This window comes from Rhinolophus hipposideros (assembly GCF_964194185.1).
Source record: "Rhinolophus hipposideros genome assembly, chromosome: 8".
Classification (NCBI taxonomy): domain Eukaryota; kingdom Metazoa; phylum Chordata; class Mammalia; order Chiroptera; family Rhinolophidae; genus Rhinolophus; species Rhinolophus hipposideros.
The window spans coordinates 46,635,201-46,862,899 of NC_138054.1; the positions used below are offsets into that span (position 1 = coordinate 46,635,201).

At 36.5% G+C, this 227,699-nt stretch overlaps 5 protein-coding genes across 14 annotated transcripts; 3 read left to right on the forward strand and 2 right to left on the reverse strand.

Moving 5' to 3' along the window:
• The first annotated feature begins 5,296 nt into the window (after positions 1–5,296).
• SLC35D1 (solute carrier family 35 member D1) lies at positions 5,297–48,391 on the forward strand. Of its 2 annotated transcripts, XM_081057474.1 has the most exons (13): positions 5,297–5,734; positions 6,503–6,536; positions 6,634–6,720; positions 7,392–7,459; positions 9,037–9,108; positions 9,718–9,786; positions 11,951–12,053; positions 13,623–13,715; positions 27,391–27,458; positions 28,843–28,921; positions 31,498–31,570; positions 32,593–32,675; positions 43,136–48,391. In XM_081057474.1, exons 1-13 carry the CDS (start codon positions 5,532–5,534, stop codon positions 43,175–43,177), a joined length of 1,074 nt encoding a protein of 357 aa, XP_080913600.1. In that variant the 5' UTR covers positions 5,297–5,531; the 3' UTR covers positions 43,178–48,391. The 2 variants fall into 2 exon arrangements, with proteins under 2 accessions (XP_080913600.1, XP_080913601.1); XM_081057475.1 differs by lacking the exon at positions 31,498–31,570.
• Positions 48,392–59,166: 10,775 nt separating this feature from the next.
• MIER1 (MIER1 transcriptional regulator) lies at positions 59,167–116,990 on the reverse strand. 9 transcript variants are annotated; one of them, XM_081057441.1, is made up of 16 exons: positions 116,587–116,990; positions 115,361–115,461; positions 112,561–112,634; positions 102,329–102,353; positions 102,158–102,194; positions 99,031–99,176; positions 88,942–89,103; positions 88,131–88,263; positions 86,356–86,420; positions 82,987–83,059; positions 75,829–75,980; positions 75,006–75,087; positions 73,785–73,879; positions 70,674–70,801; positions 66,216–66,355; positions 59,167–63,876 (listed from the first exon to the last, which is right to left on the reverse strand). In XM_081057441.1, the coding sequence occupies exons 1-16, from the start codon at positions 116,651–116,653 to the stop codon at positions 63,548–63,550; spliced, it is 1,809 nt and encodes a 602-aa protein (XP_080913567.1). In that variant the 5' UTR covers positions 116,654–116,990; the 3' UTR covers positions 59,167–63,547. The 9 variants fall into 9 exon arrangements, with proteins under 9 accessions (XP_080913567.1, XP_080913575.1, XP_080913574.1 ...); XM_081057449.1 differs by lacking the exon at positions 102,158–102,194 and adding an exon at positions 113,144–113,255 and having other exon boundaries at positions 112,561–112,637; XM_081057448.1 differs by lacking the exon at positions 116,587–116,990 and adding an exon at positions 116,253–116,350.
• DNAI4 (dynein axonemal intermediate chain 4) lies at positions 116,866–174,602 on the forward strand. Its single transcript, XM_081057440.1, has 17 exons — positions 116,866–117,020; positions 126,238–126,418; positions 130,249–130,427; positions 131,720–131,832; positions 136,385–136,541; positions 139,255–139,394; positions 141,449–141,604; positions 142,205–142,399; positions 152,603–152,811; positions 155,579–155,665; positions 156,946–157,097; positions 158,752–158,909; positions 159,224–159,345; positions 162,513–162,611; positions 163,248–163,474; positions 165,515–165,671; positions 173,258–174,602. The coding sequence occupies exons 1-17, from the start codon at positions 116,974–116,976 to the stop codon at positions 173,306–173,308; spliced, it is 2,430 nt and encodes an 809-aa protein (XP_080913566.1). The 5' UTR covers positions 116,866–116,973; the 3' UTR covers positions 173,309–174,602.
• A 10,097-nt stretch (positions 174,603–184,699) lies between these two features.
• INSL5 (insulin like 5) lies at positions 184,700–190,515 on the forward strand (the record flags this gene model as incomplete). The annotated part of the gene is made up of 3 exons (XM_081058035.1): positions 184,700–184,874; positions 185,490–185,627; positions 190,286–190,515. 3 exons carry the CDS (start codon positions 184,700–184,702, stop codon positions 190,513–190,515), a joined length of 543 nt encoding a protein of 180 aa, XP_080914161.1.
• A 6,207-nt stretch (positions 190,516–196,722) lies between these two features.
• On the reverse strand, positions 196,723–219,479 carry DYNLT5 (dynein light chain Tctex-type family member 5; the record flags this gene model as incomplete). The annotated part of the gene is made up of 4 exons (XM_081055525.1): positions 196,723–198,963; positions 199,826–199,950; positions 203,713–203,804; positions 219,361–219,479. The coding sequence occupies 4 exons, from the start codon at positions 219,477–219,479 to the stop codon at positions 198,760–198,762; spliced, it is 540 nt and encodes a 179-aa protein (XP_080911651.1). The 3' UTR covers positions 196,723–198,759.
• Between the last annotated feature and the right edge of the window lie 8,220 nt (positions 219,480–227,699).

Here is a 227,699-nt window from a genome sequence, read left to right on the forward strand (position 1 = left end):
GTAGTCACAATGCCAAAGTGGCATTTAGTTTGTCAACATGCCTAATTTATTTTAGTAGTTAATTTGATCCAAATAGAAGTATAGACGTCTGTGTGAACCAGAAACTCATTATTGGGCTCTGTTTCAGATATGAACTACAGGATCTGAGGGACAATTGATAATTAATGCCTCTAAAGACAATTATATTTTATTCTTTTATCTTTTTTTCCCCAGCATCCTTACTATCTTACTCTTTTCTTTCATTGATTTGCTTAGGACCTCAGAGTTTAAAAGGATCTTGAAAATCTAGGCCAGAGCTGTCAAGTAAAATGTTCTACAATGATGGAAATCTTCTATATTTGTATTGTTCAATACAGTAACTGCTAGTCACATGTGGCCATTAAACACTTAAAATGTTTGTAGGGCAGGATTTCTCAAACTCAGCACTATTGACATTTTGGGTTGTCAATATCGCTGAGAAAATTGAACCATGCTGACTAGGTTCATGCAGTAATTCTCATTCTCTCAGCTCTCAGTAATCTTCTTATTTATGTCCTGTTGATTTCCTTTTGCATATTCCATGGTGGCCATTCCAAACTCTCCCACGCTGCTTAAACTCATGACTTTACCCTGCCTACCAGTTCCAAGAATAGAAGGAAAGCAAAACCAATTGTAGATGTAATATGAGATGACTTCCTCATGTAATCCTGGAGTTTACTTAAAGTTTCCAGTTCCCATGTGGGTGGCAGTACTGATCCTCTCTGATTTCTCCATGCTGTGAGAAATGCAAAGTGGGGTTAACTTGTCTCCTTGGATCTAACAGAGGGAGCTCAGTAGAGTGAAAAGGACATTGGATGGGAATACAAGAGGCTAGGGTTCTGCAACCAGTTCTATTAAAAGATATGGTTGATTGGGCAAGACTTTCAACCTGTCTAACCTCAGATTCACAGCTGCATATCAAAGAAAATTTTTAATGATTTTTTTCTCTCAAGATTTTAGATGATCTTTCCAGGTCTAAACCTTTAAAGTTCTACTTCTTCTTTACTGTTGAACTTTTGATCAAAAAATGTTGGTTGAATACTATGTGCCATCACTGTGTTAGCTGCTGGTAATGTAAGAGTGGCTAGAACAGACTTAGCTCATGCCCTCATGTAATTTGATGGGGAAGCTGATTACCTGTCCAATGGTCCACGCTTGGAAAACTCAGCTCTAGGGAGAACAATCAATCTAAGCAATCAAGTTGTATTGCTCTATTCTTAGGTTAACCCGTAGGTACCAGGAGGGTGAGACTAGGCCTCCTCCCAGTTCATGATTTCTCTCCTGTAGCTATGTTGACTGCTTAGTAGAAGCAGGGATTATATGCAAAAGATTTAATAATGAGCACATATAGGCATTAGCTGATCAAATTTATAACAGAAGCAGGATATCATTCCTAGACTTACTCCTTTGGTTGCTCATTTGTGGGGAGGTCTAGGGGATTCCAGAGGAGGGGAGAGGGTGACCACGGCAATAAATCAAGTCTTAGAGGACCAAGGGATGTTACTATTTACCAGAATTTATAGAAATATTCCTATATTCTAACTACAGAGTTGTCATACTTATGTGTTGCTCCTGACTATCAACCCTAAGTAGAATTGATGAGACAACATAGACACACAGCTATGTTAATTTATCAACAATATTGGCCTTTCCAGAGTCTTCAGGAGAAGCCTGTGGTACCCTGACATTTCTTAGCGATGCCTGCTTGGATGTATATATCGATGTAAACCCTCCATCTTTAGTTTCTTCTTATAACTCTACCCAAGTTTCCACCCAGGACCTCCCTCTCCTGGGCCATCTCATAGTTCTGTCTACCTCCGAGTCCAAATAGGCCCATGACCTCCTTATATTGACATGTTATCTTAATATATGGAGCGGTTTAGAATTCTAGACAACCTCATTTGGCCCAATGCATTGTCTTTCCTTGGAAATAACTCTAAAAAGTTATTTTCTGCCAAGTATGGAGAAGACATATTATACTTCTGTAATCCAAATTATGTAAAGAGCAACTCCACCTCTCTCTCTCTCTCCCTCTCTCTCTCTCCCTTCCTTCCTATCTTTTAATATATGTGTATTATAGGCCTACTTTATATCAGGCAGTGTTCTAGGTACCAAGAATATAGCTGTGAACAGCAACAACAAAAAGTCCTCTGCTCTTATGGACATGGACCATGAAGCTAATGAAACTTAAGCTTCATGACACTTGTGTAAAAACTTTTTCTAAGGCCCCAAGAGGGGCCCCAAGAGGGGCCTTAGAAAAATGTTCACCTGGTATATATATATGAAATACATTTTATAAAATTTGCAGATGTGAGATGTTTTAGCTGCAATTGGCTAAGAATACAGTCTCTTTCCACTCCAATTTTTCCACCACCATCCTTCCCCTCATATCAGATGACATTTGAGTGGCAGAAGGTATTTTGGAACTCCCAAGAATTAAGTTAGGAATATATCTGGTCTGAGTTTAGTAGGCTGTATATAGATGGTATACAGTCACTTCTGTAAAAAGTTATGTAGTTGTTTTAATGTAGGAATGGCTTCCAAGAATACTCCCACTGTCTACTTTACCATGTGACACAAAGCTACAGGTCCAGAGGACATATTATGAAATAAAATGTGTCCTACAGTGGCTGGTTTCAAAAGTTTGTGGCTAGATAAAGAGAAACAAGATCTGAAACATACAGTCTGAAGCTATACATAATACCTTCCTCCAATCATCAAACATAATTATTTACAGAGAATTTGGGTCTCATCAATACTTAATCAAAACAGAACATCTCCCTTATTGGCAAATACTCAATAACGTAGTGTCTAGTGTTATAAATGTACTACACAATTTTTTTTCTGTTTTGATGGGAATCATGCAAAATAGAATTTAGAATTTCGTTCTGTGTTTGTAGAGCACATTTGTAGCAGTACTACAGTAAGTTTGTCTGGGTATGTGGATGCATGTTTTATAAATTCCATTTATCAGTAGTATAAACAAATTGGTCAAACTGTGCTAGAAGAAAGACTGACTTAGTTTTCTATTATCACTATTAAAAATATATTACAAAATTGTTATCATAAGTAGAAGCAGTCAAAGAAATATGCAGCCAAAATATAGGGAAAAATATAGAAAGGTGACAGGCACTTAATAAAAATATTAACAAAAATATTAAAATGTTATATTTGTCATATGTAAAATGTTCGTTCTGATTTCTTTGCCTATATTAAATAGATACCCATTTTCATACCTCATTTTACAGTCTTAATTTTGCATTTTTTAAAAAGAGGGCTCACAAAAGCTTCAGGTTTCATAAAAGTTGAATCCATTTCTGTTGATGGAGCTAATATAGAATAAGGAGGAACCAGCAAAGCAGAATGAGAAGGGGCACCCAGAGAACCAGGAGAGGTTCTACAGAGTGTGGAGCCCCAGGAGTTAAGGGAAGAGAGTGTAGCTAAAGGAAGGTAGAGGCTCAGCAGTGTAAATGCTGTAGAGTGGCCAAGCAACAGAAGGACTGAGACTGTCTTCGAGGTGTATTTCCGTGGAGGTCGTTTGTAACATAGGGATGAGCAGCTTCAGTGTAGTGGAGGGGATAAAACTGTAAGAGAACAATAGAAGGAAGGCACCCAGAGAGAAGGTAATGTTTTGCTTAAATATTGAAGGAAAAGAGTTCTTCAGGAGACAGGGGACAGGGAAGATAGAAAAAGCATCGATGGAGGGCATAATGGAAGTAAAGACACCCAAGTAAAGACACTGGAACCCACATTATTCTTCCCGGGACTGGGTGTAGTCTGACTTAGCTGCGGCTTATGGAAAGAAAGGTGAGGCATGTCTCCGGAGATGTGGGCAGGAGCCACATTACCCAAGCCCTGTGGGCCATAGTAAGAACTTCATCTTGTGTGCCGGTTATTCCTAAGGAGCATTCGAAGAACACAGGTTTTCCCAGCATAAGTAGAAAGATATAGATCAAAACATATACGTACAATGGAATATTATCTAGCCTTGAAAATGAAGCACATTCTGACACATGCTACGTGCGGATGAACTTGAAAGCGTGCTGAATGAAATGTCACACACAAAATGAAAAATACTGTACGATTCCACTTATATGAGGTACCTAGGATAGTCATATTCATAGAGACAGAAAGTAGAATAGATGTTACTAGAGGATGGGGAGGGCGGTTATTCTTTAGTGGTTACACAATTTCAGTTTGAGATGATGAAAAAGTTCTGGAGATGGGTAGTGCTGAGAGTTTCACACAATGTCAATGAACTTAGTATCACTGAATTGTACACTCAAAAAGTGTTAAAACAATACATTTTATTATGCGTATTTTACCATAATAAAAGAAACAGGCTAAATTGGTAAATTTTGTTATATTTACCACAATTTTAAAATACATTTAAAAAATGTAGATAATATAGGGAAATAATTCAACATTGTGTTTCTTCCTTGACATTAAAATTAGATGTCATTTCTTTGCTTAAGTTGATCACGATTTGTTTCTGTTACCCAACAATGGCTACCACTTGCTGAACACTAGCTCTGTGCTACCTTTATATCCATAGAGATGAAGAGATGCAGTCTCAGAGAGCTCAACTAATGGGCCCAAGAGCACACAGCTAGTTTGGTGGCATTTCTAGGAAACCTAGAATTGGAACTCAGCCCCCAACACCCTGCTGTTTCAGCAGTCCACAAGGTGCTTGATTATCATCTTGCTCCTTTTTTGGATACGTCAACACTTTTATTAAAAAGTGCTCCCTTGATCTGCAAAGAATGCATTCGTTGTTTTCTGAGTTCAGAGTATGTAAAAAATTGAGGCAATACAGAATTAAACGTCGAGTGTTTACTTTTGATCCAGATCTGATACGTATTTTTGACGGGCTCTGACCCTCTGCAAGAGAGACCAAAAGAACCTTCAAAGGGAGGCAAGACGCACACAACCTGCGAACCAAGTCCTCGGCCAGCCACCAGTTACCGAGTGGAGGAGGGTCTGTCCTAGTTGCGCTCGTGGTCTGGAGAATACGGCCGGGAGCCTCCCAGCCGCTCGCGTCCCCATCCCAGGTGCGCGTCCGCGGAGACCCAGCGCGGCTGGCGCGCAGGCGCGAGGTGGCGACGTTTCTCGGAGGCTGTGCTTCCCCGCCCGGCGCTCCCGCGTCCCCGAGTGGTTTCCCCCGCGGCTTCTGGTCCCACTCGCCCCGTAGCCTGGGTCGCCGCTGCCCCTCCTCCAGGCCCGCCCCACGCCCTGCCCAGGCCAAGCCCGGCGAGGCCCCCACCCTGTGACCCCGCGTTGCACCATGCCCGAGCGAAGTCCCCGGGGGTGTGAACCCCGGCGTTCCTGCCCCTGGGCGGGGACGGGCGGTGGCCTCGCGGGGAGCCGAGGTGGCGAGCGCGCAGCCGAGGGGAGCCCAGGCCCCCGGCCCGAGCCCCGCCAGCCCCCCAGGAACTGGCGCCGCAAGTCCCCGCGCTGCTCGGCGCCGCCGCCAGGCCCGCCCGCTGCTCCCCTCCCAGGCCGCCGCCGCAGCCATGGCGGAAGTTCATAGACGTCAGCATGCCCGGGTTAAAGGAGAAGCCCCCGCGAAATCCTCCACACACAGACATGAGGAGGAGCTGGGGATGGCGTCGGCCGAAACGCTGACCGTGTTCCTGAAGCTGCTGGCTGCCTGCTTTTACGGCGTGAGCTCCTTTCTCATCGTGGTGGTCAACAAGAGCGTGCTCACCAATTACAGGTAGGGCCGAGGCGGCGGCGGCCGAGGCCGCGGGGCGCCTGCTCCCGGACCTGGGCTGCCCAAGTTAACGCTGAACAAAGTTGGGCGGGCGCTGGCGCGGGCGGGAGGCTGACGTGCGGGCGGCCCGGGCGGTGGGGGTCCGGCTGCGGCGCGGAGCTCGGGGCGGCCCGGCGCGCGTCCGGGGCCGCGCGTGGCGAGCGCCCGTCTGCGGTGCTCGCCCTGCAAACCCTGCTCTTCCGAGCGCGGGAGCGAAGTTGCTCCGTGACTTGCTGGCCCCGGCGCGTGCCAGACCGGGAGCAGCGTGAGGGATGCCCGCTGTTCTCCGCAGCCTGGGCCGGGGGCTTCGGGGTACCCCGAGGTCGCTGCCAGTCTCTGGGGACGTGCGCAGCCTCCAGCCCATTTAAGATGATCCTGATGCTGTCACTGGGATTCCGCGGCAGAAGCATTTCTGCCGTCAAGGTGTGAAACCGTTGGAGAGACCCCGTGGTTTCACTTCCTTCGGAAATACATTGCACGCTGCGGACTTGTACAATTGGACAAGCCGAGGCAAGCGGCCGCCCGAAGCTACAAAATCAGTTGTCAGGGTTGCCCTGACAACTCGCAGGGACTCTTCTCGCCGATGTTCCTTTGGATACGGGGCTGACGTTGGGGTGTTTTGTATCAAAATGCATTTTAAGGTGGCCGATAGGCAAATTGAATGCACAGAGCCACGTTTGGGTTTTTCTAACCTCCTCCCCCCCTTTTTCTTTTCTCTTTACGGTTTTGTAGATTTCCCTCCTCGCTCTGTGTTGGACTTGGCCAGGTTAGTTGGAATCTTCATCATTGCGTGGTTTATGTCGTTAGAACTTCTGTGTGTGTCTTTCTATGTAGAACAGTGAATCTGTGTTCTCTGTTTACAGATGGTGGCTACAGTGGCAGTTCTCTGGGTGGGAAAGGCGCTCAGAGTAGTCAAGTTTCCTGACCTTGACAGTAATGTACCTCGGAAGGTAATAAATAAACAAACAAACAAAGTATTGTTAAATAAATAAATAAACACCTTATTTTCAGAAAAGAAGTCACTATATATGTATATTTTATTATCAGTGCCTTGCATTTTTTAAAATTACAGCCTTGATGTTAACCAATGCAGTGGGTATAATAAAGGTAAAGAAAAAAGCCTCAAGAAATCATGTGTTCTGTCTTAATTGATGAACAGTTTTGGGGAGTACAACCATTTTACATTTTATACATCCGTCTAATCTAGCCAGTGTATTCCGAAGTCATTATTCTTTGGGTTTATTGTCTTATTCTGTCTGCAGCAGTCCGACTTCACATGAAGATGAAGTGCTTTCCCTTTTTCTGCTGACATTAAAGCTATGGGCTAGCACATTATCATATTTTAAAGCAAATGATGTGTCTGTCCCACATGGTTTGATCATATTCATGTTTTTACTTCTTTTTCCCCCCTTCGTGCTTCTCTCTTTCTGCCATAGTAATGTTGTTTATCCAAGAATAATGTTGTTTGGGTACTTTGTGGGGGCCAAAATTGTGTATGAAAACTAATCTTATGTTTTAAGGGGAAAGAATTTGACCATATAAACAAAACTGTTTCTGTTTGAAAAAACCTTGTTAGCTATCTTTATTATTGAGTTTTGTTATCCCTTTTTAAATTTTCTAGACGTTTCCACTACCTCTACTATATTTTGGGAACCAAATCACGGGACTGTTCAGCACAAAGAAACTGAAGTATGGATAACTTTATTTTACTAGTGAGGTTGATATAATGTATTGAAATTATACTTGAATGTCAAATATTGAACAGATTATTATTGATTTTGGGGGAAAAAAATGACCACAAAGCTTCTGTTACTAAATAATGATTACACTAAAGGTTTTAGTTTAAGCTCTTTAAGTTTAAAGAGAAAGGGGAGTTTTGTATGTTTGGGGGTTTTATCCCTCAGTTTAATGATAGAAGCCTTAAAATGTTATAAAATGCTGATAGGAGTTTTTCATTATTTTTCCAGACCTACAGTTGTGAAGGATATATGCCAGGTTTTTGTGATTTAAATTCTTTAATATAATTAATAAATATTACATTTTTGGCAAATTCCACAAGCAGAATAAGAGGGTAGATATGAGAACTTTCACAGTTTTTCTTTTAACATGAGGTAGTTAAAATAACATCAGATGGAATTTTGATTGAAATATGATTAATATTTTACCCATGGCTGTATAACATATTCACTTTTAGAAAGAAGTGGTAGCTCTCTTTCCATGACAACACTGTCTTGTTATCCTCTAACCTCCCAGTTCTTTCTTGGCTTCTCCACTTAAGGAGTGTAGTATTTATTGGGTGTATGTGATATTACAGTTATACACATAAGAAAGCCATTTAACAGAAACTTATGGCTTCACCACTTCCACACACACTAAACTGCTGGCATACTGGATGATTGTAAGATGGAGTGAGGATCAGAGACAGAGTGTTTTTCATTTCCTCTTTCTTCAGACCCAAAAAACCCTGACAGAATGACCATGATAATATCTCTGGGTAGAGTTCCATGGAATTAAATTTATCATGCGTGGGGCATCCTTTTCTACCTCATTATCCACTTGGAACGAAATGCTGCAAAGTGCTGCTTATATAGAGTTTGCTCTTTTTTCATCCATCCATTCATCCATCCATCCACACCCTATCTTTGTTTCCCAGCTAAATAGAAGGCACTTTGCAGTGAGATGAGATATATTCATAAATAACTATATTGCAAGTGGCTATATGTTTGAATAGTGCAAGCAAAATGCTCTAGGAATTTAGAGGAAGACACAATTACTTCCACAAAAGGACAGTGAAGGAATGTTTCATGGGGTAAGATTACAGATATTATTTGGAAGATTGTGGGTGGGAAGGGAGGTCAGTAAAGAAAGGAGAAAGAGGTCTTTTTCTCTTAAAGACTAATGTTACTCTTCAGGGTGTTTGCATAATAGGCAGTGTAAAATTTTATAAAAGGTGGCTGTTAGTAATCTTTGATAATAGATGTATGATTTCTACCATTTTATAGTAGTTAGTTTGGTGTTTCTCACTTCTAGTAGTTTTGTAAAAGCAACCCTGTCAGGCTTTCAAATAAGAATTATTTCTGAAACAAGTGTTTAATTTAACCACAGATTAACCAGTATGGGATTTCCGTAATGGAAGGAAAAGATTAGCATTATTTTAAAATACTAATTTGGAGAATCTTTTAAAGCAGTTAAAAAATAAATCGTTAAACTTTATTTTACCTAATTATCTTAGTTTGTTTTTTGTTTGTTGTTGTTTTTATTTGCAGCTTGCCAATGTTTACAGTTCTGAGAAGGTTCTCCATCCTGTTTACAATGTTTGCTGAAGGAGTTCTACTCAAGTGAGCTAAATTTCTAATATATCTACTCTTTAACTTGAATCAGCTAGGAAAGGCACCCATCATAATAGTTTAATAATAATGTTAAAATTTTTTGGAAAGTTTAAGCAACTTTCTCCCTTCGCTGTAGAAATTGATAATTCATGGGAGAAGTAGTTGGGAAAGTTATGAATTAGAATTAGAAACCTGTTTGAACATGAGATCTTCTTTCAAGAATTTCTGTACCTATGGCTGCCACTGGGTGAAAAGCCATGTCAGAACCATCAGTATAGGTTTTAAATAGTGTTCTTGTCTTGGCTACTTTTACTGCAAATGTGTGTGACCCTTTTCGATCTAAAGAGATTCTGATTTGTTAAAGTTCAAACTCAATAATAGTAACAAATGATAAGAATAAGGAAAAAAATGAGTATACTTATTTATATAAAAAATAAGTTTTTGCTTCCTCAGTGGGGTTCTTTTAAATATCCAGTTCCTTGGAAACATTTAAAATATGGTTGTTTATAGCTTTTTTCCAAAGAAAACATCATTTTTTTTTTTTTTTGGCCTGTGTTATAAAATGAGTGTGAATAAAACCACATGTATGTTTTAAACATTTTTTTTTTTTTTTTGTAGGAAGACTTTTTCTTGGGGTATTAAGATGACTGTATTTGCAATGATTATTGGAGCCTTTGTAGCTGCCAGGTAAGATGTGGGCCTGTATAAACCTATGAAGACATTAGAAATTATCAATAATTGTTGATAAAGAATGATCACTAACCAATAGAGAGAATTTTTTTTTATAGGCTGAATAAGAATCATGTCGTTGAAAAGCATTCAAAAAACTTCAAAAAGTTAAATCTTTTTGAGTGTGTTAAGATCAAGACTGGCAAAATCTAATTCTTGGAATTCTAAAAAGTTAAATTCACGTAATTTAGAATTTACTATGCTATCTTCTACTTACTGAGCACAGACTATGTGCCACACAATATGTTTGACATTTTACACATTATTAGTTATGTATTCACAACTCAGAAAGGTATGAATATAATTTTCCTATTTTATAGTTGAGGAAACTAAAACCTAAGTTCAATAACATCTTGAAGGTCACACAGCTAGTAAACAGCAGAGCTGGCTCTAGAATTTGAATCTGTGCCTGATTCCAGAGCCTAAGTGCTTTTATAAACCATGTGACATTCTTTTACTTTGCGTACTGCAAAAGAAAATAGTGTATCAGAAAAGGCAAATGATCATGAATTATTTGCCTTGCAGAATAATAAATAATAGAATTGCTTTCTTTGGGCTCACTTAAGATATATCACAAATGCCATAACTTAGATAGTCTATTAAATATTAAAGCTTTTTCCATTGTTCTTAAGCTTTAGTTTTCAAGTGGATGAAGAAAATATATACCCTAAGACTCAGAAAATTAAAATGATGGCTAGAAGCCTTCTACAATGTATCACTCAGCCCAGAGCATGTATATGTGGGTTTGCTAGTGCCACAAATTCTGCCTGACATGTATTTTCCATTTGGGAAGTCCAGTGTGCCTCTTGGATTGACTCATTTATCTTCATTATATTCTCGTGGTATAGATAGGGGTGGGGGCGGGGAGGGAATATAAGTCAAATTTCTATTCCACCCTAAATCTCCAAGTAAATTTCATTCTTCAAAAAAGGAGGGAATTAGAGTAATTGGTTAGTAGAATTTCATTATATAGCTGACTGCTTTTCCCTCTAGGCATTATTGCCTCCTAGGACAAAAATTCTATGTGAGCATCCTACCTTTCTTTTTGAGGTGCCCTGCTGGTCTTGAAGCATTTCCTTGAAGCTGATGGGCTCCACAGTTGAACCAAACAACAGGTTTCTCAGGGCTAACTCTGGCCTGCAGAAAGTTTCTAAGGAAGACTGCTGTCTGACCCAGCCTTACCTAATTAGAACCTGTACTTTGGGAAAGAGATTGGGAGGGAGGAAGTCTGGAGTTCGGGGGTTGTCAGGCTGCTTGGAAGAAAGGGTGTGCATTAGGCTAGTTCCACCTAAAATTGCAGTGGCCTAGAGTTCCTCAAAGCCTCGTTCCATGTAGTAGTAGTTTAGATACAAATACGTAGTATCTTTGCAAAATCACAGAATGTGGGACTACTATTTAGCTATGGTGCTAAAGTATGATGAAGCCATATTTTTCTTACATTTTCATTTATTATATTCAATTTAATAAATTGTTATCTCTACTAAATACTGGGAAATGTCAGTTTCTGTAATCCCACTAGTTATACCTTATAGGCGCAGTAAGCAATTATTTAAGTATCTGGGTTGCTGCTGTGCGCTTGGCTACTGTTGTAGCTGGATCTCAGAACTAACCGTGATCCACACTTCAGACATTCCACCTAATGGCCCAACCACCTGTGCAAGATAGTCCTAAATGTCGTGTGAATCTTTGGAAAATGACTTGTTAACAACTCATCCTGTTGATTTCCTTACCTGGGAAATTGAGCTCTGATGCCTTCTGCTTGCTTATGTGAATTTGTTGCCTGCTTTTTGTGAATTTGTTGCCTGCTTTTGTGAATTTGTTGCCTTCTTCTTGTTGCCTGACTGTGAGTTCAGAGCAGTGTGCTATTAACTGACATGATTGTTTATTGCTATTGATTTTGTTTAAGTGTAGTGCTTCTCATTTCTGAATATTCTCATTATTGAGTATAAAATTGCAATTTATAACCCGGAATGAAGAAATACTAATAGTTGACAAAATGCGCAATGTTCAGTTACCTAGACAAGAATATGCTCTTGCAAATACTGTAGTTCAGACCTACTTAAAATTAAATGCATGTTCTTTAAATGTAATTTGTTACTAAAGCGTTGCTTATGTTTTGCAGCTCTGACTTGGCATTTGATCTGGAAGGATATGTTTTTATTCTGATAAACGATGTCCTGACAGCAGCAAATGGTGCATACGTGAAACAAAAATTAGATTCCAAGGTAGGGAGCAATCTTAAGCTTCCTTAAGAGATGTTTACTGATGTTGGGAATGATAATGTCAATTCATCAGGGAAAAAGTGGGGAATAAAGAAAAATACTTAGGGGGGCATGGGAAAGAAACATATCATAAATGTTCATGGCTATATGCTAGAGGACGTGGTGAGGACCTGGATAAGACAGAAATATCTGGAAGCCCTGGGACAGATTTGAGGAGAAGTGAGTGTGTGAAGGGGCTGCAGAAAAAGCACTTCACATATTTGGGGACTTCACTCCCTAAACTGCTACAAATTATGGGAAACTTTAGGGAGCATTACGATCTGTCTCTGTCAGGAGTAGCATTGAATTCCCTGGCCTAGATCTCATACACATGAACTTTATATACCCAGCTCTTTTCTCTCAACCTGTAGCATGCACACAAAGGCTTTAAAGATAGTTTTTGTTAGTTTGTCTGCTATATACTTTGACATGGACACACTAAATTTTGTTTTTTGATCAAGCCAGGTCATCAGAAAACTGAGTATTTGAGCCACATTGCTTTAATACATTACTGTATAAGATTGCATTATTTTAAGAAGAAGCTATGTGGAACTCAGTTTTACAGGTCATAGGTTTGTTTTTGAAGGAGTTGTCCTTTCTCTCATAATGTATCCTATCTGAGGACCCATATGAGGTATTTATCATAGATGTCACCATAGTTTTTCCTGAATAGCTGGTGTATTTTTATCTCTTAACTAAATCTTGTAACTGACATGGCTTTATCTATTTTCCTACCCACGTTTTCTCTTAAGTCAAATGACTTTGCTTAATTTTGAGTCTGCTGTATTATATGTACAGTATTTCTGAAAACTACTTCAGGTCCTTTTTTGAAGTTCAGATTATAAATGCAAATGCCCTACCTACTTGATAGTAATATTCGTATTGAATTTGTATCATCTTAGCGAGGGGCTTTGCCTTCTCCGGAAAGAACCATAGAACGCATGGTTACAACTAGACATAGTATATTTTGGGAGTTGTAGATATAGTAATCTTACTTTTCAATGTACTTCACATATACATGTTCAGAAATACTTCACTGGGAAGTTATGTCTATCTGTGTTGGTCTAGGTGTGAGTCTGTGTGTCTGGATCTGTCCATCCATCTCTTAAATGGCACTCACTCTGTTATGGTTCTAAAAAGCCCAAGACTAACTTGATGACTTTTGATTAAATTCTGGAAAGGAAAGGGCTTCACTGATGTGTTTATAGAGATGTGTATATGTGTTAAATATAACCTCTTCCCTAGTTACTATTTTGAGGCAACTGGTTGATGTCACTTTTATTTCTCTGATCTTAAGCATTCAAGGAATTTATTTGAAATAAATTTAAAAATTTATAGGTTTCCTTTTTTTTCTTTTGAAAGCTTAGTTTATTTCTTTATGTTTGAAACTTCTGACGACTAATTTGCTGTGTATATTGTGGGAGAGGTTTTTTTTGTGTGTGTGTGTGTGTGTAATGGGATGGTACTTTGCATAGGGTTGTGTATATCTGTCTGCTAGAACCAAGTGAAACACCTAATCATTTACTATCCTAGGAGCTGGGAAAATATGGTCTGCTCTATTACAATGCACTGTTCATGATTCTGCCCACCTTGGCCATTGCGTATTTTACAGGAGATGCACAAAAGGTAGGATTTTCTACCTATGGTCTAATGGCTTATGTGTTTGAATTGTATTAGTATTTATAACCAAGAAATAAACTATAGGGTTGTTAAGTAATATGCTTATTAAGTGACCAAAAAAATGAGAATTTACTTTTTAGGTTGCTAATATGCTACCTTTGTTCTTGCATACGTATTGGATAGTACTAAAATGGCTTAAAATACCTCTTGCTGTCAACATAAAAATAGTGCATGCCAGCTAGTGCCTTTCTCTTATGTGCCAGAAGGGTGGAGGAAGGGCATTTTTACATTACTACTAAACTACAAAATAGGAATTGTAGCAAACTATCTCTGAGAAACAAAAAGTCCTGAAATAGTAGAATTCTTCAAACTTAACCAAAATGCTAGGCATCTCTAGAAGCTCTCTGTTTTGGTGTACAATTGTAATCCTCGTTTTAAATCCCAAGCTGGTTTTTTCCCTCAGGAGATATTTTGCACTATGTGGTGACTTAACCATATAAACAATATAATAGTTTACTCATTTTCTGCAAATGTTTAGCTAAATAAATCCAGAATAGAGTAGCAAAATAAATCCAGACAAGAATTGTTCTCTGAAACAAGTCCATGTTCATAGGGAAAAATGGGTACCGTTTTGTTAGAATTCACAAAATTTTGTAAACTACGTAAGTGGAAATCTAGAATTTTGCCAAGGGTTTCTGTACCAAGAAATCGATTCTTCTAATGATTCCCTTGGCTAGTGGTTTCTTCAGAATAAATATGTTGGTTATTTATTCTAATAACAGTGACAATTCCCACAAATCAGTGGGAGCTGAAATAAAGAACAGGTTTTTGGAAGTAGTTAGATTGTTAAAAAGTTGAATCAAAGGTAGGAGAAGGCTGATTGTTTATAAAGCTGTTCCCCCCCCCCCAATAACTTTCATTTAAAAAACTGGCATAGATCATCTTGAATGTGTGTAAATGTTTTAATGAACTGTGACCTGGCTGCCAGCCAGTCTAAAAATGACACCAAAGTATGAAATGGACCTATTGCTCTTACTAATAGAGTGTTGAATAAGTATTTTGTGGCTGTGAAAAAAGTAGGAAAAGAAACTAACACTTATTGAATCCCTATTATGTGCTAGTCACTTTATCTGTGTAATATAATGTAGTCCCCATAACAGCTCTAGAAAGTTTGAATTATCTCTATTTTGCCAGTGTGGAAATAGAGATAGAGGTTCAGAGAAACTAAGTAACTAGCCCAATGTCAAACTGTCGATGGGTAGTAGAGTCAGAATTTAAACCCAAGCCTGACTCCAAAGGCCATAGTCTTTCCACAGTGTTTTGCCTCCCTCTAGCAGACAGTCTCTAACAGAAGCACCCCTCACTCTTTAGCTTTGGGGCAAGAATATAATATAAAGTAACCAGGGCCCTCATGGCAGAGCAGATGATTCCAAATATTGAGACCCATCTGTACAGGAGAAAGTTAGAAGAATTAATATGGATAGGTTATTCTACAGACTTGGCAAACATGGAATTTTCATTAACTTGAAACTTTTACTAGTAGCTACTTGAAAAAAATTGTACCAAAGGAGAAATTTCATTCCAGAGTGATTATCATTTAACTGGAATTTATCTGCCAGGTTGTACGTAGCATAATTCATGCATACGTCAAAGTTCCGTAGCACACATTCAATTTGAAATGCTTCAATATAATTAAGAATGTTTACTCATTGTGGAAAAATTACTTTACCACCTATATTAGAATGAGATTTAAATTTTCCTCTTATTCTTTTCTTCTCTTTTTAAGCAGATGAGTGAAATTTGAGTAATCTTTCTTCTTTTCCAATGAAAATGCCAGGCAGAGGTCAAGAAAGGTTTATTTTGGAAGTATATTTTTGAGTTCATCTAAATACTTTTAAGTGGGGTGATAAACTAGTTATGGAAGCTGGACTCGTTGTTTTGTAATCAAACCCCATCGGTATTTCGGGTTTCGTATGTTTGTTCATTCTCACTCTTACTATTAATTAGTTTGGTTTTTATAACGTTATTGGGGTATAGATGGACACGTTAACTGGCAGTATCACAATTTCATGCTCTTTTTCTCATCACTCTCTCCTTAACATGCTGTCCCTCTAACATTCTCACATGGTTAGTTACTAAGTACAATTGTGTGTCTCACAGTGCTAGGCTCAGTGATAAGAAAAAAGATTAATCAGGTGGTTATTTTTTGCCCTTGAGGGCCATACGGTCTTCTTGGGGAGCACACCTGTCGACATCAGAGCAATAAACTATTACAGGTTTTGTGGGAGAAATGTTTTGGATGCATTGTGGGGTACAAAATAGGAAGTGGGTCAGGTCTGTCTCCTTGTTGGGGATGGAATGTCTTATTGAGCTTTGCCTACAACACGAAATTAAAATATAAGTGATATGAATAATCAATGTTGTTTTGGTAGGTTATGAATTAAATTTGAAACTTAGGAAGTGAGAATTCTAAGTTTGACTTGGTTCCTAAATTCCTTGTGGGCGACATTTCACTACAATTTCATTTTAAGTTCAATTCTGACTAGTATTTCTGAGCATCTTCCTAGTGTAAATAAAGCCCTGTGTTAAGTTCTCTGGGGAATACATGAGAAATGTGACATAGTCCCTGCCACAGAAGGAAGACATTTTTCACGCTACAGAGATGGTGTAGGATTGAACACCAAACTGCATGCCCACCAGTCAGTACCATAAGTATTTAAGTTAGGAAGAAATGGATGTGGGTTGAATATCAAGATTGGCTTTTTAGAGGATATAGAGCTTGGCTCTTTTATCCACCAAATGCAGCAAGTAATGCTGACCTGTTCTAGGTATTGTTGTTGAGATACAACTTAGAAAGGTGGTTGAGTGGTTTGTTTTTATTAACTAGCATAGAAACAATGGATGGAAGCCACAGACAGCATAACGTGACAAGAGGTCGCCGTTTATTTATTCCACTGGAAAATTCACTTTCATACCTCGTGGTCAGTGGGCTGTTTTAAGTCATGGCAAAAAGGGTTCACATTACAGGGCAGGATATGTGGCAGGATTTCAGGTAAGAGTTTTCTAATAAGTCAGGTTCATTTTCAGTGTGCCTTTTAGACTTGTGCTTTTTCTCCAAAATATGTATACCCATAAGTGGACAGACACTCATGTATGTGCATGTATTTTAAAAAAAATAATGGATACCTTTTTATGTGACAGTTTATATTTAAATAAAGCTTTTCCATATTAATAATGTGGTCCTACTTCTTCTGGCCTTTAGTAATACACTGTCTATAGTGTATGATGTCTTGTACCTGACAAGGTGCTTCGACATAAATTATTTTTTCGGATGCTCATTGTATACCTGTGAGGTAGTTGTTGTCTGATTTATAGAGGAGGTTCAGGACATGTTAAGCTTGTACAGTGGCAGAATTTAGAACTAGAACCTGTCTTATCTGACTCCATATAGAGCCCTTTTTGTTTGCCTGATTATATCTATCTCCCAAAGCCAATTGCTGCCTCCCTGACATATTTTCACCCTGTTTGGGACTCACACAGGGCTTTCGTACAGAGCAATTCTTGTTATTGCTTAATTATTACAAATACAAATATTTCTTTCATTCATTGAATATTTATTTATGGAGTGCTTATTATGTGTCAGGTGCTGTTCTAAGTTTAAATAAAATGCTGCTTTAAAGGAATTTGCATTCCAATGAGGTGAGATAGACTAAACATAATTATATAACAAGAGCTATGAAGAGAAATAAAACAAGGTGAATGATTGGAAAAAGATGGTTTTTGAAAACGATGGTTAGGGAAAGCATCTTTGAGCAGACACTCAAGTGGTCTGAGAGACCAATTTTTGTAGCTCTTTGGCAGGAGTAATCCAGGTCAAGGGAAGAGCATGTTCTCTGAGTGCTGAGGTGGGAGTGCTTAGCTTATTCACAAGGATCATTTTCTAAATAGGTAAATACCAGGAAAAGTCAAGGTGGGCCTTGAAAGATGTGAAGGAAGAGTGACAGAAGCAAGTACATTCCAGGTGGAACTAATACCATGAGCACAGGCAAACCTGCAAGAACCAGATTCTTCTCTTCTGAATGGTTAGAAGGAGAAAGTGGAAGACTTTGGAGACTTTTTAGAAGAGACCTTAGAGAGCATCTGGTTCAGGGCTCTGATTTCACAGATGAAGAAAGTGGGACCCGAGGAGGGCCCAGGACTGGAACCCAGATTTCCTGACCCTACAACTAGTGCTTTGGCTCTTCCCACTACACCACACCCTGCTGTCTTGTAAGTTGGGATCAGCCAGAGCTAGACACAGGAATTTCACATTTACTCTGCAGATGGTGACAAGTCCCTAAAAGTTTGTGACATAGGTGGTTAAGTGGAGAGAATCTGGGGCCAGAATGCAGGAGACCAGCAGCCTATAATTCTTTCCCTGCTGTATGACTTTGAACAATCCCTTGTGCTCTCCTGCCCTGCTTTGTCACGTGTAGACTGAGTAGGTTGGATCAACCACTTTGGTTGGTTCTCTAGGTTAGGGCCCTTTCTGGGGCCGAGACAGAGTTTCTGAGGAGTAGAAGGCATGCCAGTGTGGAGATGAGGCTGCTCTTCTGACAGCTGGCATGAGCCCAGCTGCTCCCTGACTCCCAATAACCAGCACTGATAAATTACTCTTATCTCTGGGCTCCTGGCTTTACTGACCCAGATTTGTTTGCATGAAAGCTCTCTATGTATTGAATGAAAAGATCTCCAAGATAAATCGTTAAATGAAAAAGCACAGTGTAAAACAACGTGTATGATATGCTACCTTTTGAGTAAAATAAAAAGGAAGCAATAAGAATATATACAAACATACATTTTATTCAGTAATTAGGTAAAGAAACTACAAGAATATACATAAAACTAATAAAGTAGCTGTGTTTGTGTGTACGTGTGTGTGTGTGTGTGTGTGTGTGTGTGTGTGTGTGTGAGAGAGAGAGAGAGAGAGAGAGACAGAGAGAGACAGAGAGAGAAAGAGAAAGGTGGTTGTGGGGGAGAATGAAATTTTCCTATATCCTTCTTTTGGCTTGGCTTGATTCTTTTGACTGGTCTAATTAAATTTACACGAGACAGATTAATAAGAGGAAATAACCAAATGTAATTCTATGTGTACATATGGGAACCCCACATATATGAGAGGTTCAGGGACAGAGTTAAAATGAGGTACATATGACATTCTGAGCTAAAACTGAGGTGAATGTCTTGAGGCTTCAGCAGGGTGGAAGGTCACTACAGGTTACAGAACAGATGTTTAGTAATTAGTGGTTTGCCCTGCCTTATGGATAGGTCAAGAAGGTTATCTCTGATAATCTCTTATTACAGGCGGGAGCCTTGATTTAAATTCTTCAGGTAGTTAGCGGGTGGCAGGCAGAAGTTCCTCTTGAGCCGGCAGGGTCTCTGTTGCCTTTAGTGTGAATAATCTGCGTTCCACAGAGGCACATCTTGGGGTGACTCGTTTTGAACCCCTCAAGGCTAACAGGAACGGGAGGGAGACTTTTCACTATTTATCTTCTTACATTTCTTCGATTATAGAAGTATGTGAATGTATTTTAAATTATACTTTATAAAAGGAATAAGAAAAAGATAAAGTTTTTCTATAAATAATGATTATCTTGCGATGAATCCTAGATTTTAAAATAACTGGGGAAGGTGGGACAAATTAATTTGTTCTCATTATTTGGAGTTGCAGACTCTTGACCCAGGATGCAAACTGAAGCAAAATCAGATCCAAATTATTTTTCTCCAAATCCCACTGTTAACCTTAGTAGACAGCGGAGGGAAAACTTCCTTTGTTAGACAGGAATCCAATAAGAGGGCTCTGAAAGGTCAGCTCCCAGGGAGGCAGGAGTTACACAGAGCAGTTGATGAGGCTGCCACTGCCTTTAAGCAAGAATTGAAGGCCAAGGAAGAAAAATCTAAATTACCATAAAAATTGCGAGGATCCAACTGAACAACTCATTCCAGTGAACACATAATACAAGTCATTGGCAAAGCAGTCTTGAGAAACCAAATCTCTCTCTCTCTCTCTCTCTCTCTCTCTCTCTCTCTCTCACTCTCTCTCTCTCTCTCTCTCTCTCTCTCACTCTCTCTCTGGGTTTTTAAAAAGGTTATTCAAGGTTCTCAAAGTCCTGGGTTTACTAGAAACCAAGGAACTGATATTTCAACATTTTTTTTAAAAACATGTTTTCTAACTTTAAAAGATTCTCCCTTCTTAAAAAACGATGTGTCATGCGAAAGCCAGCTTACTCTTAATAAAAGATATCTAGTTAACATAGATAAAGGCCACGCAAGCATCAGATGACTAATGACTTTCCAGTGTCAGTTAGGACAGACTGTGTTTGTTTAAACTTGTTAGTTGCTGCCTCCAAAAGGGAATGTTTGCAGCACAAAGCTAGTGATTCAGAGTCACGGGAATTGGACTCTGGCTTTCTGACAGCACACTTTGCTAGGTGTTCTCCTGTAGGGGTAGAAGAACAGACCCCTTGCTGTAGGTCTCACAAGGCCAGTACTGTAGGCAGTGGTACATTGTATAATGTCTTCATTATATCACTGGTTAAATTACATGGCTCAGATGAGTTTTATAGGAAAAGTTGCTGTACAAATCATCTACCTAGAGGTGTTTCTTACTAAGCATTGCTGAGTAAATAATGAGGAATTTTTAGGCTGCGGGTTTTGCCTGTCTAGAGTTCTTCATCATTTCTGGGTGACACTGGACCAAACAGACTGATTTCTCATACCCTGAATTATTCTTTCCACACAGAGACGGGTCCCTTCTGCTTTCTGGTCCTTACGTACCAGAAACGTATCCTTACGTATGCTTCCTTCCCATACGTAAAGCAAGAAGGTTGGATCACTTATTTTTTACTTATGAATGACTAGCTCTTTCTCTTGGCCTGTATATTGTTTGACAGAGTAATGTTTTTAACCATTTTCCCCTTTGATGACATGCCTTTTTCAAATAAGAGTAAGTGACCCGTTGGTAAACTGGAGTGTGTAGTTTTGCCGTGATTAATGGGTTTTCCATAGGTGGCAGAGCCTAATGAGCAGGTAGTGAGGGTATCTGGGTTCTGATTCCTTGTGTGAGCGAGGGGCCGGAGGCAGAGCAGGAGTGGTAGTAGATGGTTCCAGTAGGTACTGCAGAGAATAGGGTGGGAAACCCAGGACCGCTGGCTCCGTGAACTCGTCTCATGTTCCCCAGGTGCGGAGGGAGCCATGCAGATCCTTTGCACCACTGACATTATCTTCTGCTTTAGCAACTTACCCAGCAGTTTACTTTCTTGGATAAGGATTCACTTTTTTCTACATAGTGTTTTTTGGGGAAATAATTTTCAAACTAGAATTGTATCATGCATCAACCTTTTTCTTTACCATGAAGTCCAAAGACCAAGTGGTGTGTTTATTTTTAGACTTTCTACTCAATAGAGAGGTATCAAAAACATGTAAGAAAATGTCTCAGTCATGATTTGGATTTTATTTCAAATCTCAAGTAAATCGGCAACTCTGCTTAGCAGATTTTCCTAGGGGTGAGAATGGTTGACTCAAGTGCACATTGAAATTACTCCATGCTTCTCACAGCATTAGGAGTGGTGAATTGATGCTGGTATTATACTGTGCTCATTGCAGTATTGCCAAGTAGTCACACCACTTTGTAGCTAAGCCGAGACATAGCTCAGACTGTTCACCAAGACAGCATCCAGACAGCCACACTCAGTCGATGACAGCTGGTACGTAAGACAAATCTGATTGTGTTCCTGAACTAGATTTTATTGATTGTGTTATTGATTATGCTATGTTAGTGCCTAATCTTACTTAGATACTCCCTTTCTCTCTTAATGTCCTTAATCAAAGCAACTAAGGAACACATTTTTTGCCTTAAACTTCTTTTTCCCAAATATTTTTACTTAAATAAGTCTTATTCAAACCAAATGCCTAGTTTTAGGAAGTCCATCTAACCCATTTGTCTCCTGATTATGCCACATTCTTTTCATGCCTGTGGTGGTATTAGCCTGTGGCATTACATTACACCACCAGCACCTATAGAACCAGAGACTTTATTCAAAACAGAAGGAAAGCCTACGCCAGCATCTTTGTATGTTCAGTCTGCAAGCACAGCTACCACTCAGCAAGATTGAAGATTGCAGGCCTGTGACAGCCCATTTAGTTCTGTGTGACACAGAAAGACCAAGCACATCATTTTCTTCACAGTGACTCTTTATGAGCTTTCTCTAGAGGCAGAAGTTTTGTTTTGTTTTTAATTGTTTTTTTTTCCTGTTCACTGTGCCTTTTTCCTTAGGGAAAAGAAAAATTCATTTGCAAATCTTATGACTGAGAGATAACAGTGGTGGAAGTTTAAGTGAACAATAATCTCTTCAATACAAAATATGTACATTTTGTATACATTTAAAGTATCTGCATTTCATTCTCTCTTTTGATTCTCACTTTTCCACAATTGAAATATAGGTAGAGCCTAGAGAGGTTAAATGTCTATGCTGGCGTCACAGACAATTAAGGGAAGAATTAGAATTAGAACTCCTCAGTGATCCAATAAAAACAACCACATGGAGCTATCTAGGAGAAAAAAATTCAGAACACACTGCCTTGCCTTTGGTTTTCCCCAGTAGTGCAGATGGAAAGATGATAGGTTATGGAGCTGAAGAGGCTCCATAGGCACTTATTAGCTGCATAATTGTGTGAAAGTTACTTAACATTTCTGAGCCTGAAACATAATAGGCACTTAATAAGCAATAGCTTTTGGGGGAATATAATCAATAATGTTGTAAAGATTTTGTAGGGTGTCAGATGGGCACTTGTCTTATTAGGGAGACCATGTAGATGTGCCATGTAGATACCTGACCACTGCACTGTACGCCTGAAGCTGAAGCTGAATAACCTGAATGTCAACTATGATTTAATATATATGGTCACAGGATGTGGAGTACAGCACAGGGAATAGAGTCAATGGGATTGTAACAGCTGTATACGATATCAGAGGTGTAGTAGATTAGGGGAGGGGGTTATCACTTTGTGAGGGGTGTAAATGTCTAACTAGTACATTGTTTTATACACCTGAAACTAATAAAAAATAGCAATAGCTTTTACTTTTTTTTTTATGGTAAGGAGAGTGGACTCCATTGTACAGTTAGGGTCATATTTATCCTATACTTTCAGATGGCTCCTGCTTGTTCTGTTGCAGCCAGAGATCCATTCCTGTGGCAAAGCAGAGGAATGCAACGGGCTGTTTATGCTATAGGCTGGCTTTCTCCAGAGGCAGGCCGAGTACATAGGAAAGAGACTTATTTTTCTATTTTTCAATTTTATATAAATGGAATCATGTCCATGAGATTCATTTTAATATTATACAGATATAGTTATTATGGTCCAAAGGGGACTGTGCAGTATATATTTGAGGAATTTTTCTCAATAACATGTAATGCTCAGTGTGTAGAATCTTGGGCTTGGAGATACAGACTCAAGTCCATCTTGTATTAGCTGTGTTACCTAAAGTAAGTCACTCATTGTCTTCTGGGGATAACAAGGCTTGGCCTTTCCACCTCACAGGCTTGTGGCAGTCAAATGACATGATGTATGCAGAAGCACTTCGTAAATTCTAAGCATTCCACACACATAAGGCAGTACTTCTTAATTGCCACAGTTTGTTCCTTCATTATTAGCAAACCCAACTAAACCATCTTCAGCTTGGTGCCTTCACCGAGGCCTGCCATGGGCCTGGCACGTGGTTGGGACTTGGTAGATGTCAAATTGTATATTTAGATTAGAGAAGATATTTAGAGCTAGAGGAGGGAAGGAGCTCAGGTGTATGGAGAGGTTTATTTGGGTCTTTGACAAATAACTGATTACTTTCCACTCCTACTTCACTGATAAACAAAAATTAAAAGTAATGTGTATATGAAATAATTGACATGGTTTGTTGAACTAGACCTTCATGTCAGGCGTTGTATCTATGTTGTTTTTAATTCTGATAACCCTGCAACATAAGCCTTATTCCTCTTTTTATATATGTGGAAACTAATGTTCAGAGAATCGTCATGGTCCAACTGTGCTAACACCTTGATCTGGGACTTCTAGCATCTGTAACTAAGGAATTTCATTTCTGGTGTTTAAGTCACTCAGTTTGCGGTACTTTGTTATAGCAGCCCTTGCAGTTAATACAGAAAGGACCATAGACCTTAGTATAGAGCTAAAGCTATAAAACTAGGAGAAAGTCTTTGTGACTTTGGGTTAGAACCAGGTTTCATGGAAAACTCATAAAAAGCAGGAATTATAAAAGACAAAATTGATAAATTAGACTACAATCCAAATTATTATTTTTTTTTCAAAAGGCACTATTGGGAAAATGAAAAGGCAAGCCACAGACTGGGAGAAAATACTTACATAATCATATGTATTTGATTAAGGGTTTGTATCCAGAATATATACATTTTTAAAAACACTTTTACAACTCAGTAATAAGAAGACAAATAACTTGAATAAAATTTGCAAAAAATTTGGACATTTCACCAAAGAAGCAATGCTGATGGCAAAGATGCTCCACCTCATTGGTCATTAGGGAAATGCAAATTAAAATTAACAGTGAGATACCATTTACTTACTAGAGTTGTCTCAAACACAGAGGTGCCAAAAAAATGTATACACATTTTAAGAAAGGAAAAAACTGTATTAAAATTGTAATACTCAATATAAACTGATAACAAAAGATGAATACAAGTCATATGTATACATTTTTTTGGCACCCCCCGGTAGTTCCGTGTTAGAATGTGGGGCAGTGGGAACTCTTTCATACAGTGTTGGTGGGGATACAAAGTCCAGCTACTTTGGAAAACAGTTTAAGTTTCTTATAAAGCTAAAGATAGATTTACTAAAAGAACCAGCCATCCCATTTTCTAAGTATTTACCCAAGATAAATAAATACATGTCCACAGAGAGACTTGTATTCAAAGGTTCAGTACAGCTTTTTTCATAACAAGTAGTCATGGAAACAACCCAAATAAATGTCTATTGACTGGTGATTGTTGTAGAGCCATAAGATGGAATACTAATCAGGAATAAAGATGAATGAATTACTGATACAACAGCATGAATGAATCTCTCAAGCATTATGCTGTATGAAAGAAGCCAGATGTAAAAGAGTATATAGTATACAGTCCCATGTATGTGAAATTGTTGAATAGCAAAACGTTGGTAACATACAAGTAAAGTAGCTGTAAGATTGCCAGGGGCTATAAATGAGGGGAGGGGATGGACTGTAAAGGAGCAGGAGGAAATTTTCTAGAGTGGTAAATGTTTTCCCCCCAGCTTTAATGAGATATAATTGACATACATTGTGTAAGTTAAAAGTGTACAATATACAGATTTGATACACTTATATAGTACAAAATGATGGCCCTGGTAGCGTTAGTTAATACTTCCATCACATCACATAATTGCCATTTTTCGTGGTATGAACATTCCAGGTCTACTCTCAGCAGCTTTCAAGTATACAGTACAGTACTGTTAACTATTATACCATGCCTATACATTAAATCCTCGGAACTTACTTATTTTGTAACTGGAAGTATGTATGTAGCCTTTGACCAACATCTTCCCACCTCTCAGCCCCTGACAATCACAATTAATTCTACTCTCTGTTTCTCTGAGTTTTGCTTTTTTAGATTCCACATATAGGTGAGATTATAAAGTATTTGTCTTTCTCTGTCTGACTTGTGTCACTTTGCATAATGCCTTCAAGGTCCATTCTTGTTATTACAAATTGGCGGATTTCCTTTTTTCTTATGGCTAAATAATATTCCTGGGTGTGTGTAACATCTTTATTCATTCTTGGATAGACTCCTAGGATGTTTCCATTATTTTGGCTATTGTAAATAATGCCTTAATGAGCATGGAAGTGCAGTGTCTTTTTTTTGAGCTCCTGATTTCATTTCCTTTGGCTATATACCTAGAAGTAGAATTCCTGGATCATATAGTAGTTCTATTTTTAATTTTTTGAGGATCCTCCATACTGTTTTTCATAGCGGCTGTAACAATGTACACCCTACTAGCAGTGTATGAAGGTTCCCTTGTACCCTTGCCAGTACTTGTTATCGCTTGTCTTTTTGATAATAGTCATTCTAACAGGTGTAAAGTGATATCTTATTGCGCTTTTGATTTGCATTTCCCTGGTGATTAGTAATGTTGAGCACCTTTTCATGTACCTGTTGACCATTTGTATGTCTTTAGAAAAATGATCAGTTCCTCTGTCCATTTTTTTAATCAGGTTGTTTGTTTTTTTGATGTTGAGTTATGTGAATTTCTTACAGATTTTGGATATTAATCCTTTGTCAGATATGTGATTTGCAGATATTTTTTCCCATTCATTAAGTTGCCTTCTCATTTTGTGTATTGTTTCTTTTACTGTGCAGAAACTGTTTAGTTTGATGTATTCCTTCTTATTTATTTTTGCTTTTGTTGTTTGTGTTTTTGGTGTCATATCTAGAAAAAATGTTGTCAAGACCAATGTCATGTTTTCCCTGTTTTCTTCTAGGAGTTTTATGGTTTTAGGCCGAAATTTCTTTATCATGATTGTAATGGTGGTTACGTGACTATATACATTTGTCAAAACTCATTGAATTATACAATTAAAATTGGTGAACTTTATTTTTGACATATTATGCCTCAACAAAGAAATAGCCATGAATAAACAATGTCTACCGCCTGTCAAGTACTAGGAATATGACTAGATAAACATGATGTTGGTCCTCCCCCCAGGAAGCTCCCACCCTGTAGACACGGTGTAGAAAGACAGTTCTGAGAGAGAAGAGCCTTGTAGGGAAGTATATCTGCTGAGGCACAAAGGACGGAGTTCTTGATCAGGGAAAGCCCCACAAAGGAGCTGCTTGACCGTTAGTTTGATGGGGGAACGCGAGTCAGATAAATGTTGTAGAGAAGGGCATTCCAGGCAAAGGCATGTGAGTGTGAAACTGCATGTTACGTTTTGTAAACCGCAAGGAGCCCAGTACTACCAGAGCCTGGAGTTGTGAGATTCATGTCAAAGTGGCAAGAGTTGAAGCTGGACAAGTTGGCAGAGAGGTAAAAGGTGGAATGTTTCTCAGATTTACTTATCAAACTCATAGTGCAAGAAAAAATAATGGATTTGAGAGAGAAACTCTCCCTTTTGGGTGAGAGATGAGATGACCAACATGTTCATTCTTGTCTCCCCATTCCTTTGCTTTGGGCTTAAAAACAAAACAACGACAAAAACCTTGCTTTTACAATCAACTATTTTAAAAGAGTAATTCTTCCTAGACAGACCTCAGCTGAATTTGTGTCCCTAAGGCTGTACTTGAGATTTCACCTTACAGTGAGGAAATACGTTTTAATGTTTTAGGAAGCCTTTAATTCTAGTCTCTGGGAGAACTGCTGAGGTTTGCCGGATGTGGCTTGCGCCTTCAAGCAAATACCAGTTTCTTTGTACCAACAGGGAGAAGTACAAAATCTCCCTCACATTACTTTATAGAAAGGAGACAACCTTCTGAAACTGCTTATCGTTTCAACTCCATATATATATGGAGTTGAACATCTCTATCTTTGAGTGATGTGGGGAAAGGTATGTATGCGTATGTATGAGGGCCTGCTCTAAAATCGAATGTTTTCTCATATATTACAGGCAATGGATTTTGAAGGCTGGGCTGACACCCTCTTTCTTCTGCAGTTCACCCTCTCTTGTGTGATGGGGTAAGCCTTTGCCACCATGTTAGCAGATAGTTTTCTTAGAGAAATGTGTTCTAGGGTCCTTTTGCCTCATTCCTCAGTATCCTGTTCTGTCTCTTGAGTGTATCAACTTAAGATAATTAAACCTTCAGATTCAGCCCCTGGGAATGTGCCCTCAGGGCAACTAAACTGATACCAAAGTCTTGCTTAGAAGGATGGAGAAAAATGAATATCCATTAACCTAGTATGTGATAGGCACCATTATATTTCAACATTATTTTTCACCATTATGTTTCATGTGTTATTTTATTTTATTTCTACATTGACCAGTTGGCAGATATTGTTGTCCCTTTACCTATGAGAAAGCAGGATCAGAACAAAAGCAAATTGTCTAGGTTTGCACAATTGGTAGATGGTAGTGGCAGCCCTTGACTTTAGGGCTGGTTGACTCCACAATACCAGGTGTCTGTCTTTTAGAAGAGTATATGGAGAAAGCTAGAGAGTACCTGTAAATGTGCCTCTTCTCTGCACCTCCATATTTCCCTAATGCATTTTTCCCCCAACCAGTTAGTTCAGTTCATATTTATGACTAGATCTTACTCATGCTAGGTACATAGTGAGTGGATGCTTCAAAATTAAGTTGACATGGTGCCTTAGTACTGAGTACTTAGTACTCAGAAGCCTCGTTGTAAATCTGGGAGTTCCAGCTGCTGCCACTTAGTTATTAAGTGAGCCTCTTAAAGTAGTTCTGATTTGTTTTTCTTCCATCCTTGTGAATCTCTTTTGCCTTCACCCTGGTCCAGAGGTCATATGGTCCTAATAGGAGGTACACACCTGAACCAGGGTCTGTGAGCACAGAGCTTTTTGTCTGGAATAGGTGAATTAGCAGGAATATGATGCAATCAGAATACTCATGATTATGAATGATTGTTTCAAGGTGTCAGTGAAGGTAACTGGGAAAAATGCCTGGTCAGTAAACGGACATATGTTTCTTTTTAATGAATTTTTTGCAAGTCTGAAGCTGTAGTAAAAGCAGCAGTAAGGTAGGGAAAACTCACAGTCAGTGACTATTGTGTTTCCCCGAAAATAAGACCTAGCCAGACCCTCAGCTCTAATGCATCTTTTGGAGCAAAAATTAATATAAGACCTCATCTTATTTTACTATAAGACCGGGTCTTTAATATAATATAATATAAATAATATAAATATAATGTAATACTGGGTCTTATATTAATTTTTGCTCGAAAAGATGCATTAGAACTGATGGTTCAGCTAGGTCTTATTTTTAGGATACAGGGTAGAAGGTGCTACAGAATGGGCAACACTGATTGTTTCTCTTGGCTAGAGATTATTATAAAGTAAGCAACTGGATCTCACTTACAGGATACCTTTTCCGTTTCCATTCCAGGTTTATTTTAATGTATGCCACGGTACTCTGCACTCAGTATAATTCTGCTCTGACAACTACAATAGTTGGCTGTATTAAGGTGAGCTGAGAAAATACTGTTATCTTTCGGGTACCTGCTCTATTTGAAAATTGTTCCTCTAAAATAAGTCTGGTTATGGCCTTAAGCCATAATCTGTATTTCCTCACATTTTTTTGTTAGTTTGACAAATTGTGATGGTTTCTGAAACAATCTTTAAGAACTCAGGGAGGGCACAATCTCTACTTTCAGGCAACATAGTTCAGAGAAGCATGGAAAAAGGAGAATATGTCATCTTAGAGTAGAGGAAGAACTAGGCCTGTTTCTGATAGGGCAGATGACTAGCTCAGTAGCGAGAGGCCTGTCCCTTTAACCCCTAATGAGAACTGTTCTCTGCTTCACGGAGTTCTGGCTGTTTTGCAGGGGAAGGATGCCTGCCAGAAACTAATCAAGAGAGTTTTCCTATGCCTGAGCCAAACCTTAAATGGCCCACTTTTAAAAGCTGTGTCTGACATTTCCAGTGATGTCATTTCCTCCTGATCCATTTTATTTGAGGGAGGATGGTCTGTCTTCCGCCAGAAGAGCCAAGTTGACTTGAATATTGGACTGAAGTTAGTGGCTTTAAGCCTCAGGCCTCTTTTATCCGACTTTGTGATTCTAGTGCTTTGAGATCCAAGAGGCCACAGCATGCCTGAATTCCAAATGAATTAGCAAGGTAGGCTGGCTTTCTAACACAGATAAAACAGAGAGAGGTAGGTCCTCAGTCATTTGGGGAAAAGAGTACAGTTGTCCTTGGAACTTCCTTTCTGATGTCCCATTTGTCAATATCATGTTTCCCCGAAAATAAGACCTAGCCGGACCATCAGCTTTAATGCATCTTTTGGAGCAAAAATTAATATAAGACCCGGTATTATGTTATATTATACCCGGTTTTATATTATATTATGTAAGACCCAGTTTTATATTATATTATATTATACCCAGTATATTATACCCAGTATATTATATTATGTAAGACCTGGTATTATATTATATTGCATTATTATATTATATCCGGACTTATATTATGTAATATATATTATATTATATAAGACCTGGTATTATATTATATTATTATATTATACCCGGTCTTATAATAAAATAAGACTGGGTCTTATACTAATTTTTGCTCCAAAAGATGCATTGGAGCTGATGGTCCGGCTAGGTCTTATTTTCGGGGAAACACGGTAGTGAGGGAAGGGGTTGCAGAGGTGAAGTTTTTATTGCTCTCCTATGTTTCCCATTGCACCCCCAATGGAGTGGTGGCCACCCGACCTTATTTTAGAAACTAAAACTGCCAGGGTTGCCAAAAAAATGTACACATTTTAAGAGGTGTTATCTATGTATTACTTTTTGAAGTTGAATTACAGTAGCAATGTGTAGTATGACGTTCGCTCAAAATACGGCGTTAATTTAAATGAATGCTAGCGTCATTCATTGTATTACAATTTTAATAGTTTTTTCCTTTCTTAAAATATGTATACATTTTTTGGGCACCCTCTGTATATTTGGGTTTAAACTTCAGAAGGTCTGTGACTTCGGATCATGGAATTGGAGTGTTTAGTGTGAATAGAATTCTAAATTAAGCTATAACAAGTCAGTTGTGTCAATTCCCTCTCTGAGTTGAAAGGCCTGGCTGGCTGAGACCTATTTAGCCTCCCAAAATAGCTCTCAGCTCTGTTTCAGTTTCGTAAAGCAAATGCTTTAAGAGCAAAGTAGATGGCTTTCATCTTCAGAATAAGAACAGCAAGAACATGAGAGACAAGGCAGTTGGTGCCATTTGGCCAAGAAGAAGGATGGTGCAACAGGAAGGCCTATGTTTCATTTTAGTAACTAAATCTATTTGCTTAGAATTTCTTAGTGTACTTTCTTTATCATCATCAGCATGGGGTACAAATACAGTCCTGTTCTCATTAACATAAAGTTCAGTGCAAAGTCTTTTGATGTTTCCTCCTCCACATAGAGCCCTATGGACTTAGATCAAAGCGATACGTTTTACTTGTAGAGAGAGGGAAGAAACTGGGTTGTCTGATTAGTTTATAGGCGCTGTTGCTTCTCACTGCCTTTGGCATCACTGTTGAGGGTCCTACCTTCTGACAGATGTCTGTACAGTGATGCACTTGCTGTTTTGGGGCCTCACAGGCCACAGGGGAGCATCTTTCCTTAGCCTCCAAGGTATCGTTCCTCCAGGGGCTTTAGGCTTCCGTCTGTGCTTGAGGATCCTAACCCCACAAACCCTTGGGTCAGCATTCTTTGTGAAAATTACTTAGGATAACTGGTTAAAAATGGAAGTTCCTAGGCCCATCTCAGATATACTGAATCAGAACCTCTAAAGTAGAGCCTGGAAATGACCATTTTTAACAAGGTTTCCAGGTGATACTCAGGGATAGTCAAGTTTAAGAATTGCCGTCTTAGTTTTGAGCTACCAACAGAGACTCTTCTGTGCTTCCTGGTTGGTTCTGCTTTGGGGGCATTGGTGTCTTTTCCTGATAGCAAACCTTGGTTAGAATGCCCTAATGTATACTTACACTTTTTCTAGTTTTTGATGGGTTTTGCTCAATAAGGATTGGGTTCTCTATCCTTTCTTTCCCTTTCTGAAGTTCCTTGGGCAATTTGTGCGAATTAATCTACCTTCACCCTGGATCTCTGAGGTCCTGCTACACATTTTCCCAGGTTGCTTTCTGTTATGTGGTACTTCATTTTATTTTTTTCCCCCTCAAGTAATAAAAAAGATATGCTCTAAGGTAATTTGCGCTCTCTGTAGACTTAGAAGAGGCTGACATAATTTTGAATGCTCAAAGGGCACTCCATTATAAAAATAATTTTGAAGTTTGTTTTTGAAACACTAGAGCACTTTATTTTCTGCTTCACAGGCCTAATCTAGGAGAGCCCAGGTACTAAAAATGTTTGTGGCATTTACCATTTATGGCAGTTGTAAAAGCAGAGAGGACGGCAATGACTTATGAATGTGAAAGAAGGGAAGTACGGGAAGAACTGAATAATAGTTTAAACTTTGAAAAATGTTATGTCACCTTTGTGGTCTGAGGATAATTAAAAGGGAGCCAGATAAGCAGAAGATGTTTACACCTTGGAGTTAAAGGGAGACAAGAGAGGTGATTTTAGGTATACTACTTTGAGATGACTTCCCATGTGATTTTTTTTTTTAAGATACCAAGGAAGATTCCTCTAAAAACTGTCTTCATGTTGGTAAACTCCCCATTATCTCCTTTATGTTTTTCAAAATAGAGGGAAAGATCCTTGCATATAAGCTGGCTTTCCTTCACTCTCCCCTCACAAGTCTACAATTACCTTAATGGGAGGAAAAAGCATTCTTTTCTAAGATTGCTAATTGTACCTTCGTGTTTCCTACCTCTACTAACTGCAGTGTTTCTCTATTTAGGTTTCTCATGTCAGCCCCTACCATGGGACAGAGAGAAGTTTGATATCTTTTTAGTATTTTTCAATATTGGTGAAAGCATTTAGCTTCTTGAGAGAGACTGGGAAAGGCTAATGTCATTGTTTCCTTATTAGTGTTCTTGCTCATACGACACTCATCTTAGGATAGGCGGGTCTTTGTTATTGTCTGTTGGTTTTTGTATTCTAGGGATAGGAATTTGGGTTATAGTGTGAATGGTTATATGGATATTGAAAAAGCTCAGTTAAACCTATGTAACAATATATTGCCTTTTTTGTAGAATATATTAATAACTTATATTGGAATGGTCTTTGGTGGAGATTATATTTTCACATGGACAAACTTCATTGGCTTAAATATCAGGTAAGTAAACATATTTAAATGTAATGACAAGTGGGATTTGGATACTCAAATTATGTCACAGTAAGGTTGGGCTATTTAATGGCAACTTTGTTCGTTTATTAAACATTTATGGAGTGCCTACCATGTACTGTATTTAACATCTTTAGATAGTGCTTTATAAAAAATGGTTTCATATTTTATCTACAATATTTGGGGAATCTTTGCTGGAAGTTCTTTTACTTAGCTTTCAAAGAATAATCATTTATTTATTATCTTAGATAGCAGTCTAGTTCTCAAGAAAATTCAGAGTTAAGAGTACCAGCTCTGTTAGAAATGCTTTATATGCGTCTGACCTTGGACATATCACTGCATTTCTTTAGACTTTATCCTCATCAATGATGAGGGTGACTTGTACAAAAGATCTTTCTTAGTTCAAGAATTTTGAATATCCTGGTTTTAAATATTATTTATATGCTTACGAATTCTCAAATTTATATTTGGGCCAGACCTCTGTCCTGAACTCAGACTTGTATATGTGAGAGACCACTTGACACCCAGATGTTATGTCCAAGACTGATCTCCTTTTATTTCCTCCAAAGTCTGTTCCACCCAAAGCTTCTGCATCTCAATTGATGGAGACTCCAGCCTTTCCATTTAAAAACCTTGCAGTAATCCTAGACTCTTTAGTCTTAATATCCAGTATCCATTGTGTTAGCAAATTCTGTTGGCTCTACCTTCAGAATAGATCCAGGAAAGGATCCCTTCTCACTGTCTGCATTACTCCCATCTTCATCTAAGCCACCAGCATCTCTTGCCTAGATTACTGCCTTGTCTTCTATACTTGTCCTTGATTTAACTCATTCCCACCTCCACCCCCAAGCAATTCTCAACAGAGTAGGCAGTAATGTAGAAGGTAAGTCATTATAGAATTATAGAATGTACATTATAGAATGTAGAAGGTAAGTCAGAATATGTCACTCTTCTTTTTACCCTGCACTCCCACCCCATGGCTCTCCAGTTTCAGCTCCTACTTCTCTTCTCCCTCACTCGACTTCATCCATACAGACCTCCTTGCTGTTCTTTTAGAATACTGGACATGTTCTCACTTCAGGGCCTTGGGACAGATGATTTCCTCTACCTGGAACACTGTATTGCCAGATACTTACATGACTGACTCCTTTATGCCTATATATTTGTGCTCCAGGGTTACTTTCAAGGAAGTCTACCCTGACCACCTTATTTAAAATTGCAGCCTGTTCTTCCATTTCTAATACTCCCAAACACTCTTATTTTGCTTTTGTGTTTATCTTTTCCAGAGCACTTTCTAATATACTATATAATTTGCTTATTTATATTTATTGCCTGTTTTCTGTCTCCCCTGCTAGAATGTAACTTCCATGAGGGTAGGGATCTCTGTCTATATTGTTCACTCAAGTTTCCTAAGCTCCTAGAATGAATCCTGGTAGTTGCTCAATAAATATTTGCTTGATGAATTCTACCTGGATTTGTAAAACAGCACTTTGGAAGCATAACTCTGTACTAGAATATGGTAGTAGTATTTTTCTAATTTGCAGCAAACTACATAACCTCTCTGAACTTTTATTTCTTCAAATGTAAATAAATGATAATACCTATTCTACCTTCCTTATGGATCAATGTGAGAATTTAACACTAATATCAATAGGTTAATAATTCATTGTTGCCCCTTCCTTGACATCTATTGTTGTTTGTCTTTTAGAGGAAAAGTCATTTGTTATTTGTGGAGGTAGGAGTTGGTGGGAGGGTGAGTATATATGCATATGTATACGTTACAATTGCGTATTATAGAAGGAAGATGAGTAGTTGAGTCTCAGACCTTGTTTGGAGTTGCAGGTGCGATGCTTGCCATCTGTAAGACTTTGATTTAGTTGTTTATCTTTTCTGAGCTTCAGTGTTCTTATGTGTTGGAGATGAAAATGCCTATCTCTTTAGAGTTGTTAGAATGAAATGATTTACTGAGTGTAAAGTACCTATTCACTGCTTGACATCTATGCTTAGTAAATATCTGTTTCTTTCATAAATATGTATGAGAAAGAGCCAAGATATAAGGAGCAACATGGTCAATCAGTTCTGACTTTGGATGTCGCCTGAGTTTCATTCATTTCTAAAAATCTGGATTAAAGAATCATTATGACACTATATAGACCTGACTCAGAGATGCTTTGATTTTCTTTTTGTCCCCTTCAAATAAATAACCCAATAGCCAAGATGAAGTAAAAGCTTCTGTTTGCATTTTCAAATCTCTGCAGCTCAAATCTCTTATAGTGTCTTATAAGAAAGGTTAGGTATCTTTTTTCACATTGAAAGCTATTTAAAATAATTTTTTAAGTGCCTGAGTATGTTGGAATGTTACAACCTATGTCAACCTAACATGTATCAAACCAACATCTTGAAAATTCTCCCAGTGTAATACTTTTAATAATTCGTAATTGCTTTCACATTTTATTGAAATAAAATTTATGTGCCATATCTCTTTAATCCCTGTTTTATTATAAGGCTGTGGTGAATAACTGATGTAGTCAGCCAGTCAGCATTTAAATTATTTGCAGCTTTGGGATTAGAATCCAGGTGACCTTCTGTTCAAATACTATTCCCATGTGCTTTTCAGCTTTTGTAAAGGAAAATACATACAGTCTGATTTTTTTTCACTTTTTCTCTTTAAAATGAAAATTATGGTTTTATTGTTTACATTTTCTTGACTTATCTTCCACTAGTTAGTAAGCAGACTCATAGGTTGTGCACATTACTTTTTTTTAATGTAAAACCAAACTTAAAGTGGCTATTTACTAGATTTTACTTTGATTAGAAATGGTGTCATTCCATCTTGGCTGACTTTTGTTTTTGAAGGAAATCACTAAGTGAACAGTATTCTTAAAGGATTCTATGATTAAACCCAGATATATCTAGCTCCCCTCCATCCTGCCTAGTTTCTTTGCGGTTTTAAGAAAAGTTTAAATAGCCCTCTGTCTGGTATGATTCAAGTGCAGGAAGCAGGAGGTTTGCATTGGTTGCTTCTCAGTTCCATTCAAATTTGGTTCTGTGATTTAAGGAGGCTCTTTTTTCAGTAGGGCTCTGTTGAGAACCTGGTTGTCTTCAACTCCGCTAAATGCCTTTTTCCAGTGGCCATTCTCTGGAGTGCTCATCCAAGCCCCAAAAAGCAACACAGAGGGTGGGGAATATAGTAAAGGGTAGTAATGGAACATGAGTCTGTACTTCTGTTAGTGATGGGCTCTGGCCTGTGGCTTTGACCTGAGAAATGTTGCCTTTCCAGATAAAATGATATTATCATTCTCGTAACTGCCCAGGCTGGAATTCTCAGAATCTCCCGAACTCATCCTTATCTTTGATTTTTTTATTCTTCCATTTAAAAAAATATAGTTTTAAGTACTGTACAATTCAGCCCTTTTAATATACAGTTTTATGAGTTTTGACAAATGCATACAGCCATATAACTACCACACCACATTCAAGATGTAAAAAATTGTTTTATCCCCCCCAAAATATATCCCCTTATCCCTTTTCATTGAACCTCTTCTCCTACCTTCTGCCCCTAATAAGTATCTGTTTTCTATCCATATATTACCCAAAATATCATATAATAATGCATAATATTATGTAGCTTTTAGTCTGACTTCCTTCATTTAACATATTACATTTGAGATTCCATGTTGCATTTGAGATTTTATATTGTTGCATGTGTCAGTAATTTGTACCTTTTTATTGCTAAGTATTATTCTGTTATGGATATATCACAGTTTGTGTATCCATTCACCAGTTGAAAGACATTTGGGTAGTTTCCAGTATTCAGCTGTTTGGGGTTTTTTTTGTTTTTTTTTTTTTTATTAGCTGCTAAAACATTTGCTTAGAAGTTTTTATGTGAATGTAGGTTTTCATTTTACTTGGGCTAAATACCTAGGAGTGGAATTCCTGGATTGTGTGGTAAGTGTATGTTTATAAGAAATTTCCAAACTGTTTTCGAAAGTGTCTGTACCATTGAGGTTATCCTGAAACTCCTAGGCAGATAAAATGGTTCCCATCCTGGCTAGACTTCGGTGACTAAGGTACTTCTATTTTTAAAGTCTGTGCACAGACCAACACTTACCTGATTATAGAAAGGACATAAATAGGTATCTGTGAAGGCAACAGATAGAAAGTTAATGTTTGTTGAGTACCTAGTAAATGATGGCTGCCTTTATAGTGTAATCTCATTTAATCATCTCCTAGTTCACATGATAATGAAATTGAGATTCAGAGAGGTGAAATCACTTGCCCAAAGTCACACAGCTACCATAATAAGAATCAGAGTTGAGATTCTAACCCTGATCTGACTATAAAAATATGCCCCCTGATTTAGCCCTGTGAGAGATTAAAATGACCCCTCTTTGTTTTGAATATTTCCAAAGTCTCCTCGCTTATTTCCTGCCTTACCACTGATTTGTCTTTATTCTCCTGTCTCCCTTTGCACACACGGTAGGAATCAGAATACCCTTTCTGTACTTATATTAAAGGATGACTACTTAGTGCATACAAAGCCGTAGACTCATTTTTTTTTTAATTTATTAGTTTCAGGTGTACAAGACAAGGTAATACTTAGACATTCATCATTTATATCCCTCACACTGTGAACCCCCCTCCCCCTATAGACTCATTTTTATCTTTAGGAAATTTATTATCTAGCTGGGAAGATTCATTGATTCCTAAACAAATGCAAGGTAGGTACTTGCCAGGTACCAAACATTGTTTTAGGCAATGGAGACAGAGCTGCTCTCAAAACTGATCAAAACCCTTGCCCTTTGTGGAGTTTTCTTTCTAGTAGAGGAAACAGAAAATGAATGAAGATATCAATGAGGGAATTATTTGCTGGTGATAATGTTAGCTGTGACAAATAGTGCTGGAGAAGACTAAAGCAAGGCAGGGGGTATACAGAGGACTGCAGGGAGTGGGAGCACTTACTGAGGTTACATGTTAGGTGAAGACCTAAGAAATGGAGGGAGGGAGCCACATTGATTTCTGGAGGGAAGGGCAAGTGAAAAGGTCCTGAACTGGGAGTGTGCCTGGTGTTCAAGAAACAAGGAGGCCAGTGTGGCCGGAGTGGACTAAGTGAAATGAGATGGGGTGGAGGGGCACGTTAGGGATTACTTTTAAGAGATATGGAGGATTTTGAATAGAGGAATGACATGATCTGATTTTGTTGTAACAGGATCACTCTGGCCACTGTGTTGAGATTAGACTGAAGGAGGAGGGGAAGTGTGAAAGCATTATGTTAACAGTAATGGCTTTCATTTATATAAGGATCATATAGCATTTATAATAACGTTAAGCATTTATGTGGCATTAATAGCAATGATGAGGCACTTTTTTTATACACGCTCTCAAAAGAGCTTGCAGCAGCTGTTATCACACGAGTGTCACAAAGTAGCTATCCAGACTGGCCCTAGTAAAACAGGTTGTGGTAGAGTCGGAACTAAAGTCACACAGAGAGTTGCTTGGGAGACTTCCTAGAGGAAAGGGCCTTGAGCAGTAAGTAGGATCCGGAGAGGTGGAAAAGAGAATGGTGGGCACTGCGTTCCATTCACTGGGTTCTGCGTGAGCAAAACTGGAGCTGGAAATGTAGACGTTAGATGGATGAGCAGTAGGTACCCCGGTACGATTAGAGTATGAAGGATTTCCCAAGGCTAATACTGGAAAAGCTGGCTTTGCGCCCAACTGTGAGGGGTCTCTAATATCTCATAACAGAGGAAAACTGAATACCTGACTAGGAAAACCCTGAGAATTACTAATAAACTACAGAGAGTGGAGGTGAGGTCAAGGCTTACTCACAATGCAGAGAAGGCCCAGTTGGAAAGGCCTTACTACACTTAGGACCTCTTGATTTTCTGGGTGAATGGGTGTATAGCCATGAAGATGAGGGGAAGCAGCAACTGCCCAAACCCTTTTCTTCTACTTTTTGGCAGTATTAGGACTTGGTGTGCCTTGGTACTTTGACTTTTATCCCTATTGGATATCTACTGTATTCTAATTAACCTTTTGATTGTCTACTGTATTCCAGTTACCCTGTTATGTAATTTAAGTATATATAGTGTAATTAAGTATATATACTGTAATTTAGTTACAATATATAATTTACCATAATTACATATTGCTATATAAATAAATTATATAATTTAATTCTCACTTCAGTGCTTGCTGTAAGAGTGGTATTCTAATCACTATTGACAAATGAAGGAACTAAAGCTTTGACAGTTTAAGTAACTTGTCTCACATCACAGAGCTTTGTAAATGTCAGAGTCCTCAGTTAGATGCTTTTTACTTTTCCCTGTGTCGCCTCTGTGTTTCTCTTTATTCAGATTAGAAAGCTCTGGGTAGTGATAAATACAGAGGCAACACAGCCCTGCTTTATTTGGCTGGTGAGAAAGATGAGAAAAGGCTGCTTAGGAGTTAAGAATGATTGTCCCTGGTCACTGTAGGAAGAATGTACCCAGAAGCCCGTCTTACGTGGCGAGAAAGGTGTGTATTAGGAAATAGCAGAAGCCAAACTGTCTTGCTTCATAGGTTTTGGAGTGGATTGACATATTTTACATATGGCATAGAGAAGGTGGGGTCTAGTCTAAGAGGCAGAGCTACCTGGCTAGACACAGGAACAAACATGTCAGCTACCAGGAGAGATGGAGACAGCCTGGACCTTGGGACTCTTGCTTCCTGGCCATGAAGTTGCTCTATCGCAGGCATTTTTAGTACGTGTGTGTGGAATGGCCGTCTCATTGTGTGCAGCTGGTAAATCATGTGCATGGCTGTAGGCCGAGGAGGTAGATTGTGTTTGCACAGCTTTGGGAGGTCAGAAGTGGATCGCAGCAGAGCAAGTGGCACTGTTTAGTACTTTTCACTCAGTCTCGCAGTATTCTAGCTAGGCCTGTCTGCAGGGCACTGGAGGTTTGTCCTTCTCGTCTGTAGGTATATCTCCTGGCTGTGTCTGCCACAGCAGGTCTCAGTGACTTAATAGTTGGTAGTACTGGGATCTGAATATTAGGCAAATGGAGAATTGCTTGATATTTTAAGAAATGAATATTTAAGATGGTCGAATATATAAATACCAATTCCAGAGTACCAGACGTCATCAACTTTAATGTGAATGTGTATGGAGCCAGTAGATTAATGAGAAGTTCATTTTTTTGAAGTAGTAGAAGGTTCAGAATCATTTGGTAGTGATATCTAAAAATTCAGATACAGGTTCTCCCCTCAAATAAAAAAAGAAGAAAAGAAAAAACTCTGGGTTCTTTCTTTCTTTTCTCCATCCTGTTCTCAGTTTCCCTGCATTCCCAAAACTGCTAGGAAGCAATTGAATAGCACAGGTTTGAACTGTGTGGGTCCGCTTACGTGTTAGGTGGGTGCAAAAGTAATTGTGATTTAAAAGGTAAAATAATTGCAAAAACCACAATTACTTTTGCACCAACCTAATACAATACTGTAAATGTATTTTTTCTTACAATTTTTAAAATAAAATTTTCTTTTCTCGAGGCTAGTTTATTATAAGAATACAGTACATAATACATATACAAAATATGTGTTACTCGACTGTGTTATCAGTGGGACTTCCAGTCAGTAGTTGGCTACTAGTAGTGATATTTTGGGGGAGTCAAAAGTTAATGTACGGATTTTCAACTGCGTGAGGGGTCAGTGCCCCTAACCGCTGTCAACTGTATATTCCTTTCCAAAGCATGAACTCCTCACTGCTTGGCACATGGTATCCTTGTCTATGAATATTCAGTTCTCTTCAGGTGATTCAGGGATGGCCATCAAGTCGGGAATAAAGATGAGATGAAAGATTTTTTTATGTTGGAATTTGTGAGAATCTGAAAGTCTGTGGTCTTTATTCTCCAGAGTCTAGAACAGTAGTCTCTGTGTTTTGGGTTTGCTCTGGTTATGTGGCAACAGTGTGTCCTCTCGCATCAGGTTAAATCTTATTACACTACCCTGCCTTTTGTCTCGCCTCTGGCTAGTAAGCATCAGAGCTGACAGAGAAGCCGGGACAAGGGAATATGTATTTCCTGATTGATACGTGCCAGGAGTAGGGCCAGCTTCTTCCTTAATCCTCAAGCCTAGATGGATAGTATTATTCTTATTTTATTTATACAGAAGTAGTATCTCAGAGAAATGAATCATTTGCCTGGGGGCACAGGAGTAGCATTATATTTAAGATTTGAACCAAGACCTCACTCCAGCGTCCATGGTTGTTCGTTACACTAACTGCACACGCAGGAGTGTAGGGCCCAGCATCACCATAAGGACCAGGCCTGGAGTAAGTCCCAGGGCTTCCTGTCTTCTTGGATCCTGCATCACTCTGTTATTTCTGTCCATCAAAGATTGTCTTGACAGCAGGAAAAGAAAGAGCATTGCTGTGTTTTAGGTTGTCATGGGAGGCGGAATCTAGAGCAGGATAGGATGACAGAAAGGAGGAGCAGTCCTTCTACCTTGTGGGCTGGGGTGGGGTTGGAGGCAAAGGGAAACTTACTGTCACGTAGATGTACACGGGAAACTCAAAGAATTTTTAGCTTCAGACAGGAAGGTTACAGAAGCCACCTCCTTAGGTTCTAGCCCAGCTACCAGGGAAAATCATCTACTTGATACACTAGAAAAAGTTTCCAGAAGACTCAGAGAGATCAAATTCTAAAAAATTAAAATACAATAAGTGGAATAAAGCTACCAGATGAAGAAGACAAATCTGTGAGTACTGGCAAAGGAGTGCATTAACGAGGATCCTTGCTTTGAATGGGGCCTCAGTGGATATTCAGCTCAGCCGTTATTTTCTGTGCTGTGCTGCAAAGTGCCAGGCCTGTACTGGGACTCTGTAGAGCTAAGAGTCAGGCCTTGGGAACTTTGTAGGCTGATGGGGACAAAATAAGGACAGGCAACTGCAATATCAAGTGGAGCAGGGACCATAGTGGAGCAAGCCATTTCAGTAGAGAAAATCAGACTGACCTGGGTTTCCTTCTGGTCCGTCACTGGGATGCTTTGTGACCCTGAGCAAGTTACCTTATTACTCTGGGACTCAGATTCTTCGTCTCTAAATGAGCACCTTGCAGAGATACTGCAATAGCAGGAGATGTATGTAACATACTTGGCACATAGTAGACTTTAATAAATGGTCACAATTTGATTATTTAGTGCTGTGAGTGCCTGATCACGCTTCCTTATTTGTGGGAGTTCAGCATCTCTCACTCTGCTGTAGCTGGTCTGGGGCTGGGACCCCACATCCCAGAGGGAAGTAGAACTAATTTCTAATAAGCAGCAAGTTTCCAAGTCAAGTGGCCAAGCAGAAGGTAGGGGCCAAACGCAGGGCAGAGGCGTCTGAAAGCAGAGCCCAGGCCAGTCTCTGGATGCCCAAGGGAGCCCTGGGTGGCAGGCTCGGTGGGAGAGCAGGTCTGGTGGTATCGGCTTGCTGAGCTCCTCCACCTTACTTTCCACTTAGTGATTGGAGCAGGAAGCTGGGTATCCCAGGTAGGTTTGAGGTCCCCATAGGAAACAGATAAGAGTAATCAGTGTCCCAAAAGAATGAAGCCTCCTGGAGGCAGGCATGGTGCGCACGTGAGGGGTACCGGCAATCAACTCAGAGTCAGAGGGCTAGACGGTAGGTAGGTTCTCTGCTGTGAATTGGATTATAGTCAAAGAGAAACCTACTCTGTGAATCTCCCAGGGTTTACATGTTTACTTATTGGGATGATTTTCATACTTATTAAAAAGAACATTTCTTTGTATGGAATGATTATTTTTGAAAATGTAGAAAATACAAATAAAAAAGAAATCACCTATAATCTGACCATCCAGATGTAACCATTCTTAATATTCTTGTTGTGTTCCTTCCAGACTTCATTCTGATACATAGCAATGTACATACTCATGTTCATTTAAATAAAATGGGATTAGATAATACTTAATGTTTTGTGAGATTAATTTTTCATTTAAGATGTCATTGCCTGTTTTTATTTTATATTATTTTAATGGATGCATGGTATTCTATTGTATGAATTTATATAATTCCCCACTGTAAGACATTTGCCCTTTAATTTTCTGGTATTATAAATTTTGTGGTAAATACTTTGTCGGTAAGTCTATGAAGGTGTACACAATTCATCAATGAAGTAGATTGCTAGGTCAAAGGATAAGCAGAATTTTAAAGTTTTCTATTTCAACAAAGTGTCTTCCAGAAAGGTTGTAAAAATTGGCACTCCTGCGGGCTACTATGTGCAGACGTTTTCCCAAAGCATCGACAACAGTAGATAGTGCCATGATAAGGGCGTGTCTCTAGTATAGCAGATGAAACTGCTGTATCTATTTTAATTGTATGTGCTGTTAATTTATAAAGGCAGCTCCCCCCGCACACCCGCCCCCCCCCTTACATTTGCCATTCCTCCCTTCCTCCCTGATGGTGGTGTTCTGTTTTGCAGCATTGCTGGGAGCCTGGTGTATTCCTACATCACTTTCTCTGAAGAGCAGCTGAGCAAACAGTCAGAAGCCAGTAACAAGCTGGACATTAAGGGGAAAGGAGCCGTATGACCAGAGGATTGCTTGGACGATGGAGGCCCAAGTGTTTGATCAACTCGGAACACTGGCAGTTCTTACAGATACTGAGGGGTCTTGATTATAGAGAAAAATACCATTCCTTTGCACTTACACAATCTGAGGATTGATTGCTGCCTTTTAATATTTTATGAGAGAAACTTATAATTGACTCTATTTTAAATATGCCATTTGAATTAATTTATATCAGACTGGAAAATGCACCGGGCTTTTTAATTTATTTTTCTTTTGTACCGACAGTGAAACATCAGTGTTTTGAAAATACTTTATTTCATAGTTTGTTATCCAGGTGTCCCTGAGAGCTGCATATAGAAAGTGCTCCAACTGGAGCCTCATTCAAATCGTTGCTGCATCTCGAGGCAGTTTTTAGCCTTCCTCCGTCTAGAAATGCAGCCAAGTATCTGAAACTTCTCTTCTTTGAATTAGATTTCATAACGATTGCATTTTCTTCACAAGGATACCGTCACCGCATTTGCCAAAGATGACAACTTTGGCACTAAAAAAATATATGGGGCTTTGAAGTGTATGGCTTTCCATGTTGGCTTTCCTGAGGTCTCGTGGAATGAGCACAGTGCATTCCTTGAAAATGTGCCATTCCCTCTTTGTTGTGTTGGATGGGGATAATGAAGGGATGGAAGAAGTAGGTCTTTACGTCCTTTATTCATCCATCTGCTTCATTCATTCAACTAAAATGTATTGAGTCCCTAATATGTGCCAGGCATTGTACTAAGTGCTGGGGGTGCAGAGAGGTTTGTGGAAGTAGTTAAGTGATCTCACTCCTGCTATGGTGATCAAGAGTAAGACAGAGAACTTAGCTGTGTCAGTCCATTCAGAAGACAGTGTGACTGCGAGCAAGTCACAGAACGTTTCTCAGTTCTCAGAACCTGCAAATCTATAAAGGGGGTTAAAAGCCCCTGCCCTACCTGCCCCACAACGGTGTGAAGGCAAACGCTACAGTATGAGGTCATGCATGTGAAGAGCTGCATTTTGTAAACCATGCAGCTCAGCCTTTCTCTGAGTGAGAATGGCAGGCAGGCAAGGTGGCCACCAGCTATTTCCCCATGCTTCCCTTTTCTGGGTTTAGTTGCCACTCTTTTTACTTCTCTTTGAATCAATATGAGTAGCTCTTGCATTTCTGAATATACTGGTTGGAGGGGAAAGGCTGGCTAGATGTTTCTGTAGTGTCCAGGCTTGTTCTAGCTCTGGCAGCGTCAGTGTTACAGCTGTCACCTTGCTTTCTCCTGAAATAGCATGAGTATACCTCTCTCCTCTGAATACTGCCGCCTACATCCCATGTAGTTTGGCTCGCTTAATGAGCTTGCCAGCTTCTCTCAAGACCAGTGGGGAGCAGCTGTGAATGGACATTGTATGAATTGTCTCTTTGGGTGGGGTGGGTGTTAACTCAGACACAGTCCCGTGACTTGAGACATCTGTTGACTTCGGGGATGAGTGTCTGCTCAGGCCAGTTGTACAGTGGGAATATAAGAGGCTGGGTACCTTGCTGGTGCACACACTACCTTTTGTTTCACTGGGTTTAGAATCCACTGGGCTCCTTTGACCTAAACAATTAATATTTTGGTGCCTCAACAGGAGCCCTCTTAGGTTTTGAATTTATTTTTGAAGAACTTTATTGAGGTCATTTTCATATTAATGCTTTTCCCTTATTTTGGTTTATCTTTATTAAAGCCTGGCCAATGGTGCTGGATCTCTAGAATTAGCCTCACGACCAACTTCCAACTTATAAGCTCCATGTAAGAGGTCCTAAGTCTCACTTTTTTCCAGTATCATCTGATCTCAGAAAATTCCAGTGGGAGACTAGGACCTTATCTTGTGTAAAGTGGTTCTTACTATCTCTGTTTTACTTATGAGAAAACAAGACTCAAACTAGGTGATGAGTCAAAATTTATATTTTTTCCATCGAACCATGCTGCCATTGATTAACTGTCCTTTTCCTCTGGGGGAGTGAGGAAACGGGGATGCTAGCTGAGTTAGCTTGAGCTCTTTCAGGGAGGCAACCAGTTGATTGAATTTGGGGTCAGAGGAATAGGCCTTATAAATCAGGGAGGATGATGGGTTCCTCTGTAAACCAGAGCTTTTATCTGACTTCCAGGCTGGCCTCTTTTGATTCGCACTTCTGGCTGTGACTGTTGCCTGGCAGTGCTGGTTTTGTGTGGGTACAGTGGAAAGCCATTGTGAGAGCTAATTTTAGCAGTTCTGTTCCTTCTATTAGCCACAAGAAGGAAGGAACTTTGACTTTAGAAATAATCTGCATTATAGAACTTCTCATTCTGAAAGGCCTTTGGATGTGTTTAGAGGCGTTGAACTAGAACCTCAGGGCCCCTGGCCTCTGCTGAGCTTTCTGACTGACCACAAGCAATAGAACAACTTATAGCTTCTGCCTGTCCATGTTCTGATTCCTGGATGCCCCCTTCCAAGTAAGAGAAAGCATCCTGGGGAAGTTGGAGATTGAATAAGCTGGCCAGCTATTTTGGAGTTCGTTTGTTATGTGCAGGCTTGGTTATATACACTAGAGATTTATCTAGTACTCTACACTGCCCAGATGTCTGGGTTTTGCCCCAAGGTTGATACCTTACCAGGTAAAAAATTCTTTGACCTATTAACTTCCTCCTGGGATGAAAAAGAGGCAGCATAGAATTAAATCCTTAATTTGCCCTGAGACAGATGAGCTGTGGAAAGAATTCTGAAAGCCAAATTCTACGACTGGCTCCCCTTTTTGAGTTAGTGACTGTGAAGTCTTCTTTGGCCAGTCTGCTGTCAGTGCCAGATCCATTCAAGTAACCCTGGTGGGCCAACGTGTCAGGTGATTTTTAATTACCTCATATGGCTGCTGATTTTGTGAGTCCATCATTTGTAGGGTCCAGCTTGCATGTAGGTTAAAAAAAAAGTGCGTTTGCAAGTGTTCCATAGTCCTGTTATATCAAGAAACCACGGGAACTTCAGGTCAGTAAAGCTCATAAAGGATCTTCATGGAAAGAATAGCAGAGTTTTACACGACTGGGTTGGAATAGTAGCCAGGATTTGGGGCCTGGCATTGGTCTTGTTACTGTGGCCTCATTCAATGAGCAAAGATTTACCAAGCATCTATTTCATGCCAGGCATGATGGTAAGTGTTTTGGGTGGCAAATTATGCTTAGAGACTGAGATTGTTTCACCAGTATTTAACACACATTGTGGGAAATTGTAATATTTCATAAGCCGGTAGTATAGAGAATAATGTCTCTTTATAAGCCAATAAGAACATACTCCAAAGCAATGATAGATTAATTACCTTACGGTTCCATGCAAGGAGAGATGAAAGAAGTCCAAGTGTAGTTGAGTTGTACCTTTTCTACAAGGTTGGTTCTCAGGAGAGACCCAGCAGACAGCTGACTTCCAGCTGCTGGTACAAACACAAAAAACCCTTATTGCCGGAGCAAACTGCTAGCGAATGACAGCACCAGAGCTGGCGGGCAAGATGTTCTGTGAGGGGCTGCTGCAGCCTCTCGCCACTGCTGACCACGCACGAGCTGCTGGCCCAAAGGTCTGCAGAGAGCTAGCTGTTCAGATCAGAAAGGTTGGCTTTGCCCAGACAGAACACTTGCGTAGTCCTCCTAAACTCTCTTCGCAAGCATTTAGACTCCTTCTAGTCTAAATGTCCGCTTGCCGTAGTCACATCTTCAGATGTTTTTTTATTGATAAGCCCGCACCGCTCTCCTCAGCTGCTGAGCTCCTTGTGACAACAGTTGAGATGAGGTCATCATGACACATCTTCACTCTTACATCAAAACAACTTTACTCTTAAAACAACTTCATTTTTGTCCAAACCAAGTGGATCTGAAATCATTATCAATCCAATACACAGCACTAAGCTCTGGGGAAGCTGAGATGAATGGGACATGACTCTTGCTCTTAAGTAATGCATAATCCTGAGAGAAACAGATGAAAGGAGTGATTCGCACATTCACGCTGCCTGTAGTTACCAGTATCACTGGTTAGGGGGGGCCCCACCCCTAGAGCTGAAGCAGTTTTTCATCCCAGAGGACTTTGATAACTTATACTTGCCATAGCTCTTGAGATGTGCCAGGCTGTTAGAATTCCATGAATAGCCTGGATCTCTCCCCCCTCTGCTGCATGAATTCTTGCTTCCCCATAACTTTCTGTTATTGGTTCCCTATCAACAAAGCTGTGATTTTTCCTTCTCTGAGAGAAAAATCATAATCAGAATAAATGAGATAGTAGATGTGAAACTTCTCAGCACACTGTCCAGTAGGCAGTGTGCACTTGGCAGATTTTGTTACTGTCATTTTAGGTGAGACTGTAGGCAAAACAAGATTCTTAATCCATCCTCCGTAAATGTGAGAGGCCTGGGCAACACGTGTATTTGTTGAAAAATGTGACCCTGTACTGCGTTTGCTTCGTTCCTGTTCATGGTCTTTTAAAAAATACCTACTGGATATAATTGTGGCCGCTGTGTGAAATGCAGGTGATTCCACCTGTTTTTAAAAAATGAAATTACTGTCATATGTTGATAGTAAATTTCAAAAATGAAAAAATTATCTTGAAGGAAGATAATGACTCTTCAGAATGGTGATTCAGTTAAAGCTTTTCCAGTTTGTCACCTTACGGTAATTCCTGTGCTGCCCGCTCATTCCGTCTTCCTTTCTCCGAATTAAATGCATGGCGGACGGCTCTGCCTCCGGGTTCATCTCAGTTGTGGGTGTTTGTGAGCCTCTGGCACCATCCCTGTTTTCTAAACCTGTCTTCTAGTTCTTAATGTTAGGATGCCACTCCATTGTGGTATGAAGCGATGTTCTATGATGGGTCTTTTTTTAAGCTTTCTTGTTTGAAAATACTTTTTAAAAGAAATCTACTGGTTAGATTTGTTGTCTCATAAAAATGGTTTTAGAGATTATTTTGGTCATAAATGTTTTCTTTCTCATGCTGATGATCAACTGATTTTTGTTTTCAAATGTTCTATCACAGTATTTTTTTCAACACAGATTCTATTTACCAAATGACCATTTTAGGGTTTTTAAGGGGTACCGAGGGTTGACATAAACATGAAAATTATGTGCCTAAATATTTTTGTAAAGGTGTCAAATAAATACTTTTTCCTGAACACAATTATTACAATTCCTTTAAGTGCACACGAAGACAATCGAGAACCATTAAGTCTGCCCACATTTAAGAGGATGGCATCCAGTGAGTTGATTTAGACCCACTAATAGAGCAAAGACTGTTTAGCATTGTGATGGTGTGATTTATGATCAATATGCATTGGGTTTCTGTCCTTGTCCCTGGTATATAGCTCCTGAAACCCTTATTACTTCCTACATAGGAGCTATAGGAACATCTTTTGTTATATTTTTGTTCCCAATTCCTGCAACAGGACCAGAGCCATAAAAGTGAAATGGGTGTCTTTTATTATTCATAATGAGCCCGTCTTTAAACCACTCCGGAGTTTATGGTAATGAGGTGCGTCTTGGAAAGCCCCCCCCCCCCCCCAGGATGGAGCTGGATGCTGGGGGAGCGAACCACTGTGATTTGTGTTGAAACTTTCAGTCCCCTGCCCACCGCCCCAGGTGAAGGGGAGAGGTTAAATCAGTCACTTATGGCCAATGATTTCATCAATCATGTCAACAACAGAAGCCTCCATGAAACCCCCTGACTGAGGTTCAGATGGCTTCTGGAGGTGCTGGGAAAGCAATATGCCCGAAAAGGGCATGGAAGCGCCAGGCCTCTCCCACATATCTTTCCCTGTGCGTCCCTTCTTTCTAGCTGTTCCTGAGTTATACCTTTTATACTAAATCACTAGTAAGTAGTCAGTCAGTAGTACAGGTAACAACCAGGACTTGTGATTTGCACTGGAAGTGAGGACGCGGGGTGGTCTTGTGGAACTGAGGCATTCATCTGAGGTCTGATGCTAACTCCAGGTAGTGTCAGAACAGACCTGCAGAACACGCACTGGTGTTGCAGATTTGCTTGGCGGTGTCAAATTAAAAGATGTCCAAACACGTAGAGAATTTTTATGAGTTTATTTGAGCCAAACTGACAATTGTCGGGAAGCAAAATCTCAATGGATTGAAAAAATGCTTCTGAGAATGGCAGTTTTGCAGCTTATTTTATACATTCAAATAAAAGGAGACATTAGAAGGGTTACATGAAATCCATTGGTGGTAGATTAAGGGGGCAGGAGAAAGCAAAGTGGGGAAATCCCTGGGATTGGATAAAAAAGTAAAACAGACACAGTTATTTTACGTTGGTGGGTACGGGATAGTTAATAATTTAACGTTTACAGCACATAGAGATGGTATTTGGGGAACAAGAGAACAATGAGGGGTTCTGTGGTCTGCCCTGTGACTGCAGTGTGCCATTTGGGGTCCAGAAAAGGAGATTCTTATGACATTTCCAAGGTATGCTGTCTTAGTTGCAAAAAGACAATAGGTTCACTTAAGGTAAAGATTGATCTTTGTAAAGGAAACTACATGCCTAGGACGTGACTGCCTTATGTGGCCAGCTCTTAGTTAGAAATGTTTATTTTCAGACCTTCCTATGTGTTATTTTCTGCTTTGATAATAGCATCCTAGTAGGTATGAGGTAATGCCTTATTTGTGGTTTTGATTTGTATTTTCCTAATGATTAGTGGTGTTGAGCAGCTTTTCATATACTGCTTGGTGATTTATATACTTTGTCTATTCAAGTGCATTTTTTATTGGATTTTTGTTGTTGTTGAGTTGTTAAGAGTACTTTATATATTGAGGTTTAGCCCCTTATCAAATATATTATATTATTTGCAAATATTTTCTCCCATTCTGTGGGTTGCCTTTTCATTCTTGTCCCCTGTGATTCCCAGTTTTAAATTTTGATGTAATGCAGTTTTATCTACTTTTACTTTTGTTGACTGTGCTTTTGGTGTCATATCCAAGAGATAATTGCTATATCCATTGTCATGAAGCTTTTCCCCTATGTTTTCTTCTAAGAGTTTCATAATTTTAAGTCTTACATTTAGATTTTGGATCCATTTTTAGTTAATTTTTGTATATGGTATACGGGTCCTACTCCCTTCATGTGCATGTGAATATCCAGTTTTTCTGACATCATTTGTTGAAGAGACTGCACTTAAGGCATGTGTTTTCATCAGCTTTTAAAAGTGCTCTTAGTTTGACTTTTCTTTTTCCCCCTAATTGGTGATATATATGCTTTCACTCAGGCCTTTGCTGGTCGTCTCGCTTGGTTTCCGCACAGGGCTGTCAGTATTGGGGAGTGACACAGAAGAGTCCCGGCTGAGAGGAGCAGAGCACAGAGCCTGTGTGCTCCCAGTAGGTGAGCAGTTACAGGTCCCCCCAGGACTTCTTCCCCGCAGGTCTTATTACATCTATTTGCTCATGCACCCGTCAAGCCAGACAGTGCTCACTGGGGCTAGCACCCACCTCTAGCAAAGGCCTGGAACCACCATGTTTTAGATACGCTCAGTGAGATACAATCGTCTAACGTGGTTGTGGGACCATATTCAAACCCTCATTAGTCTGACTCAAAAGACCTTTGCTCTTCACCACCAGACTAGGTACTTGTTTTTCCTTGTCTGCTTACAGGACTCGGTGTCCCAAGCTCATCACCACATATGCGTGTCAAGTGCCAGTCTTCATTCCCAGTTCACACACCACAGATTTAAAGTTGAGGCATGAACTGGTGTCCCCTGGAATCTGAGAAGACAAAGACGCTTTGCCTTTCCAGCTGTGCTGATAGTGCCCTCTTGTGGTAACAGCTGTCACTGGGGGTAAAAGATGGAAAGCATTTGCTTTCCAAGAACAAGCCCTATTCTTTATTGAGTTCCCACTATGTGCTTTCGCGGAGTTAGGCCTTTATCATGCCTTTTTGGGTTACAATACTTTATCACTGCACAAACGGTGGCTTAAGCAAAGCTAACGGCTTTCTCCAGCCTCCTTAACTGGTAAATTCAAACCTATACTTTGGTTCTAAAAACTTTTCTTTCCAAAGAATCCAGATAACATTCCTGTATTAGGAGAATGCAGGAGAGCTAGCTTCATCAGGAATGCCTCCTCACGTCTGCTTTTGCTTCAGGTAATTTATTTTTAAAAATGCGTAGTTTTGAGGACAATATGGACACATGACGGATTCACAGAACTGAGATAGGTGTAAGAATGCATGGGGGGAAGAACGTCATTCTGCCTGGGAGTGGTCATGGAAACATGTCCTTGGGAAAATGGCAGTTGAGCTGATCCTTGAGAAACAACGAGGACTCACCCAAGATACCAGAGGGGACAACCCTCTAGCATTCCAGGACCACTGCATCTGCTTGCCTAGAATGCATTGCATCCCCCCTTGATGTCTTTAGCATATGCCCTCATCTCTGTGGGCCTTCCCTGACCAGCCTATCTGAAATGGCACCCCACCGCACTTTCTGGTCCCCTCCCAGACTTTATCCCCATAGTACTTTCCTCTTCTAATCAAATGTAAGCTTTATGGTCTGCTGTGTTTGCTGTGTCCCTTGGCACAAAGAAAAGTGCCAAGGTACACAGTAGGTACATAATAAGTATTTCCTGAATGAATCTATTTAGACAGAAAGCAGCCAATTAATAGTTATCGTTTTTGAGAATAGCAAGGGAGAAACATAACCTCATCTTCATTGGAGAAAGAGCAGGCCAGCTACATGATTTGAATTATATACTGTAGGTCAGGTGTTGACAAATCCAAATCTTATAGAGGCCAGGCAGGTGAAAAGTATGAGTCTGAATGAATAAAATCAATACAATACCTAGTAAGTGGTAGGGCTTGTGGTACCTACCTGCTTAAACGTATATAAATTAAAACTAAATAAAAAAAATCGACCAGCTAGATTTGGCCCAGTGACCACCATGTGCCGAAATTGAACTGCTGTCCATCAGATTTGCACGGTAACAGGATCACGTGGGGATGTCATGTGGGTGGGGGTGAAAGAAGGGCAGGCCTGTAATATAAGTACAGTGATGGAGAAGTTTACTGTAACAGGCCTGCTGAGAAGTGATGGATAGGATCCTACGGTGCTGTGAAAAAGCACAGAAAAGAAACAAGATTTGACTTATTTTAGGAGGTAGAATTAACAGGTGAAACTAAAATGTTTTCTCTTGTTCATTTATCAGTAAAGCTGTGATGAATGTCTTTTTTGCCTATATCGAATGTCTTCAGGAGACCATTTGAATTTCAGGAGACCAAACATGAACATTTTTAAAGGTATTTAACTTAGGTTTCCAACTGTTTCTCCAAACGGTAGTATCTGAAGGGTGGCAATGGAATAGAGTACCTGTTATATACCACAGTAAAAATCCATTTACTGAGCACTTGCTACATGGGAGTTAGGCATTTTTTTCTTAGCCCCTTACATACTGATACATTTTAATACTCCAAACAATTCTTTAAAGTAAATCCTATTATTGTCCTTATTTTAGTGGTGAGGAAAACAGGCACAGGAAGACTCCATTATTGGACTGAGTGGTGATTGAGAAAGTCTTTTGCTTTACAGAATATAAATTTGCCTTCCTGTAAGGCCTACCTTTTGCTCTGAGTTCATGGAGCTGCCTAGACTAGGCAGAATAGTATAATGTTTGAATCTGGAAGAAATTGCTTATTCTTTTAAATCAGATTGGAGTATTCCCCCATCTTGCCACCTAGCAGTATATTCAATCCCCATCCTTCTCTCAAGTTACACAAGAGTCAAGGGAATTGCCTAGTGCCTGGAAAATAGCTGCATTCAACCTTTCATGGTCCCAGCTGAATATCAGTGACTAATTCTGAGGTGTCCTTTGAAGGCAGGTGGCATCACAAATTCCAAACTTTGGCGTGGCAATCGTTTCTACTACTAGAAGTACCAGTTCCTGGAACCCAGCCTGTCTTACATGCCACGCAGCTTTTCCTCTGATGTCTTGCAGGTGAACGAGACTTGCCTTCCAGCTGTTTTCAGAACCTACTGACCACCTTCTTTCCCATCTGGGGGACTTCTCCTTTCCAGAACTCAGACTTGTGGGAAAAAGGCTAGAATATGTTATTTGCAAATATCATCTGCTTTCTTCCCTGGGCACATCTTCCCTGAGTGCAAAGATCTAACTTACGAAAATAAGTGAACAAAATCCAGATCATTGGAAAAGGTCTTTCAACTTGTCCCGGTGGCTGAGTTTCCCCATTTGTAAATTGTGGGAAATAACGTTGTGAGGATTGGTTTACAATGAGTATTTAGCACAGAGCATATAACAGCAGTGAATAATGGTACTTAATTTTCCTTGCAGTAGGTATGTTCTAGCTGCCTAATGACCCTTCTTGGGTGACCAGCACATGTTCCTTTGGAGGGATTGCCTCTTCCCCCACTCTTATAGCCAAATGAATCCAAAAGGAGCTGCCGCTTTATGAGAACCACCTGTCACCACAGTGATGGCTGGCTAAAGGGTGGCTAATAGTACTTCCCTTCCCTGGCCATGGGGACTGATAGGCCAAGGGTTGAGCCCATGACTCTAGCCATAAATACGTAAACTAGTGAATGCTACGAAGGAAAAGGACAGAGGGATCTGACCTTGTCTAAGAGGCTCAGTCTAATGTTGTTGAACTTGGGACAAGTCAGTTTTCCATTCTGGTCCCTAGGTTTTCCCTTTTGTAAAATGAGGACTTAATTGGGAGGCTCCAGAAAGGCCCCATCTGGGCTTTGGCAGGTTCCTTTCTCCCGGTTACCTCACTGACAGGCTTCTTGCTGGCTCTGCACGAGGCTGTGTGCGCAGGGTTCTGGCGTAGCTGCTGTGTGCATCAAAGCGTACCTTGTGAGTTTTCTTCTGGCTTCCTGTTTCCTCGTCTCTTTGCCAGTTACATAACAAAATAAAGAAAATCGGAATCAACGGCCGGCCGAGTGCTGGCAAAAATGTGAAGGCCGCTACAAGTTTGCGATCTGAAATCCACGGTGCTCCGAAAACCAAGTTTTTTCCTTGCGTTTGTTTCCAAATTCATTTGGCAGCAATATCTGACCTGAAATTTGTATGCGTATGAACACATCTTACTGTGGACGTAAGTGCTTTTACCATAGATTCAAGATCCTGCTGTGGATGAGTTTCAAAATATATTTACCTCTCTGTATCTGAAAAATTCTCGCCACAAGGATTTTTCGATAAGGGATTGTAGACCTGTATGTACTACTCCTGAGTCTTTTCATCGAGTGCTCTCTAGAAATAACATTTTTCTTATGTGTTATTTTATAATCCCAACAGCCTTATGATACCGACACAAGTAGGTTCGTCCTTATTTTATAGATGGGCAGTTTAGGGGTTTTGTTTGTCACACGATTACGAAGTAGTGGCCAAATCAAGGAGAAACCTTGAATAATGGCTGAATATGGATGAGTGGGATGGACAGAGGTGGTATGATATAAAAAGGCTGTGTTTTGGACAGGATTCTGAATAAAGTACGTATTTTAGACTGTCCTTGGTTGAGATGGAAGTACAGTATGAGGTGTAGTCAGAGATAAGGAAGTGCAAGGGCATCTGAGCTAGTTGTTCTGAAATGAAGTATTGAGAAGCACTGATAACCATTCATGTGGCTCCAAACATTAGATTAATACATTTATACCTTGTAAATACCAGCATGGGTATAAAATGATGCTAGTTCAGAAACGCTTCTAAAGTTTGCAACTATACATGATGAGTTGACTTTTCAGCAGCAAACTTAATCTCTCCTCAAATTCAACTAAAGGACATAAAGGACTGTGACACTGCTAGTATTCAAGCCACAAAAACGGACTTGGGCCCTCTGTGGAACCCAGAGGGTGACTGGCTAGCAATGTAGTCATGCACATCCATGTTAAATGTTTCTTCTCCTCCCGCCCAGGGCTTAGGAGAGGGAGACCGTTGAGGTATAAAATTACACAAAAGCAATGGGAGATGCTGTTTCATCAATTAATCAGAGACCTTTTGAGGAAAGAAAGGTTTCAAAATTCCTGGAGTCAGAGCTCATAAAAGAGCGAGGCAGGTTAGCATCATGGTGGAGTGAGAAGGCCCCTTTGCATCTCCCCTTAAATTTACAAGGCAGACATGTCTAATCCAACAAAGGTCCCTCTGCTTCCCACACAAGCATGCCTGAGCGAGCCATCATCAGTACATCTGAAGGTGGCTGCATTGGAACACACAGAGGCAGCGGGACGGGGGAAGGACAGGGACAGGGTGTGCAGGCGCAGCCTGACAGCTGCCACAGCCTGAGCTAACAGTACTGGTGCGACCCCCACACTACAGCCCGGCAGAGGGTAAGGGCAGAAGCAGCCTCAATGCTCAAGAAGCCGGCTTCCCCTCCCTATGGCGGCAGAACATGGTAGCAGACGCAGAAAAGTGTCTCCAGGCCCCTACCTACAGCACAGCGGTCTGGTGGCCACTGGGAATGAGGAGGCAGTGTGGCAGGCTCACAGACCCGGCTTTTCTCACCTGCCACATCCTCCCACCGTGGTGCCAGTGCCCCACCCAGAGACTGAGGCGACTTGGACAGAGGAGACCCACGACCCCAGGCACGCAGAAGGTTATTTTCACCTCAAAAGGGACATCGCCCACCACAAAAAGAAAGACCTCTAATTATCTGCTGAATTGTTAAGATCAAAACAAGAAAATACTTCACAACCTCAAAAGTGCAGGCAGAAGAACAATCCACCAAGTACCACGAATGACCCAGGTAACATGGTAACACAGAAAGAAAATGACAAGTCTCCAGAAATCAAACTCAAAGTTATAGAAGGCTGATTTATATGACAGAGAATTCAAGATTGCAGTCATGAAGACAGTCAACGAGACATGAGAAAACTCAGAAAGGCAGTTCAATGAGCTCAGGAATGAAAAAAAGGAGTACTTTACAAAAGAGACTGAAACTATAAAAAAGAACCAAACAGAAGTTCTAGAGCTTATAAATGAGATGGAGAATGCATTAGAAAGCATTGGAAATAGAGTAGACCAGATGGAAGAGAGAATTATCAAGTTCAAAGATAGAAAACTAGAAATGATCCTGCTCCGTAGGATCAGCCCTCGCATACAACGCCTCCACCGCAGCCAAGGCCAGTCCTCACAGAATGAGCCCAAGTCAGTCCCTCCCCTTGATGTGCAATTATCAACCAAGGCTAAACTACGAGAGAAGGGCACACACAACCTCTAGGGACACACCTGGAGCGCATGGCTCAGGTGACCAGAAGACTGTGCCACTGAGCCCCACAGCACACCTACTACATAAGGCCACTCTGCTAAGACTGGAAGACACAGCAGCCCTACCTAATACATAGAAACAAACACAGGGAGGCAGCCAAAATGGAGAGACAAAGAAATATGTCTCAAATAACAATAGAACAAAGCTCCAGAAAACAACCTAAGTGATAAACGGATATCAGGAATCTGTCACATGCCGAGTTCCAAACACTGGTTATAAGAATGCTCAATGATCTCAGGGAGAACTCTGACAGAGAGAGGAAGCATACAAATGGAGACGAAAACCATAAAAAAGAACGAGTCAGAAATAAAGGACACAATAACGGAAATGAATATGTTACAGGGAATCAACAATAGATTAGATGAAGCAGAGGATCCAAACAGCGATGTAGAAGATAAAGTAGTAAAGAAAACACCCAACTAGAACAGCAAAAGGAAAAAAAGAATCCAAAAAATTGAGGAGAGTTTAAGGGGCCTCTGGGGCAGTATCAAGTGTACCAACATTCACATTATAGGGGTACAGGGGAGGAGAGAAAGCAAGGAACTGAAAACCTATTTGAACAAATAATGACAGAAAACTTCCCTAGCCTGGTGAAGGAAATAGACATTGAAGCCCAGGAAGCAGAGTCCCAAATAAGATCAACCCAAAAAGGCCAACACTGAGACACATATTTTTAAATGCCAAAGGTTAAATACAAAGAGAATCTTAAAAGCAACAAGAGAAAAGCAGTTAGTTACCTACAAGGGAGTCCCCGTATGACTGTCAACTGATTTCTCAACAGAAACTTTGAAGGCAAGAAGGCAGTGGCAGGAAATATTCCAAGTGATGAAAAGTAACGACATACGACCAAGATTGCTCTACCCAGCAAGTCTGTCATTTAGAATTATAGGATAGATAAGGAGCTTCCCAGACAAGAAAAAGATGAAGGAATTCATCACCACCAAAATCACCACCAAACCAGTATTACAAGGAATCTCAGAGGGACAGAGGGACTTAAGATGGGGGGAGGGGGAGTTAAGGATGGGTGAAAGTAGAAGGGATTAAGAACAAATTGGTTGTTACACAGTGGTCATGGGGATGTAGGGTACAGCATAAGGAATATAGTCAACAATATTGTAGTAACTAGGTATGGTGCCAGATAGGTACTAGATCTATCAGGGTGATAGATGGGAATGGGGTTGGGGGCAGGGTGAAAAAGGTGAAGGCATTAAGAAATATAAATTGATAGTTAATACAGTGTGGGGAATATGATCAACAATTGTAAAGATCATGTAAGGTGCCAGATGGGCCCTGGACGTATCAGGGGATCACGTGATAGACTGTGTAGAGGCCTGACCACTGCGCTGTACACCTGAGGAGCTGAATGAAGAATATTGAATGGCAACTGTAACTAAACATATATGTATAAATATGTTTCATGGGATGTGGAGTACAACAAAGTAAGAGTCTCAATGGTATTATTACAGAGGAATAGTAGCTTGGGAGGGTGGGTTATCACTTTATGAGGGGCTTAAACGTCAATTACGTTGCTTTGTACACCTGAAACTAATAAAAAAAAAATGAAATCTTGCTATCTGCGACAACATGGATGGACCTAGAGAGTGTTATGCTAAGTGAAATAATCAGGGAAAGACATATAAGCTTCACTTATATGTGGAATCTAGAAAAAAAAAAAAACCCAGTCAAAAACAGAGATCCAACCAACGGCTGCCAGAGGGGAGGTAGGTGGGGGATGGGTGAAAAAGGTGAAGGGGAATATAGTCAATAATTTTGTGGTTAAGTTTGCAAGATCACAGATGATTACTATAGTGTGATCACACTGTAAGGCATATATGTGTCAAATTGCTATATTGTACACCTGAAAGTAGTATAACATTATAAATTATACTAATACATTTTCCAATCTCTGACAAAACAAACAAACTCTTGCGAAAGCAAAATGGCACCTGGGGGAAGTGCTACATAGAAGAGTTGTCTTTAATAGGGAGTCTGACCACCGTAATGCCACCACTTAAAAAGTTATTGTTTTTGCCATATTTTCCTAACCACACATATATATGAAATATAGCCCTTTGACAAAATTGGTGTCATTTGCTCTTTTCACTTAAAGGTATCTGATACAGCTCTCATCTGCCACAATCCTAGGTGAGCTGTTTTATTCTTTTGGGCTCAGTACTAGCACCAGCCACTTATGAAATTTGTAGACCTAGCCCAAATGTGTTTATAGTATGTTTTGAAAACACAAACGCCTGCTGAACAGTGGAGGCAAATGCAGACAGCAACGTAATGAAGAGGCCACTGGCAAAACACGTCATGAAGCTCATTTCAGGCTGTTTGAAAGCTCACAACCATCAGCCTTCTAAATAAATTTCCACCATCTACAATTATGTGCTCATGGGAGACTGATGGAGTCGCCATCCTCAAAATGACTGGTACCATTATTAGCTTCTAGCAAGAAATGGGTTTCTGTTCACTGAGCTAAAGCACAACTGGTGACAAGGGTAGCCTATGGCATGGAAAAGCCCCTCTTTGGAGCAAGCTCTTTCCCTAAATATAGATTTTTTTCTCGTCACGAATTTAAAGTGGCTCAGGTTAGTCTGATGCCATTCTCTGCTTGATCTCTTTCAGTTCTGAAAATAAAACACTCCTAATTCAGGTCCAGATTGATTTTTTTTTTTTTTTTAAAGTTTAAGTGTCTATTCCTCATATTTATCCAAAGTCCATTTTCTTTGAGGAAAGAACAAACCATTTTAGAATTACCTGAATTTCCTACAAACAAGTTCTAGTTGGTATGCAGAAAGACACATTTAGCCCATTCTACATTCAGTCAACCATTTATGTTACCAATGATGAGATTAGCAAAAAATGAATATAATAACCCAACTAAATTTACATTAAGCCTCACCTCTAAACTTTAGGAAATCAGGAGACTCCCCACCAGACAGTGAATGACAAGAGAAAGGGATGAGTCCTGAATAATCCACAGCTGTTATGATAAAAACAGCCCTACAGAAAATGTTAAAAATAAATGGTCTTAGGGGAATCCTACATTTATTTCATGTTGGCTTAATTTCTAACAGAAATATTAAGTTGGAGGAAAATATTGGGCTAGAACTATATGGCAAAGACTCTATCTAGTAAACTTTATTTCTGAGATTGTGCCTACTTTTCCTTTCCTTCTGACCTCTCTGTACTCAGCACACATTATCACAGCACTTACCTGTTAATGCCTTCTCCTCAAAGAGAACATGCCACATCTCTGAATCCACATGCCAGGCACAATAGCTGGCACAAGCACAGGCCTAAATATTTGCTGGATAGTATTTGGGCCTATGCTTGTACAGGGTATATGGAAACCGGATGGAAACTTGTCACCACTGACATTTAAATGTGATTACCTTTAGCATCCATTTGGACAAAGGAGATTTAGAGTTCAGTTCCAGTTTATATGGCAATTCTTCAATGTTCTTCACAGAGCAGGTATCCTTTAAAAGTGTGTTCAAATTTACTTCTTACTTAGAGCAAACAAAATGACATTTTAAGTATAATATACATCCTAAGTCATAGGAGCTAAGATAAAAAATAATCATGTTCAGAAGAGGAAACTCTGTACATACAGATGTCAAAAAATGCCAGCACAATACTAACAGTACATAGTAAATGAGGTTATGGAAAACTGACATTAGAAAACAGAGGCCAATCCAAATATTTAAAGACATAAAGTCAGCTGATGACTTTGAGGGATGACCCTTTAAGATTTTGCAAAGGATTAACTTGATTATTAAATAGCAGTAGTGATTTTATGATAAAAATTTAAATCTGTAGAATCATGTGATATAGAAAGAAAGGTTATTTTTAGGAAGATAATAGACTAAAAGGTTAACATTTGGGAATTCCTTGTTTTTCCCCATAATGTTACATGGTTTTCCACACTGACATTTTTTATGATTATGGACTATATACTAGTTGGGAAAAGCTTTTTTCTGATTTGGTGTTTAACAGTGACAGAGAGCTAGGTCCACAGCCCTAGTATCGTCAGCACACACCTTGCTATAGAAATTCACAAATCCTCACTTATTCCAAGTGCCCACTCTTACTTTTCCATTCAAAGCAAAGCAAATACTGTGACAAGTTTTTTGCAAAATATTATGTGATGTGAACTGCACTGCAAAAGAAGGGAACACATATTTTTAATTATATAGTTCAGAGGAAGAAAAACAGACGAATAGAGGTCCATAGACCAAAGGATCTCTCTGGAGAAGGAAAAAAAAAAAAGACAAGAATGTATTACCCAAGATGAGGCAGCAGGACCAGGAGTCCCTGAAATGCTAGTTCATGCGATGCCGAGGAGCAGAAGGGGCAGACACTATATATTTTGCACTGCAAACAATGTGCATCACACAAATTTAAAACCTGTAATTAAAACCTAGTGAATTGATCTAATGACAATCATTCACAGTACTACGTAGGCAAATATGTTTAAAAAAATATTTTAATAAGCATATTCAGAATGGCAGACAGGGAATGGGAGAAGGGAATTATTTTACAGTGCAAAATTACTATGCATAAATTTAAAAACATCTAATTCATAATTTTAAATGCCTATTTAAATATTATTTCAAATACATTTTAAAGCTCAACAGATTTGTGTTGAACTGAGTTGCAGATTCTGAACTCTATTTGAAAACACATCGTAAAACAATACCATTCCAAACGAAAATGATAATGCTTTGCTGGGGTGAGGGAGACTAAGTAACTATTAACAAAGGCTTTTTTTCTCAATGCAATTTGTCAAGAGTTCAAGAGTTATGAAATGTACTAAATATTAAGCAAATTAAATTCATGATATTACTAAAAATTTTAGTGCAATGACTTATCAAGTTATAATGGCTGCATTATGAAGAGCAAAGAGCAAAGTACTGTGTGAAATACCTGTATAAACACAAAATACAATTAAATATTTCTTTATGAAAAGCTGAGCATTATGTATTATAATAGTGGAATGTCTTTTGTTAGGCATACTTTAAAAAGATAAGATTAAGATTTCCTAACATGTATACATGTGCCGTATTTGCAAACATGCCTGAGAATTTACTAAAAATGTTCCTGTAATATTTTTATAAGAACTTCAGAAACAAAATGCATCTTTTAGAAAAGGTGAAAATGGTGTCTCTAATATTGCAACAACTTAAAAAGTACAGCATCACTATTCATTTGAAACATTTCTATAGACCATCTTTGATAAAAGCTAGGATACTTTGGATTCGTTTAATAAAATCTGATTTGGAAAATGGATTGTGACCATCGGTTAAAGCTGCCATTCTGGATAAATTAATGTTCTAGGTAAAACAAAACAAAAACAACAAAAAAAAATTCATGCTTCTCAACACTTCCACCCAAAACTCTGATTTACTTGGATATGTATGTAATAACAGTGAAAAACATTATATGAAGTCAAGTGGTTGCAAAGTGGCTTTTAACACTGTTTGGGGGAAAAAGTTGTTCACATTGGTGGAGGGAAGCAGTCTAAAACTGTTAATAGTAATACTTCATGGGGGTAAGGCCTAAACCATATCTCAGTGCAAACCTCTACTCAATTGCATTAGACAGTTGAGCCATTAAAAACAAGACCACAGAAGATTTATTTTAAAAAGGCATTGGCTCTTGAACTGATGGCTGAAAATGAACTGGTAGAAGCATTTGGGGTATGCCTGTGTGATAAAAACAAGAATAGTTAATAATCTTTTACAAAAGTTTGGATATAGGTTGGTCTATCAGCTGTGTGTATAAAACTACAATTTTTAACAAGAATTTTGCACTAAAAATAAAATGGCACTCTTGCAAGGCTATGCAAATGGATGATCCTATTTGTAATCACACAGAGCAAAAGTTACTGCATGTCTTGTTTTCATTTTGGAAATATGCTATCAAATCTGGAAAACTGGATTGTAACTGGAAAAGTCCAAAAACTTTTCTAACTTCGTCACTTTTTCCTCATAAAATCAAGATTGTTGCCTGCCAACTCCTTGTTGTGCCAATTATCTAAATATCACTTGACCTTATCCCCAGTTTATTTAATGCAAAAATGGGAAATTTCATAATGCATATAAAAAATAACTGAACAGGATTCTGGTCAGCATGATACATTTAAGCACTTAAGCCAACATTAAACTTTCGTCTTGCTTCAAAAATAATTTTGAAAATTATAGCAATGCAAAACAACCTATGCAATCTAAGTATCATGCTTAATTTCAGAATTCGCAAACTATTTGTCCTTAAGTAGAAATTTAAAAAACAAATTTTCACAATCCTTTATGAATGCTTTTACCACCTGGATAAGAAACATGACTTAGTTACTACACAAACACTTAAAAATTCATTAGAAAAACCTTAGCAAAATAAAATGAAAGCTGACAGACTCAGAATATCAATTCCTCTCATAAAAGTTTACCAACTGTACAAGTTAAGAAAATTATACAAGCTTTTGTATTAAGAAAGGACAGCTCAGTCAAGACATATGTACTGTAAAAATCTTTCAAAGGCTACAAAGAATCTGGAAAAATACAGAATGTATTTCTTAAGCCCAGATAAGAATATGGAAAGACATCATTGATGTCAACAATTTTACATACACAAACCTGACTTGGTTTATTTTTAAATTTCTATATATAAAAAAATCATGCTAGCATAACTTTCAGGATTCATAAGGGTTTCCTTAATAATAAGCAGAAATTTGAACTTGGTGTTTTCTTCTCTGCCATCAAATTAAGCAAAAAATACTTTGTAGTAACATTTTAGGATCAATATATCAAATGAGAAGGTACAGATTATGTTCATTCAAATTTACTAAACCATTTGTTATATCCTTAAAAGTCTTTATAGTTTTAAAATATGAAGTCTATAAAAAGGCAGAGTTATGAAATCTTATTTACCAAAGTTAGGGCTCAATTCAAATTTTCAAATTTTTATCAATTGCTTCAAGGAAATCAACTTTTTAAGGTAACCCATCAACCCTGAAAATTTTAGTCACACTAGAATTTATTCCAAAGAAAGTAAAATAAGTCTAAAATTCAGTCATCTGTGTTTTCAAGTTCTTCAAATTTTCCGTGTGAAATTGCTTCTTGGAAAAATTCAGAAGAACCTGGACTTTCTTTTCCATTGCTGTTTACCCTTCGCCTTTTGGCAGGTCTCTCACTTTTTTCATCAAAATCACTTTCATTTTTTGCTGTCATATGGGCAAGTTTTGGGTCAGTGGTAAGGTTATCTGTTTCATAACCATTACTATCCATATCTGCATGAAGTGGTTTCTTATTTCCACCCGTTGGTCCATTAATGTGTAACCCTTCAACTTTTACTTCTTCTTTGTTTAGTATTTCACCTGGTCCATTAGATGACACCCCTAAGTTGGAAGAAACATAAATGAAAATGCTAATAAAAAGTTAAATTTGTAAATGACTATAAGACAGCTACCTTATCAAATCTGTGTGGTCTGAATTCTGGCTCTATTTCCATCGTAGCTGTGTGACTGTAGGTAAGTTATTTATACTCTCTGTAACCTCAGTTTCATCACATATATAAGGAGGGTAATAATTTACCTTACAGGGTTATTATGAAGATTAAATAATAAATATAAAAAATTAAGAACAGAATTTGGTATATATTAAAAGCATGTTGGTATTATGTGACAACAAATAAGCACTGGATCCAGTAGTCTAAGTAAGATGAATTAAAGCAAAGATATGCGTAAATTTTTCAAGTTTAACAAAAGGGCTATAACTTTCTAAAAACATGTAGAAAAAAAATTATATTCTCTTCAGAAGCTTGATTTTTCTACTGTTATGTAAAATCAAGACAACATGACTGTATTTTAAATGTAAATCTATGGCTTTTACATGCTGTAAGGGTAAAGATACACTACTACGTTCATTTATATGGATTTAAATAATCTGTCATGCTAAAAAATTAATGGTTGCACTGTACAAGCATACACTTGAAAACACTAAAAGTTAACACAAATACCCCCATAATAGGTGAGAGAGCATAATTATTCTAATAAAAGCAAGCAACAGTAAAAAGGTCATGGTTGAGCTGACTGCAAAAAGGAATAGAAATTTTGGGGATAGTCCAAATAAAAATAAAGAATGTGCCACTAAAGATAATCAAAATTTAATTAAAATAGTTAGTATAAAGGATAAGCCTCAAATATTACATTCTGGTCAAAGAAAAAATATTGTATTTCCCCCAACGCAAAAGTACAATCAAAACATGAATGCACAGGGGGTCTGTGCATATGATCCTGAAGGAACAATTTCGTTGTGGTAAGCCCAAAAAGTTGGTGACACTGATTAAGTCAAAAAACTAAGATTTCAAGACACTAATTCAAGTCCCTTACAAAAGAAATAAATTGGGTTGGAAAGTTCCCCCCTTATCTTGAGAAATTTGATTGTAGGTACATGATGTGAATGGCTTCTGGACTACGGAGTAATTTATAGGTAACGTATGGAACTCGCCTAGGCTAACTGCACATTCTCATCAAGTGGATAAAAAAGAAAAACAAAGCGATTTAATATTATGAGCAAACAAAAAAAGACAGAGTAGTACCAATTGAATGCCTCGCTAAGTTTCTACCCCTAGCCCCGAGGTCAGAGCCTCAGCTTCTCATTCTACTTCAAGATGGATATGGCTAGCATTAGGTGTCATGTTAATGAAACTTTTGGACCAGGAAATGGTTGCTGAGGGCTAATTTTTGTTTGTTTGGCTTGTCCTTAGAAGGGAAATAATGAGGGAATAGAGAGGGGTCATCAAATGAACAAAGTACAGTATATTCACTACTACAGCAGTGCCAGTGTAAAATCAAAGGTCAGAACAAGGGTCAAATCTTTCTCAGTGTTTCTTTTAGTTTCTGTCAATCAGAGATTAGCTCTCCACTGTTACATCAGAATGTAGGTGGGGAGAGCTTATCTATCTCTAATTCACTGTTTTCTTCCTCAAGAGGAGTGAAGGGCTTACTATTTTCTGCTTGGCAACTCTCTTACTTAGGAAGACTATTATAATTAAATTAGAAGTCAAAACAATTCTCTGACTGGGTCTCACTGATCAACAGTGATCTTTGGTCCACTGTCTATTTTTTAAAACAAGAACATTATCTGAACCTCAATCATATTTGTATGCCATCTGCTTCTCTTTCATAGAGAAGAACACAAATGTTTCTGTAGAATATTAATGCACAGGCTGATACCAGCTGTATCTTATACTTGAAGGTTATTATGCTATCAAAGAGAAAAATATTCAAAACTGTGCCTTTGCTATCTACTCTTTTTCATCTGTATGGTCAACGTACCTTCCTGATAAAGTGTTGTAAGCTCTTAAAGTATTAAAAAAAAAAGTCTGTGTTTCTGATGTGAAATGGCTGTAGTTTTGGTCTAAGAGTTAATAAGGATACATATATTAAGGTATCTCAATCGGATAAGAAAAAAGATGTTACTCAAAAAATAAATTTCTTAAAAGAAATGGTCTCTGTTGATAGTATACTTTATTAAACTTACTTTTTAGTGATGTCAATGGGACTTCTTGCTAAATAATTTGTATTCTGTGTGTTTGTATGTACGCTGATATTATGTATGTTTCATCTGGTATTTACAATTATTACTTTAACTTCTGCTTTGGAAATAGAATAGAAACCAAAAATGAACACTCCAGGTTACTGAAAGAAACAGACGTGTTTCTTTGCTTGCTTACCGTTTTGATTACTATTACTTATAGTGCCGTCTTCCTTTTCAGACTGGCTGTTACTACTGTTTGAAGCAGTCGGCGGAGGGGATGGTGCTCGACTAGAAGCAGCACTTTCACTTTCATCTAGGAGGCGATCCATGTAATCCCTTAAAAGTAAGTAAAATAAAATAAAAAAGTTATTTTCTTATATTAAAAAAAGTTGAAAATTAAAATTAGGTGAGTTTAAATTTAGAAGGCTTTATTAACAAATACATACTAATGTTCACTTACATTCATTAAAGTGCCTCATCTAGTACACCAGGATCTGAACATTTAAATAGAAAGCTTCTTTTGGTTACATGTTTGTAGGAAAAATGTACAAGAGCTTTTAAACTAGCTAATTTTAGAGACCTACATACAGGCAATTTAAAATTGTAGGCAAGTGCTCAGAGTGGCCCAACTAAAATCAAAGGAGCTGTAAGTGAAGAGATAGGGATGACGTCAACCAGGAGGAGTATAGAAGAATTTCTGGGTTCTTGGAATTTTATAGCTCCTAAGGACTATTTGATAGCTATGGCAATGCCTGAAAGATGAATTAGGTCCTAACAATGAACTGCCTCCCTAAACATTCCTGGCTCTACCTTCTATCTTACCTTTCTGCGAGGTCTGAGCTGTGATAAGTTCACTAAATTCCTGGGCTTACTGCTGGCTTGATCTGCCAGTTATCATTAGAAGTGAGCTCACTTCCTTCTGAAGTCATTCCTGAGAACATAGTTGTGTAAGTTGTATCGGTTTGGAGTTAGAAGATCTGGGCTAAATACTTCTCTCTGAGATAGCATCTTTACCTCTAAAACACGTCACCATACATGACCTCTCTCCCATATAGGATTGTTGTATAAGATATATATAGAAAAAAGGCTGTAAACTAAAAAGTGCTATCGAGTCACGAGAATAAAGGTCAGCAAATTATGACCTGTGTGCTGGCCACCTGCTTTTGTGACTATTTTACTGGAACACAGCAACACTCTTTCATTTACAGTGTCTATGACCACTTCTGCACAACAGCAGAGAGAGCAGTTTCAGGAATACTTAAGGCCTGCAAAGCCTACAATATTTACTCTAGCTCTTTACAGAAAAAGTCTGTCAACACCTGAACTGAAACAACTTCCCGAAGGCAGGGGTTTTAGTCTGCTTTGCACAGCAGAGTAGAAGCTCAATAATAACTTAAATACATTATATATTTTTAAATTCCATAAGTATAATAGAAATATTAAGTAAAATGTTTTAGAATTTTGTGAGCAGAAGAATTTGGATAAGAAAAGAGAGTGGATGGGCTCGGGACTTTAAGCCCGTGTTAATAGTCCATAAAAAGACTATCAACTACAATTACAATCTCAAACTACAAGATCACAATGTCCCTTAGGTTATGGGGATATAATAATGACTTGACCTCAAGAAGCTTCCAACAGTCTGAGGTACAAAACTAACACAAATCAAAGAAACATGACAATGAGCTAGTCAATTTAACATTCTGGGCCGAATTTCCTCATCTATAAATGGAGGGAGTTAAATTTAATGGTCTTTAAGACATCTTCAGCTTTATGCCATTCATCGTAATTACAGAACCATTATGTAAAAAATGGGAAGCACACGGAAACAGAAATGAGCATGATGAAAGCCAAAGGGACTTCAGAAGCTAAGGGTAACAGGAACAGATGATGCACGAGGCAATTGTTGGAAATAAATTTGGTATTGTGGGAATAGATAATGGAGGATGTTAAAAGCCAAAGGAAACTAGAATTGACTAGGTATCAAAACTATTTTAAATTTCTGAATATAGCAATGATATTATGAAAGAATTACTGTTGTTGCTGCTGTTGTTGTTGTTGTTATTTCCTAACGACTAATGGCATCCAGAACGCTTAAGGAAGGAAAAGAGTATCAAGTACACCATCCAGGTGGGTGGAGCAGCACTCAGATAACCAGTTATGCTGAGTTATTTTTTACTTTTTTAAAAAGAAATTATATGCAAAGCAGATAATAGCAAAATCTACAATTTGCACATGACTACCAATTCTTCCAGCTAGTGAAGAGACAAATCTGTGTTAGAACCTTTCAAAGGCTATTTATAGAACAAAATGCATTTCATTCTGTTGAATAAATGCAAGGTAATAATGTTAACAGAAAAATGAAGAAATAACTTTCAGGATAACTGCTCTAACTACAGATTTTGACTAAAAAGGAAGATGAAAAAAATTCATTCAAATTTTTGTCTAAAGGCATTAACTTAATGCCTTTGTCCAGTCACTTAAAGTGCAACTATTAACCGAAAGCAAACTAGATAAATAAGTTTGGAAGCAAACTGGAAAAAGACCTCCATGCTTACAGGAGACCACAATTGCTTCCCATCTGGAAAATAATGTACAGTCTGGTCATGGCTTTTATAGAAGATGTAACAGATGAGTGTAATTAAAAAATTATAGTTCAATTAAAAAAACCTTTTTAAGAAAGATCCAAAGAGGACATAATTGAAGCCTACAAAACCATAATATTCTTGGCTAAGGGGGAAAACATTTGTTCACTTCATACCATTACACCAGGCGACCACTGTTAACTCTTCAAGCCTGAGAAAGGAGAAGAATGGGATTACTTTAAACTATGGCTACTCCACTTGCAGAATCCTACAGAATACTTAAGAGGAATCAAGGTTAAAGATACCAGGATCTTCAAAAAGTTTTCAGAAGCCATGGAGAGAATAGAGAAACTGAAATGTTTGGCGGCACATCCCTACCTAACCTGTTGAGCTTGACATCACAGAGGACCAACTAAGCCAGCCCCACAACACTTTCCTTGGTGATGCTTTCTGAAAGAGAAAACTGGATGAACCATGGGTCTGACCCAGCATGGCTATTCTTAGGTTCTTACTGCTGATGACGACAGACTGCCTGTAGTTCGTGTGTGAACATTATTTCTGAAATGCGTGAAAAAAATGGAAGGTGTTACTAGTCCTTTTCCCCTACAGAATAGCTTGGAAAACGTGACTATTTTAAGCTACATTTTGAAGACTAAATAGCTATATCTAGTTCTACATCATTATGCCTCAGCACTACCAATAAATCCAGAAAAAATTTAACTATAAATTTATGACATTAAATAATCAGATAAAATATGGAATACTGTTATTATGAAATTTCCCTTTAGCCATCCTGAGCTTTAAATAATGGGGGATGAGGCATGTAGTCCAATGTCCCATGATTTCCATGGGGCAATCATACCCAACATAATTCCCTTTTAGATAATTTTGCTTTTGATTTTAGAGTGTTTGATTCTCCAAGGAAGTGACCAGCAGAGATACCTGTAAATGAACATGACCAAGAAACAGTCCACCCTAGGAATTTATAAAGCACAATCAAATAGCATAAAAGCACATGTTTCAAAGGCAGTTATTTGGCTAGCCTTAAGAACTTTACTGGTGCCCATTGCCCAAATGAAGTCACAACTTTACATTATTTTTATTCCATAAACATTAGGGAATAATCAGGGATAATATGGTCAAGTTAATTCCACCGTAACAATTCATCAACATTTTAGAGCAACTCATGTAAGAGGAAAGGCTCAACACTCGATACACTTTAAGTAACAAATTACTAGGGGCAGTGGGGACGGTGTTTCATTCCAAAACTAAAACGACTGAGGCTAGTAGGAACACGGTTTCATTCCAAAGCTACACTGAATAAGGCTAGGAGAATTTGGTGCATGGGGACTGGATTAGACACATAAAGCATTTTGCATAAAGAGTGGATATAATAACCCATACTTCCTATATCACTAGGAGTAAGCTAAAGTTGCATTACTAGTTATTAAAATATATTTCTGTAGAGGAAAAGTGTCAGGAAACCTGGAAAAGGTAAGTCATCATGCACATGTCCTTTCCTTTATAAAAAACTTTGTAACAAAAAAGAAAATACAATTTGACCTAATTTATTATCTCTGTCTTTCCCATTTCATATTATCTACACTCAAATCTTATTTTGGTTCCATGGATCAAAAGTAGATTAGACAAGGAAAAATATTAATTTCCCTTTCTCTTAAAAGTTCCTCTATTAGGCAAATGGCCCTACAGTTTTAGAAAAGATAGCTTCTCTTTTCTATTCTCACTGCTCTCAGTGTTATCAGATTAAAACTGTATGTGCTTTTGAATTTTGAATTTAACAAAAACCTGCTTTCATAGTCATTCTGATCCATTTCCTCTCAGGAATACTACTGAAAACATACACTAACATTTGCTTTGCTATACTTGTTGTCTCAAATAATATGAATTGTAGCTTACAATGTTTTATAAGACACCGAAGTCTAAATGTCCTATACAGATACGTCAATAATGGAATTTAAACTAATGTAAACTCTTAAAAAAATTACAATTTTCTCAAGAAAAATTTAGGGAAGTTTAGCAAAAATATGACTGGAAAATAAAAATAAACTCACGTTACACCAGGATGAAGATTATATTTCTTTTTTCCAAATCGCGTTTGCTGAGCGAAGAAATCGTAACGTTCAGATTTTTTCCACATATAATAGAATGCTACACATTCACCAACTGACCTTGTTCGAACCTATAAGAAACAAGTACTTCGTTTTAAGAATTATCTCCTCCCTAAAAGAAGTTACTTCATGAAAAATGTCTGAAATTTGAAAACAAATTTAACTGGTCCTTAAATAATATGTAATATGTACTATGTATAAAATAGGCGTACAACACTGCAGCAGCTGTGTTAAAAACTATTCTATCTAAACTCCCATTAAGAGAATGTCCTAGTAAATAGCTCTTCAGATGTTCAACATTGCACTTTTAAAAGGCTATCATCTTAATTTACTGTAAAAACAAGCATTCCTCTATTGAAAATGACTGTAAGTGGCTTTGAGTTAAAATTAATGTTATAAACAGTCTACAAATACTTTCCCAACAGTGATCCAACTCAGTTATTTTACTGAGAATAAAGGCTGAGAATATTCCAAAGTGAGTTAAAAGCTGTTATAATAATGCTAATAATGCTCTGCTTACTAAGTTACTTCAATGATTACTGGGCTATCCCTAATTTGTGTAACTGAATGGGCTCCCCCTACATAATGTTCAACACCTATATCTGAGATTGGCAAATGATGTTGACAAAATTCCTTTTAGCTACTTGGTTTGGCAAGCTCGTGGGGTTGATGTATATAATAAAACATTGGGACTTTTAAAATGAAAAAAGGTATCTGCATGAGTGTTTGGGATGTAAGATGATATTATTTAACCCTTAAATTTCTATTTTGAGGTAGGTATCTTGTGGGATTGATTGCACCTAAGGTCATTTTAAAGACATCCTTATTTTGTTACCTGACAGTTTTCTTTCTTCCCCTATGCTTGCACTTTACAACTTTGGACTATGTTGCTCTAAGACTGAAAGCTATCAGGGCTCTAAAAAAACCCCAATCATCTCAAGATCTTTTTTGCCTCCTTTAGAATCTTACTTTTAGATAGACACAAGCTAAGTCAATTGTACTTTTCTAAAGTAAAAACTGAAAAGACATTTTGAGGCTTGCAAAGTTAACAAAATTATGAAAAATCCTCAAAAAAATAAGCCTCTATAATAAAAGTTAAAATTAAGATCCAAACTTCAAAACCAGGTGTAAAAACAGTCTTAATATTTTCACTGGATCATTATTCTCCCTCTTAAACAATTACTATCTTCCCTTTGTTCACTAGAACAACTATAATAGTGTATTAGGTATAGATCCCTGACTTCTGTAACATTCGAAATATCACCATCCCAAATATTTATCAATAAATCAAGATCTTATTTTCAATATTACGTTAAGATGTTTTTGGCTAGTAGTTTCAAATCACCTAATAAGTTCTTATTCCTTAAAAAATGGGATTTCTGGGGGGAGGGGAATGTTGCTGCCTCTAGTTGTATCTGCTTATCATTCCAAGGGTCTCTCTCCTCCATTGGTAATCCAGCATGGTTTGATTAACAGTGTTTGAATTCAAGCAGGAGTGCTAGAAAACTGTTATCCAAAACATTGTTCAATCATGAAACAACATATTGTTTTTTTAATCAGAAATATACACGATCCAGTCATTAGTATGAAACACTCCTTTCATAGAGTACATTATTCACTATGTTGGAGATTATTGATTTGGACACAGCATTATGTGGTATAAATACATTTCTGACACCAACGCTAAGACTCAAAATTTCTCTTATTAATTATGTCCAACGTCATATACCACGTTTCCCCAAAAATAAGACCTAGTTGGACCATCAGCTCCAATGCGTCTTTTGGAGCAAAAATTAATATAAGATCTCGTATTATATCATATTGATTTATATTATTATATTAAAATAAGACCCGGTCTTATATTTATTTTTGCTCCAAAAAATGCATTAGAGCTGATGGTCCGGCTAGGTCTTATTTTTGGGGAAACACGGTACTAAAATGCACCAAGATAATCAAAAGTAAACCAGTTAATGCACAAGAAAATTAAGAAAAACAAACTCATGGGATTTGTAAGCAACTACTTTATTTATGAAACATAAAATAGATACTGTTAAATATGTACTGAAACCAATCAAATAGACATGACCCAATCACATTCAGAGGTATAAAAAAGGAAAATGTGGTGCCAGATTAGACCTTCAGACATAACCATACATAAACCCAGATACTTGCAAAATCATCCTAGACAAGCCATCACACAAGACTGAGATGCTATCTTTAAGGAAACATGTAAAGCCAAGCTCCTTGTTATTTATAGTCCTAAAAATGTGATATTTATAAGCTTAGAAATTACTTAATTTCCTACATTTAAACTGAGATTTTAATTTTGCCTATCTTAATTTCCCAGAGGAATAACACATTTTCCCAATCTATATAATTATGTAGTTACTGTTAAAAATCTTACCTGATTTCAGCTGCAAGAGAATTAAACATAAAAATAAATCTGCAAGTAGTCATGAATTTCTTTACACTGACATTGTATGACTGATATTACCAATATGGAATGATGATCATGTTAAATACAATTGTCAAATTATAAAATTATAATAATGTATAACACAGCTGACTTACTGAGATATTTTTCTGGAAAATTAAATCTTAATTAAAACCATATGAAATACTAAGTATTTGATTTTAGATCACAAGGGCTTAAGCAAATATAAAAAAATATTTTAATAGTAAATAATGTCATGTTAAAAAATGCTTTAAAGCTGCAGAATTATTTTAAAGACCCTCCTAAAAACATCTGTCAGCAGGTTCTGGAAAATAGCTTTAAATAATTACAGTGCACGCAAACATCCCACCCCAAAGTGGATGAACATATTGATAAAGAAACCCAATTCTTAAAGGCTTCTAATATCACACATGAAAACAGTCATTTGGCAAATGTATGCCAGGAAGTCTAGGCGTGCTTATAATAATTTCCTAAAAAAAAAATCAACGTATTAAAATATTCATTATAGAACTTTTAACATTAGAAAATAAGATATAAGATGATCTGGGTTGTTAACTAAATTTCTTTCTATAAAAGAGAGAACATACATAATTACTTACTTTATTAGCCTGAATCAAATGAAAATCCTTTCCATAGGCCTTCAGCCCTTGTTCAAAATTTCTACACTCTTCCTCTGTCCAAACAGATAATTCCTCTGACAAAATGGGGGGAAAAAACGGTTAAGCAATATTTCCCCAAATGTTGTATATAACAAACAAACTGCAAATAAAAATGTAACTTCTGGTTACAACGAGGCAAGTATTTTATCCTGAGCTCTATTACTGATGGGTACAAAAGAGGAAGTGACAAAAATTTCTTATTAATAAAATTTTGGATTATATGGTTCCTAACTCTCTGACCTTACCTAGGGCCAGTTTCTCCTTTATACTTTATGATCTCACTACACTAGCCACATTTCAAGTCTTTCAATTTGCCATGTTCTTTCTTTAGATTTTGTGCACGCTGTTCCTTTTGCCTAGAATTATTTCCTGCGTCCTCTGTTTCACTTCCCTTTCACCTAGCTGATTTGTTTACATCCGGGCAAAAGTATCACTTAGTTCTACAAGCTTTCCCTAACAGCCTCACCCTCTCCCCCGACTAGGTTAAGACACTTCAGTAAGTCTGAACTGCAGTCTAATTCTCTGTTAAGAACTCCTAGGCTCCAATTACCATGAAGGCAGGGACTTTGTTGATAGTTATGAACTTAGAACTCAGTAGGCGCTCTAAGTGCTGTTGGAGGAATGAGTATATTTCATTTGTAACATAATAATATATAAACAGTAAGTACTCTTAGTGAAGCAGGGTGGGAGCCAGTTTAGAGTTAAAAAAAAAAAATCCAAAACTTGGATTTTAGTTATGACTTCATTATTTATGAATTATGTTTGCCTCGGCTAAGTTACTTCAGTTCAGACCTCAGTCTTACCAATTTTAAAGTGAGGGAACATCTGTCATATTACTTAGCTCATAGGGCTATTAGCAAGATCAAATGAGAAAATATTTTTAAAAATGTGATGAAATTCAAAGGCATTATGTGTTTTTACTTAAATGGCCTACGTATTTTCCCTAAAAAAGGGACAGCCTAATCCCATTCCCCATAATGCCTTGTAAAATAGTGTTATACACAAGTGATTTAACAAGTTCTTTATTATTCAGCAAATATTTACTGAATTCAGAAAAATCAGTATTATTAAACCTAGGATATAGCTACAAATATTGATGAGCTAAAGTTTTAAATTTCTGCTATGTCATAAAAACAAATAAAAGTTAACATTTATGCTTACCTCTAGCTGCTTTAACATTAAATCTTAATCTTCTTAATGCTTCTTCAGTGTCAAAATTGCATTTAACCAATTCATATAATGCCTAGAAAAATAAAGAGCTTCAATATGAGACCTGGACTATGAACAGTTCGAAACTACATTTTCTTAAGAGAGTAAAGGCTTTTCTAGCATCCAGTGTTTTTTTCCATCCTTTCTGGAGGACAAATAATTCTAGTATATGCAACATGTAGAACACTAAGGAAAAACAAATTCAATCCAGATAATTTTAACTGCCTCTAAATATGTAGAAAATAGGATAAGCAAATACTCTTAACTGGGCAGCCACAGTATCCCAGGAATTTATAAACAGAATCATTTTATAAAGATCACAACCCTGACTCCTCCCTTTTGGCATTCTGGGGTTCCTATGCTAGGATAATTTTAAACAAATCAGAAAACACTGATTAAAAAAGGTAAAGAAATATAGTGCTGTCATTAGATTCATGGTAGGCACTGATGTGCATAATAACATTATACCAGATGTGTATTCCCATCTTGATGATATCCAGATTCTCAGGGATATCCAAAGGAACTTCAGAAAGCCTAACAAACAATGTATACAGGCAAACTGAAATATCAATATTTTTGTTTATTTGAGCTGAAATCATACCAATGAAGTGAGTGTATTACTACTACATATCTTATAATGACTACAACCTCAGATTCTGTTGAAAACAGGAATTTTGGTGGATAGAATAACACTGAATGTGAAAGCATTTACATTTAAAAACGTATATGGTTAATTTACTTCAGGGACATTGTTAGTTATTTCTTATTCGTGTACCTGTTCATTGTCTTTTATGTGAGAGCCTTCAGGAATTGCTTCTACACCTTTCTCATCACCTGTTCTTCTAGATGCATCCTTAAGAAATACAATCACTTTATCTTCTGGTAAATACTCAGGGTCCCACAGGAGCTGATCATCATTTTCATATACTAAATTAGTAAAACAAAATTTTTTTTAAATGCCAAAAACTGACAGTCTGTATTAAAACATACCACTAAACAAGTAACTCATCCTTAGATCCAAAATGTTAAGAGCTAACAGGTGGAATTGTGGTCCTACTAGTTGCTTGACTTCACTCTTGGGTAATATTCATAGCCTAAGTAAGTAAGAAATCGAAAAAGAGAAGTACCACTTTATGTCCCTTTCGAAATCCAGTCTGACTTAACTCGAGTTTACCAAATTTCAAGCTCTCTAGGTTTGAATAGCACAAAAGCACTTTAAAACAATTCTGGCATACGTTAAGATTCAATGGATATTCATTATTTTTGAAAAGGGGTGTCAAAAAGATTGCTCATCCAATATTGGTGGTGGATTTGGGGCAATTTTTTCTCCTTTAATTTTCCTATGATGCTTGAAAATCTATTATAATGAGTATAAATCATTTTCCTAACAAAAGTCATGATGTTTTTTAACATGCATTTAGGTTTCACCAGAATTTTCATTATAAGATTAAAGCCCAAATCTCATCAAAATTTAAAAACCGAAAAGGAGGAGAACCTAAGATGGAAGCTTTGTGGAATTCTGAACGACAGGAAGATGAAAACATAAAACAAAATTAAGGAACAGTCACAAAGATAGAATACCAAAAGTGTGGCACCACAGCGGCTAGGGGAAGAAAATGTTTCAAGGAGTAAATAAACTGGTTAAATAACTGTAAAATGACCAGGTTGGAAATTGTAAAAGGTATGCTGGATTTACTAACAAGGAGGGAAATGTTTCAAGAACATTTTGGGCAGAGATGGAAGCCAAAGCCATACTGGCAAGGACTGGAGTAAATGGAAGGTGAAGAAATACAGTAGAAAACTCTTGAAAAAGTTGGTCGTGAGGGAGGAGACAGGGCAAGAGCGAAAGAGGAAGTATAACTGAACAAAGATTTTGGTGGTATTTGCTGGTTTTTGAAGATAGGAGACATAATCATTTAAATACCAATAGGAAAGGGCCAGCTCTAGGAAGATTCTGAATCTACATTAAACATTTCCTATGTATCAGGCACTATGTTAAGTGTTTTCATACAAATGCGCTGGCCGCTCCCCACTGCCCATCACACACGTACACTTTAAAATGTTTTACCTGTTTCCCAAAATTTATACTCTTCTTTAAAATACAACTCAAAGGATAATCTCTAGAATCGTTTCCTTCCTAAATCTCATTCCTTTTTAATCTCATTCCTTTTAATAATCCTAGTGACTGTAAATTGTAAATAAGTAAAACTCCTATCATAAAGTGAATTTGGATACACTGCTACTGATTTCTGTCCTCTGCTCAGCCTCTGTTCCCCAAAGTCAGTAGACTACCAATTATATTCTTAGAGTAATGGGTAAGGGTGGATAAGGCCTTACAAGTAACCCCTGATTCCAGATGAGGAAGATGGAGGGTGGGTCCCAGAGTCCCCAGTGTTCTCCCAGTTAGAAACCCCCATATAAAGCTTATAAAGTAAGAACAAACTTCCTGGGAGATACTTCTGGAATCATTCTGGAAGTTCCAGGGAGCCACAGAAGGAATTATGTATTCCTTCTTTAAGCTGAATACACAAGCATCACCAGATGGCACCAAATGACCAGCCAGATCCCTCAAACTGTGACTACATAGCTAGATAGGGGAGCCCCGAGAATGTGACACTTCTTTTTATGCAATTACAATATACTACAAAATGACCATGCAGTAAGAACAAGTAGCATTTTCAGACAATAAAACCACACTCCCTTTTTAAAAACCCACCCAATTATTTTCCAGGTAAGTTTATATTCTCAATAAAATGACTTTTGACTATGATCTAAATAAAACAGGCAACACAGTTGATACTTATTAAATGTCTGTTGTAGAACAACTAAATGCCAAGAGGTCATAAATTCAGAACTCCACTACTATGATAAAATACACTAAAATGCTGAGGGGAAGTAATGTCTATAAATATGATATGAAGGAAAAAAATTAATAGCAACAAAGGAAAAAATACTTTTTATGGTAATTACATAAAGTGACATGAACATGCTGGATTTTGAAAGATCACAATCAGTGAACTGTAAATGTAACGGCATCTTCTAAAACTATCACTCTAAATGAATTACCAAACTTAACTACTCAAACTTTTAAAAACAAACTAAACCTCATATTACTGGAATATATATTTACATGATTATATGAAAGAGTTCAGAAGGCAGGAACTCACCTAGTACATTAACACAGGTTAGCTGGGGAAGTGCTTCTTATCGCATTTTAAATAACAAAATTAAGCTTGCCAGATAAGCAAAATGAGTTGCCAAAATAATTTAACAAAGTTCATTATATGTGTGTGGGAGTGGGGGGAACTAATTTAGAAAGTTGAGAAACCATCATAAAAACCATAAACAAACTTCTGCAATCTGGGAAATTAATTCTCAATGAATAAATGTATATTAACCTCCAGTTTTAGGTTTTTTTTTCAAAGTGTTATTCCATTTTTAATGCCTGAATAAAAATTATATCTAATCAATATATATTATAAGGATGACAATGCTGATCCATAATCAGCATTACTGAGTAATGAGGCTTATGACAGAAATTTCCATTCTTAAAAGGTCACTCTGTGATTAATGACATGCATTTTAAGTTGTCTGTCCGAGCTTTTCCTATGTACAGATAGGCCCCGCTTTTCCATTGTTACAGTTATACCACTTCCCTTTTACAAAAGACCTACATTAGTACCTATTTTTGCTAACCAAAAGATATCTGAGGAGAATTTTCACTTTTATGAAAACAGGCAAAAAGTGAAAATGGAGTTCAGTGTGTGCTTGCAGTGAGTCATTATGGAGACAGTGCACATGAGCAAGAGTGGCACAGCCATGATTCTGCCCTGGGAAGGACACTCAGCGTCAAGCCACCATCAATAGCTCTGAGCCATGTGCTCATCTGTGCTTTATTTTGACTTACTTTGTGCATCTGTTTGCAAAGTGTGTTCTAAGGTTCAGAAAAGCCTCCTATCATTCCTGCTTTTACTATATGTTAATGTTATTTTAGGCTTTATGTTTACTTGGTATAATTTGGTAGGTAGGTTATTTTTTGGATCTGGGAGCTCTTAAACAATTATATACGGTTTTAGTTCCCCCTTATACACGGTTTTACTTTCTGCAGTTTCAGTTACCCGCGGTCAACCGTGGTCTGAAGATATCCACAGCATTTACCTCACTTCATCTCACCACACAGTGATTGCATCATCTCACATCATCACAACAAGAGTGAACAGAGAACAGTAAGATATTTTAAGAAAGACTATATTCACAATTTTTATTAGTCTATTGTTATAACTGTTCTATTTTGTTATTCATTATTGTTGTTAATCTCTTACTGCACCAAATTTATAAATTAAGCTTTATCATAGGTATGCATGTGTAAGAACAAACACAGTATATACAGGATTTGGTACTATCCACGGTTTTACTGCGAGGGTGGTCTTGGAATGTGTCGCCCATGAATAAGCGGGTAATACTACTATCATTGCTTCTTGGTTTTATGCCATTTCAGCTCAGGAAAGGTTTCACTGGAACGTTCTACTTTTGTATAGCGAGGGAAACCTGTATGGGTTAAATGAAATGCTTGTTTCGACAGTATTATTACTATTATCACTAAGGGTAATGCATGTGTTCAGTTTTCAGTAACTTAAGAATCAATCTGTCAAATGTTCACTAGAACAACAATTCACATGGTCCTTTGCTCTTCACTGCTCCTGATTCCTAAGCATCGTTTACTTACTCTAAAACTTTCACCATGTAAGCATGAAAGTTTGGCTGGGAATCCTCCCTTGAACCACAACTTTCCTATTTTCCTAAGTAGCCCCTCTAATGCTCAGTTAACTTATTTAGTCCAGGGTTCTCAACCTCGGAACTACTGAAGTTTTGGCCAGATAATCCTTAGTGGTGGGGGGCAGGGACTTGCAATCCTGTGCACTATGATTTTCACTAGCATTCAAATTATTCAGTCTTATCACAAAGTTGCAGTGTTTACTCAGTTTTGTACATGACAGTGATTATAAAGCACACATAACTGAAAAATGATACGCTGTATCTGCTCAGCACTTCTTTGGGAATTAAAACCTTTCTATCTGTCTGAGTGGGGCCGATACCATCCCTGGGAGCCCCAAGAACAGATAAATGAACCAGGGCAAACCAAAGTACTCACTCAGCTTTCTGGTCACAAAGAGGGGTAGGGAAATTCTGATTTTTGCTGGTTCTCTAGCTATAAGGACAGTATAAACTATAAGCCAGGAGCTCCCAGTAGCTATCTTATCCTGTTTGACAATAAAGGAAAGCCAAAGAAGGAATGAACACTTGAAAGCATAAGAACACCTAAATCTAGTTGTATTCGAAGCCAGACATTCCAGCAAAGAAATCAGGTAAGTTCTTTTTTTTTGTGGAAGCTAAACTGAACTGGGTTTTCGTCACTTGCAAGCAAAAGACCATGAACTGATGTTTTCTGAAAATCTTAATAAGAAAACCTAAATATAATGGATAAGATTAATCAGCTAGATTAATGCCACTTACTAAGCACTTGCTATGTGCCAGATACTACGAGTATGATTATGAACTCTGTATCAGTTCTGCACCCACCTAATAACTCAGCTAACAAATGTTTACTAAGTATCTATGTGACAAGGATTATCCTAGGTCTTAAGAATACAAATATAAAGAAACAAATGATTATAGTTAAAAAAATGATTACAGTATACTGTGTTTAGAATAAATGATAATTTACATAAATTTAAGAAAACGTTAATGTGTAGTTGAAGTTTTACAACCAAAATAGATACAGGTTCAAAGGAACATGCCTCGAATGTGACTAATAAATCTTAATTTAATAATCGTTTGAATTAGGAATCATAACTGATGAGCAATATATAATCTGCATCGAATCTAGTAAAAAAAATTAGATAACACAAAAAAAAAATCAATGTCTCTCCAGGATACGCAGTAATTGGGTTTCCTTATATCAATGAAAAAAATTTCAAATCCATCTGTCAAATAATTCCTACAGTAAAAGTATCAGGATATCTCTGCTTTATGGCACTTTTATCCAAATCATCCAAACCAAATGCTCCCCTTTTGAATGTGTGCTCACCAAACCAAGGAAAAAACACCTTGTAAATTTTTCTCTGTAAGAATGCATTAATTTAATTAGCATTATCCCTTTGATAGCTTTATTTCTAACAGCATGGTTTACACAATAGTTTCACGTGAGTTTGGCTTGTATGCACTGGGTACCAAGTGGAAGAGAATTCTGGGTATCACGACCAAAGTGTGAATTCCCGGAACCACACAGCTGAAGAGAGGTTACCAGTGACCCCTCCAAGGCAGTATCACCTCGCTAAATCTGGTCTGATCCGCACACAAGCTAATGCGCTTCAATTGTCAAAGTGAGAGAGCTTCATAACTTACTGCTTTTCCTGAAAAAACTTAAGTATAATTGCTTTCTAAAATTGTTAAATCTGAAAATATTAAACCAAAATTTAAAACATTTAAAATTAGAAATTGTGATCATGTATTCACTGTTACCTGACAATACAAAGATGTTAAAATTTAAAAAAAGAACATGTTAAGAGGTAATTAAAACTATCCTTAGCCATAATACTAACTCGCCACATATAAAACTAAGATGTTTTCCTACCCACCTACAAAACACACAGTTTTCAAAGACAGGCACTGTTATCTTCCACGGTCAAAATTTAATGAGTTTGTAATAGAGTTTCTTTAATAAAGAAATTTAATAAAATGGAACAATTGTCTAACTTTCAGTTCTTTATTTGAACAGAAAGAACTCAATGTTGAGCATGTACTAACCATTATATAACATGTAAGTAAATCATAACACCCACAATTACAAAACTAAATACAAAATCTAATGGACTATTTATTTTTGCACACAATTACAGTGCATTCACAAAACATATGCACAAAACTTCAATATTTAACAAGGTCACTCCATATTGATACCTTCAATGTTCCTATATGTTGCAGAAATTAACTTTAAAGTGAGTATAATCTGTTACTGCTGTATTAAAACATTTCTGCTGTCACTAGAATTTATAGGCCTGAGATGCTGCCTTAATTGCCTCTGACCTGCTGCTTGCTTTGAAAGCAGGTACACACTTAGGACACAAAATAAATTTTTGGAGGGAATGCTAAAAAAACAAAACAACAAAAGACTTCTACAACTCCCAGAGGCTCTGCATACGTAATTTAAAATGTAGATGAAAAAAGTGAAATTAAAAAAATGTAAGATTGCTAGCACTGAGTGATGTCACACTGCACATGAACTCATTGAAATACACATACACCCAAACACACACACACAACAGTCTTTCTGGAACTCACCCAAGTGAATAATCTGAAACACTTAAAAAACAAAATTCTCAAGTATTTTGTTAGTGGAAGTTTAAGTATTTATGCGTTACCTTTGGACTTCTAGATAAAATGATGAAAACAATCATGTAAAATTTAAGTATACAAGTTGTTTTCCCAAATTATTTTAAATACACAAATATCAAAGTACTCAACTTTAGTAGATAATATTAAGTTTCAGAAGCAAATAAGCTTTTTATATCAGTGGTTTACTCAAGTGTCTTTTTAAACCTGTCCAACAGCTTCCACTGAAATAAAATAACTTTTAAAATCTAAATTATATAGGCTGTGAAAGAGTATATTCAGTGTATTTAAATATGGGGAAAAAAAAGGAAAAGTTGAGATGTTTTAAGTCACTTAATACCAAAAAATAATTCCTTTTTCACTAGACTTGTATAGATAAAACTGGAAAAACAGAAAACATACTTCTTCTTAATAGAAATAATGTAGGGTCCTCTTTCATCAGTCAATGGGGTAACACAAACTGTCATGTTCTTATCCCATTATAAAACAAAAGCTCATCACTTCAAAAACATAAATTCAACCATTAACTTTAATAACCCACCTTTTTCATTTTCTTTGTATCTACAAATGCCAACTGGAATCTCTGCTTGAAACATGGAGCCCACCATAATCTCCTATTTTAAAAATAACAAAACATTAGTAAGATCTATAACAGATTTTATATCAATTTTCTAGCATTACCATCCTCTTGGGTAAATTGTTCCTGGTCTCTCTGTCATAAAATACAGACAAAACCAATTAACTACCTCAGAGAAGTATTATGAGGATGAATGAGTAATAATAGGAGCTTGGATATGATTGGATAAAAATATTAGTAATAATAATGCAATAGAGACAATGAACATAAATTTTACTTCAAAATATGCAGAAAAAGAAAAATGAATTCTTACTAAGAAGTGCAAACATGAAAAATAGAAAGTCAAATTCAGGTAGTTTCAGAGTATCTGCACTTTAAACTCTGGTCCCTGGATCGGCAGCATCAGCGTCACCTGGGAAATTGATAGACATGCAAATAAATGCTCAGGTCCTCCCCCAGACCTACTGAACCAGAACTGAACACGCTGTCCAGTTCTGACACACACTTGGGTCTGAGAACCAGAGCTTTAAGATAAAGGAAGTAACAAAAGGATTTGTATAAAGCTCAGTTGAGGTCAAATGGATGAACTCCAAACCAATGGATAGGCAGGTTAGTGCCTAACTTTCATGATAATAATACAAAATGAAAAAGCAGCCTCCCCAAAACATAATTAAATCTTCTTTTAGGAAATCTGGTCATCAAAAATATATAGTCAAATCACAGATTAGGGGAAGCTAGCCGTTCAGAACAACAGACAGACACTGGAGATCACAATTGATGAGATTTTATAATACACAGGGACCAAGATTACACAGGCCCTTTTTTGTCGGGTGGCTAAATGTTAAAAATAAATTTACTCCATTTTCAAAATGAAGACATAGGAAGGAAAGGTACAAAATCATGGTGTAGTAAGTTTAAATAACTCTTAGGATTTGAAAAGTTCCTCTCTCCAGTTACTGTTACCCCCAATGATGTTAGGATCTCATTTTATCTAGTATAAATTCTAAGACATCTTCTATGTAATAAACTTATTGCTGCACCTGTACAGGAAAACCAGTCAGTTTCCTAAGAACAATATCGCACACAAATTTTCTCTACTGTTATACAAGGATTTTCTTTGTTTTTCACTATAAAAAAGAGCACTTCACTGTCCTTTCTTGAGCCTCTTTTAACTTTACTCACCTATGCTTATCAGAAAATAGTCACGTTATCAACCCTGGCTTGGGGCACTTTTAAAAATCTTGATGCCAGGATCTACTGCAGACCAATTAAATTACAATCTCTGGATAAAGACTCCGGTAATCAATATTTAAAAGTCCTCCAAGCAATTCTAACATGAAGCCAGGGTTGAGAACTTCTGAACTAGTATAAAGGTAAGACACCTCCTTTTCCATATTGAGTTCAGAACACGTTTTCGCCTGCTAATCTGTTCTGTAGGAAAGGGAAGGGTAATAGCATTTAGTAGCACTTGTGCACCAAGTATTTAATGTGTAATTTTCATTAACTCCTCACCAACTTTGGCAAGGCTGAAATTGTTATTCCCACATTGTATGTGAAGAGATGAAACTCAAAAACCATAATTTCCTCAAGAACACAGTATTAGTATAACTTGAACTCAGATTTGATTTTAAAGCCGTTTCCTCTACCCCAGTTTCTATACAAATTCAATTTTATCTTACAACCCTTAGAAGATGAATCTCTACATCTGGACAATTTTTTACTGCAACAAAATCACACTAACATAAAACGATCTGGATTTACCATGGCCTGCTTTATAACATACTTTTCCTGAGGAAGCAACTAATATTCTCCAGCAAAGAAGGCTTCACCTTTACCCTGTTCTTCCTCCTCTGAGCTTTTTGTTTCATTTAATAAAAATAATAATGTTTAATTAAACACTATATTGAACCCTCCAGATACAAAAAAATCTATGTTGGAGAAAGATATATAAATTTGAATGTGTGGTGGCCAGTATCAGTTTAAGATGACTCCCAAGGTTTCTAGATTTTACCATCTTAATTTCTACACGGTATAAAAATCAGAAAAACAAAACAAAAAACCCTTTGCCCAAAAATGTCAAGTAGTAACTTCTGTGATCTTTGTTTTCTGTTTTCAGTCCCATTATTCATTCAGCACTCACTCAAATAAACACTTCCTATACTAGGCTAACTTTCTCTTACTATTCTAATCCAAACTGATGTCTCTCTCTTCTAAACATTTCTTTTGAAACCCATTAACTAGATCAACTCTAGCTAAAGAATCCTTGGGTAGCCCAGTCCAAGTTTATTTGAATACTTCATTCTTCCTAATAAAAACTCTAAATATGATGTTCCTTTATGTTAATCAGCAAGGGGTCAGCTCTTTTTTAAGTTTACCCCAGGAATCCCAAATCGGACAACTTTAAACCAACTTAAAAAAAAAAAAGGCAAAAGAACAAACAAAACAACAGGCTAAGCTCAAAAGTATTAACTAAATAATTAAACAATCTTGACTTAAGAAATGCAGAAAGCCACACAATTTGATGTTCTGGGCTATTCTGCTTTTAAAGAAATTATTGTTTATGCTCTAAATTTAAAATCAGACCTAGGGGAAAAAAAAGAACAACAAAAAACTCAATGGAGTTTTTAAGAGGAAAATCAGGTGATCTATCTCAACAAGAATGATATAATTTATTCTATATAAATGATTAGCTCTAAACAATTTTGTAAGAAATTTTGATACATTTTCATAAATCAACTGCTTTGCAACAGCTTCAAGTTAATTCATCTCATTAAATGTTACGCAATTTTATAATTTAAAACTTATGTCAATATAATATCTTTAGATTCATTTTAGAAATTAATTGTGCAGTTTTAGAGAAGCCCAAATCCATCTCTTCACACAATACACTTGGAGTTGTAAATATCAACATTAATATAGGATAGAAAATGTTTATTTAAATTATTACACAAAAATTTACTTAACAAGTGCCAAAGCCAACAAGTGCCAATTGCTTTCCCAAGTATTTTTTTAAAAAAATCACATTTTATACATTTTACAGTGCACAAAATTCTAATTCAGCACTAGTTCAGAAATTTGGATTTCTAATCTTGGTTTGAGTACCAACTTGTTCCACAAAGGCCAAGTATTTCTATACCATTATATTATTTTATAAAAAGATACTTTCCGTATCTGAATGTATTAGGGGAAATATGAACATCTACCCAATATTTAAATGTCACAAAAAGGGCTTACCTCAACTTTATCAACATACAGAGTCAGTAAAAGAATAATTATAATTGGCTTTTTAAATATTAATTTATCTAAGTTTTTGGAAAATATGGCTCTAACTACCTTTTTCCAGTCTTCTGATGGAATATAATCTTCATCTTCTTCAGATTCTTCTTCTATTTCACTATCTAGAATAAATAAGACAATATTGTAAAATGATTGCTTATCCTGTCAACACCTGTATTATTTGTATTTTACTTTTACATCTACCTTCAAAATATGTAAATATGCCCAAAGGTATTAGCAGAGTTAGGCCAAGGTATTTCTAATCAAAGAATACCCTATCAGTTAAAAAAGAAAGAACAAAAATCCCATAAACCTTCTAGGACAGTCCTAATATTAGACAACTATATTCTCATGAAATGATTTCCTATAAAATCTTCAGGAAAGAAAATTGATCTGGAATCAAAATAATACGGTTCTAAACCTAATTCTGCTATCAACAGCGTGGGGGCAGAATTACATGATTTCAATTTCTTCCTTACAGAATGAGAATTTAGACAAAACAGTGGTTTGCAAAAAGTGCTTCTTGAAACACTGAGAACTTTATAGCATCATTTTGGGGGAAAGCACATGAAGGGAGGGTTTATGTATGAAGACCTCCATTCTCCCCAACCTCCATTTTATTTAGAGCAGGCAAGCTATTTGTTTACATTTTGAAGTAAGAATGTATTTATAGAAAAGGGTGGGAAATCTGAAAACTATTAGGTTCTCAGCATCTTCCCAACTCGAAAATGCCACACAAAGTTGAAAAGGGCAACATTACATATAGAAATTAATTCTTCCTATGGAAAACCTAAGAAAGGCAGTCTATGTACAGCTTCCATGCACACATCACGACTGAAATATCAGATTATAAATATGAAATAAATATTGTTTCAAGAGATGGTCACTTAGCATCCCACTTTGGCAATGGAGCTGGCTCTCTGTTTAAGGTATTAATACCACTTTTCCCCAAACTTAAAACTGACAGAATTATTTTAGTAACTCTCTCTTTGCATTGGTACACTTTTCAATTAGACCATATCTTTGATCAGAACACAATAAAATTATTATTAGCAGCGCTATATTCACTTCTAAACTAAATCTGTAACAGAAATCATTCTTACAAAGCAGCAGCCATGTTTAAGCAGTTACTCCATTACTACATTTTACGAGGTTATTCTTGTTCGAGTGTTTTTCTTCCTTTTAAAGTACAGAAATTTAGACCACGAATTTAAACTATAATGGTTGAGTTTTTCTTATCAAAGAGCTGCCTTCTAGAGTAATGAATGATTCTTGCTTAGAATAAAACATTGTGGAGATGGAGCATGCAAATACTCAAGATAGGTACATTAAATGTCTCGACTACTAGTCACCTCTGACTAGATCGTAACTAGAAAAATTAGTAGATTTCTTTCTATGTATAACGTATTCCTACCTCAAGAGTCAATGACTTCTTTAGACCTGGGAGCCATTGATTAGAGAAAGCAATGCTTATGAATATATCTAAAAAAGGCAGTATTATCTAAAGAGGCAAAGAAAGTACAAAATGAAAACTAAATGAAAAACTAGGAAAAATAAAAGACTGTGAAACGAAATTTTAAAATGGGTGCGTGAGGGGAGGAACACACTCAAAACTAAGTAGTACAGTAACACAATTCCTGTAGTATATTAACAATTGGGCCCAGCATTGCTAACTAATAACCTAGAACAAAATCTCATATTGTTGAGCGAGATTTCAGAGTAAATTCAAACAGAGCAGTGAAAAACAAACAAAAAACCAAAACACTAGAATTTTAGACCATATGTTAAATAGTAAAAATTATGTCCAAACTATAGCAAGCAATAACACTTACTTGTGTCAAAATATTTACATCGACGTGGGCGAATTATTTCCTGGGCATCTTGAGAAGCCACAGATTGTGATGGATCATCATTGGAAGACTGAGTTTCATCCTCTTGACCTGATGAATCCTTTATATTCTCTTCCTGTGGAATCACAAATTAAATATTTATAAATAAAACTGTTGGAGATAAAAGGTCATAGTATTCCAAATACAACTAGAAGACAAAAACAAATACGCTAATTATAACATAGCATCTTGAGTTGGTTTCTGGAACACTAAAAAGGACATTAGTGGAAAAACTGGTGAAATCTGAATTGTATATAGTTCAGTTAATACTATGGTACCAGTGTTGATTTCTTAGTTTTGATAAATATACCATGGTTACCTAAGATGTTAACATTAGGGGAAGGTGGGTGAAGAGCTTATAAAAAGTCTCTGTGCTATCCTAGACTCTCTTCTGTAAATGTAAAATTATTTCAAAACCAAATAACAAAAATAAAGAGAGAACTGCCAATTAGCCTTTATTACTTAAAAATAATAGTATTTTTAAAAAGTTGGTACAAATTTATTTAGAATAGGCATTGAAAAGAAATCTGAACGATATAGCCGAAACTATTAACCCTCAGGAGTGGATTATAGGTACTTCCAATTTTTATTACATATTTCTATGTCTTAATTTTCAACATTTAAATGTATTACTTTTAAAATCAGAAAGAATAAAGCTAGATTATAAAAATAAGCAGTCAAAATGAATGTTCTCATAAACTGTAACTCCAAGAATAAAGACTACAATTTTAAAAATGTACGAGTATAACCTTACTTTATTTTCCCCACTACAGCCACTATTATCATCATTATCAGCGTCGTCATCCTCTTCACCTTCTTCTTCCTCGTCCTCCTCCTCCTCATCTTCTTCAGGCAGTCGGATAGCACTGTCATACCCATAAAGGCTGAGAAGTTCATGAATTGGCATGTCGCCTTCCTAAGTAGACCAAAATAAAGTTACTTTCTGAGTAAGTGATATTTCATATTCTTGTAATTCCCAAATCTATAAAGTACTCATTCCGTACAGAATAATCTTAGAACTGTATCAAGAATTCTCAAGTCATAAAAAGTGAAAACTGAAAATAATTCTGAAAGCTAAGAAAATGCTAGTCTTTTAAGAATTTCTATAAAAGACTGACCAACTCAAATTGCTAACAACAAAATCTTGAAGTATAATAATGGTTTAGAACTATTTTTCTGTGCAATCAATTCAGTTATTGTACAGCATCAGTTAATGCTATGCATGGATGCTTACACTTAACAGCACCACACCTAATTTGCGAGTGGGAAAATAGAATTAGAAAATACAGACTGTAAACTAAGTTAACAAACCCAGAAAGGGAGATGAAGTTCAGTCAAACCAAATACATGAAAATAAAACAGCAATGGTAGATAGTATAGGGATGATACAGGACTGCGTTAGCCATCTATTTTTTTCTAGGGTAATTTATAATTGCATATAAAATAATGTCATGCAATCCTCATTATTTATCTTACAAAATTGTTATAGTATCTTCATTTTATAGATGAGAAAACTGAAGCTAACTGGTTAAATCATTTCTTCCCAAATCACACAATTTACTAATAGTGGAGAAAGATTTCAAATCTAATTCCAAAAGTCCAGACTCTTTATTAGTACACCATGCTGCCCCAGCCAGGGACCTCCCTCAAATCCCACAAAAAACATATCCTGAGGGCGAAAAGAAGAAATATGTATATGCAGTAAAATGAAATCAGCTTCCTATAGAAGGTATTCACTCTAATCAGTAATCAATATGATTACTGACATAAGAATCAGGAAAACATGACAGAATTCTGATTATAAAAAGACAACTTACCCCAAATCACCTGAACATATCACACACATAGAAAACCTTACCAGAAAGAGCTTAGACCTAGCAAAAGGGTAATCATGAAACAGGACATGTTTTGTTTCTCAAGCATTCTTGTAGCTTATTCAAATTGACAGAAATAGTTTTGGGTCCCCCCCCCCCAGTGTTAAATACATTGTTGCAGTAGAGATAGGTAAATACATTGCTGCAGTGGAGATGGGTACACCCCACTGGATGATACAACCTGATAACACTAACAACTTAGATCTTACAATTAACTCCATAACTCAGAATTCATGTGCAAGAGGCAACTAATGATTATAATTTGAAAATTTCTTACAGAAATAGAAAGAAAATGCTGTTTAACATTTCTACTTCACATCATAAATGGATATTCTAGTTATGTCAGTTTGTGAATCTGTTTCTGAAAGAGAAATCAATTCTGAGAGCCCTAACTAATGACTTGCAGCAGCCACAACCTGAAAAGTGGTAACTATGTCTGGCAAGGTAGTACCACTACAGCCGAATGACCAGCTGGCATACTTAACTGGCCTCTCATATTATGATTCTCAAAGCGCAATGATAGTGTTTAAGGTGTTCAAAGATCTTGCCCTTGCAGATATCTGGTCCATGTACCAAGGATCTGGTACAGGACACAGAAATTTGGGAATTAGGAGTCAGGATTTAAGAACTAAAACAGAATTTCAAGAAAAAACTAGAATTGAAAGGAAGACATAGAAAAGGCTGGTTGTATATACAAGAATAACAAATAGCTGCCATAAAGTGTCTTCTATGTGCCAGGCATTTCATGGACAAAAATACCAAAGCACAATCTCATTAGATCTTTAGAAGTAACAGATGGAAGCGTTTGCTACCTTTACTTATATATAAGAAAATCAAGCAGAAAGAAACATGATGCATTGGCAGAGACTTTACTATAATTTCCAGACGTCCTAATCCCAGCTCACACTTGCCATAAACCCATTCTGCACCATAAATTAGAAGAAAGCTTAATAACTGAAGCCACTACTATGAACAAGAGCCACTGAAATGAACAAATGCCCAAACGGGAAAAACACTTTAGTGTGTTTAAGTTTGCAACTAACATTTACATGGACCTTAAGAATTCTTCAAGAGCTTGTTTCATATTTATTTCATTTTTAAAACTACCTTTATATATGTTACTATTACCTCTAATTTTTACAACTGAGTTAACTGATACTTTGAGAGAACACACAAAATAGGTAGATCATTAAACAAATGTCCTCAGGCTCTCCTACCCTTTGGTCTGTCTTACTAACGGGCAACAGAATCACTCTGAGAGCTTAAACTGATTGCTGAGTCTCACCCCAAAGTTTCCGATCTATAACAGTAAAGCTGAGGTGGGGCCTGAGTATGTGCATTTTTTTCTAAGTGCCAGGTGATACAGATGCTGCTGGTATGAGACCAGCGGTAAGAGCCACTTACTTCCCAGTTCTAAGATAAAATACCTGCACATCAGTCTTTCTAGTGGGAGGTAACAAAGCTTGATCGTTAACTTTAATATAGTTTATCACTAACAACTGACATCTAGCTCAGTTATGTGTCAAAAGGACAGATGACACACTAACGACATGGAAATTTTTATTTTTAAAACCATTATTAGGAATGTGGACAGTGTGACATCTATCTTAGGTCAAGATATTTTCCCCCTTGGATACACATTTGACAAGTGTGACTCACTTTAATTAAAAATGCATTTCACAAAGAAAAATTTAGCAAAACCTCAATATTGACTAGGCAAAGTACAGAGAAGAGTCAAAAGCAGTTGATTACAGTGCATTTGGAGAACTGCTTCAATTTGAAAATAGTAGTAGAAATGGCAGATAGAAAAAAAGTCATTCAAGTCAGAAGAAATAACTACGTAAGTATAAAAACAGAAATGAATAAACAGGTTACTCTGAGGATATTTGTAGTAATGAAAAAAAGAAAGTTAAGGTAGGTACATTTTAACTATTTTCCCTAGTTTTACTTAGTTTCTAAAAGGATCTGTCAATACTATACTTTTGACTCAGTTTGAGAGTGGCTGTTGAGCAATGATTGACACTACGGCAGGGCCCAGAGAAAATCATACATACAAAAATGTTCAAGATGGACTTAGGCAGAGAGAGATTCAGTTTGCCAAGAGACTAAACTAAGTTGGAATCCACGGTTGTAAGTCATATGCAGTATGATCAGAACCTAAACTAAATGAGTGGCTGTGGGTAAAGAAAAAACTCAAGAGACCCTGCAGAAGAATTCAACAGGATTTAACCATGGGCTAAGAGTCATCAAAACGTTTCTGGTGACACTGAATCTCTTGTTCCAGACATTTCTTGGACCCAAGTACACATTCATATGATGTCTAAAAAGTAATAAAAACAATAAAGTTCTAAAAACAGTATCAGTTTATTTTAACCTTTGTCACCCAATACCAAGTTAATAAGCAACAATTATGAGCCACTGAGGAATACAACCGAGGTTAACAGTAGTATGAAAAATATCTTACTTGATCTAAGGCATAAAGTGAAGATCTTGCAGCAAGCACTGGACAGACTACAACTACAATAAAAACCAAAATCAATTTTGCTGAGAAATCATCAAATTCAAGTAGCTACTTGAATGTGATGTGTTCCTACTATGTGCTGAAGTACTTAAAAGATTTAGCAAGTATCATGTAAGAATCATTTATTGTTGTCTGCCCCTAATCCTTTCTTTCTACTTCTATATTCATCTTCTTCCAGGAAATGTTCTTTCCCCCATTCCAAGCACTTATTTTGATTGAAAGCTCACCTCCTGGACCACACAGCATCTGACCCAATTGGAATCACTCCATTCTTTAGCCATAGGTTTGGAATGGGCACATGATCCAAACTTGGCTATATTTGTTTCTAGATTTCTACCAATACCCAACTAAAGAAACATAGGTTATCTCAAGCAGTAAATCTGGGAGACCTGGGAACTGATACCATGTTTCCCCGAAAATAAAGACAGGGTCTTATGTTAATTCTTGCTCCAAAAGACGCGTTCAGGGGATGGCATCCTGAAAAATCATGCTAGGGCTTATTTTCTGGTTAGGTCTTATTTTCGGGGAAACACGGTAGCATAAGAAAGCTGACCTGAAAAAGAACATTGTCATGTAGAAAAGTAGAAATAGAAAACATGTTTCAGTGGCACTTGAGTCCCTGAGGTCTAGATATTCCCTTGCCCTTAATGAATATCATGGTACTTGTCAGTCACCTGTACCAGAGACTCTCTCATTGGCTTATATTATCTAAGTCTGTGTTCTACCAGGTACTAAGGGGCTTTCTTCAACTTAAGTTGAAACATCACAATAAAGCCTCACATTGTGTCAATCATATTCATACAGGTGGTTAAGAGTATAGATATGGGGGGGAACAGAGTGAAAAAGAAAATGTCATGTACAGTGGATCTTCAGTGCTGGAGTTATAAATCTCTGAGAATTTTATGAATGAGAAAACTACTAAGATTTATTGAGTGATTATCATGTGCCAGACGTTGAGCTCTTTTTTTTCACATAGATCATCCTTATAATAATATTGAAGCTTAATGACATTAAGTAACTTGCCATACAATGAATGAAGTAGCAGCTAAGTTCGGAAGCAGGCGTCTCACTCACTGCTTTACAGAACCATTCCTTACATGTGCATATGTACTGCCTTCCTGGAAACGCAACCCTAGGTTACATGCACATCCCTGATGGAGTGTGAAATAGGATGTGCTGGGTTGATAGGCTATAAGAAATAAGGAAAATGGACATAGCACAAAATGAATAAAAATACAGGCATGTGGACTATCCCTGCATATTGTGCTCTAAGCAATAAGCTACCTGCACACTATAACAAAAAGAGGGCAATCTCATCTGTGTAAGCTAAAGGGAGGCTAGCTCCAGGTTAGGAAAAGGAGACATTGTATCTGAAATTAAATCTGTCCTTTAACTTCAAAACAGTAGGGTGAAGTTACTAAGCACCAACAGTAGTAATGTAAGGTTGGAGTGGGATCCATCTCCTGCATGCAGAGGAGATGGCTTCCTCTTCCACATCATTTAGAAATGACTATGTGTGGCAGCAGATGTTGGCTGTTCAAAGGCCATTTGGTGGATGGACACAATACTCTTCTTTTACCTGTTGTACCAAAACTGATTTACCAATAAATGCTTATGAAGAAGGGAGGAAGAAGGAAAGAAAGAGGTTGATTACGGCACTATATCCAGACCGGACCAGAGACACAGTTCCTAAGGTAACCGACCTCTTGGAGTGGGGGCTTGAATACAAGATAAACTATGAAGCAATGGACGCAGAGAACTCTTTTCATAATCCTCATGCTGGGGTTACTTTTTTCTCTATATAATTCATGTGGTGTGTATAGTTATAAAAAACTCCATTTCTCATATTTTAATCTTTAATTCTCTAGCTCTGGAGATTCAACCGAATGGAACATGTTTAGCACTTTGAAGTGAATCTTAAGTATTAATACTGTTATAACGTGATTTTTCAAAAATACAGATAAATACATAAATACATAGCTGATCCTGATCTCCCACATAAGAGTGCTACAATTGTGTTATTCAAAATGAAACTGTGTGTTTTAAGAGTGCATTAGAAAAACAGTTATACCTGCATATTGCTATTCCTAGAAAATAAGTCTATTTACTCCGGGAATGATTCTGAAACCCCTATTAAGATCACCAAAATAAATTCTAACCTGTGTATCTAATTCTATTGAAACATTTAAATGCTAAACTTATATAACTAAAATACCTTTTATACTGGTAAGATTCATGCATGTAAATGTAACAACACACATCAAAGTTTCCTCTATGAAAAGCTACTTTTCACTTAAAATTTTAGAATTCAATAAAAAAAGAAGCAGGAGTACAGCATTAGGAATAGAGACAGTGGAAATGTAATGGCTGTGTGAAGTCGGGGGGGGGGTTCACACAGTGTGAGGGATATAAATGATAAACGTCTAAGTATTACTATGTCTTGTGCACATGAAACTAATAAAAAATAATAATAATAATAGTAAAAATTTAGAATTCAAATTGAATGAACTTAAAACCACAGGCTATGCAGTTACTGATTACTTCTGAATGAATCAACTGTCAGAATCCTGCCAGTTACATCAAAAGTCCACTTCATGCAACCATAGTGCCAGGTAAAAACCACCTTACCAATTCCTGACATAACCATGTTTTCCTTCTATGAAAGCAAATCAGTAATCAATGAGAAAATCTAGCTTATTTTAATAAAAACAAAAAAACAGTCTGGTTTAGTTCATACCTAAATAGTAACTACAGTAAATCCAACACACTGGCCCTGAACTAGCTTAGCTGTGTTACAGAATAAAGCATCGGTGATTATGTGCCACTTAAATCTAAGCCTTAGTATTCTGGGAAAAGTCAGAAGTATTTGAGAAGGTATAGAACTGTGGTTGAAAAGAAAGATAAAACTTTAGTTCCCTTGTCTTTCTCTTCCTATGTACTCTATAAACAATTATATTTTCATTACTTTTTCCTAAGGAGGGGTCATTTGAAAACAAATTTTGGGAGGCTGTAAGGGACTGGGGAAGGAGGTAAAGGAGAAATAGGAAAAGACAATAACATGTCCAAAATTTTAGCAAAGCCCATTAGTAATTTTGTAGTAATTAAATGTAATAGCCCATTTTCTGAAACAGAAAACAATAATCACTACATCTAATAACCTATTATAACCTGTACTTAATTATCTCCTCTTGAATAATTACTTAATTACTTGGGTAACACAGAATGTGAAAAGATGGAAAATACAGGATTTTCCTCCTTTTATCTCATTGATGGGTTATTCAGAAACAGGATAATGTATCTAAAGCGACAGAAATTTCTGATATACAGGCAAGTAATTGAAAATAATTGCCTTTCCATCTCATGACTATATGAAGTGACTGTGATTGAAACTATTAAACTATTCATTTCCTGTAATGTTCACCTAGGTTCTGAATCATCTAAGCAAATTACCTATCTCTTCTATAGTTCTGACTCCAGGTACGTGTACTTTTTAACCCATTCTTGAAAAGCTTTCATAACAACTACAGTCATGGACTACATATAACACTCTGATCAACAGAGGACTGCATATATGACGGTGGCATACCACATAGCCCAGGTGCTACTACATATCTTGGAGTACCATCTAGGTTTGTGTAAGTGCACTCTATGATGTTTGCACAACGATGAAATCACCTAACAACATATTTCTCAGAAAATATCCCTTTCATTAAGTGAAGTCTGACCATATACATCAATGCCACTAAGACCAATTCTGTTCTCTGGCTTAAAATAAGAACATATTAAATTGCTTTGGCATTGTGGATTAGGCCAGCTTTAATCACTAAATGATACAAAATGGGAACACTTAACCAAATCTGACTCAGTGTTAACAGGACTCCTTTTCCAGACTTTTAAATGTACACTTTGAAAAGGTCCAAACTAAAATTCTGAAACAGATTAGTTTTTATTGCTGTAAATGTGTAAGAATTCATTTTTGCCATGATATATGTACTGCAAATACTTAAAGGCTGGCACTATGTCCTATTTATTTCTTACATCTTTCTATCATGGAATACAGCAGATTATATATGTAATAAATTTCAATTACAGCATACCAGCTTGATTTATCCATTAATTCAAAATTTTGAGTGCCCACTCTTGCTAATTACCATGACATTGCTGACTAAAACAGACATGGTCTTTCCTCTCATGGAACTAAAGGAGGATACAGACAATAAATTAAACAAACACAATTACAAATTGTGTTAGGTATAAAGAAAGCACTGAACTGGGTACGGTGGTTAAAAAAAACTAATTAGGGGACAAGAAAGGCCTTTCTGAAGAGGCAACATTAAGTTCAGACTTAAGAGGATAAGGAGCCAGGCTCAGAAAGCACATAGCAGAGTGGGAATGAGCCGAAAAGTCTTGAAGCAGGAAGAAACCAGCACATCAAAGAACGAAAGCAGCAGGTATGGCTACAGAAGAGCATGATGAGGCAGTGTAATACATGGATGAAGGACCGTATCACGTAGGTGGTCTTGCTGTCTAGTTCAAAGAGTCTGGATTTTCTTTTGGTATAACAGGAAGCCATTAAAAAGTTTTAAACTGGAGGTTGACATAAACTGATTTATATTTTGAAAAGATCATCGTGGCTGCTGTGGAAATACCCGGGGTGCCAAAAAATGTATATACATGAGTTGTATTCATCTTTTGTTATCGGTATATATTGAGTATTACAATTTTAATACAGTTTTTTCCTTTCTTAAAATGTGTATACCTTTTTTGGGGGCACCCTTATTAGAGGGAAGAATGGCAATAGAGGAAATGGAGAAACCATTTAGGAAGCTACTGCAATAGTCTAGGCTGGAAATGGTTACCTGGGCTAGAGAGTGGCAGCAGAAATGGAGTAAGAGTAAGATAAGAAATATATTTATGGAGCGGCTGGATGGCTCAGTTGGTTAGAGTGTGAGCTCTTAACAACAGGGTCGCCGGTTCGATTCCCACATGGGCCAGTGAGCTGCGCACTCCACTAGGTTGAAGACAACGAGGTGCCACTGAGCTGCTGGTGGGGTGGCCATGGCTCAGTTGGTAAGAGCTCCAACAAAGTTTCCGGTTCAATTCCTGCATGGGATGGTGGACTGTGTCCCCTGCAACTGCAGATTGAAAACGGCGACTGGACTTAGAGCTGAGCTGCGCCCTCCACAGCTAGACTGAAGGACAACAATTTCACTTGGAGCTGATGGGCCCTGGAAAAACACACTGTTCCCCAATAAAAAATGTTTAAAAAATAAAGAATTAAGAAATATTTTTGTGGCTAGAAATGATAGGCTTATTTGGGAATGGGTATCAGGAATGGAAGACGATCACTCCCTGGTTTCTGACTTAGTCAATAAGGTAAATAGTAGTGCTGTTTTTTGTTTGTTTGTTTGTTTAACTGAGATGGAGAAGGGAGGGAAGGAAAACGTAGAGAAGGAGAACATCAATCAATAGTCCTGTTTTGAACATTTAAAATTTAAAGATGTCTACTGAGATAACCAAGCAGCAATATCAAGCAGATGATTAGATAAAACAAAACTGGAGACAGGGACTGTTAATGCTAGAAAAATAAACTGAGGTACTGAGCATACAGACACCACGGGAATAGACTGGATCAAACCACCTAATGGTTTAGTAATTTTCAAATTTGATGTACATATTTAATAAAAATATACATTTGAGCCCCACATCCTCTGCACCTGAGATTCTGCATAGGAATCCACATTTCTTAGTGAGTCCAAGAGTGATTCTGAAGCAGCTGACCCTCATACTACATTTTGAGAAGCAATGATCTAGAGACAGAAGAAAGTCCAGAACAGAATTGGGAAATTCCAAACTTAAACCCTGGGTAAAGGAAGTCAAGTCTGTAAAGGATACTGAACAGGAACAAATAGGAAAAACTAGACAGTAGGATATTCCAGAATTCAAGTAAAAGGAGTGGTATATTGGGTCAAATACCACTGAGAGTAGAGAGAAAAGTGACCAATGGATATAGTAATAAATTCATCGGTCATCTTTACAGAAAGGGGCAGAGACAATTTAGAGCACTTTATAGAGTAAATGCGAAATGAGGAAGATGATGACAACTCTTAAATTTTGGCTACTGAAGGGAAGTAAATAAAAGATGCAGAAATTGGGAGAGGACAGAAGGTATGTAAAAAGAAATTTAGGATCCTTATATAGTCCACTTTTGGCCGGATACCTGTCATGTTTTACAAAAGTAACCATTTGAATTCTATTTCACATAATAAAGTTATTTAAAAAAATAGTTTTTCATTTCAAATTTTAAACATCCCACCTATGAACACATACATGTTTTACTGATTATCTATAACATCATTTTTCCCCAAAACACAGGTAGAGAACTAAAATTGCAAGTGTTTCCTCTCTCAAGTTATAACCGCTTCACTCTCTAGCTTTTGTTATTTACCCTTGCAAGATCCTCTATTTCAGAACTGAAGTTTGTTTCTCCTTCCATCATTTCTTCTTCTTCTAATGTTCGTTCATCATCAAAATCATGAACCAGCATGTCAGCTGATGGATCAAATTCATGGTCATCTGATGTTGCTGAACCTCCTGGTAAAGAATATTTTAGAAAGTTTGGTAAACCAAATTAAGTGTATTTTATTAATATTAACTTAATGTATATGTTATGTGAAGCTGGATGGTAAGTCGAACAAAAATAGCAGGAAAAAGCTATTACAGCAAGTATTTATTGTTTTCTGAAATTCTTGCCCTTACTCATAACCTGCTCCAAAAAAATTTTTCTCTAAGGAATTTAAGGTATTTTTTTGTCGTCTCACCTCTATCTATATACACAGTTACAACTGCAAAACTGGAAGGAGGGGTATAGCTTTAAAAAAATGTGTAGAGCATTTAAAGAGTATTGTAATCTTCTAAACATGAAATTTGAGTTGTAAAGAATAAATGGTCATATCAAATAAGAATAATCTTTTGTGTGGGAAAATTCACAATTCTTGTTATTTGATTAATAGTTAATAGACTCAATGAGTATGAACCCCTGTGGCCCCTGAGAATATATAGTCATGTGAAATATATAGTCGTCTGAATATAGTCTAGTGAAAATACAGCTACACTCAAATATTATTCTTCTATCAGCACTTCCATGAAAATTTACTCCAATATATAGAAAGCTATCCTTACTTGATTTTGATCTGAAATAACACAAAGATAAACTATAAAAGCAAAATGTATTAAAATTGCATACAAAACTCTGATGAAAGCTATTAAAAATAACCTAGTAGGTAACTGATGTGTAAGCTAATCTATTTTTAGCCTGATGGTTGGGGAATATTGCTGTTCTCAATAGGGTCAAAGCTTGTAACAGCAGATTACAAGTGCTGGGCATACATATTCTGAAAACTATCTCCACATTTAGCTATTGCCAAAACACGGACTTAAGTTTGCAAAAGCATTGTTTACTAATAAACAAATGAGTTATTTAACATTAAGAAAATCAATTAGCAATTTATTTTGTAAGTTTAAATCATTAAAGGTTTTATTAATTGACATACTACACTTCCATTTCACTCCAGTAAAAACACCAGTAAGTAAAACAAATCGATGTAGAGGCTGATTTCTTCAAATACAGACTGTTAGGAATAAGGGGAAGCCTAAAACTCTGGGTTCTTATAACCTCCCACAATTTTTAGAACCACCACCATTTTCTGGGTGCTTACAAGGTGCCAAATACTATGCTTAAGTACTGCACATACGTTACTTCAGTTAATTTTCAAATAATCCTATGAAGAACAAAAATAAAAACTTTAGGCTCAGAGAGTTTAAAGTTTCAGTAGCCTGTAAACTCATAGCGAGTACAGTAGGTGGCAAAGATGGAAATTAAATCCTGGGCCTGTTTAGTTCAAGGCCTGTGCTTTACTGTACTCCAAGCCTCCTGTAAGTCACAGTTTCAGAAACAGTAGGATCCTGCCTCAAAGAATACTTGACGAGAGCCTATGTTACTAAGATAAGTGAACTGCAAACAAGTAAACAAAACAAACACAAAACACTCAATCTGTTTGTAGAAGCATTCAAGAAGCAGTAAAAGCCATCAAAGACATTTGTATTCTTCAAGCTCCACTATTCTTCCAGTTCAGCCTGGACTGATTCAAATGCAATGGAAACTGAGAAAGTCATTCATTAATACCATTTTTTTGGAGAAATTATTTTTGTGTACCTATGTATTACCTGATGAATGTCTCAAAAATTCATTTAAAAAAACCCCTAAACTCAGTCTATTTGCAAGGTCACAACATTAACAAAAAATAACCAGAACCCATTTTTCCAATAAAAACAATTTATGTGTTTGAAAGAAAAAGAAATGATTGGTTCAAAAAACAAAAAAAGGAAAAAGAAATTATGAAGAATTCCATATCTTAAAAAGGACACGGTAATCTAATATTTATCTGAGGTCAGACTTCCAACCTTAACCATCCAGAACATATTCATAAACCAGGAAGTTTAAAAAAAAAAAATCTTTGAGTTTCAGAAATGTCATAAAGTCTAACGTACTTCACTTCCAAGCATATTAGAAAAAGTAAGACATTTCCAGCTGAAATAGACAGAATCAACTGTCAATTTAGCATAGTAGTCATTTAGAAGGGATCTGGAGGAATTCTAGCCCGACCCCACCTGATACAGTGTACTACACAGAGTACAATAATATATATTCATGAAAAGGATCCTGGATCCATTAAAAAAAAGGCTTGCATTATGTTAACCATCTTGACAAACTTTCTTTCTAAAATTTAAAACACAGGAAGGTGATTGCTTCAATATTTGGAAAATTTGGTAATCTATCATACCTAAACATTTGATAAATGTGAGATGTTTTCAAATAAATTATTACAATGCCTCAAAGAGCGCCCTTTCTCTCTCTTCCTACATTAGCCTGTCCCTTAATCCAAGGGCCTCTCTCTTGGTAAAGTCCCTGGAACACTGAGCCAGAAAGACTAATACGAGTTGACTGCCCTTTAGCTCCAACCGATTGATGCCACGTAGGAATGCTGTACCCAGTGGAGCCAGAACTTCTGATTAATCATAAGAAACCTATATGCAGATTTTTATATAAAATATTTGTATTTTTTAAGATCACTACAATGGCCAAACAAAAAAAAAGTTTATTTGTGGCCCAGATTTGGATCAAAGATCAAACATTTGCAACCTCTAAGTCAGGGGAAAAAATGAACCTGTATTGTATTGGAGAATACAGAAATCCAAAGATACTCATATATGGTCAGAGGATACAACTTGATCCTATTCATATCTAAAAATGACTTCTTTAATTTACAACATTAAATGTTCATTTGTTGAATGTTTTGCTTGTTTTATTTTTCCCTCCAGTAAATGCTTTAACAATTTTTTTCTCAAATAAATACTTTGAATTTCCTATACAAGCAAGTATTTCTAAGCAGTTCGTGATTCCTTTTTTAAAAGTACACTTCATATATACTTCAAAGAATAATTAAAAACTCTAAGAAATACAAGTGGAGATTCATCCACAAATAGTCATGAGATTGAACTCACAGCAGCCTCACCTGTACTTTCATGGGCAGTCAAATATTTCATCCATTTCTTTTTCCCCAGAGAAAAGAAGCATTCAGAAGAAAAGCAAGTCAGATGACAGTCTAACTCCTCTGGCCTTTATGCAACTAACAGGACAAATATTACTCAAAATAGAGATTAGAAAAAATATAGAAAATACTTACCTGGACTTGAAGACTCAACAGATGGCTGGTGGGGAAGGGGTAGGGGGAGAAAGGAAGAAGAATTAGCATCTTTGTTCAGTAATCTTTACAGACATTACAGAAATTATTCAATGATTAATATGATAACAAAAACTACAGCAAGTTTTGTATCTGCACTAAGACAAACTAAAACTTCCATAATAATCCTTTCTTTGACATATTTAAACATAAATAAAAACTTAAAACACTCCTGAATCTAGAAACAAAGACAATAATGTGGAATTGATTCAGATTTTAAAGGCAAATATGGGTCCCATAACATATGTGGTTTAAGAGATATGATTTTAGATCTTGATCCTGAATACTCCCTCCAACCAATGCAGAAAAACTAGGAACAAGGTTTGCTGTCAAGCTGATCTTGGGCTTAAAATGTGTTGCAGAAGAAAGGTGGAAACAATCTAAGACATTATTTTAACTAAAAATTATGTTGCAAGCAAGCACAAGGAAAAGTTAAAATGTTACTTAAGCACCAAACAGTATATCAGGTTAACTTTACTAACAAACATACTTGCAAATTATCACACAATTAGCAACCTTTCATGCTAAATCTAGAGAGGTTAAGTTATCTGATGGAAGATGACAAAGACTCCCAATTATAAAGCTCCTTCTACTGTACCACTCTTTCTCATACATTTAACCACAAGCATCTGGAAAACTTAAAAGATAAAATTGTTAGCAACTTATTTCAGTAATATCACCACCTGACAGTTTGTGGCTGTGTTTTATCTTAACTCACCATTATAATCAAGTCATCTACAAACATAAATTCCTATATAACAATATATTAATAACAAACTCCTCAACAACAAAACCTCAAAAGATGCTTCAAATAACTTAAACTTTATAACTTAAAACTATGCCTATTCATTCAGTGCTATTTATTCCACGCACAAAAGAAGTCAAAGATGCTGGAAGGCCAAAAGCAAAAGAGAGAGGAGATATTTTAGTATATTTTCCTTCTTTCTGCCTAGTAATGGAGCAGAGAGGCAAGAACAAAATAGAAATAAGGAAAGTGCCCAATTTTTCAAAAGCTAGGCATCTAAGACAAATTCTTACAAGGTGTTAAAACTCCATTTTGAAAACTGTCCACAGTATACTACTGTAATATGACATTCCAAATTCCATGTGGTGACTTAGGTTCTCTCGAGGCATACTTTTTCAAGGGTCCTATTTTTCCCCCCATTTAATTCTTACACAAGAATGTCCCTTGCCTATAGCATTGTCCTATTATAACAAAAGACAGACAGTATTCAGTATTGGATATTTTCAAGTGTCACCATCTTTCTTTATAAGTTACTCTTCCATGATAATCAAAACAGCACTACTTTTTAATTTGGTTCCTCTAATGGGAAGCTGAAGAGTACGGTGAGAGAATACAATGAATGATGTAACCATAAAAATGGTTTCTAGTTTGCTTAACATCTTTCAGGCAGGGCTATGCATTTCTGGCTCAAAACAAGTTTATCCACCACACAAGTTATTATACAACAAATCAGTATTTTTTTAAAAAAAAGAACCTGCTTTTATTTAATGTAATTATACTGTAATTTCCCAAGTTTAACCACAACCTCTGTCCAAGGCTACAGCACCATTCATGACTATCTTCATCTGGTCCAAGGTTCACTGTTCATGGAGTAGCCTTACAATGCTGTTCCTCCTTCTTAGTAAATTTTTGAGAAAGGTTTACATGGCATGAAGAAGAAAAACCAGTATTTTTTTTTTCAACTTAGGAGCTTTAAAGAAACGGTTCTTTAAGCAGTTAGTTCTTTTTGAACACCCCAATAATTATTCAATTTAACAGTCTTCTGATAAAAAAGGCTTTCTGATTAAAAATAAATTATTCTACTGAAGAATAAATGGTACATTTTCACTGATGTTAGACATTGGCAATAATAGAGATAGTGAATTGTGAATGGCATCTGTATACTCACACTTTAGTTTGTAAAAGGCCTCAATAGCACTAAATGACAATAAATACCATACTGATTGTTGTTTTACTGGTGAATAGTTACCAGTTTAAGGTTCTGAAAAAAGGCCACAAACATTTTCCATTCATTAAGATACCAAATGTTTTGAGGGCTGGTATAGCATTTGTAAATATAGCTGACATTAAGTAGAACACCCAGTGTTCAAAGATAGAATTAATGATCATATTATGTCAGACATATTGGAATATTCCAAAAACCATGATTTGATTGATGGTATATCTAGGTTAGGATGGGGGAGGGGACGCAGGGATAGTCTGCCTCTTCATATACATTTTAGTATTCTATATTCAAAATAAAATTCTATTGTGTTGGTTTAGGGAGAGTGGGAGTTACATGTTTCTTAAAGTTAATTATCAAAGAGAAGCTTCTGGAAAACTGGCGTTTGAAAATAGTTTACACCGTAAACATTACTTTTGCCCAACCAACAAACAAAATAATTATCTTTCAAAATAAGAGTTTAGTGTCAGAATACTGGTATTTCAGTGTGGAATGCGGGCATTTATTTAGGTATTTGAAACAGCACAATCAGTATGTATTCAATGCAGTACCATATATTTTCAAATGCATGAAGTTATTTGATTATAACCATAATCCTGGCAATAATATCTTCCCTGCCTCCCTCACTTTACATATTAGCAAACCCAGGGAAGTAAAGTGACTTGATCAAGGTTCCGTGGTAGTGAAGAAGGCGGAACTAAAAGCCTAGGGCTGATTCCTTCTATACCTCCCAGGGAAACAACTCATAAAAACATTTCTCTTTCCATCTCTTTCCTCCTTTACCCTTACTTTCTTTTTCTTTTTAAAACGGTTTTCATCTGTTCAAAGGTTTCAAATGTGACTGCAAGTTATCGACTGTTATTTCAGACTATTCTCTGAAGGATATATTAGGAACGAGTCATGTTAGGAACTAGTCTAACAATACCCTCCAAGAAACCGGCAACAATCTACCACTAAGGACTACAGTAAATTAGAAAGAGGAAAGGAGGGGGAAAAAAAATAAAACTAAAGCCATATAGGTACTCACTCATAACAATACCTAACTCTAACATGTAAGCAGTAAAGATGATTTTACATTGGGGATTAAAATGTATTTAAAATGCACTCATACGTTATTGGTAGGAGTATGAGTTGGTTTCACTGTTCTGGAGATGATTTTGCCAAGATGAACTTACCCTACTGATATGCCTAAAAAAGCACACCAAGATATATGTATAATGTTCATTACCACAAAGTTGTTCATAGCAAAAAGTTGGGGAAAAAATTCGAAGTCTATAATTTAACTATTAATAGTTAGAAATGAAATGCAGTTCTTCCAAACAGTTGAACACTACTAATCCATTAAAAAGAATGAGATTTGTCTGTATTGATTGAGAAAAAAGTGTGTGTGTGTGTGTGTGTGTGTGTGTGTGTGTGTGTGTGTAAAAAGAAACGTGTAGTGAAGGGAGTAAACTGGGGGGAACATACATAAATGTTTTCCCCAAAATATACACAAGAATCTGTTAACAATTGTTACCACTAGGGAACGGGTTAAGGAGAGAAGGCTTCTTTCATTTTATACCTTTTTGTACTGCTGGAATTTCTAACTACTTGCAAGTATTACTCCATGATTTTTAAAAAGAAAGTCAGTAGAGATCATCTTGTGGAATTATGAGACATTTTCATTTACTTCCTTTACTTTCAGATTTTTAAGAAAATCTAATACTCCCCACTAATTTTCCTTAGTAAGTCTATAATTTTGAAAAATAACCTAGTTTTCTTTTAGGTACATACACAATTCTTTTATCTGAGATGGGTAGCATAACACTAGATAGACATCATATGAGCAGGCGAAATCAAATTTTAAAAAATAAACTCTATTAACTCTTACAGCAATTTTCATACCTTGACCCATATAGTATATGATTTAATCGATCAAGTTGCTAATAGTGGTACAACTACTCAATGCCTCAGATTTGTTCAAATGTTTCTTCCGTATTTTTCTAGAATACGGTGAGAAACATCCCATATATCAGAAAACTATTCAACTGAGAGAGAGTAAAAGATCAATTAACTAGAATATTACCATTTTTTTAAAAATAAATAAGGCACTAAAGACACAAAGTAATTATCAGACTGTTTCATTCCAGGCAACCAAAAACCCATTTTCAGTGTTATACTACTAACTGAACTAGTTTTTCCCCCCAAACCAATTCTACCATCATTTCTTTAAGAGCGATCATCACCTATTTAGTAAGGTGAGATAAAGGGGAGATTCTCACAGCAACTGGCATGAAGACAGAAGCCAGGAAGGAGTTAAGGACCCTATTCCAGCACAGGGAAAGCAGGGGAACTATGCCAAGGGCTCACCATCCTTCTTCCTCCATACAAAATTCAATCACTTAACTTTGCTGTTATCCTGAGGAATTCTAGGGCATAAAAAAAGTTAAATCTTAGAATAAAAATTAGCAAACTTACTACAGTAGTAATAACTTGGAGGATGAATTGCTATTATTATGCATCAGGAATTCAGAAGCCTTGTCTAGTCTTAATTGTGCCACAGACTAACTGCACGACCTAGAACAAATTACATAAACTGCTCAGTTTCATTTTCTCCAAGATAAGATTTAGATTTCTTCAAGTTTAGTTCAAATTCCTTTCAGCTGTAATTTCTTTACTTTTATTATGAATTGTTCAAAAGACAGAACACTACTAAGGAGTACTTAGCTAAATGGATGGGATATTTAACAAACTTCTAAATTTTTTTTTTTAAATCTAGGACTATTGGTAAAAGGATTTCAATCTGCAAAAAGTTTTCTGCGGGTGCTACTTTATGAATTTCACATCTACATAATCAAAATTATAACAGTCATTCTTCATTCAGTGGAATAAGTCAAACAGAATGGGCCCCAAACATCGACTGGTACTTGAACAGTTTAATCACTGCAATGAATTTTGAAACCATTTGCAAATCTTTTGAAATATACAGGGACTAGATCTGAACTTCAAGCAAGAAATTTCTATATAACATTACTTTTCATAAAGACATGCTGGAGTTTCAATGGCAGTGTTTTATTTCTGAATTATCTGGGAAACTAATTAGTCTCACAAGAATTCTCTGAAAGTAATTTACTTCTATATATCCCCCACCAATCTTTCCTACCTTATCAAGCACTTTGACTATTCTCCTGAATTAAGCTTTTGGGGAATCTTGTGCATTGGTGTTCTTGATTACTTTGGATAAATCCTTAATAGCTCTGACGTATAAATATTTTTAAAAAAAATGTCATTACCAGTATAGAAAATTATTTAAGGTCTAAAGTCATTATAGTGAAACAAGTTTTGTTTAGAGTAGAAAACACTACCAAGAATAGCAGTCAAGATAATCCTATTTCCTTGAAAAACAAAATCTAAATATACTCCAAAAAATGCTAAGCAAAAAGTCTGTTTTTAAGAGAAATGAATAGATGTGACAGTGAATAAACAGATTCTGTGTCATTTCTAGAAACATTAAAACACTTAAAACTAACACAGAAAAGCAAGTCCATTACATTTTCCTCTCTTTTTATGACAGCAATATGGCCTAGGTGAAAAAATTGGTCTTGCACTATGCTGTGGCTTTTTTTTCCCTTGAGAAGAAAGTCCCTTATGTGTTTACAAACTCTGAAATAAAAGACAAATTGTTCCTTCCCTAAGGTCCCTACACCACATTCCTTATAAAACCCAAAGGATCAACTATTTCTTCCTCTTATTCTTTCTTTCTCACTGCTTTGTAAAACTGTGACTACCCTGTAATTTCCTTCCTTTAAGTTGACCTCCTTTTAGAAGATGAATAAATAACTTCAAGGGATAAAAAGCAATGAAAAATATTACAAAAAAAATTAAGAAAAGGAGCACATGCCGTTTCTTCTAAGCATATTAAATATATTTTTAATGTTACCACAATTTGAAAAACTGCTAAATACATACTTCCTATTATGGACTGAGATGATCAAACTATATGAAACAAGTATATTCTATTCGCATCTAAAGTAATTTCTACTAAAAAATTAAATATTTTTTCCTAAGAAAACAAGGTCAGGGTCATTCTCCCATATAGGAGACAACAAAAAAACCCAGAAGCATAATGCCTATATTTTTCTCTGGAGACATGCTTCTTCAATAATCTGTTTTCCCCTCAGATTTATCAAATAAAAATATATTGCTGTTTTGCACTTACTGTTACTTCACCAGTTAGCTTCAATCTTCAAGTCTACTTAACCAAAGTAGGTGCAACAGCACAGCATATAAATTGTTTTACCATACGGTTTACATTGACAGCATAAAGAATGAATCTCCTGAAAACTGACATAAAACCAAGTAAAAGCACTTTGTAAACCAAGCATTTCTCCTCCATCTAATTTTTTAAATGACTACTTTCTAAAATCATCCCAATTAAAATGTTGAAATAAAAAAGTTTTAAATTAATTTTACTTTTTATCTCTTCATCTGTTTTAATTTTTTTATAAGACACAGATGAAGGTTACTCCACTCTTCCTCCAAATTCATTATAAAGGAAACCAACTACAAATAATTGAAGAATATAAAATATGAGGTTTTTAAAAGATACCAGGTCTCTAAATAAATGCACTGAAAACAAAATTCAGGATTTTTCTTCTTGAAATTGAACCATCCGTGTGTTCCTACAGAGTAAGAATTTCATTATCCAAGTGATGTAATTTTTAAGAAAACTGAACTATATATACACTTGAAGATATTAGGAAATGATTAGTGACTAAAACATTGCTTTTCCTCTTAAGGCACCCATTTTTAATTTCTACAACAAGAAATAAAATGTTAATCAATTCCATTTACATACTAAGTTTTCAGTGTGCTAGCAGTTCAAATTTCTGGGTGAGATTTTTTTAAACTTAAATTTCACCATATTTTCACATACTAAGTAATTTTTCTTAAATATCTTGCTTTAAAATATGACTACATAACTTAATGTTCAAACCATTGTGAGCAGCACTACTGGGGAAGAAACTACATCACCCATTGGGCATTCACTGAAAGGGAGATCCACTAAAGACTATTTCATTAAATATATGTAAATCCAGCTACATACAACCCCTCCCTCTTTTTATATATGAAGAAAAGAAACAATCCTCACCAGGACTAAAATTCTTTCAGCTGAGTGGAATAAACCCAGTCACATTTAAGTAAAACACAAAGTATTATGTTTTGTCCAATTCAGGCGCCTTGAACAATTCTTGAACCACGAAGAGCAAAGAAATGGAACTAATGCAAGACCTAAATTTAATTTTACATCAGAAATATGAAATGTTTTAAAAAGAATACTGGCAGCAAAGAGTCCTGCTACAGTAAAACCGTGTCCTCCTTTAAGGGCAAATACTGCAGGACATAAATATAAAGCCAGCTTCCATAAAGCACACAGAAGGAGCAACCTAAGCACCACACCAGTGAACAGTTAACAGCAGGTCCCTCCACTCAACAGGTATATGAAAAGAATTCCAAATTAATAGTTTCCCATAATCTAATCACGTTTCTGTATTCCCAGGTTTACAACGGTGATATTATGGGACCGATGAAAGTACCACTGACTTCATCCAGCAAATAAGACAAAACTTGAGGACTGATGGTAAAAAAGAAGCACCTACTTCCCGAATCCGATTTTGGGTGCCTGAGAACATGAAAATGGTAACTGACACAAGAGAAATGCTTTGTCAATCATTCAATCATTGGGGGGGGAGGGGCTCTACTCAAAAAAGACAAAAAAAAAAAATCTAAATACATAACCTCTTGAAGAAGTCCGGAACGTAAAGAATAACAAAATTCTTCCGCGGGTAAGACAAAAAAAAAAGTTTTTTTTTAAAAAAAAGTCAAACGTTTAAGGTTTAAAGCAGAGGCAAAAACTTAAACCTCCAGTAGCATTTACTAAGTTCGAATTCATCAAAACAATGGTTTGCCCACCGATCTGAGGCCCAAACATGTAAAGCTACCATCGCAGAAACGGGACTTTGGGATACTCGTCTAATTACAAAAAAAGGGGCAAAAAATATTTTTTTTTCCCCAAGGGGAGAAAAAATTTAGAAGACCGAGTATATTTGGAATGGTGGGGATGCCTGGAAGGTAGAAAGCAACTCTTGCGAAACGCAGAGAAAAAGAGGTTCTACTTTGGGGGCGAGGGGTGGGGCGGAACTGTGTGGAGAAGTGGGGCGATTCCCCCAACCCGGACGGCCGGATTACAGAAGGCCAGGTTCACTTCTCCACGCTGATTTTATCCCCGTCAGAAAAATTAAGCAAAGGCCGTTCTGCCTCACGTTTTCCCCACCGGCACAGACTGATGTCAGGAGCAAACGGATGGGGGTGACGCGGAAGGGCGCCACAGCATCTCGGTTCGCGAGGGAAGAAACTTCGCAAGAAGAGGAAGCCGCAGCTCCTCTCTGGGCCCCTAACACCGGCCGGCGAAGTTGCGCCACGGGCGCCCCTGCCCGGCGGGCGCCACCCGCCTCCGGCCCCGCTCCGCACGCAGTACTGCGCAGCACTAGACCCTTCAAACTGTCCCCGAAGTCCAGCTACGCTTCCGCTTTCTCTTACCCCCGGACCCATCCCAACTAAGTTCCCGGGAAAGCTCCCGCCCAGAGCGCGGCCTGTTCCGGACAACAGGTGGGCAGTGGCGCCAGCAGGGCTGGGCCTCTCCTAGCCAGGCCCACTCCACTCCTCCCCGGCCAGGGCCCGGGGGCGCCCGGCTCCGGGACGGGGAGGGGGAGCGAGCTCCCTTACCTCCGCCATATTTGCCGTACTGACGGGTCACATCTCCGCGGCGGCCGCAGCTGGGTCACGGCCAGAACCCGGATGTGAGACTCGGCAACGGGACTCTAATCGCCACTGCCGCCGTCTCTGCCGCTCCCGCCGCCACTGCCTCGGCGGGAACGCGCAGGAGCCGCCCGAGCGCGCCCACCACACCCCACTCCGCCCCCTCGCGGCGACCCGGCTGAGCCGGACTGGAAGGGAAAGGCCGGCGCGCGCGCGCGGGAGCAGGGACGCGCGCGCGGTCCCGCGGTAGCCCTCCCCCGAGCAGCGCGGAGGGGGCGGAGCCAAGGTGGGTTTCGAGGGGAGGTGGGTGTCTCAGCGAGGAGCGCCTCCCTCGCCCTAGCGGATCCGCGACTCTAGCTGGGGGAAGAGGGATCCAGGGACTAGCGAAGTCAAGGAAAGATGCCAAAGGAACCGCGTCCAGCATTCACATCGCAGTGAAAAAGATACGTTATATTTTACATGGAGGCCTTATTTTGAAGTGCATTTTCTGGAAAACGGATGTTGCTGTGATGCAACGACCGCTAGTGCGCTTTGAAAGCGGTTATCCCTCGACAAATATTCCTGTCGGTTGATTCCCGACATGAAATGTAAAATTCCGTATCTCCAAATTTTAGCATTCAGAGCCGAGATTAAGGGATTGTGTTCGTCTGCTATTTTCATATTTCATTTGCCTTTCCTCACGCCCCTTCTGAGATGCCAGTAGCAACCCAACTGTACAATGGTCGAATTTTGCACTAGAGGAAATTTTTTAATGTGAAATACCGAAGAGCTGCTCTTTGATGAACACAACTAATCTCCGACTTGACTGTACGGAGGGAGACCTTGCTTATTTGCAATGCCTTTTCAAAATGCCTGCAATTTGAAAGTTTATCGTAATGTATTGGCCTAGAACTGCCAATTCGCTTTGATGCCAGTTCTGATGATTGCCAGAGCCAATAGTTGCAAAATAGCAAACGTATTTCACTTCCATTACTAAGGCAGATACTGCCTACTACAAAGGTAGTATTAAAACGTGTACAAACACATTTTACTAAACTAGGAGTTTAAAAGTCTTATTTTCAAAAGACTGTTTTTTCCCAAATGTTCAAGGGTTCCTCTTACTCCAGTTTTAAAAATGACTACCAAAATCAACCTGTTAAATATGAAAATTATTCATTCCCTCCAAATGTGATGCCAGTGCTACAATATATTGCATAAATCTGCACATACATAATTTTTCTTTAATACTTAACTTGCAATGTAATAGGGGGGAGGCTGTTTTCTTAAAGTATTTGTATTTCCTTAAAATCTAAACTCTATTAAACAGTTTCCTATTTCGAAAGATTCAACATTAACTTGAAATTCTTATGTCCAATAATAACTTGTGCATTTACAGGTATATGAAGTAGCTGCTAAGTGAAAGGACATTACCTGGTAATTTGACAGGAAAAGAGTCCACAGACAGTCTGTAAACCAATTAAACATAAACATCTGATGCACATTTTCTACTGAAAGAAAAGCAAGGGAAAGAAGAGAAAGGAAAACTTTAAGGTTCCCAAATCTACAAACAATTTTTACCATTAACTGTACTGTACAGTATTTTCATTTTATTTTTTAGAATACTTATATAAAAGTGTTTTTCAGGTTTCCTTGGGGGAATAAATATTTTATCATAGGTATATAGTTTCTGAGAGTTATCCTGTTGAATTACCTTAGCCCTTAGGACTCCAAATAAAAATGACTTTTTAAAGTCAGTTTATTTTTACATAGTTTTCACTTTAACATGCTTGATGGAAATAGCTAAAGGCAAAGAACAATGGATGTGCATAGACTTAAAGAGGGTAAAGATAAAAAGATAAGGGGCTTAGAGGTAGAAACTCAGGCTTTATGATACCCTGGGAATGAAGGAGGATTTTCTATTTAAATACGAAAGCTAATATATGAAATTTATTTAGATGGTTACCAAAAGGAAAATTAAAAAGTGTCAAAAATGCAAGATATAGGAATAACTTACTTGCTAAATAAGCCCATTTAATCTTTGATTCTTCATTAAAACCATCAACAAAAATCCCAAGTATGATAAAAAAAAGCTGGGGATCATGGTCCTTTAAGGTACTGAATGAATTCTGAAATTGTCAGGAAAATCGAGTTCTAATAAATCTTTGAATGGGTAGCCATCTTACTGCTATATTACCTTTAAGTTTATTAATACTGTGTATCAATTTTACTAATTTTAAGTGGCATTGTATAGAGGGGAAAAAAATCCCCTCTACATTTTTCTCCATTTTTATAAACATGGTTCAGTTATTTTTTTTTTTAGGTTCAGAGATTCTAAAACTAAAGAGAAAACAGCTCCAATATTGTAAGTCATCAGTAACCCATTACTACTAAACTCAGTACAGTTCTACTCCCATTTTATTCTAGTGATATACTTATCTTAAATTTTAGGAGCCACCTGAAGGAAACCGAAGTCTTTCTCCAAACACTTGCTTACCTCTTCAGTATCAAATATGTAAAAATTAACTATTCATTAGCCATAGTGTTAGTGTTGGATACGACCTTAAAGGTCTTTAGTCAATTTCTACCCTATCTAGCCAGGAATCCCTTACTATGTTTCCCCACTCACATCCAGGCTTTTCTGCCTATGCTTAAACACCTCCAATGACTTAACTGTGTCATGAAGAGCTTTTCAAAAAAAGCTCTGTTTGCGACACTGTTTTTATTAAACCAGAAGCTCCCTCCTTTTTACGTCCTTCCACTACCCTGAGTTCTTCAGCACTTTAGATTAACACAATAGATGTCTTCTTTGTATTCAAATGAAAACAGTCAATATTTATACCTGGGTGAACAAAAAATAAATGTTTAAAGCCTATTGATACTAGAAGAGCTGAAAACAGGACATGACAGAGTTGAAGGCCTCAGGGAATGCACCATTACCTATCAGCTGTTAAAAATTATCTTATAATATTAATGTGACATCCAAAATGGTAGTTCTGTTAATTGTAGTAATATTTTAAAGTTAAACTAAAAAGTGTGGTTGATTCTAATTTTATGTGAGATTATGGCTAGTGTCCCAAAATAAAACAAGAAAAATCACTAGACAAAGCCTGAATAAATGCCTCTAGCTCTCATTCTCCACTTAAAGGCTTCCTTATTTTCAGGGACACTGACATTAACTTTTATCACATGAAACCACTCAAAACTGCTATTATATTGGGAAATTCTTTTTAAGCACTTTACTGGATACTCCATTAAAAAGTTATTAAACAATTTTATAAAGGCTGTAATACATACACACATACAAGAACCTCTCAGAGTTATTATTTTGCTGTTAACAAAAGCATTTTAGGGTCACAATTTTACTTCAACCAGTACTTTAAACTGACCAATAAATAAACGTCTTTGGCAATTTACATATCCTAAGAAATATAACCTTTTATTCAGTACCAACACCTGATTCAAATATAAGTAACATATACCCATATTATACAAACATATCTGTTATGTGACTCAGAAAGGTACCTCACAAAATGCACCAAAAAAATACTTGTAGCAATTTATACACTGGGGTCGTTTGAATGAAATAGATTAATACAGCACATTCAAAACCCTAAAAACAAATTCTATAACAATTTTCAGAGTCCATGAGTCCCCTTGAGATTATTTTGTAAACTATTTCCTAAAATTTTTGTTAAAAAGTGACAGCCTACGCATGATGTGCAAGTAAAAATGTATGGATAACTACTGATTTGGTTGAAAATACCTAAATATCAAGAAAGTTCACCAACATTTTAAAATGACATTTTAGATAAATTGAGAGTTTACCTTTAGTAGGCAGGATGCAGGTTACAAAGCAGTAATGCATTACATTTGGAAGCCCCTCATCTATGCAACAATCAACATCATCTTTTTGTTAGTTTGATTTTTATTATTAACGCCAGCTCAAAACACTTATATAGCCTTCTGGTTCTTCAAAGAACAGTTTAGGTTTTTCTTTTCACAATTTTCACATAGAGTTTTAGCCAGTGGCCTATTTTATCAGATTATCCAAACTGACATGTTTATAGTTCATATATTGTTGACATGTTATTTTTATCTCACCCAAACTCTGGAAATATTGGCCCATCAGTTGTCAAACACTGGATCATATAAGAATAGTAATATAATATTTATATTACTTGAGGGAGTTTGGATTTTCCCTCCCTTAATCTCCAAGTGTGCCCCTGCCTACCAGCATCACATCCGTCTTGTCTGCATTGAACCTCAACCAGTTGGTTCTTAACCACGTCCGAAACTCAGCCAGGCACTGGGAGAATCGAGCCACCACACCATCTGGATCAAAGGAAAGAAAGCCTCAGTAGTAACTAGACCAGAAATGGTGATACAGCAAACTCACCATTCACCTTGTCTGTAATTTTTAAAAAGATGGCCACGAATTAGAGCAAGGATCCCATGACAATTTTGGAAAAACATCAATGAATCTTGAGTCATGCAATTTATAACCAATAGTAAAGAAATAAAAGAGTTCCAATAAATAGGTCATCTCATTCCACCCATGAATAAAGAAAGAAGGTTCAGTAAACTCCAGGTTATCTCGGCTAAGCGGCCTCAGGAGACGGGCCAGTTTTGTCACTGCATAAGCTTTTCTGCAAAATTAAAGAATTTTAGCGTTGGAGGAAGCTTTGGGGATAACTGGGGCCCAGAGTGGAGAGAGGGGTAGTGACTCGCTCAAGGTCACACAGCAAGGGAGGACCAGATTTGGGTTCCAGGCCAGAGATCTTTCACTAAAAGCTGGAGCAAGCCCATTCAAAGGCGGGGGAGGCATCTGTCCCCAGGGACCCCCCCCAACGATCGGGAGGACCTCGTTCCCGCACAATGATGCCCACTTCAAGTCTCTCCTTCCCTCCCTCGCTCCCTCTGAATAGGGCCGGTTTGCCAAGCATCCTGCTCACCACAAGGCTGCAATACGAGCAGGACGCTTCCTCCGGGTTGGGACCAGCACCCAGAGATAACAGGAGAAAAGAGGCGGAGCCACAGGGGGTAGTCAGCTTAGCCCCACCCCGATCACGATCCGGGGCCGACAGGAAAAAGGGGCGGAGGCGAACTGGGCTAGGCGAACTCACTCCGCGGCGGACTCCCAGCGCGCTGCAGACGCCGGAGAAGATCGGCTCCGCAGCCACCGCCAAAGCCAAGGACCGGGCTTTGCGGGGGGTGGGTAGGGGCAAGGGGGCGGCGACAGGGAGCCACGCATGCGCCTTGGACGGCCAGCGCCACTCCCCGAGGGGAACCGAGACGGGCGCGTTCTCCCCTAGCCCCTCCCCGGAAGTTAAGGGTCTTCCGGGCGGTACTCTGCGGTGGGGGAGGGGAAGGGGAGAAAGGGTACCAAGGACACCTCAGGAGTCTCTCATCCCAAAAAGGACTAGGAGAGGAGAGGTGATTTATGGAGGCTGCACTTACAGCCGCTGCCGCTGCTGCCGCCGCCACCTTCGCTGCTGCCGCCACCGCCTGAAGAAGCCCCATCCATCCGCCTGCAGCCGGGGAGACTCAGAGCCTGGGAGGGGCCTGGGGCCGGGGCCGCCCGCCTCCTTCTTCTAGTCGTCGTCCCGAGCTTCCTCTTGCTCCACCAACCCTCTGCCCTCCCCTCCGCCTCCGCCCTCCTCCTCGGCCTCCAGCCGCCAGCCAACCGCGCGGCCGCTTGTTAAGCCTGGGCTCTACCGTCTCCATGACGCCCGGCAAACATTCCGGTGCTTCGGCCGGAGCCGCTCACGTCGGGGGTTGGGGTACAGGGACTCCAGAAGCAGACGGGGAAGGGGCGGTCGACCGCTCCCCCAGCCAGTCGCCACCATGCCCACGTCTCCCGTAAACATCCGCAAGCAAACGAGCCTCGGATTGTAAGTTCCGGCGCTAAAACCTGAGTCCATCCCCCGGGGGTCTCGGAGGGAGCTCTTTTAGATCCTATTTCTTGCAGCATCTGGGTTCAATCAGCAGCCCTCCAAGTTTCCAGGAGGCTATGTCTCCTTCCTTGCCCTCCTACAGCCTCGTGCACCCCCCCTACTGTGCTTGCTGTACGGGAAGACCTAGGTTGTGTAAAACCACCCTTCCTCACTGCCCTCCTCCGTGTCATTCGGTCTGCAGTCTCCAGCCGGTCGCCTCCTGGCTCTGCCCAGACGCTCAGTCCTTCACCTTCGTTAGCCACCAACCTGAAGATTACTATGTTCTGTAGTCGAGGGGTCTTTTCTGCCTCCTCCTCCTCCTCCCATCCTGTCTTAAAACTCAGTCCTGAAACAGTTGAACGGGAGGCTGGAGAAAAGCACACAGCTCCACGGCCTTGTCTCGCAACTTCAACGGTTCCGTAGTGCTGCCCGGCAATGCCGCGAAGTTTCCCAAATGTATTCACTCTCCCACACTTGAGACTCCTTTTGTTTCCCTCCTCTCAGACTTGGCACATCTCTCCAGTCTTCTCCCTCTCAGCTAATTTTCCTTCAGCAAAGCTTGTTGAAAGCTCTCGGGAGAGACCCTTCTGTTCTCACTTGCATATGGTACTCGGGTTTTTGCCCCGCCTACCCCTCCAGCAAAATCGCTTTCGTCAAGGTCACCAGGGACCGGCCGGCTAAATGCAGCAGTCATACATCGGTTTCGTTCTTAACGAAACCCATCAGCAGGTTTGTTCTAGTTGAGCACTTCGTGAGTTTTGAGTCACTTCATTTGGTTTCTGGGATACCACTCTTCCATAGTTTTCCCCTTGCTTTATAGCTAGTTTTCAAAATACTTTGCTGGTACTTCATCTCTCCCATATCCAAATATTGGAGTGTTGCGGGGGTCAGTCTTTAAACCTCTTCACTTCAGTATTCTTCCCTTTTAAAATCACCTATATTGATGATTCACAACTTTATATCTAGCCAACACCCCTCCTAAGAAAACAGACTTAAAAAAAAAATCAAACATCTGCACTTAGAAGTTAATAGACATCTCAAAATTCATATCCAAAACTGAACTTACTTTTCTAACCTACTCTGCAGTAAAATGGCAATTTCCATTCTTCCAGTTCATTAGTGGAAAAGCCTGGAGTTACCCTTGACCTCTGTAATATCCCACTCCATCAGCAGATTCTACCATTTCTACCTGCAAAATAAATCCGGGCTACCACGCCGATGTAAGCCACTGTAACGCTGCAGTAACCACCTAAATGGTTTTGCCGACACCCTCAATCACTGTGGCTCTTCTCAAAACCCTCCTCCAATTTTTCTCATTTCACTCAAAAACTCACATGCTTACATGACTGTACAGTGTCTCACCTTAAAATTTTCCCCTTGACTAATTACACTCAATATTGTTCCACAACAGTATCAGGCACATTATTTTCCCACTTCAAGGTGTGCACCATTGCTGTCTTTTGGAATACTGTACCCCCAGATAATCTCATAACTCACTAATTTCCTTTAGATGTCATCAAAGAATTCTCCTCTAACCACTCTATATAAAATAATAATACTTCCTCCTCCTAGCACTTCCAACTGCTCCACGTTGCTTTATTTTTCTCCATAAAACTTATCCCTACTTGGTATATTATATACTTGTTTGTCTATAAGGGCAGAGATTTTTGTTTTGTTCACTGCTATTGCCTAGAATGATGAAGGCGCTCAAGAAATATTTGTTGACTTAACAATGAATGAATGAGTTTGGTTAAGTGACTCATTGCTGTGACTGGTTACTCTCATCTTGTCTCGTGTTTTTTACATGTCAGTATGGAAGTCTCAAGGTAACATTAAGTTGAATTCATGTAAATTTTCTAAAAAGTCATACAACTCTCATAGAAGCTAAGTGTTAGAAAGAAAAATTCCCTTGGGAATTTCTTAAATAATGGCAAATTCATAGATTACTTATTAAGGAAAGAATGGGGTGGGAGATGGGAGGTAGTATAACCTTAACTTATTGAGTTAGCCATGTTATCTAATTTCACAGACGCTAAAGTTTACAACCACTGGTTTGACCTAACGTTACGTCTCATCTTCCTCCTTTTAGGACTTAATCCTGATCTCGGAAAGGATCTCATGAAACATGTATTTATCAATTTTCCACTTTCTCCAATTTTTCTTCTTTTGGGTCTTTCCCATTGACTTAACAATATTGGACAATCTCCCATTATAGTAAAAACCAGCACCAACTCTCCAATGATTTATCCCATTTCTCTGCTCAGTTTCTCTATTCTACTTCTTATGTGTTCGTTTCCTTTTGATTCTTAGAATTTTCATTTTTTCTTGCATGTTATCCACGTTTTCCTAGTTCCTAGATGTCAAAGCATAAAAATTAAGAAAATAAAAAGACATGCTTAATATATACTGTATCTTGCATTTATTTTATTTCTACATTTGGCACCCCAGGTTAAGTCTTGATTACTTCTTACCTAGACTATTCCAATAGTCTAGACCATTAACTAATGGTCTCCTTACTTCTGGTGTATCCTATATACAGCTAAATTTTTCTGAAGCATAATTTTGATCACTTTACTCTTCTGCTCAGAAACCTTCAAAAAGGCCCTCTCTTCCTTGTGTAATAAATTCCAAAGACTTAGCTTGGCTGTTTCATTTTTTTCAAAGCTTAACTTTGTTTTCTTTCATGTATCTAATTGAATCATTTAGGATTCCCTGTGCATACACATCACATGATTTTCTACTTTTATTGTTCATAATGATCTGCTAAAGGTGCATTTCCTGCCCTGCTTCAATAGCTATCCTCCCCTACCTCCACCTGCAGCAAACAAACACACATGCATACCCCATACACTTTCGAATTCGACCTACATTCAAGGCCTGACTCAGATGTCACTTTCCTGATTTCTCTGCTCATTCCTCTCCCCCAAAGTAATCTTTAACACAACTCTCATTTCATCTTGTGTGCATCTCTTTTGAGGCAAATAAAATTTTGTACTTGCATTATAATCATATACACATTTTATCATTTTTGTTAGGGTGTAAACTTCTTAGGGTCCATATCTGATTTGCACTTTATCCATGTCAGCATGTAGCACAGAGCCTATATACAGTAAGGGTTTTATAAAAAACTGTTGAATGGAAGGAAATACTTGGTTTAAATTGGAATTATCTTTATCCATTAAAATAAGGGGCAAATACAGAACTTTTTCTTAAGTCATTCCTACTTTTTCTCTTGTTATTTATTTCATAGTGAGATTTATGTATGTATAGCATGCTTTTAGTATCACATGCCTCTTCCCGTAGAAGTGAACATTAGGTAACATTCTACAGATACCAGTTGAATATTTTATATTTTCCAGTTAGTACCTTAGATATTGAAGACATAGGAGTGAACAAAGCAAATTAGGTCCCTGCTTTATGAAACTTCAGAATGTATGGCTACATGACCTCTCTTGTATCCTGACTCTGTTCTTTAGGCAAAATCATTTCTTTAGGCAAAGTCATTTTCAAAGTGTAATCCTGAAATCATCTTTTTACTGCCCACTAATGTGCCTCTTTTGAAAACATCTGTTTTCTAACAGCTACTAGATAAGTGCCATAAATTTCTGACATAATTGGCTAACGGTACTTCTTTCAACTTTTAAAAAAAAAGTAGTCTGTGCTTTTTGTCTAATTTCTCAATCTATCAGGCAGAGTGCTAATTGTTGGGGCTGTAATGGTGCACATAATAAACATTGTTCCTTCCCGTAACACTTACAGTCTGAAGATTTTGTGGGTATCACTGATAATGCTCTCATAAGATTCTAGTAACTACCTGATTGATAAATATAACATTCACTAATTCATTTCTGTTTGGGTTCCTAGAGGGAATAAAAGAGGAAGAATTGGTTTATGAGTAAATGTGAAAGGATGTCATGCATCTATTCAGTTTAAGATGTCTGGTAGACATTTAGCTGGATCTACCCAGTGGGCTGGTAAACATTTGAGTATGAAAACTGAGAGAATGCTTTGAGTTGGATATAATGATTTGGAGATTATTCATTCGTTCAACAAATATTTATTAAGCAGCTACTGTGTTTTGGGTAACTTTGTAGGCGTTGGAGATATAGCAAGGAGCAAAATAGCCCCAAATCCCTACCCTCTTCGAATCTAAAGGTGGTGGGAGGGGGAGGGAGAAGGACAGCTAATTCATAAGATAAATAAGTAAAAGATACATTAGTAAGAAGTACTAAGATGCTATTAGTGTATTAGAGATACTATTAGTAGGAAGTACGAAGGTAGAAGAATAAAGCATGGGGATGTGAAGGATTTAAGAGGCGTATTTGATATTTTAGGTGGGAGAGCCAGAGAAGGCCACACTCAGAAGATAGTTGTAAGTAAAGACCTGAAGAAAGTGAGGATGCTAAGCATGTATACGTATGGGGAAGAGCATTTCAGGCAAAGGCAACAGTACATGCAAAAGCTCTGATACAGAAATCTCAAGGATATCAATGTGATTGGAACAAAGTAAACAGAGTATTGAACATGAAGTCAGAGACCTAACTGAATGCATGTAATACTTTCTAGGTCAGAGTAAGAACTTAGGCTTTTACTCTGAATGAGATAGGAAATTAATAGAGGGTTTCAAGCAGAGCAGTGATATATTCTAACTTGTGCTTTAAAGCACAAGTTCACATGGTTCACATGTGGAGAACAGACTTCAGGGGATTAAGGTTAAGCAAGAAGATGAGTTACAAGGGTACTGTAACCCAAAAAAAGATAAGATAATGTTTGGACCAAGATGGTGGCAAAAAAAGGATGGTGACAAATTGTTGGATTCTGGATCTATTTTGAAGTTTTTTTCACCAGAGCAATTGAAAGAATAGTATTTACCTTTAACAAAACAAGGGAAGACTGCAAGAGGAGTATTTTTGCTGGATGAGGTGAGGCAAGATTGTCAAGAGCTCAAAGATCTGCTCATTTTTAGTTGGAACTGTCAAATAGGCAAATGGATGTGTGCGTCTAGGGTTCAGAAAAATGGTCCAATTAGAAAGATATATTTGGGAGTCATTATCGTATAAATGGTTTTTAAACCATGGCATCAAGTGAGTTCTAGGCTATTAACATAGATGCAAATGAGAGGAAATCCAAGGATGAAAAAAGTATAAGGAAAACCAGATAAGGGAAGTGTCCTGCAATCCATATTAAAAAAAAGAAAAAGTCAAAGAAAAAAGAATGAACAGATGGGTAAATTCTGATAAGATAAGAACATTGAAATGACCATTGGAAGTAATATTGTGGAGATGCCTAGACCTTGGTAAGAATCCTTTCGGTGGAATGATAAGGGGAAAAACCTGATCAGATCAGGTTCAAGAGAGTATACAGAGAGAGATTGGGGAAAAAAAAGTATAGACAATATTTTCCCCCAAGATGTTGCTATAATTAAAGATGAATGGATGGTAGGTAGCTGGAGAGGTAGATGGAATCAAGAGAAGATTTTTGTTTAAGATAGGAGAAATAACAGCATGTTTACGTGCTGAAAGGGATAGTCCAATAGAGAAAAGCTTCCAATAGCTTTTGAGAGGGAATTGCTAGAGCCATATACTTACATAGGTAAAAACGAATGGAATGTAGTGCACATGTAGAGGAAATGACCTAAGCTAGGTTCATAGATAATTCTTCCAGAATAACAAGGAGACAAATAGAGAACATAGGCACAGATATAGGAGGGTGCATACATATGACAATGGTGGTATTTGGATATTACCCAATGCTTCAATTTTCTCATTTAATCAGCTGAAGGTAAAGATGGAAGGTAAAGATGCAAAGAGAGAGAAATGAAATAGTGGCCTTAAAAGGTGTAAAAAAATGAATCAAGATAATGCAGTATGATTGCCAGGACATTAAGGACCCACATTAAGTTAACAATCCATAATTTAAAATGAGATCTGGTGTAATGTTTGGATGTTTTTTTCTCCAGCTTTATTTAGTTGCATAGGTTGAGTTAAAATATAGTGTATTAATAGAAAATTTGAGGTATAGTAAGGCCAACATCAGGCAACAATCACCAATGAAAAAATTTTTGTTTGTTTTTTTTTGTGTGTGTGTTTTTTACTCATAGTTCCCAAGAGGAGGGGGTACACAATGCCACAGGGGACATTGCTGCATGGAGAAGAACTGGGGTCAGCCACCAGCCTGAGGGAGGGGGCAAACTCTGGGCAAGAGTCTTTATCATGGTTTTGGTGGGAAGAAATAGGTGAGGCAGAGTAAGCAGGCTTAAGATTGGCTAGTTTGAATAATTTAAGTGGGTTCTGGGGCATAGGGGCCTTTCCTAATTACCGGGTACCTGGCTATAGAATTATTAGGAAGGTATATAGTGGCCCCGAGTGTGAGAACCTGATAAAGGAGGTGGTTGAAGATGTGGGCTCTGGATTAGTTTGTATTGGAAAATCATGTCTGGGGCGGGGGGAGGGGGGCGGGCAAGGGAGGCAGGAAGCCAAGGCAAGGTGACTTGGGCATATCAGGTTATCCAGAACAAGGCATGTTGGGCCATTGCATATAGGGCAGATGTTAAAGCATCGGGTTTACAGAAGCTGGAAACTTGCTTAATACACAGGTGCAGACTCAAAGTCAAAAGATAATTGGAATTGCTGAAGGTTTTGGTTTTGCCAACAGGCACAGTAAATTTAAAGAAGAAAGGGGGATGAGAGTGTAAGTAAGGAATGATTATAATAATAAACTATGGATTATATTAATTAACCTTAAGCCCAAGAGAGAAGAGATTGCATGAGAGGGATTGCAAGGGAGTAAAATGTGGTAGAATCAAGGGCATGAAGGTCATAATAGAGTTGAAGGAAGTTTGAAATTGGGGTTTAAGAAGGCATATAAACTGGAAAAATAGTATGTGATGGTTGACCTTGCTAAAGACAAGGTCAAATGTATGACCATGGGAATAAGTAGCTGATGTAGCAAAGAGGACAAGGTCATTTATGTGAGAAGACATCAAGGAGCTAAGGCCATAGTATAATATTAGAAGGATTACCTTCATAGATATTATCTTCATAGATATTGAAATACTCAGGAATTGGAGAGAGCCAGTAATTTGGGATATAAAATCTTCAGGGGATTCGAGAAAGGAACTGGTGATGATGACAGTAGACTACCATAAGGAAGTAGAATATAAGTAGTCATTGAAACCATGGGTTTTGTTAATTTTGTTCAAGGATAGTGTATATAGTGTGAAAACATAACAGATCTGAGTCTAAGTTAATCCTCAAAACAGAAAACAAAGGGAAAATAGAATGGGAAGACTGGATTTTGTAAGAATAGGAGGGCAAAATGTCAAGGAGAAAGAAAATAAGAGTGGAAGGTAATGTTAAAAGAGTGATTCAATTGATGAATTGTGCATTCTGGATTAAATAGACAAAGAAGGAACACCTAAAAGGTAGTAACTGGTAGAAAATGTGTCAGAGGAGGTTAAAGAATAAGAAACAGTGGTATCCAGAAACCATTATGAGACGTTAATTTTAAGAAGTGGGAATGGTCAACTGTCAGAGGCTGCAAAAAAAGTACTGAAAAGAGTCCCTTGGATTTGACAGTTTGAAGGATTATGTAATTTTAATGAAAGTAGTCTACGTAGTTGGAGAGGAGAGCGTGGAATGAGATTGTAGTGAATTATGAAGCAAATAAGAGGAGTAAGAAGCCAAGATTATTGTCTAGTAATTTAAAAAGTTGGACTGAAAGGAAGAAGAGATATAGTAATAGAGGAAGACAGCTAAAGGAAAGACTTTAAGTTGATGGGATGACGGAGAATAATTATACACTCAAGGGGAAAAGATAGGAAATAAGACAGGAGACAAAATTATTGATGGACAAGAATCCCTGAGAAGGTAGTAAGAGACAGATTCCGAAGCACAGGTAGAAAGACTAGCCTTAGATAAGAATGGCTACATTTCTACTGAAAGAGTAAGAGTGAAATAAAGATGGATTTAGATAAGTTTGTAAGAGGTGAAAGAAGAATATAATAAAGGTGGAGAAATAATTTAAGGATTTTTTACCGGATTGAACATTTTTATTTTCTTAGAGACGTTGGAGGCAAAGTCATTTGAGACTGACGGAGGAAGGATAGAGTGGAATACTTAAAAAGAATGTAAATTCGAAATAGCACATGAATGGAATTCCCTTATTCATTTCTTTACAAAATACTTAATTTTGTGCCCACAATATGTTGGGCACTGTCCTGGGTGCTAGGGATATAGCAATGAACAAGACAAAGTTCTTGCCCTAAACATGCTTGTATTCCAGAAGGGGAGTGGACAATAGCAAAGTGTCAAGTAGTAATAAATGCTATGAACAAAAATAAAATAAGAAAAGTAGATTGATGTCATTTAAAAATATTCTTGTCTCATCTTTTATGATTTGAAAAGTAAAAGTACTGTTTAAAATGTTTTTTTTTTGGAAATATATTTCCTTTTCGTAACCTAAGGGAAGATCATCCCTATTTTATAGAAACCCACAGTACTAGAATGAATGAATGATATGTAGGTTTTTGTCTTAGGGAATTTACAGAGTAGATCCAAAAGTGAAATCATATTTTTTTCTCCAGGATACAAACATTTTGATTATAACTTCTCTTTTTACTAAAAATTAGTACGTAATTGTTTAGGCAGAAACGTGCTATTCTTTACCAGATTTATATTCATGCTTCAATCTGTGTAACTGCACTTTATATTCATTTGTTCATACTACATGTCAGGTACTTCCTAACCATAATATGTAAATTAATTCTTTAAATCCTGAAATAACCTATGAGTTAAGTACTGTTACTGTCCCCATCATACAGATAAGGAAACAGACCCAGAGAAATCAGTGTCGACTTTGGATCTGACTGCCTGGGTTTACATTTCAACTCTAGTAGAAATGTTTCCCTCTAAAGCTCTGTGGTTTCAAGTAAAATAGTATTAATAGTACTTCTTAGACTTGTTGTGTAGAAAAACTGACATAATGCATGTAAACATTCTAGGACCATGCTTACACATAATGAGCTGTTAAGTAGCTATTATTTCTTGTTTATATGTCTATATTGTCTCCATGTTTCTAAATAAAACTCTGTTTTTTGGCTTTTTTTGTTTTTTTATTGTTGATTAATTTTTTCAATTGTGGATCCTCTGTATTATGTTTTCTTTTCCTGATATAGGAGCACTGGCACACAGCCAGGGAAGTCTATTAGCTTTATTGGCCCAGGAAAAGGAGCTCAAATGAAAGGATCTGTTAGTGCAACCCAAAGCAGAATGGCTATGTCAAAAACCATGGCGGTTCTATCTGACGTAAAAACATCAGAAAAAACGAGTATTTCCAACATAAAGGGAATCATACAGGTAATATTCTTAAGAATTCTGAGTTTATTTGAAAATGACACCTTGAAAAAGTTGATAAAATGTTAAAGGTAGAAAATACACAGTTTGGAAATACTTCTAATACTGATTTTATTAGAGGCTTTATCACATAACATATCTTACAGCATAATATTGGCAAATCAGCTCCTATGATTCATTATTGGTAATAAGAATATTAAAGTGGAATGAGAAAAATCTGCTCATGAACTTAAGAACTAGTTGATTATGTTATTATAACTAATCCAGCTATAGTAGAGAGAGTACAGCTATCATCTACTCTTCTTTGCAATATGCTCTGGAAAATATCATAAAATGAATTGTCATAAAATCTTACCTCATTAGAGAACTTATAATTAAGAATTGGCTTTTTAAAATTTTTAATCAAAGTATAACATATACAGAAAATTATATAATGTATAAACCTGAATGGGCTAAGCAATGATTTTTTTAGATATATGACACCAAAATATACAGTTCATTAAAGATAAAATTGGTAAATGACTTCATCAAAATTAAAATTTCTAGTCTTTGAAAGACACTGCTAAGACAATGGAAAGAAGAGCTGCACAATGGGAAAAATTATTAAGCATACGTATAACTAGTAAAGTACTTGTATCAAAAATAGATGTGTTTTTACCCCATTGTATATTCTTGCCTCCTTTGTCACAGATTAAATGATCATAGAGGTGTGTGTTTATTTCTGGGCTCTCTATTCTGTTCCAATGATCTGTGTGTCTGTTTTTATGCTAGTACCATACTGTTTTTATTACTAAAGCCTTGTGATATGGTTTGATATGTGGTAATATGATACCTCCCATTTTGTTCTTCTTTCTCAAGATTGCTGTGGCTATTTGAGGTCTTTTTTGGTTCCATATAAATTTTAAATTATTTGTTCTAGTTCTGTGAAAAATGCCATTGGTATTTTAATAGGGATTACATTGACTCTATAGATTGTTTTGGGTAGTATGGACATTTTAATGATACTAATTCTTCTTATCCATGAGCATGGTTTATGCTTCCATTTATTTGTATCTTCTCCAATTTCTTTCTTCAGAATCTTATAGTTTTCTTAGTACAAGTCTTTCAACTCCTTGGTTAAATTTATTCCTAGGGTTTTTTTTTTTTTTAGTTTTTTTATGCAATTGTAAATGGGATTTTCTTAATTTCATTTTCTTACAGTTCATTAATGGTGTATAAAAAATGCAACTGATTTCTGAATGTTAATTTTGTATCATTCTACTTTACTGAATTCATTTATCAGTTCTAATAGTTGTTTGGTGGAAGGAACGTTTCAAGGTAATTCTAAAATTTGTATAAAACTGCTAAAGCCTAAGAATAGTCAAGATACTCTTGATTCAGAACTTGGTAGAAAGACTTGCTCTCCCAGATATCTAGTTTAATAACAAGTGTAACATTAGCAAAGGGATGGACTGAGAGCCTACAAGTGACTCAAGGACATATAAACACTTGTTTTATAATAAATGTACAGAATAATGGTGAAATGACAGAATTTTCAAAAGTTCCTGAGAAAATTGGCTACTCATATGGAATAAAAATATATTGGCTTCCTTCCTCATACTATACACAAAACTCAATTCTAGGTACATTGTAAATATACATATGAAAAGATAAGAAAAATATCTTCATAACTTCAGGATTGGGAATGGTTTTTTGAATGAGGCTTCTAAAACATAAACCATAAAGGAAAGCATGATAAATTTGACTACATTAAGATTAAGAACTTCTATTCTTTATGATATCACAAAGAAAATGAAGCCACAGAGTAAAAGAAGACATTTGCAACACATAAAATTGAAAGAATTCATATTTGGACTATTTAATGACCCTTGTTATCAGTTTTTAAAAAAGAACTCAGTAGAAAAGTGTGCGAAGGACTTGAATGGGACATTCTCCTCCAAAAAAGGAAATCAAAATGTGAATAATTATATGAAAACAAACTCAACTTTATGGATATTAAAATCAAAATGAGATACCTGCATACCATACTAGACTGGCTTAAATTTATAGATCTGACAGTGCCAGTTGTTGGTAAAAATGTAGAGTAACAGCAACTGTCACACAATGCTGGTAATCATAAAAATTTTTACAACAAATTTGGTGAACAGTTTGGTGTTATCTAATCAAGCTGACCTGTCAAATACACATCTATATATTCCCTACAGAATTGCATTCTCATGTATACTAGTATACTTATACATAAATGTTTATTAAAACAGTTTTCATGACGCTTAAAAACTGGGAACAATGTCTATTAAAAGTAAAATGGAAAAATAATATATGATGTACTAATCCAACAGACTACAGTCATCAGTAAATGAACAAACTACTGTACATGCAACATGGAGAAATACAAAAACATTGTTGAACAAAAGATGACAGACATGTCAGTCATAATATATAACTATTTATATAAATTTTAAAAACAGGCAAAACTAAATTACATTGATAAACATGGTAAATACTAAGTGCTGGCAAAAATCTGGAGCAACCAGAACTCTCATACATTGTTGGTGAGAACCACTTTGGAAAATGTTAGCAGTATTTGTTATAGGTGAACATATGTGTACATGTTCATTACCTAGAAATTCTACTCTTAGGTACATACCCAGCATAAATTCATACAACATATTAAGCAAAATACACATACACTAATATTCATAGCACCATTTGTAATAGCCAAAAAATTGGAAACTACAGAAACATCTATGAACAATAGAATAAATAAAACTGTGACATATTCGCACAGTGGAATATTGTACAACAATGAGAATGAACCATCTACAACTGTATTTAATAATATGAATGAATCTCACAAATACAATATTGAACAAAAGAGACCAGATTTCAAAGAGTACATGCTGTATGATTCCATCTAAAGAAAATTCAAAAACAGAAAAAATTAATCCATGCTGTCAGGATAATTGTTACCTTTGGTGGAAGACAGTGTCTCATGAAAGGAACTTTGTGGATGCTGGTAATTTTCTGTTTGTAAATCTGAATGCTGAGTACATGGATGTGTTCAGTTTGTGAAAATTTATTAAGCTGTACATTTCTATGTGCATTTTCTGTATGCATATTTTACTTGAATACATGTATAAGAAGTAAGTGCTATTGTTTAGAAATACGTACTTAATAAAATTATAAGAAGAACAAAGGAAATGATTACTAAAATTAAGTTAATGATTCCCATTGGGAGGAGGGAACGGCTGCGATCCAGAAGGGGCAAAGGCCAAGGGTGTTATCTGTGATCAGGGCAGGCAAAGTCTTATAGAGGTGATATCAATATTCTAATTTTTTAGTTGTGATTACTAGAACATTTGCTTTATATTATTTACTTATGTGGTTTTGTTTTAGTTACATTTCTGTATGTGTTAAATTTCATAATTGAAAAGATTAAAAATTAGCCCAAAACAAATAAACCGACAATATGTAATAAGTCTGGAAATGTTTATTAATAAAATGTTAAGTGAAAAATAGTGTTTTTAAAGTTATACATAAAAATTAAATATACAAAAATATTAACAATCTGGATGAATTATCTTTCTACGTTTCTGAGTGTTCTCAAAATTAACACATATTGTTTGTATATAGGTAAAACTTAAGACTTAAAAAATGGATGTCTAGTTGAGAAACTTTTCAAGCATAAAATCTTTTATCATTCAATTTTACATGTTTATCCTATCCTAAATTCTTAGCTTTTTGCTACTCCGTTTATTTCCATTTTCTAGGACCTATTATTTAGAAGCCTTGTCTTTTTTGTTCACTTCATTTTCTATTCCCATTTTTCATAGGTGTTTGATGTAAATGGAGTTGATGTTACTCCTCGACCTCTTTGCCGTCTAGAACATGGAACAGCAAGGCCAAGTAGACTATTGGCATCACAAGAAGGATCACTTGGATCAGAATATGTCATTTCCTACAGCCTTTTTCAAAATACACTACATCCTACTATGTTAGGGCAGCTTACAAGGTAGAGTATACTATCCTATACTTTTTTTTCTATCTCATATATATTATCTTTTCATTTAAGTTGTGGATATGTAACTTAGATGTCTGTTGTCTCCTGTCTCCCAGCCCCACTCTATCACCCTAAGGTGCCATCACCGTGTTCCTCTCATGTTTTAATTAAATGTGGAGCTTTGCATGTCTTAAGTTCTCTTACACTCACACCAAAACAGTTATGAAAAAACACATAGATTTTATTCAAGTTTTCCTGAGGAACCAAAACGGGGCTATCATCAAATACCCACAGACATATTTTTTTAAATTTCTTCTGTTTCCATCAGTTTCTTTTATGCTGCAATTGATGGGAAGGAGTAGCTTTCCTCTTTGCTCCTAGTCTCCCAGGCAAATCATATTTCTCCTAGGGTTTGATTTCTCTCTTGTTTTATAATTTTTTTTATAAATGAAATGTTATGCATTTATTATGTAGGTACTAATATACACTTGAAATTTTGTAATGCTTGTATAGAGAAGTTCATAGTCTTTACAATAATAAAACAGTATATCCTAAAACAATGTAAAGATTATGGGGAAATAATTGAGTGTGTGACTTTCAATCTGACAAATTAAAAGTTCCCCATCTCAATTAAGCCTCCAAATTTGCTTTCAGAAGCCATGGGAGTGCTCAGTAAAACAAAGGATATTCCAGTAAACTGGAACAAACAAACTATAATCATGGAGTAATATAACGTTCATATATTTAAGGAAATTATGATGGGATTCTTTAATGTATTGACTTCCCACGAAGTACAGAGATTTTCTTCTAAATATAGCCAGAGAGGACATGTATCAAATTGAGTAAATCACATTTAAGATGGGATTTGAATGATCAGAAACATGGGGAAAAAGGAAAGGAAGAGTGTTCTAGGCTGAGGCTCTGAAGTAAAGAGAGCTCCACAAGACTGAGAAACTTAAAAAAATAAAGAAAAGAAAGTGGGTAGGGAAGAGTGATAATGAAGAGGGAGAGTCCAACTACTAGGTAGGCTGTATTTTGGCTTTTTACCCTAAGTATGTTGTGAACCCATTGAAGGATTTTAGGCATAGTTTCAGCGTGTGTTTTCTCTAAAATATACTTAAAATGACTTTTTACTTAAAGAATATTAAAAATCAACTCGATGTTTAAGGAACTAATTTTTAGCAATTTTGCTTATATGATTATAATATGTTTTATTTCTCAGTCTAATAATGTTTTCATTTATATATTTAATTGTCCATAAGGACATCTAAATAAATGAATCATGTTGTTATTCATTGTTAAAGGTCAGCTTTAGGAAGCAGTACAATTTCTAAGTCAAGTGTATCTACTACTGAATCAATAGCAGAAGACCTAGAAGAACTATCCTATAAACGGGAAAGATTGGCTAGTTTTACAGGTAATGAAAATGCAATTGTTTATTTTGGTAACAGTCCATGATTTCTTCAGCAAATATGCTCATTATATTTTGGGTATTTGAGATAAAAGAACTGTGGTAATGATTCCCAAATTCTGGCCTATGCAGTAGCTACATGAAAATTACCAGGGTAGTAACTATGCATATATATTTAAAGGTCGCCACGGTTTTGTACCACCAACCTCAGGAATCATAGATCCTATTTTAAAACAGCTCGGCTTCTAACTCAGGAGACAAATAAAATAAATCTGATACATTGTGATCAATACCATAATAAGACATACCGTGTTTCCCTGAAAATAAGACCTAGCCAGACAATAAGCTCTAACGCGTCTTTTGGAGCAAAAATTAATGTAAGATCCGGTATTACATTATATTATATTATATTATATTATATTATATTATATTATATTATATTATACCTGGTCTTATATTATATAAGACCCAGTCTTATATTATGTAAGACCTGGACTTATATTACAGTAAAATAAGACCGGGTCTTATATTAATTTTTGCTCCAAAAGACACGTTAGAGCTGATTGTCCGGCTAGGTCTTATTTTCGGGGAAACATGGTATGCAGAGTGTGATCGGAGCACTTAGAAAGGAAAGATTAACTCCTTTGATGTGAAAAAAAGAATGTTCACAGAGAACATAATTGACTTTTGAATTGGGTTTTTAGAGATAATAGTAATTTGTCAGGAGAACAAAGAGAGGCTAATTTCTCTACAAAGATCTACCTCTACAAAGAGAGATAGAAGGTAAAACATGAGGTAATGCAAAAGATTATGAAAGTGATGTTAAAAAAAAATGAGGAAATAATGGTTGATCAAAAGTGCTAGAAGAAATGGATACATACTTAAGGGGCATTTTCCTTGGAGTGCAGTAAAGATGTCTTTTCCTCTCAGATGATAATGAAAGATTAATAAAAATATTGATACGGTTGGCAGAGTGCTTGATGGACTCTTCTTTTTGGAGATGAACTTTTTTTGGGTGAAATAGGAATGTTTCTAACAAGTAACAAAAGACCTAACCATCATTAGCTTAAACAAATAAGGCTTATTTTTTTCTCACATTAGAAGAAGTTAAGAGGTAAATAGCTTTTTGGCTTTGATTTTGTGGCTTAATTATGTCAGACTCTGGATTGACAGCTCTGATATTTTCTTTCCTTAAGCCTTTTCTTCTTGCGTTTTACCTCATGGTTTCAAAATATTTACACCCAGCTCTGGGTCTTATATCCACATTAAGGACAGAAAGAAGGAGACAAGCAGTAACACCAGTCACGTCTCTGTCATTTATCAGGAAAGGAAAACCTACCTGTCCTGAGATAGGCTCAGCTCTTATGAGTGCTCATCAAATCTCAAGGTCATCCAAAACAAAGGAAGTTTGGGAAACTGTCACAGTCTAGGGAGTCCTGAGGAGATATGATGACTACATGTAATATATTTTGGATGAGATCCTGGAAAAGAAAAAGGACATTATTTAAAAACTAAGAAAATTGGGATAAAGTTTGGGGTTTTGGTAATAACAAAGTATCAATATTGGTTTATTAGTTGTGATAAATGTACTGTAGTAATGTTAACCATAGGAAAAACTGGGTTCAAAGTATATAGGAACTCTTTGTAATATTCTTGTAAATGTTCTGATATGTAACACTATTCTAGAATAAGAAGTTTATTAAATGTTAAAAAAAAAAAAAGCCTAGGGGTGAGTCTCAGCAATCTGTAATATGCCCTCCAGTTGATTCTGATGCATGCTCAAGTTTAAGAATCATTGCTTTACTGTATAATCCAAAGGAGGCTTATGGTGAGAAAAGTTTTATTTTAATTTATAGGTAGGGACCAAACAGCATCTTACACAGATGATCTCTGAATGGTCTCAGTGAATAAATGAATAAATAATAGATACCTTTTGCATAAACTCATAAAGTATCTTGACTTGTAGTATAATCCATTTATGAGGAGGATAAGAATAAAATGCTGTTGTGAGTCAATTGTATTATAATTATATCACAACCATTCTAGCCTAAGTAGGGGTCAAGGAAGGCTTTACAGGTTGCTGCCTATTGAGGTCCCTGAAGGTAGCCAAATAGTGGCTTTTGCCCACACAGTTCTGAATTGAAAAGTATAGTAAGGGTAGATATGATAGGTTGGAGCCAAAATATGGCGTTATAGATAAAGGCCTACTGTTAAACTCCCAAATTTGACAGACTTACCCACCCATTCATTAAAGGATGTAGACCACATCAGGCCCACCTCAACCCTTTTAAAGGGGTATCATGAGTAAATGTGTGGAGAGGAAACAAGATTGTCGTACTAGAGCTCCCTCCTTCTGGAAGAACCATCCGGAGTGGACAGATTAATGAATCTGTGATGCTTTTCCAGGTGTAGGGGGATATGTAGTCAAGATCTGGTTGTAAGGCCAGGTTAGAGTTAGGATCTGACCTATGAAATAGACAGCTTCTATAGGTATATGGGGGAGTTTTAAACAACTTCACAATATATATAAAACTTAAGGAACATTCAGACAACAATTGATACAGAAATCTAAGCAAAAATCCTATTTGCCAACTTAGGGCTTTGTCTATGAATGGTAGTTCCTCTGCCAGTAAGTAGAAGATCGAATAGACTATTACTTTCCTCAACTATAATAGATAAGTGAGATATTATTATATTAGGTTATGTATGTGATATATCTAATGTAAGATAATTTGTTTTTATAATTGGCATTTCTGTGCCACAATACTGCTTTGAAATATATATAACTAAATCATTAATGAAGATCTAGTTGTCTAAAAGAAAGTTTAGACAATTAAGAACCTAAATTTCTAGTCTCAAAACTGCCAGTATTCCTGTGTTGCCTTAGACTTCTCACTTGACTTCTCTTTTTTTCATTTTCTTCATTGATAAAATGAACAGTTTATACCTCAAATTGTGTCCATGTGAATAATTCATTTACTTTTTCGCTTATTCTGTATCTAATTTGGCCAGATTGACTTACATAATTTATATTTCTCCCTCATATTTAATTTATTGCAGAAATAATAAAAATTAAAAAATATTTTTATAAAGAAGAATCATCCAATACTATAAAAATAAACAATTTGGGGCACAGGATGGCTCAGGTGGTTAGAGCCAAGCTCTGAACAACAGGGTTGCCAGTTCGATTCCCACATGGGCCAGTGAACTGCCCCTCTACAACTAGATTGAAAATAGTGAGCTCTGCTGAGCTACTGTAGGGGTGGCCAGATGGCTCAGTCAGTTAGAGCACGAACTCTCAACAACTAGGTGATGCTTCAATTCCTGCATGGGATGGTGGGCTGTGCCCCCGATGACTAAAGATTGAAAACGGTGACTGGACTTGGAGCAGAGCTGTGCCCTCCACAACTAGACTGAAGGACAACGACTTGGAGCTGATGGGCCCTGGAGAAACACACTGTTCCCCAGTATTCCCCAATTAAAAACAAATAAATAAATAATTTAAAATTTTCTCTTCCTGACTTTGTTCATATGCATTAGTAGTTCACATTGTAATAACCATACATTCTGTTCTGGATTGTCTTGTCACTTAACATTTTATCACAAATATATTTTCATAGGTTTTTATTACATTTAATTACTGTTTGATAGTCACAGATAAGTATACAATAATTTATTTAACCATTTCAAATGTTGATTATTGGTTTGTGGAATTAGTAACTTGTATTTGTTTTTAGGTTATAAAGAAGGTGTTTTTCTCACGGTATGGAAAGTATATACTCTTAAGTCTTGTTTTCATAAAGCTGTTCAAGCTTTACCCTTCCCAAAGCCTTGTGGACCCCTGCTTCACACCCTGTTTTAAACAAAACATATTGAATTCTGACCTACATACCTTCTCATTATTTGCTTTCTTATTATTTATACTCCGAACTCCCCCAGCACTTAATGAAATTTTTCAAGGACCTTGGACCTCTGCGTAACCTAAGGGTGAGGCTAACTAACCCTCTTCAATGTATTACTTGCGTGCGTATTGAGCCTATTTTCTTCCTACTTTTAACCAGAACTTCATTGGAGAATCTTTTTAGCTCCTAGTGAAGATGAATAGAGATGGGCTGTAATCTAAATCAGAGACAACTGATAAGAAGGCCAAACAAAAAATAAAAGGTGGTTGTAGGTTCAGACTGAAAATTAACTTAAGGACTCAAGGAAGGGTTGCATATTATGTCCCCAAAATATACTTGCCCATATTCTTCTTGAGTAGTAACAACAGTCACACACCCCAGTCTCCCTGTTAATATTATGGGATAGATATAATAGGATGCCCTTGGAGTTATGACTATGAGACTGGCGTAGGCTTGATATGTCAGGAACAGACACTGTTTATGGGCTATAAGATCCAGTTTGGCTTCAGAGGGATCAAATAGACTGCATCTAATGATATGGCCTGTTTCTTGACCATATAGAGCTACATGCAATGTATGACCCATTATGCTATCTTGGTGAAATGAAAATTTAAAATAGCATTAGTAAATGATTTTTATTAAGTCGTGTATTTTAGATTTACGAGTTATGAGGACAACACCTGGAAAAACTGTAACAAAAGAAGAGCTAGAGAAGACTATAGAGATAATGCTCACAGAGACAGAAACACTGAGACTTTTTAACTTACCAGCAGTCATGGTTTCGGTAGAATCTGAAGAAGCTGAGAAAGTAAGGTATGTATTGTTCAACTATCCACATTGCTTCTGTAATTTAAATGCTAAGACAGAGGTTCTTTTGTTTCTGTCCTTGGGGATTCCTGGATATATACTGTGGTGTATGTGCCCTGTGAAATTGTATGTATTTATATTGTATGTATTTTTTTCTAAAGGACATAGCTTTACCATATTCTTTAAAAAGTAGGAGAACCACTAAGTTAAATAATAAAAGAAATAAAGAAAACTTCTAAGTATCAATATAGGTTTTAATGATTTTTATGCTTGTATAAATTATTTTGAGTTTAAAAGGAAAAGACTGACATATTTTATATTCTGAACTTAAGAAGGGAAAATATGGGAAAGTAACTGAATTTACAATATGAGAGTAGATTTTCAATTTCTCTTTACTAATGAATATAAATAGATTACTAGTTTTTGCCTCATGTATTTTGAATCTCTGTTGAACCACATTAAGGACTATTGTCTTTTTGAAGAATTGACCCCTTTATCGTTATGTATACTGCTCTTACACTGACAGTTTTTCCTGCTCTGAAGTCTGCTCTGTCAGAAATTAATATAGCCATTATAAATCAATTATTAATGTACTTATTCAGATGATTTAGCTTCAAATATAATTTGAATAAGATGCATAGTACTAAAAAATCCACTAAAATAGTTTTTAGGGTATTATGCTTATCCAAATATAAAATATTGTAGAATTGTTTGCACTATAAAATATATTACAATTAGATCCTAAATAACATACTTTTTAAAGCTTATAAGACATAAGGGAAAACTCCTAGAACCATCAAAAGGAAAAGGAAAGGGATATATAAGTGATCCAAAATCAGAGAAGGAGAGATGCTAGAAGCAAATGCTACATTAGCTCATGGATCTAGAGTCTACCAGAAGAATTCCCCACAAATTGAAAAAGCTGAAAGAGAGATTCTTTTATTAAGCCAAGACCCTTAAAAGGATCTCACTTATTTCAACTGGTCCTACGTCAGTAGGGACTCCTAGCTACTATGGCAAGCAAACACAAGTCTTTTCTGGAGGAAAACATACCCATTTAAGCTCTTAAGATTCCCTTAGATTGACTTTGCTAAAATTACACCAAAACCCATAAAGAAAAAAAGCCATTATGAATAAGAATTAAAAGAAATGATAAACCCTAAATCTATACCCTGACAACTATGGATATTATCAGATGTAGAATATAAAATACATGTGAAATATTTAAATAAAAGATAGGGTTAAAACATCATTAACATTAAGAAACTATCAAAATGATGACATATTTGGAAAACATCTAAAAAGAACTTTAAAATAAAGTGTGTTTATATAATTTTTCAAATTAAAAAGTAAACATTGACTTAGTTCTTGAAATTAAAAAGTAAATATTAAATTTAAACAAGACATAATTGAATAGAGATTTAATAAATTGGATCTGAATACCATACAGACATAGATCTAGATAAGTTATACAAAATAAAGTTTGGAGAGAAAAATGGGATACAAAGTATGAAAAAGACGTTTAAAAAGATATTGACAATGGAATAAAGGTCTGATATACATCTAGTCTGTTCCAAAAGAGTAGAATAAAAAGAATGCAAGAGAGATATTATTCAAAGAGAGTGGGTCAGGACTTTCCTAAAGGATTTAAAGATATGATTCTTCAGAAATAGGAATAAATAAAAGAAATCTACAAAAAAAAAAGAACTACAATCTATAATCTACAAAAAAAAGAAAAGAAAAAAGAACTCAGTGCATTTTACTGATACCCCAGAATATCAAATATTAAGAGATTTTTAAGACAGAAGGAAAAAAAGAAAGAACGTATCATCTACAGAGAAACAAATTGACAGTATTATTAGGGATAAAGAAGGTCACTTCATAATGATAGAAAGGTATAATAATCCTAAACTTGAATTTCTCTAATAAAATCACCTCCAAATATATGAAGCAAAAATTGGAAACTTCATAAGTATCCTATTAAAGTAAGATTTGTAAACATACCTCTCTGAATTACCAGATATAAATTAGTGCAAATGTAGAAAATTTGAACCAAAAATGTAATTTAATTATTGTACATAGAACTCTGCGTTCCATAATTGGAGAACATACACGCTTTTTTAAGCACACATGGAATATTTATAAAAATCATCTGTGCAAGAGGCCATGAAACACAGTTTCAAAAATTTCAAAGACATGGTGTCATGCGAACTAAATTCTATAATCACAGTGGAGTGAAGATAAAAATGACATAAATCTTGACCTTAAACATTGACACACATTCACATAAACTCTTGGAAGTGAGCAAGCACATTTTCTAAATTCTTTCTGAATCAAAGAATAAGTCATAATGGAAATTTAAAAATACTCAGAACTAAACAATTATGAAAACAATACATACTTACCAAAAATAAGTACTTTGAGGGAAATTTATAGCTTTAAGTGTATATACCAAAATTTATAAAATCTATGTGGAGATAGTCCTAGCATATTATTGGTGGGCACTGAAAGTATTATAATAGGGATGTTGGAAGGTATAGTACAAAAAAGTCCTTCGGTGGTAGTTTAAAACAGTCTCCTCCTGAGGAGCTTTTTGAACTCTCACTTTTTGGTGCAATACACATTTAGGAAAGTAATTTTAAGAAAAGGCAGAGTATAAAGATGATATATGTGGTAGTAATTTTTATTAATGAGTTGTGTATACTATGTTTTGTAATAGCCGGAGAAACAAGGATTATGAGAGCCTTTGTAGAAATAGATTAGGCAATGACTTGTATGTTGAAAAGATGATGCAAACTATTAATGGAGCGCCAAAGAATAAAGATGTTCAATGTGACAGAATCATAAAGGAAGACAAAGGTAATTTCTGTTTTATTTTGCTTGATAAACTACCATGTTTTAATATACATTTTTTGAGTCTGTCAATTAGCAAGTAAATGTTGAACTATATAAAGCAAAAATAGAAATAATTTGGCCAAGTCACAATAGTAGCTGGGTACTGTGATCTACAGCTTTCAGAATTTGACAAATAAGTTAACAAGTAATAAATACTTTGTAGATTTCATAAAGCCAGTTTGTTTTCTATGTATATTATGCTACAATAAAAATTTTTAATAAAAGTATATGTAATATGAGCTCTTTAATTAAAAAATATACATATGTATTTAAGTACATATGTATATGTGAATATGTAAGGGCATACACCAAAATGTTAGCAGTCATTTTCTTTGGTTGATGGAAATACAAGTCCTATTTACCTTTTTTTAAAACAGTGATTATGTCTTTTTACTTAGCTAAAAAGTAAAATTATTTTCTGTAAATGTTATGTAGCCAGTTGTTACTCTTGAATTAAACTAGTAGATAGAAGCAATGTTTTAAAACTTAACAAAAGCTATTTAGGCATATCTTACACTCAAAAATGCTCAAAACACAGATATAGGTGGGAATACTTTTTGATACTAGTTAAAATAGCTTTCTTTAATAGTATATAACAGTATAAAATTGGGATGTTGCAATAATTCATTATTTATTATTCCATCTTATACAATATATTATGGAATGTGGTTTGAGGTTTTCTACTTCTTAGATTAATTTATTCAAATGAACAAATGTAATGATGTACCCAAAGTAAAATTACTAATGTTGTTTATCTTCAAAGAAGAAATAACTTGAAATCACTCTAACATTTTAGACCTCTCATTTATAACGTGTATTTATTTATGTAGCAATTGTGTGATTAGTGCTATGTAACAATGTATTCCTATATGCTCAACTTACTAAACTTTCAGTTAAAGGAAGAAAAACAAGGTTAGGTAATTTAATATTCGAAGACATAATTTCTATGGTCTTTTACTTCATGAACATGGAAATTATACCCTTTTCAATTCAGCAAAATATCGAGGTATTTATTTTGTGTATGACTTTGCTGGACACTATTAAGTTCAATAAGATAGACATGTTATTATGAAATGTGAGTTAACATGCCTTCCTACTAATTGAAAACCTTGTTAAACACCAGAGATCCTTCATTTTACATTATGAAAATAAAAGTTCTAACAATAAAGTATAAAGTAGTTGTGTTTATTAGATTCAGAGCCTCTTTTCGTTTTTAGGGAAATGAATAGTTTATTAAATCACTGACTTTAACTGAAAGTTTAGTTTAAGTTTAGCATGTAGGAATATATTGTTATGTGATCACTGATAAAATAATTATTATGTAAGCCTTTCGTTGTTATATCAGCAATGAAGAGATGGGAGCTTTTCTTTTTTTCAATTTGGAGATAAATAACGTTTATCCAATTTTTATTTAGAGACCATTGTTATATTTGCTCATTTGAATAAATATAGATAAACAAAAAATTTAAGAGAACTTAATAACCATACTACTCTACAAGTTTTTTTGAGAATAGAGTCTATCATTTTCCCAACATGTACGATCTTTTCACATAAGTATATAGGAAATTTTTCTTGATAAAAATGGAATTAGATAATTATAAATAAAAGTTTTGTAGAATAGAACATGTTATATGTTAACCATAAGTAAAGGAATATAGCTGTTTTAGTCCATATCAAAGCAGCCCTATACTGACAGATTGAGGAGATCATGCTATACCAGCTTGGGATAAAGGGAAGGTGTGGGGATCAGAAAGGATGGTGAAGATCATTTGAAATTATCACTAAAACACTAAGGTATTTGTAGGTGCTAAACTTGTGATGGCTAAGGATCTCTTAAGCTGTCTTCATGATGTATTTCTTTTTCATTTTTATCCACTTCTTACCATTGTAAAACAATAATACTTTTTTTGAGACAGTAGATATTCTTATCTTAGATTTGCTGTGACTTTAGTTATGTATAAACTAAAATATTAGAATTTGGTGTAAACTAATTTTTACCTTTCCGTCTCTTTATTTAGGCATAATGTCTACTACTTGGGATTTGTATGATTCTTATAATGCCCTGGAGATTTTGTCTCTACCAGTAAAATGGTCTATAGGTGATTCAAGTAGTAGAGCAAGCATACCTTCTAAAGACCGGGACCAAAGAGGGCCAGGAAGTACTATAGAAAAAAGTAAAATTTCATTTATTTCTATTTTTTCATGAGATTTTCACATGACATTTTTAATAAATTCTTTTTTAGCAATTGCAATATTTCTGGTGGAACACGAGAAGTATTTTTGTGGCTATATTCATGAGGGATTTTATTAATAATTTTTGTGTTTATATTCATAAGGGATATTGGTCTGTATCTCCTTTTGTACTTTCTTTGTCTGGTTTTTAAATAGTGATTTCATAAATTGAATCAGAAGGTTTTCCTTCAGCTTCTGTTTTCTGGAAGAGATTATATAGAACTGGTGTTGATTCTTCTTTAAATGTCTGGTAGAATTCTCCAGTAAAACCATCTCATCTGCTCCTGGAGATTTTTTGGGAGGGAGTTTTTACAATTACAAATTCAATTTCCTTAAATTTGAAATTATATTATATTGGATAAGTTGTAGTAGTTTGCATGTGCTTGGTACATAAAATATATTCAATAAGTGTCTAGTGAAGTTGTTGAATACTGGAAAAAGCAAATAGTAATGACAAAATGTCATTTTTAAATATTTAGAATATGTGCGTCATCTAATATTATTTGGATTATTTTATCGTTGCCTCATTTTATATTTTACAGATAGTGAAGGTAGTTCTCTAATGGATATAGAAAATGTAATTCTGGCTAAAACGCATGATGATGAAGAAGACCACGCAGATGCAATATTCAAATCTGAAAAGTTTCATCAGGACTTATTTTTTATGGAACGAGTGCTAATGGAAAATGTATTTCAGCCAAAACTTGCAGCTTATCGTCAGCTTCCTGTTTTAAAAGGTATTTTTTAAAAAAATCACATTTAAACAAAACAAATCATTTAAAAAATTAAATGGTGTTTTAAATGATTTCTAAATGTAATCTCCAGACTGGGTTATCACTTACCATAAGATACATTTATATAGTTTTCAGCATTAAACATGTGAGTAGCACTAGAGTCTCGACTAGAGAGCTCACAGCCAGTGATAGGCCATGAGATTCAAAACTTTGTAAGCATCTATGATTTTCTTATTTCTGCATTAAGTTATTCTTTCATAGTTAAACTTTCTTTTCCATTTCATTGATACTTTCCAGATTCTGGCTCTTGTTACATCTCCCTGATTTTATTGCAGGGTCATTCTTCCCATTCTCATTGCTACAAATTCCATCTCATATATTCTCAGTAGTTTTTGAAGGATTCTAGAGATTATCTAATTCAACCTTTCAATATTTGAATGAAGAAAATGAAGGCTCTAGAAACTTTCTAAGGTTACATAGTCTATGACAAAGCCAGGCATTCAACCTAGGTCTTTGGATCCCATTCCAGTCCTTTTCTACTCTGCCATCCTGGCATGCTGATAGATCATGAACACAGGTTTGAATATGGCATTTAAATGCTAAAAATCCTTCAGTACCTTCCCATTGCCCAGAATAAATTACAGACTTCATATGTATCATACAAAGATACCTGCAATCTGTCCACAGACTGCTTTATGTCATTGTATTGCTTGAGAGACAACTGAAAGTTAGCTACATTAGATTTACCTGATAATTCCCACAAAGAACCTAAATGTTCCTGCCTTGGTACTTTTAGTTAGAATATGCTTGATGGTCTACCCTTGTACCCATCCCATCTTTCCCTACGGTATTCCCAGGTTTCATGTATGGATAAGGGAAAACCGCTTCATGAAATCTTACTTGATCCTTCAAGTCAAAATTGAACTTTTGCATGCCTACAGCAAAAAATTGGGTTACAAAATAAAATAGAGAACAATGAAACACTATGCTCCTTCTCTCATATTAGGTTGATATTTAAAATTTTTCATCATGTATGTCAACTTTTCATTATTTATTTATTTAATTAAAATGTACTGGGGTGACAATGGTTAGTAAAATTACATAGGTTTCAAGTGTACCATTCTGTAATACACGTCTATATATCGCATTGTATGTTCACCACCTAGAGTCAGCTCTCCTTTCATCACTGTATTTTTGACCCTGTTTACCCTCATTGGGGGTGACATTGGTTAGTAAAGTTATATGGGTTTCAAGTGTACAATTCTATAGTGCATCATCTATATATTTCATTGTGCATTTACCACCCAAATCAATTGTCCTTCCATCACCATATGTTTGACCCCCTTTACCCTCTTCTACCAACTCCCTGCCCCTCTATTCTTTGGTAACCTCTAAACTGTTGGCTGTGTCTATGCATTTTTGTTTGTTTGTTTGTCTTGTTCATTTGCTGCTTTCAGTTTTGTATCCCACATATGAGTGAAAGCATATGGTTCTTGACTTTTTCTGTCTGATTTATTTCTCTCAGCATGATAATCTCAAGATCCATCTATGTTGTCACAAATGGCAGTATTTCATCTTTTCTAGTGGCTGAGTAACATTCCATTTTATATATGTACCATATCTTCTTTATCCAATCATTTATTAAAGGACATTTCAGTTGTTTCCATATCCTGGCTGCTGTGAATAATGCTACATAGGGGTACATATATCTTTATACGTGAATGTTTTCAGATTTTGGGGGTATCTATCCAAAAGAGGGATTTCTGGGTTGCATGGAATTCTATTCTCAATTTTTTTAGGAACCTTCATACTGTTTCCCATAGTGGCTATACCAGTTTACATTCCCACCAGCAGTATATGAGGCTTCCTTTTTCTCCACAGCCTCTCCAACACTTGTTATTACTTGTCTTGTTGATGATAGCCATTCTGACAGGTGTGAGGTGATATCTCATTGTGGTTTCGATTTGCATTTCCCTAATAACTAGTGAAGGTAAGCATCTTTTCATATATCTGTTGGCTGTTTTTATGTCTTCTTGGGAGAAGTGTGTGTTCCGAGTTATAGGTTGAAATTTACTAAATAATTGTGCATTTTGATATTTTAAAAACAAAGCTATGGGTATATCACTTCTTTAAATGTATCTAAGAAATGGAAATACCATAGAAAAAATTTTAATGAGGTAAGATTTACATAAAATGGAATACTGATATTTTAACTGTAGAGTTTGATACATTTGAAAAAATATAAGCCTGTGTAACTAATACCCTAATTGAAATAGAGAATATATCCATCAATCCCAAACTTTCTTTTGTGCTGTTTTCCATTTGAACCTTACCCCCCATAGAAGGCGTTAACCTGATTTTTCTCACCATAGATTAACTGCTTTGGTATATCCTGTACGTGCATTCATATAGTAAGTATTCTTTTGTGTCTGGCTTCTTTCACTCAACATAATGTTTCTGAGATTCTACTAGCTTGATGTGAATATAAGTAGTTCGTTTTTTTTCCTGAGTGGTGTTCCATTTTATGAATATACTGTAATGATTTGTATAGTATTAATTCACCTGTTGATGGATACCTGGACTGTCTCTCTATTATAAATAAATCTTGCTATGATCATTTTTATGTGTCTTTTTGTGGACATATGTTTTAATTTCTCTTGGGTAAATATCTGGAAATGGAATTATTGGGTCATTGGGTAGATGTGTGCTTAACTTTTTTATACCACAATTACTTTTGCACGAACCTGATAGAAACTGCAAAATACCTTTCCAAAGTACTTGTACCATTTTACAATCCCACAAGCAATATAGAAGAGTACTAGTTGCTCCACACTCTTGATAACACCTGATGTTGGCAACATTTTTAATGTCCTAAAGACTAATCATGTTGAGTACTTAGTTATGTGTTTTTTTTTTGTAATTTGTATATTTTTTTGTGTGTAATGTTTGGTCAACTCCTTTGCCTATTTTAAAATTGAGTTGTGTTTTTCTTTTTAAACCAAGTTGTAGGAGCTTATTTGTATGTATTCTGGATATAAGCCCTTTGAAAGTTACATTGCAACTATCTTCTCTAAGTCAATGGCTTGCCAATATATTTGTCTTTTGATGAACAGAAGTTTTAATTTTGATGAAGTCTTACCTATCAGCTTTTTCTTTTGTAGTTAATGCTTTCCATGTCCTCTCTAAGAAATCTTTCCCTGCCCCAATGTTGCAAATATCTTTGTCCTGTTCCTGAACTTAGTGTGAAAGCATTCACTATTTCACTGTTAAATATGATGTTAGATGTAGTTTTTTGTAGATGTATTTTATTGATTTGAGGAAATTCTTTTCTCTCTCTAGTTTGCTAGACATTTTAAAAGATAAATGAGTGTTGAACTTTGTTCAAAACTTTTTCTACATCTATTAAAATGATCATTCAGTTTTTCTCCTTTAACCTGTAAATGTGGCCAATTTTATTGCTTGATTTTCAAATGTTAAAACAAACTGAATCCCTCTAGTTAAACCACACTTGGTTATGTTGTTTTATTCTTTCTATATACTGGTGAGTTCAACTTTCTAATACTCCGTTAAGATTTTTTGTAACTAGGTTCATGCCAAAAAACCTAGTCCTTGATGGTTTTTTGTATCAGTGTTATTATATTATAGACACATGTGGTGTGACAATTAAGTTTGCAAACTTGTTGCACTGATGTTGCTAACCTTTTTTGATATTGAGGGATTATTCATTATGAATTTGTACCAAATGGACAAACAGTTAACCAAGTTTACTGTTTGGAAGTGCTGAAAAGGCTGCATGAAAAAGTTAGAAGACTGAACTTTTCGCCAACAATTCATGGCTCTTGCATCACGACAATGCACCAGCTCACATGGCGCTGTCTGTGAGGGAGTTTTTAGCCAGGAAACAAATAAATGTATTGGAACACCCTCCCTACTCACCTGATCTGGCCCCCAATGACTTCTTTCTTTACCCAAAGATAAAGGAAGTATTGAAAGGAAGACATTTTGATGACATTCAGGACATCAAGGCTAACATGATGACAGCTCTTGACGGCCATTCCAGAAAAAAATTTCCAAAATTGCTTTGAAGGGTGGACTAAGCACTGGTGTCAGTGCATAGCTTCCCAAGGGGAGTACTACGAAGGTGACCATAGTGATATTCAGCAATGAGGTGTGTAGCACTTTTTCTAGGATGAGTTCGCGAACTTAATTGTCCGACCTCATATCTATAATTGGAATTGTAGTAGTATAATAGAAAAGAGAGGAGGGGAAGCAGAAAAATATTTGAAGGAAGAATAGATTAAAATTTTTCATACTTGAAAAATCTTTAAACCAACAATTATAGGAAGTTCAATGAAAACAAAGCAAGATAAACACAATAAGAACCACACTAAGGCACATCATATGTAATATGTCAAAAAATCATAAAAGTTGCCCCCCCAACGACATTACTTTCAGGGAAGAAAATGAATAATCCCCTTATTTCTCATCAGAAGCCAGAAGACAAAGCAATGACATTTTTACTGTGCTGAAAAAGTCTACACCTAGACAAAATATTCTTCAAAAATCAGGGTGAAATAAAAAGATGTTCAGACATACAAAAGCTGAGAAACTTTGTCACCAGCAAACCAGCATTGCAAGACATGTAACAGGAAGTTCTTCAGGCTGATGGAAAATAATAACTGAAATTAGGATCTACTCTGTGAAGAGTGCTAGAATTGGAAAATATGAATAAAGGTAAGAGACATTTCCCACCAATGTAAATTTCTTTAAAGATAATTAAATTGACAAGATGGTTCTAAGTTTTATATGGCAAAGCAAAGGACCTAGAATAACCACATCAATTTTGAAACAGAAGAATGAAGTTGTAGGGCTTACCTTACTTGATAACAAACGACTTAACATTAATGAGATAGCAATTAAGGCAGTGTGGTATTTGTCTAAGGATAGAGGTACGGATGGATGACTGAAACGGAGTGGCAGGTCCATAAATAAACACAGGCCTACATGATCAATTGATTTTTTGACAAACATGCTGAGGTGATTAAGTAAAAAAAGGCTGACTTTTTAAAAATAAAAGATGCTGAAAAAATTGGATGTCTATATGGGGTAAAAAAATGAACCTTAACCCGTATCTCTTATATAAATTAACTCAGAATGAACCACAAATTTAAATGTAAAATTTTAAACTATAAAGTCCTAGAAGAAGGTAAAAGAGAAAATGTTTGTGATCTTATCATAAGAAAAGATTACTTAATACACAAAAATTGCAAGACATAAAAGAAAAAAAATTGATTACTTTTGAGATAGTTAAAATGTCTTCTTTTTGAAGAACATTATTGAGGGGGAAAATGCAAAAAACAGACTAGAAGAATATGTTTGCAATACATGCATCTGACCAAAGACTTGTATTTGGAATATAATAAAAAGAAGATAAACTTCATAAAAAGAAGATAAACAGTTTAATAAAAAGAAGATAAACAGTATAATAGAAAAATAGGTAAAAGGTTTAAATAGGAAGCTCACCAAAAATTATACATGATTGGCCAGTGGACACCTAACAAGGTTCTGAACATAATTAGTCATCAAGGAAGTGCAAGTTAAAACCATGACAAAATGCCTCTGTACACTAACTGGAATGGCTAAAATTAAAAAGACTGACAACACAAGTGTTAGCAAGAATATGGACTAACTGGGTCTTTCATATATTGCTAAGAGAGTATAAAGTTGTACAACCATGTTGGAAGTCTTTTGGGAAATTTTTAAAAATGTTAAGCATAGATCCACCCAATGACACAATAATCCTGTTCCTGAATATATACCCCGCCCAAAAGAAAACATATGTCCACAAATAATATTTGGATAAGAATATTCATAGCAGCCTTATTCATAACAGCCCAAAACTGGAAAACAGCCCAGATATCTATTAACAGGTCAATCAATGCATAAACAAGTAATGGGACACTACTCGCAGTAAAAATGAATGAGCTCCTTATGTACACATTGACAGACCTCAAAAACATTGTCGGGTGGATGAAGCCAGACACAAAAGAATACATACAACAAACCCATTTATCTGATAGCCTATCACAGACAAAACTAATCTGAGGTGATAGAAATCCAACCAGTACCTGCCAGTGGTGGATAGGGTTTGACTGGAAAGTAGCACGAAGAAACTTTTATGGTTGATAGATATGTTCTCTGTCTTGATTGGGGTTTTGGTTACATCAGTGTACATTTACCAAAACTTATCAAACTGTATAGCTAAAATCTATGTGTATCAATAAATGTAAATTTCCCCCAAATTAAAAAATGCTGTGGCGTTTATATTATTTTGGATTCATTTAAAGAGTGATATACCATTGTTATCTTTTAACAGCTTTATTGACATATAAGTGACATGCAATAAACTTCACATGTTTAAAGTATACAATAAGCTTTGACACGTCATCACAATCAATGAATATATAAATTATATATAATGATAATGAATGTATTCATCACCCTCCAGTGTTTCTTCAGATTCTTTATAATCCTTTTTATCCCTGTTCCTCCTCACCCCGCCCTATCCTCATGAAACCACCAATTTGCTTTTTGTATCCCTATCTGGATTAGCTTGCATTTTCTAGAATTATATATATTTTACATTAAGTACTTACTGTTTTTTAGCTGTCTTCTTCTCACTCAGCAAAATTATTTTCAGGTCCACTCATTTTGTTGCATGTATCAAGAGTTCACTCCTTTTTTATTACTAACTAGTATTCCATTGTGTGAATATCCTACACTATGTTTATGATTTCACCTGTTGATTGATATTTGTTTCCAATGTGGGGCCATTTACAAATAAAGTTGGTTTGAACATTCATGTACAAGTTTTTGTATGGGCATTTGCTTTCATTTCTCTTGGTCAGTACCTAACAGAACAGGTGGATCATATGTCAGATATATATTTAACTTTCTTCTTTTCTACTATATGCCATCTAAGAACTGCTTTAGCTGAATCTCATAAAATTTGATGTTGTATTTTCATTTCATTAAAATATTTTTAAATTTCTCTTGAGACTTCTTCATTGACCCATGTGTTATATATAAATGTGTTGTTTAATATTCAAATATTTTGGGACTTTTTAGCTATCTTTTTGTTATTCATTTCTAATTTCATTGCATTGTGGTCTGAGAGTATATTTTGCATGATTTCTATTCTTTTACATAATTGTTAAAGTTATTTTATGTTCATAATATGGTCTATCTTAAAGAATATGCTATGGCACTTCAGAAGAGTATTCTGTTGTTTTTGGATGGAGTGTTTTATAAATGTCATTTAGGTCAAATTGATTGATAGTGATGTTCAGGTCATCTATATCCTTACTGATTTTCTACCTATTTGTTCTGTCCGCTGTTGAGAGAGGAGTGTTGAAATCTCCAACTATAATTGTGGATTTATTTCTCCTTTCAGATCTATTTTTTTTGTTTTATAAATTTTGAGGTTGTTAAGTATACACACATTTTGGGTTGTTATGACTTCTTGGGGAATTGACTGATGCATTTTCCAATTTATACAGGCAGAAAGAAACCTGGGGAATATAAGTGGAAATTGGTATTAAGGTATAGGATAATGATGGAAGGAATATAAAGTCAGATTAGGCCACATTTATTGACATGGGTCCACTAAGCAGAGATTCTGGATTCAATGTTGTAGCTCAAGGGATTGGAAATGGCTCTAATAAGATTTTGTTTGTTTGTTTGCTAATGATGGGTCAAAATGTGGTCTTCACTAAATGAAGCTGAAATGTCAGAACTACCATAGTACACTAAAGAGAAAGGTATCGAAAGGTTTAGTGACATTGGAATGTTAGAGTGGATTTATCATGATGACCTGATCACCCACTCTGGGAGGGTCCAGATAACACACTTTTCACTACAATTGTAAGGAATAAGTTTGTGAGAGGGAGCCCCCAAATTCTTGATGAGCTCTGTGGTCACTTTTCTCTGTAGGTCAAAAATTACAGTGGGACCTGCTGCCACTGAACTGGGGTCCTTAATACAATAAGGATAGTTGGATCCTGCAACGGCAGGTGCTAAGTGGCAGCACTTACTCACCGAGAAAAAGTAGGTATGGTTACTATAGTGGACAAAGCAGTAACCAGAAGAGTCTGACTCTCAGAGACCCATGGCACTGGCTAGTTGACCATGATGTCCCCAGAAGAGAAATAGGTGGGTGGTGTATTAGTTTGTTAGGGCTGTCGTAGCAAAACACCACAAACTGGATGGCTTAAACAATATACATTTACTTTCTCACAGTCCTGGAGGCAGGAAGTCCTAGATCAAGGTGCCGGCATCGTTGTTTTCCTCTGAGGCTTTTCTTCTTGGCTTGCAAATGGCCACTGCCTTGCTGCGTCTTTACATGGTCTTTGTTTGTGTGTATCTCCTGTGTCTCTCAGTATGTCTACATTTTCTCTTCTTAAAGGATACTGGTCATATTGGATTAGGACCCACACTGATGGCCTTGCAGTGACTTAATCACCTCTTTAAAGTCCTGTCTCCAAATACCATTACATTCTGAGGTTCTTGGGGGCTAGGGTTTCAGTATATGAATTTTAGGAGACACAATTCAGCCCATAAATGGCAGTCTCTTCCTAACTTCTTACTTGACCGGTATGAGCAGAAGAGTTCTAGGTCATGTGAACATAAATCAAGTAACTTGCAACACCAAAACAGAGTCATAACCCCTCAACCAATTCCTAGACTTGAGCCAGTTTACACACCCAGAACTCCTTGAATGAAGAGGAGGTTGGGTCCATTTGAGAAGGTATCCCACTACACTGCCAAAAGTGTATACTGTTAATATTTTTTTCCAAAAGAACTTATAGCCTTTTATTAGAGTGACTGTGTCTTGGGAAAAGGAAATAATCAGAAATTTCAGGGATTACTGGACACTGACTCTGACCTGATACTTATTCCAGGAGACTCAAAACATCACTGGGGTCCACTAGTCAGAGAGTAAGGACTTACAAAGGTCAGGTGATCAATGGAGTTTTAGCTCAGGTCTGTCTCACAGTGGGTCCAGTGGGTCACTGAGCCCATCCTGTGGTGATTTCCCCTGTTCCAGAATGGATACTTGGAAGAGAAATATCCAGCAGAATCCCCACATTTGATCCTTGACCTGTGGAGTGAGGGTTGTTATGGGAGGAAATAGCTAAGTGGAAGCCACTAGAGCTGCCTGTACCTATGAAAATAGCAAACCAAAGGAGTGTCACATTTCTGGAGGGATTTTAGAGATTAATTTTACTGTCAAGGACTTGAAGGGTACAGGAGTATTGATTCCCACCACATCCCGCATTCAACCTATCTATTTGGCTTGTATAGAAAACACGTGGATCTTGAGAATAACTGGATTATTATAAACTTAACCAGGTGGTGCCTCCAATTGCAGCTGCTGTTCCAGATTGGGTTTCATTGCCTGAGCAAATTAACACATTCCCTAGTACCTGGTGTGTAGCTATTGATACAATGAATGCTTTTCTTTTTCAATAACTGTTGATAAAAACCACCAGAAGCCATCTGCTTCCAGCTGGCCAGGCCAACAATACACCTTCACTGTCTTGCCTCGGGTGTATCAACTCTTCAGCTTTATGTCACAATTTAGTCTGGAGGGAACTTTCCCCTCAATAAGATATCACAGGACATCGTTTCTTTGATGACATTATGCTGACTAGACCTAGTGAACAAGAAGTAGACTTATTGGTAAGACATTTACATGTCAGAGGGTGAGTAATAAATCTGACAAAAGGGCCTTTCACCTCAGTGAAATTTCCAGTTGTCCAGCAATGTGGAATATGTCAAGATATATCTCCTGAAGTGAAGGATTAAATTGTTGCATCTGGCCCCTCTTATAGTGAAAAAAAGAGGAACAATGCCTAGTGGACCTCTTTGCAATTCCGAGGCAACATATTCCTTATTTGGCTGTGCTGCTCTGGCCCATTTGTTGAGTGGCCCGAAAAGCTGCTCGCTTTGAGTGAGGCTCAGAACAATAGAAAATTCTGCAACAGATCAGGGGGCTGTTCAGGGTGCTTTGTCCCTTGGGCCCTAAGATCCAACAGATCTAATGGTACTGAAAGCCTCAATGGTAGGTAGAGATGCTGTTTGGAGCCTTTGGCAGGCTGCTATAGATGGAGAGGACAATACTATTTTTATTTGATTCAACTTTAGAACTGGAACCTAAAGAGCCTGAAGACTTTTTAGAAGGTGAAAATCTTGAAGAGGTAGAAAAAGTGGTTAAGAAGGAAGAGGAAGAAGAAATAGAAATAGGTGCACAACAATCAACAATACCAGCCAATTTGGAACGACTTTGGTCCTTTTCCTGTGACTTAACCAAAGGCCTTAATGTGAGCAGCCTTGCCTGGAATAAAGCAAATCCAGTAAGTTATCGAATATTTTTTTTAACTGAAGTTTATTGGGGTGACAATGGTTAGTAAAATTACATAGGTTTCAAGTGTACAATTCTGTAATACATCATTTATATATCACACCGTGTGTTCACCACCCAGAGTCAGTTCTCCTTCCATCACCATATATTTGATCCCCTTTACCCTCATTTTCCACCCCCCTCCCCCTTTCCCCTCTGGTAACCACTAAATTATTGTCTGTGTCTATGAGTTTTTGTTTCTTTATTTGTTTGTCTTGTTCCTTTATAAAGCAACAAAGTTATCAAATATTTTAACAATTTCACCTCTTGCATTTAAGGGCAATTTTCAAGTACTAATGAAGAGTTTTTTCCCCTCAGATATTAGGCAAGGTATTTAAATAGACATAACCCCTAGTTTTAAAATGCCCCGAAAACAAGTTCATCTTTCAAAAAGGGGAACTTGCAAATAGTTACAAAAAATGGTTTTTTTTACATTTACATTTTTAAACATTACCATTTTTTTTTAGGAGATGCACTTGGGACATGACATTCTTTGAATCTGTATCAGATATTGAGAAGTGAACTAGAAGATAGTATATAATTGACTTATTTTAAAATATACCAAACTCATGTACCCAAATTTGTATGCTCCTTAAATTAATTATATTCAGAAATATATACTCATAGTTCATTCAGTGACCCTGAAAATCTGCAAAATAATTTTGAGATTCCGTAAAATACTATTGCTACTACTAATAGCAAATAAATATCGCTTCTTATGTGCCAGGCACTACTATAAACATTTTACTTGTATTAACACAAAAACTGTGAGTTCGGTGTTAATTTCCTCATTATGTTGATGAGAAAACTAAAGCTCAGAAAGGATAAATAACATGCCCAAAGTTACACAATTGGTAAGTAAAACAGGTAGAATTCAAACCCCGCCATCTGCCTCCAGTTTTCTTGCTCTTAACTTCTACTCTGCTAAAAATCATCTTGAGATAAATTAGATGAATCATCAAGCCAGGGATGTTTCTTTGTAAAACACAGATGATTACAAAGTAGTGAGATTTATTTTCTCTGGTGATTTATAAGCTGGGTCTGAAGACATGGGTCTCAACTCGTGATTCCAAACCACTTTTGTGTAACAGCAGTATCTTTGGAATAAATATTTAGTGATTTAGTGTGTTTTTAAAATGGTCAAAACTGATTAGTTTGTTTAAACTGTGCATTGTACTATATATATTTAAGAATTAGTCTTCTTATTTTATTGCCACACCATATAAGGTGCTAGGTGCAAACATAATTGTTATGGTAATTAAAAAGCAGATGTCTATAATTATTTTTGTTGAAACCTAAGTAACACATTATTTAAATTATGTATTTTATATTTTTAATAAAATAAAATACTTTCTGTATGGGTTTGTCTTTATAAAACAATTTGAGACCATCATGTAGATATGGGAGGTTTAATAAATCAATAACAACTGCCATAAAGACAGATGAATCATATTTAAAAACTGAATATACTAGCATTTAAAAAATTAACATAGTGCTATTGAAATTAAAATTAAATACTTGTGAATGAAGCTAAAAAATATATGACAGATGGCATCTATCATATTAATTCATTCTAAAAGTATTTATTGAACATTTACTCTGTGCCAAGAACTCTGTGAAGACACGAGGGATACAGTAGTAATTTTGTCACACAAAGACCCTGCCCACATAATGGTTTTCTATATGCTTTAATAAGGAAAATCAATAGTGCTGTGGGAGCACGTACGAGGGGTTCCTGAATGCTTCTTAGAGGAAGTGGCGCCCATGCTCAGTCCAGAAGAGATGAATAGGGATTTGTTAATGCCAGGAGATAAAGGGTGGCAATGAAGAGTGTTTTAAGGCAAAGAGAATTGTGGAGAGAAGATGTTGGTTTGAAAGAAGGATGATGTCAAGAAAATATAAGAATATATATTTGTATAAAGGTATTCTGATTACAGATAAGATGTTGTTTTTAAACTTTTGTCTATATGTACTTACATAAGCATTTCTTAAAATGACCTGCTGCATTAATCAGTTTGTGCTGCCATAACAAAAATACCATAGACGGAGGAGCTTAAACAATAGAAATGTATTCTGGGAAGTCCAGGATTGAGGTGCCAGCTGATTTGGTTCCTAGTGAAAGCTCTCTCCCTGGCTTGCAGATGGGGGCCATCCCTGTGTCATTAAGGTGGACAACACCTTTGGTATCTCTTCCCCTCTTTATAACGCCACTGACCCTATGAGATTGGGATGCCACCCTTATTACCTCATTTAATCTTAATTACCTCTTAAAAACCCTATCCTCAAATATAATCACATTGGGGATTAGAACTTCAATGTATGAATTTTGAGGGAGGAAACACAATTCAGTCCATAGCACCCATCTTTAACTTAAATGTCTTTTATTGTACATTTGAAATGATTAGGTCATTCTCAAAAACCCGTAAGATACTATAATGTAATAATACAATCTTGGAGGATTATATTAATATGTAAAAGAACTTGGTTATCAAAGGGTTCTTTTTGAGTATTCTTTAGTCTGAAAATGTGATTATTATTATAATTTTGTTTAGAAAGATGGGGCTATAAAGTAAAAATAGGTGGTAGAGTGGTATTTTTTTCTCTAAGTTGAAATGCCTTATCACAATTTATAGCACAATTCATTAATATGCATCTTTATACATTTGCCAAAATTCGTATGCCATTCTGTTTTATTTTAAATGTATTTTTCTTGTTTTCAGGACCTTCTGGCTGTTGGCTATGGGCACTTTGGATTTAAAGAGCAAAAAAAAGGATTGGCTTGCTGCTGGTCCATAAAGAATCCTATGGTAACCCAAACAGAAATAAGACCTATTTTTATTTAATTAAACGTTGGCATACTTCTCATAAAGTAGATAGTTGTATGTGATAATTAAACAAAGTCAAGAACATTTTTTCAAGCAAGACTTTATTTCCTTTGGTTTGAATACGTAACAAAACTTATTTTTGTTGATTCAGAATAAAATAAATTCATTTATAAATTCATTCAATAAATATTTATTGAATATCTACTATGTGCTGTTAGATTTGATGATCCAGAGCTGAACCATTATTGTTTATCACAGTTAATTATAAAAGAATGAATTTATAAATGAAAATCCTTTGGAATTTACATTCATAATACAGTAGTAATTGAATACTGGGTTGTTTCTTAATATATGAATGACTCCTTATCACCTTATAAGATAGATTTCTACCATCCTCAATGGATATAAAATAGATTAATACAAACATCTATTGCCATATATATTTCAAAGAGAATGAATGCAAATCAGTCATGTGTTTTGCTAAATAGCCCTAGTCAATGTGTTACTTTATAGCTTTACATTTAGTTTTAATTTACAACTGAAATGTAAAGTGGAAAACTTAGAAAGGATAAGAAGAGCACACAAAAATAAGAGTTTTTACAAATAGTCCCAGTTTCATAGAAAGCTGGGTTAATATAGCATAAAGGAAAGGAAGAAGCAATTTTAAACACATAGAAGGACTGATCCATCATCAATAGGATGTCTTTTTCTCCATGTAGGGTGTTAAAAAACAAGAAAGGATTGAGATTAGACATTAAAACAAAAGAAAACAATAAAACTCTTGATAGAGTTGCAGAAAAGAGTACCTCAGAGTTTTGGAGCTTTTTCTATTCATTGTTTAGAAATGATTGGATAATCCTAACATCTGAAATAGATAGATACTGGAAGATAGGAATATATGCTAGGTAATTTGGAGCTCGTTATTTGTTTCTTTAAGAAGGTTAGACCTGTGCTGATCCTACGAATTCAGATGAAAGATTACCAAAATGTGACAATTATTGTAAAAGCCCATCCTGTACGTGTTTCTTAAAATTATTGAGCTCTGAAGAGTCATCAAAGTAAAGGAAATGACTGAGATTTAATTTCTCATCTGGAGAAACCTCCTGATACTGAAGGTTAGGAAGAGAAGAGAGACTGAATGTAGACTCACTCTTCTCACCTCCCCCTTGCCACCAGACTAGATTTCAGCCATCATCATACCCAACCGTACTGTGGTCTACAAAGCCAAGTTTAAAATGTAATGCAATTATTATCTTATTTAGTGGCCAGAACGTATGTATCAGAGTCCATACGGAGTTACTGCTGTGGATTTTTCAATTGGAGCACCTAATCTTTTAGCAGTCGGCTATTACAATGGCACCATTGCAGTTTATAACGTACAGAGCACCAGTAACATTCCAGTTCTGGATAGTAGGTGAGAATCCACGAATTAGATAAACGTATGAGATACACACTTTCTTAGGGAGAAGTACAAATTTACTCAGGGTATTTGGTTTTGAGTGAGTGTTGATGTTGTTGGTGACAGTGATACCATTATTTTTCAAACCATTATTTAATAATTCCTCATCCTGTCTCTCCCATTGGAATGCTTTGTCCTAATAGCTCCTTCATCATCTTCTCTGCCTACTTCACCGACAAACTTCCGTTGGTTTGACAGTTTATGTGTATTCTTTTTTTTCTTCTTAAAAACTTGAAGTTTTTCCAGCTTTATTGAGGTATAAAAATTGACAAAAATTGTTTATGATTAGGTTACATAGTGTGATTTTTAAAGGTTACAATGTGTTGATTAAATACACTCATAGGTATACATTGTGAAATGATTACCACAATCAAATTAACACCTCCATCACCTCACATAGTTACCTTTTTTCCTTTTTTGTGGTGAGAACACTCTCAGCAAATTTAAAGTATACAATTCAGTATTATTAACTGTAACCACCATGATGTACATTAGATCTCCAGGACTTCTTAATCTTACAACTGACACTTTGTACCCTTTATTGCTTCAGTTTCACCTCCTCCAAGAAACATTCCCATTCCTTTCTTTTGTGCCTCCTGTACCTACCTGACATACCTTCATCACAGCAAGTATCATGGTGTATACCAATTGTTTATATGTGAGGAGGCTGTAAGCTCCTCAAGGGCAAGGATTCTTACTTACCTTTGTATCTTCAGTATGCACACAATAGATATAGTAATAGGAATGAATACATGAACGAGTCATATTGAGAAAATAAAACAGTTAAAGGGAAAAGATATTGAATATATTAGGTTTCTGTAATAGACTAGATACCAAGGGGGCAAAAAATGAGGTGGCATATTAGTGTTTGAATAAACTTAACTAGCACTGGATGAAAGTAGGCATTAAAGCAGGGATTCTTAAACTTAATTTTGAAATTATTTGTATAGTTTTGAAAGTTTGGGCCTTTCTGTTTATTTCCAGGAAGAGGATCCATAACGTTTACCAAATAATCATAAATATCTATGATTTTAAAAAGATTCAGAACTATTGTTTTGGAGGGTTTGCATAACAAAATCAAGAGAGAGTACGAGGAACAGAGAAGCCCATTATTCTGATAGGAAAACAGTCAGCAATCTGAGATGTGGTTTTAAAATTCACTGAGAAGTGAATAAAACTTAAAGAACTTATTCATTTAAGCTATGCAAAAAATCCTTATAAAAATGAAGATACTTATATTCAATGTGTCTAAAATAAACTAAATGTACACAACGTAACTAGGGAAAGTTAATGAATAGAGTAAGTGAAACAGATTTTTTAAAGAAAGGAAATATTTGCTCTTATATTCCTGTTATGACACCTAATATAAAGGCAATACAAATTTTCTTTTGCAAGAAATAAGTAAGAAAATGTGAGTGTTAGGTGGAAAAGTGATTATTTTTCCAGTTGTGTGAAATATTTAAAGTAAAAGTCCGGTTTTGAACAATAAAAGCATCCTTCTATAAGTAGGTCATGGTGCTCTCCAGAGCTGTCCTGATCACTTATACTCAAAGTCTTTTAAAAAAAAGTATTATAATGATTCTATATTTAGTAACTTTCCCTGTTTCAGTGAATCACCTCAAAAACATCTGGGGCCTGTATGGCAGCTACAGTGGATAGAACAAGATCGAGGAACAACAGGTGATGACAAAAGAGAAATACTCGTTTCTATATCAGCAGATGGAAGAATCTCCAAATGGGTTATACGGAAAGGACTGGATTGTCATGGTAAAAAATGTATATCCATATATATATATATATATATATCAAATTATCTTTCTCCTGTTTTGCGCTGAATTAAAAATTCCTAGTACACCATGTATAAGAGGTGACAAATTTTGGTTTTGCTAAATAAGAAAAAAAACTGGGCTTGGTTATTGTTTTTGTAAGGATCTAGTTCTGGTATTTGCTAATTTTAACCTAATCACGTGCCAAAGATGGCAGAAATCATAATGCTGTTTGCGGAGAGTTACACACTATATCCACAATACAATACTTTTTCATGTGGTAAATAAGATACACATTTTTTTCTTTAAATAAAGATTTGATGCGTTTGAGGCGAACTACTGCCAGCAGCACCAAAAAAGGAGGGGAAAGGGAAAAGAAAGGTGAAGCTTTGATATCGCGACAGGCTCCTGGAATGTGTTTTGCTTTTCATCCCAAGGTAAACTATTTCAGTCCATTATTTACTACCGCAAATAATGACTTAAAGTAATTGAAGCGTATTAACATATCACACAAGACAAAAGATTCCCCATGTTAATTAATATTGTGCCTTGTAAGTAAAAAAATAACAAACAGCTGCCCACCTAAGGCAGAATGGCACATTCCAGTGGACTACACTCTGTCTTTATCTGTTTCCTAGAGGAGAGGCCTATATTTCTGAGGAATTATGACAGGATCGTCGTTACAACTGCATGTTTAACTTGAGTGCCCCTCCTTGCCCGTGTTGTGTGCTCTGCTGCTCTGTCATAATGACAGAAACCAAATGCACTCGCTAGACCTCTCTATCCTCAATGTGACTGGTGACTCATGATTCTGGGGATCAGGGAGACCACTTACATTCCTGCTTATCAAGACCAGAATTAAATAAAGAACAGTGAAGGAAGGTCTACTTTTGCAAATTCTTTGGAAATAGAAATGTCAGCCATTAGGACACACTTTTGAGAAAACATATCCTGTGTGGTTTCTGTTATATGTAATATGGTCATGTCCTTAGGGACACCTAAGGATTGATTTTTTTGTTGTTGTTTGATCCACTGCACACCTAAGCTTAAGCTCCTATTCTGTTCTACCGTGTCATCCAAATAATATTTAAGTCCTATTGTCCACTCCTTCCAGTCCAAGCTTACTATTACACTACTAACGTAGTTCGGGCCTTTATTATGTTTCATTTTTATAACACTACTGTCATATTCTAACTGCCTTCGTTGTCAAATTCCTGTAATCGACTTTTCACCTAACTCTAGAACAGTAGTTCTCAATGTGAACAAAGAGGGGGTTATTTTCCCACCAGGGAACATTTCACAGGGTCTTAAGAAATTCTTGGTTGTTGCCTCTGTAGGAGGTGGGCATGGGGAGGAGTGCTATCGGCATCTAGTGAGCAGAGTCCAGGGACACTGCTAAACATCCTGCAGTGCATAAGACAAGCATCACCCCCTCCCCCAATCCCCAACAAAGAATTAGCTAGCCCAAAATGTCAGTCGTGCTGGGTTGAGAAACCCTAGTCTGGTGTCCTAGAAATGTCCCTGGTGTGAGGAATTTGAGATAATAGTGTAGTCTGTAAATAAAGAGTTTTACTTTTTCCTTTCTAATCTGGTTACCTTTTTTATTTATTTTTTATTTTTTATTTTTTATTGACTGATTGCACTGGTTGGAACCTCCAGCGCGAGAATGAATAGAAGTGGTGAAAACAGACATCCCTGTCTTATTCTTGATCTTAGGAAGAAAGCATTCAGTCTTTTACTATTAAGTATGATGTAAGCTCAAAGTTTTTTGTAGATGGACTCAATCAGGTTGAGGAAGTCTCATTACATTGCTATTTGTTGAGAGTTTTTATCAGGAATGGATGTTGGGTTTTTATCAAATGCTTTTCTTCACCTATTGATATGATTACATAGTTTTTCTTTAAAGTTTGTTAATATGGTGAAGTATCCTGATTGATTACTTTTGTTTGTTTGTTCCTGGAATAAATCCCACTTTGTCATGATTAATCGTTTTAATATACTGTTGGATTTAATATGCAAAAATTTTGTTTAGAATTTTTACATCTTTGTCTGTAAGGGGTATTGGTCTATAGTTTTCTTGTAATGACTTTGTCTGGTTTCAATATCCTAATTCATCTTAAATCTCTGCCCATTCATGTTTCCCTCCAAATGTTCTTGAGAGATCTACCCAGCACATCTCTTGCATGAAATCTCAGAATAGCAGAGTTTATATACTGAGGAACCCAACTTTAGACAGTGACCTCTAGAGAATGATGACCTACTTGTAATTGGGGTTGAGATAATTGTTATCCATATAAAAAATGGAATTAGATCCCTACACCATCATACACAAAAAATTTTTTTAGAAGGAAATGTAGGAGAATATCTCCATGACCTCAAAGTAGGAGAAACGTCTTAAACAAAGCACCAAAAAAATGCCAACAATATAAGATATAATACCAGCTACATTGAAATGAGAACTATTGCTTGCCAAAAGACATCAAAGAAAGTAAAAAAAAAAAACAAACATACACTGGGAGAAGATATTTGCAACATATGTAATAGATAAAGCATATGTAATAGAATATATGAAGAACTTATACAAATGAATCTGGAAAGATTAGTAATCTGGACAGATTAGTAAAATGGTCAAGAGGTATGAACAGAAGAGAAAGTATAAATGGCTAATAAACATAAAATGTGCTCAACTTTGTTAATATTCAGACGAATGGAACTGAAAACCATTAGGTATAATTTTACACTTAATAGATGGCAAAATTTAAGATTTCTGATATAACCAACTGTTGGAGAGAATGTGGGTCAAATGGAACTTTTATTTACTGCTGAATGTAAATTAGTAATACTACTGTGGGGGGAAAAAGTACTTTATTGTGTAATTTAAAACTGCATACATCCCATGCTCTAGTAGTTGCATTCTTAAGTACTAATATACACTAGAGCAGTGTGCCTCAAATTTTAATGCATGTAAATTACTTGGAAATCTTGTTAAAGTGCAGATTCTGATTCAGTGGGTCTAGGGTAAGCCTGAGATTCTGCAGCCCTAAACGCTCCCAGGTGGTACAGCCAGGGTATGGAACACCGACTTTCCGACTTTTTGACTATGACTTCACTATTTGAAATCCCTTTAAAATCCTCTTTTAGTACATACATTTAGGGTTAAAGATGTCTGAGATATGATCTAGTTTCATTTCTCATTCCTAACAAGAATGATTTCTTCAGCATTATATCCATAAATAGATAGTTATTAAGTCACCTGTGTTCTCTTTGACTAGTCCTAAAGAAAAAAACACTTGCTATTTCCCTGAACTGCTAGTTCCAAGTTTTAGATCGTGTTTTCCTCATTTTAAGCCAGTGTGTGCTTCTCTAGTATAGGATACTATGTTCTACCCTCTATTCCAGCAAAAAAATGCTTATGTTTTCTTTTTCACAGTAGTTTGATTATTGTAAAATTACGATAGAAAGGAAAAGACACCAGACAACTATCTTTAAGATAGCATTTCTAGTTTTGGTTCTTGAATTGCTTTTAATAGATCTTGAATGGGATAATCTTATATTTAACAGATTTACTAATATACATATTTTGATTTTATTGTGTGTGTTGTAGGACACAAATATCTATTTGGCTGGCACGGAGGAAGGTCATATTCACAAATGTTCTTGTTCATATAATGAACAATACCTAGATACCTACAGAGGACATAAGGTTGGTTTAATTATAGTATGTATGGAAAATTTGTCTTGTCATATTTCTGAAACAATAGTATCGTTATATGCAATATTTTTAATATGTAATAAATTAACAGCTTCAGAGTTAAACCTGCCAATTAAAAATAAGGGCTTTTTTGTATGGAAACCACCAATGTGTGGGACACTTTATTTGGCTTCTAGATAGGCTTGATTTCTTCTTACAAGTTGTGGAAGTCACAAGTTTCATTTGTTTTTGAAAAACTTTGCTTATAACATGCTGATCCCAAAGTAAAATTTTCTGTGGCATATATACCTATTCTCCATCTCTGTTATGATTGTTCCATCTGTGTTTTCTTCATTTTCTCCATTTCTGTTTTTTAATACTCCTTATGTTTTTTAAAGGAAATAAGTATAATATGTGTTAATATTTAGTGAAAATTGGTATGGACTATATTTTTATATTTCCGTATGGTATACCTTAGGAAAGATTCAATTTATGACCTTAATCTCAGCTAAAATAATACACACATAATAATGCATGGGGCATTAATATTCTACAAATATTAGCAATTTTCCTTTATTGGTCAAGTTTAAAGTATAAGATATTAACCACTATTTACATATGTATTTTAATTTATTTTTTTAATTCTAGGGTCCAGTATATAAAATAGCATGGAATCCATTTTGTCATGATGTATTCTTAAGCTGTTCTGCAGATTGGGGTGTTATTATATGGCAACAGGAAAATCTCAAGCCATTTTTGAGTTTTTATCCAACTACTTACGTTGTTTATGATGTTGCCTGGTCTCCAAAATCATCCTATGTATTTGCAGCTGCAAATGAGAGCAGAGTGGAGATCTGGGACCTTCACATCAGCACGTAACTGTTAATATTTTTCTTGGGGATATTTATAGTAGAAGCAGTTCAAACTAAATGATACCTCATAGTTTTGACATCAGTTAGAGAGAATTGTAGTTACTTTAAAATAGGTAATGTTCAATTTGTGAGAGTTATTTAAGAATAATAGAAATATGCCAGAATACTATATTAATGTTAGTTACTTACACCAGATGTAGTTTTTAAAATAGTTGAATGAAAATACGTTACACTACTCATCTCCTCAAATTATTACAGGCTGCTATAGGATATCATAACTACCTTCAATTCTTTTTCATTGCCTGGTTTATAGAAGAATGCAGAGGCAGCTGATTGTTCTTAACTGAAGATTTTTTACAATAAGATAAAAGGCACAAAATAATTATTTAAAAAATATTTACTTATTCTCTTACCTTATTTTAAAACACATTCAAAGGGGCATGCATTTAATTAAATTTTTTTATTAGTTTCAGGTGAACAAAATAATGTACTAGTTAGACATTTACACCCCTCACAAAGTGATAACTTTCCTCCCCCAATCTACTCCCCCTCTGACATTGTATATAGCTGTCACAGTTCCATTGACTCTATTCCCTGTGCTGTACTCCACATCCTGTGACCATATATATGAAATTATAGTTGACATTCAGGATTATTCAGCTTCAGCTTCGGGTGTACAGTGCAGTGGTCAGGCACCTACACTGTCCATGAAGTGGTCTCCCTAATAAGACAAGTGCTCATCTGACACCCTACAAAATTTTTACATTGATTTCAGGTGTTACATCAAAATTATTACAGTGTCCTCTACACCCATCTTTCTTTTTAATATGAGAGTTAGTGCAATGCCTGAACAGTGTTTAATGATTCTACTTCTTCATTTGGAAAATACTGTAGATCTTTATGTTAGTTATTAATAGAAAGAACAGGGAAATGCATTCTTGTTTAAAATAAAGAATGTAAAATTCAGTGCATTTATTCTTAATGGAAAACTTTTTCCAAAAAGTTAATAGTTCAGTAACTTTACAATTTTGTCATGGCTTTTTCTAAAAACAGTTTGAACCAAAAATCAAGGATTACATCAGAAAGCAATTATTTTTGAGTATGAGATGACTAATGTATAAAATGGCTACTTAAATAATCTCATCTCTGATTTTAATTTTTCTGGTAAAACTATAGTTCCTTGGAAAGCATTTCTTCAGAAAAAATATGCAAGTTACTGCTTCTGTTTGTTTCTTAAGGGCATTAGTGGATTGCTTTAGATGAACAAGAGTAGGAAAAGGTCTTGTCGAAATATTATTTTATGTTTCAGAGGTTCATTTGGATCAAAACATCCTTCTATTAAAAGATGTATTATAATATTTAAAGAGTTGTATTAGTCAGGGTCTCCAGAGAAACAGAACCAATAAAGAGCGAGAAAGAGATTTATTTTAAGGAACTAGCTCACATGATTGTGGGGCCTGGCAAGACCCATGTCTGCAAGACAGGCTGGCAAGCTGGAATTTCCATCAGGAATCCATTCATGTTGCAGTCCTGACTCCAAAGGCGGTCTAGAGGCAGAATTTTATTCCACTTTGGGTAACTCAGTCTTTTCTCTTAAGACCTTCAACAAATTGGATTAATTTACTCACATTATGGAGGGTAATCTGCTTTATTCAAGTTCTACCGATTTAAATGTTAATCATATCTAAAAAAAAAACAAAACAAAAAACATCTTCACACCAAAGTGTAGATTGGCGTTTGATCAAATAACTGGGTACCATACCCTAGCCAAGTTAATACATAAAATTAACCACCACAGGAGTTTAACATATGAGTTCATATATTACTTGTGATTTGCTTTATCTAGTTGAAATTAGTTCATTAAAAAATGAACGTTTTGACTGAATATGGAGTATCAAGCAGTTATTTTGATTTTGGAAACTCTTAAAGAAACTTGGTTTTTGTTATATGAAATCACAAAAATTATTTCAGACTTTTCTTAGTTTGTATATGAAAAGAACATATTAACAACAACTGAATTTACAAATAAAATATTCATTGCAGTTTGGACCCTCTGATTGTGAATGTTGCTAACCCTGGAATCAAATTCACAACTGTTCTCTTCGCCAAACATACAGATTGCCTTCTAGTGGGAGACAGTGATGGGCAGGTTACTGTGTATGAATTAAGAAATATGTCCACTGTTTCAGAATCTGGCCGGGTAAGTCAAAATTTTGTGTCATTTTATGCTTCTGTTCAGTTGAAATATTCAACTATTATTTAATGCAATATTCAACTATTATTTAAGATTTACATTTCTTAAATATCTTAAGTGTAATGCAGTAGAAAGAATATAAGTCCCAAGAGTTGCTTCTACTAGGCATAGGTACTAACTAGGCTTATTTTCTTTAGCCTCATGTTCTTTATCTGTAAAATGAGAATACTAATGTTGTTAAGCATAATAATTATAAATGTTACATGGAATAACTTAAAATTGAGCCTAATAGGTGGTTGGGGCTTAATAATTGTTAAGTAGTATAGCTGAAGAAGTTTACTGCAAATATTCAAGGTTCTGTAAAAATAATATTTTTAGATATTATCTAATGTTCCTGAAATAGGCATTTGTTTCTGTTAGTTTAACATTATCCTATTCCCTTACTCTAATCTTCAAATATCAAAAGTTGTTACAAAACTTAGTAAATCGATATTACTAGATGTCCATTATTTTTAAGATAGCTTTTCATATTTTTCTGTTTCTTATATTTAAATTGTTATTTTAACGAGTAATCTGGTAAACATTATAATGAATATAATAAACATGGTTAAAATACTCACAGATCAGTAAGAAAATAAAACACTAAGACCCCAATAGAAGAGTGTTAGAAACAATTCATTCACAAAAAAGGGCTAGTCAATATATTTTATAATTCAACCTCACTAATAATTAAATAAAGTTTTATTACTTTAAATTAAAATGTGATAGCATTCTCATATATCAAATTAATTTTTTTTATGGAACTACTCGGTATTGGCAGACATTGGATGAAATAGGTCCTCTCTTATACTGATCATTGAAATAGAAATTGGTATAATTTCTTTGGAAGCCATTTAGCAATATGAACCACGGCTATCCACTTTTAGGACTCTATCCTATAGTAATATTTATAAAGGCAATCAAAAAATTAATTACAGCTTAATTTGTGGTAGGATAAGAAAAGAAAAGAAACAAAAAAAGAAGGAAACAACTTAAATATCCAATCACAGGGAAATATAGCAGGGGAAATTAGATGTGTTGATTAGATTTGGGTCACATGTAGAAAGTGAAGTTCTACCCCAACCATAACCATTTATTTGACTGTAAATGTTACATAAATAAGTAAGTGCCTGGGACTTTGTACTTGTCATTCTGTCTACCTAAAATCCACAAGGTTTGTTCCTCTACCTACTTAAGTCTTTGCTCAAATGTCACTTTTTCAGTGAAGTTTTCCCTGGCCACCTTATTAAAATTGCAACCTCTACTGTCCCCCACACTTCCTATTCAATATTCTTCCATGACTTATTTTTCCTAATAACATTTATCTTTCAGTACACCATATTCTTTATTGATTTATTTTGAAAATTTCTTGTCTCCTACATTTAGAATGTAAGCTCCATGTAAACAGTGAATTTTGTGTCTTTTGTTCTCGACTGTATTGCTATGACCCAGCACAGTGTCTGGCTTGTAGTAGTTCTCCAATAAATGTTTGTTGCATAAGTATGCATTAAAACTTAGAGGAATAATTCAACATATTAGAAGTATTATTCTTAGGGGTAGGACTAGGGATAAATTTTAGTCTTTCACTTTACTTATCTGTTTTTCAAATTACTACACTACATCATTTTTTTCCCAAAATTCACTGGTCTACTTATGTAATAATTTTAGTCTGCTCTGAGGAATGCAACCCTAATGGCTTAATTTTTTCATAACATAAAACGTTTTAATATTTTTAATTTTTCACAAATTCACTGAGTACAAAGTGTTTTAATATGTACTGGGGTATTTGTGCCCACACTAAACCTTGTTTAAGATACACACTTCAACAGCCAAAGAAATTAAAAGAGAATTCCATTTTTTTATTCCATTTATAAGATTTTAAATGGATCCAAATATATAGTTCATAGTAACCCTTTTTCTTCTTTTGTTCATATTCCTGAAATCCTAAATGTAGCCTCAAGGCCTAAACCCATCCCTTTTTGTCTCTGTGATTCTTTCAGTTCTATCCCACAAGAGGTCTAAGAACTTGTCCACAAATTCTGAACATGGGGCCATGGGGACGGGCGTTTGAGTTGTTTTAAAATTTTTGTTAGTGTATGTTGGGGTAGCAGTAGAAGAGAAATCGGTGAACATTAACATATTGATTCTTTTCATCACACATTTATATCTACAGAACCTATCAAGTACTACATTAATTTATTAATGTAAATTATAATATTTTGTATATAAGTCTTTCTTAATAATTTGGCCTGCTTGGAAATTTGTATATTCAAGTATCTAACACATAATGGGCATTCAGCAAATGTTGAATAGATGTCTGAATGAACAAAAGTACAAACAAAAGGCATATGGTTTCTAAGAAAGGAACAATACATGCTCAGGTTATATAATAAAGTCATAAAGATCAAAATAATTTTTAAAAAATGTAGAAAGCACAGAGCAGGAAAATAATTGACTTTTGAAAAGAGAATGGGAAGAAGAAAAGGGAAGAATGGGAAGAAAAAGAATGCTTTGGGGAAGGTGTTTACACAGGAGATTACTTTTCAACTGTGATTTGGAGGATTAGAATTTTCCCTTGCAGACAAGAAAGTTTAACTGTTATTCCAAACTGAGGGAAAGGCTTGAGCAAATGTATAAAATTGGAAAAGGTCCGTGGTATTTTAAGGAAATGGTGAGTAGACTTTTTTGACTGGAAAAGATTTTACTTGAGAGAAAAACAGCTAACAGACCAGTTGGGTCATTTGGGACCAGAAAATGTATGACTGCCATGATGAGGAGTTTGATCTTTATTCTACAGAAAATGGAAAGCCATTTAAGGTTTACAGTTCTAGAAGTGACATGGGGGAAAAAATTAAATTAGGTCCTTATCTCATATTTTGTACCATGGTAAACTCCAAATGGATTAAAAACTTTGTGAAAAATAAAACTACTAGAAGAAAATGTAAGAGAATGTCTTAATGACCTAAGAGCAAGGATTGATGTTTTGCAAAAGACTGAAAAAAATCTCCTTTTTCAATTTTATCATGTTTTCTTATTTGGAAAATGGGTATGATATTGGTACTAACATCAAAGGCTGTTAGACACATTAAATGAATTAATAGGTACAAAGTGGTTAGAACTGGTACATAGTAAGCTCTCAATAAATCTCAATTATTCTTTGTATGATATTATGTCAAAATTAACATTTTTCTCTTCAGGATTCCATATGCCAAATGAAAAGAAATAGACTAGAAGAAGACATTACTAACATATATAAAAGACATTTAATATTCAGTGTATATAAAGAACTCCGACAAAACAATAAGTACAATCCAATTTTTTAAATGGGTAAATGTATAAGATATTAATTCACAGGAGAGGAAACTGAAATAGCAAATACATTTATGAAACAATCTTCATCTTCACTAGTAATGAGGAAATAAGCAGTTAAAATTATACAAGATCACAGTTCACACTGGTTGGATTTATAAAAATTAAAACAATAGCCAGTATCAAGTATTAGCAAAGATGTGGAGAATTAGGAACTCATGCAAGGATCATGGGAATATGAATTAGTGTATCCTCTTTGGAGAGTAATTCAATAAAACTGAAAATTCAGAAATTATTCAAGCCAGTGAGTGATATCATAGAGAATCTCTTGCACATGTGTAACAGGAGACATATCTAAGTTATCAAAGTGAGGTTTTTTGTTTTTTTCCTTTCTTCCTTCCTTCCTCCCTCCCTCCGTCTCTCCCTCCCTCCCTCCTTCCCTCCCTCATGTTTCTTTTGTTACATAGACATGATTACTTCGACTACTTTCACTTAAAATGTTCACATTCAAATATGTTACAAAATTTAAAAAAACTAAGTTCACCTTAAGCTCTTACATTTAGAGTATGTATTTTATTATTCTGTTTATAAGTCTAGCAAATTTTAACACATACTTTTAAATAAGCTTTTGTAATAATCAAATTTCCTTAAATCTTTTCAATTCCCCTTATAAATTTAATATATTGGATTTTTAAGTACTTCAGTTGCATATGGGCATATGAATCTCAAATACTTAAGGGATTCTTATTAATTTAATAAATTTAAGATGAATATAATGAATTTTAAATTTTCTTACATGTTCCATAGCTCTTCACAAATTAATATTTTAACCTATGATTATAAATCTAAATCAATTACCCAATTCCACATTTAAATTAGAATCACAAAATTATTTGTCAGAAAATTTAATATGGTAAATTTATTATATATAATGAATATTTAAAATACCAACAGATTCTTTAATACAAAAAATATTAAAATTATCTCTGTTTGATTTGCTGCATTATTTCTATACATGATTCTTATTCTTCTCAAGGTAAAAATATGTTTTCCCAATTAAAAAAAAAAACATGTTAAGTAGTTTTGGAGATTATTTTCTCTAATGGCTGAGATGCATATCGACTGTATACATTTAAGGGGATTTTCCTAACTATGTTGGCTGCCAGGAGGATTTGTCAGTGTTCTCCATACAGAATTGTCTCAAGGTCCATGTCACGTTCTCCATTCTTCTCATGGAGATCTGCAGCCTTGCACGTGTGGCTATAACACTTGATTGATTTCTATTCACTGGTTTACTGTGTCATTAATTCTAAATTACCACAGTTTTCCTATCTGGTAGGACTACAGTCCTCATAGATGTTCATGTGATGTCTGTTGGGATTCTTTATATCTCCCAGGGCTTTGTTTAATTCATTGGTAGTGGTCTAAAAGGCAGGCTAATGAGAAAAGAATGTTTATAACAGCCTTGTTTCTATATTGATAAATTGGAAACAACGAGATGATCATCAATGAACTGGATAAATAAAATATGGCACATTCACATGCGTGACTACAATACAGACGTTTAAGTGATTTATATTTTGATGTATCAATATGACAAATTTTGAAGGAATCTTAAAAATCACAGTGTTGAGTGATAAAAGCAAATTGCAGGAAAGTAAGTACCATATGTTGTGATTTATGTAATATTTAAACACAAAACTTAAAACTGTGCTCTTAGTGGACATATTTATGGTAAGTAAAGGTATAGACTTGAATGTGGAAGAAAAATGTTTCTTTTTTTGTTTGAAACAATTAGAGACATCTTTTATTTTGAGCAGTCTGACCTGCAAGCAGAAAGAAGGCTAAACTCAAGAGTGGGAACATTTTTGACAAACTGTGTGTGTGTGTGTGTGTGTGTGTGTGTGTGTGTGTGTGTGTGTGTGTATGTGTGTGAGCTAATGATGGTGAGCAAAAGTTTCTTATAACAAATATATTCCATACTTTAGTAAATAAATAGTTTACTAATACAAATATGATTTTCATGCTTTTGGTTATAACATTTTAAAGGTCCAGGGTTATATTTCTAGGAGATTAAACAAAACACTATTAATCAGTTTTTATGTTACTTATAGCCAAACAGAAGCTTAATTGATATACCCCTTTGTTAGCTTTTCAGAGAATTATAAACGTAACAGTAATTTGAAGTCTCAATGTAATTAATGTCAAACCATAATTTTCTATTACGATATCTTATCAAGTAACATTATGACCTATAATTTCTCCACTAATTTTAACCAAGAGTGAATCAAAATTTTGCATCGCCTATGATTTCATTCTATAAGAAAGATGTGCACCAAATTTATGATAAAGGCTTCTTCTGAAGTGAAGGATGAAGAAAGAACAGGATTGGGGAGGGGTACAAAGGGAACTTCCACTTTATCAGTAAGGTTTTATTTCTTTTATTAAAAAGTACCCAAGGCAAAGATGGCATTTGTTGGTTTGCCGTGGATATGTGTTTTACAAGGCACCAGGTGTGCTGGAGCAGGGTCCTTTGGGGGGAAATCCACGGAGAAAGGTTCAAAAGCAGCTTTAGGACCACTACTCCCCTCATCTCTGCATTGCCTGTCACCCTCTGTAGTCTGCACAGCAGGAGGACTTTGATTCTTGGGCTGCAGAAGTTTTAAGTATCCTGATGTCTGAAAATCTGACCCCTCCCTGATGTGATCAAAAACCAGAATAATATTGTGACATGACATGGCAGAGCATGGGCTCCAGCCCTATCCTACCAACTCAAAGTTTGTGGTTAAGGGTAACATGACCGCCTTGTCCCCCTTTCTCTCCCCCCCCCATGGTGCCTGGCGCGAACAGGAGCCTGCGGTTCAAGCCTTGCAATTGTAACTGTTATGTAGCTAGCTAGCATCACATTAGCATTTATTGTTTGTGGAAACACCGACTTTTTTCCTGGCCTTATTTATGAGGGTTGGTTGCTGGGGGCCTAAATCTTGCATTGAACCAAATTATGGTTTAAGCACTTGGCAGAAGCCAATTTCAATGAGCCATTGCTCAAAGCAACCAAGTCCTTTTCTGGAGGCAGCCTGTCGAGAATCACTCTTGGATACTATTTCTACTCTTATGTTTCAGCATACAAATGTTTCCCATCTTTTTTTTTTTTTTCCAAATTAAAGAAAAAAAAGATAAGTGAAACGTTCAAAATGGAGTTTTAGAAACAGAAATCTGACATATATATTTTTTTCTGATATATATATATATATATATATATATATATATATATAGCTGAGAGACACTTGAAGGCAGAAAAAATAGACCATTCAAGAAATATTTATCGAGTGTGCACTGTGACAGGTTCTATTTTAGGTACTACGAATATAACAGGGAACAAATTACTGTAGTGATTACATTTGTCCAAGTGAGACAACTAGAAACAGATGGGTTTGAGAAGCAACTTGCAACTGATTTGGGGTATCAAGGCTTGAAGAATGGGGAAATGCCAGGTGAAAAGTACAGGAACTGACTTACACAATATTATCTAAGCTGTTTAGAACTCTTAATAGAGTTTATAAACATTTTCACATACATTAGCTCGATCAACTCATAACAATGTTTAGAAGTGGATGTTAATATTTCCATTATACATTCAATGAAACTAAGATTCCCAGATATCAGTGATTTTCTTAAGATTACTATGTGATACAGAAAACTTCGGTCTTCTGCTTTTAGTTCCTATCTTTTCACAATATCTTTCTTTTCTCACCTACCATCTTTGGTTTTATCCTCTTACATATGATCATTTTACCCCTTAGTATAAAGATAATTATTATTAAATAAAATACAAAATCCATATAGAAATTTAGACATTCTAGTCTTTCTAAATCAAGTACTACAGATCAGGAAAGAACCTAAGATATCACTAAGATTAAAAGTTATTTTACAGATGACAAAATTCAGGTTTATACATTAAGGCTAAACAGGAACTGCCAAAATTGTCCCTTTGCTGAATCTCTTTATAAAACTGTTTATCAAACTTTATTAAAAGAGTCTTTCATAGGAAAGATCAAGGTTATACTAGGAAGTAATTGTTACTATTTAAATTTACCTTCGTTTGTTTCCTTTTTACAATCTTATTTAATGCCCTTTATACGTGTATCACTAACTTATAAATTTTAAATGGCATTTTAAAGACCACTTTAACTCTTAATTTGTATTTTATTGCATTGTAATTGTATGATTTCTTTTCTTTTCAGAGAGATATGATAGATACTTTGCTTGGACTCAGGCCAAACCAACCAGGATAATTCATCATTACGATATCTTTTTTGTTGTTGTTTAAAGAAAAAGGAACACTGTTTAACATCCAATAGACTGATTTGTATGCAGTAAGCTGGGATTTGGATTTTAGAGAAAAAAAATGAATGTATAACTTCCACTTAAATTAATGTAAATTTAGTGAACTTTTATTTCAGAGATGTGTGATTAGTTTGTAATCTAAGCTAATTGTAAGAGTTTTGTTAGGATTTCCTTAATTTTTGAAAGATATTCCTACTCTGTTTCTTAATCATATTCCAAGTATATATACATACTTATAAAATGTCTAACTCTGTTAGAAAATTATTATTTCTTTAGAAGAAAAACTTGGAAATTGTTAGAATTACTTAAACAAACAAAAATCTTTATTAAGACAAAGTTTCATACACTTTTAAATGTTTTGCTTTCCAAGCTTTCCAAGCTGTGTTTCCCAGGATTTGTGAATTATGCAGGTGTTAGTATTACAACAATATTGAATTCTCATACCCAACTTGAAATCAAATTTTATCCTCTTAGATATGAGTGCTGAAGCTATAGCACTTTGTTAGACTGTTTGACAAGCAAAAGACATGACAGCAAATGCCTGAACTGCAGTGTTTGGCCAGCAGGCATCAGACATACACCCAATTCAGTGGAAAGAGTTAGTTTGGGGCATATCAGTGCATCCTCCTCTGCACGCCCAGAACCTGCTCTGGGTTTTAAGCCCAGATTTAAGTGGACCCAGAGAGAAAGTAAAAAGTCCCTGATCTATAGTTCCTATCAGAGTGTTATTTTATAATGGCTTCTAGGGCAAGCTTGTGGAAATAGGAGTGGGAGTCAGTAACTCCTCCAAATATAGATTGCTAGCAATCTGTTCCATGCTGTTTGTTTTAACAAGTCCTGGATTTTGTTAACTGAGGATGTAGAGCCTATAAACTGAGGCTGTATGGCTTATAAAGCATTCTAAGTGGATAGGAGAAGATAAAGCATTTAAAACTCACTAAACTCTCTGAAAAAAATAACAACCACATATATATTAGAAACTGCGAATGAAATCAGAGCCATAGTGGGAAGTACCTTTTACAAGTATCCATTTTTTCACAATGTCTATTTGTTTGGAACCATTCTTTAAAAAAACAAAGCAAGGCAACTTTTAGGTGAACTGAGAGCTTACATCAGGTTATAAAGATTATAAATTTTCTACTGGTATGCGAGTCATAAGTCATTGTGATTCTTCTCTTTGTCTTTCTGAAAGGCTGGTCTTTCCATAACACAGAGCAACAAAATAAAAACTTGATTTAATTGAAAAAATGTGTTTCTTTTCATAGGTGTGTTTGATCTTTAAAATATTTTCACATATTTTTGCTCTCCTTGCTCATCAAGCCTAATGAAAAATTGAGCCATTTTATACGTTTTGGATCCTGGGAAACTGACCCTGAAGCACTGAACCTATTCCATTCTACCTTTCTCACCCCTGATCTTGTAAACTCTCCTATACTTTTAGGTTAGCATCAAATTTTTAAGATATTTCACCCGAGAGTTACAGAAAGCATTATTTTGCTGGCTTTGAATTCTCACTAGCAAATTCTATTTACCATAAAATGGAAAAAAAATTTAAGACTTTTTTTCCGAGCAGTTTTAAGTTTATCAGACAATTGAAAGGGAGGTACAGAGATGTTTCATATATCCCCTGCCCTGACATATGCACAGCTTCCCCACTTCTCAACGTCACTCACCAGAGTGGTGCATTTGTTGTAATCAATGAACCTACACTGACATAATCACCAAAAGTTCGTAGTTTACATTAGGGTTCACTGTGAGTGTTGTGCATTCTATGGTCCTGGACAAATGTATAATGACATGCATCTATCATTATAGTATTATATAGAATATTTTCACTCTCCTAAAATCGTCTGTGCTCTGCCGGTTCATCCTTAAACTTCCCCATCCAGCAACCACTGATCTTTTACTGTCTCAATAGTTTTGCCTTTTCCAGAATGTCATATAATTAGAATCATACAGTATATACCCTTTTCAGATTGACTTCTTTCACTTAATAACATGAATTTAAGGTTCTTCCATGTCTGTTCTTGGCTCATGCCTTTTTAGAGCTCAATAATAGTCCATTGTCTGAATGTACCACAGTTAATTATCATTCACCTACTGAAGGACATATTGCTTGCTTCCCAGTTTTGGCAATTATGAATAAAGTAGTGAACATCCACGTGCAGATTTTGTTTAGTGTTGTGTGCAGGAGCTGACCCTACAGAGCAGGATCTGCCTCAGCAGGTAGCAGGTGCCTGCCTAGTCTGCCCCTTGGCTGTGTCATCCTTGGATGCAGCTGGGTGATGCTCCAGATTGTTTTGAAGCTGGCCACCAGCCCCAGGGCCACCTGGGAGGGGACCCACTTCAGGTCAAGTTCAGCCACAACCCGTGACCCACCCAGGGCCACCTGGCAGGAGCCACACAGCAATCCAGAGATGGCTGACCCCTGCACTGTTGTTGGAGGTGACTCAAAAGTCCAAGCCATGAACCAAGGCCAGCTGCTGTTAGTGCCAGGCTTCGGACTGCTCAGCCAGAAGTATAGGACATGCTCAAGACAGATACTGCTTGTCTGGGTTCTATGAACCTTTGAGAGATGGTAGGAAAGTCTGCAGCATGAGCCAAGGTAGGCAGTTTGTACAAAAAATCCCCTGGAAGTGGCTTCAGTGTGCCCAAAAGTTGGGTGGATTGGGGGCTCAGAATCACCGGGGCATGTCGAATGAATGCTGTTAGCTTGAAGGAGACTCAGATATGGCATCTACCAGCGTCTGTACACCTGGAAAGGAGAGGTTTCAACCAAGAAACAATGGCCTCTGCCAGCTCCTCTGTCTAGGAGAAAGCTGCCCCTCCAGCCCTCATTCCAAAGTCAGACAACTCAGTTTCCCTCCCCCCAACCTCCCATATGTCCCTGTCAGCTTTCCAGCTGCACCCCAGCACTGGAGCTCAGAGTCAGTGATTCTGTTAGTGTGTAAGTTTGTCCCTTTAAGAGCACCTGGGACTCCAGCCTCCATCTCACTCCACCACAATCTCCACTGGATTTCACAATAAGATATGGGGACTTCTCTCCCTGGCACTGGAACCCTGGGCTGGGGAGCCTGGTCTGGTGCTGAAACCCTTTGTTCCTTCAGGGGGGGAACTCTGTGGGGACAGAGTCCCAGAGAACAGTTTCCAGGCTCTTGGCCTTAGGTGGAAAGATGTTGGCTCGGTTATTAGATGGCCATCAGCTGTAATCAGATGGCCATCTGCTGTGGCTGGGTGGCCATCAGCCGTTACCAGTTAGCCATTAGCCACTAATATAATTGCTGTGGCTACACTAGGAGGTTGGTTGGTTAGCAGAGAAGCGGATGGCGGATTGCGGCTCCTGCTTTCTGTATCTCCAATCCAGCCGCCAGCGAGAATATAGTAGTATGACTCCCCTATCTATGGTGCCGTGGGTGTTCCTTTTTGGCCTCATCATATCCTGCATTCTGGTGTGGGGAGCGGGAGCTGAGACCCTGCATTACAACCGCCCCATGTACATGGTTTTATGTGGAATAAGTTTTCCACTCCTTTGAGAAAATACCAAGGAGCATGGTTGTTGGGTCATATGGTAAGGCTATGTTTAGTTTTGTAAGAAATCCCCAAACTGTCTTCCAAAGTGGCTGCACCATTTTTCATTTCCATCAACAATGAATGAGAGTTCTTGTTACACCACATCCTTGTCAGTTTTGGTTTTGTCAGAGTTCTGAATTTTGGCCATTCTAATAGGTATGCAGTGGTATCTCACTGTTGTTACTTTGTATTTCCCTGATGACATATGACGTAGACTTTGCCATAAAATTTTAAGAATTGAATGAGAAGTCTCCTCAGCTGTCAGCCATCTCATTTTATCCTTAATGAATACCAGTGGGCTAGTTAAGGGCCTAAGGAGGGAGTGATGACTGGCTAATTTTAGGCTCCTATTTTGTCCTAGGTAGTCATTACTTCATTTGGTCATTTACTACCAGGTATCTCTCATATAGAACTTAAATTATTATTGTCTGAGAGTACGTTGTTAGCTGTTCTTCTTACTGCTGTAGGGAAGAAAGATTGTATTCACTACTATATAATTGTGTATCATATTTAGCGTGTCCATTTAGTTCACCTCTATGTAGGTACACACAATTGTAAATGAGAAGTAGAACACTCAGTATTTGCCACTTTGTCTCAATAAAGGTCTCTAAGTGAAAATGTTGAATTGTACTGTGAATAGACTAGTAATAATGTACATGTTAAAGTTCTTTACAGTTTGTAAAACACTTTCATGTCCATTATCCTATTATACCCTTACAGCAATCCTGTACGACAGGTGGGGCAAGTAGTTGTATTACCATAATCTCTATTTTCCAAATGATACAATTAAGGCTAAAGAGGTGATATAACTTACCAGAGACCATATCTGGTAACTGGTCAGGCTTGGACTCAAGCCCAAGGCTTTATGTTTCTTACACATTTTCCACTACTGTGTAGTAAGAGTTAGTGTCTGTATAGGTCTCATACACAAAAATACAAGAGTATGTACTCTTTTATAATTACGGTTTTGTTCCTAAATGGTAATCCTTGTAACTTAGTTTTTCTCAGTTTTTCTCCTGCCATTAGACCTTGCCACATATATTCCCTCTGTTGGGAAAACTTTCCTCCCAACTCTTCTCTCTCTTTCAACACGGTAACTCTTCACCCACGCTTCCGATCTCAGTTCATATTCCAACTTCTCAAAGAGCCCTTTCTGAGTTCCCTCCTACAGGACCTACCACCCAGCCAGTATAAATTTGCTCCAAGTATCTCAAAAATGAAGGGAAACGTGAAGTTTCTGCAGGGCTGAAGTGGGTGGGGAGTGAAGAAAAGAGAGAGGCCAGTGGACCTATATGGCAGATCTATGTGCTGCTTCTAAATAGCTTTGTTCAGGATGTAGTAAAACCTAGAAGGGACCACAATCATCCTCAGAAAACCATACTCCATGCAATGAGTGACGTGTGGAAGTAGCAAAGAACCACTAGAACTGAGAAAGCCAGGCAGCTGAAGATGATAAAGACCCAGCAAGAAGCAACTCTAGTGACAGAAGGGTCTTGGCACAGAGGAAGACGCTAGAATTATGTTCTGGGAAAGGGAAGAAAACCAATTCTGAGAGAGACTGGCATTAACCGTTTTTGCATATTGTTTGTTTCTGCCAGCTGGGTGGAAAGAAGTTAGAAACCGAACTATAGAAAATGTATTTTTTAGATGCCTGAGTTTCTGAATTGAGACGCATACTTGCTGTGCTAAATATTTGTGTTGTTATTTGTTTAGCACCAGCCTCCTCCCCCAGACTGTAGGCTCCTGGAGGGTAGGGACTGGGTGTTGTGCTCAACACTGTATATCCATCACCTAGAGCAGAGGAATTATTGCAACAAATACTAATATTTGGTGACTGAATGAATGATCGAATTAATGGAAGAAGTGATGGTTTCATGCTTGCTCCATATTGTAACATGATCTAATATTTTAAATATTATTTCCTCAGTATCCTAACAAAACATCTTAATGTCGCAGAAGGTAAAGCATCTTATCTGTGGAAAATATATAGAACATGAAATCAGCTTTGAAAGTTGCTAAACATAGGTTATAGCTTTTTTTGTTTTGCAAAAATATGAAATCAGTTTCGCCCTCAAGACAAAAATTAAACACAAATCTATGAACACTTTCTTTAGGTGAGTATTGCTGTTGCTTTGTGAGTTTGTGTTCTCACTGACCATTTGGGGCACAGTTTAATTCCAACATAAAGCACTTACCAAAATGCCTGGCGTGAGGTAGGAGCTCGAAGATGGTAGTTCTCATTCGGATTATCCTAGATCTCTTCCCCGCTTCTTGGCCTGAGAACACTTTGCCCTCTGCAGCTGACTGGGTCCTTGCTGGGGCCCCACTCTTCCTGCAGGAGATAGTGCTAATGATTTCATTTGTTCTTTTACACAACATTTGGGCTTCGTGTCTTGTTTGTTACGGAGTTACTACAATGTTCAAATCCACTCTTAAATTCATAGAACATTTACTAGGCTATTAGCCTTCATTTGCTTAGGTTGGCATACTCAGTTGGTGATAAAACTAAAAGGCTAACAGTTTACATGAAACTGACTCCTGGGTTAAATAGAAAGCAGGACATGTCCATTAAGTTGGAACATATAAAACATGGTATGAATCTTATAAAAATGAGCACTGTTTTTTGAAATTGGTGAGCTATTTATGTAACATCCAGAACAACTCACCTTGTCTGTATTTGTTTAGAATAACTCAATTATTTGAAAGACATGGTGCTGTCATACCAGGAAGAACAAAACATCCCAGGATATTTTAGGGATCTCACATCATAACTCACTGATAATAATTTTACTGAATTTTCCAAATTATTATACACATTTTGATTACTTATTATTTTACCAATTTTGAAAAGTTCCAAATAACAACCAAAACATAGAAAGAAAACAGCTTCTCTGTCCATACAAAATGAAGCTTTAAATATCATTGTTTTCTAAGATTAGTTTTAAAAAAAAAATTAGCTGCTTGTTTTAATTCTTACTGATAGGGTATTTAAGAAATCACTAAAGTGAGTGGTAAGAAAGTTATATCCATAAAACTATGCAAAAAGTTATCTAGATAAATGCCGTGTTTTCACGATAATAAGACCTAGCCGGACCATCAGTTCTAATGCATCTTTTGGAGCAAAAATTAACATAAGACCCAGTATTATATTATATTATTATTATGTTATGTTTTATGTTACGTTATGTTATGTTATATTATATTAGATCCAGTCTTATATAAGATGTGGTCTTGTATTATATTAAAATAAGCCTGGGTCTTATATTAATTTTTGCTCCAAAAGATGCATTAGAGCTGATGGTCCAGCTAGGTCTTATTTTCGGGGAAACACAGTGGTATTTCAATACCTATTCTGTAGATATTTGTAGACTAGAAGTTAATCAGTTTTAACCAGTTGTAAAAAGGAGTTTCAGGTGAAGAAAACAGCATGTGCAAAGGCCTATTAGAGAGTGAGAATGTGGCTTTCAAAAACCTGTGAGGTATTTGTCATAGCTTGACCACTTATAGTTTGAGAGCACCTAAAACCTGTACAAGTGGACAGAGGCCAGATCATGAGAGGTCTTTTAGGCCATGCTAAGTTTTTCTTGAAGAAAATGGGAAATCATTGAAGAATTTTCAAGGTGGGCAATAAAATAATCACATGTGTTAAAAATATTAGCCTGGCAGCAGTGTGGAGAACAGATAGATGGAAGATAGAGGGCCAATTGAGAGACCATTGCAGCAATCCAAATGAAGGCTGAGTTCATGGCAGAGGGGATACAGAGCAGTGGGTGGCTCACAAAGAAATTTAGAAGGTAGAACCCGTAAGACTTGGTGATTTAGTAGATGTGTGTATGGAAGAGGTTTTAGTTAATGAAGGAGTAGGGACAAAGAGAAGTTGTGAATGACTCCCAGGAATAACTGGGAGAATGGTGTTGCCAGATGATGAAAACACCCTCTAGAAGCAGTAAATATGAATAGTAGCCAAGGATGAGCAGTACTGTGTTAGAAAATAATAAAAATAAACTAGTGTTTGCTAACAAATTTATATAGTGATTTCATAATCATCGTTATTGTAAAATAACTATATGTAGTATGCTGTATGATTTATCTATGTTATAATTAACAGTACCTCAATTTGATCCTGTGATATATTTCTGTTACAAATTAGAAATCCAATTACAGGTTAAATTACTTTCTCAAACTCTCTTGTCTAGAAACTAGAGTAGCAATACTAAAACTCTAGCATTTTACCACTAAGAATACTATGACACAGTGTCATATTTGGTAGAATTATAAAGATTATCAGTACCATCAATGATCAATCTATTGAAAGTTCCCTTTGTGCTAGAGACTCTGAGCAGCACTCTTCACATCATTTAATCCTGATAACCACCCTAATGAAGTCAGTATTATTACCTTCATTTTACAAATGAAAAAACTAGGATTTAGTGGCATTAAGTATCTCTTAAGGTCACATAGATATTAGATGCAAGAACTGAGATTTGATTTTTCAAATCTGAAGCCACAGACGTTATTTACAACACTTATGCCAACCTGCCCCAAATACCATCTGTTAGCCATCTGTAGCCACAGTTCCTTGACAAGCAGTATAGAGGTAAAAGATATGTTTACTGAACCGATTGTCTGGTTGTTAATTTGGAATTTTAGTTCATACAGGTATGTAGGTTTTCATATAAACAATCATATTGAGCATGTAGTAATTAATTCCAATTTAACTCATCTTTGATTTAAAAACTTACATCTTATAAACATTCTCTACGTGTGTAAGATGGAAATAACTTTAAATTTGTTATACTAGTCAAGATATGTCAGGTTATGTTGCTATAATCAATAATCGGCAAATCTCAGTGGCTTTAAATGATAAGGATCTATTTCTCATTCACATTACATGTTCACTACAGGTCAGCAGGCAGCCCTGCTCCATGTTGTTTTGACTCAGAGGCCAAATTCCATCATCAGGAATGTTGTTGGTCACCAAGGTAGGAGAGAGGGAGAACTTGGAAGTCATGCACCAGTCCTTCAATGCCAGGTAGAAGTGACAGATGTTGCTTCAACTAATATTTTTTTGCTAAAATATGTCACATGGCCATGTCTAACTTTAAAGAGCAGAGAAATATAATCCTATTATGTGCCAGGAAGGAAGAGATCCAGAAATATACATACTTTAGAAATTTATGACTATACTGGATATTAACCAATTTCATGGTGAAAGAGTTTCTGGGGTCAAATAACTTTGGGAAACATCAAATTAAAGTTAAACAAATTTCCTTACTACAAGTCTTTTCTGAGCCCTTACTGTATTAATATGCATTATTAATTTTTGAGTAAGGAATATTATTATTTAATACTTTCTTCTTCAAAGATGGTCTGCAAAGATTCATGTCCTGAAGAAAACACTGTAAGAAACAGCATTCTAAGGCTCTACCTTTTAAGAACTTATTTGTGGAAAGAGGAAAGGAAATAAGGGAAAGAAGGAAAGAAAGGGAAAAAAACTAGAGCAGTGCAAATTTATGGATAGTTTTTAGACTGAGAGTTACACATAAAAGCCATCCACAGTAACTAGTCATAACCAAAAATTACATTTTTTAATCTCTTGCATAGCACATTGTTAATTTATTGAGTATTTATTAAGCATCATATATTACGCTAGGTGCTTTACTTATGTTAACTCATTCCGTCTTGAAAACAACATAAAAATGCAGATTATTATCTCCTCACATGAGGAAACTAAATCTTGGAGAAGACAATTACACCTTCTAAGCCACACAGATAGTAAACTGAGTTACAGACTAGATGAGGAGGAAAAGTCATGCCAACCTCTAAACGAAAAGGATTAAGTACTACATTTACAGGTCTAAGCAGCAAATAATTGTTGATCAAGAGAGGGAAAGATTAATTTTCATTTAGTTTATTGTCTCTGGTTAGACCCTGAGATATGTGGAAGGGGTGATATTTGGGGGCTTAAGTGGAGAACCTGAAGTATGATGTTGTTTGGATTTTATTTTCCAGGTAATGCTGAGCCACTGAAAGTTTTTGAGGTGGGAGTAACAGATATCAGACAACTACAGCAAGACTTAGAATTTCAAGTTAAAAGGAGCCCTTAAGTAATTCAGTCCAACTCTTTCAATTCACAAATGGGGAAAATAAATCTCCCAAATGTAAGGCTTCACAGCTAGGACTTTTATTATTGGCACTAGCTTTTTATCTGGGTAACTAACCTGGCTGATTAGCTTGCCTCCATTTACTCACAGGCTGGACTCACGTCTTACTGGCTTCTCATCTGCATCCCAAATTAACATGAGCCCTGATGAGGTCTTAAGAGTTGGCAGAAGAGGGAACCATTTTGAGCTGAGGGGGTGTGGTAGCAGAACTCAGAGGTAATAGAGTATATCTGACATCCAGGGTAGTGATCATTCCTTGTCTGAATAGTTCTCTCTTGGATTGCGCAGAAGCCCAGCCTATGCCACTGATCACAGCTTTACAGCAGTGCTATGATAAACTGTTATTATCAAGATAGGCAGAAAAGGTCTCCAAAGAAGGGAGGAAGTTGGAAATGAGTGGCTGAACAAAAAATTGCTGATGTAAATGTGCTAGACTTGGTCATGCTGATGTCCCTTGGAGTTGATAAATGACACAGATCCACCTGCAATTTTGACCCATCAAGATAAGGTTGCTCCATCTAATGTCAAAATCTGTCCTGCTCCTTTGGTCCATTTCTTTAAAAAAAAATAATATATATATATATATATTCCCGATGAGAGATCACAGACAAGTAATCAAGAAAATCAACTGAAAAACTGTTTGTTCAATTTGCTACAAAGCGAGCCAACAATTCTTTAAAATCTCAAACTCCAGTATTCTCAGTTTAGGTAAGACCACCATAAGAACTAATGCCTTCAGAATGTTTACCGGAGAGAAATGTCATTACTTAGTATTTTGGGAATTATGTATTCAGCTTTCCATTATAAAAACGTGTGTTGATAAAAGCATACCTAAGTCATAGGATGAAGGACAAGAAGGAAAATTCTAGTCAGAGAAATTCTCCTACATTCTAAAGGAAATTTATATTTTCAAGTCCATTTCAATCATGAGGGAGGAAATAATCAACATTTATTGACTTTATTTTGTCAAGCAGGACACATGTTATCACATTAGCTCTGTGAGGTAGTTACTATAATTAGCACAATTTTACATAGAAGCGTTTTGGGAAGGTTAAATGTCTTGATTAAGATTTTAGATCTGATAAGTGGGAAACCAAGATTCAAATGCAAAATATAAGAACATAATTCTTAAATTTTCTTTCTCATTGTTTTGGTATAAATGTTGCTTTCAATACCCACAAAACCCTTTTGAGATAGGTTTTCCCATTATAGAGATATCATTATGGAGGTTTAAAGAGTTTAAAGCTTGCCCTGTGTCACTCAGTAAGTAGCTAGGCTGACACTGAAACTCAAACTTGGCTACTTCCAAAGCTTATGTATTTTCCATGATGTCTTCCAAGATGGTATTCTGTTTATTGTCTCACGGATGCAGCTAATGGTAAATGATAATGTTCAGAAGTGACTGAATAACTAGCAACAATCATAAAAACACATTATCAAAACTTCATGGTGTGACCTATGTGCTTAGCAAATATTGTAAAAATGAGGTTCCGACCAATAGAATATCAGGAAAGGTAGTATAAATTGGACAAGAGTATGAGAATAACTTCAAAACTTGATTTGGCCTTATTCACCATAACAGATTCTCATTCAATTCTCAGCAAAATGAAGGGCTCCATTTTTGCTTTATTTTTATTCTCTGTCCTACTTGCCTCCTTAGAAGTGAGGAGTGAGAAGTCTCTGAAGCTCTGCGGGCGAGAGTACATAAGAAGAGTCATCTACATATGTGCTACCTCCAGATGGAGAAGGCACCTGGAAGGGATCCCTGTAGTTCAGCAAGGTAACATTAACTTATGTGACTGCTTCATTTATTTTATTTTTTCAGGCTTGTTTTAGTACCTGTTTCTCTAATTACGGGTAAGCCACTTCTATATCAATTTAGGGGTTAATTATCAAATAAACTGAATGTGGGTTGGGAAAGAGGTGAGCTTACTACCTTTAAAAAAATAAGGACCTTATTTTATTTTGTCTCCATCTTGAAATCATTTCATTGCACAACTACTTCAATGAGCTCAATATCTATGGCAGGAGCTATAGGGGACAAAGAGAAGCACATGATTTAAAGCATGGTGGAGTAACAAGATTTTTACACATGGATAATTATAGAATATAATAAGTTGGAATTCAAGCAGATGCTAAATAAGGATGGAAGGAAGGAATCTATAATTAAGCACTTATTAAGTGCCAGGTAGTTTCATGTGCAACATTTTGCTGGTAGTTTCAACATTTCATTCAGACTTCTGAAAAGTATCCTGTGAAGTAAGTAATATTACTACCATTTACTATACAAAGGACAAAATTGTTCACCCACCTACTAAGCAGTATGGCTAGGGAACAAACCAGGTCTGTCTGCTTCAAGAACTGAGGTCTTTGTTGCGTCTACACTGGGTCTCAGGTGGGAAAAAGATAGTGGGTGCTGTGACAAATGACAGCATTGTAGAAGCAGTGGTGTTTGACCAAGGCCCTAAAGGATATGTAGGATTTGAGGAGTTACAAGGAGTGGTGAAGTGGAATTCTAATGGGAATTCCAGCAGTAGGAATTGTCTGATCAAAATTTTGAAGGTGGAAATGAACCCAGTATGATTCAGAAATAATGAGGGGACTGACTTCACTGCATTTCTTCATTTTTTTCAGTTCAAGTAATTTAGAAGTTGGACTGGATTTCTTTCTGCTAATCTTATATTAAAGTGTGTGGCAGAATTTATTTAAGATTCTATTTTAATAATCAATTGTATTTGTTATTGTTACAATAAAAAGATTAAAAATAAATGATTACATAATAAATGTTGCAATCAGATATATGATAGGTAAAGGTTTCAATTTGGTTCAAAGTGACTTTGGTAAACAAAAATATTTTTAAAGATGACCCACAGTTTTCATATTTCGGTGGGCGAATTTTTGACAAATTATGAACTTATCATTCCCACTTTAATATTGAGGTAGTCAGAATTACTAGATGTTAACAGAAATAATAAGGGTTTTTAATCTCAAGAGAGTAAGTATAATTTACCAAAATTACCACAATTTATCAATCTCTGGATTACCAAATCAAAATACACTAGACAAAATACATTTGGAATATCTATGAAACACATGGGGCAGTGGAATGGAAGTCTGTATAAGGCTACCTCTTTTTATTTTTAATTGTTTTATTTTTCAATTACAGTTTACACATTATATTAGTTTCAGGGGTATAACATAGTGATTAGATGTTTATAACTTACAAAGTGATCACCCCAATAAATCTAGTACCCATCTGATACCATACATAGTTATTACAATATTATTGACTATATTCCTTATGCGATAGTTTACATCCCCATGACTATTTTGTAAGTACCAAATTTGTACTTCTTAATCCCTTCCCATTTTGCATCCACCCACCAACAATCCCCCTCCAGATGGCAATCATCAAAATGTTCTCTGTATCTAGGAGTTTGTTTCTGCTTTGTTTGTTTATTTTGTTCTTTAAATTCCACATATAATGAAATCATATGACATTTTTCTTTCTCTGTCTGATTTACTCCACTCAGTGCAATACCCCCTAGGTCCATTCATGTTGTTGCTGATGGCAAGATAACATTCTTTTTTATGGCTGAGTAATATTCCATTATATATATGTACTACCTCTAGTTTATCCATTTATCCATTCATGGACACCCAGGTTGCCTCCATATCTTGGCTACTGTAAATAATCCTGCAATAAACACATAGATGCACATGTTCCTTTGAAACAGTGTTTTAGATTTCTTCAGATAAATATCCGGAAGTGGGATTACTGGGTCTTTGTCTCTTGCTATAGCCTCTGTTTTAAACTCTATTTTATCTAATATAAATATTGCAACCCCGGCTTTTTTCATTTCCATTTGCATCAAATATCTTTCTCCATCCCTTTATTTTCAGTCTGTGTGTCTTTCCATCTGAAGTGAGTATCTTATAGCATATGTATGCATCTTGTCTTCTTATCCATTCAGCTACTCTATGTCTTTTGATTGGAGCATTTAATTCATTTACATTTAAAGTGATTATTGGTAGGTACATAGTTATTACCATTTTGTTATTCATATTTATGTTCTGTTTGTCCCTCTTCTTCTTCTTCTTAAAGAATGCCCTCTAAGATTTCATGTAATACTGGTTTGGTGGTGATGAATTCCTTTAGCCTTTTCTTGTCTGGAAAGCTCTTTATCTGTCCTTCCTTCAAAGCTAAATGATAGCTTTGCTGGGTAGAGTAACCTTGGTTATAGGTCTTTGCTTTCCATCACTTTGAATATTTTCTGCCAATCCCTTCTGGCCTGCAAAGTTTCTCTTGAGAAATCATCTGACAGTCTTATGGGAACTACCTTATAGGTAACTAACTGCCTTTCTCTTGCTGCTTTTAAGATTCTCTCTTTGTCTTTAAGCTTTGCCATTTTAATTATGATGTGTCTCGGTGTAGGCCCCTTTGGGTTCATCTTGTTTGGGATGCTCTGTACTTCCTGGACTTGTATGTCTACTTCCTTCGCCAGGATAGGGAAGTTTTCAGTCATTATTTTTCTAAATAGGTGTTCAAGTCTTTTCTTCTCATTCTGTACCTTTATGATGAGAAATGTTGGTATGATTGATGTTGTCCAAAAAGCCCTTTAAACTGTGCTGAATTTTTTGGATTCTTTTTTTCTTTTTACCTTCTGACTGGGTGTTTTCTGCTACCTTAACTTCTAAATTGCTGATTCAACCCTCTGCTTTATCTAATCTACTGTTGAGTCCCTGCAATGTACTCTTTACTTCAGTTATTGTATTCTTGATTTTTAACTGGTTCTTTTTTATGTTTTCTATCTCCATTTTTATATTTCTTATATTTTAAAGTTCTCACTGAATTCACCTACTCTTTCCCTAAGTTCATTGATCCTTATAATCAGTATTTTTACCTCTGTGTCTGGTAGATTTCTTGTCTCCATTTTGTTCAGTTCCTTTTCTGAAGCTTTGTTCTTTACTTTTATTTGGGACATCTTTCTTTGTCTACCCATTTTGGCTATCTCCCTATGTTTGTTTCTATGTATTAGGTAGGGCTGCTATGTCTCTCAGTGTTAGTAGAGTGGCCTTATGTAGTAGGTGTGCTGTGGGGCTCAGTGGTACAGTCTTCTGGGCCACCTAAATGATAGCCTTGCTGGATAGAATAATCTTGGTTATAGGTCCTTGCTTTCCATCACTTTGAATATTTCCTGCCAATCCCTCCAGGTGTGTCCCTTGTGTAGGTGTGTATGCCCTCCCTTTGTAGTTGAGCCTTGGTTGCTATTTTCACATCGATGAAAGGGATTGACCCTTGAGCTGATTGGTTATGAGGACTGGCCATGACTACAGTGGAGGAACTGTTGTGCAGTGGCTGATTCTATGGAGCAGGATTCATTTTAGTAAGGCTCTAGTGCCTGCCCACTCTGCAGAGGCAGCTGGGTGGTGCTCCCGCTGGGTCTAAAGCCAACCACCAGACATGCAGGCCCAGGGCCTCATGGGAGGGGTCTCACTGCAGGGTAAGTTCAGCTGCAGCATGTGGTCTTCCCAGGGCTACCTGGCATGAACCATAGATTGATCCGCAGATGGCAGCCATCTTGGAGGTGCCTGGGACAAGCGAAGCTGTGAATTGAGTCTGGCTACCAATAATGCTGGGCTCAGCAAGAAGTATGGAGCATGCTGAAGCCAGATGCTGTTATTTAGTTTTTGTGAACCTTTGAGAGATTTTAGGAAACTACAACATGAGCCAAGACATACCATTTGTATGGAAAAGCCACTGGAAGATATTTGGGTGGGGTGGCAATTTGGGTGGGGTGGGACCTCAGGAAAACACCAAGGTGAGGTGAACAGTGTTAGCCAGGTTGATGGAGACTCAGATATAGCAGCTGCCTGTGTCCGCCCACAGGGAAGTGCGAGGGCTCAACAAAGAAACAATGGCTTCCACCAGCAGCTCGGTCCAGGAGAAAGCTGCCCCTCCAGCCTTCACTCTGAAGCCAGACAATTCAATTCCTTCCTGTATTTCCCTCATACCTTTTGAGCTGCTGTCCCAGAGCTGGAGCTCAGAGAGAGTTTGTCAGCGAGTAAGTCCATGCATGGGTCCTTTAAGAGTAATTCCTGGACTCCAGCAGCCTTCAGTCTTACTCAGCCACCATCTTTGCTAATTTTCACAGCCAGAAGTTGTGGGGACTTCTCTTCTCAGTATTGGAACCCTGGGATGGGGAGCCTGGTGGGAGGCTGGGACCCTTGCTCCTCCGAGGGGACCTCAACAGCCAAGATATCCTTCCCAATTTTAACCACCACACACAGGTGTGGGACCAACCTGTTCTATGTCTCTGCCCCTTCTACCATTCTCAAAGTGGCTTCTTACATATGTCCTTAGTTGTAGGACTTCTATTTATCTAGAATTCAGGCAATTCTCAATGATGGTTGTTCTGTAGATTTGTTGTAATTTTGATGTGGTCATGAGAGGAGGCGAGCACAGCATTTACCTACTCTGTCATCTTGACTGGAAATCAAGGCTATCTCTTTTTAACACCATTTACATGATACTGTTTATTTAACCTTTCACAGGTTTTCAGAGTATTTTCCCATATATTATCTATTTTCCCATATATTAGTTGAACAATTACTGTTTTACCAATCAGCATTCATTCCTATAAGTTTTCTTGGTGTTGCCAGCTTGACAAGTTACTGATAAGTAAGTCTGACTAAAGTTAAAGTGAGAGAGGACTTTGGGAACAACATTCTGATAAAAACACTACTTTTTATTTTCAGGCATAGAGGTTTAAATCTCTACTTTCTTCCTGTCTGATCAGCTTTGCAGGGCATACACAGTGTTGTTTTTGTTTATGTGTTTTGGTTTATAGCATACAAGTAATACATTTGGAAGCTGCTGGTCATGGAGCAGAGGTAGCCAGTACAATAGAAGTTAAGCCTTTCCCTGCTACTATTTAGCAGAGTGGCACTCGTTTTGTCACTATTCCTCTCTGCACTCATGTTTCCTCCTCCATAAAATGGGGAGGCTGGAGATGATTGAGTTCTTCTGAAAATGTCTAATCTCTGAAACCAGACCAACATTTTTAAAAAGGCGATGTGTAAGATTCAATTTCCTTTCAGAAATCTAATGCATTTCCCCAGTAGTAGAACTTCATTGTTGTCTTCTCTGTCAGGGTCCTCTAAGAAAGTATTTTTTCATTTTCCATACAGATGAGAGAGGAAACTACCAGTTTCCAAATGAGCATGAGGTTTCTGAGGAAAACAGAGAACAAAACCTTCTGAAGGTGGATTCCACAGGAGAGGAAAGTCTTCAGCATGGACAGCCGCCCACTCAAGAGCTTTGGGGGTCAAAGAAGCATTCAGTGATATCAAGACGAGACTTACAAACTTTGTGCTGTACTAATGGCTGTACCATGGCTGATCTGAGTGCTCTTTGTTGAGACAAGCAGATACCCAATGAGTGGCAGAATTTTAGCATGTGTTTAATTGCAGTGCTTTATTGCTAGTACAACACTTATGTTGTATGATTAAAATAATGGCTTTTGGGAAGGCAATAAATATTTTTTCCTAAAAGTTGTAGATGAATGGTTGTAGATGAATACCACAATAAAATCTATTTTCTTCCTTTGCCAAGATGACTGCACTGTTCTTTTCAAATTTTAACTAATCCTTTGAATTTTCAGATGCTGTGCAAAATTGCAATAAAAATGCCATATACCAAGCTCACTGTGATTTTTTCCCTTTTAAAAAAATTTAAATCATGTTAAAACAGTAAATAAAAAATTCTGATGGTAGAAAAACCTAAAAAATAAGCATAAAAAGAAACAAAAAATCAACTGTTGCCTCATCACTAGAAATAACTATCCACTCAACTTTTGGTTTACTGTATATTATTACTGAAAATTTAAACACTGATTCCTGATTAAGAATAAGAATCTAAACATGTGCTTTTCTCAAAGACCCTTAAAGTGATCAATAAATATTTCATAATATTATGCTGCTCTTCAACATTCTATTTGAAAATAGCTGGGGGCATATGTGTATCAGGTCCTATAAACAGCTCAAACCCAGAAAATATTTGAGTAATAAGCTCCTTCCTATAGACTGGACAACATTGGTTTTATCTCCCTATGGCTGAGATAAAAGGATATTCTATTCTCATCCTGGAAGAAACTAAACTGAGATAGCCATGTCATTGTGACACAATTGGATGTCTTCACAAATGAAGACACGAAGTAAGGATATCACAAAACTGTTTTCATTTCTAATTTTGACAGCCAACTCCCCTGTGGGTTGTAGCAATAGTCAGCCTCTGTTTATTTGGAGTACTATTCTTATTAATACTCCAGTCTGTGTATTTGAAATCCATCTACTACATAAACTACATATTGGACACTTAAAATGTCCCAAGGCATTGTGCATGGTAATTAAACAGTTTGTTGCAGAAAACCTGTAAGGGTGGGATAATACTTTACCATTGTTTTGCAGATAAAGAAACTGAGGCTCAGAGAAATTAAGTAAATGTCACAGAGCTAAGGAGGTGGTGTTACTGGATTCAAAGTCAGGCTGCTTGGCATGAATCAAAACAGTCACGTCAAACTGTACTGATAGTCAAGGTATTCTTTACCACCAGACACTGCCTGCTTGTTCTGTTTGGTTTTAAGTTGCTTTCACTGAAGAATGTCCTTTGATAAGGCAGTAAAATTAATATTAAATCTCAGACATTGAGCATATCCCTTTTGAATATTTAGGGTGGTGAAATGGTAAGAGCACATGAAGCAATTCTGTGGCATACTGAAGGATGATGGTTGTGTCAGGAAAAGCATCCTGGGGATTGAATTGTGAGCTTCAAACTAGCTGCTTTTTCCATGAAGCACCATGTATTTTTAAAGAAAGACTGAAAAATTGTGGTTATTCAGATTTGAGTATTTGAAATTAAAGGAAACAAGATTCGAAAATGAACATTTGAAAATGAGCCTGTAACTAACTTCAGGAAAAACAACTGACAGTATTTGTTGCTGATGATAAAATTCAAACACACGCAGTTTTGCAAAACTTTTATTCACCACCATGGGCATCAGTTGTGATATTAATGAATTTTTGATATTGCATAATGAAATATATCAACATTTGGAAAATCTACATAACTTAGCGAACCAATATTTTCCAAATGATCAATGCATATATTACAAAATCATGGATGGATACTAACATGATGTTTGCCGGTGAAAATAAATAAATAAATAAATAAATAAATAAACAAACAAACAAACAAAATAAGAAAATAAAATAGTCTTTACTATTGATCACCTAAAGAGTTTTATTCTATTATATATTGCTTAAGGACTTATTTTGTTATAAATGGCTTCTAAATTTATCAAATACCTATTTAACTTCATCAGATGGTACTTTTCTTTTGTTAAGGCGAAGAATTGTGTTGATAGCCTTCTTTATGTTGACATTTCTCTGCATTCTCAGAATAAATCTATTTGATCATAGCGTAATAGGTTTTTAATATTCAGGACTGAATTATTAATATTTTATTGAGAATTGTCATATCTGTATTCATAAGTAAAATTGATCTCTGTTTGGCAATGAAGATTAGTTTAACTTTATAAAATGAAGGTAGTACCTATTCTTTAGAAATTTGGGGGTGGGAAAGCGATAATAGTATCTTTTACCCGGTGACTTTAAAAAATTCACTGCAGTATAATGCGTGTAATCAAGTGCATAACTTTTAAGTTTTATTGGAACATGGCTACATTTATTTGGTTACTTATTGTCCATGGCTGCTTTTGTCCCTCCACAGCAGAGCTGAGAAATTGTGACGGAGTCTACAGAGATGGAAATAGTTATTACCTAGCCCTTTGCATTTTGCCGACCTGTGCTTAACAAACAGTCTAATTTCTTCAGGTTGACCCACTTCTCTAGAGTGGGTCCTTAGAAGGCTTTTACTTGTGTTTAAGAACTGGAATGCAAATGAGCCATTTTGCTCTTTTTCAAAATTTTAGCTGTCCTACCAAAGTAAATTTCTTATAGAATAAATTTCCTTAAAGGAAAATATAAACATAATGTTTTATAATTACCTAACAACACTTAGTTCATTTCTCTTTAGTTTCAAAATGAAATAATGACTCTCTGATCTTAATATTTTTTGTATGAATTTAAAAATAATTTCCCAGCACCCCCTGCACAAATCAGGCTGGATATTCTCTCCTTTTGATAGATGATTCACTGTCATCCCTGTCTGTGGGAAGCAACAACTTTCATTTTTTGATTACAAATTGAAAGTGAAGCTTCGTGCTCCCATACTGGTTATACTGGTTTCTTGCCTTGCTAAGTAGGGAAAAATAGCCTAGTGGGTGGGTGGGGAACCACAAGTTTCAAGTTATGTCCTGCACTAAAATAAAAAATAAAAAGTGTGTACCATAGTTAAACTAGTGAGGAAAAAAACTGAGAAGAGATTAGAGGAAAAACTGAGAGGAAACTTTAATCTAATACCTAACATATTTAAGCCTCAATTAACCTTCTAGTAGTATGTGTTCATGCATGTGAAGAAGGGAAGAGAACATATAAAGTCAAATGGACAGTAAGAAAGGAAAACATAAGTGGCAGTAAGCAAAAACATTGAGAAGAACTAAGAAAGTACTGAAGTGGGAGGCAAGACATCTGATTGGAAGAAGTATAAAGACTGGCAAAGATTAGCAAAAAAAGGCTAAACGGGGGGGATGAATAGGATTTTTAAATAAATACTGACTTGAGACATTATTTGTCATTCAAAGATGAGGGTAGCATATGATTAAAATTTTGAAAAGAAAAAAACAAGTAATCTAGGGAATTACATTATGGTGGTGAACAGAAATTGCTAAAATATGTGTTTAATCCTTTAGGAAAACAGGTTTTACAGGAAGAAGTTGGAGATTAAGAGCAAGCTTGTACAATGAGCCAGATGTTTTATGTACTTTACCTTTCACTCTTCATGGCAAGAACATAAGTAGTGACCACTGATCATTATTAGTGATAAGTAATAATCATTGTTACGATCATTTTCGCCTCTGAGGATACTGAAGCCCACGACACTGGCCACTTTGCCCACAGTCACACAGCTAGTAAGGACTCGAAGCTAAAAAGAGATGTTTGTCAAATCTGTGTTTTAAAACAACAAAACAAAACAAACCCAAAAGCAAAAACATAGATCACATGGCTGCTTAAAAGAAATGAATTCAGAAGAGAGCTGAGGTGGAATGCAGCCATAGGAATATTTGGCAGATTTGGCCTGAGGAAGCACTTCAGCTGTTGGTGAAAACAAACCACGCATTGGTGTGTATGAGAACCAGATTGCAGGAGGTGAAAGCGGGAGTAGCAAAGAAAATCAGAGGTAGTGGGGGCAGGCCATCTTCTTAAGAATTTCGGGAGCAAAAAAAGCTTAGTAAACGATCAATAACTATTTCATATTGTGTTTTCTTAATGCATTTTTGATAATACTTGGAAAGACCGGTCAAGTAATGGTCCCAATAAGGAACCATTTCGTTCTCTAAAATTCTGGACTTAAAAGTTCTAATCTCTCAACTGTTTTTGGTTGTTTTTTTCAAATCACTCCTTTATACTGGATAATTCCCAAGAGTTTTTTTTTAAAATCAATGAACTGAAGTAGTGTTTAATTTCCCAGTGTATAATCTACCGAACTCTATCATTAGGGCCTTCTAGTCTGCTTTCTTTAAAGTCCTATTAACAATGACAACAGAGGACAGCATGATAGTGCCATTCAAGATGTTCATGTATTTTTGAGAGAACCTTTACATTTCATATGATGTCTGAAAACAGAAATGAGTCATACATAAATTTTTAAAAAGTGAAGATGAAAAGGAAGGCCTCATTTATTTGGTTTTGGGGGAAATTTCCCTATTGATTTTGGGGGAGGGTTTCCCGCTGACATTCCCAGAGTTAACTGAACTTTCTGTAATTTGCTATTAATAGTGACTATGCTGCTGAAGTTGCTGCTAATTAATATTTTATAAAGCAGGAAGAAGATGGTCAGTCTCAATTTAGATGACTGCCAAGTCTAACTTTCTCACCTTAATGTTGTAGCTCAGCTGCAGTCTCGCTTTCTTAGCTGCCTGAGGCTATCTCCATCTGAATGTCCCATTACTAACTTAAATTCAACAAGTGCAAACTCAAACTTAGTATTTCAGTCCTGGAATTCTTCCTGCCAACTTCCATATTTTTGCTAACATGATCATTGATCTACTTGCCTAGACTCAAACTTTCAACTGCAATCATAGGAGCGACTATTGACTGAGAGCTTACGAGGCATTAGGCAATGTACTGTAGAGAGCTTAGGAAACGTATTTTTGTTTTTTCTCAAGCAGAGACTGTACCCCCATGCCCCTTCCAACCCTCTTTGAGTAAGTGTTCTGTCTCAAGGGGCTGGCTCTGACAACATCCCCCTCCTCCACCCTTAGCCTTACTCCCAGCTAATGTGAGGTAGGTACCAGCATTAGCATTACTTTAACCGGGGGAAGCTGTGTGTTAGTCAGTTTAGTAATTCATTTAAGATCACTTAACTAAAGACTGGGACAGCAGAATTCAGACCTGAGACTGCAATCTTCCAGAGCTCAAAACTGTCAGCCACCTTGTTATGTTATCTTAGAGTCAGTCGCCTCTAATGCCTCGTCCCCCGTGCCTGCTCTTGAAGAATTTTTTCCTACAATGTCTCATGCAGCTGTCTTCTCTTTTCCATTTCAATGCACCACTTATTCAGCTTCTCATTACCTCTCACTTGTGCTAAGTGGTCCTTCTGCTCTTTACCAACCTGTTCATCTTAAGCAGTCACTTCATGTATACTATCAGCTGAATGACAAGCCTTCGATAACTCTGCCTGGTGTGAGTGTCATTTTCTTACCCAGACAGTCAGGCCACCCACCATCTGTGCTTAGTTCTGACCACTTATCTTCAAGAACACTGTGTCCCACCCAGTCTAGACGTCTTCCTGTACTCTGACTCCTGTGTGAAAATTCTACTTTCACCTTCATAGCTTAGATAAGTGCTATTTCTTTCAATGATTCCCTTAATCAGATAAAAATATTCTGGTCTTCTCTGATGAAAACATAGTCTAGCCTGTACTGTGGTTACTCGTGTATATATCTTCCCTATGGGATATTAGTTCTTCTAGGGTTAAACTGTGCTAGTGGGATCTTTGTAGTTGGTAGTTACATAGCATAGTGCAATCAACGATTCTTGGTTGAAAAGTTAAAATGTATTAAATTTCATGTTAGGTGCTGTCAAAACACGTGGTTCAGGTATTCAAGATGTTTTCAATCTGGTAAGGGAAATAAAACTATTATTCAGTAATTAGCTAGAGAACAATCAGGAGCTTAACTATGAGAATGATGAAAGAGAGAGAACAGGAGGGAAGGAATGGGTAGAGAAAGATTTAGAGAAAAGATGAGACCTGCGTTTAATGCTGAAAAGTGAAGAAAGTTGCTATAAGTGGAAGGAAAAATCATAAGTGAAGGCTGAGATGGGCATAACAGGTCTGGGAGAAAGGGTGGTATTTTAGGAACATCTATTGAGAAGGAAAACACCAGGAACATTCAGGGTGTTTCAAAGTAAAACAATTTCCTCAAATTTACAGTGTTTTTTTTTTAATGTTTAATTTTTCAAATGGTTATATAACTGACATAACATTGTGTAAGTTTAACACATACGACATGTTGATTTGATACTTTTATGATTGTAATACACCGACCACCGTGGTGTTAGCTAAAACATGCATGGAAATTTTCTATCACAAAGGCTTTTTGTGATAAACAGCATTCTTCCAAGTTAGTCACAATTACTGAGTTTTTACCATACATTCTCATACTGCCATATAATTGCTAGAATTCATCATTGACTATCTGAATTACAGGACATGGCAATCTGCTGGCAAACTGCTTCGTTTTTTATTTTTAACAGCCATAATGTTTTGGTGTTTGATTCTTAACACAGCCTGGAACTGACGGTAAGAAGATCTCATGGATGAGATTTTAAAACTCTAAACAAAAAGCCATTTTTCTAATGTACTTTCTTCCTACTAAAGAATTTTCTTCATTCTGATTTATTCATGCCAAATTGCCCTATGGTTGCCCCTGCTATTGTTCTAAGATGTGAGATGTTCACAAATGTGTAATGAAACTATGAAGCTCATTTACTTATTGTATTTATGATATTATCCGGACTCAAAATTGGCCTATGGAGATTGACAAATATTGGTTGTGATAAATTATTACACAGACGTATTTTCACTAAGGCACTAAGAGAAAAAAATAATGCAAATTGACTAATTCATTTTGAAAAGCTGCCTTAAAAGCTAGAACAAACAGAAGGAAAGGAACTTAAAAAGTGCACTTTTTTTTTTTCTAGACGTCGTTTTGGGGAAAAATAAGACATCAATACATTTGAAAACTATAAAGCACTGACTGTTTTCCCACTTGTTAAATTCTTTTTGGTATGAATTACACATCATTTTTTCCTTAGGACTATAGCATTGCTAATTTTCTCCATATGCGTACAATTTGTCTTTGACCTTTAACAAATGTCCTCTAGGCAGTCCACTTACTATCCAAGAACAATGCCACGGCATCATTTTACATACACACAAAGGGCTGAAAGCTCCATAAAAATAAATGATCCATGGTGCAAGCTGCATTAACCAGCAGAATAATAAGCTATTTCAGCCCTGTAAATTTTAGTGCCATCCATTCAAAACCTCACTGGGTCACTTTAGTACTAAATTCATAGGAACAAAACAGTAAATACACATGTTTTATTTGTTAAGCTGCCAGCTATATATTTTGTGTAAAAATTTGTTAGCCTAGGAAAACCTATTCAATGTCACATCAGGCAGTGTATATTTAAAAGCAGTGTCTCTTTCCAAGACATGATTTTATGTGTTACTATTAAGCCTCATGTATATTTAATATCATAGCGTTTACTTCAGTGCCCTAAAAAGCCTTTGTTCACATTATAGTTTCCATTATTGAAGAGCCAACATTCAGTTCTCCCACAATATTATAAAGTGCAGGCAACCCACAAGAGCTTCTAGTTTTAGCTAGAAGCCCTGTGGGACTATGATAATTGTTATGAAATCATTAATTCTACCTCAGCAGTTTCAACTGTCAGGTACATGTAACAATAATTGCAGTTAATGAATGCTGCTCAATTTATTAAGTACAAAATGAAAGCCAGTATTCTTTTATATGCAGCACTGAGACATATTAACATTTATCATTTGTGTATACCATGTTGAATATTCTACTGTCATTTATTCGTCAGGGTATAGAGCCATATTTTTTTTGAAACTTTTCTTCATTAAAAAAATTCAGGAAATTCTAACTCTCTAATTAAAGGGTAATTAAAATAATTAGTATGAAAAGTAATACTTAATAAGAATCTATGTGTATGAACAAAAAATCCAAAAGAACCAAGACTTAGTTCCTTCTTGGAATAAACAAAATTCTTTTCCTATGCTACCCTTCCCTCCCTCAATCTTTACAAGAGTATGAAAAAGGCCCCCAACTTCCAGTTGTTTGAATATTGATGTTGTTTCCTTCTCAAGGTTTTAGGCAATAGAACTTTTGTGTCCATAGATACAGCCTATTTCTTGATTTAAAAACAGTAAGTACTAGATTTCTCATTTTCAATCACTCAAAGTAAACTGCATAGACATTTGCAAGAGCAAAGAGGGAAGCATTTCTGAAAACATAAGATGAAAATGTATCACTTTTGGGATTCCAGAGGCATCTACTTCCAATAAGGATGCTCTGACTATTCAGTTGTCCAATGTGAACAATCACAATTAGCTTATACCGTGGAATCATCAGGTCCTTGACCTGGGCTTTAATAACCTAGAAATTAAAAGGAAAAGAAAAGTTCCCACTTAGCCACATTGAAATTTAAGAGTCTTAATCTTTGTTACAAATATTGTGGATTTAAATTAAGAAAATGGCACGATGCATTGTAGATACCTTCAGTAATTGTTGTAGCACCATAACTATGATTTCCTCCAAGCACTGTCTTCATGAGATAGACATTTAAAGACCAAATGTTAGCACCAGCAATAAATCTACATTTGCTAAAGCACATGGAAAAGCTGTAATCCAGAAAATAGAATTTAATGGATTTATTACATTCTTTGAAAATCTATGTTAAGATGGCTTCCCTTCAAAGAATGTTGGCATTAGAGCTCTACCATTTTGTTCATGTCTAATTAAGGGACCATACATCTGGAGTCTCCTGTAATATGACTAATCGTGCATCTTTAGTAAAGACTTTGTTATAAAAAAGAAAGTAGAGAAAACCTGATGGAGTGCCAGCACTTTAGCTGATAAAAATAGAAATGTATTTAAATGTATTTAAAGGACACAATGTCCGTATTTGATGGCAGTTAAAGCTGCCTTGGGGAAGACAAAATGATTTTAAAATGTTTTATCTTTTTCGATAATTTTTTTTAAATAAATGGGGCAGTTTTATATATATTTAAAACAAAATACATGCCAATGGTGCATATAACGATTGTTTCAGACAAAGGCGTTTTTACACACACGTACACACACACAGAACATGACCTAATAAATATTTTAATAAAATAAAATATAAATAAGCATTTGTACTGCTACTGAAAATTAACTGCCTTCATCAAACTTAGGGAATTGTGCTTTCAGTAAATACTCTAGTTACAGTTAACACTTTGGGCAAATCGCACATTACCTCAGAAATTGTTTTAGTCATCTGTCTGCAGAGCTCTGGTTCGTATTGTGCTTCTTGTAGGTAGTTAGTTAACACATCTTTCAGAATATGGTTGACAATGACCACAGGAAAATGTTTGGTAGGACCTGAAAATATAGACAAAGTTCTTTCTAAGAAATCATTTCAAGTCATATCCACCCACTGCAAAGGCTAATCAAGAATACTGAAACATGGAGAGACACTTGATCTCCTGAGTGGCCTCTATTAAAGGAAAAAAGTAGTCCTAATTAAGCTTCCAGTCAGGTTCTCTGGCAGAGGATAAGAAGACAATGGACTCATCCATTTACCAGACGACCTACAGAGTATGTTCGATACCATTGAGGTTTGACATAGAAAGCATCCTCCTTTCCAGTTCTCACTGTTAATGACTTACTTCAAAGTTTTAAAATCTTTTTCACTGGTCCCCTAACTACTATTCTCCCCCTCTAGTTTATCTCCCCCTCCAGTCTATCAGATCTTACTGTGCCGTGCTATGCCCCTCAGCAAGGTCTAATGTGCAGCTCTTTCCCAACCTATAGCCTCTTCTCCCACCATCACAGTTCTCTACACGGATGCTGCTCCATCTTATGGACTCATCTCTCTTTAAAGGATGCTTGTACATTTGCAATTGCTCTTGTTTTTAATGGAACACCCTTCCCCATCTTGTTCATCTGAGAAATATCCACTCATGTTTCAAGGCCAGCTCAAATATCTTGTTCTCCAGGTAGCCTTCCTCCTCTCCTCAGGTGAAAATCATCCCCCTCTTCTCTGTAATCCTCCCCATGCACTGGGACCCCACTGCTATCCTGGCTCCTAATCCACCTAACAGCTGAGGCATACCTGCCTTTCTCCCCAGTGAAATATGATGCTAGATCAGATTATAACCTTTCAGAGTCTAATACAATGTTAAAGGCATAATAAATGTTTAATGTATGATTTCTGAATTCAAGTAGAATTCAACATTGATAGATAATCATAGTACAGATCATGGCCACTTTTACTGAGCATTTTCTACATATCTGGCACTGTGATAAGCATTTTATATTTATTACCTTATATAATCTTCCAGTAAATCTCTAGGGTGAATCTGATTCATACCTTTTCAGCACACAGAGCTCAAAGTCATATGTACCGAATGACTACAGATCTTTTAGTTGTAAGTGGGGGGAAATCTAACCCAAACTTAGCTTTCCTAACTGAAAAATCTAAGAGTACTTTGGATTTAGAACACAAATGATGACATTAGGATTTAGTTGTCTATTGGTCTCAGGGTTCATGTGAGGGCAAGATGGCAAAAGCTACCATTAGCTCCTAGACTCTTTCAGGTTTCAGGGCCAGATCTTGCATCTTCGATAGCTCAAACAACATTTTCTGAATTGAATATCAAGGCTTTGATTCGTTTGACCGATCACAGTGTTTTATGCTATCGCAGAATCAGTCCCAGTTACATCTGTGAGTCTAGTATCAGCTTCAGCAGAATGTTGTGGACCCAAAGTGGTAATGAAAGCAATGGTGGGGCTTCCCCCCAAAAGGTAGGTAAGGTTACCAGAAGAAGTATAAAAGTATATTGGATGGCAGGAATATTAGTTTTCTACCACAGCACTGAAAATACCGGTAGACTGACTAATTATGGAGCCTTGTAATCTATATAGTCTTGGGGATTACTGTAGAAAACGCTGCAAGGCCTAATGGGATATTCTGATGGTCTATAATTTTCTTGAGGTTAACTAGCACAGATGGAACCACTCTGGCCCATAGAGTCTTCCTTTGGTCATTGGTAAATCTCTGTGGAATTTCTATATAGCAATAATTATAAAGGATTCGGATAATAGTGGGCAGGTACACATTTAGAGAAAACAAGTAGGTCTATGAGGAAACATGAATGGGAAAAGATATTCACCGTGGACCTCACCTGGGAGTTTAGGGACAGGTGCAAAGATCTTTGTTTTCAAATATCTGAAACCTCCGTGTGAAGGGATAAACATCTCTGTCAACAGGGGACCAGAAATCATTTGCCTTTGCCTTGAAGGCTTTTTTTTCCACCTATCAACGGCATTGGTGGGTTTTGTTGGATAAAATTTTAATGCATATCTCTTTCATTTAACTCAAATACATATAAAATAACTTCGCAAGATAACCCAAAAATGCTCAATGAACTTTTTTTTATTTTACAATCAATATTATTTTATCTTAATTTCAGGTGTACAGCAAGGTGGTTAGATATTTATATAATTTAAGAAAAGATCTGTCTGACTAGTCTAGTACCCACCTGGCACTCTACATAATTATTGCCATACACTGACTATATTTCCCCAACGTTCAGCCACTGATAAAGCCTCAAGCGATAAGCAAGTCAGGTGAGGCAGGGTCTTAGGGAGTTACTAGAGTGAGAAGAGTTGTGGTCACTGTATTAACTCTTCTGCTGTGTTAATTGATTTCAAGTTTTTCCCCCAAAATGTGTCAGAAATCCACACACAAAAAAAGTTGATATTTTGACTATTTTATGCATTTAAAAATAACAATTTGAGCTGCTTTGTATGTAAATGACATTTTTATGTATAAAAATTTCCTATTGTCATTTATTCTTGAAAAACACAAAAATATAGAAAAATGTACATCTGCTTTCCTAAACTCCCTTTCTGGAAGTTTTCATCTGCAGTCAGCAGATGGAAATATTCATTAGGATATATCTGACCATCATGGCAAAAGGGTTAATGTAGATTCTGGTCTGGTATCAGTGCTGAACCTGGAACTATCCAGCAAAAATCTCAGAGCACACCGAGACCAATTGCTGCCCACCTGGGGCCTGTGGATTCAGGTAAGTTTTCCAAAAAAGAGTGCAATGTGGGCAGGGCTGGCTGCTTGCAGAGAAAGTGCCCTCGGTGTTGGGGATGTTAGGTAGGGCAGGTTCCCAGTGAGTCAGCTGGGTGGAGCTTGCCAGACCAATCAGATTCAGATTTAGCCTGTGGGGGAGGGTTCAACACAGGAAAGATGGCGTGGCGCCCACCTGCCGGCTGCAAGGGAGGAGGCCCCCTCACAGGAAAAACGGCCCACTGTCCTCCAGCCCTCACTCCGATGCCCCCGGTGACCCTTTGTTGGAGCCCAAGGTGAGTGTCCGCGAAAGAGAGAGTCTGTGCATGAGCTGTTTAAGAGGCTGTCTCAGTTTCCTGCAGCCTTCCGTCCAAACTGGATGGTCAGAATCCCCACTATTTTTCACAGCCAGATGTTGTTGGGCTCCTCTTCCCAGCACCAGTACTCTGGGCTGGGAAGGCTGGTGTGGGGCTGGGGTCTCTCACTCCTCCAGGGGGAACCTCCATGGCCAAGATATACCTTCTGGTTCTCAACTGCCATGCAGAGATTTGGAGTCAGCCATTTCGGGTCGCCACCCTTCCTACCAGTCTTGATGCGGCTTATTCCTAATATCCTCAGTTCTAAAACTTCTGTTCAGCCAGACTTCAGATGGTTTCCCAGGTTGATTGTTCTATAATTTAGTTATAAATTTAATGTGTTCTTGGAAGAAAGCAGACACAGTGTTTATCTACTCTGCCATCTTGGATCTCTTTCCTCCTCAGCAAACTTCTTAATTCAGTAAAACACAATACGTATCAGTGCTATCCAGCGAATGGCTTTGTATTTAGGAAACACTGATAGAGAAAAGTACACAATGGGTGTTATTCCCATTTTGTAGAAGAAGAAATTAAAGAAGCATCACATCAGATCCCATATATTGTGGGATCCCATATATTGTTAATTCAGATCCCATATATTGTGCTAGCAATGAAGATAATGCCATGTTATCAGATATTATTTTAAGTAGCTATCATTCACAAAAATTAGAAGTTTAAAATAGGAGTGATGAAATAACACACCTAGCTGATAGGTATTTTCCATTTGTACTGTACGGCGAGAGGCATCATCGCGCAGGCTAGGTTCATCCATACAAGACACAGTACTGAAACAGCTGAAAGCAAGGCAGAAAACAAATTTCAATGGTTATTACAATAATAACAAAGCACAATATTGCCTTCAGCAAAAATGTTACAAAGGTACAATTTCCTCTAAGAAAATTTCAAGCAAGTCCCATAGAAATATCCCAGTGACATATTTAAAGTCTGAAACATTTGAAAGATGGAAACATTAAGGTGTAAGAAGTTTCTTGGAGCAGGTCTCAGTAGAGTGGTTAAAGCCCAGAGTAGTGCTAGGGGCATCTGATTATCAAGAAAGTGTTCCTGGGTTGGTTCTGAGTGACGGGTAACCGAATACATATTTCAAACATCCATTGCCAATCGCGTCTCTACCACAGATGCAAAGGGTTTCCTCAAAGCTGACAAAGCTCACAAAAGAGACTGGGGGTTATATGAGAAAGCTTAAAATGTTAGGCAACAGCTCTCTATATACATAGGGGTTATAAAGAGTTTACTATCGTATGTACCTCACAAATTCTGTTAGTAAGAGCAAAGAAAAATGAAACTAATCTATATGGTGAGAGAAACCACAATTCACCCAAAGTATCATAAATCAATGCGCATCAACCACTCTTTTCAACGTTAAGAAAGGGTTTTGGGTTGGTAATCAAGGCGATATTAGTTTATCCAGGTGCTGAACAGGAGACCCAAACTAGAGGAGCCCCTAATGTCCCTCCAGCACTATTTAATTCAACTTAATCAGAGGAAATTAAACTGTCACTAATGGCACTCACAATGTGATACCCCCAATTCTCTACACCTGTGAAAATGGAGGTTAAGCCAGATGTCATTTCAGAGGAAATGATATAATAGTGTGTGTATGTGTGTGTGTGTGTGCGTGTGTGTGTGTGTGTTCATTTTCAGAGTGACCACTTTTATAAGCAGGCTATGTTTTTGCTTTAATTAAATGACAAAGAGATGTTTTTTCTTAAACTTTTGGGATTTTTCTTTTTTGATCTGTAATGAGTTTAAAATTCTTAGCTCTCAGCTGTTTAGAATTAGTGAGCTTCTTGTAAAGTGATATTTAAAGGAAATCATGGGTATATCTATTTTTAAAAATCATTTAAAACAATACAATTTCCACAATAAATTTTAAGGTTTACCCACTCAGCCCAAGAACATGATGCAAGAAATTATGGCTTCTTTTTCACGATGGATTTCTGGATTAGTGACTTCAGTCTTCATTCTTGTAACACCTGCTGTCCTCAATTTTCTGCTGCCCTTTGAAGTAACATCCAACCTGTTTGACCACATAGGTTGCAGGTGTTGTGGGCAGTACCAAAGACAACAGCTTCGGCTTAGAAAACCCCACATGGCATAAGCCCCTTGGTTCTAAGATAAGCCAGCCTGTCCCAATATTATAAATGCTACTTTTAACTTTGCAAAACATTTTCCATCAATGATCTCCTTTTACCTTCACAATATCCTTTCAAGTAAGTAAAAGAGTCCTTATTCCACACATTTCAGAGATATAGGAATGATATAGGCTTACTGTCATACACATAGGAACGACAGTCTTAGATTTCAAATATCTTATTTATTTACTTCTTAGTGACAAAGTCTCACATATGATCATATCTGAAAGAATGAAAATAAGGGCAATGACTGCCTGAAAAAAATTAATTATTGCAATTAAAACTTGCTTGCACAAACATAAGGAAGTATTAATAAAGACCCTATTTCTTTTCTACCTAACACCATATTAAAAACTTATAGAAAAAAGAAGAGTTGGTACAAAGCTCAAATTAGCAGAAGTTAGAAGTTTAAGACAACCAAGCAAACAAGGATCTTTACAAACAGTCCTCACTATTTCTTTGTTATTGTCATGTTACTAAAAAAATGATATTTAGTGCAGTTTATAATATTATCAGTACGAAACTGGGAAGTGTCACAAGGGCAGCTTAAAAACCCCACAGGCTGAAGGTTGGTGTACAAATAGAAAGTTTTGCAGAGTGACTGTTTTGATTTACTGGAGGTGATTTAGTTCCACAGTAATCATGTAAAAAATGCATGGTCATTGTAAAAAGTTCAAAACATATAGAAAAGTATAAAAAACAAAGTAAAATTACACAAAAATTACTAACCCTGGTGGTTATCTAGCCATTGTTTACAATAAAAAAAAATCTTTTCAGACATAATTTTACATATGGGATCACATTACAAATGCTGGTTTTTTTCCCCCCACTCAGAAATGTATTGTAGGTAACTTTCTATGTCAAAAATAGTACTCTACATCAACATTTTAAATATCAAGACAGTATTTAATATCTGAACACACTGCATTTTATTTAACTATTTATTCTTCAGGCCATTTAGGTTGTTTCCATTCTTCCATTATAAGGAAAACTATAATAATCATTGTGGCAGGGACTGGCCTTTGCTTTCCAGTTTTGTTCTTGCCTCTTCCTTGGTAACAGAACTCTTAGTTTTTGGGAATATTTCTCTCCAAATTAAAGACAAATTCTTGGATTCCTTTGGTGCTATTGGGGCCATGTGGCTCGTGAACTAACAAGATGTAAGTGGAAGTTTTGGGTGGAAATTCTAAGAGAGCTTCCTTAAAAGAAATAATTCAACCAAGAGGAGCCTGTTTATGCCCTCCTTGATGACTGGAATGTGGATATGATGGCAAGAGCTCAGCAGCTATCTTGGGTCTTTAAATGATCTTATGGATAACAGATCAGAAAGATAGACAAGTAGGTCTCTGAACTGCTTCCCTCCAGACTGCTTATGTAACAGAAATATTTCTGCTTTGTATATTTCTGCTTTGTTTTGAATTTCTGCTTTGTTTGAATAGATTTCTGCTTTGTTTAAGCCACTGTTTTTTTTTAAAAAATCATTATAATATGAAGTATTAGCTATAACTGATACAAATTCTAACTGATACAGAGTTTGCTTCTTGAAAGTGGGATCCTGCAAGTTAATAGGGCACAAAACTTATAGTTAGTTTAATGGAGGAGATAGGGCTCTGGGGTTTCAGATATTTTGCTCAAAATATCTCAAAAAACCTCGAATCCCTTATCATGCAGAAGGAAAATATTTGATTAGTATATTGATTTCTGTACCTTGGAAGGCTATGTATAAACCAAGACTATAAATTCATGAAAAATTATACTTTAAAAAACACTCTGTTGGTGGCATTTTTTGAAATTGAGATTTGATAGTTCCAACACTAGAATGAGGTGGGTTGAAAAAAGGGAGACAGAAAAGAGAAGAATAAGGTGAACAAAAAAGTAAGATATTTATTCCTTCAAAAAAGACAAAAGGAAGACATAAAACATTTTTTAAATAATTGCATTCTGGGCAAATAACATTAAACCAGAATATAAACTTGGTAAATTTTTAGAAATAAAAGAGATCTAATATTTGAAAATTGTGATGCATTCTGGGCAAATAACATTAAACCAGAATATAAACTTGGTAAATTTTTAGAAATAAAAGAGATCTAATATTTGAAAATTGTGATGCATTCTGGGCAAATAACATTAAACCAGAATATAAACTTGGTAAATTTTTAGAAATAAAAGAGATCTTATATTTGAAAATTGGGAATTACCAATATCAGTTCACAATACTGACTTAGAAAAACATATGTATTTTCTATTGATAAACAACTTTATTCAAGCCCTTGGAAAATTTTAAAGATAAAAATGTGAGGTGCTCAAAGAGAAAATTTATTTTAATTACTAGCTCTGTATACACAGCAAAATAAATTTATTTGATATACGTCACAATATTGCAAGTGGATGAATTTCAATTGTCTATAACCAGACTTTCCCGAGTTTATAATACTACCTCTTCTAAATACATAATCTCATTTCAAAGAGAATGTTGTAGTTGATTTATTTTTTTAAATGTGAAACATGTTCTTGCTGTCGATGTGTATTCTCATCAGCTTCTTGGCATTTGTGAAGGAAACATTTCAATTGGCAAAATGTGTACAAGAGAATTGTAAAGTTTTAAGATGGGAAGTAGATTGAAAGTAAATGCAGGAAGATAGAAAATCTGGCATACACTACTGGTAATAACACTGAACAAATCAACTAATATTATTATAGAGAAATGAGTAACAATTTGTAATCCAATGCAAATTTCAGTTAATACTTGGAATCGTATGTGCTGTTGCTGAGGACAGACTTTGAATTGACCTGGGTGAAGTAACAGCTGCATAAAATTGGTCCCCCAATAACAAAAGTAACCCTTCTATATTGTACCCGATTGACACTGGAAATGTCCCATGCTAATCCAATAGCCTGTGTTCTGATTATGCAGAAAAGAGGCAAAAAATGAAAAATAAGTAGCTGAGGAGTTTGAACATATTTATTCTGTCTTGAAAACATCTTGCAGATTGGCTTGCTGACCGTTCCTTGAATTACACAGAATAAATTCAAGATATATCTTATTGTTATGACTGTTAGAGATAAAAACATTAATTTCAATAAATCTCACCAGCCACAATACCATCTAATTATAATTGCGAATTCATTTCCAGACATTTTCACTGCCATTAGATGTTTTGAAGCTTCAGGAAGAGATAATATTTGAATGCATAACCAGCCTTGGAGCCATTAATTTAGGAAGGTCAGAATATCATCTCTTTCTTCTATCTGTCGCGGTGAAATGCTTGGAACTACCATATTTTGAATGGTATCATTTAAGCGGAACTCCCCCAGCCCTTAATCTGTTATTAAAGTTATATGCTGCCTCCCAGTGGAGACATTTCAGAGCGCACAGAGAAAAGAAGGCGTCAGGGTATAAAATTTGCACATTATTTTTGTTTGTTTTTTTCTTCATTCTTTCTACAAATCTTTATTGCCCACAATGTGGCAGGCAAAGGGGAAAGTACTGGTAATACAAAGAAAACTTAAGAGTCCCTGTGCTCCAGAAACAAGATGTAGAAAACAAGAAAAATATGGATAGAAATTCATTTGGGAACTTTGCACCTCAAAAATTCTAGATGTTTTTATGTATGTTAGGCTTAACAGCATACCAACTCTTCCCCCATCACTAAACAGTGAGAGTTGTCTGGTAAGGTAATTTAGTTTTGTGGCCATTTAGTTTATAGCAAGTTTGCCGGAATTATATGTAGTTTTTGTGATATTTTATTTGCGTTATTAGCCCCATATTGCTAGCAACAGGAAGATTATAATGGGAACAAAAGTCTAGATATATTTTCAGAAATGAAAGAGGAGAGAAAATGACATACTATGTGTTGTTGTGGAATAATTTTCAAGAGGAAAAATGATTCTGAAGGATAAAGAACGAGCCATTCAACCTGGCTCTGTGGTGAAAAGTCTGGCTCTGCAGTGATTGAAGATAATCCAGGAAACGCAATTAACAACATAGAACAATTTTAATGTATGGATGGAAAATCGGAGTTACTCTCTGAAGTCCACTGAGCTAATGTTCATCCAAGATATGGTCGGGTTAAGGTCAGAGACAGCTGACGAAACTTCTCTTGCAGCTCCGGGATGAACACAGTCTCAATGTTGCATTACCCCTGGCAATTATGAGAGAGGTGAGGCTGAGAGTGTGGATGACATAATTACTTCTACCATGCTACAGAGATCATCAAGGAGGAGTGTGGTCTATCTCAACAGAATTTCAACACAAATGAAAATGTTCTTTTGTTGTTGTTATTAGATGCACACGGAATGTTTCAGCAAGGAGGTAAAAGGATATCTTGTTTAAAACATTTGAACGGAGCACTTTTCCATTTGCTGTAAATGCATCTTCTGTCTGCAAGATGAAAGCCCTTGCTTACCTGGGACTTAACACATACTGAACCTGTGAATCTAGCCTATTTGTGAGAAAAGAACTTGCTTGTTCAGGAATTAGTATGATGTAATAATTAGTCAACTATCAAAAAATATTTATTGAGTGACAGCTATACGTCAGGCACTCTTCAAGATCCTTAGGATATAATAATGAAAAACACAAACTAAGATCTCTGCACTCATGGAACTGAGTGAGAAAAGACAGACAATAGACTAAACAAATAAATTATATGTTATGTTAGAAAATAATACATGCCGCAGAGAAAAGCAGAGCTTCGTTAAGAGAGTGTGGAAGTGGAGGGGGAAGAAGGTACTGTTTGCAATATTAAATAGAATGGTGAAGACAGGCCTCCATGAGCAAAGAATTGAAGGTGAATAAATGAGCCCTGTGAATGTCTGAGGGAAGAATGTATCAGGGAGACAGAAGCACATTCACAGGCTTTGAGACAGGACGTTGCCTGGTATATTTGAAGAAATGCATAAAGAAAGGCTGGCATAGCTGAAATAGAGGGAGCAAACAGGAGGCTGGAAAAGGATGAGGTTACAAAGGTGTCGGGTAACTAGACCTTGTAGCGCTTTGTCTTTTACTCTGATAAAGCGGGAGCCTATAGAGAAGTTTGAGCACAGGAATAGCAAGATCCACTGTATATTTTACAATGATCACTCCAACTGTGGTGTTGAGAGTAGACTGCAGGTTGGCATGGGTTACAGCAGGGTGGCCAGTTCGAAAGCTTTAATGGTAATCCAGTTTAGAGAGGACAGTAACTGCTAGGAACTAAATAGTATCTACCCAAAATTCATATATTGATGCTAAACCCCTCATGTGACTGGAGATGTGGCCTTTAAGGAGTGATTAGTCTTAAATAAGGTCATAAAAATAAAGCCCTGAGCAGATAGAACCGGGGTCCTTATAAAAAATGAAGAGACAGCAGGGCTTTCTCTCTGCCATGTGAGGACACAGTGAAAAGGTGGCCATATGCAAGCCAGGAAGAGGTATTCTGACCATGCTGGCATCCTGATTTCAGATTTCCAGCCTTCAGAATGGTGAGAAAACAAAATCCTATTGTTTAAGCTACTCAATCTATGGTATTTTGTTATGGCAACTCGAGCTGACTAATACAGTGGTTCAGACCAAGATGGCAGCAGGTGTGGGTAGTGGTAAGTAGTTGGGTTCTGGACATATATATAAAGTTGATCTGATAGAATTTCTTGATAAATAGGAAGGAGGGTAGTTAGTTAAACAGTTAAGTTCTGAGAATGTTGAGTTTGAGATGTCTAGTAGGTCTTGAAGTGAAAGGTCAGTAGGCAGATAAATGAGCCTGAGGTTTGGGAGAGAGGCGTGGTCTGAAGACACACATTTGGGGAAATAACACCATGTCTCAGTCACTAGAGTGGAGGAGACTCCTGTGCGGATAAGTGGAGGACAAGAAGAGAAGACAAAGGACTGCTCCCTGAGGTACTCCTACGTTAAGAAACTGGGGAGAAAAAGATGGACTGGTGAAGAAGTCTGAGGAAGAAGGACCAGTCAGGAAGAAGGAGAATACAAAATGTATGTTGAGAAGCCAAGTCCAGAAAGTGTTTCCAGAAAGGAATTGTCGACAGTGTCAAATGTTGAGAGGGCAAGTAAGGTGAAGACTCACCACTAGGTCAGCAACATGAAAGCCATTATGATCTTGACAAGAGCAGTATCAGGCGTGCAGGGATAGCTTGTTTTGTTCACCACTGTATCTTTAGCACCTAACACAATGCCTATAACATAGGCAACAAACATTTGTCCAACGACTAAACACAATGACTCCATGATGAAGTCATTATTATTCTCATTGTATCGATGCTATATTAAGACTCAAATGATATTAGATAGTTGCTAGTGAAGCAGCAGATCTGAGATGCAATCTCAGGCCTCGTTTGATCCCAAAGTTCTACGTAATAATAATAGTTAATACTGTGCTTGCTCTGTACTTTGATGTGCCAAGAACCATTTCAGGTGTTTCCATGTATTGTTTTAATAAATTCTAACCACATCTAGAAATGATAATTCCTACTTTTATCCCATTGTATAAAGAGGGCTTAATAATTTATGGAAGATCAGCAGTTTATTGGTACTCAGGCTGGAACTTGACCTCAGCTAGAATGCACCACAGAGCAGGCCTCTGAGCCACTCACTCCATTCTGCTCCCTGACCATGCTGCTGCTATTCCATTGACTCCTTTAGAAAAGTTACGTTAGTGAGCTCGGGCTGCCATCACAAAGTACCACAGACTGGGTGGCTTAGACAACAGACATTTATCGTCTCACAGTTCTGGAGGCCGGAAGTCTGAGAACAAGGGTGTTGGCTGGGCTGGTTCCTTGACAAAGCTGTCAGGGAAGGATCTGTTCCAGGCCCCTCTCCTTGGTTTGCAGGTGGCAGTCTCCTCCCTCTGTCTCTTTACCTTGCCTTCCTCTGTGCATGTCTGTGTCCAAGTTTCCTTTTCTTATAAGGACATCAGTCATATTGGATTAGAATCCACCCATATGAACGTGTTTAAACTTAATGATCTCTTTAAAGACCCTATTTCCAAATTAGGTCATATTCTGAAGTACTGAAGAATAGGACTTCAACATACAAATTTGGGGGGAGTTAGGAGAGGCAGACAATTCAGTTCATAACAATACACACACTTTTGAGATGTCTCTAAATTCTAGGGTTAGAGAACCACGGATTATTAGCTATCATCTGGGACCTGTGATAATCATTTTACCGGGCAAATCATTTTATTATACCAAGTCTCAGTTTCCTTAATGTATAGAGATAATAGGATGTGCACAAACCTATTTTTTCTAAATACTGTTAGATTTCTTTACTGAATGACTATATCAGTTTTTATTCTCACTTGCCTTGCCAACATTTGGTATTATTCTCCTTTCCTATGTTTTACTATTTGAATCGGTGCAAACTGGTACCTTGTTTTAATTTCCATTTTCCTCATTCCAAGTGAGTTCAAGCATCTCTCAATTCTGTTTAACCATTTAGACTTTGCTTCTGTAAATTGCTACATATTTCCTTTGACTATTTAAAAAATGGTTTTCATTTTTTATTGTTAATGTGCATAATTAAAAAAAAAATATCTTCCGCTGGCTTATTAATAGTGTTTAACAGTGTATTCTCTGTTGAACACAAATGCTAAGTTTTATTGTAATTATATTTATCAAGGATTTTTTTTTTTGGTTTGTGGTTTTGCTTTTTCATGCTGGGATCTTATTTAAGAAATCTTCCCTTCCCGTAGAACACAAAGATATTCTCCTATACTTTCTTCTATGCGCTTTATAGCTTCCCACATTTCAGCCCTCCATCTGGAGTCTACTATGCAAATGGTATGAGGTAAGAATGCGGCTTCATTTTCCTACATAGAGGGAGCCAGTTTTCTCCCAACACAACCTATCAAAAACATCCAACATTTCCCCACTGCTTTTTATACATTATACTTCCATATATTCATGGGTCTACTTCTGAAATTTCTGTGTATACCATTGATCTATTTGTCTATTCCTGCATTAGTTATCATTTTTACTTACCATAACTTTGTGGTAATCTTAATATCCGATAGGGAAAATCCTTCTTCTATGCTCACTCTGCAAAGCTAACTTAATTACTCAGAATTCTTTCCTTATTTATAAATTTTAAAATTGTTTGTTGAGTTTCTCAAAAAGCACAAATAAATTTTGATTGAGATATATTGACCTTGTAGATTGATTTGAGAAACGATATGTTATTGTGTTAAGCACTTTCATCTATAGATTATTTCTCCAATTCAAAACTTCCTTAACTTTCCGTGTATTGTTTTAATAAATTCTCATCACATCTAGAAATGACAATTCCTACTTTTATCCCATTGTATAAAGAGGGCTTAATAATTTAAGCCTTGAATGATTTAAGCCGTGAACGCCTTTACCTGCTTCTTCATGCTGGCATCTTATTTAAGAACTCTTCCCTACCTGTAGAATACAAAGATATTCTCCTATACTTTCTTCTATGCACTTTATAGCTTCCCACATTCAGCCCTCCATCTGGAGTCTACTATGCAAATGGTGTGAGGTAAGAATGCAGCTTCATTTTCCTTCATAGAGTGAGCCAGTTTTCTCCCAACACAACCTATCAAAAAAATCCAACATTCCCAGGGCAGTTTTCACAAAGATACCAATGAAGGATTATGTGCAAAGATGTTCCCTATGGCACTGCGTACCTTGGCAAGGAGTGAACGCTACGCTGGGTGTTGATCCCGAGGATACAGATAAGAACATACGTGATGGATACATATCAAGGAGTATTATGCAGCAGTAAGAAGCAACGAGATAGATATTCATAGTTCCATAAGTAAATATAGAAAGTAAACACGTTGAATAAGATATATGAGATTGAGAAAACAAAATGAAATCTATAGCGCAACACCATTTATGTAAGTCAAAAACACATCTCTTTGATAAGTACTTATGCGGCATTCTTTTATGAGATGGTCAGTCAGGTGTGGCCAGAAAACGAGACGAGAGGGGCTCACTTAAACATTATACTAATAGGTTTTAGAGACAAGAGACATGCCTTGCCATGGAGGGCCATGTGTAAAAACAGCAGGGTGAAGAAGACGAATGACATGAGCAAGGAAGAGCCGGGGCTAGAGCCTTCATTGGGGTTTCGGAGGGAAAGGGAAAGCCAGGCGGGGGAAACAGTTCGGGACTGGCTGGTCTGAATAATTTCTGCAAGCTCTAAGCTGTAAGGGAGGCCCCTAGGTGCCTGGTAGTTGGCTCTGCGTTGATTAAGGTGGAGGAAACTGTCTCCTGGGTTGTGAGGTTGAGGGCTGCAGAGAGAGGATTGCTTGCTCTGGGTTTGTTAGTTTGCGTATCAAAGACATAAGGCATCTTCCCTGCTGAAACCTTGGCTATCTTTAAGAATTTGCTCAACCTGGAAGGGAAGGCAGTGTTCTCCCATTCGGAAAAGAATTCTTAAGATGTCAAAACATCATAATACACACACACACAAAAAATATGTATCTATATGTCTATATATACCTCTGTCTCTCTCTCTTTCTCTCTCTCTCTCCATATATATACACGTGTGTACCATTGTGTACCATATGTGTGTGTGTGTATATATATATGTGTGTGTATATATATAGGAAACAGCACTTAGATGTGTATATTATAATATGTGTAGTATTGGAGTGGGTACCCATTGGGAGATGAGCGTGGGAGTGAGAATGGGGAAGAAGAGGGACAATTAGGTAAACATGAGTGCTCTCGCCCATATTGACGATGACAATGTGCTATGAAATGAGGAATATTTTCCACTAAAATCTGCTCCTGAGATAAATAAGATAATAAATGAGAAAATGGAGATAATAAAAGTATCTTCTCTACGTAACCCATAGGGTTTTTATAAGAATCAGATGGATCTTATATGTGAAACGGTTGAAAAAGTATAACATACTATTAGTTATTATTGTGGTTTCATTTTGGAACATAGCCATTTCAGTTTTCTTAAGTTTCTCCCTCTCTGGTGGGGAAGCTGGATCTCATCCAGATCTTGTTGGGTCCTTTAGTTTGGTTTAGATGGGAATAGAACTTATTGAAATGAGGAAACAGGCCAAGCACCGTCATTTTTAACTGCACATAAACAGCTCACAGTAGCATAGGAATCATGGAATACATTAACCACATTTAAAAGTACCTGTTCACTGCCTTTCCTACCAGATTATACACCATGAGAGCAGGGATTATTGGTGTGTGGTCCATCACCTAGCATAGTACCTGGAATGTACTGGGTGGTCAATTAAATTTATTTCAAATGAAGTCATAAATACGATATTTTTCCATTTTTGCAGAAACAAAATTACCAAGTGGCTTTTAGTTTACTTGAAAAACAAACTTCTCCAGAATAGAACCCTACAGTAAGTCACCTTTATCTGTCTAATATGTGGCAAGTTAATTTGCACACAGTAGAAGCTCAAGAAACCTTGACTAAATGAATAAGTGAAAGAATACAGTGTGTTTGATGCCACCAGTGGGTTCAAGTAGAGAGCTGTGGGATCCACATTCAAAGCTCTCGTAACATGACATTAGGGTAATTTTGGTTTGAGGCAAAAGAGAAACTCTTTAGTCACCGAACTTAGGGCTAGTCTACTAGTTGAACTACTGGACTCAGACATAATCAGCATGGATATCATGTCACATTATCTTTTGGAAAGAAACTTAACCTCAGGCTTCTATTTCCATTCTAAGAACATGAGAGTAGCACATCTGTTCAAAGACTGTTTGAAGGCTGCCAAAGGCTGAGCTTCCAACAAGAAAGATGTCATTGCAAATACCTGCTCTTATTCATGGATGGGGACCAGAAGGTTCTAGTGAATACATAGAAGAGTTTCGTTAATGCAAGTTACGCATCGACAGCCAATTTTTAGAGAATGAGAATACTTGACTATAAACAAAAGCCCATTTTACCACTTCTTAATTCTGTGGCTTTGAAGGCTCAGCCTCTCTAAGCATCTGTTTCTTCATTTGTAAAACGGAGATGATAATAGCATCTATCTTATAGAGCAGGGTTTGGCAAACATTTCTGTACAATTCCATATAGCAATTTTTTTTTCAAACTTTGTGAGACCTATGGTTTCTATCGCAACTACTCAACTCTGTAGTTATAGTGTGGAAGCAGACAGAGGCAATACATACATAAATAGGCATGGATGTGTTCCAATAGAAATTTATTTTTGGATACTGAAATTTGAGTTTCTTATCATTTTTACGTGACAAAAAATTATTCTCCTTTTGAATATTTTCCAACTGTGTAATCACCATGCTTAGCTAGGGAACCATACAAAAACAGTTGGCAGGTGGAACTTGGCCCTTGGGCCATAGTTTGCTACCCTCTGTTGTAGAGCTTCTATGAGACTTAAATGAGATCATAGTGAGGGCTCAATAAATGTGGAGCCCTTGTTGCTATTATTATTTAAGTGAAATACAAACAGAACTCCAAATTACAGATGACAACCACATAGGTATGTGTAGAAAGAAATATGACAACTTGCTGACAGTTATGATATTGAGATGGTAAGATCCAGCCTAAAATGTTTCTTTTTAAAAACATAAGAATCACATTATAATGAAAGCATAATTTAAATAAAAACACCCAGCCCTAAAAACACTTAACAAGAATTATATTGTATATAAATTCAATCTTCATTTCACAATTCAGAAGGTACTTGGGATATCCATTATGCCCAGGGAACGATATTAAGCCTTAGTTACTACTGGAGAAGACTGTACACACAGAATCCATGATGGTAGTGTTGAATTTGTGCACACTCAAGAAGCTGCTTTCCAAGTAGGTTTACAGTCTACTCTTCTTTGCCCTCCTCATCTGTGTCTTTACTGCTATCAAGGCAAATAAGTCTATACTCTCATTAGAGAATTATACAAAAAACAGCCCAACACAATACTATGCAAAAGGGGAAAGCAGCAGAAGTAAAAAGGAAGAGAATCCAACCCATCCGGAAGGGGAAGTGGTTGTAGTTGGGTTGTTAGAGAGAGCTTTTTGGAGAGATGAGGATGGAGCTAAGTTCTGAAGGAAGAGGAAAAGGGAACCAGAGTGTAAGAAGAGTATTACAGATAAACGTACCCCATGGGAAAGCAACATAAGGCAATGGCTGGAGGCAAGACAGAACACGGAGGGATTGTAAATATGGGAATTGAGTACTGCCATACAGTAGATGCTGGCAAGATAGTGGAAAAGATGGTGCTTGAGAAGGAGACAAAGTTTGTAGACTCTATATGCCATACTCATGATTTAAGATTGTATCCTAGTCATTAAACCAACATCTGACTTGTAAGCCTCAGTTATTTCACAGAAAAATGGTAAGAATGATGCCCACCTAGTAAAATTAATGCTGGGGAGATTGAGAGAGGTAGTGTATTAGGTCGTCAGTATACTTCAGGATATATTTTATGCTACTGAAATTGGTCTATTAAAAATTTGTTTTGCAATAACTTTCAAATGAAAGGTATATGCTTTTCCATTAAACAATGCAATTTCAAAACAATACCTGCATTTGATAGCCTCTAAGCTTTCAGAATTTTCTACTAGCTGCAGATGGATATCATGAAAGAGAATCACCCGTGCAGTCTGGTCTAATACAGTGGAAAGCACTCAGGAGCTAGGGTTGGGGCATTACAAGGGTGGGGGAAACTTTTCATTTGCTATTTAAGACAAAAAAAAAAAGCACAAGTAGAGGACCCATTCTGAATGTTTGGTTTGAGAGTCCAACTTTCTACTTTCAAATATATCAAAATAATTATTATTGAACTGTATTTGTTAGTGAAAAATCTATGCTAATGTGTTGAAAAAACTATTTTTGTATTGTTACTTTTGGTTTGTATTTGTACTTCAGCAGTAAAAAAAAAAAAAAAAGAGTGATCTCTAATTCTTCAAATTTGGCCATGTCCTGATTCTGTATGACTTTCTTATTTGCTATGAAAGGGAAGAGGTAAATGAAAATTATGTAAATACAGACGATAATTTAGTGTTTGGGTGAGAGCAGGTTTTTTTTTAAACCATGGGAACATGATTTATGTCAGATTATTATTATAAATTTTTTCTTGAAAAGAGTTGAATTTAAGCTAACAACTGTTTTAAAATAATTTTCAAAAGAACTCTTATACTTAAATACTAGAAATAGAAGCCAAAATGGCTTAGAGTCAAAAGCAAAAGTTACAGAGATTATTCACCCAGCTTTACTTTACATGCTAGGATTGCTAGTCTTTTGTATTTTCTATCTGTAAAATAGAGAGATTGTACTTGTAATCCACAAATATCCAGGAGTAGAAAGAAGAATTTTAAATAAGTGCATTAATACACTCTGAGAATAGGAAGATTTGGTTTCAGAATTCTAAAGTAAATGTATTCCAGTTCTGGTCTTAGTTCCATAGGACACAGTTCCTGCTTCCCAACCACGGGGTTTAGTATACCACACCCTTCAATCCTGTGGAAACTATTAAGAAGAAAAGTCTATTATATAAGTTAGTTGGCCTCTGCATGGAATAATTTGTTTTGTTTTCTTCCCAATGGTAGTCATCTCTTTAAGAGAGCAAAGAGCATCTCTTGATTCATCTCTTTAAGAGAGCAAAGGCAATATGCAGCAAGAGCCAAAAAAAAAAAAAAAAAGAGTACTAATTACCCTTTGACTCACAAATTATACTTCTGGGAAGAAAACAAGCAGAGATATTATATAGTAAAAACGAAAAAAATACATGGAAACAAACTTAAAATGCCCAATAATTGGGGAATGGTTAGCTAACCCAAAATTATAAACTGACAAAATATTATGCAGCCATTTAAAAGGACATGAGCAATAGTTACTAAAATACATTACACAATTTGTGTGCAATAATGATAAATGCATCATATTTGTATATATTGATTACAGAAATGCAAAAACTATGTATTTATGTAATATTGAAGAGAGAAATTCAGGAGACATGTAAGAAGTATCTGGTCTACATTGCATATGGTGTTTCTTTTGGGGCAGTCTTTGAAGTAGTAAAAAATACTGCTGGAATCAACATATCACTTATTTTTTCTCACTTTCTTTCTCTTTCTTTTAAACATGTGTCCCCAAAAGATGACTTGAACCTTGTATTTGTCCACTTTCTCTCTTTTTATGTCCCAAAGGAAATGTCTTTTTTTCTCCTGATAAGCATTATGAACCAGTTTATTCAATAATTAAATTGAAGTTATTAGATATTCAGTACTCACTCTTTGATGCGCCCATGAAGTTCCCTCCGTCTGAATTCATGACAACTTAGAGGAGACACACTCCCCTTTTTCTTCACTGAATGGGCCATTCTGTCTTTAGCAACATCTGACATCATCATAACCTCTGGAAGAAAACATTTGTAAAATAGCAGACGAAAGATCTAAAAACATTTAAGTTAGTATGATACGGAGATTCATTTTAAATAAGGTACAGATATTTTTTCTACCTATTTTAAATGGGGAAGTGGGATTTCCTTAAGAGTTTTAGCATATGTTGTTATTCTGGTCAGTATAACTGGAAATATGATAACTTTGATAACTTTTATTTATGCAATAGTATACTTACTTCACATAAGCCGATAGTAAACTGCAACAAAAATGCTTAACTGCAGAAGAGGTTAAAGTCACTGAAAAAAGATAACCATGTATATAAGCAAGATATTATCCCACACAAGAAAGCAATGTTTTTATTGCCCTCCCCCACCACTTATTCTTGGTAAAACTTTATTTGTTGTCATTACTGTTACTTTAAAAAAATTAAAATTAATTGTCTTCCCCAAAGGGTATTTTTTTTTTCAAGCAACCATGATTTACTTTGTAAAGAGCAAACAGAACTTAACTTTCAATGAAGTCATTTATTGGAAAACCTACCTCCTTCTCACAAATGCTTGTTAAAAAGCTGGTAATAGGAATGGACTTCCCCGAACATAGACTATATATAACTCTACTGCCCTCTTGCCTACATACAAATTGAGATATTCATTTAAATTCTTTTATGATCTGTAAATCTGAAAGTCCTAACAAGGAGGCACTGTTGGTAGACACTAATACAGAACTAAAACAGAATCCCTGCCTTCATGGAGCTGGCAGATGAATGGGTGGTGCAAACAAGAACACAGCTGTAAAACCCCAGTGTGATCAACGTCAGGGCAGAGAGAGGCGAAGGGTACTGAAGGGCACACAAATACGGCAGAGCTATCCTGTGCTGGGAAGGGAGGCAGGGCAGTGTGTGTGTGTGTGTGTGTGTGTGTGTGTGTGGGTGTGTGAGTGTGTACCTGTGTGTGAGTGTGTGCACATGAATATGAGCATCTCTGTGAGAGGATGTGCCTCTGAGTGTGTCTCTCTGAGGGCGTGTGCCTGTGTGCGAGCACGAGTGTGTCCCCATGAGTATGTGAGGCTGTATGAGTGTCTATGTGCATGAATGTAAGTGTGTGTGTGTGGTACCTGTGAACATCTCTCTGTGTGTGCCTCTGTGTGAATGAGTGATTATTTGTGTACCTGACTGAGTGTGTGCCTTTGGGAGTGGGTGTGTGCACCTTTGTGTGTGATGTGTCTATGTACTAAATGTGTGTATGGCCCTGCGTGTGAGCATCTGTGTGTGTGTGCTTGTGTGTATGAGTGTGTCTGTGTGTGTATCTGTGTATATGAGTGTGAGTGTGTGAATGTGTCCAAGTGTGCGGACAGGACACACGGAGACTGATTCAAGGGGTCATACAGGTTCCCATCCAAAGTAGTACAGAGGGACCGCGGTCTGCTCACCTGTTTGCAAAGCTGCCCCAAAGGCCAGAGTTGGAACCCAGAGGTCTGGAGGGGTTGCAGCTGCCTGAGTTTGCCAGGCGGGCCTCAGAAAGACTGCTTAGGACTCTGTGCCCCTGGAGCAGATCTCGGACTGGCCAGCTCAGGTGAGCGGGTGTCCAAAGACCAGGACCCACTTCCTGTTCCCAAATTTGTGGCCACTTTTTCTTATTGGAGGAAGGAGGAGTAAGGCATCAGAGAGGTCATGGCCAAGGCAGGAAGGCCATTTCTCACCACAAGGCCCTCCCTCCTTAGTTCCTGCAGTGCTCCAACTTGCAGTAGTCTTTTTTCTCCGCTCCCGCCCAGGCGCGCTGCACAAAGGTCTCACTTACCTACAGCTGGGCTGGAGCTGCGGGCTCGGCTGGCCGGGGGCCTCCCAGACCTCCGGCTTGTGCACTGCAGGGACCTGCGCGGGGCAAGGCTCCAGCCTCCCAGGCTTCCCTCTTCCCGCGGCCGCCCTGGCACTCCCCCAGGACTCTGCAGCCTGTCTCCAGGGTGACCTCCTCAAACAGAGCCCTAGGCCCGCCCCTGGTCCTCTGAGCCGCCCTAAGGATGTCAGGAGCTCATCGTCACTGTCCAGGGGGAGCCACCCTGAACCCGGCTGCGCCTGGGTGTGGCCGCAAGCTGGAGGGGAACCGGTTTGTCCTATATATAAAGTGAGAAGGGTATCTGAAACTCAAGATGCAGCCACGAAAGAGTCCTCATCCAGTTCCTTTGCCTGCAGATGTCAGGGACAGGAGCGGGACATGCTGGGGTTTCCTAGGACAGGAAATCCGAGGCACAAAGAGAAAGTAAAGCAATCCCTTCCCTTCCAGATCCCTGACACTGCTGTCCACCACCCGCCTCCAAGACACAGATGGTTGATAACAGCGGTAATTTATCGAGAGCTTTAATTTACCAGATACCAGCAACACAGTTTTAGCTTTATTTAGTCTTCTCAACAACTCTGTCAAGAAAGCGTTGTTCTTCCTTTACAGATTTAGAAAATTGAGATTCTAAGATGTTGAACAATATGCCCAGGGCCCCTAGGACACATGGGCTTATTTCTTGCCAGTACCAAACCGTCTCCTTCAGGCCACTCCTCCCAGCCCCTTAATGTTTAAGAAGCTTTGAAATGAAGGCTGTTTGGGGTTGAGGACTTACCCGACATAATGGTCAGGCCCTTTCCTCCTTAACTAACAGACTCCTAACTATCTACCCGTGTCTTATCCCGGAGCCTGTCTGCCAACGAAGAACAAACAAAACCAAACCCGGAAGAGATTCTCATGTAGTGGGTAATCATTGGAAGTAGACATAGGATAATGCTTCTACTTACCAGCTTGGCACCTGTTCCTGGATGTAATTAGCATTAGCGACAATAGCAATACTTTTGGGGTAACAGTAAAACCTGTAAGGGTTATGATAGTGTTTGAGAAAGAGCATTCAAGTTTTCTGGACCATCTCAGTCCTTATTCACAGAAAAATAAGAATAGGAAAGGATGGTTTATTGACTATTCACCATGTATTAGTAAGAATGGTTAGGTGACTGATAAATATTATCTCATTTAATCTGTTCAGTGTCCCTGTGATAAGGGGGCATTATTAACACCATTGTTTTTTTTTAATTAATTAAATTTATTGGGGTGACAATTGTTAGTAAATTTACATAGATTTCAGAACACCATTGTTTTAAAGATAAGGAAATGAAGAATAGTTGAGTAACATGCTCAAGGCTGTAGTTAAATTATAGAGCTGGGATTTGTCCCACTCCACAGCGCTTGAACTGTGCCAGACCTTTTTCCCACCTCGCCCACTCGAAACATGCAATAAAGTTTTCCAGAAATGTGGGTAAAATTTTAGGAGGCTGGTAAAAAAAGAGCTTCACAACTGAGTTTATTTTTATGTTTTTCATTTATTTTCCAGAAAAAAAAATCACATTTAAATAACCAGTTACTCAGATATTTCATCTTGTTCTCACGTGTAATTAAACTTTGTTCTGAAATGGGAACCCTAGTTGCAGTAATGTGCCATGATAAATAATTGCATACTCAGGATTTTCTGAAATGGTTGGTTGGGAAAATTATAAAGGAAAAAAACACTTGTAAAAATCACTATTTACAAAAAAAAAATGATTTCCATTCCTTTTCTAACTTATAAGGCAAATAACATTCAAATGTTCTCATGATTATTTTCAATAAGTCAGTGCTACCACTTCATATCACCATTGCTCAACAGAGAGCTTTGCTGCAGTTCTGTGAAGGAACAAGCAGTCGCTTCTTTTGCTGGTTTTCTCTCGAGCACAGCACAGAAGCAGTAAAGCTTTCATCACAGACAAAGCGGTAAAGGCTATGAGAATCACGTATTCTCTGTTGAATAATACACGTAGGAAAAAGAGCCAGGCACCCACATTTTAACTAAGTTTAAAAAGTATATTTGAGTATTTTAACCCATAATTCCTTTTATAAATATTTTATGCCCAAAGCATTTTGTGAAATTATATACTCCATAACAAGATCATAAATTCAGTTTATGTTTACTACAAAGATCCTGGAGAACTCTAAACAAAGGCTACCACCAACTCAAATTATAGTATACTTTAACAGCATTTTCCTTAAGAAAGACAATTCACTGAATTTTATTACCTTTATAAGCACAGCACAATTTCTCTGAGATTCCCCTCCTAGTTTCTCTTATTGTTTTTTTTAAAAAAACAAAACTCAAGCCTTACATTGCCACTTCATAGGCATGAAAACTAAAATTTGATCATTTCGTTTATAGCGATCTTTTTCTACATAGCGTGAAAAATAAAAATTCTTTGTATATTGAAACCCAGTAATATTCAAACAGTTTAAAAATACAGCTCTATGAATTCCTGCTTGGCCTGTAGTGAAACCTTCCTGGTGGAAATAATTCGTATATCATCATTCCGTCACTTGGCTTTTTCAAGAAAAAATCATTCAGCAGCAATTTTCCAACTTGGTTAGATTGAGAGAGAGCGAGAGATTAGACAGGAGCCAATCTGTTTCATGTTTATCCATTTAACAAAGCAAGAACTAAATAGTGACCTACAAAATCGACAGAGCTATAAGAATTGTCATCCTAGCGCCTCACAGGAAAAGAAAAAAATCTGGCTTTGGACTTTGGGACATGGATCTCAGTGATAGTCATTGGGGATACGAATTAAAGTAGTTTAAAATAATGATATATGAATAACACTAAGCATTTGTTTGCAAAAAAAAGAACAAAAGAATGAAAAGGAAGTGTCAGTGAAATAATACACAACTGAGCAAGTGAGATGGAATTAACATTTGCATAATTACTCATTAAATGAAATTTTTTAAAATGATAAATGACTTGCGATCTATCAAGCTGATTCACAGACTGAGTTAAAAATTGAACTATATTTAGAGAAGTGTAGTTATTCAGGTTTTTTCTTTTTGGTCTGATAGTTTATTCAGGAATTTTTTAAAGGAACTTTGTTGGTTATTTTGTGTAGAAACGATTGATTTGAAAAATAAAGCAAAGCATAAAAGAAATGTGCAATGCTCATTAGTAGAGTGTAGAGTCCTGCAAAATCTATGATGAATAGTGCATTCCTCTTAGCTTAAACTAAAACATTTTTCATAAAATTTCATATAATTTTACAAGATATGTAAAAATGCTGTCAGCATTGATCTATCATGATTCAATTTCTTAAAGCTGTTTAACAAAATATTACTAAAGATTGCCCACTCGCATTAATTCCACTCTCCAAAGGAGTTGGACCATTTGCAACAGATAGTGGTCTGATGTGGAGGTCATAGGTACATATCTTAAAAATAATATTAAACTATTAAAACAATTTCATTGTTTTGTTTTAAATATTGGAGATGATAAAGTTAAATTCACTAAGATGTACTAATGAAATTTAAAGTAGATACTAATTCATTTGAAATGGCAGGAATTTTCCTTAAAGTTAAAACAAAACAAAACAAAACAAAACAGCATCTTTTCAAAGAGTTGCTGGTTATATTATTTGCAGTTGAAAAATACATAAACCGGTGTTAAAACTTTTCTAAATTTCTTCAAGGTGTGTTAAGGAAGAAAATCATTTTCCTGCTCCAATAACTTTCTTAAGTTTCATTAAAACATTAACATTTATTATCAGTGTCCAAGGAGCACTTATGGTAGAGGATCATTTATTCTCAGACCACAGTGAGCATTTGCCAGAACCAGTAGACCTGAATATGATTTGGAAAATACTGGAATATAGGTGAATGCAGTAAAAGTATCTTTTACTTATTTTCTTTTAGTCAATAAGGAACACATAAAAATATATTTGCTTTTCATTGAAACATCTTTTCTTATAAGATTAAAGATATATCTAGAACAGACAATGTATTACCGTAGGGATAGAAAGAGGCAATCAGAAATAGTATAAATCAAAAGAAAAATAACCTTAGAAGTCAAACTTAAAGAATAAATTATTATACCCATGGTGAATTCAATAAGGACATGGCTTTCTCTCATAGAAATACTCATTTAGGATAGAAATCAGATGTTAAACACAAGGGATAATCAAGAGGTCTGATCATGGTCAACTCAAAGGATCCTAAAATTTGACATTCCTTCAAGAAGGATATTTAGATTTCAATTAGATATTAAAAATGCAACTGTAGCCTACAGAAGACAGAACATCAAAGCAATGACACAGGAGAGAGGCTAGGAGGTTTTTGTTGTTGTTTGTTTTTAATATTTGGAGACTTAAACACTGTACTCCGATCTCATTTTGTCTCTACATATTCCATGCAGAAAAAGTAATGTAATGGTATCCATGCTTAATTAATGAGTGAGCAAATGTCATCTAAATGCTGTTTGCCAAATTAAAAACAAATTAAAAAAGGAGCAGGAAAATACAATAAAGATTCAAGAGAAGTGCACACAGTAAAATGGGTAGGGTGTGTCATCAGAACAATGTCTTTAATCAGTGTAACATGAATTGATTTGTTCATTCAGATCAATAATTTAACTTGACTTATTTCAAGAAACTTCATATTTATGTTAACTTTTAAAGCACTATCTAGAGATCACCCTCATTTTGTTATTGTCAAAGTTATGCTTCCATTTTAAAAATTGATATCAGAAACTATGCACAAAATGAGTACATTAAGACTGAATGGGATTTTGCTCAAATGTATAATCTTTTTGGGGAAAAAAGAAAGCTTAAAAAAACAAAACAAAACCCACAAACTCATCTCCTTAGATATCTGCATATTTTACTGTGTTCAACTTTAATTGACAGCCTGTAATTATTTTGGAGAAAAAAATGCAAAAAAAAAAATTGGTAAAACTCTTTTGGAATGACACTAATTCATGCTTATAAAGCATCTAATTCAAAGGCCTACAAAATAAATAGGGTCAACTCACAAGTTCAATATCTGTGTGTCCCTTGCAAGGAGTGAGACATTTATTAGGACTTTGTGTTTGGGATGAACCACAGCTTGTGGTATCACCCCTACTGCTTCTTTTAATCTTTTAAGACATTGATGAAAAGGATAGAAACATAAAATGAGAGAATGAATTTCAGGCCACTTTGATACTGAGAGAGCACAACAGGAAAACTCTACGGAAAAGATTGGGATTTTCCTAGAAAAACAGCTCTCTCTCTCTCTCTCTCTCTCTCTCTCTCTCTCTCTCTCTCTCTCTCTCTCTCGGAGGAAATTAAATGGTCTGAAAGAAAAAAATTAATTTGCTAGAAAAATGGCATTCAACTTAAAATTTAATGTTTAAAATCTGGTATAATGTCAGAACTAAGAAGGACCTGAGAGATATGCTAGGGCAGTGATTCTCAAATTTTGGGGGCTTGTCAAAATACATATTCCTAAACTCCCTTTCTAGAGATTTATTCCTTCAAGATAAATTTATTGATGACTGCCATCTTCTAGGCTCTAGGGATATAGTTGCGATTAAGCCAAAATCATTGCACTTTTAAAATAAATGATACAAAAAATTAAAAATAAATAAATGGTAATACAAGTGATCCATGTATCATACTTTGAGAAACATATTTTTTCCCAACAATTTTGCAATTGGAATAATCCTTATTTTGATACCAATTTTTCATAGCACCATTACCTTGGTATTCAAATAGAGTATGTATAGTAAAATAAAACAGAAGGGTTTATGCCTCAGTATGAACAAGCAAAACAGGTCAGGGGCTCCCTCTGCAGTCAAGATAACTGGGTTACTTCCAGCTGCTGTGTCACTTTGAGCAAATTAATTAACCTGTCTAAGACTCAGTGTCACCATTCGTAAAACAAGAATTAAAAAGAGTACCTACAATTTTTGAGTTGATAAGGATTAAATGACCTAATATCTAAAGTGACCGGTACTTGGTAAGCACTGAAGTAAATATCAATTTTTATTGTATATCAGTCAGATTGTAAAAGTTTGCTTTTAAAGCCCCCAATAGTGTATCTATCCAAGTCAAGTAGAATCACATAACTTCAGAAGTGGAAGAAACTTTATAGATCTTTGATGTATTATTATGGTGTTGAAACAGTTCCCTGGGGTCGGGGGTCCCCAGATTTAAACTGCTGGAGGAACTCCTTCATTGCTTTGAGCTGTTTTGCCTAATAGGATTCCATGTGCAATTCTAGAAGAGGAAAGTCCTGCTGTTAAGAAAAGCTCGAAAACCACTGGTAATCCCAAACCCTCATTCTAAAGATGAGAAAATGAAAAGGTCAGTGATTTGCCTAAGGTCACACAGCAGGAGTTAGGGTAGTTAACAGGCTTCTTTGAAAAGA

What these genes read in the sequence shown, in the direction of transcription:
- DNAI4 (XM_081057440.1), top strand. Translation starts at nt 116,974, where the DNA reads ATGCCCACGTCTCCCGTAAACATCCGCAAGCAAACGAGCCTCGGATT. An exon ending in AATCATAAAGGAAGACAAAG is followed by an intron (nt 139,395 to 141,448) that starts GTAATTTCTGTT and finishes CTCTTTATTTAG; the next exon opens with GCATAATGTCTACTACTTGG. An exon ending in AGGAAGTACTATAGAAAAAA is followed by an intron (nt 141,605 to 142,204) that starts GTAAAATTTCAT and finishes TATATTTTACAG; the next exon opens with ATAGTGAAGGTAGTTCTCTA.
- MIER1 (XM_081057449.1), bottom strand. Translation starts at nt 116,653, where the DNA reads ATGGATGGGGCTTCTTCAGGCGGTGGCGGCAGCAGCGAAGGTGGCGGC. An exon ending in TAAATGGGCTTATTTAGCAA is followed by an intron (nt 112,638 to 113,143) that starts GTAAGTTATTCC and finishes CTTTTCTTTCAG; the next exon opens with TAGAAAATGTGCATCAGATG. An exon ending in GCTGTAGTGGGGAAAATAAA is followed by an intron (nt 88,264 to 88,941) that starts GTAAGGTTATAC and finishes GTGATTCCACAG; the next exon opens with GAAGAGAATATAAAGGATTC.
- SLC35D1 (XM_081057474.1), top strand. Translation starts at nt 5,532, where the DNA reads ATGGCGGAAGTTCATAGACGTCAGCATGCCCGGGTTAAAGGAGAAGCC. An exon ending in GGAGCCTTTGTAGCTGCCAG is followed by an intron (nt 9,787 to 11,950) that starts GTAAGATGTGGG and finishes TATGTTTTGCAG; the next exon opens with CTCTGACTTGGCATTTGATC. An exon ending in TTACAGGAGATGCACAAAAG is followed by an intron (nt 13,716 to 27,390) that starts GTAGGATTTTCT and finishes CATATATTACAG; the next exon opens with GCAATGGATTTTGAAGGCTG.